The sequence below is a fragment of the Ceratotherium simum genome, chromosome 9 (assembly GCF_057802395.1).
Source record: "Ceratotherium simum simum isolate JZ-2026a chromosome 9, ASM5780239v1, whole genome shotgun sequence".
NCBI lineage: Eukaryota > Metazoa > Chordata > Mammalia > Perissodactyla > Rhinocerotidae > Ceratotherium > Ceratotherium simum.
The window spans coordinates 600,905-845,207 of record NC_141908.1 but is presented as its reverse complement, the minus strand read 5'-3'; the positions used below and the strand labels follow the sequence as shown (position 1 = coordinate 845,207).

Genomic DNA, 244,303 nt, shown 5'->3' with positions numbered 1-244,303 from the left:
CCTCATACACTTCAATGTGAAAATCTCGTCAATATACATCATCAAATGCCCCCGTTCCAATCTAGCAAGGTGCCTGCTTCCCCACAGCCTTACTAATAGAGTATACTGTCAATGTTTTGGATGTTTACCAATTAAATAGGTGAAAAATGCTATCTCAAAGAGTTTTAACTTTTTACAAGTAAGGTTGAATTTTTTTTCCATATGATTAAGTGTCATTTACTTCCTTTTCTGTGAACTCTCCTCATTTTCCTATTGGGTTGTAGAACTTTTTCTTATTGACTTTTGGAGGCTCAAATATTAAGATTAGCCCTTTATCTATGATATGCATTGGGACTATTTCTTCCTTGTTAATCACTTGTCTTTTGACTTTGCTTATGGTGCTTTTTGCCAAACTGAAGTTTTTCATAGTCATGGCTTCTGGACTTTGAGAGTGAGTTAGAAAAGCCTTTTTTACTCCAACATTAAAAAGGAATTTTCCCATGTTTTCTTTTTGTCCTTTTATGATTCCATTGTTATACATTTATATCTTTTTTTTTTTTTTGCTGAGGAAGATTAGCCCTGAGCTAACATCCATGCCAATCTTCCTCTGTTTTGTATGTGGGTTGCCACCATAGCATGGCTGATGAGTGGTGTAGGTCTGTGCCTAGGATCCAAACCCATGAACCTGGGCAGCCAAAGCAGAGCACACTGAACTTAACCACTACACCATGGGGCCTCATTTATATCTTTTTTGATTTGGATTTTATTCTGGTATGGTGTAAGGTAAAGATTCAATTTTATATTTTTTCAGATGGCTGTATTTCTTCCCAATACCATTTATTGAACACTCCATCCTTATCCCCAATGTTTTGAGATGCTAGCTTTGCAACATGTCAACTTCCCAAAATTATTTGGGTGTATTTCTGGATTTTCTGTTATATTTCCTTGGTCTGTCTATGCATGCTTCAGTGACACACTGCTTTATTGATGGAGGCTCTTTCACGTGTTTTCTCACCTGGTAGGTCTGAAGCTGGATACTTGAGGGTTACTGTAAATATACAACGAGAACTTGATTACCCTTGGACCTTATTCCTAACACAGACACAGATAAAAAGAAGTTAATCTTGTTAACTTGCTGTTTTCTAGTTTAAACTGAGAGGTGACTCAATGGTCACAAGGATTTATGAGCTTGTTTTGCAGAAGAAAAAGAATACCTTCAAGGAAGTTACAATCACCAGATAACCAGCCCCCAGCTGCCATCGATGCCTGAAGTCTGATTGCCCAAGGGCTTATCTGGAGTGAAAGAAACAAGGATTTCCTCTTTGTTTCTCTGAAACTCCTCCTCCCAAGCCCCTTAGCTCTATAAAACCCCCTGGCTTTCTTCCTTTGTTAAGGAAGGATTTGAGAGAACCTATCCTCCTACCTTCTTGTTTTGGCCAATTCCAATAAGCCTTTTTTTTTTTTTTTGCTGAGGAAGATTCACCCTCAGCTAACACCTGCACCAATCGTCCTCTATTTTGTATGTGTGTTGCCACCACAGCATGGCTGCCGACTAGTGATGTAGGTCCACACCTGGGAAACAAACCCAGGCCACCGAAGAGGAGTGTGCCAAATTTAACTGCTAGGCCATGGGGCTGGCTCCTCGAATAAACCTTTCTCTACCTCCAAGCACTCACTTGGCTTACTGCTCATCAGGCACACATAGTTGAGATTAAGAGGTTCAGTATTAGGTCTAGTAGCTCCCTCCCTACTACTCTTTATTTTCAAAGTTTTCCTGGCAGATATTCTTGCTTTTGATTTTTCTTGTTGATTTTTTCCCCATATGTAAATTAGAATCACATTATCTAGTTAAAAATAATTATTGGCATTTTATAGGAATTGTATTAAATTTATAAATTAACTTAGGGAGCATTGACATCTTTCTGATGTTAAATCTACTTATCCATGAATTTGATGTGTTTCTCCATGTGTTTAAGTGTTCTTTTGTGCCATTTGGGAGTTATATTTAAAATTTTATTCATATAGATCTTGCACAATTCTTATAAAAGATTATTGTTGGGTATTAAATTATTGTATTTATATATTTGTTTCCTTTTCCAATAAGTAACCTTGCATAAAATGGATCTTTTCTTCCATTATATCTTCTAACTGTTATTTAGATACATGATAGCTACCTTTTTTCATTTTGATTATTGCTTGTTGCTGAATTCTCTTATTGTTTGTCTAGTTTTTTATATGATCTCACCTGCTTTGGACTTGACCCTTAAGTTAGAAATAAACTTCTATTGACACTGAGATTTTGGGCTTGTTGTTACTGCAGCATCTCCTAGTTATCCTGACAGATACAAGTGATTGAAAGAAAAAAAAAAGATGCTCAACACACAAATACAATAGGGTCATATTCTGTGGGTACAATGGAAGGGAAGCAGGAGTTCAAGGAGAGAAAGGAACAATGAAATTTTGTTCTGTTATAGAACTTACGTATTTTTTTTTGTGTGTGAGGAAGATTAGCCCTGAGCTAACATCCAATGCCAATCCTCCTCTTTTTGCTGAGGAAGATTGGCTCTGGGCTAACATCCGTGCCCATCTTCCTCTACTTTATACGGGATGCCGCCACAGCATGGCTTGACAAGGGGTGCATCGGTGCGTGCCCGGGATCCAAAACTTCGAACCCCTGGCTGCCAAAGCAGAGTGCGCATGCTTAACTGCTACACCACCCGGCCAGCCCCTGAACTTATGTATTTTCTAGAGTGGAAAGTAGTAGGAATCAAATCACCATGGTATCTATATTCCAACAGATATATTTTAAAGAATAACATGCAGTTTTATCTAAAACTATCAACATTTACAGTGTGCCAGAAATCACATCCTTTGCAACTATTTTAACTTGCACTGAAATTTTACAGATGCCAAGTAAAGAGTCTTTAGGAACTGTAGCTGATGTTCCTCGAGATCAGGTTATTCTCTGCTTGCTCAAGGCAAGTTAGACTGTCTGAGCTCTTTCTACTGAGTACAGGTCCACTCAGTTGTCCTGCCCTCTCTGGGCCCTAGGCGACCCATCCCGCTGCACCACAGCGTTCTTCCTCCACTCTCCAACACAGACCTATTGGCTCTCAGCTTAGGTAGAGAACTTGTGGATCCTATTAATGTTACAGAGACAGTGGGAGCTGTCCTGGGAAAGCTAAAAGCCAGAACTTTCCCTTTAAGAGCAAGCACTCAGAAGCCAGACTTTGGGGTTTGAATCCTGGGTGGGCTTCCTAGTAGTTGGGAAACCGGGAAACAGCCATTGATGATTAAGCAGCTAGTAACCATGGGGGATTGGAATTTGCCCACTCAAAATATGTCTCTGCCTGAATGACATTTTGACCCCCACCGTCACTAACTGACCATAAAAGTTTGGGATGGGAGGCCTGCCTTCATTACCATAGACATCGCCAGGCACCTGTGTGGGTCGTGCTAAATCCATTCTTAGTTCTGGTTACCCTTTATAGGATACATTTACATTTCTAAAGAAAATCTCCATTTGTAAAGGTATCTTCTTCCCTGTGCCGTGAAGGGGGGAAGGTCTTACCTAGAAATTTATCAGAATGGAAGTCAGAACTTAAATCTGCATGATAAACTTACTCATTGTTAACTGTGCTGTTTGGGCAATATGCTATCTCACTCCCACTAGGTTCCTATAGATGACATCTCCCTGGAGCCTGGGTTATCACTGTGAGGGATGTTTGAGCTATTTTTTTCAAGAACTGAACCCCTTGTCTGCTTCAGGCTGGACTGAGACCACCAACCCATCAACTGGGCCCTTTTGACAGCAAGAGGTTGGAACTCCACCCTCAGGGTATACTAATGCTGCCATTCTGTGAACATGCATGCTAGGAAGAGACATGAAGCCTGACTACGCTTGCGCAGATCATCCATTATCTCATCTCTCCTCACCTCCAATCATTTCAGACCACCCTGCCCCCTTCTCCATAAATACTGAGTTCTTAATTTCGGGGAGGCAGATTTGAGGCTTGTTCTCCTGTTTTCCTCACTTGGCTGCCTTGTGATTAAACCCTCCCTCTCTGCAATCTCTAGTCTCCGTGATTGGCTTTTTGGGCCTTGGGCAAAAACGGACCCAGTGCAGTAACATTTGTGTCTTCTAGAAGTTTGTCAACCTCTTTGTGCCTTAATTTCCTCATTGTAAAGTGATTTATGATAAGTATTAAAGGATTTCATGACTGCAGAGCATGGAAAGCAGTGCTTGGCAGAGGGAGCGCTGTGTCCATGCGGGCACCCACTATGGTACCTCCGCGTCGCCAAGGCGCGCTCTGGCGCGAAGGTCCTGGGCTGTGCCGGCCCACCCCACGCTGCCTGGTGGGAAAGCACTTCCTCCTCGCGGACCAGCCCCGCTCGAGGAGCTGGGCCTGGCGGCCAGGAGGGGTGGTCACACACCACCCCGGACCTCTGCGTCTGCATTTACAGAAAGGCGCCTGCAGGGCGGTGGCTATTTTAAAAATCCGGAATCAAATACATTTTTCTCGGAAGAAGCGAATAAAGTGCTATAATTATGTTCCAACGTGTTCTTCTTCCCACGCTGCCTTAGCACGAGCGCAAAAGCTACGCGAGGAAAACACTCCACAGAAGCGTTCACTCGAAAACGTCGACAGAGACGACCCGCGGGCGCCGTGCGCCCGGGGACCCCCACCTCCACCCGCACGCCGCGACCCCAGGGCCACCCTCGCCCCCACCGGCGCTCCATCCGGGCGCCTCTAGGTCGCCGGCGGGAGCGCGCACAACGTCCGCAGAGCCCGGCGGCGCCCTCGAGTCACGTGTCCGGCGCGCCCCCGCGGCGGCGCGCTCCGGGCGGAAGTGAGGTCGGTGGCGCGGAGGCTGCGCAGCGTCGGCGGGTGCGCGGGCTGCGGAGAGGCGGGCGGGCGGCGCTCAGCGAGGGGAGGCGGGCCGGGTGGCGGCGGCGGCGGCGGCGGCGGCGACCTGCCCTCGCGGCTCAATTCCCGCATCTGAGCAGGCCTCCGCGCGCTCGCCCCTCGCCGGGCCCTCCGTCGCACCCGCCCCTCGCCGGTGCGCTGGTCAGCGAGGCCCAGGCCGCCCGGCCGCGGCGCGGGGAGCGAGTGAGTGCGCGCGGGCGGGGAGGCGGGCCGGCGGGCCGGCGCCCTCGGGCTCGGTGCGCGGGCCCCGGCGGCTCGGCCGGAAGTGCGGAGCTTTGTGAGGCCCCGGGGTGGTGCCAAGGTCGGGGCGCGGGGCTCCCGCGGGGCCGTCCGCCGGGGTCCGCGGGCGGGGGGCGGGCGCGCCGGCCGGGCGGGGGCTGCCCGGACCGGGAGGTCGCCGCGCGGGGCGCGCTGTGGGCGCGTTCGAGTCCCTGTGATCCCATCAGGAAACGTGTGCGAAGGGGAGCGGCCAGGGGGTGTTTCTTTAACTCAGCTGTGGGATTCCCGTGATTGTAATCATTCTGGATGCGTCAGCCAGGCACTTTGTCTGCCCACCAAGTAGGGATTATCCCGTTTGCCCGGCAGAGGCCCGGTGTTCGCCCTCCGGCCGGAAAGGCTCTGAGGTGCTCTTCGGAAACGGCGCCTCTGCCCGGTCTGGGGTAACTTGGAGGAAGAGGCGGGCACTTCTCTTACGGTGTGGATACGTGTGTCCTGGACTGTAGGGGTTCATGTTTCTTTCAAGTCATACATAGAAATAGGTTGGAGTGTTTTAGTCTGCAAGAAGATCTTACGGATGAAAAAGTTTGTCTAATTCCCACTCCTTAAACTCTCAAGTCATCCTTGTGTAATTTGAGATTATTTTGTCAAAGATTATATGGAAAATTTTAGAATAAAGTGTTACTTTGGGCAATAATAGGGACACATTTTTAGACTTTGGTAAGTAAAGAAGTAGTGGATTATTTTAGCTTTGATAGCCGAGAATTGAACCATTTAAGGCTATTTTTCCTAGTGTTGAAGCTACCGTGGTGCACGTCGTGAAGATTTTTTTCTCTTAAGCTTTTTAAAGCGGGTTTGCTTTGCGCTTGCTTTGGTACGAGTGTTTGCCTGTGTTACATGTGTCCATCCGTGTCTGTGACTGACTGGAAGCTAAGGTGTAGTAGGGGTCCCCGCAGGCCTCCTCTGGGTTCTTCTGGGTGTTGGTCGTGCAGCCGTCACTAGAAGAGCCGAGCAGGTAGGTCCCCTGTTCGGGCCCCTCGAAGGATTGGGCTGCGTGGGAAAGGCGAGTGCCTGCAGCTGGGTGGGAGGAGGGAGCACCAGCGGCGGTGGCTGCTGTTACAGCTCCCTGCCCTCTTTTCAGGCCCTGATATATTTATCAGGATTTTTAGTTGTTAATCTGGTCTGCAACTGCCTTTCAACCCATTTCCATTTTAAGGTTAGACAGAATTATAATAATTCAAATATCAGGAAAATGAGTAGTGTAATGTCACAGATGTAGATCAGAATTTAAATTTTTTTTTTTTTGTGAGGAAGATCAGCCCTGAGCTAACATCCATGCCAATCCTCCTCTTTTTGCTGAGGCAGACCGGCCCTGGGCTAACATCTGTGCCCATCTTCCTCCACTTTATATGGGATGCTGCCACAGCATGGCCGGAGAAGCAGTGCATCGGTGCAGCAGAACCCAGGCCGCCAGCAGCGGAGCGCCACGCACTTAACCACTACGCCAAGGGGCTGGCCCCTGAAAAAATTTTTAAGTGCATTTAAAAAATATTCTTTTGGGCTGGCCCCGTGGCTTAGCGGTTAAGTGCGCGCGATCCGCTACTGGCGGCCCGGGTTCGGACCCCAGGTGCGCACCGACACACCGCTTCTCCGGCCATGCTGAGGCAGCGTCCCACATACAGCAACTAGAAGGCTGTGCAACTGTGACATACAACTATCTACTGGGGCTTTGGGGGGAAAAAAGGAGGATTGGCAATAGATGTTAGCTCAGAGCCGGTCTTCCTCAGCAAAAAGAGGAGGATTGGCACGGATGTTAGCTCAGGGCTGATCTTCCTCACGAAAAAAAAAATTATTTTAACTTTTTATGGGTTCCCTAGTTTAAAGAGAAATTTTTGTCTATGAGATTTCTCTTAAATAAACAGCTTCTTTTCCTGCATCAGTTGAGAACAATTTTCAAACAACAATATACCGGTGTAAGAGAGTAATAGTTAATTTTGTCATGTCTGTGTTCCACGCTGTGTCTATATCTTTGAAGTCTCCCCAGTTATTCCATGCAGAAATACATGAATTTCTCCCAATGAATTGCACGCCTTGGTAGTGAAGGTAGAGTTTGGGGGAGTTGAGAACTTTCTCCTATTATATGCTCTTCTTGATAATATCAGACGTTACTGAGAATTTCCAACGTTGATTGTTCTAAAGGGTATTGTCTCTTGTATATTGGTGTCTCTGAGAGAGAGAGAGAATTTAAGCTCCTTGAAATTAGTTGTGTTAATATGAAATACTAATATACAAGGCCTTCAAAAAATTTTTTTTTTAATTGATGTTTTAATGGTTTCTAACATTGTGAAATTTTGGGTTGTACATTTTTGTTTGTCCATCACCATATATATGACTCCCTTCACCCCTTGTGCCCACCCCCTACCCCCCACTGCCCCTGGTAACCACAGTCCAGTTTTCTCTGTCCATGTGCTGGTTTATATTCCACATATGAGTGAGATCATAAAGTGTTTGTCTTTCTCTTTCTGGCTTATTTCACTTAACATAATACGCTCCAGGCCCATCCGTGTTGTTGCAAATGGGACGATTTTGTCTTTTTTTATGGCTGAGTAGTATTCCATTGTATATATACACCACATTTTCTTAATCCAGTCGTCAGTCAGGGGACACTTAGGTTGCTTCCACTTCTTGGCTATGGTGAATAATGCTGCAGTGAACATAGGGGTGCCTCTCTGGATTGTTGATTTCAGGTTCGTTGGATAGATTCCCAGTAGTGGGATGGCTGGATCATAGGGCATCTCTGTTTTTAATTCTTTGAGGAATCTCCATACCGTTTTCCATAGAGGCTGCACCAATTTGCATTCCCACCAGCTGTGTATGAGGGTTCCTGTTTCTCCTCATCCTCTCCAACATTTGTTGTTTTTTGTCTTGGTGATTATAGCCATTCTACCGGGCGTGAGGTGGTATCTTAGTGTTGTTTTGATTTGCATTTCCCTGATGATTAGTGATGTTGAACATGTTTTCATGTGCCTATTGGCCATCTGTATATCTTCCTTGGAGAAGTGTCTCTTCATTTCCTCTGCCCATTTTTTGATCGGGTTGTTTGTTTTTTTGGTGTTCAGTTGTGTGAGTTCTTTATATATTATGGAGATCAACCCCTTGTCAGATGTATGTTTTGCAAATATTCTCTCCCAGCTGGTTGGTTGTCTGTTCATCTTGATTCTGGTTTCATTTGTCTTATAAAAGCTCTTTAATCTGATAAAGTCCCACTTGTTTATTTTTTCTTTAGTTTCCCTAGTCTGGGTAGGCATGTCATCCGAAAAGATTCCTACAAGGCCTTTAAAATTTAATTTAATTTTATTATTTTTTTTAAAGATTTTTATTTATTTATTTTTTTCCCCCAAAGCCCCAGTAGATAGTTGTATGTCACAGTTGCACATCCTTCTAGTTGCTGTATGTGGGACTAAGCCTCAGCATGGCCGGAGAAGCGGTGCGTTGATGCGCGCCCGGGATCCAAACCCGGGCCACCAGCAGCGGAGTGCGTGCACTTAACCGCTAAGCCACGGGGCCGGCCCTAAAATTTTATAGTTACTGTTTTGTGTATGAACTTTGTTTAGGTTATGGTATGTTTTGAAACTAAAAGGTAGCACAGTGATGGGTCTTAAATATACGTTCCATCTGATTATTATTGGATTTTCAAATTGAGGAATTTTTACTGTCATCCTCTTTTTTAAAGGTAAATCTGAGACTTATCTATTCTGATGCAAGTGTCAAACCACCCATAGGAATTCTGACAGTTGAGTCATTCCAAATGGAAAACTTAAAAAAAAAAAAAAAAGTGATACTCTCTGGATCCGGCCTTGCAATTGGGATCCTTGGTCCACACCAAAGCAGACTGGGAAATTGCTGGTTTCTGGGTGACCAGTGGCACTAGAATCCCAGGCAGAGTGGTGATGGTGGGTTTTTTTTCTTACTATTTCATTATGCAGATTTAAAAAGTATAACAATACAACGTACAACCATTTACCCAACAACTTGATGTAACAATTAGTAGCATTTTGCTGCAGTTTAAAAAACTTTTTTGTAGAAATATTTTAAATTATAGACTTAATCTCATTTTTATCCTTATATGCTTTGATGTGTATTTGTAAAAAATGATGTATTTTTACATAACCAAAATACTATTATCACTCCTAACAAAATTAACAATAATTGTTTAATGCCATTTGACACTTAGCCCATATTCAGTTGTATCCCCAAATCCTTAAAATATCTTTTTATAGTTTTTTCAATCTAAATCAGGATCCAAACAGAATCCACCTATGGCCTTTATGTCGACATCTATTTTAATCTAGAACTGTTCTCCCCACACCTCCACCTTTTTTCAGGCCATGGACTTACTGAAGAAACTGGGTCATTTGTCCTTTAGAATGCTCCACCTTTTGGGTTTGTGTCATTGCTTCATGGTGCTGTTCAGCATAGTCCTCCAACTCCTGTCTTTTCCTGTAAACTAGAAGTTAGATGGATAGGCTCTATTAGATTGAGATTTTTGTGTTTTTAGCAGTACACCTTAGATGATGCAGAGTAATTCCATCACATGAGGATGCACAAAAGTTTAGTTTGACTCTTAGTGATATTAAGATTGGTCAGTGTGTTCAGCTTTCATATTCACTAATCAATAAACAGATGTGTTTAAACAATTCTGAATTAGATTTTTTTTTTTTTTTTGCTGAGGAAGATCAGCCCTGAGCTAACATCTATTGCCAATCTTCCTCCTTTTTTTTTCCCCAAAGCCCCAGTAGATAGTTGTGTGTCATCGTTGCACATCCTTCTAGTTGCTGTATGTGGGATGTGGCCTCAGCATGGCTGGAGAAGCGGTGCATCGGTGCACGCCTGGGATCCGAACCTGGGCCGCCAGTAGCAGAGCTCGCGCACTTAACTGCTAAGCCACGGGGCTGGCCCTAAATTAGATTTTAAGTAAATGTCTCAACTTAATATTTATGGCTATGGAAAGTCCTGTTTTCTTTTTTTAAAGATTTTATTTATTTATTTATTTATTTATTTATTTTCCCCCCAAAGCCCCAGTAGATAGTTGTATGTCATAGCTGCACATCCTTCTAGTTGCTGTATGTGGGACGCGGCCTCAGCATGGCCGGAGAAGCGGTGCGCCGGTGTGCTCCCGGGATCCGAACCCGGGCCGCCAGCAGCGGAGCGCACACACTTAACCACTAAGCCACGGGGCTGGCCCATCCTGTTTTCTATTTGATAGTTTTTGTGTGTGTGTGTGTGTGTGTGTGTGAGGAAGATCGGCCCTGAGCTAACATTTGCCAATCCTCCTCTTTTTTTGCTGAGGAAGACTGGCCCTGGGCTGCATCCATGCCCATCTTCCTCTATTTTATATGGGACGCCGCCACAGCATGGCTTAACAAGCGGTGCCTCAGTGCCCGCCCGGGATCCGAACCGGCGAACCCCGGGCCGCTGCAGTGGAATGCATGCACTTAACTGCTTGCGCCACCCGGCTGACCCCATATTGGATAGTTCTTTTATTGAAGAACATTTGGAAGATATTCATGAGCTACCTCGGTGCTAAGCACTAGTGAGTTTCGGGGAGACAGGGCTGGATAAGGTATTTTCCCTGCCCTTGAGGCTCACAGTCTTGTGGCAATCTCTCGTCATTTTAACAAGTATCTTAAGGAGCTGTTTGACATTTGTTCACAGACCTTGTCTTTATATTACCCAGTGCAAGCCCTTTTGTCCAACTGGGGAAGGAACTGCAACATTTTCTTTCATCAATTCTATTATCATATTTTCTTACCTATAATTTTTGATTCATTAAGACTTTTTAATCACTTTAGGAAATATTTATTATTATTAGCCTCTGGGGAAGTAAAAGTGCTTTCAGGAAATGTAACTTCTGGATGGTTTGGAACTTATGGTATTTAGAATTCAAGTGCAATTCTATAAATTTTTTACTGACAGATGCAGAGTAGAGTTGTATTATTGGTTTAGACTCTAAGTCAAGTCAGTATGGAAGGAGAGCCTTGTGGTGCTTCATTTGAGTTGTTTATAATTTTGGCTGTTATAAACAATACTGTTATAAACATTCATGTGCAAGTATTGGTGTGGATGTATGTTTTCACTTCTCTTGGGTATATACCTAGGAGTGGAATTGCTGGGTCATTTTTTTGTGTGTGAGGAAGATCAGCCCTGAGCTAACATCCGTGCCAATCCTCCTCTTTTTGCTGAGGAAGACCGGCCCTGAGCTAGCATCTATTGCCAATCCTCCTCCTTTTTGTCCCCCAAAGCCCCAGTAGATAGTTGTATGTCATAGTTGCACATCCTTCTAGTTGCTGTATGTGGGACACCGCCTCAGCATGGCCAGACAAGCGGTGTGTCGGTGCGTGCCCGGGATCTGAACCCGGGCCACCAGTAGCGGAGCACGTGCACTTAACTGCTAAGCCACGGGGCCAGCCCCGCTGGGTCATTCTTGTGTTTAACTGCTGTGCTGTTCATGAGCTTCATTGCCTGCCAGATGACATTTCCAGCTCAGCCCTGCGTTTAACAGTCTCCCCATGATGGTTCTAACTTAACCTACGTCTCCATAACATCTTTGCGGATTCCCTACCCATAGCCTAAGCTCCAGACAAGCCCAATTGCCCGATCTTCCTAAAGTGCGTCTTGCATTTTCTCATTTTTGTGGCTTTTTGGGATCCTACTTGCTGCTTAGAGTTTATTGGAAATACTCCCTCTGTAATCGGGTTTTTCCTGACCATTCCTCGCCTCCCACATTGAATTTTTGCTCTCCCCACTCAGGCTTCTATTCCACTTTGTTAAGTGGCTCTCAGATTCTTTGCCCTGTATCACCATTATTCATGTCTTTTGTCTTATAGGCCTGTATGTCCAATATGATAGCCCATCACCTACATGTGACTGTTTGATTAAAATTAAAGTTAAACTAAAGTGTAGTTCCTTGGTTGTGCTAGCCCCGTTTCAAGTGTTCATAGCCATTAGTGACTACTGTAGGTGGACAGAGCAGACGTACATTTCCATTTTCACCAAAGTTCTATTGGACAGCACTTTTCTACATTGAAAACTCAGAACAGTGACCGTGACTTGCTTTTTTGTTTTTTTCTGTGATCTTTGCATAGTGTTTGCTTATCTTGATTTCAATTAAGAAAATAAAATTAAATCTTGGCACAGAATAGAGAAATAGACTTTTAGGAAGTATTCACTTCTCAAGAGATGATAGTTGAACTAGAGAAGTAGATGAAGTATCTGAGGGCCTCTGCAATTCTTATGTTGTAGTTCTGCCAAGAATGGGTTGAAAGTACAGAGTAATAGGGATTGGCAGTTGCCAATTTGTTTATTCTTAAACTGTGGGGTAAAATACACAATTGATTCTCCTGCTTACTTGCCATGCCTTTCTATCCTTGTGTTCTCTCTAGTTTGTTTTGTAGACTTGCGCTGTCCAGTGTGGTAGCCCCTAGCCACATGTGACTGTTTAAACTTAAATTGAAGTTAAATAAAACTAAAAAATCAGATCCTGCACTAGTGGCATTTTTCATGTGTTCAATTGTTAATTTTTAGCTAATGGCTGCAGTATTGGATGGCCCAAATGGAGAAGAGCATCATCGTAGCAGCAAGTGTTGGACAGCACTGATCTAGACTGCTCTTAGCTGTAGTTGAGGATGTCATGGCAAATTTGGCATCTGCCTTTTGATTTAGAAGTTTAAACAAATAAGACAATTATTCAGGTAATGAATGTCCCTATTACTGATGTCTCCAGTTTATCCTAATTTAGACTAGAACTTGTTACAAAGGCTAAAGATGTGACCAACTATATTTTTTTGTGTACTGAACTCCTTGGTTGTAAATATTCTAAATGAGTCAGATGAGCTGAAAATTTGAAGTTCATTTTTTTTTCAATTGTTTTATTGAAGTCATTATGGTTATAATATTGTGTAGTTTCAGATGTACATTATTATTTATAAGTTTCTATATAGACTGCATCATGCTCACCACCAGTAGTCTAAAATTTTTGGTGTGTGCAGAAGATTAGCCCTGAGCTAACATCTGTGCCAGTCTTCCTCTAGTTTGTATATGGGATGCTGCCACACCATGGCTTGATGAGTGGTGTATAGGTCTGCACCCGGGATACTAACCTGAGAATCCTAGGCCACCAAAGCAGAGCATGCGAACTTAACCACTATGCAACTGGGCTGGCCCCCAAATAGTCTAATTTTTATTCATCACATATGTATGTGCCCCTTTACCCCTTTTGCCTACCATGCAACCCCCTTCCGTTCTGGTAACCACTAATCTATTCTCTTTATCCATGTGTTTGTTTATCTTCCACATATGAGTGAAATCATGAGGTTGGGATGATTTTTATCTTTTTTATGGCTGAGTAGTACTCCATTGTGTGTGTGTGTATGTGTGTATATATATACATATATATATATACACACACACACTACATCTTCTTTATCCATTCATCAGTCGATGGGCACTTGGGTTGCTTCCACGTCTTGGCTATAGTGAATAATGCTGCAGTGAACATAGGGGTGCATGAGTCTCTTTGAATTGTTGATTTCGAGTTCTTTGGATAAATACCCAGTAGTGGGATAGCTGGCTTATAGGGTATTTCTATTTTTAATCTTTTGAGAAATCTCTATACTGTTTTCCATAGAGGCTGCACCAGTTTGCATTCCCACCAGCAGTGTATGAGGGTTCCCTTTTCTCCACATCCTCTCCAACATTTGTTGTATTTTGTCTTGGTGATTATAGCCGTTCAAACAGGTGTAAGGTGATAGCTCATTGTAGTTTTGATTTGTATTTCCTTACTAATTAATGATGTTGAACATCTTTTCACGTGCCTGTTGGCCATCTGTATATTGAAGTGGTTCATTTTTGTATTTTTGTCTTCGTAATGGAATTTTACCTAGAGTGTTTTGAAGTGCATGTGTTTTGTAGAAAGTTAGTAGCTAGTTGCACCTGTTTTGTGCCAGACATTGTTATTGGTGCTGGGGGTACTGCAGTCAATAGGACCAAGTCCCTGATCCCTGCCTGCATGGGGCTACATTCTAGTTGGAGATGTGGTGGGGAAGGCAGACACTAAGCAAGTAAATACATGTACACTGTATGTATTTTTATTTTTTAAATATTTATTTTTCATTTTTTAGTGCAGTTTTAGGTTCTCAGCAAAATTTAGCAGAAAGTGCAGAGAGTTCCCATATACCTGTTGCTCCCCTTTATGCTATTTTTGTTTTTAAATTTAAGGTTGCCTTAATCCTTACTATTACTCACGTAAGTCAGTGAGTGACTTACTAGACGAGGAATACTGAGCTGTCTTAGTGAAGCTCACACTTTAATAAGAGTACACTGGGTTGGGGCCGGCCTGGTGGCGCAAGCGGTTAAGTGTACACGCTCCACCGCGGCGACCCGGGGTTCGCCAGTTCGGATCCCGGCGCACTGACGCACTGTTTGGCAAGTCATGCTGTGGCGGCGTCCCATATAAAGTGGAGGAAGATGGGCATGGATGTTAGCCCAGGGCCAGTCTTCCTCAGCAAAAAAAGAGGAGGTTTGGCAGATGTTAGCACAGGGCTGATCCCCCCCCCCAAAAAAAAAAAGTACATTGGGTGATAAAATTCAGAGGAGCTTGCTGGAGGTGCTAATGAGAATCTTATTTCTATTGGGGAAGGGGTAAACGTGGTTGTAGCCTTGCGATTTCTTGAACTTTTCAGGAAAAAAAGATTATGAATGATAGGACATCGAATGGGTTAATAGAATTGCTGGGCTGTAGTTAATTTGTCTTTTTTAGAAAATATATGTATATTTAACAGAAGTTGTTTAAGAAATAGAGAAAAGTGCAAAAAGAACACTAACCCCACCCCATCTGGAGACCGTCACTGTTTGCATTTTATATCCTCCCAGACAGTCGTCTGTGTGTGCTGGAGGTGCACATGCCTGTGTGTGCAGGGGCAAATTTGGGAGCATGCTGCATAATGCAATAGTGTACCCTTCTTTTTTTCACTTAACATTATATCACTCTTATGTTTTTAAACACTTGTTAAAACACAACTGCATGATATTTCCTACTCTGGATAGATCTGGTTTACTTAACTATTTTTCATTATTATAAGGACATCTATTTAGATTATCTACAGATTTTTTTCTCACTTTTTTTTTTTTTTTTTTTTTGTGAGGAAGATCAGCCCTGAGCTAACATCCATGCCAATCCTCCTCTTTTTGCCGAGGAAGACTGGCCCTAAGCTAACATCCGTGCCAATCTTCCTCCACTTTATGTGGGACGCCGCCACAGCATGGCCTGCCAAGTGGTGCGTCGGTGCGTGCCCGGGATCCAAACCCAGGCCGCCAGCAGTGGAGCCCGCGCACTTAACTGCTGTGCCACGGGGCCGGCCCCTTTCTCACTGTTTTAAGCAGGGATATAAAGAACACTTTTTCCTTAGCTTTTGGTGGACTGAAGAGAGTGGTAAAGGGAAGTTTCCAGTGTCCTGGTAGGCGCTCGTTAGGACTCTTGGCATTCCTTTTCAGTTCGCTGATGGTTGGCAGCAGCATGAAGTGCCTTGTTTTATTACAGACTAGAGAAAGGGCTCTATTGTTACCTGCCCTTTTGAGACTGATGCTGGAGAAAAACCTGAGAACAAAAGTGCTTGGCTAAATCACTTTTTTTTCCTTTTTAGTTCTTGAAATCATGAATCCTGTTTATAGCCCTGGTTCCTCTGGGGTTCCCTATGCAAATGCCAAAGGAATTGGTTATCCAGGTAAGCAAGTAAAATTTTGTTTTCATTATTGAACTTTGAACACTTGTTAAATTTCCATGTCACTAAGAATGCTTTCAGTTGACAAACCCAGCTTAAAGTGGCTTAGACAAGGAAGAAAATGTATTGACTTATGGAACTGAAAAATCAAGAGCTAGGACTGGCATTGGTCAAAGCTTGATCTGGTGGCTCCAGCAGTAGGGACTAGGATCTAGTTTCTTTTTTTTAAAGATTTTTTGTTTATTTATTTATTTCCCCCCCAAAGCCCCAGTAGATAGTTGTATGTCATAGCTGCACATCCTTCTAGTTGCTGTATGTGGGATGCGGCTTCAGCATGGCCGGAGAAGTGGTGCGTCGGTGCGCGCCTGGGATCCGAAACTGGGCCGCCAGCAGCGGAGCACACGCACTCAGCCGCTAAGCCACGGGGCCGGCCCCATGGGATCTAGTTTCTGTACCTCCTGGGCTCAGCTTCACTTCCTCAGTATTGGCTCAGTGTTGGTGACAGGTCACACTTCTCCCTTTTGTGGTCTCTCTATGGTGGTCAGTCCCTCCCAGCAGTCCCTTGACTATGACTCTCTTTATCTCTGCGCTACAGGAAAGCCCCATGGGGCTGCTGCTTCTCTATTCAAACCAGTCCTGGGGTTTGTTCTGATTGGACTCACCTTCCATCACTGGGCCCAGGAGGGGATTCTACTGATTAATTTAGGTCTGAGCCACATTCCCCACCCTTACTGGAGTCAGCTAGTCAAACATGGGCCATGAGGGATGGGGCAAAGCAAAATTTGGGGAGATAGGAGCTGGTTGGTCAACAATAGCAAATGGGTGTCCTGGTTGGTGACTTTGAACAAAGAATGATTATTTGTAATGTTACAGTTTCATTGTAGGTTTTGATAATATGGTGGAACAGATAACCTAAAAACCCTATTGCTAAAAAAAAACCCTAGAAAATTGAATAAAACATTTTAAAAACATGTAACTGAACTTGTAAGAAAGTAAGAGAAATAGCTGCAGCTAAATATGAAAGTGACATAAAAACCAATGCATTTGGCTACTGAGCTGATGTTGTGGCTGTCGTGGGAGCATTTGCTGTTTGTGGGTTTTAACAGCCTGCAAAGTGAGGCCTTCACCCCTTGTGAGGCTGGGAGTTGGAGTGGGACCCCTTATCAATCTGGTTCCTCCAGGGAGTGATACTTCCAGTGAAGGGGTAAACTGAAACAATCCACCCACTGGATCCACAAGGAAATTTGTCTCTGCTTGGGCTCTGGGAAGGGGGAAATCTTTCAGGGACATCTGAGGCTCTACTCTTGTATTACTTGTACTTCCCAGGGGGTCCATGAATTGAGAAACAACGTAAAAAATAGCCTCCACTGCATTCCCCCCTGGAGTCCCTGACAGCAGCAAATGCAGAAATGCTGTGGAGGCATATGCTCTCAATCCAGGTTGCGTGGGTTTCCTGCAAAGTTCTGCCTGTTAACAATGCAAAATTATTATAAAACACGTGACATTATTCATCAAGTAAGTCACCAGTCGTGACAGACTGAGGGAATAGAAAGTCAAGTAGAAACCACATCACACAAATGTGTGGAATAATTGAAAATATAAAAGAATCAAAACATAAGAGAGGTTGGGGCCGGCCCCGTGGCTTAGCGGTTAAGTGCGCGCGCTCTGCTGCTGGCGGCCCGGGTTCGGATCCCGGGCGCGCACCGACGCACCGCTTCTCTGGCCATACTGAGGCCGTGCCCCACATACAGCAACTAGAAGGATGTGCAGCTATGACATACAACTATGTACTGGGGCTTTGGGGAAGAATAAATAAATAAAAGATAAAAATAAAAACATAAGAGGGGAACAAAAAGAACCAACTAGAACTTAAAGAAATGGGAAAAAATGACATTTGAAAAAAATTCAAGTTAAATTGTAGGTAAAACACTGCTAAAGAGAGAACCAGAATGCACAACAGGAAAGAAGGAAATAGGAGACTGGTTAACAAATAGAGGTGTTAAAATGAGAAGATTTGAGGAGAGTTAAGAGCTCCAAAAGGACTGACCAGAGAGAATAGAAGAAAAAGAGTTTTCCAAAATTGATAAAAGGTAATTTAGTGGTAAGACCTATTGTCTTTAAAATATTAACTTGGTTTAAACAGAATGCTCAATAGCTGAAGAGAATCCCGAGTGGATGTGGAGCCAGGGAAATAGGCAGAACCCAATGGAGTCAGCATTACCTGATGGTCCCTGTGATAAAACATGGATTGCCTGTCAGACGGCAGTTCTGTGCAAGGCTGTGAGGATACGGAGATACGTACGTGTTGTTCCTGCTCTTTGGTCAGCAGCAGGGGTTGACAGACTTGATGTGAAGGTTCAGGGTAGCATATATTGTAGGCTTTCTCGGTCGTGCTGTCTCTGTCATAACTACTCACCTCTGCATTTCCAGCACAGGCAGCCGTAGACAATACAAAATGTGTGTGTGTTTCAGTAAAACTAGAAACAGTGGACTGGATTTGTCCTGTGGGCTGTGGTATGCTGACCTAGGGTCAAGAGAGTTGAAGTAAAATGCTTTCTTTAGGGTTTTTGGTCTTAAAATACTTTTAAAAGAAAATTTCTGTAACTTTAAAGTGATTTTAAATTTGTATAGTTTTGTATAATTTCTCCTTATTTCATCTATTTCGTTTTTTTTTTTGTGTGTGTGAGGAAGAGCAGCCCTGAGCTAATATCCATTGCCAATCCTCCTCTTTTTGCTGAGGAAGACTGGCCCTGGGCTAACATCCGTGCCCATCTTCCTCTGCTTTATATGGGACGCTGCCACAGCATGGCTTGACAGGTGGTGCGTCCGTGTGTGCCTGGGATCCAAACCTGTGAACCCTGGGCTGCCGTAGTGGAGCACATGCACTTAACCACTTGTGCCACCGAGCTGGCGCCCTCGTCTATTTCTTTATACCTATCTTGCCTATTTTCTTGGTTTTGGTATTTTTAGTCTCTTTGACTTTCATAAAACTGTATCAGCAAAGGTTCAATGCAGAAACTAGTAACCATTCTAGGTATTTTGAACTGGGTGAGGGAGGGTGGGCGTAATACAGGGAATTAATGTGCCTACAGAATTTTGAGGCTGGCATAACTCTAATACCAAAAACTGGCAAGGCATTACAAGAAAAAGTGCTTTTATACTAGCAAATGGAGAGGCTGGTCTATAACCTTTTTTAAATTGACGTTTAATGGAGAAGAAGGAACACTTCCCAACAACTTCATCTTTTGATTGTAGTAATGTAATCACAATATAATTGGGTTTATATGTATCATCTTACTATTATTTTCTGATTGATAGCACCTGGTTTTTTGTTCACTTTTTCTTGTCTTCTTTTGGATTAAATATTTTTTATTCAGTTTTTCCTTCTGTTAACTTTTTAAAAATTCTTTTACTATTTAGTGATGACTCCAAAGATTATAACATTTTTATCTCCTTCCTCCTTTGTTGCCATACCTTAAGACATTACTGTTTTTATTTTGTGCAGTCAACATCATTTTTATTAACTCATACATTGATTATTTTCAGTGCTCTTCGTTGTTTTCTGTATTTACATGTTTCTGTCGGGGATTATTTTCCATTTACCGGGAGAACTCCCTTTAGTATTTTTTGTTTGTTTGTTTTGCTGCAGATCTGCTGGCAGTGAGTTTTGGTTTTGTTTGTGAAAATGTCGTTATTTTGCTTTCATTTTTGGAGCATATTTTTGCTGAGTATATTAGTTTCCTGTGGCTGCTGTAACAAATTACCACAAAAGTTGGTGGTTTAAAAACCACAGGAATTTATTCTCTCACAGTTGTGGAAGCCAGAAGTCCAAAATCAGGGTGTCAGCAGGGCCTTACCGTGTCTAGAGGCTCGAGGGGAGAAGCCTTTCTTTTTTTTTAAATATTTTTTTTTCTTTCTTTCTTTTTTTTTTATTTATTTTTTCCCCCCAAAGCCCCAGTAGATAGTTTTATGTCATAGCTGCACATTCTTCTAGTTGCTGTATGTGGGACACAGCCTCAGCATGGCCTGAGAAGTGGTGCGTCTGTGGGCACCCGGGATCCGAGCCCGGGCCGCCAGCAGTGGAGTGTGCGCACTTAACCGCTAAGCCACGGGGCCGGCCCAGGGAAGAAGCCTTTCTTGCCTCTGGTAGTTCCTGACGGCTTTCAGCATTTCTTCACATGTGGCCTTGGGGCTACATCACTCCAATTTCTACTTCTGTGGTCACATCATCTCCTCCTCTTCTGTGTGTTTCTAATGTGGGCACTTGTCATTGGATTTAGGGCCCACTTGGGTAATCCATGATCTTATCTCAAGATCCTGAGTTTACATCTAGGAAGATCCTTTTTCTAGATAAGGTAACATTTACAGGTTCTAGGCATTCGATGTAGTATCTTTTGGGGGGCCATTTTTTTGCCTACTGCACTAAGTGTACAATTTTAGGTTGGCAGTTATTTTCTCTCAGTACTCTAAAGGTATAATTTTATTGTCTTCTGGTTTCTGTCAGAATTATTTTTGTTTCTTTGAAGTTAATATGTTCCCTCTCTACCCTTCTCCACTCCCTTGTTTTTTTGAAAATATTTTTGATTTTACTGTGATATGACCTGATGTAATTTTTTTTTTTTTTTTGTGAGGAAGATCAGCCTTGAGCTAACATCCGTGCCAATCCTCCTCTTTTTGCTGAGGAAGACCTGCTCTGAGCTAACATCTATTGCCAATCCTCCTCCTTTTTTTCCCCCAAAGCCCCAGTAGATAGTTGTATGTCACAGTTGCACATCCTTCTAGTTGCTGTATGTGGGACGCCGCCTCAGCATGGCTGGAGAAGCGATGCGTCGGTGTGCACCTGGGATCCGAACCCGGGCCGCCAGTAGCGGAGTGTGCGCACCCAACTGCTGAGCCAGGGGGCGGGCCCCTGATGTAATTTTCTTTGTGTTTATCTTACTTAGTGCTCACAGAGCTTCTTGACTCTGTGGATTGGTTTCTTCCAGCAATAGCAGTAGCTTGTCAAATATTTTTTTTTGCCTCTTTCTCTCTCCTCTCCTGGCACCCTATATTACAAGTATACAAGTATATTATTAGACCATTTCCCTCTGTTTCATGTCTCTTGCATCCTTTTTTGTATTTTTCATTTTTTTCTTCTATGAGCTTTAATATGGATATTTTGTACTGATCTACTTCCATTTCAGTAATCCTGCTAATTCTACTCTTAATTTGCTATAAAACCCATGTATTGAATTGAGTCTTTCCATCTACTCCATCTTCTATTTTCTCTGGCATACTCCTCACAGTTATTTTACAGACTTTGTTCGCTGGCTGCAGTTTCTGGATCACCTGTGGGTCTGTTTCTGTTGTCAGTTTGTCTTTTTCTCTTGTTTTTTAGCCATATGGTCCTGTCTCTTGGCATGCTTAGTGTTTTTTCATTGAATGTAATACACAGTGTGTGTATTAAAAATTGTAGGTGGTCCAGTGAATGTCTGCCTTTATAAGGCAGATGGCATGTTGATTGATTCTTTTTTTTTTTTTTTGTGAGGAAGATCAGCCCTGAGCTAACATCCATGCCAATCCTTCTCTTTTTTTTGCTGAGGAAGACTGGCCCTGGGCTAACATCTATTGCCGGTCCTCCTCCTTTTTCTCCCCAAAGCCCCAGTAGATAGTTGTGTGTCGTAGTTGCACATCCTTCTAGTTGCTGTATGTGGGACGCCGCCTTAGCATGGCCAGACAAGCGGTGTGTCAATGCGCGCCCAGGGTTCTGAACCCGGGCCGCCAGTAGTGGAGCACGTGCACTTAACCGCTATGCCATGGGGCCGGCCCCTGATTGATCTTTTTCTTCCTAGCTTTATTAAGGTATGATTGACAAATAAAAATTGTGTATATTTACATTGTGCAACGTGTTTTTTTAAGGTGTACGTAATGATTTACTATATGTATACATTGTGAAATGATTACCATAATTGAGTATCTCCAGATACCATCATGTTGGGAATTCGAGTTTCAACATACAGATTTTGGAGGCATCACAGACATTCAGTTCATATCATGCCCGCAGGCCAACTATGTCCATATATTTTAATTTCTCCTTTGTTACACAGAAGGTAGTGGACACTGAGATGGAATTAGGAATGCAGACGTTTTTGGGAAGGATAACACTTGTGAAAGGCCTAGTAGGGAGGAAGCAGACGGAATTGGGTAGGGAGAGCCTCAGGACTGTGATAAACGTTTGCTAAAGTCTCAGCCAACTCATTGGGGAGCTCTGGGGCGGGGGTTGGCAGTTAGAGGAGGCCCTCATTAGGCAGAAGTGGCCCTGGAAGGCGCTGTTGCTGGAGGCTGTCAGCCCGCATACTCCTCACGACTGAACAGCAGGTTCTTTTCTGGAATAGAGGTGCAGGTGGTGGTGGTCTCTTTGTGTTGTCAACTTAATGTATTCCAGGAATCATTCCATATCAGTTAACAGAGGTTTTTTTTTTTAACATAATACTGCTGCATACCCCTCCATCTTGTGGGGTTTCCATAGTTTATTCAACCAGTTCTTTGAATGGATATGTAGTATTTTGTTGTTCCAATAATACTGCAGCTTACATTGATTGTATTTGTGGAAATTGTTTCTAGGGTGGATTCCTTGAGGTGGGATTGCTGTGTGAGAGTAACTGCGTATGTAGTTTTTCAGATACTGCTGGTTTCCCTTCCATAGGATTTTTACTGTTTTATACTCTTACTGCAAGTGTGTGAGACTGTTGTTTCCCCACAGCCTTGCCAACAGAGTGTGTTGTCAGCTTTTGGGTTTTTGCTAGTCTGATGGTAGAGGTGGTCTCAGTGTAGTTGTAGTTGGCAGTTCTATCTGTCCATGTCTTTTATTGATTTTTTTCTGTTGGGTTTTTGTTTTTTGGTTTAAGAGTTGTATTAAGTATGTTAGCCCTTTGTCTAAATAATTTGCAAGTATTTTCTCTTAGTTTGTCTTTTTTTACTTAGCTTATGGTATTTTTTGCTGTTTCAAGTTTTTGTTTTCATGAAGTGATCAGTCTCATAAAAGTGATTAAGATTTGGGATCACTTCTAATCTCTTGCAAGACGAGTGTCTGGGCAGTGTAATTTCTAGCTTTCTAGCCTCTCCATGCCAAAAGGAGCTAGAGAGGTTGAAAGAGACAACCGTAGTGCTCACTGTGAAGGGCATTTTTGGGAAGACAATGTTGTGGTCGGGAAGATTGACAGGAGTAGGAAGAACAGTTTTTCTCAACCTTGTTGATTGGAACTCTCAGATTAGAATTTTCTGGAGAGATTAAGAAACAAAATATGCTGGTGCTAGAACCGAGACCAGTTAGAGCAGAGAGTTTGTTGGAGTCCTGGGAGGGAGTCCTTTCAAGGGTTTCCCTGTGGGGGGGTGTTGTATAGCCAAGGTGGAGGTCACTGGGCTAGAGTTAATGAGGTCAGCCATACTGAGGCTCTAGGTCAGGATGGTGACAGTGGGAGTGGGATTTGGCTGATGGGATGAGGGGATGAGAGCAGAGAGGGAGCAGAGGATGTCCTGTTCCTGGTGGTTAATTATGCTATTTGAAATACTTGTTCTGCATGGTTTCTGTTCATTTTAGAGCATATTAGCTCATTCTTACAAGGTTAGGATAGGAAGAGCCAAGTAAACGTAATAGTGTTCCAGGAACCCTTAGACGTAAGACACATGCAGAAGCAGACAGTGCCCCCTGTGAATTTGCTGGCAGAGTTTGTGGGGAGAGATGAGGAAATTTGGATTGTGAGAAAATTGTTGCAGAGGCCTCCAGGATATGATCTAGGTTAGTGGTGTTTCAAACTTTTTTTTTTTTTTAAACAATGAAACCTTTAAAAAAATTTCTAAATGGTTCCCTGGTATCTGAGATAAATCACGGGAGCTCCTGAGGGTGAGTTTTGCTGGCTCCAGAGCCTAGTTGGCCTTCCTCTGCTCACAGTTTAGGCCTCCAAGGAATCACTCAAGGTCTGTAGATCGAAAATGACTGTTCTGGTCTTTTTTTTCTTTCTTTCTTTCTTTCCTTTTTTTGTGAGGAAGATCAGCCCTGAGCTAACATTCATGCCAGTCCTCCTCTTTTTGCTGAGGAAGACTGGCCCTGGGCTAACATCTGTGCCCATCTTCCTCCACTTTACATGGGACACCGCCACAGCATGGCCGGAGAAGCGGTGCGTCGGTGCACACCCGGGATCCAAACCTGGGCCGCCAGCAGCGGAGTGCACGCACTTAACCACTACGCCATGGGCCGGCCCCCTGTTCTGGTCTTTAAAATGGACATTTCAGGTCTGTTTCAAGTTGAATCTGTCCTTGATGTCCAAAATGAGTGAACCTGATAGACATTTGACCCCCACACACTGTTGTCTGACTAATTAGGGCAAATGGGAAAATGATAATCCAGGAAATAAACCCAAAATAGTTTCTGCTGGGATAAAGGAGGATCAATTTTGAGAAAGAGGAAAGCAGCTCTGACGCAGAGGATTTATATATGAGGTGAGAACTGGGCACTTCCAAGTAGGGATTCCTGGGGACCACTGGGACTGAAGACTTCTGTTCCTGCCCCGCAAGGAGGCCCACAGGCCTGCAGGACAGCTTGAGAAGGAGACGCAGTAGAGCCAGGGCATCCAAGCTGTGGTGGAGACTGCAAGGGGTTTGTATAAGGCACTTTATTCAGAGCCTTTAGAAATAAAATCCAGACCCATTTTACCTGTGGAATTCTCCTCAGAACTCTCCCCAAGTGTTCACCTTAGCCTCCTACCCTTCTGTTTCCTCATGGTGGTTACTGTTACCACCACGATGCTTTAAATACTCCTAAGAGCCACTTTTCTCTGAGTCCCCTTAACACAGTGTCTTTCAAAGACTGGTGTTCTATTTCAACTTTATTTACAGGTGAGGGAAAAGAGGAATGGGGAAGTTACAGCTTCTCACAACTGGTTTGTGACAGTAGTAAAGACTAGTGAACCTGGGTCACCTTCATTGGCTCTGTGCCCTGAATGTAAAGAAGGCTTTCTAATGCCCCAGCTGTCACATGGATGGTGTGTTCTGAACTGTGAACCAGAGGGGTCAGGCAGAAGGCCTGGGCATGGGCCTCATGGGGTCCCTAGGCTATGAGGAGGCCTGGAGCAGGTGACTATGGCCTCTCTGCTGGTGGAGGCCTGGTGGCTGGGATTTTGATTGTAACACTTAATGCTTTATTTGATGTTTCTGTTGTGTTCACATGAATTATTAGTGGTTGTGGTTTAGTTTTATTGAGGTTTCCTCACTTGTATTAATAAAGATCAAGTTGCTTGCAAGTGGATTGTGAGATTGGATTTTTCCCAGTTCCGTGTGTCAGAGCCTCTTCAGCACGTGATGCTATTAGCACTTTTATTACTCTCGCTAAGTTGTAAATTATATGTGCTTAGAATCTAGCATAAAATTGCCACTAGTGTTGAAGTTTTCTGACTTCAGCTTTGGGTCGGGTTTTTTTGGCATTGTAACTCAGTTTCTGCCAGATTCTTTCAGTTGTATAAAGTTGTAAGCGTTTACTCATAGGTTTAAAAGACATGATTATGATTGTGAGCCATCACAGTTCTGAGGAAAGGAGACAGCTAGAGAAAGCTGCTCAGCATCTGTAGTGCTGTTGGACTCCTTAAGCCAGTCTGTCTGTGGGGTTCTGATGAAGAAGGTAAGAACAACGTCTGTGGAAACCCTGGTTGTAAAGTCATGTTACTCCTTCCCGTGATGACATGAGATTGTTCTGTGTTTTTCTCCAGCTGGTTTCCCCATGGGCTATGCAGCAGCAGCTCCTGCCTACTCCCCCAACATGTACCCCGGAGCGAATCCTACCTTCCAAACAGGTATGCAGGCCATATGTGCTGCGTGGCAAAAATGCTTTGTCAGTGCAGCCAGGGAGAAGTTTTTTAAACAGTTCTCTTGAGGTATAAATGACATATACTGCACATATTTAGTGTACAGTTTGATAACTTTTGATATAATGTATACCACCCTTACAATTGAGAGTGAACATAATCCCTCATCTGCAAAAAGTTTTCTCCTTCTCCTTTGTAATCTCACCTAGCCTCCAGGAAATCACTGATGTGTTTTCTCTCACTCACAATTCGTTTGTATTTTCTAGGGTTTTGTATAAATGAATCATATAGAATGTACTTTTTTTTTAGACTGGCTCCTTTCATTCAGCATAATTATTTTGACATCCGTGTTGTAGTGTGTATCAGTACTTATTGGGTAGTATTCCATGAACATTTGGATTGTTTGCAGTATTGGGCTGTTACAAATGAAACTGCTGTGAATATTTGTGCACAAGTCTTTGTGTAGACATACACTTTCATTTCTCTTGAGTAAAAACAAAGGAGTGGAGTGGCTGGTTCTTAAGGTAGGTGGATGTGTAATTTTGTAAGAGTCTGCCATACTGTCTTCCAAAGCGGTTGTACCATTTTATGTTCCCATCAGCAAGGGATGAGAGTTCCAGTTCCTTTACATCTTGCCAACACTCAGTGTAGTCATTTATTTTTTTATTTTTTTTCTCTTTTTTTTTTTTACTTTTTAAAATTTATTTATTTTTTTATTTGGCTTTATTCTCTTTTTTGTTTTTTTTTCTTAGTCATTTGTTTTAATTTTAGTCCTCCCAGTGGGTGTGTAGTAATAGAACATTGTAGTTTTAATTTGAACTTACCTGATGAGTCATAGCGTAGAGCATCTTTTCATGTGCTTGTTTGTCATTTGTATGTCTTTGGTAAAGTGTGTATATATCTTTTACTGTATGTCAGTTTTTGAGTTTGTTTTCTTGTTGTTGAGTTTTGAGAGTTCTTTATCAGATACATGATTTGTAAATATTTTGTCCTGGTCTGTGGCTTTTTTCATTCTCTTAACAGTGTCTTTTTTTTGGTGTGGTAGACTAGCCCTGAGCTAACATCCAATGCCAATCCTCCTCTTTTTTGCTGAGGACGATTGCCCTGGGCTAACATCCGTGCCCATCTTCCTCCACTTTATATATGGGACACTGCCACAGCATGGCTTGACAAGTAGTGCGTCGGTGCATGCCAGGATCTGAACCTGTGAACCCCGGGCCGTGGAAGCAGAGCGTGCACACTTAACCGCTCGCCACCTGGCCAGCCCCAAGACAGTGTCTTTAAAAGAGCAGGAGTTTTTAAATTTAATGAAGGTCAAATTATCATTTTGTTCTTTTATGGATCATGCTTTTGATATCTCAGAAATCTTGGCCTAACCCAACTTCACAAAGATTTTCTCCTATTTTCTTTTGGAAGTTTTATAAAGATTTTATTTATTTATTTATTTCCCCCCCAAAGCCCCAGTAGATAGTTGTATGTCACAGCTGCACATCCTTCTAGTTGCTGTATGTGGGACACGGCCTCAGCATGGCCGGAGACGCGAGATCCGAACCCGGGTTGCCAGCAGCGGAGCGCGCGCACTTAACCGCTAAGCCACGGGGCCGGCCCTGAAAGTTTTATAGTTTTAGGTTTTACATTTAGGTCTGTGACCCATTTTGGGTTAAGTTTTGTATATGGTGGTAGAAGTAGATTGAAGTTTATTTTTTGCATAAGTATTAGTTGTTTATTACTATGTGTGATCATGCTGCAGACCACCAGAAAATGTCACCGTTGTGGAATTTTCCAGGGTAGATCATTTGTACTCATTTTCTTCATGGAGTACAAGTTACTGTAAAAATATACTAAAAACTTGGAACTCTTTTTTATTCTTTACAAAAAGAGCCTCAGGTTTGTTTGAGGCTGGCAAAGCTGTCCTCCCTGCCTAGAGCGTGCAGTGCTCCCCTGAGAGGAAGCTTGGTGTTTGGAGGTCTGGTGCTGCTGTCTGATGGCTTCCTCCTTTGGGGTGCCTCTGGGCCAACCTGTGGAACAAGTATCATCCATCTTCTCTCATGTGTCTCCTTTCTCTTAGGAAGATGAGTCCTTTCTTGTCACTTTTCCAAGACTGCTCTCAAGGTGTTCCTCTAGCCCAGAAGCTGGGGTAGGCAGGTGGGGGTAGTGGGATTGGTGGGCATGGTGGCTGCCAAGAGGGCCTGCCTTGTTTAAAGGGGCGTCCGCTGAGAGGTGCCAGATAGTTGTCGGCTGCAGACTGCTGGCCCAGCAGTGCCCAATCTTCCGATTTTTAGGAAAGCTGGGAATAAGGATGTATGTGAAATTTGTGAATGAAAAAATAAGCTGAGAATAAAGATGTATGAAATTTGTGAATGAAAAAATAAAGGGTACTCTGAAGGTTCTGCCAGTGTCCCTCGAGTGCTTTCAGCCACCTGAGCTGGGTCTGGGCCACGGCTATGCTCCCATCTTTGTCTGGGATCCTCTCACTGTTTTCAGATCTTGAACTTTTTAATTTCCCTTTTCAGTGGGCCTTTCTTCCTATATGATGAGCAAGCCCAAGTTGTCACTATAAAAAAAACTAAACAAAAAGAGAAGTTTTTCTCCATTTCCGCTGCTGTCTCATTCTGCCTTCTGGTTCTCTTAGCACCAGATTTGTGGACAAAGCTGGTGTGTGGTATTGGTGGTGTGTATGTTGAGTTTGGCTTTTAAAGCACTTCTGCAATCCTAACACTGCTTATTTCTTAGCTCTTCTGAGTGTGACAAAGATAGCGTTTAGAGAACCTCATGATGAGATGTCATGTCTCTTGCTGAAAGATTCCATTTCTCAGTATCTGGAAGTGGAGGTGTCATTCATTTCGTCCTCATGAACAAGCACAGTCGGCTGGGTACACGTGTCCCCAGAGGGAGCTATCCTTTTTTGGAATCAGGAAAATATATTGGAAAGAGTTTGGGCTGTGGAGTTAGCCGGCTGTGGCTCAAATCCTGGCTGTGTCACTCCCAGGAAAGCTATTTCATTTCTTTTTTGCCATTTATGTAATGAATCAATATATCCCCTCAGCTGTTCTTTGAGGGCTCCAGTAGCAAGCACGCGATCAGGCTCCCGTGGCACTGAGGCCGAACAGTCAGGCTTCTGTTCTACTCCCACTTATAGTCACAAGTATCTGTAGCTAATATTTGCAGTGAACAACTGAAATCATCAAGGAAACATTCAGTTCTTTTTTTTTTTGTGAGGAAGATCAGCCCTGAGCTAACATCCATGCTAATCCTCCTCTTTTTGCTGAGGAAGACCGGCTCTGAGCTAACATCTACTGCCAGTCCTCCTCGTTTTTTTTTTTTTTTTTCCTCCCCGCAAAGTCCCAGTAGATAGTTGTATGTCATAGTTGCACATCCTTCTAGTTCCTTATGTGGGACATGGCCTCAGCATGGCTGGAGAAGCGGTGTGTCGGTGGGCGTCCGGATCCGAACCCAGGCCGCCAGTAGCAGAATGTGCTCACTTAACTGCTAAGCCATGGGGCTGGCCCCAACATTCAGTTCTTTGTAGTAAGCTCTATTTAAGAGGTGATTTAGATATTGAATTAGCACGTATTTTAAAAAGATGAAAATGTTGCTAAGAGCAATGAAATAGCTTTCCTGGTTGCTTCCATGCATGGCTGCTGGATGAAGGGTAAATTCGGGAAACTTTTTTGGAGGACAGTTTGGCAGTATATTAGAAAGAAGCTTAAAAATGAGTCCTTCTGACCCACTTCTAGGAATGTATCCTTTTTTTTTTTTTTTTTTTTTTTTGTGAGGAAGATCAGCCCTGTGCTAACATCTGCCAATCCTCCTCTTTTTTTGCTGAGGAAGACTGGCCCTGGGCTAACCTCCGTGCCCATCTTCCTCCACTTTTTATATGGGATGTCACCACAACATGGCTTGACAAGCAGTGCGTCGGTGCACGCCCAGGATCCGAACTGGCGAACCCCGGGCTGCCGCGGCAGAGCGCGCGCACCCAACTGTTTGCACCACCGGGCCGGCCCCTTGGAATGTATCCTAAAAGAATAATCAGCTATGCAAAAATTTATATACAAGTGCGGATATATCTAATAACAAAGTAATGGTTTAATTAAACTGTTGGTTTATTTCACAGTGCTTAACTGGTCTTACTGCTGGTTCATGAAGGATATTTAATAAATGAAAATGCTTTATGGTACAGCTTTTTTTCTTTTTAAACTCAGAATTTTGTCCATGAAGTAAGACCCCAGGTTTGCTTAAAATTAAACCTCACTTATGGCAGCCACACAGGAGAGAAAACCATGAGAATGTTAACAGGTTGTGGGGTCATGGGATTTATTTCTCTCTTGTCTAAATTAAAGGTTTACATGCACATAATGTAAAGATTCCCTCACTCTCCTTCCCATCCCTTTTGTTGTGACTGTGTGAGCATCATTTGGCTGTTTTCTTCTGCTGCTGTTTTTTCCTCCCTGGACCTGATATTCTTGATTAGATTTCTGTAACCATATTGTTAATTAAACTCCCAACTTTCCCCCAGAGGTGGGCATCTCTTCTCAGCATTTTATGCCATGTGATGTGTTTCATGTTTTATTTCTTGGTGACCTCATTTTGAAGCCCCCTCTCCTCTTCTAGTCTGACTGCTTGTCTCTGGGCCTCACCCTGGGTCGCTCTTTTCCGTCATCCCAGGGAGTCTTTGCCTTTCCCTTCTGTTTGATTTCTTGTCTTCTCTCTTAGTTTGCTCTTTGATTTTAGTGGAGACTCTTCTTCAGTAATCTCCCAAGATGGTATGAGAGAGTCACAATTTTGAAATTTTTCATGTCTGAAAACATTTTATTGTGCACTCAAACTCATCAGTAGTTTGTCTGGATATGTAATTCTAGTCTAGCAGTTATTTCCCCCCAGAATTTTGAGGAATTGCTTAATTGTTTGCCAGCTTCCATTGTTGCTGCTGAGAATTTCGATTCCTTGCTGATGCTTGGTTGACTGTAGCCTAGGTTTCTTGTTGGTACTCGGGAGTATTTTTGTCTCCAGTGTTCTGAAATTTCGTGATGTTGTGTTTTTGTGCAGGCCTTTCTTCCTTACACACACTTTATGTTTCTGAATTTTCCAAATTTTCTAAATAAATGTCTATTTTACTCAGAAAATTATTATATAAAATCTGTGCAGGGGCCGGCCCCGTGGCTTGGCGGTTAAGTGCGTGCGCTCCGATGCAGGCGGCCCGGGTTCGGATCCCGGGCGCGCAGAGACGCGCCGCTTCTCCGGCCATGCTGGGGCCGCGTCCCACATGCAGCAGCTAGAAGGATGTGCAACTATGACATACAGCTATCTACTGGGGCTTTGGGGGAAAAATAAATAAATAAATAAAATAAAAATCTGTGCAGTAATACAGTACTTTTGGAAAAAGTGATCCATTCAAATATGAAAAGCTTCTGGCACCTCACAATTAGCACTAAGAACAGTGGCCCTGTGCATGAGTTCTTCCCTGAGAGGAGGTCAGGCAGTGATGACTCCCAGGTATGTGGCAAGAGTAAAAGGAGAAGGGTTGTAACCATTTTGTTGTCTATGTTGCATTGGTATGGATGGTCTTATTGTAGGGAAGGAGAACGTGGAAAGCTATTGTTGTTTGAAAGACTTAGCAGTGGATGTATTTGGTTTTGTACTGTGAGTGGTTTGCAAGTGTAAAAATTATTTCAGAGAAGCAGTGTCTATTTTGGGTACCATGAGATGTGTATGTTGTATGTGTATTTAAGTTTGTAAGGTTCGTATTGAGATTCTCTGGTGTAATACAATGGATCTAGTGCTATATAAAAGGAAAAAGGAAGGTGCCTTGCACACATTTAGTTTTTAATTGACTGGGAGACATGTTTGCTTTCCATGAAACTGATTTGTCTTGAATGTTGGATAGAAAGTGGTGAATATTCATGCCCATACAACAAAACAAAATAAATTTTGTGGTGAGTATTAGGACATAGCTCACAATTATAAGAAGAAGCAGTAAGATAATATATATTAAAAACCATCGCTATAATTAGTAGAAATATTGGGCGACTTTTCCCAACATTTTATTGTAAAAATTTTCAGATATACAGAGAAGCTGAAAAAAATTCACAGTGAACATCTACATATGGACTACCGAGATTTTTTTAAAATTAACATTTTACTTGTATCACACATATATCTCTCCATCCATCCTTCAGTTCATTTTATTTTTTGATGTGTTTCAAAGTAAGTTGTGGACGTCAGGACACTTCATCCCATTTACTTCAGCATGCATATCATTAATATTTGTTTACAGTTGTTTATTGGCTTGGTTTTTAGGTGAAATTTCCGTACGTGAGATGCATAAATTTTAAGTGTACCATTCATTGCATTCTGACAGATGTATACACATGATAGATTCTTGGAGTTATCCTTTTGTCTTCAACAAAGCACACATATGAGGCAGGTGTTATGAAAGATACCTCAGATGATTTAGAGATCTCGGGCCAGTTGGAGGGATTTCCACCATAGTAGGCCTCAGGCATCCATTAGACGAGAAGACGGACATCGTAGGTTGGCCTGTCATTGATTGTGGGTAAAGGACTTCACTTACTTTCAGTGGATGTGGTGGGCCAAAAGAGTGCTTCTGAATTCAGAGAAACCCCTCTTTTTGGAGGGGGTGTGCCTAGCGCTTCCTCACGGCTTTACACTGTATTCTTGGAAGCTTGTTCAGATTGGCTGCGTCAGTCCAAGCTCCAAGCTCTTTCTGCAGTTTGAACAGTGACAGAATGGTCATGGACTTTCTTATTAGGAATACCAATGGGTTTTTTAGAGGCTCTATTTTCTCCAGTTTTTCTTCCAGGTCTTAAATTCATTGCTTGTGTGTTTTCACTTCCTCAAACAGCTTCTCCTTTTTCTTCTCGTTCTTTTTGTGAATCAGTTTATCATGTAGAACTATGACTTTCTGTAGAGGGTTGGCTTTATGTGTTGCATATTGGCATATTTTACTTTTATTTGTTCTTCCAGCTAATCACCTAGCTGCCAGGTCATCTTTCAGATCAGATTGCTGAAGAGCCATGCCTTCCTGCTCGTCGCCTTTTTTAAGGCTCAGCAAGATTTTTATATTCGTCTCCCAGTGGCAGTCACTGGGCGTCTGTCAGCTTCTTTACTTGTCCTTTAGCTTGTGCATAACTTTTGTTTTGAGGGAGATTTTCTGGCTGGCTTAGATCCTCTCTTAGTTGTGTGTCACCATCTGAAGGCATTAGAACTTTTCTCACCTTGTTTACTATAAAAATTTTTCAGATATGCAGAAAAATTGAGAGAACAGTATAGTGCATGCTCATAATACTCACCACCTAGATTCATCAGTAATCATTTTGCCATATTTGCTTTATCTACTATATCAAGATGAGTGTGTGTGTGTATTTTGTTGTTGTTTGTTTTTGTTTTTTCTGCTGAACTAATTCAGAGTGGTAGTCTTTGTGGCTCTGGTCCTATGGCCTTCATTGCGGCTCTTCTTAAAATAATGAGGATGCTCTTTTGCATGACGCCTGAACTAGTGTTATCACACTAAGAAACAGTAATTCCCTAATTTTATTTAATTGTTCATATTTAAATTTGCCTGTTTGTCCCAAAAATTAAAAAAAAATTTTGGAACCAGGATCTATTCAACATTTACATGTGGAATTTGTTTATAAAGTTGAATTTGTTATGTTTCTTGTCTCTTTTAATCCATAGTCTGCCTAACCTTTTAAAAAATATTTTGACTTTAAAAGAGTTTTTATTACGAAAAATTTCAGATACAGATCTTCCTCGACTTATGATGGGTTACATCCCAATAAACCCATCGTAAGTTGAAAATATCATAAGTTGAAAAAGCATTTAATACACTTCACCTACTGAACGTCGTAGCTTAGCCCAGCCTATCTTAAAAGTGCTCAGAACACTTACATTAGCGTACAGTTGGGCAAAATCATCTAACACAAAGCCTATTTTATAATAAAGTGTTGAATGTCTCATGTAATTTATTGAATACTGTACTGAAAGTGAAAAACGGAATGCTTGTCTGGGTACGGAATAGTTGTAAGTATATTGGTTCTTTACCCACGTAATCTCGTGGCTGACTGGGAGCTGTGGCTTATTGTTGCTTCCCAACATCACGAGAGAGCATCCTACTGCGTATTGCTAGCCCAGAAAAAGATCAAAATTCAAAGTATGGTTTCTGCTGAATGCGTATTGCTTTTGCACCATCGTAAAAGTCAAAAAAGCTTAAGTCGGGGACTGTCTGTATATACACAAGTGTACAGCATATGGTGTCCATTTGCCTATCACCTAGGTTGGCAGTTATTAGCTTTTAGCTGGTCTTTTTCGTCTATACTCCAACTACTTTCCCCTGTATTATTTTGAAGCCAATCTCAGATCATATTCATCAGTTTTTCAGTATTATCTTTAAAAGATAAATTAAAAAATATGTATCATTGTCACACCTAAAAATAATAATTCTTTAATACTCTCAATATGACAATCAGTATTCATATTTCCAATTGTCTCATCTATATCATGAATTCTTTTAATTGTCTAATGAAGAAAAAGGGCCTTGTTGGTTTGTTGTTTTTTAACCATATGAAAACTGGCTAGCACCAGAAATTTTGAATGTGATTCTGAAAGTGTAAGTCTAGTGTTTGTTCTCAAAATATAACAGTGGGTAGTTCTATGAATATTTTGATTATCTGGCAGCTCTATAAAATAACTGATATCCTTTTGGTCAGATGTGAGTTTAGTAGCTCCTTGGAGGATCTCTTAATTCAGGCCACTAGAAATAATGAGAAAGAAAGTAGGGTTTAGCCAAGGCATGGGAACCACGTTAGGCGGTAGCCTCCTGTGAGTTAACTCAACGACGCCGCTGTTGCAGCCTCGTGAGAAGTGAAGGAGAGGGGTGGCTTGGGGAGCAGGGAGCTAGCTAGATTTCATCCACGAGGTTCGTGTTTTTTTGAGACAACCTGACTGCTGCTTTTGCCAGCCAAGACTGTGTCAGTGCTGCTCTGTTGGTGGTCTGTTTTCTTGTGATTTTCCCTGAAGTCAGCACCTTGTCCAGAGGGCTGGACCTTCCCTGATAAGCTCTGTGTTGGGGCCGGGCCCCAAGCGTGGTGTGTGCCATGAGGAATAGCCACTCTGCTCTAGCGCAATGCGCCCGTCACTGTGACTGGTCACAAGTGTGCCCACCACGCACCAGCATGTCATTTCCTCCTTTAAATTAGCCAGTCGTTTATGGAGGAAAAGGAGCTGTCACTGAGCCTTCTAGGAGTGTCAGTACGTGGTTAGAAATTGATGGCTTTAACATTACCTTTTTCTTTATAATTAAAATATTTTACAATCTTATTGAGGTATAATTGGGGTACAATAAAGTGCAAATATTTAAAGCTTCAATTTGATGAATTTTAACATGTATATACCCATGAAACTATCGCTTTCCTTTTTTATCCCTCTTAAAGACTAGGAGATGAGCAGCAGGAGAGAGGGACTTTATAACTGCTCTGGTCTTTAAAGTTGCTTTTCCAAATCCTAACTGAAAGTCTCTTTATTCTCCGCTTTTATTTAGCACCAGTATTGAAATTTGGTGTCTTCAAATTTTGGCATTGTTTTTACTTACAGTAACATAGCAGTTAATGAATTTCACAATGATATTGGGAAACCTGGGAGGATCTTTTCTCGCTTCAAACAGAAACCAGCTGAGCTTGGTAGTTACCTGATTTGGGCACAGGAGTCGGGACTCAATGCACCTGGATCTGGGTTTGAGTACCTGCTCTGCTGCTTAGGACTGTGCAGCCTTTTGGACATTAGCATCTTTACCAGCATCTTCATCACGAATGCCATGAAGAGCGTTCTGGGGAGGAAATGAGAAAACATGGTGTTAAGGTCTTAATGAACCTAGGCACACAGAGTATGTGACACTTCTTTTTTTTTTTTTTTTTGCGGAAAGCTCCCACATTCCTTTTTTTTTTTTGCGGAAAGCTCCCACATTCCTTTTTTTTTTTTTTTTTAAAGATTTTATTTATTCATTTTTTTTTTCCCCCCAAAGCCCCAGTAGACAGTTGTATGTCATAGGTTCACATCCTTCTAGTTGCTGTACGTGGGACTCGGCCTCGCGTTGGACGGAGAAGTGGTGCCTTGGGGCGTGCCCGGTATCCGAACCCGGGCCGCCAGCATCAGAGCGCGCGCACTTAACCGCTAAGCCACGGAGCCGGCCCTCGTGACACTTCTGATAAGGACCTCCAGGACTGACTGGGCCCCTTGGAGGAAAGGGGGATTTTTTTCTTGTGATTTTAAAAAAAGGACCATTTTGGGGCCGGCCCTGTGGCATAGCGGTTAAGTGTGAGCTCTCCGCTGTTGGTGGCCTGGGTTCGGATCGCAGGCGCACACTGAGGCACCACTTGTCAGGCCATGCTGTGGCGGCGTCCTATATAAAGTGGAGGAAGATAGGCACAGATGTTAGCCCAGGGCCGGTCTTCCTCAGCAAAACGAGGAGGATTGGCATGGATGTTAGCTCCTTCCTCACAAAAAAAAAAAAAAAAAGGATCATTTAAAATTGGTGCATATCTTGGAAGTTGTTCATTCTCTTTCTCTCTTTTATGTTGAAAACAAAATATATGTACACTGCTACATACAGTCCAATAATGTAATCTAAACCTCTTAAACGTGAATTTAAATTTCATTTATTTATACCTTTGAATTTAGTTTAAACTCAGCTTATTTTTTAAACTTGAGATATAATTTATATACACTCACATAGTAAGTGTTCAGTTGGATGAATTTTGACGGTTGTACATACTCATGTGACGACCACATGAAACAAAATATCAAGCAATTTTATCATCCCAGAAGCTTTCCTTTCGCCCTCTCCAAATCACCCCCACTTCTGATTTCTGTCACTATAGCGAGGTTTCCTTGTTAGGTATCGAAAATGAGATCATACAGTGTGTGCTTCTCTCTATCTAGTGTCTTTTAAGAGTTCAATATGGTTTGAGATTCATCCATGTTTTTTCCTTTTGATACTGAATAGTGTTTAAGTGGATGTTTCATAATTTATCCATTCTCCTGTTGATGAAGACTTGGATTATTTCCCATTTTTTGGCTATTATGATTAAGATTGGTGAAGGTTTTTTACAAGTCTTATTGGGGACATATATTTTCATTCTTCTAGGGAAAATATCTAGGAGTGAATTGCCCGGCCCTGTGGGAAGTATGTCTTGCTTTAAGAGAAGTTGTACTGTCTGATAGTCCCATGGACCTCGTGTGAGCACTCCACCATGTCACCCATTCTAGTGAATGAGCAGTGGTATCTCAGCGTTTCTTAGAGGGCAGTTTTATTAAGGTATAATTTACATATACTAAAAGTCATCCTTTTAAGTGTACAGTTTGGTGTGTTTATACAGATGTATACAGATGTGTAACACTACCACAATCAAGTGACTTCATTCCTCAGAAAGTTTCCCTCGTGCCCTCTGGCCCCTGGACACCACTATAGTTATGTGCTGCATAATGATGTTTTGGTCAATGACAGACCATACATATGATTGTGGTCCCATAAGATTATAGGGGGAGCTGAAAAATTCCTGTCTCCTCGTGATGTTATAGCTGCCCTAACATTGTAGTACAATGCAGTACTCAAGTATTTGTGGTGATGCTGGTGTAAGCAGACCTGCTGTGCTGCCAGGTGTATAAAAGTATAGCACACATGATTATGTACAGTAGATAACACTTGATAATGATAATATGACTGCGTTACTGATTTATGTATTTACTATGATACACTTTTTATTGTTATTTTAGAATGTACTCTTTCTTCTCATTAAAAAAGTTGACTGTAAAACAGTATGCCGTGTTGTGCCGCCAGCAGCCTCATACATCTTGTGTTTACTCATCTCTTGATTGCTTCATTTTCTCTTGTGCTTGATTTAATCTCATGTTGTTGTGTTCATCATGGCCCGTAAGCGTAGAAAATCTGCTAATGTTGCCAGTAAGAGGCCACATCAAGTGATTCACCTAGAAATGAAATTAAAAGTGATTAAGGGGCCGGCCCCGTGGCTTAGCAGTTGGGTGCTCGCGCTCTGCTGCTGGCGGCCCGGGTTCGGATCCCGGGCACGCACCGACGCACCGCTTCTCCGGCCATGCTGAGGCCACGTCCCACATACAGCAACTAGAAGGATGTGCAACTATGACATACAACTATCTACTGGGGCTTTGCGGGGGGGAAAGAAAAGGAGGAGGATTGGCAATAGATGTTAGCTCAGAGCCCGTCTTCCTCAGCAAAAAGAGGAGGATTAGCATGGATGTTAGCTCAGGGCTGATCTTCCTCACAAAAAAAAAAGTGATTAAGGACTATGAAGGTGGAAAATCAGTGATGGTTATTGCTTGCTGGTCAGGCATGTTGCATTCCACCATAGCTACAATCTTTTTGTGTGTGTGTGTGAGGAAGATCGGCCCTGAGCTAACATCTGCCAATCCTCCTCTTTTTTTTTGCTGAGGAAGACTGGCCGTGGGCTAACATCCATGCCCACCTTCCTCTACTTTATATGGGACGCCGCCACAGCATGGCTTGACAAGTGGTGCCATGGTGCGCGGCCAGGATCCGAACCCGTGAACCCTGGGTTGCTGCAGCGGAGCCTGCGCACTTAACCGCTTGCGCCACTGGGCCGGCCCCGATAGCTACAATCTTGAAGAACAACAACAAAGTGATGGATGCTGTTAAAGGATCTGCTTCATTGAAGGCAATGAGACTAACAAAAATTCAAGAAGGCCCTATATCAGACATGGAGAAACTTCTAATGACCTGGATTGAAGACCAGACACAGAACATATCCCTCTCAGCACCATGACGATCACAGCCAAAGCAAAAAGTTTGTTCGTGATGTTGAAAGAAAAGGTTGGACGTGACTGTGATTTTGAATTTATTGCTAGCTCTGAGTGGTTCAAGCAATTCAAGAATTGTTTTTCATTACATAATGTGAAAGTGAGTGGTGAGTGCTGATGTGAAGGCAGCTGAAGAATTTTTGGAAGCTAGATAAGCTGATGGTGGAGGAAAATTTCTTGCCAGAGCAAGTATTCAGTATGTATGAAACCTCCCTAGTCTGGAAACAGGTGCCTGAAAGGACTTTTATCCATAAGGAGGCCAGGTCAACTCCAGGTTTCAAGGCTTTTAAGGACAGGATAACAGTCTTGCTTGGGGGCAATGTTGTAGGCTGCAAATTGAAACCCTTTGTGATCTGGCACAGTGAGAACCCCAGGGCCTTCAAGCATGTCAGTAAGCACAGGCTGCCAGTGTACCACAGGAACAATAAGAAGTTGTGGATGACACAGCTCCTCTTCCAAGATGCCCTCCTGAACTGCTGTGCCAGTGAAATGGAGAAGTACTGTTTGGAGAATAACATACCTTTCAAGATTTGGCTTATTATTACTGTTTTTGTGTGTGTGAGGAAGATCAGCCCTGAGCTAACATCCATGCCAATCCTCTTTTTGCTGAGGAAGACTGGACCTGGGCTAACATCTGTGCCCATCTTCCTCCACTTTATATGGGACGCCTCCACAGCATGGCCTGACAAGTGGTGCATCGGTGTGCGCCCAGGATCCAAACCTGGGCCACCAGCAGCGGAGTGCGTGCACTTAACTGCTACACCACAGGGCCGGTGCCTGGCTTATTATTGATAATGTTCCCAGGCATCTTCCTTTTATTGGTGATCTTCATCAATATCAGAGTCGTGTTTCTCCCTCTAAATACCACCTCTTTGATCCAACCAATAGATCATGGAATTATAGTAGCTTCTAAGGCCTACTACCTGAGGAGGGCCTTTGCCCAGGCTATTGCTGCAACTGAGGAAGACGCTGATGCAATTGTGGAAGGATTACAACATCTGTGACTGCATCAGGAACTTTTGCTTGGACTTGGGGTTATGTCACTGAGGAATGTATGAATGGCATCTGGAAGAAGACACTGAAGAGGTTTGTCCAGGACTTTGAAGGATTTGCCAAGGGTGAGGAGACAGCAAAAATCAACAAAGCTGTGGTTGAGACGGCAAACATCTTTAGCCTGGGTGAGGATGAGGATGACATTGAGGAGCTCCTAGAGGTGGTTCCTGAGGAACTGAGTAACGAGAAGTTGTTGGAACTGGAAGGGGAACGCATAGGTGAAGAAAAGGCAAGAGAAAAGAAAACTGCAGGAGAAGAAAAAGAAGAACCCCCAAGAAAATTCACAATGAAGGGTTTAGCAGAAGTTTTTGCAGATCTTAACGAGCTCCTTAAGTTTGAAAACATGGACCCCAACACTGAAAGGTTTTCATTAATAAGGAAGAATGTTCATGGTGCATTATCTGCTTAAAAGCAAATCTGTGATGAAAAAAAGAAACAAACCAAGCAAACCGCCATGGACATATTTGTGAAAAGAGTGATATCTCCTCAAGAAGAACCTCAGGCAAGTCCTTCAGGAGGTATTTCAGAAGAAGGCATTGTTATCCTAGGAGATGACAGCTCCATGAGTGTTATTATCCCTGAAGACCTTCCAATGGGACAAGATATGAAGATAGAAGACAGTGATACTGATGATCCTGACCCTGTGTTTAGGCCTGGGCTAATGTGTGTGTTTGTGTCTTAGTTTTTACAAAAAAGTTTAAAAAGTAAAAAAAATTAAAAATTTTTAAAAATAGAAAAAAAGCTTATAGAATAAGAATATAAAGAAAGCAAATATTTTTGTAAGCTGTACAGTGTGTTTGTGTTTTAAGCTAAGTGCTATCATAAGAGTCAAAAAGTTAAAAACAAAGAGGTTATAAAGCAAAAAAGTTACAGTAAGCTAAGGTTAATTTATTATTAGAGAAAGAAAATATTTTTTGATAAATTTAGTGTAGCCTAAGTGTCCAGTGTTTATCAAGTCTACAGTGGTGTCCACTAATGTGCTAGGGCTCACTCACCACCCACTCACTGACTCACCCAGAGCAACTTCCACTCCTGCAAGCTCCATTCACGATAAGTATCTTATACACATGTACCATTTTTTTATCTTTTATATCTTTTCTGTGTTTAGATATGTTTAGATACACAGATACTTATCACTGTGTTAGAATTGCCCTCAGTATTCAGTACAGTAACATGCTGTACAGGTTTGTGGCCCAGGAGCAATAAGCTATAGTATAACTTAGGTGTGTGCAGGCTACACCATCTAGGTTTGTGTAAGTGCACTCTGTGATGTTCATACAATGATGTAATTGCCTAACAACACATTTCTCAGAACGTATACCTGTCATTAAGCAATGGGTGGCTGTAGTTAGTTTCCTATCATTGTAGACTAAGTTGGTCTTTCCTAGAGTTTTCATATCAGTGGACTCAGACAGCATGTATTCTTGTGTCTGGCTTCTTTTGCATATTATAATTTTTTTGAGATTTATCTCGTGTGTATCAGCAGTTCTGTCCTTTTGGTTGCTGAGTAGTATTTCATTGTATGGACGTATCATAGTTTTCTGGTGGACATTTGATCAGTATGAATAAAGGTGCTATGAAGACAGCAGTTCAGAGACCCTCTCTTGCTTTCCCAAAGAATAAACCCCTGTTCTCTGTTGAGGTGGGGGTCAGCAAGGGGAGCCAGGTATCTTATTGCAGACCAGATAAACTCAGCCACTCTTCCAGATAGTAGCCCTTCATCAGCTCCTGGAATCAAGCGCTAGGTCTTGAGGACCTAGACGTTGCTAGGTCTTGAGAAAGGGGCTTTCCCGGCATCAGGCTGCATCTAGATTCTCTTCAGTGCTGGCTGACAGTGTAGCTTTTTTGAGTATGCTAAATCATTTCCCACTTCTGCTTTTTAGGTTTCAAAATGTTGTCTTCTCTTCCATTCTTGATCTGTATGGCTTTTGTCCTTTTATTTATTAATCTGCTTTATTGTCATTTTAGGTGGGGACAAGGGCAAATGTGTGTGTTCAACCTGCTCTCTTAACCCAGAAGTCTTTTTACCCTAGCCCTCGTGTTTGACAAGATTCTTCTTTTGTTTTTGCTGTAATAAACAACACTGTGATGAGCATGCTTTCAGTTGTCTGTGTTCAAATCCAATGCTTATTTCTTTAAAACAAACTTCTAGAAGTGTAATTGTGGGGTTGAAAGACATACAAACTTTAATGCCACATCGTGCCCCCGGAAGGCCACACCATTTCATACTCCACCAGGGCAGGCATCTCCTTCCTGTCCAGGGGTGAGTGTACTCTCAGTAGAGCTTGCTCCCTTGGTTGTTCCCTCCTCCCCAAACACCTCCCCCCCCACCACACACATACTTGCAGGTAAAGTCTAAGAAATGAAGTGAAATCTTGGTGGAGGACAGACAGACGAAGCCACAGTGGTGTCAGATCTTGACTTCGCTCTTCACTGTGACTCAGTCCCTTCCCTGTGCCTTCCCGAATGTAGATTTGAACTAAGGCCATTGGGTTTCCTTCATTATTTTTTTTTTTTTGTATTATAGAGGTCATAAAAGTTTATAACATTGTGGAATTTCAGTTGTACATTATTATTTGTCAGTCACCATATAAATGTGCCCCATTACCCCTTATACCCACCCCCCAACCCCCATCCCCTCTGATTAGCACTAATCTGTTCTCTATGCATGTGTTAGTTTATCTTCCACATATAAGTGAAATAATCTGGTGTTTGTCTTTCTCTTTCTGGTTTATCTCACTTAACATCATACCCTCAAGGTCCGTCCATGTTGTTGCGAATGGGACAATTTTATGGCTGAGTAGTATTCCATTGTGTGTGTGTGTGGGTGTGTGTGGGTGTACCCCCGACATCGTCTTTATCCATTCATCAGTCGATGGGCACTTGGATTGCTTCCACATCTTGGCTATAGTGAATAATGCTGCAGTGAACATAGGGGTGCATGAGTCTCTTTGAATTGTTGATTTCAAGTTCTTTGGATAAATACCCAGTAGTGGGATAGCTAGGTCGTATGGTATTTCGGTTTTTAATTTTTTGAGAAATGTCTGTACTGTTTTCCGTAGTGGCTGCACCAATTTGCATTCCCACCAGCAGTGTATGAGGGTTCCCTTTTCTCCACATCCTCTCCAACATTTGTTATTTTTTGTCTTATTGATTATAGCCATTCTAACGGGCGTAAGGTGATATCTCATCGTACTTTTGATTTGCATTTGCCTGATGATTAGTGGTGTTGAACATCTTTTCATCTGCCTATTGGCCATCTGTTTATCTTTGGAAAAATGTCTATTCAGATCCTCTGCCCATTTTTTGATCTGGTTTTTTTTGTTGTTGTTCAGTTGTCTGAGTTCTTTATATATTATGGAGGTTAACCCCTTTTTAGATATATGATTTGCAAATATTTTCTCCCAGTTGATGGGTTGTCTTTTTGTTTTGTTCCTGGTTTCCTTTGCCTTGCAGAAGCTCTTTAGTCTGATGCAGTCTCATTTTTTTATTTTTTCTTCTGTTTCCCTTGCCTGAGTGGACATGGTTCGAAAAGATCCTTCTAAGACCAGTGTCAAAGAGTGTACTGCCTATATTTTCTTGTAGGAGTTTTATAGTTTCAGGTCTTACATTCAAGTCTTTAATCCATTTTGAGTTAATTTTTGTGTGTGGTGTAAGATAATGATCTAATTTCATTCTTTTGCAAGTGGCTGTCCAGTTTTCCCAGCACCATTTATTGAAGAGACTTTGCTTTCTCAATTGTATGTTCTTAGCTCCTTTGTCAAAGATCAGCTGTCCACAGGTGTGTTGTTTTATTTCTGGGCTTTGAATTCTGTTCCATTGATCTGTGTGTCTGTTTCTGTACCAGTACCATGCTGTTTTGATTGCTATAGCTTTGTAGTATATTCTGAAGTCAGGGATTGTGATGCCTCCAGCTTTGTTTTTTTTTTCTCAGGATCGCTTTAGCTACTCAGGGCCCTTTGTTGCCCCATATGAATTTTAGGATTCTTTGTTCTATTTTCATGAAGAATGTCATTGGAATTCTGATTGGGATTGCACTGAATCTGTAGATTGCTTTAGGTAGTATGGACATTTTAACTATATTTATTCTTCCAATGCAAGTGCATGAGATATCTTTCCATATCTTTATGTCATCATTGATTTCTTTCAATAATGTCTTATAGTTTTCATTGTATAGGTCTTTCACCTCCTTGGTGAAATTTATTCCTAGATATTTTATTCTTTTTGTTGTGATTGTAAATGGGATTGTATTCTTGAGTTCTCTGTTAGTTCATTATTAGACTATAGAAATGCAACTGATTTTTCTAAGTTGATTTTGTACCCTGCAACTTCCCTGTAGTTGTTGATTATTTCTAATAGTTTTCTGATGGATTCTTGTTTTTTTTTTTTTTTTGATGAGGAAGATTAGCCCTGAGCTAACATCTTTGCCAGTCTTCCTCTATTTTGTATGTGGGACACCTGCCACAGTGTGGCTTAAATAAGTGGTGCATAGCTCTGTGCCTGGGATCTGAACCCACGCACCCCAGGCTGCCAAAGTGGAGCACGCAAACGTAAGCACTACACCACCAGGCGGGCCCCATCCAGTGGATTCTTTAGGGTTTTTTTTCTTTTTGGTGAGCAAGATCAACCCTGAGCTAACATCCATGCCAATCCTCCTCTTTTTGCTGAGGAAGGCCGGCCCTGAGTTAACATCTGTTGCTAATCCTCCTTTTTTTTTTTTTTCCCTTTTTCTCCCCAAGGCCCCAGTAGATAGTTGTCTGTAATAGTTGCACATCCTTCTAGTTGCTGTATGTGGGACACCACCTCAGTATGGCTAGACAAGCGGTGCGTTACTGCGCGCCCAGGATCCGAACCTGGGCCGCCAGTAGCCGAGCGTGCACACTTAACCGCTAAGCCACGGGGCTTGCCCCTAGGGTTTTCTATGTGTAAAATCATGTCATCTACAAACAGCGTGAGTTTCACTTCTTCATTGCCAATTTGGTTATTCTTTATTTCTTTTTCTTGCCTAATTGCTCTGGCCAAACCCTCCAGTACTATGTTGAATAAGAGTGGCAAGAGTGAGCACCCTTGTCTTCTTCCTGTTCTCAGAGGGATGGCTTTCAGTTATTCACCATTGAGTATGATGTTGGCTGTGGGTTTGTCATATATGACCTTTATTATGTTGAGATGCTTTCCTTCTATACCCATTTTATTGAGAATTTTTATCATAAATGGAAATTGGATCTTGTCAGATTCTCTGCATCTGTTGAGATGATCGTGTGGTTTTTATTCCTCATTTTGTTAATGTGGTGTATCACTGTGATTGATTTGTGGATGTTGAACCACCCGTGTGTCCCTGCTATAAATCCCTCTGATCATGGTGTATGATCCCTTTAATGTATTTCTGTATTCGGTTTGCCAATATTTTGTTCAGGATTTTTGCATCTGTGTTCATCAGCGATATTGGACTGTAATTTGCCTTCTTTGTGTTGTCCTTGTCTGGTTTTGGGATCAGGGTGATGTTGGCCTTGTAGAATGTGTTAGGAAGTGTTCTGTCTTCGTCAGTTTTTTGGAATAGTTTGAGAAGGATAGGTATTAAATCTTTGAATGTTTGTAAAATTCTCCAGAGAAGCCATCTGGTCCTGGACATTTATTTTTTGGGAGGTTTCTGATTACTGTTTCAATCTCTTTAATTGTGATTGGTCCATTCAGATCCTCTACTTCTTTTGATTCAGTTTTGGAAGGTTTTATGAGTCTAAGAATTTATCCATTTCTTCTAGATTGTCCAATTTGTTGGCATATAGTTTTTCATAGTATTCTCTTATAGTCCTTTGTATTTCTGTGACATCTGTGTTAATTTCTCCTCTTTCATTTCTAATTTTATTGAATTGAGCCTTCTCTCTTTTTGTCTTAGTGAGTCTGGCTAAGGGTTTGTCAATTTTGTTTATTTTCTCAGGGAACCAGCTCTTTGTTTCATTGATCCCTTTTACTGTTTTTTTTGTTTCCATTTCATTTATTTCTGCTCTAATTTTCATTATTTCCCTCCTTCTGCTGACTTTGGGCTTTGTTTGTTCTTTTCTACTTCTGTTAGGTGTAATTTAAGATTGTTTATTTGAAATTTTTCTTGTTTGTTGAGGTGGGCCTGTATTGCTATGAGTTTCCCTCTTGGGAACGCTTTTGCTGCATCCCATTTGAGTTGGTATGGTGTATTTTCACTTTCATTTGTCTCCAGTTATTTTTGATTTCTCCTTTAATTTCCTCAGTGATCCGTTGGTTGTTCAGTAGCATGTTGTTTAGTGTCCACATCTTTGTCACTTTTCCAGCTTTCTTCTTGTAGTTTTTTTCTAGTTTCATAGCATTATGGTTGGAAAAAATACTTATTATGATGTCAGTCTTCTTAGATTTATTGAGGTTTGCCTTGTTTCCCAGCATTTGGTCTATCATTGAGAATGTTCCATGTACACTTGAGAATAATGTGTATTCTGCTGCTTTTGGATGGAGTGTTCTATATATATCTATTAAGTCCATCTGGTCTGGTTTTTCTTTTATTATTTATTTTTATTTTTATTTTTTTGTGAGGAAGATCAGCCGTGAGCTAACATCCATGCTAATCCTCCTCTTTTTGCTGAGGAAGACCAGCCCTGAGCTAACATCTATTGCCAATCCTCCTGTTTTTTTTTTTCCTCCCAAAGCCCCAGTAGATAGTTGTACGTCATAGTTGCACATCCTTCTAGTTGCTGTATGTGGGACGCGGCCTCGGCATGGCCGGAGAAGGGGTGCATCGGTGCGCACCCGGGATCCAAACCCGGGCCGCCAGCAGTGGAGCGCGTGCACTTAACCGCTAAGCCACGGGGCCGGCCCTGGTTTTTCTTTTAAATCCACTATGTCCTTGTTGACTTGCTGGCTGGATGATCTATCCATTGGTGTAAGTGGGGTGTTAAGGTCCCCTACTATTATTGTGTTGTTGTTAATATCTCCTTTTAGGTTTGTTGATTGTTGCTTTATGTACTTTGGTGCTCTTGTGTTGGGTGCGTATATAAGTGTTATGTCCTTTTGATGGAGAGTCCCTTTTATCAGTATATACTGCCCCTCTTTGTCTCTTATTGCCTTTTTTTTTTTTTTACCTTTTTTTAATTGATGTCATAATAGTTTATAACATTGTGAGATTCCAGTTGTACATTATTGTCAGTCACCATATAAATGCTCCCCTTCATGCCTTGTGCCCACCCCCAACTCCCTTCCCACTGGTAACCACCAAACTGTTCTCTCTGTCTGTGTGTTAGTTTATATTCCACATTCTCATTGCCTTTTTTTTCAGAATTCCCCCACCGTAGTTACATTTTTGTTTATTTACTTATTTTTTTATATTATGCATCTTTTTTGTTTGTTTATTGTGGTAACATTGGTTTATAACCTTGTATAAATTTCAGGTGTACATCATTATATTTCTATTTCTGCATGGATTACATCGTATTCTCATGTTCACCACCCCAATACTAATTACAATCCATCCCCACACATGTGCCTAATTATCCCTTTTGCCCTCCTCCCTCTGCCCTTCCCCTCTGGTAACCACCAGTCCAATCTCTGTTTGTTTGTTGTTGTCATTATCTGCTACTTAATGAGTGAGATCATACGGTATTTGACGTTCTCCTTCTGATTTATTTCACATTACATGATATGCTCAGTGTCCATCCATGTTGTCACAAATGGCTGGATTTCATCGTTTCTTATGGCTGAGCAGTTTTCCATTGTGTATATATACCACATCTTCTTTATCCATTCCTTCCTTGATGGGCACTTAGGTTGCTTACAAGTCTTGGCTATTGTGAATAACGCTGCAGTGAACACAGGGTGCATGTATCTTTACACATTGGTGTTTTCATGTTCTTTGGATAAATACCCAGCAGTGGAATAGCTGGATCATATGGTAGTTCTATCCTTGATTTTTTGAGGAATCTCCATACTGTTTTCCATAGTGGCTGCACCAGTTTGCACTCCCACCAGCAGTGTATGAGAGTTCCCTTCTCTCCACATCCTCTCCAACACGTGTTGTTTCCTGTCTTGTTAACTATAGCCATTCTGATGGGAGTGAGGTGATATCTCATTGTAGTTTTGGTTTGCATTTCCCTGATAGTTAATGATGTTGAACATCTCTTCATGTGCCTGTTGGCCATCTGTATATCTTGTTTGGAGAAATGTCTGTTCAGGTCTTTTGCCCATTTTTTAATTGGGTTGTTAGTTTTTTTGTTGTTCAGATGCATGTGTTCTTTATATATTTTGGAGATTAACCCCTTATCAGATGTATGGTTTGCAAATATCTTCTCCCAATTGTTAGGTTGTCTTTTTGTTTTATTAATGGTTTCCTTCGATGTGCAGAAGCTTTTTAGTTTGATGTAGTCCCATTTATTTTTTCTATTGTTTCTGTTGCCTGGTCAGACATGGTGCTTGAAAATATGTTGCTAAGACTGATGTCGAAGAGCATACTGCCTATGTTTTCTTTTAGAAGTTTCATGGTTTCAGTCATACATTCCAGTCTTTAATCGATTTTGAGTTAATTTTTGTGTAAGGTAATGTTCTACTTTCATTTTTTTTGCATGTGGCTATCCAGTTTTCCCAGCACCATTCATTGAAGAGACTTTCCTTTCTCCATTGTATGTTCTTGGCTCCTTTGTTGAAGACTAGCTGTCCATAGATGTGTCGGTTTATTTCTGGGCTTTCGATTCTGTTCCATTGATCTGTGTGTCTGTTTTTGTGCCAGTACCATGCTGTTTTGGTTACTATAGCTTTGTAGTACATTTTGAAATCAGGGAGTGTGATACCTCCAGCTTTGTTCTTTTTCCTCAGGATTCCTTGAGCTATTCAGGGTCTCTTATTCCTATAAATTTTAGGATTCTTTGTTCTATTTCTGTGAAAAATGTTATTGGAACTTTGATAGGGATTGGATCGAATCTATAGATTGCTTTAGGAAGTATGGACATCTTAACGATGTTAATTCTTCCAATCCAAGAGCATGGAATATCTTTCCATTTCTCTGTGTCTTTTTCCGTTTTTTTCAGCAATGTTTTATAGTTTTCAGTGTACAGATCTTTCACCTCCTTGATTAAGTTTATTCCTAGGTATTTTATTCTTTTTGTTGCAATTGTAAATGGAATTGTAGTCTTAATTTCTCTTTCTGCTACTTCATTGTTAGTGTATAGAAATGCAACTGATTTTTGTCTGTTGATTTTGTATCCTGCAACTTTACCGTATTCATTTATTATGTGTAAAAGTTTTTTGGTGGGTTCTTTAGGGTTTTCTATATATAAAATCATGTCATCTGCAAATATGACGGTTTCACTTCTTCCTTTCCAATTTGGATCCCTTTTATTTCTTTTTCTTGCCTGATTGCTCTGGCTAGGACTTCCAATACTATGTTAAATTGGAGTGGTGAGAGTGGGCATCCTTGTCTAGTTCCTGTTCTTAGAGGGATCGCTTTCAGTTTTTTACCATTGAGGATGATATTAGCTGTGGGTTTGTCATATGTGGCCTTTATTAGGTTGAGGTACTTTCCTTCTATACCCATTTTATTCAGAGTTTTTATCATAAATGGATGCTGTATCTTGTCAAATGCATTCTCTGCATCTATTGAGATGATCATGTGATTTTTATTCTTCATTTTGTTAATGTAGTGTATCACGTTGATTGATTTGCAAATGTTGAACCATCCCTGCATCCCTGAAATAAATCCCACCTGATCATGGTGTATAATCTTTTTAATGTATTGTATGCGATTTGCTAGTATTTTGTTGAGGATTTTTGCATCGATGTTCATCAGTGATATTGGCCTGTAATTGTCTTTTTTTGTGTTGTCTGTGTCTGGTTTTGGTATCAGGGTAATGTCGGCTTTGTAGAATGAGTTTTAGGGAGATAACCCCCCCTCCTCAATTTTTTGGAAGAGTTTGAGAAGCATAGGTATTAAGTCTTCTTTGAATGTTTGGTAGAATTCACCAGGGAAGCTGTCTGGTCCTGGACTTTCATTTTGGGGGAGGTTTTTGATTACTGTTTCAATATCCTTAGTGGTGATTGGTCTATTCAAATTCTCTGTTTCTTCTTGATCCAGTTTTGGAAGGTTGTATGATTCTAAGAATTTATCCGTTTCTTCCAGATTGTCCAATTTGTTGGCATATAGCTTTTCATAGCATTCTCTTATAATCTTTTTTATTTCTGAGGTGTCTGTTGTAATTTCTCCTCTTTCATTTCTGATTTTACTCATTTGACCCTTCTCTCTTTTTTGTTTGGTGAGTCTAACTAAAGGTTTGTCAATTTTGTTTATCTTTTCAAAAAACCAGCTCTTGGTTTTATTAATTTTTTCTAGTGTTTTTTTAGACTCTGTTTCATTTATTTCTGCTCTGATTTTTATTATTTCCCTTCTTCTACTGATTTTGGGCTTTGTTTGTTCTTCTTTTTTCCAGTTCCTTTAGGTGCATTGTTAGATTGTTTATTTGAGATTTTTCTTGTTTGTTGAGATAGGCCTGTATTGCTATAAACTTCCATCTTAGAACCACTTTTGCTGTATCCCATAAATTCTGGCATGTTGTAATTTCATTTTCATTTGTCTCCAGGTATTTTTTGATTTCTTCGTTAACCCAGTCGTTGTTCAGTAGCATTTTGTTTAATCTCCACGTATTTGTAGCTTTTCTGATTTTCTTCCTATAGTTGATTTCTAGTTTCATACCGTTGTGGTCAGAAAAGATGCTTGGTATTATTTCGATCTTCTTAAATTTATGTAGACTTGTTTTGTGGCCTAATATGTGATCAATCCTGGAGAATGTTGCATGTGCATTTGAAAAGAACGTGTATTCTTCGGTTTTTGGATGGAATGTTCTGTATATATCTACTAGGTCCATCTGTTCTAGTTTGTCATTTTAAGCCAGTGTTTCCTTATTGATCTTCTGTTTGGATGATCTATCCATTGGTGTCAGTGGAGTCCCCTACTATTATTGTGTTACTGTCTACTTCTCATTTTGTGTCTGTTAATAGTTGCTTTATATATTTAGGTGCTCCTGCATTGGGTGCATAGATATTTACAAGTGTTATATCCTCTTGTTGGATTATTCCCTTGATCATTATGTAGTTCCCTTCTTTGTTTCTTGTTATAGTTTTTATTTTAAGGTCTATTTTGTCTGATATGAGTATTACTACCCCAGCGCTCTTTTCATTGCCATTTGCATGGAGTATCTTTTTCCATCCCTTCACTTTCAGTGTGTGGGTGTGTTTAGGTCTGAAGTATGTCTCTTGTATCCAGCATATATATGGGTCTTGTTTTTTTATCCAGTCAGCCACGCTCTGCCTTTTAATTGGAGCATTTAGTCCATTGACGTTTAAAGTAGCTATCGATAAGTATGTACTTAGTGCCATGTTTTAACTTTTTTTTCTTGGTGTTTTAATAGTTCTTCTCTGTTCCTTTCTTCTTCTCTTGTTCTCTTCCCTTGTGGTTTGATGGCTTTCCTTAGTAGTATGTTTGGGTTCCTTTTTCTTAGTTTTTTTGTGTATTTATTATAGGTTTCTGGTTTGTGATTACCACGGGGTCCGTATATAGTAATCTATGTATATAGGAATCTGTAATAAGTTGATGATCTCTTTAGTTTGACCTCTATCTGAAAGCACTACTCTTTAACTCCCCTCCTTCCACATTTTATGTTTTTCATATCATATCTAACCTCTTTTTTGTGCGTTTGTATCCATTACCCTCTTATTATGGAAATAGATACTTTTTCCTATTTGTGGTCTCCTCTTTTCCCCTTCAATAATTCCCTTTAGCATTTCTTGCAGTACTGGTTTCTTGGTGACAAACTCCTTTCATTTTTGCTTGTCTGGGAAGCTTTTTCTCTCTCCTTTCATTTTGAATAATAACCTTGCCAGGTAGAGTATTCTTGGCTGTAGGTTTTTTCCTTTTAGCATTTTAACGGATGTTAGTGCGCTTGATGTTGTCCCAGAGGTCTCTTAGACTGTCCTCACTCTTTTTAATTCTTTTTTCTTTTACCTGTTCAGCTTTGGTGATTTCTTCTAGTCTTTTGTCCAGCTTGCAGAGCCGTTCTTCTGTGTCCTCTACTCTGCTTTTGAGTTCCTCCAGTGAATTTTTCATTTCCAGTATTGTATTCTTCGTTTCTGATTGGTTCTTTTTTATATCTTCCATTTCTTTGTTGACGTTCTCACTGAGTTCATCCATTCTTCTCCCAATATCAGTGAGCATCCTTAACACTCTTTGTTTGAACTCTCTGTCGGGTAGGTTGCTCATTTCTGTTTCACTTAGTTTCTTCTCTGGGGTTTTGTCCTGTTCCCTTACTTGGAATGTATTCCTTTGCCTCCTCCTTTTGCCTCTTTCCCTGTGCTTGTGTCTATGTATTAGGTAGGTCAGCTTCGTCTCCTGCTCTTGGAGAGGTGACCTTATATAAGTGATGCCGTATGAGGCCCAGCAGTGTGCTTCCCTCATTTCCAAATGCTCCAGGAGTGACCCCTGTGTGGGCTACATGTGTCCTTCAGTTGTGGTGTGGTTGCTCTTCCTGTAGGTGCCCAGAGAGGCTGAGCTATGCCCCTGGCCAGCTGTTGTAATGCTCAGCTGCTTGTAGTTGTTGTGGGCCCTTCAGTCTCTTTATCGGGTGTGGGGAGCCCCAGCACAGTTGGCTAGAAGTTGTAATAGCACATTTGTGTTGCAGTATTTCTATTAAGTGAGTAGGCCCCCAGCGGGGCGGTTGTTAGGCTCAGGGGTTACAATTGCTATAAGCCTCCAGCCTTTAGGTCTCTTGTCAGCTCTCTGAGGATTGCAGCTGAGTGGGGCTGGCCTCAGGCACGGGAGCACCCAATTGTTTCAGGCTTTGGGAGGTGGGGCAAACCCCCATGTGGATCTTTGAGAAATACAAGTCTTCTGCAGCTGGCAAGCCCCGCCCCCTACTGGTTCACACGCACAGTCCCTCCTGAAGTGTACCTAGTCTCTCCAAAGTGGGAGCCCCACGCTGCACCACCACCCCCACATTCTTCACCCGTTCCTGGCACACGCCCTGCCCCACAGAGGTGGACCCACTTGCCAGGCTGTGGCGAATACAGGCAGCTCCGTTAGCAGGACCACAAGTTGCCCAAGGGCTTGTTGTTGGGTGGGGCCAGTCCCTAGGGTGGGCTGCCTGCCCTGGCTGAGCTGGATTAAATCGGTGCTCTAGTGGGTGGGGCAGACCTGGGCTAGCAGGCCCCAGGGAGAACTCCAATGGCGTCTTCCAGCAACTGTATCAGCACGCGCACACCAGGCCACAACAATGGCCACTGCCAATGTCCCAGTCCCTAGAGAGGTCTCACCTCTCACCCAGAGGCACTCAGAGCCTATCAGGTGAGTCTCTTTTCACCAAAGCACTGTGCACCTTTCTTTCTGGTGATGTTAGGTTGCTTTCTGAAATTCGTGTATTTGTGCGTGGGTCCTTTAAGAGCCGGTTTTAATTTCTTTGTGAATCAGCTTTTCTTGGGGTACTCCCCAATGTTTTAGTAGCAGGCAAAGTCAGATATTAGGACATGTGTCTTGATTGTGCTGGGTCCAAAAAATGCCTACAGCTGGGGTGTTCCCCAGCTCAGGTCCTCACTCCTCCAGGGAAGGCTGCGTACCTTTGGGCTGCTCCCTGGCGGCCTTGAAGCACTGCAGCTTGTGAAAGTCGTGTTTTTCCTCTCCAGAAGGGAATTTCTGCCTCTTCCAACTCAATTAGGATTGTCGTTTGTTGCAGGAGTTCCTCTTATCCAGTTTTCAGTTCTCTTTCAAGGGTAATTTTTCTATGACTAGTTGTAAATTGGCTGTGTCTGTGGGTGGAGGTGAGTTCAGAGTCTGCCTATGCCGCCATCTTCAGTTCTCTCTCATTGCCTTTTTTATCTTGAAGTCTACTTTGTCTTATATAAGTATGGCAACACCTGCTTTCTTTTCTTTGCCATTAGCTTGGAGTATCGTCTTCCATCCCTTCACTCTGAGCCTGTTTGTCTTTAGAGCTGAGATGTGTCTCTTGGAGGCAGCATATTGTTGGTTCTTGTGTTTTAATCCATCCAGCCACTTTGTCTTTTGATTGGAGAATTCAATCCATTTACCTTTAGAGTTATTATTGATACATCAGGGGCTTAATGCTGCTATTTTTATAACTTGTTTTCCGGTTGTTCTGTATTTCCTTTCCTTCTCTTCCCATGTATTTTCAAATTTTATTTTATTTATTTTTTTCCCCCAAAACCCCAGTAGATAGTTGTATGTCACAGCTGCACATCCTTCTAGTTGCTGTATGTGGGATGCGGCCTCAGCATGGCCAGAGGAGCGGTGCATCGGTGCGCGCCTTGGATCCGAACCCGAGCCGCCAGCAGCAGAGCGCGCGCACTCAACCGCCAAGCCACAGGGCCGGCCCTTCCCATGTATTTTGGACTGCCAATTCAATTTGGTAGTTCTCTATGATGATTTTCTCAGTTTGCTGTTTATTTATCACTTGTGTCTCTGTTCTGATTATTTGTTTAGTGGTTACCGTGAAGTTTGTTTAAAAAATCCTGTAGATGTGGGCTGACGCTGTGGCGTAGTGGTTAAATTTGCGCTCTCCGCTTCGGCGGCCTGTGGCTCATAGGTTTGGATCCTGGGCGTGGACTGATGCAATGCTTGTCAAATCATGCTGTGGCGGCGTCCCATGTAAAGTAGAGGAAGATGGGCATGGATGTTAGCCCAGAGCCACTCTTCCTCAGCCAAAAGAGGAGGATTGGCATCAGATGTTAGCTCAAGGCTAATCTTCCTCACACACACACAAAAATATATCTCGTATATGAGATAAGTCTATTTTCTGATACCCTCTTATTTCCTTAGTCTAAGCAGGTTCCATCTGTTTCCTCTTCCCCTTCTAGGTTATTGTTGTTACAGCTTACTCCGTTTTGTGATGTTAGTTTGTGATTAAAATGACGAGATTATAGTTTTGATGTTTTCCTTTCCTGTATTTTTTTTTGTGAGGAAGATCAGCCCTGAGCTAACATCCATGCTAATCCTCCTCTTTCTGCTGAGGAAGACTGGCTCTGAGCTAACATCTATTGCCAGTCCTCCTCCTTTTTTTCCCCCAAAGCCCCAGCAGATAGTTGTATGTCACAGTTGTACATCCTTCTAGGTGCTGTATGTGGGACGCGGCCTTAGCATGGCCGGAGAAGCGGTGTGTCGGTGCGCGCCTGGGATCCGAACCCGGGCTGCCAGTAGCGGAGCGCGCACACTTAACCGCTAAGCTCCGGAGCCAGCCCCTTTCCTATATTTTTAATGTTATAATTGTTTGCTAATCTGTTCTGATAGTTGCAATTTTCTCATTTTGTCTGCCTGTTTATCTCCTTGCTCAAAGCTTTGTAAACCCTTTCTTTTCTTTTGGGTATGGGGGCCTTCTTGATTATTTCTTGTAGGGGGTATCTTGTGGTGATGAACTCCCTCAGCTTTTGTTTCTCTGGGAAAGTTTTTATCTCTCCATCATATCGGAAGGATCTTTTTGCTGGATAGAATATTCTTGGCTGAAAATTTTCATCTTTCAGAATTTTGAATATATTATTCACTCTCTCCTAGCCTGTAAGCTTTCTGTTGAGAAATCCATTGAAAGCCTGCTAGAGGTTCCTTTGTAAGTTATTTTCTTCTGCCTTGCTACTCTTAACATTTTTTTCTTTGTCATTGACTTTTGCCAGTTTTAATATATATGCTTTGGAGAAGATCTTTTTACATTGATGTAATTAGGAGTTCTATTAGCTTCTTTTACTTGTAATTCCAACTCTTTCCCCAGGTTTGGGAAATTCTCAGCTATTATTTCTTTGAACAGACTTTCTGCTCCTTTCTCTCTCTCTTTTCCCTCTGGAATACCTATAGTCCTTATGTTGTATTTTCTAATTGAGTCAGATAGTTCTTGGAGAATTTCTTCATTTCTTGTTAATCTTAGTTCTCTCTCTTCCTCCATCTGAAGCATTTCTATATTTCTGTCTTCCAAATTGCTCATTCTGTCCTCCATAGTATCAGCTCTGTTATTAAGGGACTTCATGTTTTTCTTTATCTCATTCATTGTGTTTCTTTCTTTCTCTCTCTCTTTTTTTTTTTTTTTTTGTGAGGATCATCAGCCCTGAGCTAACATCCATGCCAATCTTCCTCTTTTTGCTGAGGAAGACCAGCCCTGAGCTAACATCTATTGCCAATCCTCTTCCTTTTTTTTCCCTTTTTCTCCCCACAGCCCCAGTAGATAGTTGTATGTCCTACTTGCACATCCTTCTAGTTGCTGTATGTGGGACGCTGCCCCAGCGTGGCTGGACAAGCGATGTGTCAGTGTGCACCCAGGATCCGAACCCGGGCCAGCAGTAGTGGAGTGCGTGCGCTTAACCGCTAAGCCACGGGGCCAGCCGCATCATTTTGTTTCTTATCTCCAACATTTCTGATTTTTTTTCTTTATAAGTTCAATCTCTTTTGTGAAGAATTCCCTCTGTTCATTAATTTTATTTGTGATTTTATTGAGCTGTCTTTCTGAATTTTCTTATAAGTCATTGAGTTGTTTTCTGATAGCTATTTTGAATTTTCCATCTTTTAGATTATAAATTTCTGTGCCTTCAGGATTGATTTCTGGATCCTTGTCATTTTCCTTCTGGTCCGGAGTATTAATATACCTCTTCATACTATTTGATGGGGTGGGTTTGTGCCTTTGCACAGTGAAAGTATCTGGTTGCAATTCCATCTTCCACCACTTGGGGGAGTGGTGGTGGAAGCAGCTGTGTATTCTGAGCCTGCCGCGACCCTTGGCGCCTGTGCTAGTCCTTTGTAATCTGTGTTGACCGTTCCCATCTGCGGTTGCCCGCTCACCGCTGCTGCTTTATAAACACATGTGTATGTATTTTGGCAGGGAGTCCCTTGCTCTCGCCCACCGGCCCAGCTAGTGCACTGGGCAGGGGGAGGGGTGCTTTCTTTGATGTTTGTGATCCTTGGGGTGTTCTGGCTCTCCCCTTGCTGTATGCCCTCCTGGGGTGCTGGCTTGACGAAGACAACCCCGAAACTGGCTAAGGCTCCTCTGGTTGGGGCTTTCCCACGGGCTGTGAGGGAACTTGGAGAGTGAAAGTGATCCCTGGAGAACTTCCCCACCCCCCCAGAGCCGTGTGGGGTCCTGCGCCCTAGGCCACCGCTGGGGAGGGAGGGGAGATCCCCTTACCTCCTTCCACTTCTTCCCCTGGGGTCCAGCACCCCCACCTTGAGATGTATGGCTGCATGGGTCTCTCAGACATCTATCGTGTTGTGTGAATGTCCTCTGTTGGTTTATGACTGTCTTTTTCACTGTATCTTAGGGGAGAGAGTCTAACGGAAGAGCTCACTCTTGCCATGATGCTGATGTCACTCTGCGCTTCCTTCTTTGTTTCAGGTTACACTCCTGGCACGCCTTACAAAGTGTCCTGTTCCCCCACCAGTGGGGCAGTGCCGCCGTACTCCTCCTCCCCCAACCCCTACCAGACCGCTGTGTACCCTGTGCGAAGTGCCTACCCCCAGCAGAGTCCATATGCACAGGTAGGCCTGGGCTGCAGTGTTGCCTATTAACGGTGCTCCTGAGCACTGTGTTTCTGGGAAGGGTTGGTTCCGCCTGGACTCTGACCTGCTGGGCATGGGACCCTGTGGCAGATGTCTCTCTTATTCCCCACAGCAAGGCACGTACTACACACAGCCCCTGTACGCAGCACCTCCTCATGTCATCCACCACACCACAGTGGTGCAGCCCAATGGCATGCCGGCGACAGTGTACCCTGCACCCATCCCTCCGCCTAGAGGCAACGGGGTCACCATGGGCATGGTGGCTGGGACCACTATGGCGATGTCAGCAGGTGAGTCCTTGACCTTGGGTGCCTGTTCCATGGTGGCATGAGAGCTGGGGGAGGGAGAGCTCACTGGTACTCTGACCCTTGGCTTTGATTTTTCATTGACTAGTGCTGTGTGGAAGGACATGTGCTTCTTTTGAGAAGGATCAGCATATTATCTTTTTCTCTCCCTCCCCTTCTCCTTTCAGTTGAGAGGAGACTGGGTTGTGGGATTTAGAGTAATAAACCATGAACCAGTACCCTCTCGGGGATTGTGACTGGATATCGCTCTCTGGATTTGATGGGGCCACTTTGTCGGTGAGGTGGGCCATTTTGCAGTAGGGATAGGAGTGACCACATCCTCCAGTGAGCACATGAAGCTTGAGCAGAAGAGGATACTTTGTGTTCTGGGGGCCTGCCCTCTTGATACTTCTCTTTAGGGCTTCTTTTGCAAGCCACGTTGTCTGAATGGTTGGATGTTTACATGACTCTAGGAAAGCTGGTCTTGTGTTAACAGAGGTAACAGCTGCTTGTAGGAATCTTTTGGCATCCATCGGCTCTGTTTCCCAAGGCTTCCCCTAGGTCAGGAAAATAAACCACAGAGAGAGGAGACCCCTGGTGAGGATGGGCACATCTCCCTGGAACCATGGAACCCTAGGGGCTTGATTTAATGTCCAGGGATTAGGTTACCTCCTATGGGCATGTGAATTGTCTGTGGCTGGGGCCCAGGTACGCACAATGTACTTGGTTGCCCATGGCTGGGAATTTTTAAAAATATATTGTTTCATCATTGTTTGTCTAGGCTTTACTTTAGTGTAAGGAAATGTGCCAGAGAGAGAGGTGTTTCAGGACACCATGTGTGCTTCGCTCTGTTTTATTTGACTTTTCCGTACTTAGCTGTGAAGGCCAAGGGGAAGTGGCACAGACAGAAACTGCATGTTTGAGGCACGTGGAGGGAGGAGATGACAGGCCCTGGCTTGGGTGTGGGCAGGGAGACGGAGAGTGAAGAGATGCAAGAGGAGGCTGTTAGGCTTGAGGTAGTGCTTGTCTGTAAATGGACTCTGATAGTCCTGAAGTTTTCCGCAATTATAGGGAAAATACATTTATCGTAATGTACTCAGAAGCTTATGTAGTTTGGAATCTCCTTCCTTCCCGTCCATTTATTTATTATCATCTTAACTATTTTGTATGTGTGTGTGTATGTAAGATTAGCCCTGAGCTGAGATTCGATGCCACTCCTCCTTTTTTTGTGAGGAAGATCAGCCCTGAGCTAACATCCGTTGCCAATCCTTTTTTGCTGAGGAAGATTGGCCCTGGGCTAACATCCGTGCCCATCTTCCTCCACTTTATATGCCACGCCGCCACAGCATGGCCTGCCAAGCAGTGCATCAGTGCACGCCTGGGATCCGTACCTGGGCCGCCAGCAGTGGAGCACCCGCAGTTAACTGCTATGCCACGGGGCCACCCCCAAACACATTATCAATGTGAGCTTGCTGTGTTTATATCTTTGAGTTGTATATAATCAGAGTTCTGGCAGCATTCTAGGTCAAGCCCATCCCCTCTTCCTATGTACCGCCCTCCTTGCAAAGAGAGCCAAGCCTGCATTCTCGTCAGAGGCAGCATGGAGCCGTTCGGGCATGGGAGGCCAGCCTTGTGTGTAGGTGGAGTTGCCTACCACTGAGACCCACTGCTCTTTCTTCCAGGTACCCTGCTGACCGCCCACTCCCCAACTCCTGTCGCCCCCCACCCAGTCACAGTGCCCACATATCGGGCCCCCGGAACACCCACCTACAGCTACGTGCCCCCTCAGTGGTGATCACCCTGCACATGTAAGTGCCGATGAAGGTGGGCTCCATTCTTGACTAAAGTGCATTTTTGTCAGTGGAGAATATCAAATCTCCCACAGCTTAAGGCGCTAATGAGAGAAATGCTACCTTACTGTTGATCCAAGGGCAATGCAGTGATTAAATTTTTGTTCTTATTGGGACTCTACGAAGTAGAAGACAGAGGGAAACCATTGAGTACTTGCTGTGTACACTGTGTACTTTGCCCCTTACCTGGACTGTGCTCCAACCTCCCACTGCCTCCTGCAGGAAGTAGGAGTCCAGGTGTAACTGGAAGTTTCTGAGGTCCACGGGGACCAGGAGCAGTGGCCTTTCCTGCTGCTGCCCTTTCTGGGTCCTAGCAGATTTCATCATCCTCCTTTTTGGAGCAGCGGTGCCAGAGAGCTCCGTGACTGTGTGTCTGTTTTTCTCCCCCCAGGTTTGAGGATGGAGCTCTGCGTTCACGTTACGGAGGTTCCACAGCTGGTGCTGCAGGCCTCGTGCCTCCAACCAGGACTTTGTTAATGCTCTCGACACTTAGCTAACACTACTGCAGCCCGGCCCGGCAGCTCCCAGCGCTGTGAGTCTTCAGCTGGCTCTCTGGGTTGGTCTTAAAGCAAATCCCGTTTTGTGGGCTGCCTGGCAATTTTTTAGCTAACTGTAATGATAAAAAGGGAGTATTAATCTATTCTGAATCATATCTAGTTGAATGCATGTTTAAAAAAAACAAACACAAAAACAGAGCTTGCTCAGTCTACCTGCAGTGACTGATACAAACCCATCATACGCAAAATCCAAAGGAATGGAAAAGTATTTTACAACTTGTATCACTAATGCACTGTTGTAATGTATGCTAAGTCTTAAAGTTATAAGTGTTAAAGTGAATTTCTTCATAGAGCATCTGAAATCTCTTAGATGAGTCTTCAACCTTTTGGGGTTGATGTGGGTTGCCAGTTGGACACATGGACTCAGAGTTGCAGCCAGCTCTTTCTTTCACATGGACTGCACTGGGAGAGAGTTGCAGGAGTGGGGGAGTGTAGGGAGGGCTACAGCTGCGTGGGTGCAGCTGGGTCAGTGGGCATCCCTTTTTTTCCATTTAGGCTGTGGGGTCCGTGCGATGTGGACATTTCTTAATGATTGTCATGGAAGGGTAGAGTTGTGTGGCCAGTACAATTAGGGGCAAGAGGTAGTTTACGTATCAGCAAAGCAGTCTTCTCTGCTATCTCAATTCTCATTACCAGTCTCTTACAGATAGCACTGGTGTTTTTCTGTATCTTTATTGGAAAAGTCCTATGTAGAACTAAATTATTTTCCTGGGATGGAAGGTGTGTGAATGAGGAACAGCCACACTTGGAGGAGGTCTCGGCCTCTCCTTTATTCAGCTTAGAAAATCATTCCTTTTTTTTTCCTGAGAAATGTTTGAGTCAGCTGAAAACATATGTAGGCATTGCTGTTCTTCCCCCACAGAGAAGGGCAAAGATTTCAGCTGTGTATCATGAAGAAAGTTATATTTAAGAACTATTAAAAGGGAACAAACCTTTATTTGAAATTGAGTCTTTCTTTCAGAGAGGCAGGGCGTGGCTGTTTGGGCCCATCCCCCTGATGGGGATGTGTCCTCTGAGACTGTCTGGAGGGGCCTCCTAGGAGACAGGCTTGGGGAGGGCTGGGCCTGCTATCCGTGAGTCTCCTCTGCTGGCTCTTCTTGCAGCTGAGGGCGCTCGGCACAAAGCAAGTGTAGGCAGCATCTGAATGTATTTGCCTGCTGGGGTTTTATTACAGAAAGGATTTTGTATTTAAAGTCTGAATATTGTACATACAAGATCAAGAGGATTTTTTTTTGCCTAAATGTGCCCATCTTGTATGGATGGGAGTGCGTGTCTGTTCTCAGAGAGTCAGAGGGGGTGGGGGGAGGGTTTTGTTTCCTTCCAGCAGTCTGTCAGGCAGGGGTGGGATGTGACTGTGTTCCACCCCATCCTTGTTTCAAGTGCCATGGGCTTTGGTTGGGCAGGGACCCTGCTCTTGTTGTGTCTCTGGCAGCTAGGTCAGTGCTCTGGTGCTGGTTTGCCATTCAGCCTTGGTTGGTGAGTGGGACACCTGACCCCTGAGCCTTTGGTAACCTTATTTTTTATAGTAAGTACTCTTCATAATTTTCTTTTTCACATTGTATTTTATAAGAATTTTAGGAATACTTTTGCATGGATTATTGTAAACAGAAGATTCCTTATTCCTAATGTCTATTAACATAGTGTGTTTACTGATAAGTACTTTAAATTGCTTCATGAGCACTTAACATATGTGTGTGTGTTTGTGTGTGTGTGTGTGTGTGTGTGTGTGTGTGTGTGTAGTAGCCATTTATCCCAGGCACAATGTTTGTGTCCACTTCTTCAACTCTGTGTTGGTCATTCTCTCTGTATAGTGGATGCTTTGTAGTGTCAGTAGGTTCTAAGGGTTCCAGGGGCTGAACTGACTGAGGAACAAGAAGTCAGGTTCCCCAATTTAGTGTAACAGATTAGGAGAAAATATAATTTTAGTGTATGCTTTAAAAAAGCCACAAACAGCAAAATGAAAACACACACACACACACACACACACACACACACACACACACACACACACACACACACACACACACACACACACACACACACACACACACACAACTCCCTGTCAGAGGTGGAATCATTTGAATTCAGGAGAAAGGTATGAGAAGTTATATAGGATGTTTATCCAGGCTTGCTTGAGACTTGGCACACACAGTTGAGTGTTTTCACGAGCACTGAATTAAATTGTGTTTTCAAGAGAGAAAGAAGAGTGGGTTGCATTTTCCCCCCGTTTACATCAGCTTCATAAATACTTTCCCTCTATAATTTTTTAAAATCTTTTCCCTTTGTAAAGTTGAGTTGGGAGACTTGATCAGATACTTTTGCTTTATGGAATACATCTGTGTGGAAATTTTTTCGATTTTGAAACTATGAGAGCATCACCTATCAAATATGATGAAAGTTAGAATGTATCTAGCAGGTAAGATTCCTGACATATGAACAGTAACAAAACTATCATAGGTTGTCATTTTAGCAGCATTTAATTGCAGTAAAATTAATTAAGGAATAGAACTTCTGTTATAAAGTTGCATAATTTGATATCCAAGCACAATAGTGGAACATTTCAGAGAAATTTTGTGTTTTTTGGTTGTGACATTCCTAATTTGAGTCTTTCAGCTGAATCATGGTTCTTTTAGAAGTTGAGACAGGGAAGCACAGGACCTATTGCCTATAAACGTGGATATTTTAGAATATCTTTGTTGTACGGCCTCTTGCCTAGGGTGTAGGAGGTCTGTTTCTCTGCTTAAGGAAGTCTTGTTTGGATCTGGGCCGGTGACCGAGTATTTAGCATTGAGCAATGGTCCTATCAGTTCACTGCCTCTGCAAGGTGAGGTTAACATCAGGACCAGGGCATGGTAACAGGCATGGAGGTGCTTCCAGAACCTTTTATGTCTCTTGTATTAAATATTTCCAGAACATTCTCATTGGTGTTGTTATTAGGCCTACCAGTTGCTATTCTGTGAGTCTGTTTCTTGAGTGCTATGCAAATGTAGTATTTACAGGAGATGAGGGGGCTCCTGAGCCTTGGAGTGGGCACCTGGTCAGTAAGTAGTATCCTGCCCTTCCCAAGCTGGGCATGCAGTAAGCCTTGTTCTATCTGGTGGTATCATCACTTCAGTAATGAGAGGAAATATATTCTTAAGGCATTTCGGATATGCTGATATCTGGCAGTGTTGTCCCCACATGGGTTTCTGTGAGTGTGCCTGCTAGTGGGTGGTGAAAGGATGGCAGGCACCAGCCACATCGATATTGGGGCCTGCTTTAAAAAAAGAAAGCCGAACTTCTTCACCTGTGCTTTGTAAACACTTGGAAACAGTATTATGCTGACCAGTTGGGCCACCTTCTCCCATCTGTTAGCTAATGGCTGGACGCCCCAATCATTGCCAGCCTGGACATTGCCCAGACAAGACAGGACGCCTGTCTGACCCTCCACTGGGCGCAAGGGCAGGTTGAAGGATGCGTGGCTTGAGGTGGGAGGTGCTTTCTAAGGGGAGGGTGTGTCTCTAAACAGAAGTGCGGTTGGCTTAGGGGAGGGGCGGACTGCTTAGCTCTCCTCTCTAGTGCACCTCAAATGTCTGTGTTTTCCCTCAGCTGCTTATTACTCAACCTGAGCTTTCTGTAGGTGCAGTCTTCTCAGTAGACTGCAGATGACACACTGCAGAGGAGGGTCTGATCTTTTCAGGTAGCAAGTTGTGAAGTTCATTTTACATGTTTCAGAGGATTTGTCTCTTTCCCCACCCCTCTTCATTTGAGGAACAGAAAACCTGTGGGGTAACCGTATTTGAGTCCCCAGGACTAACGTCAAGTCATTTGGGACGGGGAGACAGAGGAGAGGCAGACATCTCTGTGCAGGGACCCGCAGCGAGCTTTAGGAGACAGTGTGCTCCCAGGATTGGGGTGTTGGAGATGACAGGCATCTCACCTCAGCCTCCTGAACCCTGGTGCAGTCTCCCATGGATCTTGGTGTGGACAGTGTCAGTGGACTAGTTGGGCTGGATCTGAGGCCATCTTTCCTGTGCTCCTGGTAGGGTTTCTGTGATGGCCTCTCAGAGGAGAGGCCCCAAGGAGCCACATGGCTTATGACTGACTAGGAAACGGTTCCTTTTTTTTTTTTTTTAATGATTTTTTAAATACCGTTTTTTTAAGACCGTTCTCTTGGTACTTTTTTAAAGCTTACGTCAGTGTCTTCCAGTGTTAAAGGCATCCCTCACACTCACCTCTGCATTGAACTTAAGGTGTCAATACAAAGGAATGGAACACCATCCTGAGCCAGTTCCATTATGTGTAAAGTCATACTATTTTAATTTTTTTATGCAATCTGTTGAGATGAGCTCAGATTCAAAATTCTTAAAAGCACGTTTATTGTAACAAGAATTGTTCTGTATGAATACTGCAGTTTTCAATAAAGATTGACTTGTGTTGCACGTTGTGGTTTTCATGATTTTTCCCTGTGGGTTTTGTCTTGAGGTGGCTTTGCCTGGCTGGGAGGTGGTATAGCTTCTCTCAAGTTAGGAAATGCAGGGAGGGGCAAGAGGGCCTTGTGGTGCTCACCCCAGTGGCCTTGGCAGTGTGTAAGGGTATGTGGAGGCAGCAGGTTGTGGGGACTGTTTGTTTCCTCAGGTGGGAACGGGAGGGAAGCCGCCCTTGATCTTCTAGTCCTGCAGGCCGGGGCGTCCTGGGAACCCCATTTCAGCGAGGAGGCAGCTGAGACCCAAAAAGATTGTGGACCGCCTGTCCCCCAAACTCACATTTGCTAACTTCAGCCAAACATGGACTCTGGGAGCACTCACGGAGAGAGCGGGCTCCCAGGCTGCACAGCCCTCCCAGCCCCCCTGAGGCTCTCTGCACCAAAGCCTAAGGGCATGGTCTGCAACTGGGTGAGCCCCACCACACTCGGTGCTGCTAGCTCCTTTCTGCAGTTTAAGGAGAGGCCTAGGTCAGAGATCACAGGCACAGGAACGATAAGGGGTGCAGAAGAGAAAACATACAGACCAACAGAAAACAAGGGCTGGCCACCAGCTTATTTTTCACGTTTCTTTATGAAATTAAATGTGGCTTCTGGCTTGGAGAAGGTATGGTGCAAGAAGGACTGTACATGCTGCTGAATTCTCATGGGCCAGAGGGATGGCTCGGCGCTCTACACCCACAAGCCAGACCCTGGCCACACTCATGGGCGCCCCGCCTCAGCAAGATGTGGGCTTCCATCCAACCCACTTGCCCACCGGCCTCTGGATGGGTGGGTCAGTCCTGGATGCTGGGCCACAGAATTCAGTCCTTATGGCTTCTCACGCTCACTTAGGGTAAGGCAATCCTTGTGTGTCACCAATAATAATTCTTTTTCTCCACTGTTTGTTTGTTTGTTAGAACAACAAAACCCAAACAAAAAAACTAGAACAAGGTTCTAGAATCACCCACAGCTATACGTGGACTGGTCACAAACCTTGACAGAAGTATGCAGCTGACTACGGTTTTGTTTTCGTTCCACTATAAACAAAGATGTCACAAGTGAAGAGGGTGTCCGGCAGCCAGGAGTGTCTAGAGAGGGACTGGGAAGCAGAGCGGCTGGGCTCTGGGCCAGACGTTTTTGTGCGCAGAATTCCTGGTTCCCACCCTCAGGGATGCAAGCTGCCTGGTACCACCAGCTGGGGGCTGGAGGCCTGCAAGGAGAATTGGAGGGCAGAGGGGCACACAGCCTGGCTTTGCAGGTGGCTGAAGGCAGACGGTCTCCTGCCCAAAAACAACAGAAGAAGGGATGATTAGATGTCCAAAGCGGCCAGTCTCCTCATGCACGTTGGCCGGTGGGGGTGGTTCTGAGCTGTGGCCCCCAAGAGGCCCCACAAAGGTCCGGAGCGGGGCGAGAGGTTCACGTGCTGTTGGGGCTCCATCTCCAGCTGGTGTCTTCAGTGCACCAGTAGTGAGAAAGAAAGCAAGAATGGGAGCATGGAACCTGGCATGTACTGGTAGCACTGAGCAACTTCCTCACTCAGCCCTGCTCGCTTCCAGTTTGTATAACAGGCAGAGGAGGGCCCGATGTGGTGGGCCTCGGGCAGGAACAGCTGGAGGCCCGCAGGCAAGGAAGGTCCAGATGGTGCTGGCGGGTGGGGCGCTGGCTCACTTGCGGAAGGGTGCCAGCCGGCTGATGCTGTGCCAGAAGGTGGATGGCTTCCGCTTGGGCTCTGCCAGCACTGAGACCTGTTGCTGGGGCAGGCTGGTGGGCAGTGCCGGGTGCTTCTGGCGTGTCAGGTAGTAGGGCCGGCAGAGGGCTGGGCAGGAGAAGACGGCAGGGGTCATAGGTGCCTGGGGAGCCAGGTGGCACAGGGCAGGGTAGCAGCCTCCACTGCAGAGAGTGGGATGGAGCCCGTCCTAAGGCTGTGCCTCAGACGCCTATGGGAAGGACCTTGCTTCCTACAGGGCTGACCACACCCAGGGGCCTGGGCTGCCACCCTCTGGCCTGCAGAGGGGATGGCTGAGACGCCAGGGGAGCTCAGGAGCCTGGAGCTTCTCCATGGCTCAGGCCTTGTGCGAGGCATTTAACGTCTGTAGGAATGGGGAGATCAGCCCCTTGCCAGAAAGCAGTCTGCCTGGGGAAGTGAGCTCTGTTACTAATGGTGCTACTGTGGGTGTCTGAGGGGATTGAGAGCAAAGGTGTCAACCGCACACTGATGCAGCTTCGTCACTGATGGCTCCCAGCACCAACCTTTGGGGTCAAACACCTGCAAAGGGCAGTGGGCAGCTCTGAGGACTAGGTGTTAGCTGGCTTTGCTTTGGGGGTCAGAGAAGAGTCTGATCAGGGCTTGGGCCAGGCTGCCGTGCGTAGAGGTGGGACTCCATCTGCTTACCTTTGGGCTTCCCTGTGGCCTGCTGCTTGCTGGCATTCAGCATAGCCTGCTTCCTCTGTAGCTCAGTGATGGAGAAGCCTGGGAGGAGGGAGGGGCACAAATGAGACCCCGCTTCCTTGCGAGCACTTGGCTGCCTTTCCCCCACCCCCTCCTCCCCTGCCCACGTTGCTCCTGTCCTGTGCTCCCCGGTACCAGTGCAGCTCTGTACCCTGCACTGCCCACCATGCTTGGGGGCCCATCATGCCGCATGGGGCTCAGCCAGCCCGCCTTGGCCAACCAGGCAGAGGAGATGCTCTGGTGCTTTCTCAGGCCCTCCCTACATCCTCCCCTGCCCTCCCCCATCACCCACCCTCACCTGATCCCTAGTGTGTCCAGTGTCTAGTGTTCTTTCTCTCCACTGTGGTGGAGGCTCTTTCTCAGACCAAGAGCCGACTTGGTCACTACAGAGTGTGATGCCAGGGGCCCACGACAGGAGAGAAATGCAGTGGGGAGATGCCCTACTCATGTGGGGGTGGGGGGAGGCTTCTGGAGGCCAGTGCCCGCCTCCCACTCCAGGGCTCTCCCAGGGCTTATACTGGAAAGGGGCTCCCCTAGGTCCCCGCACCTGAGCAGAGGGCCCCTACCCTATGGAGTGTGCATGCGTGTATGCATGTCCACGTGTGGTAGAAGCAAACGCCCCCAAGAGGCTAGCAGATCCATGCCCTGGGGCTGAAACCAAGAGGTGCCCTGGAGCCTCGCCAGACCCAGAGGCTCTTGGGCTGTAAGATGTGCTGTCTTCAGTCTAAGATTGTCCTGACCTCCGGGCATTGAGGGGTGAGGATGGCTGCATGGGCCCTCACACAGGAGCAAGGCTGAGCCGGGTCGCACCTGTCTCCTGGTCCAGCCGCACCTGCTCCCTCTCCCTGGTGAAGGCCTTGAGCCAGCGCTGCTTCTGCTCAGGCTTCCGGGCACACAGCAGGTGGCTCTCTCCTGTGGTGCCACAGTGCAACCGGAAGGCATTCTTGACACTCACATGGAGGTCTCTGTCCTTCCCGTCCTCCAGATCTGCCACCTCCAGGTCATCCATGTCCACTCGGCCCTTATAGTATAACACATCCCGGCGGAGGAGGTCCTGCCAGAGATGCCGTGAGCTCCTTGTCCAGCCTGCTTGCTGGCCCCCTCCCCAGCCTCTGAACCACTCTCCTGACCATGTCCAAGGCCCTGCCTTACCCTCTGCCCTATAACTGGAAGGGCTGATGGGCTGCACACCCACCTCCCCAGCAGTGAGCTCATGAGGGCAGAGCAAACCTAGTGCGGCCCACGACTGTGCTGAACACAGGATGGAGGAGCCTTGCTCTTTCAGTTAACAGTTATTGACTGGCCTAGGAAGTCTTTAAGTCACCCATAGTCTGGTGGGGAGACAGCCAAGGAAACGGGGCCAGGGCCCACACCATACAGCAGAGAAGAGCACCAGGACCACCAGGGCTGGGCCAGAGCTAGTGGTCAAGAGGGCTTCCCGGACAGGGCTTGGTGGGCCATGTTTTGAAGAGGAGTAGAAGCTAGCAGCGAGGAGTACGCCAGGAGCAGAGGAGCCCAGGGCTGGGGAGGGGAAGCTGGGGTTTGCAGAGAGAGAAGAGGTAGCTTGAGAAGCAAGCAGGGGCTAGGTGAGAAAGGAGGGTGTTGTTCACTTCACTGGGCCCTGGTCAGACTCTGAGGGCTGCCCGTGGTTCCGAGGCTACTAGGCTCACTCTGCAAAGAGCCACCCTCATCCCGGCCCTAAGGGCCTAAGCAGGGAAGAGCTTGCTGCACTCAGGACCCCAGGACAGAGGGACCACTGGGGTGTGGCTCCTGTTCTCTGGGCAGCTGCTCCCAGCCCGCAGCTGCACTCCCTCCATTCCCGCTCTACCCAGCAGGGCAGGTACCTTCTTACAGTAGATGAGCTGGTGGTCAAAGAGAAAAAACATCCTCTGCTGGCTCTTGGCTTGTGGCTGTGTAACTCGAGTCAGCTCCCCCGAGTAGATGAGCTCTGAGCTCCTGGCCAGGAGGTCTTCCCCCTGGGGGCCCAAGGAGAGCTGTGAGCTTCGAGGAGGCCTCCTCTGCTGGGCTCTGCATCCTGCCTCCATCTTGAGGAGGAGGGCTCCCCAGTGGCCCTGCCTGTGGCCCCCACCAGGCCAGGGTCTGCAGGGAGCAGCAGGCCATAGGGGCGCTGCTCCGGAAGCCCAAGGAAGTAGTGGGGGCCGTTGGTGGGTAGAAAGGTGGTCTGACCCACGAGCTGGTTGTCTCTGCAAAATGGGGCCCCTCAGCAGCCAGTGGCGCGAGCACTTGGAATGTAGTAATCCCTGCTGAGACGTCATGTGAGTAAAATCCACACGGAGTTTGAAGCCTTAGTATGAAATAAAGAATGTGAAATATTTCACTAATGATATTTTGTGTTGATTACATGTTGAAATGATATTTTGGCTATATGGAGTTAAATAAAACATTATTTTAGTTAGTTTCACCTGTTTCCTTTTCTCTTTCTTAAGATGGCTACTAGAACATGTAAGATTCCCTTTGTGGCTCACGTGATACTCCAATTGGACAGTGCTGCCGTGAGAATGATTAGACCTGGTTAGAAGTCACCTCTGAGGCTGGTCTTTTAGGGGCAGGGGAGGTCTTCCTCCCAGTTCAATGTATTTGGTACCTGAAGTCCCATCATTAGACTTCAAACTTGCAGACTAAGCCCTGTCCCCTTCCGGTTCCTCCTGGAAAATGCAAGCCACAGCCAGGAGTCGGCAGCCATTCAGTTTTAGGATAAGAAAGTTTGTAGGGTCCTTGGCTAGGGCTGAGCCTCAGAACCAATCACCAGGAAAGTGAAAAAAATAACAAAAAACAAAACCCCCAAACAAAACAAAACCAACATTGCTCAGCCCCACCCCTAGGGAGTCTAATTCTGTATTTCTAGAGTGGGGCCCAGATAGGTGGGGATAGAGAGAGCAGGACAGGAATGTCACCATTCCTTCAGGCCTCAGTGTTGCCTCAGGAGGCAAGATTGGCTGATATGGAGAATATGCGAGCCAGAGAAAGGAACCAGGAGGTTCTGGGCGGTGGGTCCATTTTTGGTCATGCTGTGGCAGGCTGGGGCCCTTCTGTGGGAGTCCTGGTGGGTAACAAACTGGGGGATCTGGCCTGTCCCTTAAGGGCAGAGAAACAGCCGCTCTTGCTGGGCTGGCTGACTGCACTTTGGGAGGAGTGTGGTATTTCACACGTGCCCCACACTCTTCACCAGGAAAGAGGCCACCGGGCCTGCTCTGGGAGGCAGCGCTACGGGCCCGGAGCTCAGGGCTCTGGTGGGCCCAAGTGGAGGACCCGCTTGCCCACCACCAGCTCCTGTTTGCTAGCTCCCAGGAGCATGGCTCGCTGCCTCAGCTCCCTCCTAGATTTTTCAGGGGCAAGCCCCATGGTATCTTCCGGGGTGTCAGGCCCTCACCTCCCAGTCCTCTATGGAGCTTTGCCACTGAGCAATCTTGTCAATGTTTTCCAGTCTCCGTTTCCGTTCATTGATGAGCTGGGCCACGTTCTTCATGGCATGTAAGGCAGCCTCCACGTCCTTGAAATCCCTGGGGCAGAACAGAGATGGGAGAGGGCTGCCAGACGGAGAGCAGAGATGGGGTGGGAGCCTCCTGAAGCCCCCTGTGGAGCTGCTTCCCTCTGCGGCTGTGCCCCTTGGCCATTTCTTCCCCTGTCAAATGCACACCCCCGTCTTCTCCATACATCCCGGCACAGAGTGGAACTTAATACCCAAATACGTCCTCTTCCCTCATTGCAACGACAGCTCGTGAGAGCAGGGGTGGTTTTCCTCTGTGCTGTGGCCGCAGTGCCTGCAGCAGTGCCCAGCACATTAGAAGGACTCAGCAAACAGGCCGACCTGAGGCGTGTAGAGCCTCAGGCTGCCCCCTCGACCAGCAGCCTCCTACCTGTGCTGGGGGTGCGTGTACTTGAGCAGCTCAGCCAGCTGCAGAGGGTACTTGCAGATCTTCTGCACGGGGGTCAGCAAGAAGCCATCCAGGGAGATGTCGATCATCTTCTGCAACAGCCGGCAGGCCTCGAAGAAGTACACGTACTTGCTGAGCTTGGCGAGCCGGGAGAGCTCCAGGCAGGCTCGGGGGTGGTTGTTGCAGTACTCCGAGTAGATCTGGAAGTCTGCTTGCTGCGGGCAGGGCTGCAGGTTAGGGAGGCTGGCTCCTGCCCCCAGGTCCCCCAAGACCCCGGCACATGGCAGGAGGGAGCAGGAGCCGGGCTCCAGGAACTCAGGCTCTGTCTACCTACTTCACTGGGCACAAGCTACACGGAATCACACCTGGGATGGGGAAGACCTCTGAACACTCAGACCTGTGCGCCTCTGTCGCCCACCACCCGGCCTTCTCAGCAGGGCCCCCAGCAGATACTTTGTCAGTTTTTTGGATGAGATCAATGATGCTAATAAGGAAGGGCTATCAGTCAAGGTCAAAAGGAGGTGGGTGGGGAGATTAAGAGAGATTAAATGGATGCGAGGGTCTATGCTGTGCCTCCCGGGTTGTTTTCATTCTCAGCCCAGTGTCTTGCTGCGTCTTCACCAAGTTCCGGCTTCATATCTGAAGGACAGCACCGTCACTGTATTCTACACAACGTGACAGATAGGTCCACGTTGTGCGTCTGTTGCACATGAGACTCACTGTGCCTCTTCTTTTTAAAAGCTTCATCTACCTGGAGCCAGAGAGAGACCAGGTCTGCCATCTGTCGACCTAGGACTTCATGGACTTCGGTGGGGAAGGAGAGTAACAGCAGCTGGCCGGCGGGCGGGGTCCTGTGATGGTCACACTAGGTGATGTCAATCAAGTGCCTCCTCCTGGACCTGCCCTATTTCCCCTTCCTGCTGCTGAAAAACTGGACCCAAGTCCCACACTTACTTGGGTGCCCAGCCCCCCACCACTCCTGCACCTGGACCGTCCACCCCTCCCTTCAGTTCTCCTCCTGCCGCTGGAGAGAGGGGCCGGCCCCTCCCAACACCCACTGGTATGGAAGGAGCCACACTGTCCTTGATGGGGTCACTCACCCCCCGTGACTGCAAAGGAGAGGGCTAAAACCAGTGTTTTCCCCATCAGGCAAGACCAGGAGTCCATCTAGCCCAGACCAGTGAACTATGGCTAAATGCCAACTAGCATTTAGTGGAAGTAAGCACTGTAAATTCCACATATCTCAGTTTGCTCACTGAGTGAGAGACCCCAGAACTGGCTGTGAACAGCTCTGGAGTGCTCAACAGGTGGCCCAACCCATCTCCTACCTCACTGGCCGATGCCCAGGCCCCCCACTCCAAGGGGCCTTCTCTGATTTGGTTTACCCCTACAGAAACTGAGACACTTCCACAACAGTGTTGAAGGGTGAAGGCAGTGGGGCAGGTCGGGGAGTTGGGCCTGGAAGCTTCTGGGAAGAATGGGAGGCTGCCTGGGTTTCAGCTACAAGGTGGCCTTCCAAAAGAAGGCAGCTTGGGAGCCAAAGGCAAAGCAGGCTACAGTGTGTGGGCCGGGTACGGGGGGACGGCCAAGCCCCCAGGAGCTACTGCACTGTAGAGCCAGGGCAGCAGGTCCTCGGAACAGGGTCGCGGGGTGGTGGGTGCAGGGTGGGGGGCAGGGTCCCGGCGGCAGAGCGGGGACAGGGTGGGGGACAGAGTCCGAGGAGCACGTGGGGGGTAGGCTCCCGGGGGCAGGGCTGGGGATAGGGCCCCGGGGGCAGGGCGGGGAGCGGGGTCCCGGGGTCCGGGCGGGGGGCGGGGTCCGGGCGGCAGGGCGCGGGGTGGGGTCCGGCGGGCGCGCTCACGTGCTCCAGGAAGCAGGCGCCCAGCTCGCTGAGGTGCGGGCGCTCGCGGTTGACCCTCTGCTCCAGCGCCTGCACGAAGGCCCGCTGGCAGCGGTAGATGTCCTCGATGTTCCCGAAGATGGTGCGCAGCTGCTCCTCGCTGAACATGTCGGCGCGCTTGCGGCACTGCCTGATGTAGCCCTGGGCCGAGCGGCCCGTCAGCCCCGGCACCGGCCCCCCCGCCCGCGCCCGCCCGCCCGCGCGCGCCGGTCTCACCTCGCAGATGTCGCGCAGATGCTTGATGTAGTCGCGCTCGGTGCTGAGGATCTCATTGATGACGTTGGTTCGCATCTGGTCCTTGCTGCTCTGCGCCTCGGCCCCGCCGTCCTCTGCCCCGCCTGCCCCGGCCCGCGGCGCCTCGTCGTCCGCGGGCTCGTCCTGGTTCACACGCAGCTGCGGGCAACGCGCGGGGGTCAGCGCCCCCGGGGGAGGGTCATTGCCCTGGGGGGCGGGCGTCAGCGCCCTTGGGGGGGGGTCAGCGTCCTGGGGGGGCGTCAGCGCCCTCGGGGTGGGGGTGAGCGCCCTGGGGGGGGTCGGCGCCCTCGGGGTGGGGGTGAGCGCCGGGGGGGGGGTCAGCGCCCTGGGGGGATTCAGCGCCCTCGGGGGGTGCGGTCAGCGCCCCGCAGCCGGGAACTAAAGCTAGGAGAACTCGCAGGAGTCACAGGGGCCTGGGGCAGGGCGAGAAGCTCCCCTCCGCCCATCGCCCGCACAGTGCCCATCTGCACAGGGGGCCGACAGTCCGATGACCGCTGCAGCTGTCCGTTATCCCAGACTACCTGCCTCCCCCTAAGGTGCCCTTAGCATCGGCTTGTGCTGGGCACAGAGCAGATACTAACTATAGAGTTCTGAACCAGTGTTGCTCATAGCGCCCTCTAGGGGCTGTGACATAAGCGCATGAGTGATGTGGCTTTGTACTAGGAATGGCTTAGGGTGCAGAGTGGGCACCTTGTCCAGGGGGTCTGGGGCAGGAGAAGCTGTGAACCCCAGGGCCTGGGATCTCTCCTCCCCACTGCCCTTGTCCTGGCTTTTCCTTGGAGACCAAAGGTCACCTCAGGTAGGATCTGGCTGATCTCTTGGGCTAAGGACTGACTTGTCCATGCCTCAGTTTCCCCCAGTGTAAGTGACGGTGCCAGCCCCTGGGCTGCTGTGAAAGCTGTAACTGAGATGACTCAAGCAGATGCTCTGCGCAGTGTTGAGGAAGAGCCTGGTAGACCGAGCTGCCTGGGCGGTGGGACTCTAATATGCAGACTCCCCTTAGAGGCAGCCACACTGCCATTCTGACCCACCATCTCTGGCCACTGAGGGCCCTGGGGCAGGGGGAGCAGGTGGCAGCTCTGCAGGGGAAGGCTGTGTCGCACCCCCCAGGCTGGCCTTCCTGACACCCAGCGCCAAGCCCACAGCCTGCAGTCCCAGCACAGCTGCGAGCCGGAGGTCTGTGCCCAGCACCTCGGCCCCCAGAGTGCTTCAGGCCCGCATTTCTGAGCAGAGCCAGCTGGCTCTTTACGGGCCTAGGAGAAGCTCAGGCCGGTGCCATACCCGCACGAAGCTGGCTGGGAACCAGCCCTCGCCGTCGGCGACGCGGCCCCACCACCACTCTCTGTTGGTGGCATCCATTACTTCAATGACATCCCCAGCTTTGAAGCCCAGTTCCTGGTCATCCATGGTGACATGGTCCCAGAGTGCTTCAGCACAGACCACACTGCCATCGCTGATGAGCTGTGGAGAGAGCCATGAACAGCAGGTCAGTGGGGTAAGGCTGCCCTCTGGCCCTCACCCCCGGCAGCCCTGGGAAAAGGGGGTTCTGACTCACATGACAGAGGGGCAGACAGGGGCTCACTCTGGCATCCCTCTTCATGGGGCAGTGCTATGCCCTGGGCGTGCCTAGACCGGCAGAGCTGATGATGAAGCCTGAAGTGAATGTGACCACTGGGACCCTGGTGAGCCACCAAATCTGAGGGGCGAGTATGTTGCTCACTCCCCTACACAGGGCACATTTTCCTCCCACCCCCACTGGGCCAGTGAGGAAACCCCTGTCTGTCAGCTTCCCCCATCATCTCTGCTCTGCTCTGCGATGCTGGCACTGGGCTCCCGCAAGCTGCATTTCTGCTGTGCCAGCTGCTCCCCTCTAGGCTCTCCTCATGTGGCACTGGAGAGGACTGCAGAGCTGAGGCAAGCAGCTTGCTCCCTCCTGCTGGCTTCTTGTGGGCTGGCAGTACCTGGGAGAGGTTACCGACAAGCAACAATGCCACTTCACCCCGGGACGGTGGTGTCCCGCCACTGCAGGAGCTAACCTGGCTTGCAGTGTTTTCTGAACACTTGCAGAACCAGTCTCATGGTGCCCCCACTCTCCTCCCCAGCACCAGCTGAGCAGCAGCCCTCCTCAGAGCTCCAGGTCCCAAGCCTATAGGATTCTCAGTTTTCATTCTTCCAACCTCCTTCCTTTCCCCCTAGCTCTAGAAGAGGTCGGTTTGTCTCGTAGCTGCTCCCTCAGTACTGTTCTTGTGCGTTTGGGTATGAGCTAACTACTTGATACCAGCTAACAATTCTTTATATCAGTGTCTCTCTGCTGAACTAACTGGGATGGCTCCTTCCTCCTGGTGGTCATGGACCTCACATCAGGAGAGATGCTCCCCAGCCCCGGGAGGCAGGGAGACGGCACCGTCCCAGGCAGCCCTCACTCCCAGAGGTTCATTGCCCGTTGGGCTGACACCTGCTTTCCTGTAATGTGGGCTCAGTTTCTGCTCCATGAATGATGAATGGCTCTGGGCTCTTATGGCAGGAGGAGGGTTGTACAGGAGGTGAGGTCCATCCCCTCTCTGCTGGGACCAAGTGTTGGCTCTGATTGTCAGAGCCACGGGCTGGCTCTTCGGCAGAGCAATCAAGGCCTCGAAGCGTCACCAGATAGGCCTTCTGCCCTGTTTCCTCCTCCAAGCGGCTTGCCCCTGCCCCCCTCACCCGTGAGTCCTCTTTTGGCTTCAGGCCGTGTGTCCTGGGTGTCCTCAGGGCACAGTGGGTGCTAATCCTCACACTGAAATGGGAACCAGAGTGGAGCCGCGGCAGGACTGCTGGCTCTCCACCTGAGTGAGTTCCAGTCACTGTCTAAGAGGCCCCCACTGTGCCCCAAATGGGCGGGGAAAGGGGTAGGGCAGGCCAGCAGGCACTGGAGTCTACCCAGGCCAGGCCTTTCCTCCAAGGTAGGGCCCGAGCAAGCACATCCAGAAGCCACCAGTTCTTCCCATTTCCTGGGGGTGAAACCTGCTCCAAACCCTGATGAAATCACTCCTAGAATAACCCACAACCTGCGTGCACCTTCTCTCACAGACAGGAGACAACTGAGGTTAGGATCCAGCAGGGAACACACTTCTTGTGTGAGCTTTGTTGTTCTGATCTTGGAGAAGTAGGTGGCCTGAGACTCCCTCTCCCTGCACACCCTGACGTGTGGCTGCAAGCACACGGTCACACGCTCACTAATGGGATGCAGGTCTGATTTCCTGAGAAGGACTGCAGGTGGATGCTGTCATCCTCGGTTCACAGCAGCTGCACACAGAGGTCTCCCAGACAGCATAGACGCTGCCCTCACTGCTGGAGCCCCGGCCGGGAGGAAGTCATACAGACACACGCCACACACGCCAGCTTCCCACTGTCTCCCTTCCCAGGTTGTTCCCGCCTGGTATTAAGCAGCTCAGGCATCTCCCCCTGTCCCCAGGTTCCCTCAAAGGAGCGCTGAGCAAAAGCCCCTCTTGGGGGCTGGCCCCGTGGCTTGGCGGTTGAGTTAGCGCGCTCTGATACTGGTGGCCCTGGGTTCGGATCCCGGGCATGTACCAACGCACTGCTTGTTGGGCCATGCTGAGGCCGCGTCCCACATACAGCAACTAGAAGAATGTGCAACTATGACAAACAACTATCTACTGGGGCTTTGGCAATAGGATTGGCAATAGATGTTAGCTCAGGGCTGGTCTTCCTCAGCAAAAAAAGGAGGATTGGCACGGATGTTAGCTCAGGGCTGATCTTCCTCACAAAAAAAAAAAAAAGCCCCTCTTGTCTGGCCCAGTGCTCTGCCTCTGCCCTCCTCTGCCAGCCCTGGCAGAGGGCTGCGGCTCCTACATGGGTGGTTTCTACAGAGCTGGGGGGGGGGGGAGCTCCAGGTGTGAGGCAAAGAGGCAGGGCTTCCCAGAGAGACCTCCTGACACCTGTACGGACAAGCCGGACCAGTCCTGCCCAGTCACCTGGAAGCCCGTGTTGGTGGTGGGGGGAGGTGGGTCGCCCTTGTCACTTCTTCATCCCAGCACCTTGCCAGGAACAGGAGGCACTTGATAGACACACAGCTATGAGCAACTTCCCTGATCTCCCTGTGCCTTGGTCCCCATGGAAGCCCACAGTAACAATGTCTCTACCTGGGTCCCAAAGCTCCTGTGTAGATCCACAAATGGGAGGCACTCTGACGAGTTACAGCAATGACATTACCTGTTTCTGTGATGTTACCAAGACCAAATGCAGCTCCAAGAGGCCAGAGCCACATTCTACCTCCAGGACAGCCCAGAGGCGGCCAGGGCCCCTGCCGGGTGGGTTTCTGGGCAGAGGCCCTTCCTGGGACTCTGTCTGAGGTCCAGTGGCAGGGAAGCCAAGACTCCCGCCCACCAGAGCTGGGTGGAGCAGGGGTCGGAGGCTCACTCTTGGCCTAGCAGGGGAGCAGAAGCTGGCTCTGAGGCATAGGGTGTGTACGCAGGGGCTGGTGGGGGAGTGTCCCAGTGGAAGGGCAAGTTCAAGACTAAGACAAGCCACGGGCAGGGGGCAGGATCCCCTCCTGTGCCCTTGAGATTTTGACAGGCCCATGGAAGCCAGGCTCTGCCTGAAAGTGCACTCTCTCCCCCGGCCATGACCGCCCACCGCCCTTCCCACCCTGCCCCATCTCCTGCCTCTCAGGTATGCAGCCCGCTGCGGGAGGACTCCAATGGGAGTCTGGGAACGTGGCTCAGCTCCCGCGAGCCCTGTGCAGCCCTGGGGTGGGGAGCGTTCAGAGTGCCCACCTGCAAGGGGGGGCGGGGGAGGTCTCTGCCTGTGGGGAGGGCACACTGACTGAGACCCGTTATTTTAAGACCTAAAATGGGAAAAGCAACTGCAGGTAATGTGCGCACAGGCGCCCACTCATCCTCCACAGACCTCTCAACCCACACGCAATGCTGCCCGGCCCGCTCACACCGAGGTCACGTGCACACTATTTCCAGACAACCAGGGGCAGCCGCGGGCACAGCTGCATCCGCATCCTCAGTTACACACGCAGACGAGCCATTTTAGTCACACACACACACACACACGACACGGCACGGCGAACACACGGACGAACCCTGTGGCACGTCACCACGCCCCTGAGTCATCCACAAGGCCGCACCCCGGGGGGCGCACACGCAGACCGGCCTCGCACGTGGGCTGACAGGGGCGGGTCTGGTGCGGGCTCACCGGGCCGGGAGAGGCCAGCGGCCGCACCTCGGGTCACGACCGGCTGGGCGCGCGAGGAGCCGGATGGGCTTGGGGCTGGAAGGGAAGACGCGCGGCGGCCGGGGGTGCCCACGCCGCCCACTCACCGCAGCGCGGTACCGCGGCGCAGCCCGCGGTCAGCGGAAGGCCAGCAGGAAGATCAGCACGACGTTGATGAGGACGAGGAGCGCCAGCACGGCGAAGACCACCACGCGCTGGGCGCCGGGGGGCAGGTTGCAGCGCAGCAGGGCGCGCAGGGCGCTGCCGGGGGCCGCGGGGCGGCGCCGGGACTGCGGGGCCCTCGCCATTGCGCCCGGCGCTCGGTGCAGCCCGAGACCCCGCCAGAGAAGGCGGGAGCGGGGTGGCCGGGGCGGCCGGAGCGCCCGGAGCGGGGCGGAGCCACGTGCGCCCGCCGGCCGGGGCTTCTCGCTGCCGCCCGCGACGTGCGCGGCGCGTCGCCGGCCAGAGCCCAGCACCCGCGCCCACCGCCTGGGCGGGGACGCCGGGGCGGGGACGGGAGGCCCGGGAGGGGCGGGGTGGCTCGGGCGGGCGCGGCGCTCTGCCCTCGGCGCCTCCTTCGGGGGGGTCGGGGGACCCTCAAAGCCGACACAGCGGTCCTGGCCCCGGGCCGGCCAGGCGCACAGACGATCGTGGCGGCGCGCGGGATGCCGTTCGGCTTCGCAGATGCAGGCACACCAGGGCCACGGGGATGAACCAGGGGTTCTGATTCCTAGCACCAAGGGTTGCCCTTGGCCCGCATTTCCCAGATGAGTAAATGCGGCTCTGAAAGGTCTGGTAAGTTGCTCAGTGATCAAGCCACACAGAAATACAGGGACGGCGGAGCCCGGATTTGAACTCTGGACAGACTGAGGCTGACCTGCGCCGAGGTTCTCCGGGATGGCCCTGACTCAGGACTTCTTCTTACTGACTTTCCCCGTCAGAGCAGCATTTGTTCCTTTGGGAAAGCGGCTGGCTTCTGGCTTCTTCAGCCGCTACCCCCGCCACCCCATCCCCCAGTTTTACTGAGGTATAATTGACAAAAATTGTATACATTTAAGGTGTACAACTTGATGTTTTGATATACATATACATTGTAAAATGATCACCACAATCAAGCTAATTACCACATCCATCACCTCATATAGTGACCATCTTGTGTGTATGTGGTAAGAACACAAGATTTAACCTCTCAGCAGATTTAAAGTATGCACTACAGTCTTCTCAATTTTAGGCTCCATGCTGTACATTAGATCTCCAGAACTCATCCATACTGCAGAACTAACACTTTGTACCCTTTGGCTGATATCTCCCCATTTCTCCCTCCCCCAGCCCCTGGCAACCACCATTCTACTCTCTGCTTCTGTGAGTTTGACTATTTTAGAGTCCACATATAAGTGACATCATATGGTATTTGTTTTTTTGTGTCTGGCTTATGTTACTTAGCATAACGTCCTCCAGGTTCATCCATGTTGTCACAAATGGCAGGATTTCCTTCTTTTTAAGGCTGAATAATATTCCATTGTGTATAACACACATAAATAGCTCATCTTTATGCATTCATCTGTTGACTGACACTTAGGTGTTTCCACGTCTTGACTATTGTGAACGATGCTGCAGTGAACACAGGGGTGCAGTTATCTCCTTGGGATCCTGATTTCTTTTCCTTTGTGTATATATCCAGAAGTGGAACTGCTGGATCATATAATAGTTCTATTTTTAATTTTTTGAGGAACCTCCATACTGTTATCCATAGTGGCTGCACCAGTTTACATTCCCACCAACAGGGCACAAGGGTTCCAGTTCTCCACATCCTCACCAAACTTATCTTTTGTCTTTTTGACAGTAGCCATTCTAATAGGTGTGAGGTGGTGTCTCATTGTGGTTTTGATTTATATTTCCCTGATGGTTAGTGATGTTGACCATCTTCTTTTGAGAAATGTTTATTCACGTCCTTTGCCCATTTTTCTTTTTTCTTTTTTTGTGAGGAAGATTAGCCCTGAGCTGACATCCCATGTCAATCCTCCTCTTTTTGCTGAGGAAGACTGGCCCTGGGCTGACATCCGTGCCCATCTTCCTCTATTTTATATGGGACGCCACCACAGGATGGCTCGACAAGCGGCGTGTCAGTCTGAGCCGGGATCCGAACCTTAGAACCCCGGGCCGCCGGAGTGGAGCTCGGGAACTTAACCGCTACGCCACTTGGCCGGCCCCCTGTAACCATTTTTAAATCGGATTATTTGGGGTTTTTTGCTATTTAATTGTATGAGTTACTTACATATTTTAGATACTAACCCTTTATCAGATATATGGTTTGCAATGTATTTTCCCATTCCATAGGTTGCCTGTTCACTCTGTTGTTTCCTTTGCTGCACAGAAACTTTTTAATTTGATTAAATTCCACTTGTCTATTTTTGCTTTTGCTGCCTGTGCTTTTGGTACCACATCCAAAAAATCGTTGCCCAGACCAATGTCAAGAAGCATTTTTCCTGTTTCTTCTAGTATTTTTATGGTTTCAGGTCTCGTGTTTAAGACTTAATCCATTTTGAGTGGATTCTTGTGAGTAGTGTGAGATAAGGGTCCAGTCTCATTCTTCTGCATGTGGGTCCGCAGCTTGTTAAACAGCCCCATGTCAGGTCCCCAGGGGTCTGCCCTGCCTCCCTGACAGAGCCCGCAGCCTTAACCTTGTCGGGCTCAAAGTTCACGTGCAGGCGTCTCTCGCTCTGTCACAGTCACCATGCCCCTCTGATGGATCAGAAGGCTGCCACTGAGGGGGCTGAGGAGACCGAAAAGCAGTTGGAAGTGGGCAGAGATTCCTAGGCTCCATGCTCAGCACTGTGAGTCCTGGGGCAGGAGGAGCCCATGGAGGGAACATTATAGAGGCTGAGTGTTCACACGTGGTGACTTTGTCTCTGTCTGCTCAGGTTTCCATGTGTGCGTGCCAGTGCTACAGGCAGTGAGTGAGTACAGATGAGGGCACCTGTGGACATCACCACCCTGCTGAAGACCCCTGGTGGATGCCAGCATGTGTGTGGGTGTGTGGGTTCCTGTGTGTGGCAGGGGAGGGCCAGGAATGTGTCCGGAGAGGCTGTCTGCCTCCCTCAGATCTGAAGGGGCAGCCTGGGCCTGTCTGTCTGCTTGGAAGGAAAGAGTCTTCAGCTCCTGCCCAGTTTTTCAGAAAATGAGGCTCAGGAGGATTGTGGGGATCAGACAGCATCAGAGGCTCCCTGCCACCCCAAAACCCAGCACTCCTCTGGTAAGACTGTGTGACATGCCCTCCAGTGGGCTGTGGCTCAGAACCCCTGACTCGGGTCAGACATTTCATTGTGCCCTTGTGCCTGTGTGTCCTCATACCCCTCATCAGGGCAGTTGCAGGAGCCCACTGGTCTGCACAGCGCCCTACCTGCTGCCGTGCTGGCTCCTGGGGCGTGTTTTAGAACTTCAGCCATGGCCCAGTTCTGGGACAAGGCCTCTGTCCCACGTGCAGCAGAGCAGCCCAGGGAGGGTTTGATGTGGCAGAAGAACCTCTGAACCTGGGCCAGGACCAAGGACTGAGAGGTGGCCTCCACCCTGTCCCAGGGGCACCCAGTCTCTAGATCCTGGTGGTCTGGGGTATACAGCAGGGAAGACAGTGGCAACAGCCTTTTTTGTGTGTGTTTCATGACCAAAAACAAAGCCAGAAAAGCTTGAAAGCAAAGGCCTAGGCCCTTGGAGGTGGCACCAGGGAGTGGCCCACCCAGACTAGTTGGGTGGGTGTGCAGCTCTGCCAAGGTGGCAGGACTGACATGGAGGTAGAGGGGGACAGAGGTGTCTGGGGCAGATGAGGGCTGAGCCCCCTGCGCCATGGCTTCGGGAGAGAAGAAGAAAGCCAGTGTGGATGTGCTGGCACCAGACAGCGTGCAGCCCTGGCCCTGGGGCTGTGACCGCCCTGTCTCAACAGAGACTTCAGTCCCACTGTTGTCCAACAGCAGGGCGTGCACAAGGTATCTGTCGGGCTCCTCCCTGCGGCTGGGGACGGGGTGCAAGAGCCAGGTCAGGCCTGGGAACAGACATCCAGCGTCACAGGCACTGGGGAAGACAGAAACACTTGGAGAGAAGGTCAGACCAACTCCACCAAGGACCAGTCCCTAGCTGGCCTTGTGTCTGGCGGTGTCCTCTAGGTGTTCCATGAAGAGGTACTGGGAGCCAGGCCCTCCTCTCCTCTGCTTCCGTCTCTGGGAGGTTGACTCATCTTGCGGGGACTGGACAGTCAGGAGGTACAAGGCACAAGTGCGGTGCAGGGAACACAGAATGAACAAGGTACTGCCCCTTCTCACTTCCGCCAGGGCACACGGAAGAGAACAGGTGCCCACACAGACATGCACAGTCTGCCCCGCCCCAACGGCTGCCCCCTGAGGGCAGGACCACATCTGCACAGCCATATCCCAGGGCCTAGAACATGACCTGACACATATAACATACTCAGTAAATATGTGTCACATGCATACAACATATACGTGCACACGTCACACCCACAGCCTTCTCGTGTGTGTGGGTGCATCCTCTCACTCCTTATGCACCCAGAACACAAAAGTGCTGTGAAGTTCCTGCCTGTGCCTACTGCTCTTGGAACGCCACTGGAGAATCACCTTCTGTATCTCTTCCACGTTTCTGATCAAGTGCGTCTATTTAACGCTGCCAACAGATCGTAACGGGTGCTGCCATTCCCGAGTACCTGATACCCCGGGCACAATGACGCTCCTATAGCTGCCAGAGGAGCCCAGGTGCCACATCTGCCCCACAATGGGGAAACCGAGGCCCCTGGAAAGGAGTGACTTGCTGCAGGTCCTCCACCAGCCAGTGGCAGGATGGGGGTCAGCCCGGGGATGTTGGCCTTCTTGCTGCGCTGCCCCTGTCAGGGCTGCCTTTCGTGGGCTTTCTCCATCAGCATCTAGAATTGCTGGTGGTTCTCATGAGGGAGCCCAGCCTGCACCCTGCATCAGCCTGCTGCATCCCTGACAGGGGCTCCCTACCTGACCGTTGTCCCCCTCTGTGAGGTGACAAGTCCTTCCCCCAAGGGGCGTGCTGAGTGTCCAGGGAAGACAGGTGCCCTGGAGAGCACTCTAAACGTAAGGTCCGACAGCACTGCCCTGTCTGCTCAGTAACCTCCAATGCCAAGAAAGACTTTGAACCAAACAGGAAACAGATTCTTTAAGGAGCCAACAGAGGAGCTACACCATTCCTCATCTTAGCCCCTCTTTCCCTCGACGGGTGCCCTCTGCCTGAGCCCATGTTCTCTCAGAGCAGGCCTGACTCTGCCTCTCCTCGTCCAGAGCATCTTAGAATGAACAGCCTGCCAGGCCTCCAAGAGGCACCTCCTCACCGGCAGCAAGATGGGACAGACCAGAATTTCACCATTAGGTGGGAGACACACAACTATGAAAAGCAGACACGAGAACTCAAGCAATGCAGCACTGATGGCCAGTCAGATAACCCACACCACTCCAGAGTCCCTAAAGGCTTTATGGTAGTGTTCCTCCTTCCTTACCATCCTTGTCACTGGAGATTTACTGAGAACCCACCACGTGCAGCTTACTGACATTCGTTATTTCAGTCAGTCCTCATGTAACCTCACGGTTCTCTTGTTTCACAGGAAAGTAAACCAGTGCTCAGAGGGTTATCTGCTCCGAGCTCCACACCTGGTCGCTGGCAGGGAAGAACCCCCATGCAGGTCTGGGAGGCCCCAGTGCCCGGGTTCTCCCCACTACACCATGCTGCCCCCGCATTGGGCCCCAAGACTGCAGAGGGTAGCCTGAGTCTTCAAGGAAAACCAAACCATTGTCTGTGAATTCTGCTTAAGATGATACAATTTTAGAACACCTTCCCTTCAAAATAGCTTATGAGAAGCACTTAAAGGCTTTATTTATTGAAAAAACCAACTTCTTTGGATGTTTATTCTTTATGCACCATGGATTGTGAATAAATCATTATATAACAACTATTTTATGAGACTGCCAACTGCGCCAAGAAAGCAGCTTTATATAACAACTATTTAGAATCATTATTCAGAGCTGGGCCTAAGAAGAGTTTGTCCACCATCGACAGTTCACACCCAGCTGTCACGTACGAAACCAGGACACCACACTCCTTTAGGATTTCTGAGAAGCCTCCCAGCCCATTCATTCACGGAAATGTTAAGGCTAACTGTTCATAAATGGACCCCCCTTGAGGAGAAAATCTTCTGGGTGCTGCGAGATCTCGGGTGCTCAGAATCTGCTTTGAATGAAGCAGAAGTACTCAGTATGTCATGACCAGGAGGAGAACATGGTGGTGTCATGGATGTGTGCTTGAGCCAGGTCACTGCCACATTATGTTCAACAGCCCCTCCAAAATAGGTAAAAAAGAAGAGAGGGAGAAAATAGCAGTACCAGGGAGAAAAAGAGGGCAGAGTCAGGTCTCCAATTTCTCTCTCGTTGGAGGATGCAAAAGGAGAACTTGGTATGGGCACCAGTCTTGCTTAGATGAAGTTTCTCACTAATTTCTTCTGCTTGGGTAGGAACAGCCAAAAATGATCACTTGCACACACATAGCAACAGCAATACTTTTTGAGCTCTTGGAGTCAATAGACAAGAAATCAATCTTCACTTGCCTTCCCCCTAGTCCTGCCCAGACAACTTGTTGGAGGGTTAGGGGTCTAAGCCCTGGCCTCCCTTCTTCTGTCCAGATGGCTTTACCGGACAGACCAGCACTCTTACTTCGTAGGTCCTGGGTGTCATGCCTGCTATTCTGGGTTCCCTGTCGGCCCCATGAGGGCAGAGGGGAGGGTCCTGTGTTTGGACAAGCAATGCTCATGGACACCACATCCTCAAGTGAGAGCCACAGGTGGAAACTGTGCTGTGTGCAAGTTTGTGCCACTGTCATCTGCTTGGAACATAGAGACTGGACATCCAGGCCTGCATGAGTGTGCTGGAGTGGCCCTGACGGCAAAGCCATCTGTCCCAGCCCCGTCCCTGCCCATGCAGCCCTCAGCCTACCTCGTTGATGGCGAGTTGCTCGCCGCCCCCGCCAGGGTGGCTGTAGTGGTGGCTGGAGCTGTGCACATCTTCATACAGGTCCTCCTCGCTCCCCGTCTCATCAGCACGGATGGCCGTGTCCAGCACTCTATCAGGGATGGCTGCAAGGAGAGACACCAGCTGGCAAAGAGGAGCTGAGGTGGGGGCACACGGACAAGGAGACAAACCTTTCTGGATAAACGCCCCTTCTCCAAGAGAAGGGAGAAGATCTGGGAAGCAGTTACTCAGACCATTCTGGCTGCAGAAGTGTGGTCTGGTTGAAAGCGTACACTGGTCGACTGTCACACCGTCCCTACTAATCCCCTACTGTTCAGTCCCTATCTGCTCCACAAACAAGGAGACACAAATATTTGCCACAGTCTGACACTCAAGAGTCCCCTCCCCCTCCAGTGATTCCTTTTAAACCATTCACCGATGTGTCAGGTATAGCATAAGGCCTTTAAGAAAAATGCTAATAATTTATTATGAAACATATATATATATATATCTCCAAAGAAATATACAGAATATACATGCAAAGATAGTTTGAAAATTAATAAAATGAACACTATGGTACTTAGCATCCTGCTTGAGAAAACACAAGATTCTTAGCATTTGACCTCCTGTACCCACTCCAATCCCACCCCCCCTCTCTCCTTTAGGGATAGCCAACATTTCAAACTCTTTATAAGTCATATCTATGCTTGTCTTTGTTTTAGCATTGATTTCTGTCAAGTTTTGCTTGGTTTGACCTTATATAAACGGAACCATCCAGTAGCTTTCCTTCTCTGACTGGCGTTTTTTTTTTTTTGGTGAGGAAGATTGTCCCTGAGCTAACATCTGTGCCAGTCTTCCTCTATTTTGTATGTGGGTCACCGCCACAGCATGGCTTGATAAGTGGTGTGTAGGTCCGTGCCCAGGATCTGAACCTGTGAACCTTGGGCCACTGAAGCGGAGCATGTGAATTTAACCACTATACCATTAGGCTGGCCCCTCTGACTGGCTTTTCCTACTCCACTGCTCATGTAGCTGTGATTGATTCATTCTCACTGATGCACAGTCTTCCATTTTATGGATATTCCAAGTTTTATGTATGTATGTACTGCTGGAGAACAGGGAGTTGTCAACTGTGTTGTTGCTGGTATGAACGGTGGCGCTGCAGACACGTCTACACATCTCCTGGGCACATGTCCCACAGTTTCTCTCTGATGGTGTCTCAACCTCTTTTTCATTATCGCCCCCAGGACCCTTTTATACATTGTTTTCCTAATCCTCCCAATGAAATTTCACTACCACAAATATAGTGTATGTTTTTTATACTCCGTGGCTCTTTGGAGGGCCACAAACCTTTGTAACATCTAAGATTTTTGACCCCTTTGGCGAAATCACTGCCCCTGATGTGAATTCATGCTCCAGGGTATAGACACTCAGGTGTGGCATCCCCGGGTCCTAGGTGTGCCAAACTGCTTCCCAAAGCTATTCCACCAATTTAGACTTGGACAGGATTTGTGAGGGTCCCCATCACTCTACGTCCTAGCGAGCTCTTGGAATTGGCATTGTCAGACATTTTAATGTTTGAGAGACAGATGGGTATGAAATGGTATCTTACTGTAGTTTTAATTTACACTTCTCTGATTACTAATGAGTTGAACATCTTATCTATGCTTATGGGTCACTTGTATTTCCTTTAATGTGAAATGTCTATTGAGTTGCTTATCTTTAACATAATCATTGGTGTAAAAAATATATTTCTATGTATGGATATATGTATATACATACACTTTCCCCCCCTCCATTCTGGATAAATCTTTGTCACCCATATATGTCACAAGTATCATCTCCCAGTTTGTGGCTTGTCTTGTCTTTTTAAGGTGACCTTGATGAACAGAAGTTCTTAATTTTAATATAGACAAATTTATCAATCTTGTCCTGTATGGTTTATATTTTTTGTGTTTAGGAATCTCTTCCCTACCTCAAAGTTACAAAGATATTCTCCTATGTTATCCTCTAATATTTTATGGTTTTTCCGTTGACATTTAAGTTTTTAATGCACTTGGGAATTGTGTGAGGTTGGAATCTGTGATATTTTGATTTATAATAAGAAACATATATTTGGCGTAATACCTTCAAGGTCCATTCATATTGTTGCAAATGGCACGATTTCATCTTTTTTTTTTTTTATGGCTGAGTAGTTATGCTATCGAAATAAGTCAGATGAGAAAGATAATTACTGTATGACTTCACTTACATGTGAAAGATGAACAAACACACAGATACAGAGAACAGATTGGTGGTTACCAGAGGAAAGGGGGGTGGGGGGAGGGTGAAAAGGGTAAAGGGGCACATATGGATGGTGATGGATGGAAATTAGACTTTTGCTGGTGAACATGATGCAGTTTATACACAAGCTGAAATATAATGATGTACACCTGAAATATACATAATGTTATAAACCAATGTTTATAAATAATAAATAAATTTAAATAAATAAATAAATTTAAAAAATAAAGAAATATATATTTGTTTTTTGACCCTTTCCTGGCACAGAGCTCCTAAAATTCTTGGAATTTCCTGTGATGAAAGAAATGAAGGTGTCTTTTGTTATGTTAATGAAGTGACTTTTGGGAAGCCCTTAGGTAACCTAAGGATGGAGGCTGGTTGCCAGGGAAACCAACTGCATGATTAGAGGGTTGGAATTTTCAGTCGCAGCACCACCACCCTGCCTCAGCTCTAGGGAGGGGAAAGGGGGCTGGAGGTTGAATCAATCGCCAATGGCCAATGATGTACTTGATCACGCCTACGTAATGAACCTCCATAAAACCCCAAGGAGAGGGTTCAGAGAGCTTCCAAGTCGGTGAACAAGTGGAGATTTGAGGAGAGCAGCGCCCAGGGAGAGAGTGTGGAAGCTCCATGCCCCTTCCATATACCTTGCCCTATACATCTGTTCATCTGGCTGTTCCCGAGTTATATCCTGTTATAATAAACCGGTGATCTAGTAAGTGAAGTGTTTCTCTGAATTCTGTGAGTTGCTCAAGCAAATTAATTGAACCAAGGCGGGGGTTGTTGGAACCTCCAATCTATAGCTGGTTGGTCAGAAGCACCTTGGACTTGCGACGGAAGGCGGGGAGGAGCAGTCTTGTATGACGGAGCCTTTAACCTGTGGGATCTGATGCTATCTCCAGGTAGACAGTATCAGAATTGAGTTGAATTGTAGGACACCCTGCCGGCATTCAGAACCTTTAGAACCTAATTTCATTTTTTCTGTAAGGATAATAAATTGTCTCAGCACCATTTATGGAACAGGCAGTCCTTTCCTATGTCTGCTCTGTCCTTAAATCAAGTTTCCGTATAGATGGGTCTGCATCTGGACTCTATTCTTGTGGGGGGCAGAGTAACTGCCCCCAAAGGATGTAAAAGTCCTAATCTCCGGAGCCCGTGAACATGTTATTTTACATGACAAAGAGGAATGAAGGCTGCAAATTAGCTGACCTCAAAATAGGGAGATTATCCTGGATTATCTGGGTGAGCCCAACATAGATGAAAATATTAACTTTCAAGACTCACCTCAAGCATCACCTCCTCTGTGCAAGCCTTATCTGACACCTTCACTCCAAGAACTGACATGCGCTGCTATCTCACCCCCAAAGTGCCTTGTACAGACAATGCTCATGACATCTACAGCACCAAATCTGCATCCTCTCTGCTCCTCAAGGCTTCTCTCAGAGTTTTCTCACCAGAAAAACTGAGCTCCTATCGTCCTCCCTGGTCTCCCTGCTCTCTTATTGCTGGGAGGAAAATAACTTTTCCTGAGAATTTACAACATGCCGACTACTTTACACATCAGATTCAAGCCTATCTATGAAATAGGTTTTATTAGACACATTACACAGATGAAGACTCAAGGCTCACACAGGTTAAGATGCTTGCTAAGGTCTCACAGCTGGCCAGCAGCAGAGGCAGGATTAAAACTTGCCCGAATGCCCATACACCTCCTGTGCCTCGAGGGCCTCTCGTACAGCCCCTCCTTTCCCTGGCCTTCCTGCCCATGAATCGCCCGCGGAACCTGGCTGCTTGGTTTCCTGTTATTCAAAGAATTACGTACCTGGGAAATCAGTCAGAGTACAGGTCTTCACTTATAAAAGATGCTTTGTGGTCACAGTCACTTCAAAAAAGAATTACATTAAAAATGTGGCATGTCAGGGCTGGCCTGGTGGCACAGTGGTTAAGTTCCGTGTGCTACACTTTGGTGGTCCAGGGTTCACAGGTTCGGATCCTGAGTGCGGACCTACACCACTCATCAAGCCATGCTGTGGCAGCGTCCCTCATACAAAGTAGACGAAGATTGGCACGTTAGCTCAGGGACCATCTTCCTCAAGCAAAAAGAGGGAGATTGGCAATAGGTGTTAGCTCAGGGCCAATCCTCCTCACAAAAAAAAGGGGGCATGTCATGCTTTAGCAATAGGTGAAGCATGATTTTTGACACATGGCAATTTTATGTTAGGCAAGTGTGAAGTGCCAAGGGTGTGAATAACTGTTCCTCTAAGTTTAGACTCATCACTGAAAAATTTCAGTGATGACTTTTTCATTTAACATAGTGAGCCCACAATATAACATTCTAGATAACAGACTTTTGGAGTACAAATCCAAAGAATGCAATGTCTTTGCCAAATTACAAGTTTTGGTAAATCAATACAATACTCTATAATATAGTGAAATTATGTCACATAATATTTTAATGAAAATTTTCATTTTCACCTCAACACTGTGCAATGTAATAAAATCATATCATATATTACTTTAATAATAATTTTCACTGCAAAAAATTAAGTACCAAATAAAACATCATGATTGTTCATGGTAGGTTATAGCTGGGCCAGTTATTTTAAACAAATTAAGCTTTTAAAACGATACAATTTCCTTCTTTTAGTGTGTAAGCTGCTTAAGTTAAATGCACAGGACAATCTTATGTATCTAAAAGATTTCTCTGCCCAAACATTTAAAGAAGAATTAACACCAATCCTTCTCAAACTCTTTCAAAAAACTGAAAAGGAGGGAACAATTCCAAATTCATTTTATGAGTCCATAACTACCCTGATACCAAAGCCAGACAAAGACACCACATTAAAAGAAAACTACAGACCAATATCCCTGATGAACACTGATGGAAAAATCCTCAACAAAAATAATGGGGGTTCAACAGCACAGTAAAAGGATCATACACCATGACCAAGTAGGATTTATCCCTGGGATGTAAGGATGGTTCAGCATATGATAATCAATTAATGTTATATACCACATTAACAGAATAAAGCATAAAAATCACGTGATAAACTCAATAGATGCAGAAAAAGTATTTGACAAAATTCAACACCCTTTCATGATAAAAAATCTCAATAAACTGGAAATAGAAAGAAAGTACCTCAACATGATAAAGGCCATGTATGACAAGCCCACAGCTAACATCAGACTCAAGGGAGAAAAACTGAAAGCTTTTCCTCTAAGATCAGGAACAAGACAAGGATGCCCACTCTCACCACTCCTATTGAACACAGTACTGGAAGTCCTAGCCAGAGAAACTAGGGAAAAAAAAGGCACCCAAGTTGGGAGGGAAGTAAAATTGTCTCTATTTGCAGATGACACCGTCTTATATAAAGAAAACCCTAAAGACTCCATAAAAAAAACGAACTAATAAACGAATTCAGTAAAGTTGTAGGACACAAAATCAATATACAAAAATCAGTTGTGTTTCTATACACTAACGAAGACTATCTAAAAAGAAAACTAGAAAGTCTCATTTACAATACCACCAAAAAGAATAAACTAATAATAAACTTAACTAATGAGGTGAAAGACTTTTCTACTGAGAACTACAAAGCACTGAAGAAAGAAATTAAAGAAGACACAAATAAATGGAAAGAAATCCTGTGTTCACGGATTGAAAGACTGAATATTACAGAAATGCCCATACTACCCAAAATGATCTACAGATTCGATGCAATCTCTATCAAAATCCAAAAGGCATTTCTTTTTACAGAAATAGAAAAACAATTCTATAATTTATATGGAAGCAAAAAAGACCCTGAAAAGCCAAATCAGTCCTGAGAAAGAACAAAATTGGAGTTATCACACTTCCTGATTTTAAAATATATTACGAAGCTACAGTTAAGACAATATAGTACTGGCATAAACACAGACATAGAGACCAACGGAACAGAACAGCAAACTCAGAAATAAATCCATGCACGTACAGTCAACTGATCTCCAACAAGGGTGTCAAGAACACACAATGGGGAAAAGATAGTCTCTGTAACAAACGATGTTGGGAAAGCTGAATATCCACACGCAAGAGGATGAAACTGGACCTTTATCTTACTCCTTACACAGAAATCAACTCAAAATGGATGAAACACTTAAACATAAGACCTGAAACTATAAAACTCCTAGAAGAAAACATAGGGGAAAAGCTTCAGGACATTGGTCATGGCAATGATTTCATGAATGTGACATCAAAAGAACAGGCAGCAAAAACAAAAATAAACAAGGGGGACTATATCAAACTAAAAAGCTTCTGCACAGCAAAGGAAACAACAGGCTGAAAAAGTAACCTATGGAATGGGAGAAAAATATTGCAAACCACATATATGATAAAGGGTTACTCTCCAAAATATATAAGGAACTCCTACAACTCAATAGCAAAAAAACTAATAACCCAATTAAAAAATAGGCTAGGGACTTGAAAGGACATTTTTCCAAAGATGGCATACAAATGGCCAACAGATATATTAAAAAATGCTCAAAGTCTCTAATAATCAGGGAAATGCAAATCAAAACCATGATAAGATCTCACCTCACACTTGTCAAGATGGCTATTATCAACAAGTGATGGAGAGGACGTGGAGAAATTGGAGCCCTTGCACATTCTTGGTGGGAATGCAAACTGTTACAGCCACTACAGAAAATGGTTTAGAGGTTCCTCAAAATCTAAAAGTAGAACTACCATACAATCTAGTAATCCCACTTCTGAGTATTTATCCAAAAGAATGGAAATCAGGATCTCAAAGAGATATTAGCATTCCCGTGTTCATTGCAGCACTGTTCACAATAGCCAAGACGTGGAAAAAACTTAAATGTCCATCAACAGAGGAATGGAAAAGAAAATGTGGTACATACATGCCATGGAATACTATTCAGTCTTAAAAAAAGGAAAGTTTGAAATATGCAACAACATGGATGAACCTTGAAGACATTATGCTAAGTGAAATAAGCCAGTCACAGAAAGACAAATACTGCATGATTCCATTTACAGTCATGCACTGCATAAAGACGTTTCAGTCAACAATAGACTGCATATACGACAGTGGTCCCATAAGATTAGTACCATACAGCCTAGGTGTGGAGTAGGCTATACCATCTCGGTTTGTGTAAGTACAGTCTGTGATGTTCGCACAATGACGAAATCACATAACAACACATTTCTCAGAACGTATCCCCATCATTAAGTGACGCATGATTGTATATGAGGTATCTAAAACAGTCAAATTCATAGAATCAAAGAATGGAATTGCAGTTGCCAGTGGCCAGGAGGAGGTGAAATGGGAGTTACTAATAAACGGGCCTAAAGTTTCAGTTAAGCAAGATGAATACGCTGTAGAGATCTGCCGTACAGCATTGTACCTAGAGCCAACAATAATGGATTGTACGCTTAAAAGTTTTATTAAGAAGGTATATCTCATGTTAAATGTTCTTACCTCAACAAAATAAAATTTTAAAAAATTGGCTTTGCTTCATTGTAACATTGTCCTTAAATGAAATAAGGCTGTGCACATAAAGCTTTAAGTTTAGCTTATGTAGGTTGAGCATGCTGACACCAGTGTCAAGTTGAAGGAACTTTTCAAATATTGTTACGTCTTCACATGCACACTGGAACCTTCACTGTTAGCTTGTCTTTACATCCAATGCTCACTCTAGTTGACCTCTTTATTTGGAAGATCTGCACTTCTCTTCAGCTTAGATCAAACATTCGTGCACCTTTTCTTCAGCCTATTATTAAAAAACCTCTGCCTATGGGGCTGGCCTGGTGGCGTAGTGGTTAAGTTTGCACGCTGCTCTTCAGCAGCCCAGAGTTCGAGGGTTTGGATCCCCGGCACGGACCTACACACTGTTCCTCAAGCCATGCTGTGGTGGCAACCTACATACAAAATAGAGGAAGACGGGCACAGATGTTAGCTCAGAGACAATCTTCCTCAGCAAAAAGAGGAAGATTGGCAACGGATGTTAGCTCAGGGCCAAGCTTCCTCAGCAAAAAAAACAAAACAAAACCAAAAAAACTCTGCCTAACATATAGGTTACACCTTTTAATGTACCTTTTAAAGTACCTTTTACAAGTTACACCTTTTAAATAACAAATATAGATAAATATATTGCTAGATTAGAGAGACCCAGGGGAATTTATGCTTTATAATAAACTTGATGTTCATTTCTCTATAAATGCTCCTGTGAGTGTCCTTATGATTTCTCCTTCTAAGGCTGACGGTTCTTCAATGTCAGCATTTAATATTTGAAAATATTGTATTTTTTGTTAGTTCCATGTAATTGCTGAAGTAAATTCTTTCACAGTGATTATGGTTTTTTGAATTAGAATAGTTTTTCTTGGATCTTGAAGATGTGGTTTGTAAGTAAGTCTCTCATATTCCATGTAAATGAAATATTGCTAGACTTCATTTCCATTGTTCTGTCCACAGAATCAGCTGCAGACTGTTTTTGCAATATGTTTTGATTCTTGCTGTATGGATAAGTAATTTCACAATGAAAGGCATTCCTCACTCTGTGCCCTGAAGCCTAGGTGAGCTATCTTCTGTCTGCCACAGCCACACTTGGGTTCACATTTGGATATTTGGATATCTTTTCATTGTAGCCATTGGAATAGCGTCCCATCAGCAGTTGCACACGTACTCGGAAGCCCAGATTGTCAGGTGTCCGTGACCTGCTTTGTCAGGGCAGGGCTGGGCCATGTGAGATGGCAGAGCACTGCTCCAGGCGGCTTCAAATCCTTCTGGTGTTGACGACTTCCTGCAGTTCTCTAGCCTGGAGCTTACCCCTCAACTCGTGGCTCAAATCTCCAACTGCCTGCTTGGCTCTTCTGCCTGGAGGCCTGGTAGGCATCTCACAGTTGATGTGCCCAAATCAGAACTCCTGAGCACCCACCAAAGCTGCTCAGCTCACAGGCGGCCTCTTCTGAACAGCTGACACCTGCATTCTTTCAGTTGCTCAGAACAAAAATCTTGGAGTTATCCTTTATTCGTCTCTTTCTCTCACAACTCACATCCAAGTATATCAGCTCTGCTTTTACTTTATTATCCAGAATCCAATCATTTCTCATCCCTCCACCATTAACCCATGTGCAGGTCACGTCACTGCCTCTCCTCCACACAGAGACACAAGAGCCTCCTAGCTGGTCTCCCTGTTTGAGCGCTTGTCCTCCTCTATGCAATAGCCAGAGTGGTCCTTAACAAAATACGATCAGATCACATCACTCCTCTGACTAAAACCTGCAAAGGCTCCCATTTAGTTTGGAGTGAGAGTCAAAGTCCCTACCACGGTATCCAAAGCTTGTGGCTTGTTTGGCCTCAATTCTTCTCTCCGCCCCCACCCACTCCAGCACTGCTCCCATGAGCTCCTGACCAATCTGAGGACTAACCAATTTTGATGGAAGCCACAGGGAACCATTAATGTGGCCATAACAGCATACAATGCTGGCCAAAGTGGGTGATACACAGGCATGTGCTTAAGGTCCCGACATTCAGGGCTCAAGTCCAAAAATATTGCTGGAAACATTCAGAATTTCCAGAAATTGCATTTTGCTTCTCTTCTGCTCCTAACCCTTTTCCTATCAACCCTAACACTGTCCTTCAAATGAAGACAAAATAAATTTGCTCAAGGCTACTTTTCTTGTCAAAATATTTCCCATAACAATCCTGTCGATGGGCTTAAACACTGGTGAAACTTAGAATAACTTGGGGATGGGTAAAGGGGTTAAAGTCGGGATAAAGAAGGCTAAGAAGACTAGGTGAGCTAAAACGCCTGGGCTATTTTGTTTTACTACCAAGAAAATGCACTCTAAACTTTTCAGATTCAGATTCAACAAATATTTTCATTTTCATTTACCGCTCTGTCACGTGAATTATGTTCTGTGTCTTCATTTTATATAAGATAAACGATGCAGCCTCGGGAGGCTTTACCAGGTCACAGAGCAAAGGCAACAAAACTGAGACGCAAACCCGAGTCCCACGGCGTCAGGTCTGTGTAGCTGCCAGCACACACAGCTCTGTTCCACCAATGTGCCCATCTCCCTCTTTTTTTTGAAGACCTGTCCAAAATTAACTTTAAAAAACTGTCCATTCTGGATCTGCTTTTATTTTATTTATTTATTTATTTTTTAAAGATTTTATTTATTTATTTTTTCCCCCAAAGCCCCAGTAGATAGTTGTATGTCATAGCTGCACATCCTTCTAGTTGTTCTATGTGGGACACGGCCTCAGCATGGCCGGAGAAGCAGTGCGTCGGTTCGCGGCTGGGATCCGAACCCGGGCTGCCAGCAGCGGAGTGCGCTCACTTAACTGCTAAGCCACGGGGCCGGCCCTGGATCTGCTTTTAAAACACAGACATGAATTTGATTTCTATCGTGGAAAGGTCCCCTGAAATATGCTAAGATGTAGGGCTCTGTAAGGATGTTAACGTCCATTCATTATATGCCAAGTGTGCAAATAAACTAATCTCAGTTATAACAGTAACACTCACTCTGACTCACCCATCCTTGATGATTCTACTTAGGCAGAGGTTTTAAGGTCAAGCAAAACTTAACTTCCTATAACAGAGAATGTCAAAATATCTCCCTCAACCATTCAATAAATAAAATATTTATTTTACCTCAAGGGCTTCCAGTAACAGTGGAATAGCTACTATCAGACAAACTCTCCCACAGACTATTATACCCACTGGAAAAAACAAAAAACAACTATTTGATGGCATTGGGGAACGACCTAAAGCAGGCAGGAACTAGAGGTGAGCTGATACTTAGAAAAAGAGAACACTACTGGGTGAGCTTCCTGATCCTGGAGCTTTTTGCCTTAGGGCAGGCTCCAAGAGGTGGCTAAAACTCAGAAACCTACAGTCACAGTCTCATTGACCAAAGATTCAGAAAACAAAAGTCAGGGTAATCATAGAAGCTGGAATGAGGACAACCCCAGAAAGGAGAGAGCTACAAATGATTTCTGAGTGGAACTCTGCCCAAATGTCTGGCCGACTCCTGAACTATGAAGGTAGGGAGAAGATGCCAAGAAGTCTAGACAAGGCTGGAAACTGAACAGAGAACGTGCAGTTTTGTCAGTCACATTAACTTCCTGCTAAAGGAAAAAAAAATCTTCAGAGAAACAGAACAGAATCCAGAGACTCTACAATGTGTCATTCAATGACCAAGATAGTATCCCAATTTATTAGACATATGAAGAAAAGGAAAATGTGACTGGTACTGAAGAGAAAAATCAGTTGATCAATGGAGACTAACACTTAGATGGTCTAGATGTCAGAATTAGCAGAAAAGTTATAATGACAATGCTCAAAAACATGCAGAAAAACATGCTTCTAATGAATGAGGAGATAAGAAATAACAAAGAAATGGAAACTATAACAAAGAATCAAATGGAAATTCTAGAGCTGGAAAATATAGTATCTTCAGTAAAAATATTCACTGGATGGGCTTAACATTACATTGCAGATAGAAGAAAGTCAGAGAATTTGAAGACAGACCAAAGAAATGATCCAATACAAAAAAGAGATACAAATGTTGGAAACTAATGAACAGCGTCTTAGTGACTTATTGGACAATATCAGAAGGTCTAACATACGCAAGGAGAGAATGAATGGGGCAGAAACAAATCTGAAGAAATAATGGCCAAAAATTTCATAAATTTGATGAAATACATAAATTTACAAGTTTAAGGATATCAGTGAACTCCAAGAAGAATAAATACAGAGAAACATAACTAGACAGACTTCAGCTGCATGACAGTTGACTCATCATAAATAATGGAGGACAGAGACAGTGTAACAGCATCTTTGAATTGCTAAAAGGAAAACACTGTCAACTCAGAATTCTATATCAGCAAAAATATCTTTCAAGAATAAAAGTAAAATAAAGAAATCTTCAGAAAAATGAAAACTAAGAGAATTAGTGACCAACAGACCATTACTGTAAGAAACTAAATGAAGTTCTTCAGGCTGAAGTGAAATGAGAGCAAATGAAAACTCTGATCTTAAAGAAGGAAGGACAAGCACCAGAAGTGACCAAATACGAGTGCATACAAGATATGATTTAAAAAGTAATTTCTTTAAAATACATGTAACCTCTTACAGCAAAAATTATTACATTATATTGTGGGGTTTGTAGTGTATGAAGGTGAATATATATGACAGCCCTATCATAAAAGACAGAAAATAGATAAATGAAGCCAAATAATGGCAAGGTTTTTCCATTTTATATTTTACATTTATAATTACATTTACATTTACATTACTCTTAGTAGACTGTGAAAAGTTAAGGACATTCTAGAGCAATCATTACAAAATAATGCAAAGGAATAGTGACAAGCCAATAATAAATTAAAATGAGATTTAAGAAAAGCAAGCAATTAACCCAAAAGAAGACAAGAAAGGAGAAAGGGAGGAACACAAAGAAGATGGGACAAACAAAGAGAAAATGGTAAACATAATTCCAACTATATTAATGGTCACGTTAAATGTAATGGATGAAACATACCAATTAAAAGACAGAGACTGTTGTGCTTGTAATGTCTTATTTCTTGATCTGGGTGTTGGCTGCACAGGAATGTTCACTTTATGAAAATTCATCAAACCATATGGTTATTATTGGTGCACTTTTATAGATGCATATTATACTTCAAGAAAAGTTTTACAAAGAAAAAATATATTGATCCAACTTTTCTATTTCTAGGACTTTATCCTAAGCAGATAAGTACTTAGAAAAGTACACAAATATGAATATATAAGTATATTGATCCCAGCATTAATTATAATAGCAAAAAATTAAAGACAAACTAAATGTACATTATTAGGGGACTAGTCAAATGAACTAAGGTACATTTACATAATAAAATATCACGCAGCCAACTCAAAAGGATGATTTAGCTCTCTATTTATTAAAACAAAAAGTCACTAAAAACATATTATTGAATAAAATGTAGGTTGCAAATTGGTATGTAGAGTGTGATATTATTTACAAAAAATAATGAAAAGACAAAAAATGAAAAGGCATACATACACAGAAGATTATTTACCAAAATGTTAACAGTGTCCATTTTTGGATGGTGGGATTTCTTTTTTTTTAAATAATTTTATTTATTCATTTTTCCTCCAAAGTCCCAGTAGATAGTTGTATGTCATAGCTGCACATCCTTCTATCTGCATGTGGGATGCGGCCTCAGCATGGCTGGACAAGCGGTGTGTCTGTGTGCGCCTGGGATCCAAACCCGGGCCGCCAGCAGCGGAGCGCACGCACTTAACTGCTAAGCCACGGGGCCGGCCCTGGATGGTGGGATTTCAAGTGAAGTTAACTTTAATGATTTTCTGTTATTTTGAATTTTCCAAGATGAATACATTGTCTTCATAATTAGAAAAAGCAATAAAGCAAATACTTGTGAAGAATTAATAAACAGAGGAAAATACCCTAGCTTAAAAAAAAAAAGAGAAGAACAGCTAAAAAAGTTGGATGAAACACAAAAAATATCTGTTTGAAGGTACCAGAGAGATAGTAAGGAAAGGGGAAATTGCAGGGCTAAGATTAAGGAGAGGAGAGGTTAGGAAGTATCTGGGCCACTTTTCCCTTCAGGCATTTGGCAATTTCAAACACAGGGACTGAGAAGCTGAGGAGGGATTCTGAACAGACACATGGGGCTAGAGGACAAAATGTGGAGTTCAGGACATGCTAAGGAGGACAGACCCTAGTAAAATGCCAATGCTTTGGGTTGGGACCCCAATGAACTACACCCTAGAAGCAAGGATAAACCAGAGACAGACCAGCTCTCACACAGGGACTGAATTCCCGATGAGTCATCTCAAAACTCAACTGGACTAAGGTGATTTAGGACTGGTAGCACTAAATCTAGCTAGCTAAATCCACTAGCTTGCTGCCCACAAAAAACAAATATAAATCCTCCCTGGTGGGAGATAACATCATCCAGAGCCACAAATTATTTCTGCAAATGTTCATGCATTATGCCCAGCATTCAATAAAAAAGAATTAGGCATAAGAGGAGATATGACCATGAGAATGCAAGTCAAGGGAAAGAACAGACAATAGAAACATATCCACAAAGCATCCAGAAAATGGAGACGTGAGACACAGGCTTTAAAATAACAATGCTTAACATATTCAAGAATTAAAAGATAAGATTGGGAATTTTAGCATAGAACTGGAAATTATAAAAGAACAAAATGGAAGTTATAAAACTGAAAAAAGGAATAACTGAGATTAAGAATCCAGATGAAAATTTAACAGCAGATTAGATGTAGCTGAAGAGAGACTTTGTGAACTGGTACACAGATTGGAAAAAAATATTGATACTGAAGCACAAAAAAAAGAAGGATGGAAAATACAGTAAAAAGTGTTAAAAGACATAAAGAATACAGAGAAAAGGACTATTATAGGTGTAATTGGAATGAAGAAGGAGAGGAGAGAGAACAGGGGCAGAAGAAAAAAAGAGATAAAGCCTGAAAATTCTTTCTTACTGACGAAAGATAGGAAGCAACAGATTTAAGAAGTGCAATGAAACTTCATCAGGATAATTACAGTGAAAAGCACTCCTAGCTCATCAGAATAAAACTGTTGACAAAGACAAAGAGAAAATCACGAGAACAGGCTTTGCCCTCAAAAAAGACATATTATCTGTAACAGAACAACAATAAACCTGGAAAGGGTAAACAAGTCAGTAAATCTAAATGAACATTGACTAGATACAACAATAATAAAAATATCTTGTGGAGTTTAAACTATATATAAAAGTAAAATACAAAGAACATGATACAAAATGTGGGAGGACGGTAAATAAAGTTAAAGTGCATTGTTCTTGCATTGTTCAGGAAGTAATTTATACCAGACTTTGGTAAGGCGAGGATGTTGTAACATCTAGACTAACCACTAAATGAATAATAAAAGAGTGTATGATTAAGCCAATGGAAGGGAAAATTGGGGAGAACTAACATCTTTACAATATTGATCTTCTAACTCCTCACCATCGTATATCTCTCCATTCATTTAGGTCTTCTAATTTCCTTCAACTATATTTTATAGTTTTCTGTGTAGAGGTCTGAATAACTTTTATTAGTTGGTATTTTGGTATTTGGTATTTTGATATTTTCAATGCAATAGTAAATTATCGTTTTAAAATTTCATTTTCTAATTGTTTTCTGTGTAGAAATACAGTCGATTTTTGCATATTGGTTTTGAATCCAGTGCCCTTGATAACCTGTTTATTAATTTTAAGTGTGTCCTTTTGTTTCTAGACATATCGCTGTCCTCCTGGTTGCCTTCTACTGGGAAGATTCTTAGATTTCTCTAATTACAATATCATGTCATCCTGAAATAATGAGACTTTGTCTTCTTTTGCAGTCATTATTCTCTCTTGCCTTATTGTTCTGGCTAGGATGTCCAACACAAGGTTAACCAGAAGTGGTGATAACCAGCATCTGTGTGGTATCCCTCATCTTTGAGAAAAAGCTTCCAACATCTGACCACTAAGTATGACATTTACTGAAGAGTTTTTGTTGTTAATGATAGCACTTTCTATTCTCAGCTTAAATTAAACAAAAAAAATGACTGAATGTTGAATTTTATCAAATGCTTGTTCTGTGCCTATTAACACAATCATATGATTTTCTCCTTTATTCCATCAGTGTGGTCAATTACATTGATTAGTTTGTTTTATAACTTTATGAGGTATAACTGACATAAAATAAACTGTACAAATTGTACAACGGGATGAATGCTGACATTTATATACAGCTGTGAAACCACCTCTGCAGTCAGGATTACTGACATTTCCATCATCCCCAAAGGTTTCCTCATGCTCCTCTGAAATCCCGTCCTGCATCTATCCCTATTTCTAGCAAGCAATGACATGCTTTCTGTAAATATAGATTAATCTGTATATTCTAGAATTTTATATAAATAGAATCATACAATCTTTTTTATCTGCATTCTTTCACTCAGCATGATGATTCTGAGGTGCATCCATGCTGTTCTGTGTATCAATAGATCATTTTTTTTGTGTGTGAAGAAGATCAGCCCTGTGCTAACATCTGCCAATCCTCCTCTTTTTTTTTTTTTTTTTTTTTGCTGAGGAAGACTGGCCCTGGGCTAACATCTGTGCCCATCTTCCTCCACTTTACATGGGATGCTGCCACAGCATGGCTTGACAAGTGGTGAGTGGGTGCGCGCCTGGGATCCGAACAGGCAAACCCTGGGCTACCGCAGCGGATCGCGTGCACTTAACCGCTTGCCCCACCAGGCCGGCCCCAATAGATCATTGTTTTTTATTGTTGAGTAGTCTATTTGTACGGATGTACCACATTTTGTTTATCCATTCACTTGGTGATGTACATTTGGGTTGTTTCCAGTTTTCTGACTATTACAAAGAAAGTTGCTATGAACACAACTATTGATTTTTTTGTGGATATTATGTTTTCATTTCTGATGGGTAAATATCTAGGAGTGGAATGGCTGGTTAATATGGTAGGTATATGTTTACCTTTTAAAGAAACTGCCAAACTGCTTTCCAAAGTGGTTGTACCTATCAATTGATTTTTGAATGTTTGATCAACTTAGGTGTGTCCTTTTTTATATAATGCAGAATCTGGTTTGCTATTTTTTTGTTTAGGGTTTTGCTCCATTCCAATGAGTATGTCTTGTAATTTTCTAATGTTATGTGGCCTCATGAAATGAATTGGGAATTATTTCCTCCTTTATTATTCTCTGGAAAAGTTTATATAAGATTGGTGTTCTTGCTTCCTTAAAAGTTTAGTAGCATTCAGTAGTGAAGCCACTTAATCCTGTCTCCTTTTATGAAAAGGTTTTCTAATCATGGATTCAATTTCTTTCTTAGAACTATTCAGATTTTCTCTTTCATCTTGGTTAGTTTTGGTAAGTTGGTTTTTTTTTAGGAATTTCAGAGTTTTAAGTTTATTGTCACAAAGTTGCTCAAAATATTATCTTAAGATTTTTAAATGTCTATGTGATCTGTAATGATCACACAGAATCATAGGAATGTATTCTTTTCCATTCTTCATACTGGTAACTTGTGCCCGCCCCCATCACTCTTGCATCCATTTTAGCCTTTAAAAAATTAATTATTAGACTTTTCAAAGGAACAACTTTTGTTTTTGTTGATTCTCTCTATCATATGTTTGCTCTTCATTTAATTAATTTCTTCTCTCATATTTAGTATTCCCTCCCTTCTGCTTACCTTTGAGTTAGTTTGCTCTTCTTTTTCTAACTTTTTAGATGGATGCTCGTATCTTTGATGCAATACTGCGGCGATCCATGGCGGTGTTGGTTCCGTTGTGCTTGACAGAACACATCTGGAATGCTATGTCCAATCCTTGGCAACACTCTTTCGAGAGGAACTCTGACAAATACAGGCACGTCTAGTAGAGGGTGACTAGGACAGTGACGTGTCTGTAAACACCAGGCACAATGATAGGAGCTACTGATGGTTATCCTGGCAAAGGGGACACTCAGAGGCAGGGGAGACGAGCAAGGTTTTCAGACATTGGCAAGGCCATCACACTTAAGAGGAATAAAACTTTATTTGAATTACTTTAAAGAATGAGCAACATTGAAAAGCTATAGGAAGGCTGATTGTGGCCCAGCATAAGGAAGACGGCTTTTCCAAAGCAGTCAAATTTTCCAAAATTAAAACTACAGTGTTCAGTCAGGGAAGAGGGGATTGACACCCGACAGGAGTAATAATGAAGGAGCTCTTGCCGTGGTCAATGATTCAATTGTGATATTCTCCTAAGCCAAAGAGTAGCCCTAGTTCTGTCCATGTAACGACCGTGACATGCTTATCCCTGAGTCTAAACAAACATGAACAGTGTCCCTGAACAGAATAGGGACCCTCAGATTGGCTCTCACAGCCAGAGCTTCTCTAGCAGAGCCCAGGGTGTACCCTCTGCTCCTAGAAAGAAATGAAGAGCAAGAGTGGGGAAAGCCTTGAGGACAGATTTTTATCAGTTTTTGTTCTCCTCCTGTCCTGCCTAGTCTTATTACCAGCCAGAACTCTAGGGCACCTCATTTAAAAGAAAAGTCCTGCATATAAAATCCTGAATGCAGATGAACAGAAGAGGGAAAGGATTTAGAAAAGGATTCCTCGAAAGATTCCTTTTAATGGTAGGCAACCCATTCCCACCTCCTGTGCATTTAGAAGACAGCTCAGCTTTTCTTTCTTTTCTCTTATTATGAAACAAATAGATTTTCATTGTAAAAAAATTTAAACACTGAGTACCCAAAGTAAATAGTGGAAGACCACCACCACACAACCTGTATAAAACACTATCAATAATTTGGCATATATCTTTCTAGATCCATATTCTGTACACACATATACACGTGTCAAGATTCAGCTTTTCAAAATTTAACTTATATACAAATCCACATGTATATGATACATAACATTAATCCAAGGAAAAATGGAGCCACTGAGCACTGAATGCTTGTTAAACAGCAGGCATTAGGCTAGGCATTTTACATCATTTATCTCATTCAATTCTCCTAACAACACAGAAAGCAGATTTTATCATTCCCATTTTAAAGCTGAGAAAATGGAGGCAAAGAAATATTAAGTGATTTTCTTAGGAAGGATTGGAGTTCAGATTTGAACCTAGGACTGTCCGAATGAAATTCTCACGCACTCTCTACTGGCCTGCCTCCCTCTGTCTCTTGAGGGCTGCAAGTGGCATTGCTGCCTCATTATGCCCTCACAACCAATCTGCTGATGAAGAAATTTGGTGCCCAATAATAGAGAGCTTTGAGTTATGTAAACTAGACATAATCAAAACAGTCTCAACAAAATGACAGCTCCTTAATGTTTTATTAGACAGATCGTATAACTGCTTTCTAATGCATGTGACCCTCACTTGTGAAATACAACCTTTCAATCTTTCAAATACTAACCTGCTAAGGTATGTCTGCAATTTCTCTCCCCCTCAGTATGAAAAGCTCCCCAGCCCAGCCCCTGGATCACAAGTCTTCCTAACTCTGCTGACAAGCCAATTCTCAGAGAGGGTGGGGAGTCTTACATTGTGATTGTATAAAAAGAGAACCTGAGTTTTCCCTCAGTTTTTATTTTGAAAAATGGCAAACCTACAGAAAAGTTGAAATTATGCTGCTTCACTTAGATTCACCAACTGTTTACACTTGTCACATTTGCTTTATCTCTCTAGTTTTTTTTAAATTGAGATATAATTGACATATAACACTGTGTAAGTTTAAAGTGTACAAGGTGTGGATTTGATACATTTATATATTGCAATATAGGGCCGGCCCCGTGGCTTAGCGGTTAAGTGCACGCGCTCCGCTGCTGGCAGCCCGGGTTCGGATCCCGGGCGCGCACCGACGCACCACTTCTCCAGCCATGCTGAGGCCGCGTCCCACGTACAGCAACTAGAATGATGTGCAGCTATGACATACAACTATCTACTGGGGCTTTAAGGGGAAAATAAATAAATAAATAAATCTTTATATTGCCATATGATTACCATGTAGTGTTAGCTAACACCTGTATCACGTCACATAATTATCATTTCTTCTTTGTGGTGAGAACAATTAAGATCTAGTCTCTTAGCAACTTTGAAGTTTATAATACAGTCATACCTTGCTCAACCACAGGGCATTCATTCATCATTAGGCAATCTTGTTGTCGTATAAACATCACAGAGTGCACTTACACAAACCTAGATAGTATAGCCTACTACACACCTAGGCTATATGGTACTAGCCTTATGGTTATACCACAAGGGACCACCGTCATATATGGGGTCCATCATTGACTGAAATGTTGTTATGCAGTATGACGGCATAGTATTGTTGACCATAATTACTATGTCGTGCACTAGGTCTTCAGAACTTGTTTATCTACTAGTTGAAAGTTTGTACCCCTAAACAATATCTCTCTAGTTCTTTTTCTCTCTCCACATGAACAGTCTCTCCCCACACATATGTGATATATGTCACGCACTTTACTTTGTGCTAAATCACGTAAAAGTAAGTTGTGGCCATTGTGACACTTCACCCCTCATACATCAGTGCACATCTCCTAGGAATGCCGTTCTCCTACATGAGCAGGATACCATCATCAGACATAAGAAAATTAGCATTAGTCCAATAATATCAACTAGCCTATAGCTCACATTAAAGTTTCCAATTTTCCCCCAAAGAATTTTTTATAACTGGTTTTTGTCTCCATTGCATCTCAGTACCCAGAGCAATGCCTCAACAGCATGTGAAGAACGAATGAACCTAACCCTTGGGGTCAGTTGGGGCATCATGTATCAGAAAAGGCCACAGTGTGTACACGCTGTTTGTTATATCTCTGACTGTTATATCTCTTTAGTTCCTTTTAACTCAGAATGGTAGGTCCACCATGTTTGGAACACTCACTTTGTATTAATTGGCCTCACAATATCCTAAACTTTTTCTTCATTCCACTTATCACAAACACCAGAGTCTGGCTACCTCCCAGCGTTTTGGTATTTTGACTGCAATCTCCAGTGGGGAGAGGCCATGGCTTCCTGCTTGTTGTTATATCCTCAGGTCTAGCACAGGGACTGACGTACAGAAAATGCTCACTGTTTGTTGAATAAATGAATGAATTGAAATAAACAGAATTTTTAGATTAATTTAGGGAAGAGATGATATTTTACTTTATGATATTTAAAAAGAAGTTTTCTAACTTTTAAGTTTTGTTTCAATAAAAATTTAAAAGCTTCTCCATATAGCTTCACATTTCTTTTCAAGATACAAAGGTATCTTTTAATTTTGGTTAGAGATATACATGACATCTTTTCTTGCATTGTTCTTTCTTATACAGAGGAAAACTTAGTTGATTTTCATATATTACTTATTTTGCCTTATATATTGGGAATTTAATTTTGTGACCAGTTACATTACTGAATCTGCTTCTAAATGATTCTCTTTGGTTTTCCAGGAATAAACAATAATCTTCAAATCATAATACCTTGGCCTCTTCCTCTCCAATCTTTATGCTTCTTGATTTATTTTCTTATTTTACTGCGTGTATTGGTACTTCCAGAATAATAAAAAAATTTTTTGAGTCCTCACTGTGTATTAGAAACTCAGTTAAGTGCTTTATTATAATCTCATTTAATCCAAACAAACCTATAAGTAGGCACTATTATCTCAGTTTAAAGAAACTGAGGCACAGAACATTTAAGTTAACCTGCCCAAGGTCACATGACCAGAAAGTGGTGAAGCTGGGATTCAAACCCAGACACGCCGGCCCCAAAGCCACGCCCAAAGCCATGCTGATTTCTGACTTTAACTTGAATATAAAATCCATGCTTCAAACCAAAAATAACGCCAATTAAACCTTTTCCATAGAATAAATCCACTCACATCGCATACAGCACAGCTCAGGACTAGATTATGTCATTTATAAAGGTAAAGCCCTCTCCAAATTATAGGGGTTACTTTGCTTGCTGCTGCGCCTTGGCCATCTGTTTGAGGATCGCCCTGCCTTCTGTGGCCCCACCTGAGGCATCAGGTGATGGGGAGCCTTCACCCCAGCCCGCCCCTAACCACAATAAAATGCTAGGCTGCTACTCACTCTGCTGCAGCTATTCCAGACAGGCTGGGAGCCTGCCCTGCTCTCCTAGAGAGCTCCAATGTGTGAGCAATAACCTTTCATACCCTCTTGGTGTATATGTGGCATCATTAGACTCAACATCTACACCAGATTGGGGGAGAGGAGGGGGCGTTGACCTGCCCTCCATGGGGCAACCGCAAAACTATATGTAAGCTATTTGCCAACACTGGACTAAATAAAAAAGTAGAGATGTTGCCTCCAGAAGGTCTCAGTGGAAATGGATGTGTCCCCTGGGTACAGACCATTCTTCCTTCTCGTGTTAGCACAGGGATCTAGACCTGGGCTCCATAAGGATGTGGATGAGACAGAGGCCACTGCACACACCTGGGGGGAGGCTGAGGGTGGCATATGCATGGGGCCCCCATTCACATGCCAGGGAGGCAGGGCCTGGGACGTGGCCCTGGAAGGACTATTGACAGCAGCTCTGAGGGTGTGACGAGGAGGGATTAGCTCTGCCATTGAGTGAGCTTCGTAAACCCACTGCCCTTCCTGAGCCTTTCTTTTTATTTTAAGGAGAAAAGACAATTATAAAATGGAAACATTTCAGAATGTGGTTTAAAAACTAACAAAGATACCTTGATTCCAAAGGTGTACCCAGAGCTCGCACTACGCTTGGCCCAGTCTCCTCCCTTTCTCGTCTCCCTCAGAAGTGGGTCTGGACCACCGGGGGCATTAGGAGGCTCTGTGGGGTGAAGCTCCCTCCTGTGATGGCCCCCACCAAAGATGTTCCTTTGGCTGTTGAAAGCTTTGGGGTTTAAAAAAGTCCTATTTCAACAGAAACTCCTTGTGAAGGATCCGTGTATAAATGTTTCCAAGTCATTATCGTCCACTTATCCTAGTTAAGTTCTTTCTAATTAAGTCTATCAATTTCACAAAGCCTATTTCCCAGAAGACTGATTTAAAAGCCATCAGCAGATGGACATACAACTGTGCTTAGGTTTGAATTTCTAGGCTAGGTTGTCAGATTTTATTTTCTCCTCAATGTTTCTGCCTTTTAGTAGCATTCTAGCAACTGCTGTCACATACCATTCAAAGCAAGGCAGACTGCTGGCTAAATCAGAGTTCAGAAAAGATTATCCCAATCTTAACATCAGTGTCATTTGAGTCTCTGAGACAGGGCAGACACTCGTAAGCTGCTGGGCTGTCGTCTTTCTCATTGACCCAGCAAGTCTGGATAGAGTTTCCTCTAGATTTTGTTCACCCACCTGCCCACAGGCAACTCGTCCCAGGGCTTCTGGGGACTCAGTGACCCATGCCTTCCCATCAGTCAGTGTTTACTGAGTGTCTCTGCTTTGACCAGAACTCTGCTTAGAGAAGCTGCAGAGAATACAGGAGAAATTTCAAGAGATGGTTCTCACGCTCAAGAAGGAAGAAAAGAAACTAACATTTACTGAGAGGTTATGATGCATCATGAATTTTCATATATATTATTTCACTTAATACAAAGTCAGTGTGAAAGAGAGATCACCATGGTTCTATAAAAAGGAACTGAGTGAGGCTCGGAGTGGTCATGTCTTAGAGTGAGTGGGAGGGTCTGCATGTGACTTCTAGCCACATCCAGAGCAAGCTACTTTCCACTGAGAAACCAAGATGAATGCATAAGATAGTGAACAATCAAATGCCAACAAATTACAGGCACTCCCATGTTAAGATACTAAGGAGAGATGTGGGCTGGAGGATGTTTCTGAGAACGAGACACATTGGAGGTGGATCCTAAATACAATTGGGATTTTGGATAGACAGAGGAAGAGGAACAGCTTTTGGGCAGGATCAGGAGTGGGAGTGGCTGTGGACTGTCAGGAAGGCCCTGGCCCACTGGAGAAGAAAGGTTTGTCTGGAGAACTTTTGATAGATTAAGACAAAGAAGGTGGTTAGAAGTACAAATGGCTCCAAAGCCTTCGATGCTAAATATTTTTGGCTCCAGATTTCAACATGGGCTTTGGAGTCATACAATTGCATCTCCAGACAAAAGAGTCAGTTGAACCAGTAAGGTAACAGGCATTCTTGAACTACAACCATGTGCTTAATATTCCCGTTGTCATTTATGGGAGATGGGACAGTCTGCCTAATGAAACAGAACCAGTGCATGAGAAACAATGAGGCAATGACACAAATAAAATCAACCAAGCTGGAAAAGAGAAACAGCAGGCAATGGCAATCTTGCCCCTGTCCATGATACACATCAATAATAGACCACAGCGCTGTTTCTAAGAAGCTGTCTAGCCCAGCAGGACCGTCACGACCGATGATCTATGCTCACCATGGGGGCAAATGAGTAACCTAGAGAGGAACACAGAGAGACATGTGGGCAGTGAGGTCAGTGAAGAGTTCTCAGAGGCAGAGAGATTCCCACTGAGCAGTGAATGGTAGGTACGATTTGGAGAGATAGAAAAGAATTAGGAAGGAACTCAAAATGAGGTTACTAAGTGCATGAGTGGAGCCATACAAATAGGAACAAGCATGCTAGCACTTCAGAGTCTATTCTGGACAGAGCAATGGACGTCCAGGATGGATTAGAGGAAGTGAGCTGATGTGGAAAGGTCAACTCAGACAGGGGAAAGCCACGCATGGCAGGCAAAGTGCCTCTCACTCTTGTTCATCTCATGGCACACAGAGAACAGGTAATGTTTGTAACTGTGCATTGCCCAGGGAAAGAGACAGAGAACACAGAACTCAAAGGAGGCATGGACACGGCAGAGTGAGCCTGGCCACTCTTCTCAACACACTCCCGATTGCTCTGCCCTTCCTACATTGTAGTACACACATCTGCAATGTCCCAGCTATGGCCTGACTAAGCACTCCAAGATTAGACTTCAAATGGCTCAGCTTAACTCTGGAAAGAGTGTCCTCATTTGCTTGGTCCCTCCATCCTATTGCCAACTCCTTCAGTTGTCAACTAAAGCCCATTAGCAGCTTTTCTTCTTAGCTGCTGCTATGGAGCCACGTCTCCTGTATCTTGTCCTGTGCAGCCAGGGTTTTGAAGTTTTCGCTCTTACATTTAGGTCTATGGTGCATTTTGAGGTAATTTTCGAATATGGTGTGAGGTAGGGGCCCAACTATATTCTTTCGTATGTGGACATCCAGTTGTCTCAGCACCATTTGTTGAAAGACTATTCTTTCATCCATTGACTGGTCCTAGCACCCTTGTTGAAAATTAATTGAGCATAGATGTATGGGTTTATTTCTGGACTCTCAGTTTGATTCCATTGACCTATATGTCTATCCTATGCCAGTAGTACTATACTGTCTTGATTCCTGTAGCTTTGCAGTATCTTTTGATGTTGGGAAGTATGAGTCCCCCAACTTTGTTCTTTTTCAAGATTGTTTGGCTGTTCTGGTTCCCTTGAAATTCCATATAAATTAACTTCAGGATCAGCTTGTCAATTTCTGCAAAAAAGCCAGCTGGGATTTTGATCCAGATGGTGCTGAATCTGTTGATCATAAGATGTCTTTCCATTTAGTTAGGTCTTCTTTAATTTATTTCAATTATGCTTTATAATGAAGTGTACAAATCTTACACTGTTTTTGTTAAATTTATTTCTAAAATTTTTATTCTTTTGATGCTATTGGAAAAGGAATTGTTTTCTCAATTTTGTTTTCAGATTGTGTAGTGATAGTGTATAGAAATACAACTCATTTTTGGTGTTGATCCTGTATCTTAGAATTCATTTATTAGCTCTAATTGTGGTTGTGTGTGTATTCTTTAAAATTTCTATATATAAGATGATGTCATCTGTGAATAGAGATACTTTTACTTCTTCCTTTCCAATCTAGATGACTTCTATTTCTTTTTATTGCCTAATTGCCCTGGCTAGAATCTCCAGTACAACGTTGAATAGAATGGTGAGTGCAAACATCCTCACCTTGTTCCTCATCTTAGGAGGAAAGTTTTCAGTCTTTCACCATTAAGTATGATGTTAGCTGTAGGCTTGTCATATGTCATATGTCCTCTGGTTACACACTCCCTAGACTGGTTAGATTCCTCCTCCTTCCACTTCCACAGCACCCTGTACTTCTCTCTACAGAAACACTAGCACCACCACCCTCTGCAGTCACTCCTGGTAACGTGTTTTCACTGCCCCCTGACAGGTCTGGGTCCCCCACTAAGGTAAACTTTCTGTGAAGGCCAGGAACCACTTCTTGTTTCTAACTGTATTCCACTACCTTGCACAAAGCCTGACTCATACTAGGCACCCATTTGCCTTTTGCAAATGTCTGACTGACCATTCCAGTGATCAGACATGGGTCCCAGAGGGCCTCCTTTGGCAAGGGTCCTTTGGCCTGTGGCTTCATGTGAGGCTCTGAGGGAAAGGCCTGTCTCCAGCTGTTTGTTCTTGCTACACACAGCTGCCGCCAGTGGTCTTCCCCTTTGCTCTGAGTCACCCTCAAACACTGTAGAGTAGAAGAAAGACGGACCAGATCTTCAGGCATGAGCCATGGAAAGTCCACGAACTCAGCACGTGGCCGAGGATGACAACATCTGCAGCATCTGGGGAGGAACGCAGTGAGGGGCACCAGGTCCTCACAAACTCTGGAACGCGGCCCGTGCCAAGTCCCCAGAACTGCCAGAGCCCTGATCAGGCACATGCACATGCATGCCTCTCGTCCTTGTCTGCGCTGAGACCACTGCACTCCGGCCTGGCCAGGACGCCGCCAGCCCACCACTGCTGTGACCTGTGAACACTGGTCCTCATTGGGGAAAGCTTTTCCACTAACCTGGGCACATGGTAGTTTGCATGGTCAGGCAATGGTCCTTGTTTTCCGTCCTGACCAGAGTGGCAGGCTCAGAGTGTGGATGCGCTGGTCACGCCCACTCTGACACCCCGCCCAGTGGTACAGGACAACTGCGCCAACTCCTTCTCCAAGTCCTCCTACTCCACCCACACCCCAAAACCCGGGTACCAAGGTTCTGCTCTCGGCCTTCTCCTCTTCCCTTCCTTCTCTGTCTCTTCATTTTCTCCTTTGGCCATTTCACTCATGTTTGTGGTTTCAAAAATCTCCCGAATCGATGATTAGCTTTCTACCCGCCCCTTCTGAGCCCGCCTGCTGCTCTGACCTTCCTGGGCAGGCCGTGTGCCTCTGCTCAGGCCACTCCCTCCAGTGGAAAACGCTGACAGCTCCCACCTGCTAATCTTTTAGGGGCCTCCATTGCCACACCCTTTTCGATGCTTCAACCACTGCTGACGGGGCTGGGTGCTCCGGCTGCCCAGATCTCTAGGTGCAGAATGCCGTGCATGGCAGTCCTTGACTGCCATGGCCTCCGCATCTTCCAGGGCTTTAGAGAGCTGGTGTGTGAGGTAGAACAGCGAATGGTCAGAGCTGCTGTTACTAGTACTGATTACTGCCATGGACACTGAGGGCCTCTGAGAGCAGGGACCTCTGCTTGGTCCTCTCTGGCCCCATGCCTCTATCACAGTGTCTTGCACAAGGTAAGGTGCCGAAAATATCTCTTCAGTAAGTGCAGTAATTAGAAACCAACCTTGTGCATGCATTAAAACAGTTCCCATAGGCGACTATCTACAAAACTGTAGGGCTGAGATGCTCATTCTATGACCCTAAAAGTGTAAACCACAATGTTGAAAAACTACCATGGGAGGCAGACCAATAGCTCCTGCAGACTGTCCATTCTGTCAGTGAAGGCTGATTTTACAAACAGCAGTGAGCTCTCCTCCCCACGGCTTTTTTTTTTTCTTTTAAATAGACTATTTTTTAAAGCAGTTTTAGGGTCATAGCAAAACTGAGCAGAAAGTACAGCATTCCCATATACCTCCTGCCCCCTGTAGTTTTCCCCATTAGCAATATCCCACAGCAGAGTGGTTCATTTGTTACCCAGAGCTTTACAAAGTACCTGATTCCAGGAATAAAGAGAAATAAAGTCGAATGGACTTACAGGTGTAATTAGAGCTTTATAGAGGAAATATCTTCCAAACGAATCTTTTTAAAAAATTATCTTGAGCATTAAAAAATTTTAGTTTTAAAACATTTTAAATCTGTAATTTCCATGAGGACAGGGCACTGGTGTACTTTGTTCACTGCTATATTCTAAGCATCCAGAGCAGAGCCCGACAGCTAGTAGATGCTCAGTAAAGACTTGTTGAATAAATGCAAACTAAACATACAGAAATGTACAGAAAATAGAAAAGAAAACACCCTTACGTAGCCATGACAGAGATTAAACAAGTGCTAATTAACATTTTGCCGTATTTTTTTACTGATCTCCCGCAATATTATGGGTACATCGGAAGCCCCACCCCTCATGCTAGCTCCTTATCTTCCTCTTCAGAGGTGAATCTCTGTACTTAAAAATGTTCTGTATTATTCTCATGTATTTTATACAATCTTACTAAATATGTATATATCCTAAGGTATTACTAATCCTAAATATGTATCTACCCAAAGGTAGATGGACATAAATACCACCATACTGCATGTATCCTTCTGGGTCCTGCTTCTTCCACATTTCTTGGGTATAGCCAAACCTTGAAGCACCAATCAGAACATAGCTGTCCCCTCATGCACGTACTGAAGAGTCTATTTAGGACACCAGAGAATCATCAACTTTACCAGACAGTGACAAACTACTCTCTGCAGTGCCTGTATAAATTTACACTCCCACCAGCAATTTATAAGAACTCCTGACCCTGGCCATCCTCACCAATACTTGGCATTCACACTTAAATTGTCTGCCAATTTCAAGGGTGTGAAATGGTTTCTCATGTTGCCTCTCTTGATTATCAGTGAAGTTGAGTATTTGTTCATATATTTATTCATTATTCAAGTTCCTCTTCTAAGAATTGCCTGGTTATACCATAAGCCCCCCCCCTTTTTTTTTTTGTGAGGAAGATCAGCCCTGAGCTAACATCCATGCCCATCCTCCTCTTTCTTTTTTTGCTGAGGAAGACTGGCCCTGGGCTAACATCCATGCCGATCTTCCTCTACTTTATATGGGACGCCGCCACAGCATGGCTGACAAGTGGTGCATCGGTGCGCGCCCGGGATCCGAACAAGGGCTGCCAGAAGTGGAGTGCGCGCACGTAACCGCTACACCACGGGGCCGGCCCCCATAAGCCCATTTTGATGTTGAGTTATCTGTCTTCCTCTTATCCATTTTTAGAAGTTCTTTATACATTCTTTACACTAATCTTTTGTCATTTTACAAGATATTGTAAGTATCTTTCCTAGTCTGTAACTTGGTCTACTTCCATTGTGAAAAGTCACAATGTCCAGGGGGTCTTTTGAAGCATAGTTTTATATTTTAATGTTATCAAATTTATTAATCTTTTCCTTTATATTAGGGCTTCTTTTTTGGCTTTGATTTTCCCTACTCATTTTAATCTTTTCCTCTAGGTATGGTTGTAGCTTCAGTTCTTCATTCAATTCTAAATCTGAAAACCTAGATAAAATGAATAAATTCCTAAAAATGTACATAAAATGGTAAAAATGTATATAAAATCATAAAATTGGCATAAGAGAAAATTAGAACAAACCAACAAAAATTTAAGAAATTAAAAATGGGGGCCGGCCCCGTGTCTTAGCGGTTAAGCGCTTGGCTCCGCTACTGGCGGCCGGGGTCCCGGGCGCGCACCTACGCACCGCTTCTCTGGCCATGCTGAGGCCGCATCCCACATACAGCAACTAGAAGGATGTGCAACTATGACATACAACTATCTACTGGGGCTTTGCGGGGTGGGGGGGGAAGGAGGATTGGCAATAGATGTTAGCTCAGAGCTGGTCTTCCTCAGCAAAAAGAGGAGGATTAGCATGGATGTTAGCTCAGGGCTGATCTTCCTCACAAAAAAAAAAAAAAAAAAGAAATTAAAATGGTAGTGAAAAAAGAAAAACCTTCCTGCTCCAAATCCCTTGGCCCAGATAGTTTTATACAGGAGGCTAACAATCTTTTAAAGAGTAGTTAATTCATTATCTTATACAAATCATTCCAGAAAACAGAAAAAGAACAAAAACTGCTCAACTTGAGGCTGTATAACCTTGGTGATTCAAAAACCAAATAAGGGAATACAACAACAAAAAATCAGATTCAGATCTCCTTTATGAAAATAGATTAAAAAATTCTAAATAAAATACTAGCTAACCAAATATAACAATGCATTAAAAATAATCCATCATGGTTAAATAGGTGTTTTATCCAGAAATGCAAGGATGGCTCCACCTGAGATAACCTACCAGTGAAGTTCACCACAACAGCAGACAAAAAGAGAAGTAAACCAAAAGAGATTTCAATCAATTTTGAAAAAGCATATTAAAAATAATGCCTACTTACAAAAAAAAACTTCTAGCACAACTAGAATAAAAGAGAATTTCTTTTTTTTTACATTTTTATTTTAAAACTTAAAACATTTTTTATAAAAATTTTCAAATATAGGTAGTTCTACCATAATGCAACATATGTATGCCCAAAAATCACCATGCTATGTAAAATCATGCAACAAAATCCACAGGATTTGGGGAAATATGGAGCTAGGGGAAAAATACTCAGAAACCTGGTTAGTAACACATTAGAAAAAAGATAGGAGTCTATTAAAAGTGAAAATGAAATGAAAAGAAAAAGAGAGAAAAGATAGAATGTAAATAGCTAGTGTTGGAAAAACTGGATTACTATACAGAGAAAAATGAAACTGGATCTCTATCAACACTTTATACAAAAGTGGACTCCAAATGATTTAAAGACTTATAAATGAATGGTAAAAATATAAAATTAAAAGCTCATAATATAGGAGAAATAAGGTAGTTAATGACTTCTTAAATAATAGCACAAAGCACAAGCTATAAGCCAACAATACTGATCAATTAAGACATCATGGAAGTTAGATGGCAGACTGTGAGAATACATTTGTAATATTTGTATCCAACAAAGGATAGTATTTAAATACAGGCACATCTCATTTTACTGCGCTTCGCAGATATTGCATTTTTCACAAGACTCCACCAGCAAAAAAATTATGACTTGCTGAAGGCTCAGATGATTGTTAGCATTTTGTAGCAATAAAGTATTTTTTAATTAGGGTATATACATTGTTTTTTTAGACATACTGCTATTTCACACTTAATAGACTATAGTATAGTGTAAATATAACTTTTATATGCACTAGGAAATCAAAACATTCATGTGACTCACTTTATTGAGATATTTGCTTTATTGCGGTGGTCTGGAACTTAACCTGCAATATCTCTGAGGTACACCTGTACAAAAGGCACTCTGGAAAATCAACAAGAAAAAGACAAAAACCCAAACAGAAAAATCGTAATCAGAGAAATGCAAATTAAAATTATGATATCACTTTATGGAGGGAAATTAGACAGCTGGAATACTCCAGGTTTTGGCAATGGTGTGGTGATATAGGAACTCTCATACTGCTGGTGGAGGGTATATTGATGTAACCATTCTGGAAAAGTCACCTGGCAGCATTTAATTAAAATAAATACAGGTATTCCCAATGGTCTGCCAATCTCTTCCTGGACATACATGCCCCCGCACAGTTTATAAAGAAACATTTACAATGGTGTATGTTTTTGTAGTACTGATTGAGGTAGTAGATGGCTGAAGGCAATCTACGTGTTTATCACTGGAATAATAGGTAAAATGCAGTAAATGCACATCATAGACTACAGTGAGAATCAAAGGAATAAAGATATACACAGCAAGACAGGCAGATCTTAAAAATATAATGGTAAGGGACTTCTGCTTCTGGTAATGGTAGGCTATAATTCAAACACTCCACTTATGGAGAGCTATTGGAAAAACTAGACAAAATATAAAATACATGTGCTTCAATACACACAGCAATTATTAAGATGTGGAAAACAAGCTCAATCAAATAAGCCAAGTGTTTATGGCTGCCTTTCTCTGGGGAAGAGGGGTGTTGATTCCTGACAGAACAGGGAAATGGCTGAGAGATGGAAGACTTTTGACAACCTCAAAGGGCTAGAGGGAGGGTAAATGGATGCAAGAGCCCACAAGGAGGTGGGGGGGGGTGTCTCTCTTTGTATTGGCACTCCAAAGGACCACGTGCCAGGAGTACAGATAAATTACAGACAGACAGTCCTCACAGGACTCAGCTCAGCTCTGAATAATTTGAAACTGGACTAAGGAAATCCTAATTGCTAGTTCCCAGAGTTACTTGGCAGAAGCAAATATAAGTCCTCTGGGGAAAGATAATATCATCTTAAGCCAAAAAATATTTCTACAAACAATTCTACAAATACTCTGTACATTACCAAATATAACCAGGCACATGTGGAGGAAAGGCAATATGAACAAAAGAAATAACTTCAATAGACAGAGATATATAGGCAATCCAGATAATGGAGTTATTAGACACAGATCTTAAAATTAATATACTTATAGGTTCAAGGAGGTAAAAGGCAACATTGACTATTTCAGCAGGGAACTGAAAACTACAAAAAAAAGCAACAAATGGAAACTCTAGAGCTAAAAAATTCAATAACTGAAATCAAGAACTCAATGGATGGGTTTAACAAAAAATTATTATACAGTTGAATGGAGAAGATAGGTCAGACAAAAATATTCTGAATAAAGCAGAGACAGAAAGATGGAAAGCACAGAAGAGAAGGTAAAAGAATTGCAAATTCACTGAGAAGGTCTACATGTAATTATAGTCCCAGGAGATGAGAGAGAGGGAATGTGCTAGAAGCAATATATGAAAAGAATGGCTGAGAATTTTCCAAAAAAGTGACAGACATCAAGCCACAAATTCAAGAAGTCTTATGAAGCCTAAGCCTAAGCCTGAGTAAACGGAAAAAAAAAAAATCTACATCTGGGCACATCAGTAAAACTGTTGAAAACCGAAGGCAAAGAGAATATCTTAGAAGCAGCCTGAGGAGGAGACAGATTGACTTGAAAGGTACAGAAATTAGACCCACTGCTGACTTTTCAACAGAAACAGTGGGAACTAGAATACAACGTAACGATATATTTAAAGTGTTGATTTCTTGCCCCCCCCCCCCTCGTGTGGAAGATCAGCCCTGAGCTAACATCTGTTGCCAATCCTCCTCTTTTTGCTGAGGAAGATTGGCCCTGGGCTAACATCCGTGCCCATTTTCTGCTACTTTATATATGAGACGCCGCCTCAGCATGGCTTGATAAGTGGTGCATAGGTCCATGCCAGGGATCCAAATGTGAGAACCCCAGGCCGCCAAAGCGGAGCACATGAACTTAACCATTATGCCACTGGGCTGCCCCCTAAAAGTGTCGATTTCTAAACTCAGAAAATGAAGAAATTAAGGTAAAAGGCAGGCATTTTCAGACAAAGAAAAATTGCAAGAATTCATCACTGGCAGATATACTTTAAAGAAAATACTAGGTATGTTTATTCTGGCAGAAAGAAAAAGATCTCAGATAGGAAACTGGAGATTCAGGAAGAAATGAAGAGCAATGAAAATGTAAATATATGGGAAAACATAAATAAACATTGACTGTACAAAACAATAGTGTCTTGAGTTAAAAATACACAGAGAAAAAAATACACAGAAAATTAAAATATATGACAACCATGGCTTATAAATCAGAAGAGGAGTAAATGGACTGTGTTCTAAGGTCCTTGTATTGTCAGGAACATGTTAACAGTACTAAATTATATTAGACTTTTATAAGATGGAGGTGGTTTTATGATATAATCTGTAGGATAACCAATAAAAGAATAACAACGTTTATAACGTTCAAGCTAACAGGAGATTAAAAAAAGGAAAAACAAATAGTCAATCTTAAAAAGGCAAAAAAAAAGAGTGAAAAGTAAAATAGGTGGGACAAATGGCTTACTAAGATGGCAGATGTAAAACCAAATATACTACTAATTACACGGAACTGAATATTCCAGTGAAGAGACAGAGGTTTTCACACTGGATTTAAAAATCCACTCACTTGCTATTTAAGAAATACATCTAAAGTCACAGAAAGGTTAAACGTAAAAGAATGGAAAATGATATGTCATGCAAACACTAATCAAAAGAAAGCTAATGCAGCTGTTATTTATATCGAGGTAGACATTAAGGTAAAATACATTATTAGAGATAGAGAGGAACATTTAATAATGACAAAAGGTAATATTTAGGGAAAATATGACCAAATCTAAATTTGTATGCTCCTAATAACATAGCCTCTAAATATATAAAGCAAATAGAAAAATTAAAAATCCTAGTGGAGGATTTAGGCACACTTTTCTCAGTAACTGACAGAACGAGCAGACAAATACAGCAAGAAGATTTTACTTAAATGACATATCTTGCACCCAACAGGGACAGAATACACATTATTTTCAAGTATATATGAAATACTGAAAATACTATAAAAATCAAACAAGTTTCAACAAATTTAAAAAGATTGAAATCATGCAGATTTTTTCTATGTCCTAATGCAAATAAGTCAGAAATTAAGGACAAAAGCTAATTAGAAAATCCACATATATTTAGAAATTAATAATATATTTATAATTAACCCAGGGCCAAAGAAGAAATTTCAATAGAAATTAGAAAATATTTTGAACTGAATGATAATTAAAATAATATCAAAATCTCTAGACTGCAGCTTAATCTGCTTGGAGAAAAATATATTGCCTTAAACTTGTATTAGAAAAGAGGAAGGGCCTCAATGTCTTTATTTTAACCTCTCTCTTGAGTGATACTTTATTTAGGTAAATAATTCTTGGCACTTTGAAGTACTTTGAAGCTATTGAAGTTATCATTCTGGCTTCCACTATTACTGCTAATAAGTAGGTTTTCAATCTAATATCATTCCATGGTTGTCTTGACATGAGTACAGCCCTGTTTGGCCGTTCCATTGACCTACAGCCACCAGCACACAAAGAAATATAAAGTTGCTTTCTCTGTGGTGGGAACTGCCCATTTTCCCACTGAGAGAGTTCCAAGTTGTAACATTTCAAGGCTCTTTGGGCGTCATAGCACGGGACGGACTGGCCATCTGTGCCGGGCTGGGACGATAACCAGAAAAAACAACGCACGTACACAACTGCTGGGCTGGGACGATAGCCAGGGGGCTCAGTGCATGTATGCTACTGATAACCATTTGTGCATGGCAACACTAAATGCTTGCTCTGCAAACTCTGTAACTGCTTACTCTGGAAATTACTGATGCTATAAAAACTACTGAAAACTGAGGCCTGGTGAGAGTTCCACCTGTGGAAGGGACGTCTTGCCCAGGACATGTGATTCCCGCCCAGCAGTGTCAATTGAAGGGACTCTCCCGGCAGTGGCGCGTGGATGTTGTGAATAACCGATCTGATGTGTTCTCTTTTCCGTCAACCTGGTGTTTCTGTGTTTCTCTTTCTGGTTGATTTGTGTCATTTCCCTTCAGTCGGTGTGGATGTTTTCCCTTTCCAGTCGATCTGATGTTTTTCCCTCTTAATATTTGACCTATTCGGATCTGTTTGCAGACTATCACCTTTACTCTCCTCTATATAATAAAATATACCTTCAGTCCATTTGTTTGGTGTGGAAAGTTTCTTTTACATCTCCGATTGAATCCCCCGAGCCTCTCATAACAATGGTGGGTAATCTGCCTTCTCTCTCTCTTTGGTTGCTTTTAATGCCTCCTACCGGTTTTTGGCGTTCTGCAGTTTCACTACGATGAGTGGCATGTTGTGACTGTTAAATTAAAGATTCATATCTTTCACCAATTTTGGAAAATTTGTAGCCACGCATCCTTTAAATAGTCTCATTCCGTTTCTCCTTTTCGAGCACCTATAGATACATGAATGTTTCTCAAACGCCCTGTTTTCAGGGCATCTTGCAGAACCGGAAGCTGTAAACAGGGACTAATTTTTAGGTGCTTTCCCAGTTTGTAGGTTCTCAGACTACATGAGTTGATGTAAATTTGAACCTTAGATCCATATGAGGTACAGGCCCAAGATTTCAAATTTTCAAGGAGACGGTTTTTTACCTTGCCCAGCACCCAAATACAGATAGCAAGAGTTGAGTGGAATAAAAAAAAACCATTCTTCCACTGGCAGTACAGCTCTTAGAGGGTCTCCGTTTGAATACAGGTTTTAGTTCCATCTCCCAGCCTTGCATACAGCCAAGGCTGGATCTTTTTGTTCCCAAGTGGATAATAACAACTCTAGGTGCTATGTTTTCAGGCTAAATACCCCTCTCCTCTCCATCAGCTACAGTCTCAGAGTATGTGAGCATCAACTCGCATCTAGTGCTGGCACCTGGGAGTTCTCTTCCATTCCTGTGAGCTGAGCTATGTAGTTAACGTAATTTTTGTTGTATTTTATCCAGTATATTGAGGGGTTTATAGCAGGTAAGTTTTTCAAATTATTTCAGTTCATCATCTTGCAGAACTGGAAGCTGCAATTTTATCTTTACCCACACACCAAGTGCTGGCTGAATTACAGCTCCTAAGGCTGTAAACTCATCAAGAAGTTAAAAAGACATTAAATCTCTATTTTAAGAGAGAAATCATGGAATCTTGCTCTGTAAAATGTCAGGTTGGTGAATTTTTTTCATTTTTTTTTACCAACAAACAATCATTTTTACCTACAAATGTTTACACACCTCTTTAAACTGTTTACAAAACATACACTCCCCCCAGCCACAGAGATAAGAAAGAGAATTGAGCCAAGCAGAAAGAAGCCTCAATTTTAGATACAGTCAACTTTCGTTAGTCAGCCCTGGTGGTCTAGTGGTTAAGATCCGGCGCTCACACCACCGCAGCCCGGGTTTGTTTCCTGGTCAGGGAACCACACCACCCGTCTGTGGGTTGTCACACTGTGGTGGCTGTGTGTGGTTGTGATGCTGAAAGCTATGCCACTGGTATTTCAAACAGCAGCAGGGTCACCCACGGTGGACAGGGTTCAGCAGAGCTTCCAGACTAAGACAGACTAGGAAGAAGGACCTGGCTACCAACTTCCAAAAAAACTGGCCGTGAAAACCCTGTGAATAGCAGTAGAGCGTTGTCTGATACAGCACCAGAAGGGGAGAGGATGGTGCAAAAAGACCAAGCAGGGTTCCGCTCTGCTGTTCACAGGGTCGCTAGGAGTCAATCGACTCAACGGCATTAGCAACAATGATTTTCATTATGAAAAAAAATAAAGATAATAAAACTAACTGCTATTAAGGGTTTGTTCAAACACTAGTGACTATCCAGAGATCATTATTTATGTGGGCTAATTTCCTTTGCCTTTTCCACCCACAGCTCTTGGCCACAGTTACTGATATCTGGGATGATGACCTCGGTCCTAGATCATAACCATTGATGATGGTCCTTAGGGAAAGCAGAAGAAAAGATTAAATGCTGATTAAGCATCTACTATGTGCCAAATACTGTGTTACGAACTTTACATTCAATATTTCAATTAATGAAGTACCATTAGTCCTATTTTGGGACTGAGAAAATTCAGGCTCCAGACTGGATAACCTGCCCAAGGCCAAGCAAGTAACAAGGGCTGAAGCCAGGACCCGCTCTCAGGTCGTCTGACCTTGAAGCCCGTGGAGGTTTACTCCATTACAAAACCTTCTTCAGTATCTGTGGATATTTAATCAGCAAAGAAAAAAATTAAACCAAAATCTCTAGATTCAACTAAATATGGGGGAGAAATGGATTCAAAGAGTTTAGAGTGAAAATGCAAAAACGTTAAAGCAAAAAGGTTTTACTGTTTAATCATTGGTCCTTCACAATATTTTTCTCAACAGAATTAGCAATTCTCTCACCTGAAGAAGGCTGAGCTGCGTCTGTATGACATCAATTCATTTTATGTATAAATCTTTTTTCTGAATCTGCCAAACTCTAAAAGCTTATCTGAAACCAAAACTCAGGTCCTAAACATCTCTAGATTTCAAAGCTGCAAATCTGATTGGATCCCAACACACAGCAGAGGAAGCCCCAGGTAAAGGTGGTGTGAGGATGTGCAGAGACACAATTCACTGTCCTGCTGTGTTTGCTGACAGGGGCACAAAGGGATCTGTTTATGGGGAACGGTTTTCTCCTGACTTCTGAGAAGCAGAAATGTCAGTTAATCCTGGTAGTGCAGAGCTGTCTCCAGGGGCCCTGGAAAGTCTTAACTACGGGCGATAATCCCCGCCCATATGGCGACGAGACTGATGTTACCTTTGCTTTTCCTCACTCCCTAATCCTTCCAGAAAAGGTCTCTGCAGAGCATCTGCTTGGTGCTCGTGACAGTGCTGCGAGATGTTGGGACACAGGGGGGATAAAACACGGGCCCTGTCATCAACAGCTGATGGAGACAAGTCTAGCACATGTCACCACACACAAATCACACCAGAAGTACGGAAGGAAGGCTCCAGAGTGATTTCAGCTGTGTTTAAATGCACACAGAAAATCTGGAAGGAAAAATACTAAAATGTTAAGACTGGATCTAATTGGAAAAAAAGATTATGGGTAATTTTGTCCTATTCCTTTATACTTATTCATTCTCAGATTTTTTTTTATCATAGTCATGCTCAAGGCTACAAATACAATATGCTCCTATTAAATATTTTATAAAATATATTATTTATGATATAGTGTATTTTCTTAACATAAATACATCAGCTGTAATATATCATCGAAATTATAGAGGATAATTCTGTTCCAGGGATTCACAGCAAATGGTGAATAAAACTAAAATCAAAATCTAATTAAATTTATCAGAAACTTTCAAGTTTTACATACATTTTGACTCAGAAAATTCATTTCTAGAAGTTTATCTTAAAGTAATCATCATGGAAGAATACAAAGATGTATGGAGAAGGATACCCATTAAGGTATCGTTTAAAATACTAAAAATACTAAAAAAATAAATTGTAAATAAAAGATATAAAAAACTGTAAATGCTCAACAATAGAATATTAACTAAAAATATTATGACATGTTCATAAAATGTACTAACATGTAGCCATGAAAATAATAGTGTTGAGGAATACTTAATGACATCCAGGGTAGCCCACAATATATTATTAGCCGGAGAAAAAAACCAGGTCATGAAACAAAACATACACTATGAGCTCCATTTTGTTAATAAAAAAGTTTATACACAGAATAAAGATTGGCCAAATATACACCAAAATGTTAATAGCAATCATTTCTGGTTTGGGAGATTTCGAGTGATTTTTTTCTAACATGTGTAATACGAACATACATTACATTTGTAAGAAAAAAAAATCCATAAAAAGTCATTCTGAAATCTCCTAAACCCCAGATCCGATTTCGTTTCTTTGTGTCCACGTGTCATAACTTTGCATGTGATCCTAATCCCCAGCCTGCCGAGACGCGGGAAAGGCTCCCTGGGCTGAAACTGTCTACTCAGACGCTGCCCTGGACGGTGAGTTCCGGTCTTCCAAGGCCAACAGGCAGCTTCCCATGGCGGGCAGGCTCCAGGAGAGCCCTCCACGGCCCTCAGGCTGCCGAGTCTCTACTGGCTGAGCCTGTCGCCCGCCAGGGACGCAGGCCCAGGGCCGCGGGCTCGCAAGCGCAGCGCCCTTCGCCGGACCCCAGCGCGTCCCGCAGCTACTGCTTTCCAAACACGTTCAAAGATCGGATTCGATGCTCAGAACATTGATCCGTATCTTTCCCTACATTCGCAAGCCGCTTTTCCATTCTAGTCCCACAGCCAGGGCAGCCTTGACAGGGCTCACGGCGCCCGCTGCTGACGGTCTGCAGGCTCTCAGCCCGGGGCCCCAGTGAGACTCTGCATTGGGGCACGGAGATCATGCCACAGCGGAACGAAATCCTCCGCCTTCTTGGTCCCTTGACCAAGCGTCTGGAGCTCCGTCCAGAACCTGGGAAGCTGGGCTGCCTTCCGACTTCACAGAACCTTCTCCCTGCCCCCCACACAGACGGGTCTGGGAGGACGGTGCCGTCCGGCCCAGCGGCTCTCCGCTCCCTGGGCTCAGCATGGGCCCCTGCACACGGGCCAGCACCAGTCGGTGCCGCCATGGCCCACTCCTTCACTGTGCGGCCATGCAGGGGGCCGTGCTCCTGTTACTGGTAATAGGGTTGCTGCGGTACATGGTGGAGAGATCAAAAGTAAGGCGCGCAGGACGTACAGAGAAGCTGGAGTCTGCTTGCTGTGTGGCTGCGGCGAGTGACAAGGCGTGGAGGGCGTCTCCTTCTCCTTGCCGCTCTCTCAGGGCCAGGGGAGTGCTCTTCCTAACTGCACCTCCCCGTCAGTGCAGACCACCTGGGGCTTATGAGCCAAAGCTCTCCAGACGGGGTTGAGGGGGAAGAAGGGAAGGCTGCTTCTAAGCCTGCTGAGCAGCCAAAAGGAGGAGATGGGGGAAAAGCCAGACAAAGGGAGGTACTGGAGAGCAGGTACTTCAAACAATTTTTTTTTTTTGGGTGAGGAAGATTGGCCCTGAGCTAACATCCAGTGCCAACCCTCCTCTTTTTGCTGAGGAAGATTGGCCCTGGGCTAACATCCATTCCCATCCTCCTCTACTTTATAAGGCAGGCTACCACAGCATGGCTTGACAAGGGGTGCGTCGGTGCGTGCCCGGGATCCGAACCTGCGAACCCTGGGCCACTGCCGTGGAGTGTGCCAACTCAACTGCTACGCCCTGGGACCGGCCCACTTCAAACAATTTTTGAGCACCTACTGCCAATTATTTTCCCCAAATTTCACCTGTCTCTCACACCTAGGCCCTTTAAAATCCTCTTCTCTTGGGGGAGACAGTGAAGCTGAAACTGAAGCAGAAGTGCTGGTGAGAAGTGTGTCCCTCAGGAGAACTCTCAGTTCTTTCCGCTGGGCCCCAAACCAGGCTGCCCCTGTGGCTGCTAGTGGAGGGGCCTGCAGTCCAAGCCAGCCCCTTTCCATTTCCCGAGCACAGAGCAGCCGCACTGGCACCCCCGTCCAGATCAAACCCCTCAGAGCCAACCTTGCCAGCCTGCACAGGAGCCTCTCCCCTTCAATCGCCTTAGCGGGACTGAGCTGTGCTTTCTAGCAATCAGTGTCTTCACGGTTGCTTGTATGTAAATAGCATCCTTCTAATGAGACTGGAAACTCCCTACAATAGATACTTCTTGGAACCTCTGTCTGCTGCACATTGGCAATTACGATTGTGCTGGCTTCAGATGATTACACATGTTAGGGAGTCAGGATCCTCCCCAAAGATCTAGAATTGCAGTGAGACACTTGGCCTTTCTATGTGGACAGATCCCACGTGTGGCCTTGGACACTGTGGGCTGCTCCAGGCGACGTGGGGAAGACAGCGCTGTCCACAGCAGACCAAGAAGAAAGCTGATGCAGAGAAAGGGAGCGGTAAGGCATCCACCCCACACACCCACACCCACACCCACACCCACACCTGCCTGATCCTGACATCGGATCTCCTCTTCTGCTTAAGCTAGTGTCTCCTATTTTCCATCACTTGCCTCCAGTCTAAGTCTCATCTTTTCTTTTTTCAGTGTATCTTACACGTCAGGTTTTCAGTTAAGACTTTTGGACTCATAGAGAGTTGTCTATATTATTTTCTGAAACTTTCTGAATTAAGAGTTTCCACATCTGCCTTCATATTTGCTATCCCCCTCAAAGTGAATTATTTGCTGGCACTATTATTGGCAGATTTTAGAGAGCGTGATTCACAAGGTTCCTTTATACCTTTGCACCTGACTGTCTAAGCATCCTGTCATTGAACTCAGTGCCCAGGAGAGGTTCGCAGTGTCCGGAGGGCCAAGCGCATGCAGGACTGAAGCTCGACTTCAGCATTTCCCAAGTGTGTTCCTCAGATGTACACACACACACACACACACACACACACACACACGAATCCTGGAGTCAGATGAATTTTGAAGCTGCTATAATGCAGATAAGAAAATTATAGCTCTGAGAAGTTTAACCTGCATTCCCCAAACTTATTGGATCAATTAATCCCTTTTTCCACTTAACATTCCTCAAGACTAGTGCTTCAGGCCACAGAGCCTGGCATGTGTGTTTCTAGCTTCACTTTCACACTAATTGCCTTGGACAATCTCCCCAGGCATCAACCTCCTCATTTGTTCAGTGGAGACCAAACAAGCATCTCAGATCAGAGGCGGAGAGAAGGGAAATCAAACAGACCTGAGGTCAGCTGCAAGCATCTCCACCAGCTGTGTGATGTGATCACCACAGCCAGTTACTTCAACTCGGTGAGCTCCCATTGTTCTTATTTGTAAAACCGAACTGTTGTGAGGACTAAACAGAACAATCCTTAATTAAAATGGCATTTCTTCTTTCTCCTCCTTATCTGTATCCTCTCAGCATAGTGTTCTTTCAAGTACTGACCACAGAGGGTGGGTAGAAACATGTCTAAAGCGACAGGTCTGGAAGCCCAGATCACTTAAATAATTACTCCCTGGGTAATTAGTGTCTTAAAATGTGTCCAGGATTTGTTTAAACCAGGTGTGGTAAGACAGGCAGACATGGAAATGACTGCCATGAAGGAAGAAGTTTGTACTCACAGTTTGCTGGGGATAGAAGGCGTGGCCTGCCATGTGGGGCCGCACCACGGTCAGTCATGGGGCAGAGGGAGAGGGGGAAACACGGGCAAGAGCCTTTATTGTGGTTTCGGTGGGAAAGGCAAGGCAGGATCAGCGGGCTTAGCATAGCCAGTGTGAATAACTTCAGTGGGTTCTGCGGTATACGACTGTCCCTAGTTGTCTGGTCCCTGACCCTGGGGTGATTAGGGCAGGGGGATAGTGGCCTGAGTGTGAGAGCCCCATTGAGGATGTGTCTGGGGTGCCGGCTCTGGACTGGTTAGTGTGCACCTGAAAAGCACACTCTCAGATAAGTGTTTACTATCTCTAGGAATTAGCTAGTCCTCAGAGGGGCATTCTCTCCAGTGTCAGCAAAGCCCCAAGATGTCCAAGCATTAGGTAATACAGAAAATAAAAACACGATTAATGCAATTAGTTCCTTGTACTCTCGGAAGAAGAGGACCTGATCTTCACTGTTTATTGATTCCCAAGTTGTCAGTATGTCCAGAACTTAACTCAGCATCTTCCTCCCCTAAACTATTTGTCCTGGACCACTTACCTCAGTGAGAGCATCTCCATCCACCCAGGCGTCTGGGGCAAACACCCATGAGTTCTAGACTCCTCTCTTTTTCTCTCTCAGATCCCCTCAGTAAAGGACTTGTTGCCCTGATGCTGGAAACTGATGACAGACAGCCTTCGTGACAGTCCCTGCAGAGACTCCTGCAGCTTCAGAGAGCCACCGTACCTGAGGTCCTGCCCCTTCGTGGAGTGGCCCACAATCAATCCAGGTAGACGGATAAAGTCCTCGCCATCTCGGCCCAAATCGAAACAACTTTGAAGGGCCATTCTAGTTCCCAAGTACCCCAGGAAGTTGGCCATGGCTGTTACTGGATCTGCATCATAGCTGGACTTCTCCCTCTGCCCCGTGCTGCTTCCTTCCCCTCCTTTCATGGACGCTGATCCCCAAGGGCTCTTTAAGAAACATCCTGCACTCTAAATTCTGAGTCTGTTTCCCAGGAAACCCAGCCTACAACACCAATCTGTTACCAAGTCCTGGCAACACCTCCTCCGCAGCATCTTGGAAGTCTACTTGCTAGTCTTTTCCCACTATTAGTGTTTTAGTTCATGGCCACCATTATATCTTGCTTACATAATGACGAAAGACTCTAAGGAGTCTAGCTCCTGGCCAAAAACTTGTGTGTGATCTTTCAGGTCTGATCAAAGGCAATTACAAAGACTTACTGGGGAAAGCTCCCTTCCCCATGGCAGACTTGGGGCACAGCCAATGCACTGCAGTCTCTGAAGGGAGTTGCAGCCCAGGACTCAGGCCCCCTGGCCAGCCACCCTCCTACACGTATTTGCATTCCTAGCCCAGGTGCCTCTGTTCGGAGACTCTTTATCTGGGGCCTACAGCCAAGGCCTTCCTCAGGTGCTTCTGCTGAGACTTCCTTATGGCAGGGGAGGGTGGGGGAACCCTGAAGATTCTCTTCTCCACTCTGACTCAGTACCCAATACTCCTGTCTTTTCCCTGCTCCCTATCCCTGGCCCCTGGTCCATCACACGGCAGGAGTCTTCTGTTCCAGGCTCTTTCCGCAGTGAGACATTCTCCTATCTGCGCTGATACACGGAAAATGGAACCCTGGGGGGCCAGCGCTCTCTCCTCTTGCTTATACTACTGCAGTGAGTGATTCAAGCCTTGATTGTTACTTTCATTTTGACTTTTCTTAATTGATCACCCCAGCACCTGGCAGCTCAGCTCTCTCCAGCTCAGTTCTTGATGAACTCCTAAATGTTCTCCTTATATAAAAATAAAAATGACCTTTCAAGATGGAATTTGCACCCAACATTAACCAAGATAGACCATATTCTGAGCCATAAAATAAAGCTTAAAAAGTTTTAAAGGAACCAAATCATACAAAATATGTTCTCTGACAATGAGTGAATTAAACTAGAAATCAATAAAAGATATTTGGAAAAAAATCTAAATATTTGGAACTTAAAAATACATTCTAAATAATCTGTAAAGAAAAGAGGAAGCCACAAAAACTAAAAATATTTGTAATTGAATGAAAATAAAAACAAATATAAAAATTTGTGAGATATAGTTAAAGCAGTGCTTAGAGGAAGATTTATAGGTTTAAATGCTTCTATTAGAAAAGAAGGTTTCAAATCAATTATCTTCACGTACACCTTAAGAAACTCGAAGAACTGCAGAAAAAACCCAAAGAAAGCAGATGGAATAATTTATAAGAGAAGAAACCAATGAAATTAAAAATAGAAAAAGAATATAGAGAAATCAATGAAACCAAAAGTCAGTTCTTTGCAGAGTCAATAAAATTGATAAGGCTCTAGTCAGAATGAATGAAAAATAAAAAAGAAAGAAGATACAAATTACCAATAACAATAAAAGGGAACAGACTCTAAATACATTAAAAGCATAATAAGGGAATACTATGAATATGCCCACACATTCAACAATTTAATTGAAATGCACCAATTCCTTGAAAGATACAAACTATCAAAGGTCCATATCCTGACTAATCCTAAAGGAACTGCACTCATAGTAAAAGCCCGGCAACAGCGGAGTCCCCCAGGCCCAGAGAGCGTCACTATTGAATTCTACCAAACATTTCAGGAAAAAATAATCCCAAGACTACATAATCTCTTTCCGAAAACAGAAAAAGAGGGAACACTTCTGACAATGTTGAACCTGAGCTGAGCCCTGTGCTCCCAGAAAACAGAGAAATCCCCCCACCTATCGTGACCCTCTTGTGTTCTGAGAAAGGGCTAGCCACAAAGGACCACCCTACTCTCCCATTCCTGAGAAGAGTCCACCTCCTTCCTTCTTCAGTGGCTCCCTTGTTCTGTAAAACCCTGTTTTCTCCTCTTTGAGCTTTCCTCATTGACGAACATCGTCCCTACTGCAGCAGTCTGAATATAGCCACCTCCCCAACTGCCTGGTGCACTTGTCTTGGGCAGTTTTGGAGCCGTGACTTTTATAGGGCCAGACGTGGCCCTCAGATCCCAGGTTTACTCCACCCAGGCGATCAGCCTCTCCTTCCTGACTAGTGATCAGGGAAGCAGTGTGTCCAGCTCCTGGTCCTGGGTCTGACATGAGTCTGCCAGCAGCACAGGAAGGATGTGATTTGACTTCTTTTGAGCACTCACTTGATTGCTGGTGCTGGCTTCTTTTGGTTTCATGGCGTTAACATTTGGTGATCTACGTAAACAGATTAATTTATAGAGATCTCGTTTCCACTGAGTGGAAGATGACAGAGAATCTGGTTAGTCAGTCATCTCTGTTTGTCTATTTGACTATCAAGCTCAAATCAATTAAGAATTCCATGCCCATAATATAAAAATAAATAAATAAATAAAAAAGGTTACACCATGTTAAAAGCCAATGTGACCTCAATAATATAAAAATAAATAAATAAAAGAATTCCATGCCCACTAGGAAGTGGAAATTGGACTGGCAAGTTTTGTATTTCTGTGTTTATGCTTGACCCATGGCTGAAATTTTATAATTGAAGCTGTAAGCTCTCTCTGTGTGCCTGTGTGTTTCCATGTCTGTAATTCAGAAAGGCCTTTCCCTATCACTGTGTGCGTGTGTAATATTTTCCTAACTCCAGACAGTATTACCAAATTAGATGATAAATCTCTTAAAGGAGCTCTGATTGGCTTAGAAATACATGAGCATTTATATAAATTAAATATTCCTAAAATTACCAGAAGTTAAGGAAATTGGATCTCAAATACTTTTAATGTGAAAAAACAGAAGTATTCTTATAGAAACTCACTCAGAAAGTATTCAAGTTTACATAATTTAGGTAAATCTTTGACAAACAAAACTAGTTTAATATTTGGTTTAATAAACAGAACTATGTCTTCGCTGTGTCAAATAATTATCAGTGTTAAACAATATATGTGTAGATTTTTATTCTACTTGGGTATGTTCTTCCTAAACTTATACAGGCTTACACACTTCTACTGAATGTTTAAGATTATGAAAAATGTACATTTGTGCTTAACCAAATTGAATCACTATTCTGACAAACTTTCTTTCAACAGGAAGTATGTCAGCTTGAAGATAATTTCTAAGATTTTTAGGTAACAACCTTGAGTTAATTAATGGATATTCAATAGATATCTAGATCATTTCAATAAAAGAGAATAGTGAATCATTGGTTGCTAAACATAATTTAAGTTTATGTATGCCTGCTTTTTATTTTTATATGTTACAAAGAGGCTATGTATAGTTGGGTCTGGTAATGAATAGCTTGGCTTTTCCACTTCGAGAAGGTGTACTATAAGGGATGTAGACAGAAACAGAAAATTGTAGGGGAATTCTGGTCAGAGCTGTCTAAGAGTTGATAGGTTTTTAAATAAGATTTTCAAAAAGGGCTTTAGTATCACCTATTATACTGATGCAAAAAAAAAAAAAGAATTTGGTTTGCTGTTAAAATTTACTTGGACTATTGGTCTGCTCCTAATAAGAGGTTGTAAAAGGTTATTCATTGCTTTCTGTGTAATATGCCTAGATTGCAGAGATTTTGTGTATTCTCAAAATCATGCCTTGTGCTTTATGTTGACTTTTTAATGTCCTTGATTATTTAAGAAAACAAAACTTTCTTAGTTAGGAAAGAGCTAAGGTTCTTTACAATTATGTTCATTTTAGAAATATTTTATAGTTACTTTGGTTAAATAGCTAGCTAAGTTTTGTTCTCAGTAACCCATGATCCTATCTTAATCAGTGTTCAAATCTGTTGACAACTTTTGATATTTTGCCTTTTCAAAATTAAATCCTAAACGATAACTTTTGCACCTGAAACTGTCTTTGGGATTTCCCAGAGGGCTCCTGGAAAATCATAAAGCATTTGTTCTTTCTCCTTCAGTACTAGAATTATCTAGGTTTATTTGATCCCGATGAGTTGAATGGGAAGCGCTGTCAAGTTGGAAGAGTTGCTTAGCGTTCCCTAGGTTAAGTCTGAATGGGTAAAATGTGAACACAAATATTTCAGAAATTGTATGCTATATAGAAGTTTCTAGAGAACTGCCAATGCCCTTGCTGTTCACGATGTGTTTCTATTTATCAGAGTCCTGGTGCTACATTGCCTGATATCATACAGCAATATAATAGTGCTATCAGTCATAATTTCATTCATTTTTAAAATGCTAACTTGGTTGCAACTTTACTTCTATAATTTGAATCTAGCACCTTGTAGGCCAGAGGTTTTCAATTGGGGATTCATATCAATTACCTATGGAGTTTTATACAGATGTTTAGGACCTGCCCCAGACGTACTGAATCTTTTTATAAATATTCTTGGTATATTCTAACTGTATGCTTGGTATATTCATAATATAATTTTGGCAGGATTTTCATATGTTATATCTGAAGATTTTTCTCTGTAAAGATTATGTTCATCCATTTTTATAAATTAGATGTAATATTAACTGTTGAATGTAATGTTGAAAATAGGGTTAATCATGTTTATAACGACGTCTGAAACTTCTCACTGACTTTATTATCTTGTTTTATATACTGCAGAAACACCAAATTTCCTTGTCCGTTGCACTATTCTTGTTATAAATTCTCAGATCTTTCACTTTTAAAATTATTAGTAATAATTTAACTGCAGCCACTTTGTCTTTTATAGATAGTTCTTTGTTTTATTCTGACGCTTCAGCTACCAGCCTGAGTGCTTCGTCTTCTTCAACAAAGGCCTGTCTCAGAGCCCTGGGAGAGGACTACGGCAGGTACTTCCAGGTTCAGGGTTCTGATGATGTCACATAAACAACTCTGAGACAACAGTGGATGAGTCAGGATTTCTAAAACTCTAGAAGAGAAGCAGATGGGTTCAAGATACTGTGAACGCAAGGCAGCCTGGAGCAAGAATTAACTGCATAAAACCGAATGAGCTGATGATGGATGAATGTGGGTTTTGTTTGGAACATTGTTGATATTTTAATGTTCTGTTTTCTGGATATATAAGGAACCCCCTTTGTTCCCCTTAAGTCATCTTTAACTCCTAACTAGCCATTTAGTAGACTATGCTTTCCTAAAGTGAAATGAAACATTTGAAATTGATACATTTTTCTCCATGCCTGCCCTCCAGAATTTGGAAGCTCTTACTGAGTATTCTTATTTTCAAAGCAATCTAATTAGTTGCATAGGTTTAATATGAATCTGCCCTCCTTGTCAGCTGGAGGAATACTTGGAAACAATGGCTATGCAACCACAGCCTTGCCTGGAATGTCATGTTTGAGAATGATCCTGATTTAATCAAATTCAAGCAGACACTATTAAGGAGCTGAGGTTAACTTCATAGAGCCAATGCTTACAAAGCCTTCTTGGAAACACTGGCCTGATCCCAGGCTTACAGGGTTTCCAGTCTTATGGGTCAGTGAAGGAGGTCACTTTCTGGCAAGCCCAGGAATTCTGGGATATTTTGAAAACTTTTAGAAGGGAGGAATTCACCCAAATCTATAGATACTACAGGTGAGTTCTGGTGGGGAGTTCTTGGCTTGGCTTCCTAGCTGCAGATGTTCAACATTCATAAATTGGAAGACTCCATATTGTCGAGATTTCAATTCTCCCCAAATTGATGTAGGATTTAACAGAATCCACATAAAAATTGCAGGAGGCTATTTTGTAGATATTGACAAGTTTATTCTAAAATGTATATGGAAAGGCAAAAAAAAAAAATAGAATAACTAAAGCAATATTGAAAAAGAAGAAAAAAATTAGAAGATTCCTATACCTGATTTCATAACATACTACAAAGCTACAGCAATCAAGACGACGTGGGATGGGCAAAAGCACAGACCCTTAGATCAATGGGACAGAACAGAGTCCAGAAACTGGGCCACAAGAATTGAGACAGGTGATTTTCGACAAAGGTACAAAACACAATTCAATGGAGAAAGGGTAGTCTTTTTAACAAATGGTGCTGCAACAGCTGAACATGCACACACAAAAATAATGCACCTTGACCCTCATCTCAAACCATATTAAAATTAACTCAAAGTAGATCAAAGATCTGAGTACAAAATGTAAAACTATAAAACCTTCTAGAAGAACACATAGGAGAAACTCTTTGTGTACTTAGGTTCAGTGAGGGTTCCTGGATACAACAATAAAAGTATGATCCATAAAATAAAAATTATAAACTGGATTCCAGGACAGTTAATTTTCGACAAAGAAGCCAAGAACATACAATGAAGAAGGGAAAGTCTCTTCAATAAATGGTGCTGGGAAAACTGGATAGCCACGTGCAAAAGAAGGAAAGTAGACTATTATCTTACACCATACACAAAAATTAACTCAAAATGGATTAAAGACTTGAATGTAAGACTTCAAACCATAAAACTCCTAGAGGAAAAAATAGGCAGTATGCTCTTTGACATCAGACTTAGCAGTATCTTTTCCAATACCATGTTTCCTCAGGCAAGGGAAACAAAAGAAAAAATAAACAAATGGGATTATATCAAACTAGAAAGCTTCTGCAAGGCAAAGAAAACCATCAACAAACTGAAAAAACAACCCACTAACTGGGAGAAAATATTTGCAAATCATATATCTGATAAGGGATTAATCTCCAAAATATATAAAGAACTCATACAACTCAACAACACAAAAACAACCCAATTAAAAAATGAGCAGATGATACGAACAGACATTTTTCCAAAGAAAACAACAGGCACATGAAAAATGTTCAACGTCACTAATTATTAGGGAAATGCAAATCAAAACCACAATGAGATACCACTTCACACCTGTGAGAATGGCTATAATTAAAAAGACAAGAAATAACAAGCGTTGGAGAGGATGTAGGGAAAAGGGAACCCTTGTACACTGCTGGTGGGAACGTAAACTGGTGCAGCCACTACGGAAAACAGTACAGAGATTTCTCAAGAATTGACAATAGAAATCCCATATGATCCAGCTATTCCACTTCTGGGTATGTATCCAAAGAACATGAAAATACTAATTCGAAAAGATACATGCACCCCAACGTTCATTGCAGCGTTATTCACAATAGCCAAGATTTGGAAGCAACCTAAGCACCCATCAGTGGACGAAGGAATAAGGAAGATGTGGTGTATACATATACACAATGGAATACTACTCAGCCATAAAAAAGACAAAATCTTGCCATTTGCAACAACACGGATGGACCGTGAGGATATTACGCTAAGCGAGAAAAGTCAGATGGAGAAAGCCAATTACTGTATGATTTCACTTGTATGTGGAAGATAAAACACCAATGACAGACACACACATAGATATGGAGAAGAGATTGGTGGTTACCAGAGGGGAAGGGGCTAGGGGGAGGGCGAAAGGGGTAAAGGGGCACATATGTATGGTGACGGATAAAAGCTAGACTATTGGTGGTGAACACTATGCAGCCTGTACAGAGCCTGATAAGTAATAATGTACACCTGAAATTTATACAATCTTATAAGCCAATATGACCTCAATAAAAAAATAAAGACTATAGGACACTATGAAGCCATTAAAACAATGTTGAAAACTTAAAAAAAAAAGACCTCTATCACATAGGGAAAAAAAATTGGATTCCATTGAAATTACTAACTTTTGCTCTGCAAAAGACAATACTAGAGAATTAAAATACAAGCCACAGATTGGAAAAAATTTTTGAAAATCATGTGTTGGACAAAGTACTTAAACTCAGAATATATAAAGAATTCTCAAAACCCAAAAATAAGTAAACAAAAAAACTAATAAAAACTGGGCAGGGGCCGGCCCTGTGGCTTAGTGGCTAAGTGCGCACGCTCTGCTACCAGCAGCCCGGGGTTCAGATCCCGGGCGCACACCGACGCACCACTTCTCTGGCCATGTTGAGGCTGTGTCCCACATACAGCAACTAGAAGGATGTGCAACTATGACATACAACTATCTACTGGGGTTTTGAGGAAAAAAAGGAGGAGGACTGGCAATAGATGTTAGCTCAGAGCCAGTCTTCCTCAGCAAATAGAGGAGGACTAGCATGGATGTTAGCTCAGGGCTGATCTTCCTCACAAAAAAAAAAAACAAAAAAACTGGGCAAAAAATTCGGGCACTTCACCAAAGAAGATATACATATGGCAAATAAGCATATGAAAAATGTTCAACATCAGTAGTCATTAGGGAAATGCAAATTAAAACCAAATAAGATATTACATACCTAATAGAATGGCTTAAAAAAACTAGCAATACTAAGTGCTGATGAGGATACAGAGCAATGAGAACTGTCACATTTTGATGGTGAGAATGTAAATTGGTATGGCTACTTTGAAAGAGAGTTTGGTAGTTTCTTATAAAGTTAAACATATACTTACAAAATGACCCAACAATTCATTCTGAGGTATTTACCCAGGAGAAATGAAAACTTATGTCCACACAAAGACTCATACACTAATATTTGTAGCAGCTTTATTTGTAATACACAAAAACTGGAAACAATCGAAATGTCCTTCAATTAGTGATCTAATAAATAAACTGTGGTACATCCATTCAGTGGAATACTATTCAGCAATTAAAAAGAAAAAAAACTACTGATACATGCAAAAACACAGATGAACCTCAAATGCATTATGCCAGGTGAAAGAAGCCAGACTCAAAGGTAACATGAAATGACTCCATTTATATGACATTTTGGAATAGGCAAATCCATAGGGATGGAGAATAGACTAGTTAGGGACTGAAGGTGGGCAAAGGTGTTGACTACAAAGGGACATTGATTTTTAGAGTGATGAAACTCTTCTGTATTTTGATTATGTTGGCGGTTACATGACTGTATGCATTTGTCAAAACTCTTAGAACTGTACATCCAAAACAGTAACTTTTACTGTGTCTAACTTTAAAAATAAATACAAAGAAAGAACAAAGTATGTAAGTAATTTGGCCATACCAACCTCCTGCTTAAAACTTTCCCATGGCTCCGATAATTGTTAGTTCACATTTCTTAGTATGGAGCCTCAGCCTGGTCTTCCTGTCTCGAACCTCATCTCTTACTGTGCTCCTCATTCCATACTACTTGCAATTCCTGCATATTTAGAGGCCCTGACACAGCACCTAGCACAGGCGCTCAGTGAACACAGGGCCCTTCCTGCAGACCTCTTTCTGCATTTGTGCATGTTACCCTCTCTCTTGAAAGCTCTCTCTACTCTGCACCGCAGCTAACTTGCAGGCATTAAGACTCAGGCAATACCTTCTCCTGAGGGGTTTCTCTGAAGCACTGCCTCCTTGTCTCTGCCCTAGGCTAGGTTTGGTGCCCCTCTTCTGAGCTTCCTCATCTGTGCGGTGAAGGCTTGGGAATGTTCAAACCTCACACATTTGAAGTAAGGATTGGCCTTCAACTGGCTCCTGGGAGATCACCTCTAAGTCCCTGAAATATCCTGCCTGATAAGATGTCTTTGTATACCTGGGGCCTTGGGCCATGCCAGACAGTTTATACTAACAATGTGATTTATGGTGCGAGCCTTGAGCTACACTGCTTCAGGGTGACCTCGGGAGGGCCTGGAGACTAAGTAACTAAGATCAGTCTTGTGGGCGCCGTGTGCCTAAGTAACTGACCTCCAATAAAAACCCTGGACACCAAGGCTTGGGTGAATGTCCCTGGTTGGCAATATTTCCTACATGTTGTCACACACTCTTGCTGGGAGAATTAAGCAAGATCCATGGGATTCCAGGGGAGGGGACAACTGGAAGCTTGTGCCTGGTTTCTCCTGGACTCTGTTTTCCCTAGGTGCCTTTTGCCTTGGTTGATTTTAATCTGTATGCTTTCACCGTCATAAACTGGAACTGGCTGTAACAGCTTTTCTGAGCTCTCTGAGTCCTTCCAGAGGATCATCCACTCACAGTGCCCTGGGCATTCCTGACACATCTTCCCCCTGGGTTTACTTCTATCAGAGCACTTTTCATAATGAATTGTCACTGCCAGTCTCTCTGTGCTGTGATTTAAGGGAAGGAACCTTGTATGATTTGTCCACCATCTCTAGCGCTGAATGCCATGCCTAGAACATGATAAGTGTTAAATAAATGTCTGATTGCCAAGTGAGGCCTACCCTTCTCTTACGTCTGATTCCCCCTGAGTCAGAAAAATGCCTCAGGGGCTTGCAGAGGAATATGGAAGTAGCCTGGGTTCTCTCCCAAGAAGAAATCAGATGACATCACCACGCAAAACACAGGAAGGGAAAACTGTCAACCCCAGAAGCCTGATTGAGAATTAAGCCTCTCAGACAACACGTCTAGAATACGAATTTAAAAGCCCTTAGCCAAGTAACAGCAGTGTGACAGCACAGCGGAGGGCTATGCGGGCCACAGGTGCTTAGTGGGAGACGAGAACAGTGGGGCAGAAAGAAGGGCCACGGAAATTCCACCCTGTCAACTACATTTTATTTTCAGATTCTGCCTTTAAGAAAAGCCATCTCCACAGCAGGATAAGTGAGATTTCAATGGAAAATTCCAAGATTGGACATTTAAAATTCAAGGAGTCTTTTGGAAACAAGCAGCGTCTACAGTTCTCCGCTGGATTCCCTGGCTAATGCTCTGCCCCGCACGTAAGCTGCAAGCCCAGCCTCAAGTTCTAGCCTTTCTGGTTCTTGCTGACATTATCAAAAATGTTTAGCAGGGGCCGGCCCGGTGGCGCAAGCGGTTAAGTGCGCGCGCTCCGCTGCGGCGGCCCGGGGTTCGCTGGTTCGGATCCCGGGCGCGCACCGACGCACTGCTGGCAAGCCATGCTGTGGCGGCGTCCCATATAAAGTGGAGGAAGATGGGCACGGATGTTAGCCCAGGGCCGTCTTCCTCAGCAAAAAAAGAGGAGGATTGGCGGATGTTAGCACAGGGCTGATCTCCTCACAAAAAAAAAAAAAAAAAAAAAAATGTTTAGCAATATACTCCATCAAAAAAATCACAACACAATATTTAAGTTTTGCTAAAGGTCTTTTACTGGTAATTCTTAATCTTTCTTACAAGATAAACACAGTTCAATTAAACATACATGTGCTTTGTCTTAGAGCCACAGACCAAAGAGAAATACAATATGCAATAAATGCCATCCCACCCCAAATCAATAGCTATGACTAGAATCATGGAATTTTAGAGTTGATTAGAAAAGAGCTCAGATCTTTGATTTCAATGCTCTCATTCTGAAAATGGAGTAGCTGGCACCCAAAAAAAATGTGCCAAAACATTACTTCAACGTGCCAACCGCCAAGCACGCTGCCTTTCCTCACTGGGCCTGGCACAGTCTCCACTCCAAACCTGCAAAGGGACCCATCAGATCACACCGATCCAGGCCTGAAGCTCTGGTCAGACATGACCTAGCTGGACAACCTTGAGTAAGTTACTGCATCCCTCTGAACCTGTTTTCGTATCTGGATTGTAGGATAATAATGCTTACCTCACTGGATTTTATGTGGTTAATGAGGTAACATGGAGCATCATGTCTGGCATATAGAAGATGCTCAACAAATGAACTTTCCCTTTGCTCTTCTCATCAGGTCTTCCTCCATGGCAGCCTTTCCAACTAGACTTCCTTATCGGAACCATAAATTCAAAGAGAATTATTTGAGTGCCTATTTTCTCAATTCCTCCCAAGGATGGCAAATGGCTAGTACCATTCTAGAAGACAGTTCATTCATTGCATAGAGTGGATGTCTTAGGATGTAAGGGCTTAATTCTCTCTACGAATCCAGCTGAGAGATGGCTTCCTGGACTCACACAGCTCTACAGGGTTCACAGCAGCACTCTCTGACACATCTAGTATTGGACACTACTGATACAGGGCCCCCCAAACAAGGTAGGAAGTAGAGGGTTGAGGGCTAGAAATAGGAGCAGAGGATGAAGAGGGGTTTTAAAATGCCTTCCCTGGGGTCTCTGTGGTTGGTTGCTGACAGCACTCCCTGAGCACAGGTAGTGTGCTGCCTATGTGCCTAGCAATAGCCAGAGCCCACCCTCAGTGGTCCAGTTTCTGTGAGGGCATCACATTCAATTTTGGGTCTCATGTCAACTCTTCCAGCATTATGTTGCTTTAAACCCTGCCTTGCCATTACAGGGGCAGCTCTGAGCCCCTCAAGGAACAGCCTTCCAGGCCTAAGCTTTTACGTTGGTCCCCACCACCCCACCCTCACACACACACACACACACACACACACACACAGTATCCCAGACCTTCATGCACATACAGCTGTTATCTCTGAAATTCATCCAGGTTGCCTCAGTGCCCCTGGTCTGGTCTGGGGAGGCCCTGGATCTCAGGTCTCTGCCATCTCCATCTGCCTCACCCCTGCCCTGGTGCAGAAGGAAGAAATGGCAAGGGAATCCTTGGGGGCACCAGGGCCACCTCCCGGAGCCTCTCTGGTCCTGTCTGCCATCACTGAGGTGGAGTAGGTATGCCTTCCGACGCTGGAAGTGGAAGGAAAGCCATTTGGGCAAAGAGAAGGAAGGGGTTCTTTGCCAGTTAGCTTCAAGTCCCACTTACAGTATTATCTAGTTTGGTTTTCTCAAACTGGATTCTATTTAAGCACCCCAGAGAGGAGGGAAAGGAAAGTTTCAAGGGAACGGGGATGAGAGGGAGTCAGAGCCGCAGAATCCTGAAAACCTTTTTCACGCTTTTTCCTGCTGTCTGCATGGCCCCCCTGCTCCTCTCCAGCTTTGCTTTTCCGACCAGGGCACACTCAGAGCCTCGCCTCCACCGCTTCTGCCCAGCCCTGCGGCTTTCACAGGCCGCCTCCCCCACTCCCACGCATAAGCATAACGGGTGCATGATCTCCGCGACTTCCGGGCAGCACACGTCTTCCTTTACAGCTCCCAATGCAGGGGCTCAAAAGTAACTTGTTGAGTATTTGCAATTAGTAAAATATAAAGAATCCAGTTTAGCAACTAACCAAGGGTAGGAGGTCACCACTCATAAAACCACTCTGGACTTCCTCGCTTAACTAATATTTAGGGTCAAGGTCTTTCTCTCAATCTGTACCCAGAATTCTGTCCTCCAGGTGGAAAAGGGGGGCACTAACGGGAGCACACGGTCCTAGGGGACACCAGAGCAATCCCATCTCAGGGAAACTGCACTGCTTGTTTCAGAGGGTCCAGGACCAGCCCCTCCTCTGGGCTGGAGGCCTCAGTCCTGCAGCCAGGACGAAACAAACGGCATCCACTCCCCCCTGGGCCGGCGAGCCCTCTCCCATCTCCTCTGTTTTACAGAGATCAAGGAGCTGCAGCTCCGAAAGCCAGACACGTGCCATTGGTCAAGAACTATCTGGGGAAGGGAACAGCGCATCAAGGGACCGAATCCCATCCTCACCTTGAACACAGTTTCCCAGGTAACGACGCGCCCCGCTACGGGGGCCAACAGGATCCTGGCTCTAACAGGTAACCCACTGGCAGAAATGGGTGCAAGAAGGGACAGAATGGTGGGCGGTGGAAGGAAATCACAAGAAAAGCAGAAAAGGAAAGGAAAGCAAGAAATCAAAAGATTGAAACGAGAAACAGAAAAAGTGGGGGGAGAGAAGGGGAAAAGACAGGCTCGAGGGAGAGGACAGCAGGAGCCCGGGCGGACCGACGCGGGGAGCGGACGGGCGCGGGCGCGCGGAGGGCGGCGGCGGCGCCCTTACCGGCGGTGGCTGAGCGCAGGCTCTCCAGGCTCCAGGAGCGGGACAGGGCGCCGCGCATGCCCCCGCGGCTGCCGCACACCACGCCGCTGCTGTCCGAGTCGGAGCCCGGGGACAGCCCGGCGCTGCTGCCGCCGCTGCTGCTGCTAGTGCCGAGGTCACCGCTCGTCTGCCCGCTCGACTCGCTCGGGCATTGCTGCGCCCTCATGCAGGGGGGCCCGAGCTCCAGCCACAGGCTCGCGGGCGGCTGGGCCGCGAGCGGCGGCGCGGGCCAGAGCGCGGGGGGCGCGGCGGCGGTGGCGGCGGGGCAGCCGGACGACGGGGCGAGCGAGCCGGGGCCGGCACCACCGTCGGAGGGCGAGGGGCGTGCGGGCGGCCGCGCGGCGTCCTCGGCCCCATCCCCGCCACCGCGCGGCCGCCGCTCCGGGCCCGCTGACATCATGGGGCTCCGCTAAGGAGGCTCTCGGCCTGCCGCCGCCCGCTTGGCTCTGCGGCCGTGCGGCGGGGATCTTCTGCGGGCGCGGGGCGCGGGGCGCGGGGCGCGCGCGGCTCGGGGAGGCCAGGCGCCCACCGGACAGGGCGCGCCGCCTCCGCTGGCCGCCTGCGAGCGCTAAGCCGCGGCGGGCACCCCGGTGCGGGTCGCGGGCCCGGCCGGCACGCGCTCACGCACGCGCGCACGCAGACCTGGGCGGCGGCGGGCGCGGGCGCGGGGCCCCAGCCGTCCTGGGTCCGCGCAGGGCTGCGCACCCCCGCCCGTGTTCGCTCGCGTGTGCTAGGACTGGGTCGTCCTGCGGCGGGGACGCCCCGACTCCCCGCGGCCGTGCTGGTGAGTAGAGCCGGCGGGCGCTCGCTTTTCTTCCATAAGGACCCAGCTCAGACTGGCCCATCTGGGGCGGGAACGCAGGCGGAGGCCACGCTCAGCCCGGGGGCAGAGACCCCGGCAGGCAGCCCTGCACACCGGGTCCCGGGAGCGCGCCAGGCCGGGACTTGCCCGCGTCCCCGGCCCTGCCACGCAGGCGGTGCGCGGGGAACACACGGCACCCGCCACCCTGCCGACAGCCGGCTGGCAGGAGCGTGCCCCGCGCAGGGTACGCCGGCCCCGTGCTCTGCAGTGATGAAGAGGCTGTAAAAAGTAGAGGCACAGAATGCGTCGAACGATTTTAGAAGGTGTCTGGAAAAGTCCAGTGACAGGCACAAACGAAAATGGGAGCCACAATGCACATGACATAGGGCTAGGGATTCCAGGTTTTTTTTTGGGGGGGGCGGGGGGGTAAGGGTAAGGGTAAGGGAAAGGCTGTTGCCTCTGACCCTCCCACATGCTCTTGAGCGTTCTGTAGGTTCTTGGAGTGTGCTCAGAGGGTAAGGTACCTCCACTGCTCCAAACAAGCGCGATAGTCAAGAAGTACTTAGATGAAATACAAAACCTGGGAGGTGAAAACAGCGGGAGACTTGGTCTCCCCTTGGAGATGAGATGTGTGAGGGAGAGTCCTAATATGGACTGATAACGGCTGATCAGGGCTGCTGACCTCTCTCCCTTCTCCCCAAGCATCATTACTCCTCCAAGCCCTCGGGAGCTGATTCTAGTGTAAAATGAAGAAGATGAAATGAGAGGTCCTTGGCACACCCCAGCACACCAGCTGGTATTGGGTGGATGCGGGAAAAGTGGTCGTTCTCTGCTTTTGCCTCCATTCGGGGTTCATGTCCTGTAGCCTATCTGCTTCCTAAGCCATATGTACTCCTTGCTCTGTACCAAAAGATACCATGCATCCTCAGAGATCTCTCTCCTCTCCTTGCAGGCCCTCCGTTATCTCGTCAGATGATTATATTAATACCTACTGGTATTAAGAGCCTCAGGGGCTGGGGACAAGGGCATGGCAGACGTTTCCGTGAAGTACAAAGCTCTGTACAAGCCTAAGGTAATACCAGTGTTGTTGGGTGTTCAGTTGATGGGCATTGGGGATGACTCAGCCAAATCTGCTCTTGAAGGCCCCTCCCTCCGTTTACCTTACTCATCTGGGGAACCTGTGCTCCTTTCCCACCCACTCCATTCTTTCCTGTCCTCAGGAAGAGCAGCCCTTCCCTCCTCTGTTCTGAGTGTGGGGGAGTCACCATGTATGTCTCCTCCTGTTGTCCTGTTGAGGACTTCGAGCTGAGCCCTGTGGGTGCGAAGAGCTGCTCAGGGAGGAGATGGCCATTTGCAGCATGAGCCACAGATCAAGAGACACCCCTCCCAATTCATCAGCAGGTCTGTGGGTTCTACCTCCAAAATAAGTGTCAAAGTTGTCCATGTCTCTCTCTTATTTTACTGCTACCACTGCCATACTGTGCTTCGAAGACAGCTTTAGTCTCTTAACCTGTTCCACAGAGCAGCCTGAGGAAGCTCTACAATAGAAATCTCACCATGTCAGCCTTCTGCTTCAAACCTTGAAAAGGCTTCTCTTGCCAGTTAGCAAGACGTTGTGTGTTCTGGCCTGACCTGTTTCTCTACCTCTTCTCATCTCTCGCTGTCCCTTGCTCTCTGCACTCCAGCTACTGTGGCCATCTTGCTGTTTCTCCTTCTTGCCTCAGGGCCTTTGCATGTACTGTTCCTTTTACCTGGAATGCTCTTTGCTTTTCAAGGTACTGGCTGCTTCTCGGCCTTCAGGTCTCAGTAAATGATGCCTCCTCAGTGAGACTTCATTTATTCCTTCCCAGCACTTATGACCCATCTGTCAGTGGCTTGTTGTTTATCTGTTGTCTGCCCCCCATAGACCACGTGCACTGTGAGGGCAGCGGTTCCTTGCCCACTGCTGTGTCCCAGTGTTATGAGCAGGCCAGTGAGGCAGGAAGGGAGTGTTCTTGCTCTTTGGAGTCAGGACTTTGAGAAGATGATGCGTGATCCTCAGTGGAGAGTGCAAAGGTGGCGCCTCCAGATGGCAGCAGCCTGGCCGAGCTAGCCTGTGTGAGCCCGTGTCAGCTAGACAGCCACGCGCCATGCTTTTTCTGAGTCCATTTCTCTTTTAAGTCTTCCCGAGACTTCAGTCAAGTCTTATTTGAATCAGCTATCCTGGTCTCAGCTGTACTGCAGGGATGACTAGAGTGTCCTCATTTGAGCTCTGGTGTGAAAAAGGGATCCATATTTCTTAAGACCATAGAGTGATGGCAGCTGAAATTAATGCTTACCACCCAAGCTTCAGGGGGCTTTGGGGGACAGAAGTTGGTGCAGTGAGACTTAGCGGCTTCGTCCCTCACCAGGGGAAGTTTCTTTCCCCATAAAACTTATAGGCTCCATTTCTGATACTATTAAGAGAGAGAGCAGATTTTGATTCTCTTACCATCACATAGTAGGTTTATAATTATAAATAATTACATGTATCTGTGTGTATATATATATATATATATATATATATATACACACACATATGAATTAACAGTGATACAATGTCTTTATCAGAAAGGTCAGCACAGAAGGACCAGTGTTTCTTGAGGCTGGGTCAGTGCTGTGGAAACAGGAGCTGCAATGCAACTGCACATGTAGAAACAGACATGGAATGGGACTGAAGGTGGTCGAAGCCTAGAGATCGGCTTCTGTCCAGCCTCTCCTTACTAACCCTGGACTTCAGTTTCTACAACAGTGTTGGATGGAAAGAAGCTTAAAGCCAGAGAAATCTGGGTTCAAATCCTGGTTTTGTCTCTTACAACTTGTGACCTTGGGCAAATGATTTAACCTTCTTGAGTCTGTCTTTCCTCACCCATCAAATAACAATATTAACAACTATTTTTGCAGGATTATTGTGAACACTAAATGAAGTGATATGTAAATATGCAACAGTGTCTAGCAATGTCTGAAATATTAGCTACTATTTATTAAGCATATATTAAGTGTTAATTACTTTGCATATATTATTGTACTTCCACAAAAACTTTTACTGATAGGTACTATTATTAGCCCCATTTTTCAGTTGAAAATAACAAGCTCTGAATAATCCAAGGCCACACACCTAGGTGAATTGGTTCCACTGCTCACCACCATGCTTTGAGCCCCTGTGTAACTGTTAATTCCCTTCCTCACCATTTTGAAGATTCTCCAGACAGTTATTGCTGGAATATCATTAGTGTCCTTGGTAAGTGAGCCTACTTTGTGCAGAGCATAATGCTAGCTGTGGGGGAGATAATGAGGAAGTGTAAGCGATGGATCTTGATATCAAGTAACTATGACATGAGCTCAGTTATCCAACTTATCTCCTCTAAGACTCTCATGAAATGACCAATGGGTTATAAGCATGGGGAATATTGAGATCGACTTCAGGCAAGACAATATGGCAAGCTCCACTGACCCACTCCCCAGTGAAATTGGTGAGAATTATTTACAAATAACCATTTAAAACCTCTGGAAATGGTCCTAAGGGCAAACAGAAAATAAAGAAACATCTATTTGTGAAAATTCAGTAGGAATGGTGAGAGTCTGTGGTATCCGAACCAAGACCACTCCTTCTCCCTGCTTCCTTATTTGGCGAGGCAGAGATTCTACTCCAGATGGCTGATGCCAAGTCATAGGGCTCCCTCTCTCTGCAGCTCCCAGTTGGAGAGCTTACTTCCCTGGAGGAGCAGTTTTTCTCAACCTGTCCCAAAATTCCTGTTGCCAAGGCGAAGTCCTGGGTGAGAATGGTTGAGCGGTGGGGGATCCCTTCTTTAACACAGTGAGAATATTGGGGCTTCGATAGCCTTTCTCCCTGCTCATAAGGCTGTGATTCCATGCCAGGAGAGGCAAGCTGAAGGGATTGCAGGCTACTGCACTCTCCTTCACAGAGTGTCACTCAGAGAGAAGCCTGCCACTGCTCAAAGATTTTGCCTTGGGGCGAAATTTTGACTGTAGGCAGGCTGTAAAATAGATAGCTACTAAGCTCTTCCCAAAGGAACTGGCCTCATTTGTAATAGAGCATGGACAAGTTTAAACCCAGAGGTGCTCACAAGAACACCGGAGGTTGTGGAGAAAGGCATCTGGGAAGAGATTAATGGATCTAATCAAGATACAGCCTAGATTGTAACCCTGTTAGTTTGCAGGAAAGAACCAAAAATAAGACATTTTGGAGGAGCCCTCCTGCAATCAGAACAAATACCAAACACAGACTTTTGAAACTAGTCCTTCAAAGGAGCCAGAATCTGTTTGAATTAGTTGGTAGAGCAATTTATGCCCCAGGGCATTACTGAAAACAGTAGAGCAATTAGCTGCCAGTTACTGGAGTTAAACAGCTGAGTGTGGTCAGGGAGAGAGAAGAACAGAGCCCTACCAAACCACTGTCGTCCAAGGATGACCGTAGGCATACCCAAAGCTGCACCTCCTGAGGAGCAACACAGGCTTCACACTGTGGGAGAGGAAGCAGATTTCACTAAAATGACTCACCTGGTTACTAAACAAACAGCCAATAACAATAACAAGCCCAGAGTGGGGACCGTACTCTGAGTTGCTATAATATATTATCTAAAACATCCAGTTGCCAACCCAAAATTATGAGACATACAAAGAAACAAGAAAGTATGACCTATACACTGGGAAAAAAGCAGGCAAGAGAAACTGCCTGTGAGAGTGACCAGTTGTCAGATTTATCAGAAAAAGACTTCAAATTGTCATTATAAACAGGGTCACAGAACTAAAGGAAACCCTGATTAAAGAAGTGAAGGAAGGTGTGATGACACGGTGCATCAAATAGAGAACATCAATAAATAGAAATTATTTAAAAAGATTGAAATTCTGGAGTTAAAAAGTACAATAACTGAAATTACAAAATTCACTAGAGAGTCTCAACAGTAGGTTTGAACTGGCAGGAAAAAGAGTTAGCATACTTGAAGAGAGATTGAGAGAGATTATGCAAGCTGAAGAACAGAGAGAAAAAAAATAAAGAAAAATGAACAGAGCCTCAGAGAAATATGGGACACCATTAACTGCACCAACATGTGCAATGGGAGTACCAGAAGGAGAAGAGAGAAAGGAGAAGGAAAAAATACTCAAAGAAATAATGGCTGAAAACTTCCAAAATTTATTGAAAACAATAATCTACATATCTAGGAAGCTCAGCAAATTCCAAGTAGATAAATGGAAAGAGACCCACAAACAGACACTCATAGAAAGTCAAAGACAAGAAGAAAACCTGAAAGCAGCAAAAGAAAAATGATGCATAATTTACAAGGGAACCCCTGTAAGATTAACAGCTGACTTCACAGCAGAAACTGTGGCAGCCAGAGGAAGTGGGATAACATATTAAAAGTGCTAAAAGGAAAAAGACCCTATCAACCAAGAATCCTATATCTAGCAAAGCTATTTTTCAAAAACGAAGGCAAAGTAAAGACTTTCTCAGATAAACAAACTTTGAGCAAGTTTGTTGCTAGCAGACCCAACTTTGAAGAAATACCAAGTTCTTCAGACTGAAAGCAATGATAGTAACTTAAATTCACATGAACAAAAACAAAGCACTGGTAAAGCTAATTATGTAATTATAAAAGATACTATAAATTCCTATTTTCTCCTTTCTTTACTGATTTAAGAAGTAATTGTATAAAATAATTTTATTTTGTAATATAAATAATAATTTAATTTAATACATATGTAATGTATTATTTGGCCTATAACATATAGAATTGTAATATATATGGAATATATCTGCCAATAATAGCACAAAGGAGGTGGGTGGGAGCAAAGCTGTAATGGCTAGGAAAATGACAGATGGTACGGTAACAATTTTAAAAATGCATTGCTAGGTCTGTAACATTAATAGATGTAATATATATAACAACAATACCACAAATGGGGGAAAGGGAAGAGAGCTATATAGGAGTAATATTTCTGTATGTTACTGAAATGGAGCTAGTATACACCTGAAGTTGATTCTGATACGTTAAGAGGTATGTGTTAAACACTAGAGCAACCATTAGAAATACTCAAAAAAATACAGTGCAAGAATCATTAATGAAATTAAAATGCTACATTAAAAATTATTCACTCTGCAAAAGAAAGCAGTAAAGGAGGACTAGAGGAACAAAAAAGACGAGACATATAGAAAACAAAAAGTAAACTGGCAGATTTAAATCCAACTGTATCAATAATAACACTAAATGTAAATGGATTAAACAATCCAATCAAAAGACAGAGAATGTCAGGCTGGATAAAAACATGATCCACCTATATGTTGTCTACAGGAGACACACCTTAGATTCAAAGACACAAATAGATTGAAAGCAAAAGGATGGAAAGAGATATATCACGTAAACAGCAACACAAGAAATATGGAGTGACTATACTGATATCAGATAAAATAGCCTTTAAAACAAAAAAAAAGTTACTAGAGATAAAGAGGGGCATTTTATAATAATAAAAGGTCAATCCATCAGGAAGATATAACAATTACAAACATATATACACCTAATAACAGAGCACCAAAATACATAAAACAAAAACTGACAGAAATGAAGGGAGAAATAGATAATTCAACAATAATAGTTGGAGTTTTCAATACTCAACTTTCAATAATAGATAGAAAAACTAGACAGGAGATCAGAGAAATAAAAGACTTGAACAACAGTATAAACCCACTAGACCTAGTAGACATCTATAGAACACACCACCTAACAACAGAGTATACATTCTTCTCAAGTGCACATGGAACATTCTCCAGGATAGACCATATGTTAGTCCATAAAACAAACTTTAATAAATTTAAAAGGATAGAAATAATACAAAGTGTGTTCTTTTACCACAGTGGAATGAAATTAGAAATCAGTAACAGGGGAAATATGGGAAACTCAAAAATATGTGGAAATTAAAAAAACACACTCCTAAATAACCAATGGATCAAAGAAGTAAAAATTAAAATCAGCAAATACTTTGAGATAAATGAAAATGATGACCAAATGTGTGAAAACTTATAGGAGACAGCTGAAACAGTGCTTAGAGGGAAATTTATAGGTGCAAATGTCTATATTAATAAAGAAGGGAGTGACGTCAGCATCACAGCAGAGTGAGCTGTTCCCTTGGTCTATCCTCCCTAAAATACAACCAAAATGACATTCATTAACCAACAGAAGATACCCACACAGCACAATAGGACGTCTGAGAGATTCACGCATCCATACGTCTGAAGGTGTGGTACTGGATCCCCAGGAAGAAGTGGAAGTAGGTGAGTGGATCTCCTCCCACTCCCCAGTGGCAGTGACCTAGGTTGCAGTCTGCATGCAGCAGCCAGTGCATGACTCCAAGAGGAGGTGTGGGAACAGGCAGGCCTCCCATGAACATTTATACTTTCAGAGTGGCATCCCAGCCTGCAGGAACGCTCCACACTGAGGCGGCTGAGCCACCATGTGGGCACTCCCACCAAGCCCAGCAGCCCCGGCAGGCTGTGAGTGAGTGAAGAGTGGGCTTGAGCACACAAAAGAAAGTGCCTCTCTGCGCCTCTCCCACCTGGCGCACCAACTCAGCTGATCAGCCAGGGCAGTGGATCCACACCAGAGTGCCTGCGCTTGCATGTGTGACCCGCCAGGCAGCGGCAGCCAGTGGGCAGGCGAGACAAGCCCTATCGGCACAACTTCCAGTGGACAGGCCCAACAATGGCAGGTTCAGGAAACACAGCTCCTGCCCCCCCACCCAGTGGTGGCAGGTGGGCTCTGCAACCAGACACTACTACTATGCACCAGCAAAGGTTCACTTCATCAAACACCCTGAAGAAATACATTCACACTACAGATCAGAAGGAAAATGACAAGTATCCAGAAAATAATCCTGAAGTCACAGAAATTTACAATATAAATGACAGAGAACTCAAAATAGTTATCATAAAGAAACTCAATGAGTTACAGAAAACTCAGAAAGACAGTTCAGTAAACTCAAGAGTAAAATTAATAAGTAGAAGCAATTCTTCACAAAAGAGATTGAAACTCTAAAAAAAAAAAAAAAAACCAGACAGGAATGCTGGATGTGAAGAACACAATGAGATAAAAAACAATCTAAAACCTTAAAAAACAACTGACATTATGGAGGACAGAATTAGTAATTTTTAGAGGACACAAATATAGAAAGGCCACAGGTGGAGGAGGAGAGAAAACCAAGACTTAAAAAAAATGAAGAAATTCTCTGAGAAATATCTGACTCAATTAGGAAATGCAACATAAGGATTATAGGTATTGCAGAGGGAGAAGAGAGGGAGAAAGGAGCAGAGAGCTTGTTCAAAGAAATAATAGCTGAGAACTTCCCAAACCTGGGGAAGTCGTTGGAATTACAAGTAAATGAAGCTAGTAAAACTCCGAATTACATCAATGCAAAAAGATCTTCTCCAAGACATATATTAGTAAAACTGGCAAAAGTCAATGACAAAGAAAAAATATTAAGGGCAGCAAGGCAGAAGAGAATAACCTACAAAGGAACCCCTATCAGGCTTTCAGTGGATTTCTCAGCAGAAACCATACAGGGTAAGAGAGAATGGAATGATATATTCAAAATACTGAAAGACAAAACTTTCAGCCAAGAATATTCTATCCAGCGAAACTATCCTTCAGATATGAAGGAGAAATAAAAGCATTCCCAGATAAACAAAAGCTGACAAGTTCATCACCAATAGATCTCCCTTACAAGAAATGAGAAGAAAGCCCTCCATCCTGACACAAAAAGGCAATGGTTTACAAAGCTTTGAACAAGGAGATAGACAGACAGATAAAACCAGAAAATTGCAGCTCTCTATCAGAACAGGTTAGCAAAGCATCATAACATAAAAGACAAAGGGAAGGAAAGCATCAAATATAACTATAAACATCTCAATTTAGTCACAAACTCACAACACAAAACAGAATAATTTGTGACAACAATATCTCAGAAGAGGAAGAGGAAAGGGATGGAACCTGCTTAGGCTAATGGAGATAAAAGGCTATCAGGAAATGGACTGTCTCATCTACGAGATCTTTTATATGAACTTCACAGTAACCACTAAACAAAAAATCAGAACAGAGACACAAATGATAAATAAAGAGAAAACCACCAGAAAAAATAACCAAACTAAAATGGCAGTCAGAAATACATGGGAAGAGAAATAAGGGAAATATAGAACAACCATAAAACCAGAGATAAAAAGGCAGTATTAAGCCCACATATATCAATAACCACTCTAAATGTAAATGGGTTGAATTCTCGAATCAAAAGACATAGAGTGGCTGGATGGATTAAAAAACAAGAACCAACAATATGCTGCCTCCAGGAGACACATCTCAGCTCTAAAGACAAACACAGGCTCAGAGTGAAGGGATGGAAGACGATACTCCAAGCTAATGTCAAACAAAAGAAAACAGGCATTGCCATAGTTACATAAGTCAAAGTAGACTTCTAAATAAAAAAGGCAATGAGCGACAAAGAGGGGCAGTATATAATGATAAAAGGGACACTCCACCAAGAGGACATAACACTTATGAATATATATGCACTTAACATAGGAGCACCAAAGTACGTAAAGCAACTATTAACAGACCTAAAGGGAGAAATTAACAGCAACACAATAATAGGGGACCTCAATACCCCATTTACATCAATGGATAAATCATCCAGACAGAAAGTCAACAAGGAAATAGCGGACCTAAAAGAAAAACTAGACCAGATGGACTTAATAGATATATATGGAACACTCCATCCAATATCAACAGAATACACATTCTTCTCAGGTGCACATGGAACATTCTCAAAGATAGACCATATGTTGGGAAACAATGCAAGCCTCAATAACTTTAAGAAGATTGAAATCACATCGAGCATCTTTTCTGAACATAATGCTATGAAACTAGAAATCAACCACAAGAAAAAAGCTGTGAAAGTCACAAATACGTGGAGACTAAACAACACGTTACTGAACAACCATTGGATGGATGAAGAAATCAAAGGAGAAATCAGAAAATACCTGGAGACAAATGAAAATGAAAATACATCATACTAACTCTTATAGGATGGAGCAAAAGCGGTTCTAAGAGGGAAATTCATAGCAATACAGGTCCACCTCAACAAACAAGAAAAATCTCAAATAAGTGATCTTAAACTACACCTAATAAGACTAGAAAAAGAAGAAATAAAGCCCAAAGTTAGCAGAAGGAAGGAAACAATAAAAATTAGAGCAGAAATAAATGAAATTGAAACAAACACAAAAAAACAGTAGAAAGGATCAATGAAACGAAGAGCAGGCTCTTTGAGAAGAGAAACAAAATTGACAAGCCCTTAGGCAGATTCACTAACACAAAAAAGAGAGAAGGCTCAAATAAATAAAATTAGAATTGAAAGAGGAGAAATTACAACAGATACCACAGAAATACAAAGAATTATAAGAGAATACTATGAAAAACTATATGCCAACAAATTGGATAACCTGTAGGAAATGGATAAATTCTTAGACTCATACAGCCTCCCAAAAGTGAATCAAGAAGAATTAGAGAATCTGTGTAGACCGATCACAAGTAAAGAGATTGAACCAGAATCAAAAACCTTTTAAAAAACAAAAGTCTAGGACCAGATGGCTTCTCTGGAGAATTCTACCAAACATTCCAAGAAGATTTAATACCTATCCTTCTCAAACTATTCCAAAAAATAGAACAAGATGGAATGCTTCCTAACTCATTCTTTGAGGCCAACATCACCCTGATCTCAAAACTAGACAAGGACAACACAAAGAAGGAAAATTACAGGCCAATATTGCTGATGAACATAGATGCAAAAATCCTCAGTAAAATATTGGAAAACTGAATATAGCATGACTTAACATAAGTATCGCCATGTTTGTCTGCTTGGTGACCCTAGGAAATCTGCCACACTAAAAGAATATAGAACAGCTGCTTGTGGTGGGAACCGGCCTTTCTCCCACAATACTAGCTGCAATTATTTAGGTTATAAATCTTGTGGGATGTCAAGGACAGGCACAGACTGGCCATCTGTGCCGGTCTGAGATAAGTACTGGGAGTTACAGTGCACGTACACATGTGATAACAGTGAGAAGGAAAAATACCAAAAGTTCCCATAGAGATGGTCTCTAAGTAAAAACATACATAAAAGCCACTCACAATTCTGCTTGGGCGAGAGTCTCGCCTGTGCGGGGGATGCGCTACCCAGGACCACTGTCGATCGGAACTCCCACCTAGCCGTGTCAATTCAAGGGACTCTCCCTGGCATAAGGGCGTGTATGTTGTAAGTACCCGATCTGACATTTTCTCTTTTCGGTCAATCTGATGTTTCCCTTTTCGATTGACCTGATTTTTTCCTTCTTATTATTTGACCTATTTGGATCTGTTTGCTGCCTTTGCCTTTACCCTTCCTATATATTCAATCCATTCATCTGGGTTAAAAAGTTTCTTTATGTCTCTGATCAAATCCACCAAACCTCTCAAAACACAGCAATACATTAAAAAGATCATACACCATGATAAAGTGAGATTTATACCAGGGTCACAGGGATGGTTCACCATCTGTAAATCAAAGTGATACACCACATTAACAGAATGAGGAATAAAAACCACATGATTATCTCAATAGATGCAGAGAAAGCATTTGACAAGATCCAATATCCATTTATGATAAAAACTGAATAAAATGAGGTACTGAAGGAAAATACTTCAACATAATAAAGGCCATATATGACAAACCCACAGCCAACAACATACTCAATGGGGAAAAACTGAAAGCCATCCCTCTGAGAACAGGAACAAGACAAGGGTGCCCACTCTCACCACTTCTATTCAACATAATACTGGAGGTTTGGGCCAGAGCAATTAGGCAAGAAAAAGAAACAAAAGGGATCCAAATTGGAAAGGAAGAAGTGAAACTCTCACTGTTTGCAGATGACATGATTCTATATATAGAAACCGTAAAGAATCCATCAGAAAACTATTAGAAATAATCAACAAATATAGCAAATTTGCAGGGTACAAAATCAACTTAAAAAGATCAGTTGTGTTTCTATACTCTAATAATGAGCTAGCAGAAAGAGAACTCAGGAATACAATCCCATTTATAATTGCAACAAAAAGAATAAAATATCTAGGAATAAATGTAACCAACGAGGCGAAAGATCTATACACCTCTATAAGAGATTATTGAAAGAAATCATCATAAATGAAATCATAAATCATCCAGACAGAAAGTCAACAAGGAAATAGCGGACTTAAAAGAAAAACTAGACCAGATGGACTTAATAGATATATATGGAACACTCCATCCAAAATCAACAGAATACACATTCTTCTCAGGTGCACATGGAACATTCTCAAAGATAGACTATATGTTGGGAAACAATGCAAGCCTCTATAAATTTAAGAAGATTGAAATCATATCAAGCATCTGTGGTAATGGTTGCACATATCTGTGAATATACTAAAACAACACTGAATTGTACACGTTAAAGGGGTGAATTTTTTGGTATGTGACTATATGTCAATAAAGCTGTTAAAAAAATAGAGAAATTCCTTTACCAGCATTAGAAACTGGGGAAGGTTATCAGCCACTAATCAGCCACAATCTACAATAAAGATATAATGGGCTTGAAGAAAGAAGTCACCCATAGCTTTGAAATAACAATACAACCAGAAGGCAAGTAGGGAAATTCCTGGTAAAACCCTGCAAACCCTTCCTAAGTCACAGGTATGGGCTCTGGAGGTGCAGAGGGCTTTACATGATGCTGTGCATCTGCTCTGCTGGGAACTCACAGAGTGGTATCTGGCCCTACTGGCTGCACTCAGAGAGGAGTGGATGTGGTGGAGTTTATCCTGGGCACTGATTTGCAGGGCAGAGTGGCATGCTCCCATTTCAGGCTAATTCTTGGCTACTCCTCCAAACATAGAGAAGAAATGCTGGAATGAGGCAAAGCTTCCTGCTGGGACTGCTTACAGCTCCCTCCCTCCTGATACACATTACAGGAAAGCTTAACTTTTCACTTCCTACTTCTATAGGAAGCTGTGTTTGAAGGATTTTGACGGGAACCTGTAACAATCTCTGAAAGGATGTTGTCTCCAATGCTACTTGATAACAAGCCATTGCTGGGGAAGGATTGATGTCTGTAAAGATAAGCAAATAGAGAAATTTCACCTATGAAAAACACTAGTCAAAAGAAAAGCAGATGAATTTGGAAATGAATTTATAAAACATGAACAGGAGAAAATTTTAGAAAATTCCCAATTTTCTGTTTTTAACAAGTTTGAAGAGGACTTTGGCAAGATTTATTGGAGATTAAAAACATGATCACTGAATCACACATTCCAGTGAAGGCAATCAACAGGTGAGAGAGAACCAAAAAAACAAAAAGGAAGATAAAACTGAGAAATTCTCCCAGAACTGAGAGGAAAAAGATTAAAAAAAGGGAAAATGATTAGAGGTTCCAGGGATAGAAAGTGGAAATATAATCTGTAGAAAGTAGAAATCCCAGAAGTGTGGAACAGTTGGAGTAGAAACAATAAATAAAGAAATAAAAGAAAGTTCTAAGCTAAATATGGAGACCCAAGCTCACATTAACTTGACCCTCATGTTAACATGATGAAATGGGAAGGCAGGAATTATCACTCCTTTTTTGAATAAAAAGGAATCTGAGCTGCAGAGAAATGGAGGGAGGTGCCCAGTTCCCACCCTGTGTGAAGTGCAGCTGGAACCTGACCCCTGACTTCCAGGGCAGTATTCTTGGTGTGTAGTCATGCTGGGGCACATGTGTCACTGAAGTTTTTTTATTTATTATTCTGCAGTAAATTCACCTGCCAATTAATTCAAATGAGGCTATGAAATAATAGGAATATATGATTATTAAGCTTTAAATTTGTAAGAAGGTTCTAACTTCAAGGGCCACAATCAGCCTTGAGGATTACTGCTGGAAGAGTGCTACTCTTACTGTTTACTGCCCCTCCCACAAGCCTCTAAATAATTCCATGACTTAATGAAGAGCTTATGTTAGAAATATTGTTTCCCTTGAAAACATTCTTTCAGTAGTTGTCAAACACCTTTTCATGATTTTGCTTACTGTGAATTTAAGATCACAACCATATCTGGAAAAGAATAAAAGTCCACTGCACGATGCGGTATAAGCACATACATTTGGCTAATGGAAAACAGTCATGTCCAGCAGCTAATCTGAGCGGCCAGCTCCCCCAGGACCAGCACCCAGTAGGCACTGAGTCAGATTCAGAGCTCAAGACCCAGGGCTGCCTCACAGCTGACTCTTTAGCATGGCATATGCCACACTTCAATGCTCCGAGCCCGACCACTACTCTCCATGTCATCTTTTGCTAGCCTCACTGGCTTTTCACAGGTCTTTAGCTCCAACAGGACCAAACTATGGACAGCCTTGAATACCAGTCCCATTTCCACTCCCCAAGTCTAGAGAAAGTACATATTTGACAGGTGTAGCTATTTTGTTGTTTCAACCCTGTCTAGGGCTTTACCCTTCTTTATCCTTCTTAAGCACCAGATTTGGCCTCTCCTTCCAGCCAGCTGGATCGTTTTAGACTGTAAGGTTGCCATCTAACATAATTTGCACCTGCTCAAGACCTGGGACCCAACATCTGTCCTTCCACCAGGAGCCGTTGAGCATTTTCAGCATGTCCAGCCCCTCCTGGATTAGGTCTAGGAAAGGCAGTGGCTGTGCATGGGGAGGCCTCATCCTGGCTATCATTGGGGCCCAGTTTCCTTCTGGTACAAAAGCTAGCCTTTTTATGGACAAATATGTGATGTGATGCTGTTTGCCATAGTTTTGGGAAAGGGACTCAGAGAGGCTGCCATAAAACTCAAGGAAGAGGCTGGTCCCTCAGAAGGGAAAACACTTAAGTTGCATCACTAGATGAGAGACAACTCTATGTGGTTATTTCTTCTGCAAGTTATATCCTATTACAAGGCCCAAGAGAAGGTCATTAGTTCTGCTCAAAATAAATGAATGGAGCCAGGTTTGGGGATTCAATAATGGAATCTTCCCCCAGCCAAGAATTCCCTTTCTCTGGGTGCTAATTGAAGGGATAAGAGACAATGGTTTATTTCTCTCACCTTCAAATCTACTTCTGCCACCAAGTAAATACAGCAGTCTACAACACTCTTACATCTTGTCCTTCTTTCCAGGACACCAGCGTATAAAACAAAAGAGAGAGGCATATCACTCACCAGTGTCAGGTAGGTACTCTGGCCAGCACAGGTGGTTCAGTCCAGTCGGAGCACTGTGGGAGAAGGGATGGCTTCTTCTAGGGAAATTCAAAGACTCTGGAGAGGTAACAGTCATCTTCCTCCAACACTGGGAGAGGAGGAAAGAGGCAGAGAGTAAATGAAGAAATGAGATGACATGCAACATCCTAATTTTTAATTGTCCAGGACCTTTGCTGTGAGCAGAGCACACAGCCACAATGCACACAGCTCTAGGAGGTGTCCTTCACCGTGAAATCCATGAGGGAAAACAAAGCTTCTCCTGGAGCCAGTAGTCTGTAACCTGTGTGGCCATATGTGGCAACCACGGCAGAATAGGTTGTCATTCACAGTGTGAAATGAGGCCTGCTGAGGTCTCCAAACCACTGGATCTCTCCCAGGTGGTCAGCCACACAGCCTGACATTTCTCCAAAAGCAAAACTGTTATAGTTTGAGCTAAGGCATATTCTTTTAGGAGTACTTAAAATGCAACTCATCAAGTCCCTGACTCATAGGGTCATAGTGATGAGACAGACTTTACCCTTTAGACAGTAAGGACCAGTGTTGTATGGATCTTGGGAAGGCAAGGGATATTATCCCTTTCTTTATCATCCCACTGTCCAGAGATAAACTTGGCCCCTCCCAGTTTTGTCTATTTTATAAGGTCATTGTATTAACCTAAAAGTTGTGGTATGCATTCAAATAAATGTTTGTTCCCTTTCCTTTTCTTTTGTATCCTTCATACTATTAAGTAATAGTGCTTAGAAAATTCTTTTAGTGATTTCTGGAAACATAAATATACTTAAGATGGAGTAGCATACTCCAACCCATCTCTTCCATTTGAATGCAACTAAAAACCTTGGACAGATGTATAGATCAGTTATCTGAAGACTCTGAAAGTAAATGGTAACAGGTCATTTGGGGAAGGAAACCAGAATTTGAAGTTACACTGATCCTGTGGTAAGTTTCCTGTTTTGTTGTTCCTGTGGTATCCCCTGGCCTGAACTCAACAGCAGCTTGAAACTGGGTGTGAACAAAAAGCACTCCAAAAGAACCCCTCTCTGGTCTGAAGAGAGGGAAAAGGGGCCCCTACAGGTATGAACAAATGGGGGAGATCCTCTATGTTGTTTCCTCCCCCCAAGACTCCCAGGAAATCCCATTGTAGTATGGCAGTGATGGCCAGGCAGGCAGCTAAAACTCTGAGGGAGGGGAATCCTCTATGACCAGAGGAACTGTGGCACCAAGAGCATGGGGGGAAAATCTCTGTTTTTTTTTCCTCTCTCTGCCTCCTGCCACTTGGCTCCAGAGGCAGAAGCAGTTGCAGGAAGTGTATGGGAGAGTGGGAAAATGAAACCTCAGCTTTCTAGCAAAAAGATCAGGAAGAGGGAGCTCCTGGAAACCAGGAAGTGTCTGGAAACATGCAGAGAGGAGGGAGCTAAAGAAAATGATCCCATAAAATTGTCTATGAACTCCTGGACTTGTGCCCAAACTATCCATGGGTGGATTTGACCCTAAACAGAATACTAAAGTCTTGGAGAATAGAACTATGAGGTAGAACATTTTATAGGTCCCAGACTGTCTACTGGGTGATCCACATTATCCAAATAACACTGAAAACACCTTGAAAACTGAACTGACATAAGGAACATAGTCTCTGAAGGCCAATCAGAACTTGTAGCCTAAACTAGATCTGTTTCCTGAACAACTTAATAGTCTTAAAAACTTATTAGAATAATCTCCATAGGAACTAAACAAGGCCCAGAGTCTCATAATATTCAAAATGTCTAAGATGCAATCCAAAAACTACTTGATATACCAATAACTATGAAAATCTCAATAACTTGTAAGGGAAAAGACAAGATATCTCAATACCAAGATGACACAGTTGTTGGAATTATCAAATACTTTAAAGCAGCTTATATAATCATGATCTAAGAAGTAAGGGTGAACACTCTTGAAATGAATGGAAAATGACAGCAGGGAAATAGATGCAAAAAAGAATGAAATGGAAATACTAGAACTGAAAAATGTAATCACAAATAATAAATTCTTTGGCACAGTTCAATCACAAGATGAGATGATAGAGGAAAGAATCAGTAAACTTCTAAATAGCTCAATAGAAATTACCCAATCTGAAGAACAGAGAGAAAAAAAGATTGGAAAAAATAAACAGAGCCTCAGGGACCTGTGGGACAACAACAAAGGCCTAACATTCTGACATCAGAGTAGCAGAAGGTGAAGAGAAACTGTGGTGCAGAACAATATCAAGAAATAATTTCTGAAAAGATCCCAAATATGGTAAAAAACCTTAACTTACAGAACAAGAAACTCAGCAAACTTCAAACAGGGAAACCCAAGGAAATCAAGGCCCAAAACATCATAATTAAACTACTGAAAACTAGAGACAATGAAAAAATCTTGAAAGCATCCATACACTATCCAGATCATATTAAAGGGAACAATCATTTAAATGAGTACAGATTTTTCATCAATGCCAGAAAAAAGTGGAACAATATTTTTAAAATGCTGAACCAACTGGCAACCCAGAATTCTATATCCAGCAAAAAATACTATAGGAAAGAAGGTGAAATAAATATATCTTTGCATGAATAAAGCTAAGAGAATTCATAGCCAGCAAACCTGCTCTAAAGAAACTTTAAAGGAAGATCTTCCTAGAAAAGGGAAACGATACCAGAGGGAAACTTCACACTTCAGGAATTGAAGGAAGAGCAACAGAAATGGTAAATACAACAGACTGTTATTCTCCCTAAGTTCTTTCAAGTATGACCCTGAAAAGCAAAAATTATAATACTGTCTGAGAGGTGTTCAATATACGTAGATGACATGTGACAACTACAGCATAAAGGGGGAGATTAATGGGACCGATATGGTGGAAGATTTCTACATTCCACTCGAAGTGGTAAACATTAATTCTAAGTAGAGTGTGAAAAGTTAAGGATATATGCTAATCCCTAGAGTGAGTATTAAAAAAATACACAAAGAAAAATAGTTTAAAAAACTCAATGGATAAGTTAAATTGAAAACTAAAAAATATCTAAGTAATCCAAAAGAAGACAGTAAAAGGAAACAGAGCAATGAAAATCAGAAGAAGAAACAGAGAACATGGTAGATCTAAATCCAAACACATCCATAATTACATTAAATGTAAATACTCAGAACACATAATTAAAAGATTTTCAAAATGGATTAATGAAAAAAAAAACACCCCTTATAATATGCTATCACAAGAAACCCACTTTCAAAATAATGACAAAGGTAGATAAAAAGTAAAAGGATGGAAAAACATACACCACACAGACACTAATCTAAAGGAAATTTGAGTGGTTATATTAATATCAGACAAAACAGACTTCAGAGTAAGGAAAATTACCAGGGATACAGAGGTATATTACCTAACAACAGGCTGAATTCACCAAGAAGACATAACAGTCCTAAATGTGTATGCACCTAACCACAGACCTTCAAAATATATGAAGCAAAAACTGATACAATTTAAAGGAGAAATGGAAAATCCACAATTATGTTTGGATACTTCAACACTTCTATCTCAGTAATCAATCGAACAAATGAACAGAAACATAGCAAGGGAATAGAGGAAGTGAACAACACCATCAACTAACTGGAATTAACTGACATTTGTAGAATAGTCCACCCAACAATAGCAGAATACACATTGTTTTCAAGTGCGCATGGAATATTCACCAAGAGAGACCGTATCCTTGGTGATGATAACAACAACAACAACTTAAATTTAAAAAGATTGAAATCATACAAAGTATGCTTCTCTGACCATAATGGAATTAAATTAGAAATCAGAAATAGAAAGGTAATTGGGAAGTCTCCACCTACTTAGAAATTAAGCAGCACACTTGGAAGTAATCTATGGTAGTGGATTGTTCTGAGAACAGTGATCTAGTGTTCTGATTCCTTCAACATATGCTCTATTATTCCTGGTGTTCTGACTCTTTCAAGCTACACCGTATTATTCTTTGTCATGCTCTTTTGGTAATCGTACTTGTAATATTTCTTTTTATGTTTAGAAGAAACTACCAGACCATTATTTGACTCAACCAGTATATAATCTCCATTTCCTATTAAATTATCAGAATTCTCTCTTATGCCCTGAAACTTTTTACAATCATAGAATCTGAGATTTGGAATTCTCTAGAAATCTACTTTAATCTTGGTTTAGGAGGAACTGGACCCTGTATATACATGCATTCATGCAGTCCAAAATAACATCTGCTTTTAAAAAAATAGCCATGTAAGCTAGTGACTATATCATTTTCATAAAACTTTTTATTGTCATCTCTCACATAGATTACTAAATCTTCTCTCCTTGCTCCATACCATATTTGTCTTGTCACTTCCCTGTTAAAGGCTTTAAGCCCTAAAAGGCTGCCCATTGCTTATAGGATAAAGTCAAGATTTATTGACATTGGGCCGAATTCTCACATATTGTTTTCTGACAACTGCAATGACTTGTTATCTGCCTCTCTACCACCAAGCACCTACCACTCACTACTCACTACTCACTACTCCCTTGATACTCCATGAATTCCATACTACCATGCCCTTGATCTTGCTAGTCCCTCTACTTGAAATGCCCTTCCCTGGTGAAATTTTATCCATTCTTCAGGGAAGTATCTCCTTCTCTGCAAAGTCTTCCCCATGCTCCCTCTACACAGAATTACCCACACCTCTTCTCTTATTAACAGTGTTTTGTTGGTATCACTACAGCACCTGTGTTGCAGTATAGTTACTGTACCGTTTTATGTATATTGAATTACAATATATATTTTATTATTGTGTTGTCCCTCTAGCTAGACTGTAAGCTCCTTGAGGAAAGTGACTGTTTTCATCTTTTATCCCTCCCATAGGCTTTAGTCAAGCTCATTTTTCAGGGAGGGGCTGATATAGAGGAAGGGAAAGGACCTAGGTTTCATTTAGCCCTTTCTGTGTGTCTTGTATGTACTGTACAGTTTGTTCATCGTTTCTCATTTAATTCCCACAACAACCCAAGAAGGTAGAAAGTTATTAACATCTCCATTTTACAGATGAGGAAACTGAGCTTAGAGAGGTTAAGTAACCTAACTTGCTCCAAATCTTTTTATTTTCTGTGCCAGCCTTTTAGAAAGAGTAAATTATGCTTCCGTTTCTATTGCTTCACTTCCTCCACTTTCCTCACTTCTTCCCCACTCAGCTGTACTGGTTCTGTCCACGCCTCTGGACCCACACTGCTTTCACAAAGCTCAGTAATCAAGTTCATGTTGTGAAGTCCAGTGAGTCACTTTCAGTGCTTTCTGCTGCATTTGACATTGCTGAACAGGCCACCATTTCTGCTCTACTCCTTGGCCTTCTCTTCTGGTTTTCCTTCCTTTTTAGTGACTCTTCTTCGTGTTCTGGGTTCAGCTTCCTCCTCTTCTGCTAGAATATGGACTTTCCAGGCTTCTTTAATCTCCATTTTTAGCCCTGACCTCATAATTCCAACACTAATTTTTGGATATATCCATTTGGATGAACGACAGCCACCTCTGACTCAACAAGTGCAAGACTGAATTGATCGTTTTACCCCTTTCTCCACACTTCATGTCCTCCTGTGCTCCCCATCTCAGGGAATGTTATCATCATCATTCATTTACCCAGTTGTTAGCTGAAATCCAAGGAAACATTAGACTCTTCTCTTTCTATCACTTCCCACATCCAATAATAACCAAATCCCATAGATTTTCTTTTAAACATGTCTCCAACCTTCTCCTAGAATGTATCATGTGGTGGTTAAAACATGGACCCTGGGGCCAGGCTTCCTAGGCTTGAATCCTACTGCTGCTACCTACTAGTTATGTGGCCTTGGCAAATTAATTATCTTCTTTATGCCTTGATTTTCTCACTAGAAAAATGAGAATAATATTAACAGTAAAAAATGTGTAGTTTCATCCCATCAGTCCATAACCTACATAAAACAGTGCAAGTAGAACTGGGCTTTGGAGACACAGATTCAAATCCAGTCTCCACCAATGTGTTGCCTTAAAATTTTGCAAATTTCTTAATGTCTCTGAATCTCAGCTTCCTCATCTGTAATATAAGGTATAACTGACTCACAGGGTTGTTATGATAACAAAACTGGATATATTCATGGGATGACTTATTGCAACCTTTGTGACAGACTCTTTTGACATGGCCATTTTGCAATGGCAGGTGCATCAAAACAGTCACTTCAAAATATAAAACAATACTTTTAATTTACAAGTAGTATGTTCAGCTTATATCTCTGACCTTTATTGATTTATAATTGTCCCCTGTCCTCTCACACCCCTCTTTGAGAGTTATAGTCAGAAGGCAAAAAGTACTTTGTGAAAAATGACCTAATATTGTGCGCGATCCCCATTTCTGAATCTCACCCCATTCTTCATTCTAGTCCCAGCTATAGGTTTGTATTTCCCTGATGTGGGATTTGGCGAGACCCTCAACTATTTGGCTACTCCATTTATGTTGTTGTCTGGATGTATTGTTTGATAATATCTCAAGTAAGTTTGTTAATTGTATGCAGAAAAGAGCTAACATAGCAGATCTGAGGCTGTTATCTTTAGAAGGGCCTGTGTGTAAGACTGGCTCTTGGCTGGCTTCTGGAAACTTGGCACTCAAACTGTTCCGTAACTGATAAGGATGGTTCACTGTGCCTAGACTGTCTGTATAATTTTTACATATCAGCTAATTAAAATGAGAACTTACAGTTCTCAATTGTATAATGTGCTTTATGCCACACACCTGCTTTCCTTCTATTTTGGTACATGCTTAAGCAGGGAGTGCCTACATGATTAGCCCACCAATAAAAACCTTGAGCTCTCAGTGACTAATGGGCTTCCCTGGACAGAAGCATTGGGTATATGTTACTGCATTTTTTTTTTTTTCTGCTGGAGAAAGAAGCATGTTCAGTGTTCTCCCTCACAGAAGGGAGGAAGCATAAAGAAGACTGCATGGATTACTTATTCAGACTTCACCTTTGTCTTTTCCCATGCTGATCCTGCCATCCATCCTTTCACTGTAATAAAGCCTTATCCATAAGTATGATTTTATGCTGAGTCTCTTGAGTCTTCCTAGCAAATCACTGAATGTGTGCATGGTCTTGGAGACTCCCTGCCTCCCCCCGAAAAATCTTAGTTCTTAAAAACTGAACTTTTGGAGACTTCCAATTCTGCTAGGATGGATCATCCCCATTCTTACAAGGTCCTTCCTCTTTCAACTAAAAACTCCAGCTATAACATAACAAACAAGCATAGGAAGACTCTGAAAGGTGGGCTTCCTAGAGACCTCAGGACTCAAGAAACAATAGGGTGCTGAGTGACCTGGATTTCCTTATTGCCTCATATATCCCAGACAAGGCACTGCAGAAGGCTCCAACTCAGAACCAACAACAAACACAAATAAAAAATCTCCAAGAAAAGCTTGTTTTCCCCAGCTAAAACACTAGGAAAAGGGTGGCTGTGATAGGCAGAATAATGCTCCTTGTATACACAACCTAATCCCTGCCTGTTATCTTACGTGGCAAAGTGACCTTGCAGATGTGATTAAGGTTAAGGATCTTGAGATAGGGAGATTACCCAGGTGGGCCCAACCTAATCATGAGTTGTTAAAAGAACCTTTCCCAGCTGAGGTCAGGGTTAGATGGAGATATAACTACAGAAGAATGGTCAGAGAAATGCCACATTGCTGACTTTCAAGATGCAGGAGGGGTCAGGAGTCAAAGAATGTGAGCAGCCTCTAGAGGCTGGAAAAGGCAAGAAATGGATTCTCCTCTAGTGCCTCAAGAAGGGAACACAGCCTTACTGATACCATGATTTTAACTCAGTGAGAGCCATGCCAGTCTTATAATCTACAGAAATGTAAGGTAATATATTTGTGTTGGTATAGGCCAGTAGATTTGTGGTAACTTGTTATAGCAGAAATAGGAAACTAATAGAGATTTTGGTACCTGGAAGTGGAGTGTGACTGTAACAAACACCTAACAATGTGGAAGTGACTTTGGAATTGGGCAACGGTTAGAGGCTGGAAGCATTTAGAAAAGCATGATAGAAAAAACCTAGACTGCCTTGAGCAGACTGTTAGTAGTAGGATTATGGATGTTAAAGTGATGCCTGCCAGTGAGGGCTCAGAAGGAAGTGAGGAGCGTGGTAGGGAAAACACAAATTGCCCTAGAGAACAACTAAATTGTCGCAAACAGACTGCTAGTAGAAATATGGACATTAAAGGTGCTTCTAGTGAGGGCTGAGAAGGAAATGAGGAACTTTTTTTTTGGAAAATAGAGGAAAGAGAGTCCTTGTCATTTAGTGTAGGGAGCTTAGCAGAATTTTGCCCTGCAGTTATGTGGAAAGCAGAACTGGTATATGATGAACTTGGTATTTAGCTGAGGAGATTTCCAAGCAAAGTGTTGAAGGCACTGCCTGGTTTCTTCTTGCTGCTTGTAGTAAAATGCAGGAAGAAAGAGAGAAATTGAGGGAAGAACTGTTAAATAACAAGGAACTGGGACATGATGATTTGGGAAATTCTCAGCTTGTCCAAATGGCAAAAGATATTAAAATTAAGAATTTCACTTTCAGAAAACTAAGTCTAGAGAAAAAGCTGAGAGTGTGGCTAGACAACCATTTGCTAATACCTCAGAAAGATCAAAAGTCAGAGTATTCTGTCATAAAAAAGGATCTTTGAAGACACTAAGCATGTAACTCACAGATCCCCTTAGCCATCTTAGAAGAAGCCAAAAATAGAGACAGGATTATTTAGGAAAGATCTGTGGAAAAGTCTCTCGTTTAATGGAGTGAATCCCCATGACATACATGGGAGACCCACAAGTTTCTTGAGAATTTTATATCAGCAAAATCACTGCCCTCTTGGACCAAAAGGGAGAGAAAGCATGAAATGAAAGTGGGGCCAAGCAGAGAATTAACATTTCACTCCACCTTCCTGCCTGGCAGAAACAGGTAGCATGCTCCAATTTCCCTCTCAGGAAGTTTGGTGGGGCTGAACAGGGAGCTGATCTCCCATCCTCCACCTAACAGAAGCAGGTAGTGCTCCAATTCTCCCACTCAGTGGTGTTTATGGAAGTGAAGGGGGAGTTTCCATTCCTTGCCAGGCAGAAGCAGGTGGCACACCAGTTTCCCCATTAGGTACTATTATCAGGCCAGGCAGGGAGCTGATCTTCCATTCCTTGCCTGGGAGAAGCAAGCAGTGGTGATCCAATTCACCTGCCAGGGTAGTGTCAGTGAATCCAGGGGAGAGCTGAGCTTCCATCCCCACCCAGCAGGAACCAGACTTAACGAGGCAATGGGAGGTGGGATGAGTCACCACTAGGTTTCACCACCTTCACTCCAGTGTTAGTGGGGTACAGCCAGGGTGATACTCTACCACAGCTGGCATTCACGAGACTGAATGATGTCATGCAAATCAGGACTAGTCACCACTCCAATATCACCTACCCTAGTGTCAGAAAGATAGGAGAGATGAACTTCCACACCCACTGGGCAGCAATGAGGCAGAACAAAGTGATGAGAGGCAGGACTAATTAGCACTCCACTTTGTACCCCCTCTCCTAGTGTCAGCAGGGCCCAGCAGGGAGTAGATCTTACATGTTGAAAGTGATGAGGTGGTAGGGTTGGTGCCCCACTTTCACCAGGGAGTTATCAGCAGGGCTGAGAGGGGAGCTGAACTTTCACTTCACCCAACTGCAATGAAGCAGCAAGTTAGTGTCCAACTTTTCTCAGGGGGACTGACTGCCAAAAAAAAAAGAGAAGAAGATAAGATCGGATTCAGAGTCTCATAACATAATATCCAGGATATAATAGAAAATTACTCATTATACCAAGAAACAGGAAAATAACAACATGAATGAGAAAAGACAATCAACATGCCAACACTGGGATGAATCAGATGCTGGATTATCTGACAAGGTAAAGCAATCATTATAAAAATACTTGAACAATCAATTACATGTTTTCTTGGAACAAATAAAAAATAGAAAAAGAATTTGTAAAAAGAACCAAATGGAACTCACAGAAATGCAAAGTAAATTAAATAACTGATACAAAAAAGCTACTGAATAGGCTCAGTAATAGAGTGGAGATGACAAAGGATAAAATTATTGAATCCGAGGACAGATCAATATAATTTGCCCATTCTGAACAACAGAGAGAAAAATAGACTGAAATAAAATGAACAGAGTCCCAGAGACCTGTGGGATAATAACATAAGAGCAGAGTCCTATAAGGAGAGGGGAGAGAGAAAGGGACTTAATATTTAAAGAAATAATGGCTGAACACTTCCCACATTTGGTGAAAGACATAAAACTACAAATTCAAAAAGCTTAGTGCTGTAGACTGAATGTTTGTGTCCCCCCTCAATTCATGTTGAAACCCTAATCCCCTGTGTGGTAGTATTTGGCGGAGGTAATTAGGTCATGAGGGTGAAGCCCTCATAAATGGGATGAGTGTCTTTTAAGAAGAGACATGAGAGAGATCTCTCTTTTGCCATGTGAGGACATAACAAGACGGCGGCTGTCTGGAAACCAGGAAGAGGGCTCTCACCAGACACCAAATCTCACCAGACGCCAGCACCTTGATTTTGGACTTCAGGCTGTAGAACTCTGGGAAATAAATGTTTGTTGTTTAAGCCCCCCAGTCTATAATTTGTTATAGCAGCCCATGCTGACTAAGACACTGAGTGGACCACAAATAGGGTAAACCCAAAGAAGTGCTTTCTCAGAAACATCATAATTAAGTCTCTGAAAAAAAATCTTGAAAGCAATCAGCAAAGTTACATTACTTATATGGTAATATCAATTCTAATGACAATGGATTTGTCATCTGAAACCACACAGGCCAGGAGGAAGTGGCTCAACACTTTTTTTTTTTTTTTAAATTTTATTTATTTTTTCCCCCAAAGCCCCAGTAGATAGTTGTATGTCATAGCTGCATGTCCTTCCAGTTGCTGTATCTGGGACACGGCCTCAGCATGGCCAGACAAGTGGTGCGTAGGTGCGCGCCCAGGATCTGAACCCGGGCCGCCAGCAGCGGAGTGCACGCACTTAACTGCTAAGCCATGGGGCTGGCCCTCAACACTTCTTAAGTGCTGAAACAAAAGAACTCTCAATTGCCAAGCTTATATCTTTTTTCCTTTAGGAGGAAGGAAAAATAAAGACGTTTTTAATTGAAGGAAAAGTTCTCTAAACAGAAAGGAAATGATGGCAAAAAAAAGGCTTGGACCTTCATAAAGAAAGAACATTGGAATGGGTAAAAATTAGGGTAAATTTAATAGACTATCCTATTTCTCATGAATGTCTTAAATCGTTTTTGATGATTGAAACAAAAATTTTAAAACCATTCGATATGATTCTCAATATATGTATCGAAAGCACTTAAGACAATAATGTTTTAAAAGTGGGGAAGAAAAATGAACCTAAATGGAAGTAAGATTACTACAGTTCACTGAAAGTGGTAAAACACTGATAACAGTAGACTGTGATAAGTTATGTATGTATATACTAATACTTTTAGCAACCACTAAGAAAACCATACAGAACAATATATTCAACAACACTACAAATAAATTATGATGGGATCCTAAAAAATGTTCATGTAACACACAGAAAAGTAAGAAAAGAGTATTGGAAAACAGAAGAAACAATCAGGAAACAAACAATAAAATGGCAGACTTAAGTCTTAACATGATAATTATTTCAAATATTAATGGTCAAAATACACCAATTAAAAGACAGTGATAAGCAGAGGGGATAAAATAAAAAGATTTAACAATACTGCCTATAAGAAATTCACTTCAAATCAACGACAGGTTTAAAGTAAAAGGATAAAAAAAGGTACAACATGTAAACATTAATCAAAAAAGTGGTTATATTAATATCAAAGTAGGCTTCACAGCAAAGAAAACCAATTTTACACAATCTGTTCTAGAATATAGAAGAGGACAGAATACTTCCCAACTCATTTTATGAGGTCCATATTGCCCTGATACCAAAACTATACAGGCAGTACAAACAGGAAAACCCCAGCTCAATATCTCTCATGAGCTTAGATGCAAAAGATCTCAACAAAATATTAGCAAATTAATCCAGGAGTGTATAAAATTAGACATTCCACGTAAACTCCATCACCAAGTGAGATTTATTCCAGGTATACAAGGCTGATTCAACATACAAAAATCAGTTAGTATAATCTACCATATCAAGAGGCTAAAGAAGAGAACATAAAATAATCACATCAATTGACACAGAAAAAGTTTCTGAAAAAAATCCAACACACATTCATGATTTAAAAAAAAAAAAAAACTCAGCAAACTAGGAATAGAGGGGAAATTCCTCAATTTGATAGAGATTCTATAAAAACACTATAGCTAATATCATACTTAGTCATGAAAGACTGAATCCTCTCTCATTAAGACAGGGAATACGGCAAGGATATCCACTTTTTCCACTCTTATTCAACACACTACTGGGATTCATAGCAACTGCAATAAGACAAGGAGGAAAAAAAGGCATACGAGTTAGAAAGGAAGAAATAAAACTCACCCCACCTGCAGATGATATAGCTGTCTATATAGAAAATCCCAAGGAGTCTTTAAAAAATATTCCTGGAACTAGTCAGTGAATTCAGCAAGGTCACAGGATCAACACATAAAAATCAATAATATTTCAATATACTAAGAATCAACTTGTGGAAAATGAAATTAAAAATACAATACCATTTATAATAATTTCTAAGAAAATTAAGTACAAAGGTATAAATTTTAAAAATGTATAGGATCTGTATCTTATATAGGGAAATTTCTAAATAGACAAAAATACTCTTAGAGCTAATAAATTCAGCAAAGTTGCAGGGTACAAGACCAGTATACAAATATCCATTGTATTTCTATACACTAGCAGTGAACAATCCAAAAATGAAATTAAGAAAACAATTCCATTTACAATATCATTAAAAAGAATAAAATACTTAGGAAACATTTTAACCAAGGATGGGTAAGACTTGTATGGTGAAAACTACAAAACACTGCTCAAAGCAGTTAAAGAACACCTGAGAAATGGAACAACACACTATGTTCATGGATTCAAAGAGTTAATATTGTTAAGAAGGCAATACTCTCCAAGGTGATCTACAGATTCAATGTAATCCTAAGAAAATCCCAAGGGCCATTTTTTTTTTCCAGAAAAAATCTTGAAAAATAACAAAGAGGACTCATAAATCCCAACTTCAAAACTTAATACAAAGCTACAGTAATTAAAACAGTATGGCACTGGCATAAGGATAGATATATAGACCAATGGAATAGAATTGAGAGTCCAGAAATAAACCTACACGTCTAAGGTCATTTGATTTTTCACAAGGATGCCAAGACCATTCAATGAGGGAAAGAATAGTCTCTTCAACAAATGGTGCTAAAATGATGAGATATCCACATAGAAAAGACTGAAGTTAAACCTCTACCTCGCACAAAACACAAAATTAATTCAAAATGAACCAAAAACCTAAATGTAAGAGCAAAAGGTATAAAAGCTCTTAGAAGAAAGCATAGAAGTAAATCTTCATTACCTTGGATTTGGCAATGGATACTGAGACACGACAATAAAATCACAAGCAACAAAAGAAAAAATAGATAAATTGGATTCTGTCAAAATTAAGTACTTTTGTGCATCAGTAGACACAATCAAGAAAGCAAAAGGCAACCCAGAGATGGGAGAAAATATTTGCAAATAACTTATTTGATAAGGGTCTAGTATCTGCATGTATAAAGAACTCTTACAACTCAAGAACAAAAAGAAAACCCAATTAAAAAATGGGCAAAGGACTTGAATAGACATTTCTCCAAAGAAGATATACAAATGCCCAAAAAGCATATGAAAATATGCGCAACGTTAGTCATTAGGAATATGTAAATCAAACAATGATGAGGTACCATTCAGACCCACCAGGGTGGTGTAATTTAAGCAAAACAATAAGTGTTGGCAAAGGTGTGCAGAACTTGCAACCCTCATAGATTGCTAGTGGGAATGTTAAATGATGTGGCCAGTGGGGAAAACAGTTTGGCAGTTCCTCAAAAAGTTAATCATAGAATTACCGTATGTCCCAGCAATTCCACTCCTAGGTATATACCCAAAAGAATAGAAAACATGTATTCAAACAGAAGCTTGTACACAAATGTTCCTGTCAGAACTATTTACAATACCAAAAGGTAAAAAGAACCCAAATTTCTATTAATGGGCAAATGGATATACAAAATCAAACAAATATATCCATACAATGGAATATTATTCAGTCATAGAAAGGAATGAAATACTGATATATGCTGTAATATAGATAAAACTCAAAAACATTATGCTAAGTGAAAGAAGCCAGACACAAAAGGTCACGTATTGTATGATTCCATTTACGTGAGATATCCAGAATAGGTAAATCCATAGGGACAGAAAGCAGATTAGTGCTTGCCAGGGTCTGGGGAAGGGAAATGGGAAATGACTGCTTAATGGGTATGGAGTTTCCTTTTGAGATGATGAAAATGTCTTGGAACTAGACAGAGGTGATGCTTGCAAAACTTTGTGAATCTACTAAATGCCACTGAATTGTACACTTTAACATGGTTAATTTTATGTTATGTGAATTTCACCTCGATTTAAAAGGGGGGGACCAGCCTAGTGGCATAGTGGTAAAGTTCATGTGCTCTGCTTTGGCAGCCCAGGGTTTGTGGGATTGGATCCTGGGCATGGACCTACACACTGCTCATCAAGCCATGCTGAGGTGGCGTCCCACATACAAAATGGAGGAAGATGGGCACAGATGTTAGCTCAGGGACAATCTTCCTCAGCAAAAAAGAAGATTGGCAACAGATGTTAGCTCGGGGCCAATCTTCCTCACCAAAAAAAAAAGTTATATTCAACTCAGTAAAGCCCACATTAAAAAAAAAGTGGGTATACAGGGATGAGGTGAGACTCAGGGATATGTACTTCACAAATACTTGATAATAAAAAGCACTGCTGTTTTATAAAGGGAAAGAACAAGAAAGGGAGCCAGGGATTGGGTAAAGGTATGCTGCATGCACTATGAAGTCAATTTTTAATAGGCTGATAGTTTCATGCAAAAATCATGGTATCAAAATGTCCCTAGAGACAAAATTTAATTGACTTAATATAATTTGTTTAATTCATTTAATTAAGATTGTTATATCAGAATGTCATGCACCTTTATGAGTATTATGCTGTCCAGTGCCTAACACAGTGTTTTGACACAGAGTAGATCCTCAGTAAATGGTAATTACTACTGAAAGGGCTTGAGGGCAGGCCTGCCTCCTTCAGTTCTGCTCCTTGCCTTGCATGGGCCCAGATACAGGCAGAGACACACTGCACAGAGGGAAGAGGGAGCCACAACCTCTGTGGCTCTGAGACACACCATCATGAAGTGTCTCCTGCAGGTTGTACTGGGGCAGAGGCAGGGCGTTGGGGCAGCACCATGCTGTATCCAGAGGGCCCAAGGGTGACAAGCTACAGCACAGGAGAGTCGGGGAAAGCTCAGGAAATGCAAGCAGCTGCCGAGGGAGGGGCTATCAGGCTGAGTCTGATGACGCAGGCGCGTGAGCAGCTTACTTGGACTCCATCTTTATGTGCTGTCCCTCCATGCATCTTCCTTTCAAGCTGGACCTGCTTCTTCAGCTTCCTCCTCTGCGTCTTCTCCAGCCACAGGTCATCTAAACTGTGTGAGTGCTGAGGCATGCTCCTGCGTTGTGGAGGAGTCTCCCTGGGGACGTTCTCTGCAGAGACGGAGGGGAGGGTCCATGTCACCATCTCAGTGGTAGAGAATGGCCTCTGGGCTGGCTCAATGTGAAAAGCTTTCTGACCAAGGGAGCAACTGGGCTTCTTTCCTGGTTGTTCTTCCCAAGGCATGTGGTTCTGGAGAGCAGAAAGGAGAACATATCAACTGGGCACACAGTGTCTTTTCTCTGTTCAGTTTTTTTTGGGTATAACCCCATGTTTTGATTCATGCCCAAAATACAGATTCCAGTGAAATACTTCATTCACAGTAATTTTGGAAAATGTGAAGATTAGGAACAAAACAGATCTTTTCTGTTAAAATTTCTTCTCTGAAGACTTTAAAAAAATCAAGTCTTCAACATTGATCAAAGAATTGGGACTTGAAAGTAATTACTGAACTTGGCATGCTCATCAGAATACTTTTTAAAGGTCAGCAGTTGGGGCAAAAGCTGTTGTTTGAACAGTATCCTCTGAGAGCAGAATTGAACAGAAACACTCTCAGGCACTCATTACTTCTTTCTTGGCACAGACATTAACTAAATGTATGCACAGCTGCACCTTACCTATGCTGCCATCCCTTTGTCCCAGGATCCAGTTACCCACTCAGGCTCCCTAACTGAATTTGTAAATAAAGTTTGTCCACATTAACAGAATACTTTGGCTTTGTGTGGACACGGCCATCCTCTCTGTTCTTTGGAATCAACCTATGGCCACTGGAAGAAGAACCCCTTTTCTTCCCATGTGTTCTTCAAGTCAGTCCACCCCCACCCTCATACCAGTGGACACCTCCTTCACAGCATCTCTTTGGAATGTCATCCCCAAGCACTTTGTATATACTATTTGGTAGAAAGAAAAAGGTGAAATTTCTTTTAACTATTTCAAGAGTCTGCCTTTAAAAATGTTTACATCCGCATATGTATATATACGTATGTATGTACATACGTATATATACATACATATATAGTCATGCATTGCTTAACAATGGGCATATGTTCTGAGAAATGCATTGTTAGGTGATTCTGTCATTGTGAAAATGTCATAGAGTGTACTCACACAAACCTAGATGGTACAGCCTACTACACACCTAGGCTATATGGTACTAATCTTATGGGACCACCATCATATATGGGGTCCATCGTTGACCACGGTTATGCAGCGCATGACTGTACACATATATACATAACATATGGGGAGAGAGAAGAAGGTAGAGGAGGAGTAGGAGAGGGAGGAGGAGGAGGAGGCATAATTGTTGCATAATGCTTTTGGGGTACAGCCTGGGACTGGGACTTTTCAAAGCTCTCTAGGTGATTCTAATATGCACCCAAGGTTGACAACCACTGTGGGTTTTTTTTAATTTCCCAAATATTGCTTTAAGTTTAAAAAGTGCTTTCACTTAGTTGTCTCTCCCCAGCTCCACTGTGGGCTAGAAACAGCTGGTATATTATCCACATCCTACAAATAGCGTAATAGAAACTCAGAGAGCCTAAGTGATTACCTGAGTTCACACAGCTCTGTGTGTCATTATATTCTTCTGATTCTAAATCCCATGTCCATTCACTATTCTACATTGTATAATTTCCTGTTGTTTCATAGCTGGAAATAACATCTACATAACTAAGCAAGGACCACACCTCAGACTCTTTAACTCTTGAAGTCCCCCAAAAGGGAAGGGATATTAATTGAGCACATTTTTATGCAAAGCTCCCTGTTACACATTTTATGTCACTAGATAGGGAAGCTGGGTCCTTCTGGGGCCATTTAGTGAATAAGTGACATAAAGTCATCTGGAAGGAAGGCAAGCCACTCTTACCCTGGGGCTTCCGCAAGAATGCCGCTTACTGCTGCTAGAGATGAGCTCACTTATTTCAAACTAGAAGAAAATTTGGATTTTTCCAATACACCATCCCCTAGCCTTCTACCAGCCTGTCCCTGAGTTGTTGGCTGGAACCCCTTGAGGCCATCAGTGATGGTTTTATCCTCAACTTCTGTTTTATCGAAACTTTAGAACATGATCACTTTCACAGCTTGGTTATAGGCCTTTAGAGAGAATGTTGGCTGGAGACTGGGTGTCTTAAATGCAAAACTTTCTTTTATTTTTTCCATAAGCTTAATGGAAAAGAGTTAACTCCCCTCCTACCCCTCTCCCCACCCTGTGAGGCTGCTAGGGTCATACATCCATTTACTTACTAAGAGCTTTGATCTCCTCAGGAACAAAGGTCTGTGTTACGAAGCCATTAATTAGAGCAGTAGTTTTCAAAGTGTGGCCCTAGACCAGCAGCAGCATCTGGTATGGTGGGCGGCCTCTAAGATGGCGCCCAAAGACCTCATCTCCTTGATGCAGGCCCTTGTCTGAGCTCTTCAACTTGAATATGGGATGGACTTAGTGACTTACTTCTAATGAACAGAATATGGCAGAAGTGATGGGATGTCACTTCCAACATTAGGTTATAAAAAGGCTGTGGCTTCCATTTTGGGGGGCCTCTCATGGATCCCTTGCTCTAGGGGAAGCCAGATGACATATTGTGAGTAGTACTATGGTGCTTGCCTCACATGGCAAGGAACTGATGTCTCCAGCCCACAGTCAGCAAGGATCTGAGGCCTGCCAACAGCCACATGAGTGAATGTGGAAGCAAGACATTGTGCAGTCCAGCCTTGAGATGAGTGCAGCCCCTGCCAACACCATGAGTACAGCCTTGTGAAGGACCCTGAGCCCAAGGCACCCAGAAAAGCCCATTATGCAGCAATAGATAACTTGTATTCCAGGGAACTTGTTAGAAAGACAAATTTTCAATCCCCATCAAGACTTCCTGAATTAGAAATTCTGGGAGTGGGGCCAGAAATATGTGTTTAAAATGCTCTTGAGGGGATTCTGATGCAAGGCTAGTTTGAGAATCACTGTACTGAAGAGACAGGCAAATAAGGGAGAGGCAAGGCAGATCAGGCTGTTCAAGTGCTCCTATGTGTCCTAGGGTGGAAAATCAGAGAGCAGACCCTGGGTTTAGATAAACTGAGTTTGAATCCTGGCTCTGGCTCTTTCCTGCAGTGTGACTTTGGGCAAGTTTCCTTAACCCCCTCTCTGTTTCTTCATCTATAAAATGGGAATACTAATGCCTCTCAGAAATTTTATAAGAATAAATGAGATAGTATACATAAAGCACTTAGCGAAATGCCTGTCACTCATTCAATACATCAATATATGGTAGCCAGTGTTATTGTCTTTGTTAATAAGTAGACAGGGCTGAGATGGCTGTGGTGGTGATAGAGTCCTCTCCCTCTGGAATGACTTATTTCAGGTCCTGCCTGAGAACTTCACTACAAAAATGCTACTTAGCATTAAACTTACTCTCTGCTTTTTAATTTTTATTCAGAGAAATTTCTAGCACAAATCTCTAATTCTCCTTGTAGTATTGGGCAGTATGGATTCAGTTTTTCAGTTTTCATCCCAGTAACCTTGTTATCCACAAATGAACAAGGAGCTCTCCTATTGTCTGTCTGTTTAATATCAGATATGCCACCAGCCAACACAAGCAAGGCAGATCAAAATCCATCACCACACAGTGCAAGGTACATATACATTATCTTATGAAACTAGAATTTTACAGAATAAAGAAATGTTCCAACAGGTAGACAACTTCCTGACTTTCTGTTGTCATTCAACAAGCCTTTCTTGAGTACACAGTATGTGCCAGACAGCATTGCAGATGCTAGAAATTCTGCAGGGAACAGAACAAAGTTTGCTGCCATGGAGTGTCTTAAGCAATGGGAACACAAAGATGGACAGAGTCCCAGCTCTCCAGGCACTCAAAATATAGTGGGTAATAGAGACATATAAATGCATGAGCTTTCTTTATATAGATTAAAAGTAGATGGAGTGATGTCAGCAACATGGCTGAGTGAGCTGTCCCTTTGCCTCTCCTCTTATAAATTACAACTAAATGGACATTGATTAACCAACAGAGGATACCCAGACAGCACAACAGGATGCCTGATAGACCCATGCAGCTATACATCTAACAGTGGGGGACTGGATACCCGGGAAGCAGTGGAACTAGGTGACCGCACCCCACCCCCTCCCAGGCAGCAGTGAGCCAGATCGAGGATCCTTAACAGCAGCTGGCGTGACTGTAAGAGGGGATGGAGGACAGCCCAGCCTGTGTGCAAATGCTCTTGAAGGGGTAGGTGGGCCTACAGGAGCACCCACTGTGCTGCGGTAGCTCACCAGTGGAAACACTCCCCACTAAGTGGCTGCAACTCAGCCCCCATGTAGGAGCCCTGCCCACCAAGCACAGTGGCTCAGCCAAACGACCAGTGATCACAGTGCTGGCCCATACCCACACAACACACCAGCTGAGCACAGAGGCTCCATCCCCACGAGAGCAACCTGCAGAGTGGCTGTGGCCAACCTGTGAAAACACAGAGCAGCTGTAACCATACAACTTCCAGCAGATGGGACAGGATCACTCCTGCTTCCTCCCAGTGGTGGCAGTAGAATCTGTGACCTGATATTAACAAAAATGTGCTGGCAAAAGATCAGTTCATCAATACCATGAAAAACTACAGCAACAATTCAGAGCAGAAGGAAAATGACAAGTCTCCAGAAATCAATCCTGAACTCACAGAAACTTACAATCTAAATGACAGAGAATTCAAAATAGTTGCCATAAAGAAACTCAACAAGTTACAAGAAAGAAAGTTCAATGAGCTCAGGAATAAAATTAATGAGCAGAAGGAATATTTCCCCAAAGAGACTGAAACTCTAAAAAAAACCAAACAGAAATTCTAGATGTGAAGAACACAATTAATGAGATAAAAAATAATTGAGAATGCTTAAAAAATAAAGCTGATGTTATGGAGGACAGAATTAGTGATTTACAGGATAGATATATTGAAAGGCTTCAGGTGGAGGAGGAGAGAGAACTAAAATTTTTTAAAAATGAAGAAATTCTTCAAGAAATAGCTGAATCAATTAGGAAAAGCAACTAAGGATTATAGGTATTCCAGAGGGAGAAGAGAGGGAGAAAGGAACAGAGAGCTTGTTCAAAGAACTAATAGCTGAGAACTTCCCAACCCTGGGGAAGGACTTGGACTTACAAGTACATGAAGCCAAGAGAACTCCTAATTACATCATTGCTAAAAGATCTTCTCCAAGGCATATAATAGTAAAACTGGCAAAAGTCAATGACAAAGAAAAAATATTGAGGGCAGCAAGGCAGAAGAAAATAATCTACAAAGGAACCCCTATCAGGCATTCAGTGGATTCTCAGCAGAAACCTTACAGGTTAGGAGAGAATGTAATGATATATTCAAAATACTGAAAGACAAAAACTTTCAGCCAAGAATATTCTATCCAGTGAAACTATTCTTCAGATACGAAGGAGAAATAAAAGCATTCCCAGACAAACAAAAGCTGAGGGAGTTCATTGCCACTAGACCTCCCTTATAAGAAATGAAGGAAGCCCTCCATCCTGAAACAAAAAGGAATGGTTTACAAAGCTTTCAGCAAGGAGATAGGCAGACAGATAAAACCAGAAAATTGCAGGTCTTTCTCAGAACAGGTTAGCAAACACTTAATTGTAACATAAAAGACAACGGGAAGGAAAGCATCAAAAATAACTATAAACACTTCAATTTAGTCACAAACTCGCAACACAAAAGAGAATAATTCATGACAACAGTAACTCAGGAGGGGAAGAGGAACAGGATGGAACTTGCTTAGGCTAATGGAGATAAAAGACCATCAGAAAATGGACTATCTCGGGGCCGGCCTGGTGGCGTAGTGGTTAAATTTGCATATTCTGCTTTGGCGGCCTGGGGTTTGCTGGTTCAGGTCCTGGGCACGGACCTACTCATCGCTCCTCAAGCCATGCGGAGGTGGCATCCCACATAGAAGAACTAGAAGGACCTAGAACTAGGATATACAACTGTGTACTGGGGCTTCGGGGAGAAAAAAGAAAAGAATGAGGAAGATCAGCAACAGATGTTAGCTCAGGGCCAATCTTCCTCAAAAAAAAAAAGAAAGAAAGAAAGAAAATGGACTATCTCACCTATGAGATCTTTTATACAAACCTCACAGTAGCCACTAAACAAAAATCAGAACAGAGACACAAATGATAAATAAAGAGAAAACTGAGAAAAGCATCATAGAAAATGACCAAAGAGAAATGGCAGTCCGACATACACAGGAAGAGAAACAAGGAAAATATAGAACAACCAGAAAACCAGAGATAAAATGGCAGTGTTAAGCCCTCATATATCAATAATCACTCTAAATGTAAATGGATTGAATTCTCCAATCAAAAGACACAGAGTGGTGCGATGGATTAAAAAACAAGAACCAACAATATGCTGCCTCCAGGAGACACATCTCAGCTCTAAAGACAAACACAGTCTCAGAGTGAAGGGATGGAAGACGATACTCCAAGCTAATGGCAAACAAAAGAAAGCAGGTGTTGCCATACTTGTATAAGAAAAGGAAGACTTCAAGATAAAAAAGGCAAAGAGAGACAAAGGGGGGCAGTATGTAATGATAAAAGGGACATTCCACCAAGAGGACATAACACGTATGAATATATATGCACCCAACACAGGAGCACCAAAATACATAAAGCAACTATTAACAGACCTAAATGGAGATATTAACAATAAAACAATAATAGTAGGGGACCTCAAAACCCCACTTACATCAATGGATAGATCATCCAGACAGAAAGTCAACAAGGAAATAGTGGACTTGAAAAACTAGACCAGATGGACTTAATAGATATATATGGAACACTCCATCCAAAATCAACAGAATACACATTCTTCTCAAGTGCACATGGAACATTCTCAAAGATAGACCATATGCTGGGAAACAAGGCAAGCCTCTATAAATTTAACAAGATTGAAATCATATCAAGCATCTTTTCCAACCACAATGCTATGAAACTAGAAATCAACTACAGGAAAAAAGCTGTGAAAGTCACAAATATGTGGAGACTAAACAACATGCTACTGTACAACCATTGGATCAATGAAGAAATCAAAGGAGAAATCAAAAAATAAATGGAGACAAATAAAAATGAAAATACATCATACCAACTCTTACGGGATGCAGCAAAAGCAGTCCTAATGAGGAAATCCATAGCAATATAGGCCCACCTCAGCAAACAAGAAAAATCTCAAATAAGTAATCTTAAACTACACCTAACAGAATTAGAAAAAGAAGAACAAACAAAGCCCAAAGTAAGCAGAAAGAGGGAAATAATAAAAATTAGAGCAGAAATAAATGAAATAGAGGCTAAAAAAAAAAAAAAAAAGAGTAGAAAGGATCAATGAAACTAAGAGCTGGTTCTTTGAAAAGAGAAACAAATTGACCAAGCCCTAGCCAGACTCACTAAGGCAAAAGGGGGGAGGCACAAATAAATAGAATTAAAAATGAAAGAGGAGAAATTACAATGGATACCACAAAAATACAAAGGATTGTAAGAGAATACTATGAGAAGCTGTATGCCAACAATTGAATATCCTAGACGAAATGGATAAATTCTTAGACTCATACAACCTCCCAAAACTGAATCAAGAAGAAATAGAGAATCTGAATAGACCAATCACAAGTAGAGAAATTTAAACAATAACCAAAATCCACCCAAAAAACAACAGTCCAGGACTAGATGGCTTCCCTGGAGAATTCTACCAAGCATTCAAAGAAGATTTAATACCTATTCTTCTCAAACTATTCCAAAAAATTTAAGAAGACAGAACACTTCCTGACTCTTTCTATGAGGCCAACATTGCCCTGATATCAAAGCCAGACAAGGACAAAACAAAGAAGGAAAATTACAGACCAATATCGCTGACGAACATAGATGCAAAAATCCTCAACAAAATATTGGCAAACCAAATACAGCAATACATTAAAAGGATCACACACTATGATCAAGGGGGATTTATACCAGGGACACAGGGATGGTTCAACATCCACAAATCAATGTGATACACCACATTAGCAAAATGAGAAATAAAAATCACATGATCATCTCAATAGATGCAGAGAAAGCATTTGAAAAGATCCAATATCCATTTATGATAAAAACTCTGAATAAAATGAGGTAATAAAGGAAAGTACCCCAACATAATAAAGGCCATATATGACAAACCCACAGCCAACATCATACTCAATGGTGAAAAACTGAAAGCCATCCCTCTGAGAACAGGAACAAGACAAGGGTGCTCACTCTCACCACTTTTATTCAACATGGTACTGGAGGGTTTGGCCAGAGCAGTTAGGCAAGAAAAAGAAATAAAGAATAACCAAATTGGCAATGAAGAAGTGAAACTCGCGCTGTTTGTGGATGACATGATTCTATATATAGACAACTCTAAAGAATCCATCAGAAAACTATCAGAAATAATCAACAACTACAAGCAAAGTTGCAGGGTACAAAATCAACTTAGAAAAATCAGTTGCATTTCTATACGCTAAGAAGAAGCCAGCAGAAAGAGACGTCAAGAATACAATCCCATTTACAATTGCAGCAAAAAGAATAAAATATCTAGGATAAATTTAACCAAGGAGGTGGTTAAATTTATACACTGAAAACTATAAGACATTATTAATAGAAATTGAAGAAGACATAAAGAAATGGAAAGGTATTCCATGCTTATGGATGAGAAGAATAAACATAGTTAAAATGTCCATATTACCTAAAGCAATCTACAGATTCAGTGCAATCCCAATCAGAATCCCAATGACATTCTTCATGGAAATAGAACAAAGAATACTAAAATTTGTATGGAACAACAAAAGACCCCAAAGAGCAAAAGCAATCCTGAGAAAAAAGAACAAAGCTGGAAGTATCACAATCTCTGACTTCAAAATATACTACAAAGCTATAGTGATCAAAACAGCATGGTACTGGCACAAAAACAGACACACAGATCAGTGGAATAGAATTGAAAGCACAGAAGTAAAACCCCACACCGATGCACAGCTAATCTTCGACAAAGGAGCCAAGAACATACAATGGAGAAATGAAAGTCTCTTCAATAAATGATTTTGGGAAAACTTAACAGCCACATGCAAAAGAATGAAAGTAGACCAGTACCTTACACAATACACAAAAATTAACTCAAAATGGATTAAAGACTTGAATGTAAGACATGAAACTCCTAGAAGAAAATATAGGCAGTACACTCTTTGACATTGGTCTTACCAGCTTCTTTTCAAATACTATGTCTACTTAGGCAAGGGAAACAAAAGAAAAAACAAACAAATGGGACTACATCAGACTAAAAAACTTCTGCACAGCAAAGGAAACCAGGAACAAAATGAAAAAACCCACCAGCTAGGAGAAAATATTTTCAAATCACATATCTGACAGGAGGTTAATTTCCAAAATATGTAACGAACTCATACAACTCAACAACAAAAAACAAACAACAAAATCAAAAAATGGGCAGAAGATATCAGCAGACATTTTTCCAAAGAAGACATGCAGGTGGCCAAAAGGCACAAGAGAAGATGTTCAGCATCACTAATAATTAGGGAAATGCAAATCAAACTACAATAATATATCACATTACAGCTGTCAAAATGGCTGTAATTACCAGGACAAAAAAAAACAAATGTTGGAGAGGATATGGAGAAAAGGGAACCCTCATACACTGCTGATGGGAATGCAAACTGGTGCAGCCACTATGGAAAACAGTATGGAGATTCCTCAAAGAATTAATAATAGAAGTACCATATGATCCAGCTATCCCACTACCAGGTATTTATCCAAAGAACATGAAATAAACAACATAAAGAGATCTATGCACCCCTATGTTCACTGCAGCATTATTGACAATAGTCAAGATGTGGAAACAACCCAAGTGCCCATCAACTGATGAATGTATAAAGAAGATGTGATATATATATATACACAATGGAATACTACTCAGCCATAAAAAAAGACAAAATCGTCCCATTTGCAACAACATGGATGAACCTTGAGGGTATGATGTTAAGTGAAATAATCCAGACAGAGAAAGACAAACACTGTATCATTTCGCTCATATATGGAAGATAAACAAATACATGGATAAAGAGAACAGATTAGTGGTTACCAGAGGGGAAGGGGTTGGAGAGGTGGGTGAAAGGGGTAAAGGGGCACCTATGTATGGTGACGGATAAAAATTAGAATATTGGTGGTGAGCACAATGTAGTCTGTACAAAAACTGATATATAATGTACAGCTGAAATTACACAATGTTATAAACCAATAAGACCGCAATAAAGTAATTGAAAAAAACCAACATAGATGGGAGACAGTAGGCACTAAGCCAACAATAGCTCCTTTATTCTTAGCTGCTGCTTTAAACACTAGAGCAGCTAAGAGTGGTAGGAGCTATCATTAATTAAGTCCCTACTATCCATCTTTGTAATCCCAAAAGAGAAAAATTAAGATGAGACAATGGCAGATGAGGAATTTGAACAAAATCTGGAAAATAGCAAGTGGATGTAGGAAGGTAAATGATTTAGCTGAGCGCAGGTAGCTATCTAAAGGAAAAAAGTTATTGGACTCTGCAGGACAGGGGCAAGTCTTGCAGAAGCACACAGAGGTTTTGGTTTAAAGTCTGTGAAAGTGTGGCCTTCAGGTAACCTCGCCTAGGCCAGTCAGCCTAGTGACTATGCATACTCCCCTTTTCATTTCCCCTCTCTCCTCCTCAAATTGCCAGCCAAGTTAAAACAGCAGACTTATGGTTTGGAATAATTGAACAAGAGGGTCCACGTTCTGGGATAGAAGACATATTGGTGAAAGCAATGAAGCAGTTTGGGATGAAAAAAAGGATAACAGAAAAATCTGCATAGTGAACTGTGGGTTATTCAGCTTCCTGCTGCATTCCCAGAATAAGCCTGTAGTTCCCAGGGGGGAGATTGGAAGATACCTGTCTGGCAAAATTTACCCACCTTAGAGAAAAGACTTCCAAATACTGATTTATAAAATAAGCAGCTTCTCACTTAATCATCCTATAGTGAAGCCCACTAGTTGATTAGCCCCAAACATGCCCATAGAACCAAACAGATGTTTGGTACCTTACTTTTAATAAATATGAAATGTAGCCAAAGATTGCCAGACATTTAGGAAGAATCTTTAGCACACTAAGACCAAAATAAACAAATAGGAAAAGAAAAAAACCCAGGAAATAGAAAATATGGGGGATAGAAGAAAACTTCAAAAGAGCTAAAATTAATAACCTCAAAAAGAAAGAGGAAGATACTATAACCATGAAACAAGAGCATGATGCTATAAAAAAAATCAAAAACAAAAACAAAACCCAGGGCTCTTCCAGTTCTGGACAAGATGGCATAGACAGACTTCTCCCTATTCATCCCACTAAGTACAGAGAAAAACTTGAGACATTATATATAAAACAAAAATATGAAGACTCTGAATAGTAGAGAGAAGAAAGTACACCAGCTAGGGATCCCAGAATGCAAGAAACAACATACCAGTGAGTTCCCTGGGTTTTCTTTTGCATCATGTATTCCATTTATATATGCCTCATATATGGTGCTGGAGAAACCTGCTACTTGGAAATGCCACTAGGCACAGACGTAAGAGCCCCAACAAAAGCCTGCGTTCTCCATCCCCAGAGAACCAGCCTAGCAAGACAGAAAACTTTTAGACAAGAACTGCCCTTGTCTAGCATGGTAAAAACCATACAATATCCTCTCATTCCCTGCCCTCAGCAAAGCATGAGTGGGGAACTTCCACCCTCACCAAGCTATAATGAGGCACAATTCTCCCCTAGCCAAATGGTGTTGAGAAGGCCCAGTGGGAAGCTGGGACTTTGATCCCCTCCCAGTGGTACTGAGGCTCTCTCCCATGGTTTCCTCCATCCCTTCCTGGTGGCACTGAGACATCCCTCTCCTGCCCTGCTGGGGTGATGGAGAAGGCCTAGTAGAGAGCCAGGACTTTCACCATCACCGAGCATTAACAAAGCCTCCTGACCCTCTAGAGAGTTTTAACAAGTCTCCCTCTCAACCAGGGTGGTGTCAGTGGAGTCCTAGTGGAGACTCTTAACTCCCATCCCTATCCATCAGTAATGAGACATCCATCCCTGTATCAGGTTGTCAAGAGGCCAAATAAGGAACCTGGGATTTCACCACACCTGGCAGTAATGAGGCAGTGCCCACTTTCCCTGAACACTGGAGTGGTGTTAGAGGTGGTCTGCAAAACAGAAGATTTAAATGAGAGACAGAGACTCAAAACATACTACCCAAAATGCCCAGAATAAGACTGAAACTCACTTGTCATACCAGGAATGGAGAAAATCTCCACTTGAATAAGAAAAAAACAGTTAACAAATACCAACACTGAGAAGACACAGATGCTAGAACTATCTGGCAAAGATTTTAAAGCAGCCATCATAAAAATGCTTCAACAAGCAATACAAATGCTCTTGAAAGAAATGAAAAAATCTCAGAAAATAGAAAATCTTAACAGATATGAAATAAAGAATAACTAAATGAAATAACAGAATTGAAAAATACAATAACCAAAATAAAAAATACAATGGATGGGCTCATGGGAGAATGGAGAACACAGATCACTGAACTTGAAGATAGAACAATAGAAATGACATAATCTGAACAACAAAGAGAAAATAAACTGAAAAAAATAAACACAAGCTTAAGGACCTGTGAGACTAGAAAGAAACATCAAACACTAGAATAATTGGAGTCAAAAAAGAGAAAAGAAAGTGGGTGGGGATGAAAATGTATTCAAATAAATAATGGCTAAAAATTTCCAAAATTTGGCAAAAGACAAAGCTACAGATTTAAGAAGTTGAGCAAATCCAAAATTGGATAAACCCAAAGAAATCCACATGAAGAAACATCATAATTAAACTTCTGAAATCTAAGGGCAAAGAAAAAATCTTGAAAGCACTGAGATAGAAACGGAATTTCCCTGTAAGGGGAAACCAATTTAAATGGCATCATCAGAAACAATGGCAGCCAGAAGGAAGTGGCACAACACTTTTCAATAAAACAATTGTTAATGTAGAATCCTATATGGAGTGAAAATATTCTTTGGGTATGAAGGAAAAATCAAGACATTCTCAGAGGAATGAAAACTGAGAGAATTTATTGTCATCAGATATATACCCTTTACAAATGGCTAAAGGAAGTTTTGAAACATAATAAAAGAAAGAATCTTACAACAAACATCAGGAAAGAAAAAAGAACAATGTAAAGAGAGTAAAAATATGGGTAAATATAAGTGACATTCCTTCTCTTCTTGAGATTTCTAAATTATGTTTGATATTTGAAGCAAAAATTATAATATTGTCTGATGTGGTTCTCAGTGTATTTAGAGGAAATATTTAAGATAATTATATTATAAACAAGGGAGGGTAAAGGAATTTAAAGGGAGGTAAAGTTTCTGCACTTCACTTGAACTGGTAAATTGTCCACACCAGTAGACTGTGATAAGTTGCATATACAATGTAATACCTAGAGCACCACTAAAAAATTAAAATAGAAGATTTCAAAAAATGGAATTCTCAAAATATTCAAGTAACCCATATTCAAGTAACCCAATATTCAAGACTGCAGGAAAAAGAACACAGAAATGATAAAAATAAAACAAAAAATAAAAATACAAAGGCATACTTAAGCCCTAATAATTACTTTAAATATAAATGGTACATATTATATGGTAAAAAGACCAATTAAAAACAGAAGAGCAGAGTGGATTAAAAAACACAATGAACTATATGCTGGCTATAAGAAACTCATTTCAAATATAATGATATAGGTAGGCTGAAATAAAAAGGATGTAAAAAGCGGCTAGTGAGCATGTGCAGAAAACCAGCCTGAATCTGTGGGCCAGGGAGAGAACACAAACTTGTTTTAGTGCCACCTTTTGAAAAACAAAAGGGAGACTGTCACACCCAGGCTGGTGCTTTGCAGGATCAGTAGAAGGCATACAAACTTAGGAAATCTGCCAGAAGAGGGAATAAGAAGTGTGGAACAGGTGTATTCATAGAAGATCTGAGAAAGCTGCAGAATCACTAGCAGGGCTGACAGCAGGTATTCCTCTCCCAAAGGCAGTTATTAAAGACTAGAGGAGGTGACTGCCACTCCAGATTCCAAGGCAGCAATGCAAAACTTCAAGGACATGAAAAAGCAAGGAACATGACACCACCAAAGATCACAGTAATATTCCAGTAACGTACCACCAAGACACGGAAATCTGCAATTTACCTGATAAAGATTCAAAATAGCTGTTTTAAGGCAACTCAAAGAACTACAAGAAAACACAGAAACACAATTCAATGAAATTAAGAAAACAATACATGAAAAAAAAGAGAAGTTTAACAGAGATAAAAATCATTAAGAAAAGAACCAAACAACTTTCAACAAAGTGAGTTTAGAGGGAATGTACCTCAACATAATAAAGGCCATATATGACAAGCCCACAGCCAACATCCTACTCAATGGTGAAAAGCTGAAATCTTTTCCTCTAAGATCAGCAACATGCCCACTCTCACCACTTTTATTTAACATAGTATCGAAAGTCCTAGCCAGAGCAATTAGGCAAGAAAAAGAAATACAGTCATGTGTCACTTAATGACAGATATACATTCTGAGAAATGTGTCATTAGTCAATTTCATCAATGTGTGAACATCATAGAGTGCACTTACACAAACCTAGATGGTATAGCCTGTACACACCTAAGTTATAGCTTATTGCTCCTGGGCTACAAACCTGTACATGTTACTGTACTGAATACTGTAGGCAGTTGTAACACAATGGCATTTGTGTATCTAAACATAGAAAAAGTACAGTAAAAATATGGTATGAAAGATAAAGAATGATACACCTGTAATAGGGCACTTATGTGATTGGAGCTTGCAGGACTGGAGGTTGCTCTGGGTGAGTCAGTGAGTGGGTGGTGAGTGAATGTGAAGGCCTAGGACGTTACTGTACACTACTGTAGACTTCATAAACACTGGACACTTAGGATCCTCAAGTTTATAAAAAAAATATTTTTCTTTCTTCAATAATAAATTAACCTTAGCTTACTGTAACTTTTATACTTGATAAACTCTTAAATGTTTTTAACTTTTTAACTCTTTTTTAATAACACTTACTTAACACTTACTAACATTTTTAAGTGTTTTTACAAAACACTTTTGTAAAAACACTTAAAAGTTTTAAAATTTTTTTGTTAAAATTAAGACAAAAACACACACATTAACCTAGGCCTACACAGGGTCAAGATCATTAGTATCACTGTCTTCCACCTCCACATCTTGTCCCACTAGGATAACAATGCCTTCTTCTGCAATACCTCCTGAAGAACCTACCTGAGGCTCTTCTTGAGGAGGTGTCACTCTTTTCAGAAATATGTCCATGGTGGTTTGCTTGGTTTGTTTCTTTTTTCATCATAGATTTGCTTGTAAGCAGATAATGCACCATGAACAATTCTCTCTATTAATGAAAACGTTTCAGTATTGGGGTCCATGTTTTCAAACTTTCTAAGAAGCTTGTTGAGGTATGCAAAAACTTCTGCTATACCTTTCACTGTGAATTTTCTTCTTCTTTTTCTTCTCCTTCATTTTTTTCTCTTGGCTCTTCTTCAGCTATGTGTTCCTGTTCCAGTTCCAACAACTCCTCATTAGTTAAATCCTTAGGAACCTCTAGAAACTCCTCAGTGTCATCCTCATCCACACCCAGGTTAAAGTTGTTTGCCATCTCAACCACAGCCTTGTTAATTTTTGCAGCCTCCTCATCCTTGGCAAATCCTTTGAAGTCATGCACGAACCTCTTGAATGTCTTTTTCCAAATGCCATTCATACACTCCTTGATGACATCACCCCAAGCCCAAGCAAGGTTCTTGATGCAGACATAGATGTAATCCTTCCAGAATTGTATCAGTGTCTTCCTCAGTTGCAGCAATAGCCTGGGGAAAGGTCGTCCTCAGGTAGTAGGCCTTAAAAGCTGGTATAACTCTTTGATTCATTGATTGGATCAAAGAGGTGGTGTTTGGATGGAGAAACACCACTTTGACATTGGGATGAAGATCACCAACAAAAGGAGGAAGTCTGGGAGCATTATCAACAATAAGCGAAATCTTAAAAGGTGTTATTCTGGAAGCAATACTTCTCTACTCGCTGGTATAGCAATTCAGGAGGGCATCTTGGGAGAGGAGCTGGGTCATCCATGACTTATTGTTCCTGTGGTACACTGGCAGTGTGTGCTTACTGATATGCTTGAGGGCCCTGGGGTTCTCACTGTGCCAGATCCCAAAGGGTTTCCAATTTGTAGCCTGCAACACTGCCCCCAAGCAAGACTGTTATCCTGCCCTTAAAGCCTTGAAACCTGCATTGACCTGGCCTCCTTATGGATCAAAGGATCGGTTTTCAGAATAGGGAGTTTTCATACATATTTCATATTTTCTCTGGCAAGTAATTTTCCTCCACAATCAGCTTATCTAGAGTTTCCAAAAATTTTTCAGCTGCCTTCACATCAGCACTCACAGACTCACCACTCACTTTCACTCTATGTAATGAATAATGATTCTTGAATTATTTAAACCACCCAGAGCTAGCAGTAAATTCAACATCATAGTTGTGGCAAGCCTTTTCTTTCAACATCGCAAACAAACTTTTTCCTTTGGCCATGACCATCATGGTGCTGAGAGGGACATGCTTCTGTTCCTGGTCTTCAATCCAGGTCACTAGAAGTTTCTCCATGTCTGATATAGGCCCTTCTTGAGTTTTTGTTAGTCTCGTTGCCTTCAATGAAGCAGATCCTTTAACAGCTTCTGTCACTTTGTTTTTGTTCTTCAAGGTTGTAGCTATGGTGGAATGGGACATGCCTGATGGGCAAGAAATAACCATCACTGATTTTCCACCTTCGTAGTCCTTAATCACTTTTAATTTCATTTCCAGGTCAATCACTCAATGTGGCCTCTTACTGGCAATGTTAGCAGTGGATTTTGCATGCTTAGGGGCCATGATGAACAAGACAACATGAGATTAAATCAAACACGAGAGAAAATGATGCAAGAAATGCAGTAAACACAAGATGTATGAGTTGTTGCTGGCATAACATGGCATACTATTTTACAGTAACCTCTTTTTTGGTAAGTAGAAAGTACACTCTAAAATAATGACAAAAAGAATAGTATAGTTAATACATAAACTGGTAACATAGCTATTTATTATCATTATCAAGCATTATGTACTATACATAATCGTATGCACTCTACTTTTATACAGCTGGCAGTGTAGTAGATTTGTTTACACCAGCATCACCACAGATATGTGAGTAATGTATTGTGCTATGACATTATGATGGTTACAGTGTCACTTGGTGATAGGAGTTTTTCAGCTCCATTATAATCTTATGGGACCACTGTTGTATATGTGGTCCACTGTTGACCAAAACATTGTTATGTGGCACATGACTATAAAAGGCATCCAAATTGGAAAGGAAGAAGTAAAACCATTGCTATTTGCAGATAACATATTATATAGAAAACCTCAAACACTCCACCAAAAAACTTTTAGAAGTAATAAATGAATTCAATAAAGTTGTAAGATACAAAATCAATATATAGAAATCTCTTGCATTTCTATACACAGATAACAAACTATCAGAAAGAGAAATTAACAAAACAGTCCCATTTACAATTGTATCAAAAAGAATAAAATACCTAGGAATAAACTTAACTAAGGAGGTGAATGACCTGTACACTGAAAACTACATGACATTCATGAAAGAAATTGAAGAAAACAGAAATAAATGGAAAGATATTCCATGCTCATGGATTAGAAGACTTAATATTGTTAAAATGTCTATAATACTCAAAGCCATCTATAGATTCAATGCAATCTCCATCAAAATTCCAATGGCATTTTTCACAGAAATAGAATGAACAAACCTAAAATTTGAATGGAACCACAAAAGACCCTGAATAACCAAAGCAATCTTGAGAAAGCAGAACAAAGCTGGAGGCATCATGCTCCCTGATTTCAAACTGTATTACAAAGCTATAGCAATCAAAACAGTATAGCATAGACATAAAAAAAAGATGAATGAAACAGAATAGAGAGCCCAGAAATAAACCAACACATATATGGCCAATTAATTTATGACAAAGGAACCAAGAATATACATTGGGGAAAGGACAGTCTCTTAAGTAAATGGTGTTGGGAAACTGGACAGCCACATGCAAAAAGAATGAAACTGGACCGCTATCTTACACTATACACAAAAGTTCACTCAAAATGGATTAAAGGCTTGAATGTAAGACCTGAAACCATTAAAAGGCCTAGAAGAAAACATAGGCAGTAAGCTCCTTGACATTGGTCTTGGCAATGATTGTTTGGATTTGACACCAAAAGCAAAAGAAACCATCAGCAAAATGAAAAAGGCACCCTACTGAATGAGAGAAAATATTTGCAAACCATATATCTAATAAGTGGTTAATATCCAAAATATATAAAGCACTCATACAGCTCAGTAGCAAAAAATTCCAACAATCTGATTAAAAAGTGGGCAGAGGATCTGAATAGACATTTTTGTAAAGAAGATATACAGATGGTGAAGAGGTAAATGAAAAGATGCTCAACATCCCTAATCATCAGGGAAATATAAATCAAAACCACAATGAGATATCACTGCACACCTGTTGGAATGGCTGTTATCAAAAAGACAAGAAATAACAAGGGTTGGTGAAGATGTGGAGAAAAAGGAACCCTTGTGCATTGTTGGTGGAATGTAAATTGGTGTGCCTACTATGGAAAACAGTATGGAAGTTCCTCAAAAATTAAAAATAGGACTACCATATGATCCAGCAATTCCACTTCTGAGTATCTATCCAAAGAAAATGAAATCACTAACTTGAAAAGATATATGCACCTCCATGTTCATTGCAGCATTATTTACAATAGCCAAGATATAGAAACAACCTAAGTGTCCCTTGATGGATGAATGAGTAAAGAAAATGTGGTATGTACACACAGACACACACACACAATGAAATACTATTCAGCCATAAAAAAGAATAAAATCTTCCCATTTGTGGCAACTAGAGGGACCTTGAGGGCATTATGCTAAGTGAAATAGGTCAGACAGAGAAAGACAAATACCATATGATCTCACTTACATGTGGAATCTAAAAAAAAAAAAAAAGCTCATAGAACATATTGGTAGTTGCTAGAGGTGGGGGTCAGAAGATGGGTGAAATGCTTGTAAAGGGAGTCACCAAAAGATACAAACTTCCACTTATAAAATAAATAAATCATGAGAATGTAATGTACAGCATGGTGACTACAGTTAATAATACTGTATTGCATATTTGAAAGTTGCTAAAAGAGTAGATCTTAAAAGTTCTTATCATAATTAAGAAATTCTGTATGTATGGTGACAGATGTTAACTAGATTTACTCTGTTGATCATTTCTCAATATATACAAATATCAAATCATTATGTTGTACATCTGAAACTAATTTAATGTTGTATGTCAATTATACCCCAAAAAACAAATAGAAATTCTGGAGTGGAAAATACAATGAATGAAATGAAAAATACAATAGAATGCATCAACAGCAGAATGGATCAAGCAGAACAAAGAATCTGTGAGAGAGAAGACAGGAATTTTGCAAGTATCCAGTTAGCAGAGAACAAAGAAAAAAGAATGAAAAAGAGTGAAGAAAGCCTATGTGATCTATAGAACACCATCAAAAGATCCAATTTGGAATTACTGGAGTTCCAGAAGGAGAACAGGGAGCAGGGGCCAGAAAGCTTATTTAAAGAAAAAAGGGCTGGGGCTGGCCCAGTGGTGCAGGCAGTTAAGTGCGCGTGCTTCGCTGCGGTGGCCCAAGGTTCACCGGTTCGGGTCCCGGACGTGCACCAACGCACTGCTTGGCAAGCCATGCTGTGGTGGCGTCCCATATAAAGTGGAGAAAGATGGGCATGGATGTTAGCCCAGGGCCAGTCTTCCTCAGCAAAAAAGAGGAGGATTGGCATTGGATGTTAGCTCAGGGCTGGTCCTCCTCACAAAAAACAAAAAAAAAGAAAGAAAAAAAGGGCCAAGAATGCCAAAAATATGGGGAGATATTTGGATAGCCATGTTCATGAAGCTCATGAGTCACCAAACAAAATCAACTTAAATAGATCCTCTCCAAGACACATTATAATTAAAACTGTCAAAAATTAGAGAGAGAATCATAAAGGCAGCAAAAAGAGAAAAGAAGTTTGTAACTGACAAGGGAACCCCCAGAAGGTGACCAGTAGATTCTCAGCAGAAACTTTATAAGTCAGAAGAGAGTAGGATGATATATTCAAAGTGTTGAAAGTAAAAAACTGCCAACCAAGAATACTCAATCCAGCAAAGTTCTTCTTTAGGAATGAAGAAGAGATAAAGACTTTCCCAAACAAAAGCTGAGGGAATTCATCACCACCAGACCTGCCTTACAAGAAATGTAGAAAGGAATGCCTCAAGCTGAAATGAAAGGATGCTAATTAGTAACATGCAAGTGTAGAACACATTGCATGTGTAACAATAGCATCAAATTCAGAATATTCTAACACTGTAATATTGGGGTGTATTAGCCACTTAACTCCAGTATAAAAGTTAAAGGACGAGTATTAAAAATAACTATAGCTACAATAATTTATTAATGAATACACAATATAAAAAGAGGTAAATTGTGACATCAAAAACAGAAGAGTAAAAGGGCAGAGTTTTTGTATGTGATCAAAGTTAAGTTGTTATCAGCATTAAAAAAGTTATAGGATGTTTTATGTAAGGCTCATGTTAACCACAGAGTGAAAACCTACAGTAGATTCACAAAAAATAAAGAGAAGGGAATCAAAACATAAAATTATGCAAAATCATCCATTCCAGAAGAAAGGCAGCAAGAGAGAATGGAACAAAGGAACCACAAAACAGCTAGAAATCAATTAATAAGATGGTATTAGAAAGTCCCTATCAATAAGTACTCCAAATGTAAATGGATTAAATTCTCTAATCAAAAGGCAGAGAGTGGCTGTATAGATTAAAAAAAAACAAACGAGACACAAATATATGCTGCCTACCAGAGACTCATTCAGATTTAAGGACACATATAGGCTCAAAGAGAAGAGATGGAAAAAGATATTCCATGCAAGTGGAAATCAAAAGAGAGCAGAGGTAGCTATACTTATATCAGGCAAAATAAACTTTAAGCTAAAAATAGTAACAAGAGACAAAGAAGGTCATTATATAACAATAAAGGGGTCAATTGATGAAGAAGATATAACAGTCATAAATATATATGCACTCAACATTGGAGTAGCTAAGTGTATTAAAGCAATAAGTAATGTACCTGAAGAGAGAAATAGAAAATAACACAATAATAATAGAGGACTCCAATACCCCACTTTAAACAATGGATAGGTCATCCAGCCAGAAAGTCAACAAGAAAATGTTGGACTTGAACTATACTTTAGACCAAATGTACCAGATAGACATATTCAGAACATTCCATTCAGCAGTAGCAGAACACACATTCCTCTCAAGCACACACAGAACATTCTCCAGGATGGATCATATGATAAGTCACAAAAAAAAGTCTTAGCAAATTTAAGAAGACTGAAATCATACCAAGTATCTTTTCTGACAATAGTATGACTAGAAATCAATAACAGAAGGAAAGCTGGAAAATTCAGAAATATGTGGAAATTAAACAACACACTCCTGAACAACCAATGGGTCAAAGAAGAAATCGAAAGGAAAAACAAAAAATATCTTGAAAGAAATGAAATTGGAAACACAAAACACCAAAACCTATGGGATGCAGCCAAAGCATTTCTTAGAGGGAAGTTTACAGCAATAAATGCGTACAATAAGAAAAAAGAAAGATCTAAAATGAACAACCTAACTTTACACCTCAAGGAACTAGAAAAAGAAGAATAAACTGAGCCCAAGTTAGCAAAAGGAAGGAAATAATAATCAAAGCAGAAATAAATGAAATTGAGACAAGAGAAACAATAGAAAAGATAATGAAACTAAGAGTTATGTTTTGGAAAAGATAAATAAAATTGACAAACGTTTAGCTACACTAAGTAAAAAAAGAACAAAGACTCAAATAAAATCAGAAATGAAAGAGTTGACATTACAGGTGATATCACAGAAATACGAAGGATCATGAGACTATATGAGCAGTTATATGCCAACAAATTGAATAATCTAGAAGAAATGAATAAATTCCTAGAAACATACAACCTACCAAGACTGAATCATGAAGAAATAGAAAATCTGAAGATACCAAATAAAAAATATCCCAACACAGAAAATCCCAGGACCAGATGGTTTCAGTGGTGAAGTCTACCAAACATTTATAGAAGATAAACACCAATTCCTCTCTCACTTTCCAAAAAATTGAAGAGGAGGGAACACTTCCAAACTCATTTTGCCAGGCCAGTATTACCCTGATACCAAGCCAGACAAGGGCACTACAGGAAAAGAAAACTACAGACCTATATGCCTGATGAATATAGATGCAAAATTTCTCAACAGAATATTAGCAAACTGAATTCAACGACACATAAAAGGATCATACACCATGATCAAGTGGGATTTATCCCTGAGATGCAAGAATGGTTCAACATACACAATTTAATAAATGTGGTAAACCATATTAATAGAATGAAAGATAAAAATCATATGATTATTTCCATGGATACATAAAAAGCATTTGACAAAATATGACATACTTTCATGATAAAAACTCTCAACAGATTGAGTATAGAAGGAACATACCTCAACATAATAAAGGCCATATATGACAAACTCACAGCTAACATTGTACTCAGTGGTGAAAAACTGAAAGTTTTTCCTCTGAGATCAGGAACAAGACAAGGATGCCCACTCTCACCGCTCATATTCAATATAGTACTTGAAGTCCTAGCTAGAGCAATTAGGCAAGATAAAGAAATAAAAGTCATCCAAATTGGAAAGGAAGAAGTAAAATTGTTGGTATTTGCAGATGATACGATTTTGTATATAGAAAATCCCAAAGACTCAACCAAAAAACTGTTGGAACTAAACAACGATTTCAGTCAAGTTGCAGGACATAATATCAACATACAGAAATGAGTTGCATTTCTACACACTAATAATGAAATCAAGAAGAAGAAAAAGAATCAAAGAAAACTATCCCATTCACAGTAGCATCAAAACCAATAAAATACCTAGGAATAAATTTAACCAAGGAAGTGAAAGATCTGTACAATGTAAACCACAAGACTGATGAAAGAATTGAAGAACTTTGACACAAACAGATGGAAAGATATCCCATGCTCATGGATCAGAATAATTAATATTATTAAAATAGCCATACTACCCAAGGCCATCTATAGATTCACTTTCAAAATTCCCATAGCATTCTTTACAGAAATAGAAAAAACAATCCTAAAATTTGTATGGAATCACAAAATATCCCGAATAGCTAAAGCTATCCTGAGAAAGAAGAACAAAACTGGAGAGATCACACTTTCTGATTTCAAACTATACTATGAAGCTATAGGAATAAAACCAGATGGTACTGGCATCAAAACAGATACATAGATCAGTGTAACAGAATAGAGAGCCCAGAAATAAACCCCACATATATGGTCAACTAATATTTGACAAGGCAGCCAAGAACATCCAGTGAGGAAAGGATAATCTCTTCAACAAATAGTGTTGGGAAAACTGGACAACCACATGCAGAAATTTACACCACTCACAAAAGTAACTTGAAATGGATTAAACACATAAACATAAGACCTAGTACAGTAAAACTCCTAGGAGAAAACATAAGGAAGAGGCTCCTTGACATTGGCCTTGGCAGTGATTTTTTGGATATGATACCAAAAGCACAAGCAACAAAGGCAAAAATCAACAAGTGGGACTACATTAAACTAAAAACCTTTTGCACAGCAAAGGAAACAATCAACTAAATGAAAAGACAACCCACAAAATGGGAGAAAATATTTGCAAACCATATATTAGATGAAAGGTTAACATCCAAAATATATAAAGAACTCATATAACTCAATAACAAAAGAACCAATCTGATTAAAAATGGGCAGAGAGGGGGGGCGAACTCAAGATGGCGGCGTAAGCAGACTCGGAACTCACCTCCTCCCGTGGACACAGCCAATTTACAACTACTTGTGGAAAAATTACCCCTGAGACAGAACTGAAAACTGGATAAGAGGAACTCCTGCAACAACCGACAATCCTAATTGAGGTGGAAGAGGCAGAGACTCCCTTCTGGAGAGAAAAAACGCCGCCTTCACAAGCCGCGGTGCCTCACGGCCCCCCGGGAGCAGCCCACAGGTACCCAGCCCTCCCTGGAGGCGTGGGGCCCAGAGCTGGGGAGCACCCCCACTGTGGGCATTTTGTGGACCCAGCACAATCGAGACCAGCGGCATAATATCTGACTTTGCCTGCTACTAAAACATTGGGGAGTACCCCAAGAAAAGCTGGTTCACAAAGAAACTAAAACCAGCTCTTAAAGGGCCCACATGCAAACTCACCCATTTCAGAAAGCATCCTAAAATCACCAGAAAGAAAGGTGCACAGTGCTGTGGTGAAAAGAGACTCACCTAATAGGCCCTGAGTGCACCTCTGTGAGAGGTGAGACCTCTCCAGGGACTGGGACATTGGCGGCAGCCATTGTTGTGGCCTGGTGTGGGCGTGCTGACACAGACGCCATTGGAGTTCTCCCTGAGGCCTGCTAGCCCAGGGTCTGCCCCACCTGCTAGAGCACCGATTTAATCCAGCTCAGCCAGGGCAGGCAGCCCACCCTAGAGACTGGCCCCACCCAACAACAAGCCCTCAGGCAACTTGTGGGCCTGCATAGATTGGTGACTGGATTCTCTGCAGCCTGGCAACTGAGCCCACTTCAGTGGGGCAGGGCGTGCACAAGGAGCAGGTGGAGCGTGTGGGGCGGTGGTGGAGTGTGTGGGGCTCCTGCCGTGGAGACACTGGGTCCGCTTCGGGAGGTCGGGGCGCGCACACAGGCAGGACTGTGTTGACTGTGTGTGTGGCCCTGTGGGCGGCAGGGCTTGTCAGCTGCAGAAGACTTGTGCTTCTCAAAGACCCACATAGGGGGTTTGCCCCACCTTCCAAAGTCTGAAACAATTGGGTGCTCCTGTGCCTGAGGCCAGCCCCACCCAGCTGCAATCCTCAGAGAGCTGACAAGAGACCTAATAGGCTAGAGGCTTATAGCACTTGTAAGGTCCTGAGCCTAACAACCTGCCACACTGGGGGCCTTCTCACTTAAAAGAAATACTGCAACACAAATGTGGTATTAGAACTTGCAGCCAACTGTGCTGGGGCTCCCCACACCTGATAAAGAGACTGAAGGGCCCACAACAACTACAAGCAGCTGAGCATTACAACAGCTGGCCAGGAGCGTAACTCGGCCTCCCTGGGTGCCTACAGGGAGAGCAAACAGGCCACAACAGAAGGACACACATAGCCCACATAGGGGTCACCCCTGGAACATTGAGAACTGAGGGAAGCACACTGCAGGCCTCCTAAGGCATCACTTACACAAGGTCACCTATCCAAGAGCAGGAGACGTAGCTGACCTACCTAATACGTAGACACAAGCACAGGAAAAGAGGCAAAATGAGGAGGCAAAAGAATACATTCCAAGTAAGGAAACAGGACAAAACCCCAGAAAAGGAACTAAGTGAAACAGAAATGAGCAACCTACCCGACAGAGAGTTCAAACTAAGAGTGTAAAGGATGCTCACTGATCTGGGGAGAAGAATAGATGAACTCAGTGAGAATGTCAACAAAGAAATGAAAGATATAAAAAAGAACCAATCAGAAATGAAGAATACAATACTGGAAATGAAAAATTCATTAGAGGGACTCAAAAGCAGAGTAGAGGATACAGAAGAACAGGTCTGTGAGCTGGACAAAAGACTAGAAGAAATTACCCAAAGTGAACAGGTAAAAGAGAAAAGAATTAAAAAGAATGAGGACAGTCTAAGGAACCTCTGGGACAACATCAAGCGCACTAACATCCGTGTTATAGGTGTCCTGGAAGGAGTACAGCAAGACAAGGGGGTAGAGAATTTATTTCAAGAAATAATAGATGAAAACTTCCCTAACCTAAGGAAGGAAACAGACATCCAGGTACAGGAAGCACAGAGAGCCCCAAACAAGATAAACCCAAAGAGGCCCACACCAAGACACATCATAATCAAAATGTGCAGAATTAAAGATAAAGAGAGAATCCTAAAAGCCGCAAGAGAATGTCAAGTTACATACAAAGGAAACCCCATAAGGCTATCAGCTGACTTCTCAGCAGAAATCTTACAGGCTAGAAGAGAATGGCACGATATATTTAAAGTGCTAAAAGGAAAAAACGTACAGCCAAGAATACTCTACCCAGCAAGGTTATCATTCAAAATGGAAGGAGAGATCAAAAATTTCCCAGACAAGCAAAAATTAAAGGAGTTTGTCACCAAGAAACCAGTGCTACAAGAAATGTTAAAGGGACTGATTTAAGGGGAAAAGAGAAGACCACAAATAGGAAAAATTATCTATTTCCATGATAAGAGGGCAATGGATACAAATGTACAAAAAAGAGGTTAGATATGATATCAAAAACATGAGGAAGGAGGGGAGTTAAAGAGTAGAGCTTCCAGACAGAGGTCAAACTAAAGTGACCATCAATTCTGTATAGAAGAAGAAAGGAACAGAGAAGGACTACTAAAACACTGAGAAAAAAAAAAGTTAAAAAATGGCAGTAAGTACATACTTATCAATAGCTACTTTAAACGTCAATGGACTAAATGCTCCAATTGAAAGGCACAGGGTGGCTGACTGGATAAAAAAACAAGACCCATATATATGCTGCATACAAGAGACACACTTCAGACCTAAAGACACTCACAAACTGAAAGTGAAGGGATGGAAAAAGATACTCCACGCAAATGGCAATGAAAAGAAAGCTGGGGTAGCAGTACTCATATCATACAAAATAGACTTTAAAACAAAAACTGTAAAAAGAGACAAAGAAGGGCATTACATAATGATCAAGGGAACAATCCAACAAGAGGATATAACACTTGTAAATATCTATGCACCCAATGTAGGTGCGCCTAAATATATAACGCAATTATTAACAGACATAAAAAGAGAAATAGACAGTAACACAAGAATAGTAGGGGACTTTAACACTCCACTTACACCAACGGATAGATCATCCAAACAGAAGATCAATAAGGAAACATTGGCCTTAAACGACACACTAGATCAGATGGACCTAGTAGATGTATACCGAGTATTCCATCCAAAAACTGAAGAATACACGTTCTTTTCAAATGCACATGGTACATTCTCCAGGATTGATCACATATTAGGCCACAAAACAAGTCTCCATAAATTTAAGAAGATTGAAATAATACCAAGCATCTTTTCTGACCACAACGGTATGAAACTAGAAATCAACTATAGGAAGAAAATCAGAAAAGCCACAAATACGTGGAGATTAAACAAAATGCTACTGAACAACAACTGGGTTAATGAAGAAATCAAAAAATACCTGGAGACAAATGAAATTACGACATGCCAGAACTTATGGGATACAGCAAAAGCGGTTCTAAGAGGGAAGTTTATAGCAATACAGGCCTATCTCAACAAACAAGAAAAATCTCAAATAAACAATCTAACAATGCACCTAAAGGAAGTGGAAAAAGAAGAACAAACAAAGCCCAAAATCAGTAGAAGAAGGGAAATCATAAAAATCAGAGCAGAAATAAATGAAATAGAGACTAAAAAAAAAAAATAGAAAAATTAATAAAACCAAGAGCTGGTTTTTTGAAAAGATAAACAAAATTGACAAACCTTTATCTAGACTCAGCAAGAAAAAAAGAGAGAAGGCACAAATAAGTAAAATCAGAAATGAAAGAGGAGAGGTTACAACAGACACCTCAGAAATACAAAAGATTATAAGAGAATACTATGAAAAGCTATATGCCAACCAATTCGACAATCTGGAAGAAATGGACAAATTCTTAGAATCATACAACCTTCCAAAACTGGATCAAGAAGAAGTAGAGAATTTGAATGGACCAATCACCAGTAAGGAGATCCAAACAGTAATCACAAACCTCCCCAAAAATAAAAGTCCAGGACCAGACGGCTTCCCTGGTGAATTCTACCAAACATTCAAAGAAGACTTAATACCTATCCTTCTCAAACTCTTCCAAAAAATTGAGGAGGGGGGACGCTCCTTAACTCATTCTATGAAGTGACATTACCCTGATACCAAAACCAGACAAGGACAACACAAATAAAGAAAATTACTGGCCAACATCACTGATGAACATCGATGCAAAAATCCTCAACAAAATACTAGCAAATCGAATACAACAATACGTTAAAAAGATTATAACCATGATCAAGTGGGATTTATTCCAGGGATGCAGGGATGGTTCAACATTCGCAAATCAATCAACGTAGTACACCACATTAATAAAATGAAGAATAAAAATCACATGATCATCTCAACAGATGCAGAGAAAGCATTTGACAAGATACAGCATCCATTTATGATAAAAACTCTGAATAAAATGGGTATAGAAGGAAAGTACCTCAACATAATAAAGACCATATATGACAAACCCACAGCTAATATCATCCTCAATGGTGAAAAACTGAACGCTATCCCTCTAAGAACAGGACCCAGACAAGGATGCCCACTGTCACCACTCCTATTTAACATAGTACTGGAAGTCCTAGCCAGAGCAATCAGGCAAGAGAAAGAAATAAAAGGGATCCAAATTGGAAAGGAAGAAGTGAAACTGTCACTATTTGCAGATGACATGATTTTAGATATAGAAAACCCTAAAGAATCCACCAGAAAACTTTTAGAAGTAATAAATGAATATGGTAAAGTTGCAGGATACAAAATCAACATACAAAAATCAGTTGCATTTCTGTACACTAACAAGGAAGTAGCAGAAAGAGAAATTAAGAATACCATCCCATTTACAATTGCAACAAAAAGAATAAAATACCTAGGAATAAAGTTAACCAAAGAGTGAAAGATCTGTACACCGAAAACTATAAAACATTTCTGAAAGAAATTGAAGAAGACACAAAGAAATGGAAAGATATTCCGTGCTCTTGGATTGGAAGAATTAACATAGTTAAGATGTCCATACTTCCTAAAGCAATCTATAGATTCAATGCAATCCCTATCAAAGTTCCAACAACATTTTTCACAGAAATAGAACAAAGAATCCTAAAATTTATATGGAACAAGAAAGGACCCTGAATAGCTAAAGGAATCCTGAGAAAAAAGAACAAAGCTGGAGGCATCATACTCCCTGATTTCAAAATATACTACAAAGCTATAGTAACCAAAACAGCATGGTACCGGCACAAAAACAGACACACAGATCAATGGAATAGAATTGAAAGCCCAGAAATAAACCCACACACCTATGGACAGCTAATCTTTGACAAAGGAGCCAAGAACATACAATGGGGAAAAGAAAGTCTCTTCAACAAATGGTGTTGGGAAAACGGGATAGCCACATGCAAAAAAATGAAAGTAGACCCTTACCTTACACCATACACAAAAATTAACTCAAAATGGATTAAAGACTTGAATGTAAGACCTGAAACTATGAAACTTCTAGAAGAAAACATAGGCAGTATGCTCTTCGACATCAGTCTCAGCAACATCTTTTCAAGCACCGTGTCTGACCAGGGAAGAGAAACAATAGAAAAAATAAACAAATGGGACTACATCAAACTAAAAAGCTTCTGTACAGCAAAGGAAACCATCAACAAAACGAAAAGACAACCTAACAATTGGGAGAAGATATTTGCAAACCATACATCTGATAAGGGCTTAATCTCCAAAATATATAAAGAACTCATGCATCTCAACAACAACAAAACTAACAACCCAATTAAAAAATGGGCAAAAGACCTGAACAGACATTTCTCCAAAGAAGATATACAGATGGCCAACAGACACCTGAAAAGATGTTCAAAATCACTAACTATCAGGGAAATGCAAATCAAAACTACAATGAGATATCACCTCATGCCCGTCAGAGTGGCTATAATTAACAAGACAGGAAACAACATGTGTTGGAGAGGATGTGGAGAGAAGGGAACTCTCATACACTGCTGGTGGGAGTGCAAACTGGTGCAGCCACTATGGAAAACAGTATGGAGATTCCTCAAAAAATCAAGGATAGAACTACCATATGATCCAGCTATTCCACTGTTGGGTATTTATCCAAAGAACTTGAAAACACCAATTTGTAAAGTGTGTAAAAAAATGTGTAAAAAAAACACATGCACCCCTGTGTTCATTGCAGCGTTATTCACAATAGCCAAGACTTGGAAGCAACCTAAGTACCCATCAAGGGACGAATGGATAAAGAAGATGTGGTCTATATACACAATGGAATACTACTCAGCTATAAGAAACAATGAAATCCAGGCATTTGTGACAACATGGATGGACATTGAGGGTATAATGCAAAGTGAAATAAGTCAGAGGAAGAGGGTCAAATACCATATGATTTCCTTCATTAAGTAGTAGATAATAACAACAATAAACAAACACATAGAGACAGAGATTGGATTGGTGGTTACCAGAGGGGAAGGGGGTAGGGAGGAGGGTGAAAGGGATAATTCGGTACATGTGTGTGGTGATGGGTTGTAATTAGTATTTTGGTGGTGAACATGATGTAATCTATGCAGAAATGGAAGTATAATGATGTACACCTGAAATTTTTACAATGTTATAAACCAATGTTACTGCAATAAACAAAAAATTAAATAAATAAATAAATAAAACATAGGTAATTGAATATGAATAAATCCATTGAAAGAAGCAAAAAAAAAAAAGGGCAGAGAAACTGAACGTTTTTCCAAAGAAGACATACAAATAGCCAAGAGGTACATGAAAAGATGCTCAACATCACTAATAATCAGGGAAATGCAAATCAAACCACAATGAGATATCACCTCACACCCATCAGGATGGTTTTCATCAAGAAGATAAGAGGTGACAAATGTTGGCGAGGATATGGAGAAAAGGGAACCCTTGTGCACTGTTGGTGGGAATGTAAATTGGAGCAGCCACTATGGAAAATAGTGTGGAGGTTCCTCAAAAAATTAAAAGTAGAACTACCATATGATCCAGCAATTCCACTTGCAGCTGTATATCCAAAGGAAATGGAAACAGGATATTGACGAGATATCTGCACTCCTATGTTTATTGCAGCATTATTTAATATAGCCAAGATATGGAAACAACCTAAGTGTCTGTCAAGGGATGAATGGATAAAGAAGATGTAGAGTGTGTGTGTGTGTGTGTGTGTGTGTGTGTGCATGCGCATGTGTATATATACATATATATATACACACGCGCACACACTGGAATATTATTCAGCCATGAGAAAGAAGGACATCCTGCCATTTGCGACAACTGGGATGGACCTTGAAGGTATTATGCTAAGTGAGATAAGTCAGACAGAGGAAAAAAGTACTGTATGAAGTCATATGTGGAATCTAAAAAAGCTGAACTCAGAATCAGTGAGTACAATGGTGGTTACCAGGGGCTGGAGAGTTGGGGAATTGGATCAGGTTGTTTAAGGGCATAAACCTGTAACTAGAAGAAGAATAAGTCTTGGAGATAATCATAGCATAGTGATTATAGTCAACAATACTGTATTATAAACTTCAAAGTTGCTAAGAGACTAGATCTCAAATGTTCTCACCACAAAAAAGAAATGAAAATTATGTGAGGTGATAGAGGTGTTAGCTAACAGTTATAATCATATTGCAATAAATAGTTCTATCAAATCAACATGTTGGACACCTTAAACTTACAGAATGGTATCTGTCAGGTATATCTCATTAAAAAAAAAAGAACTCTCAAAACTCCACTGTAAAAAGCAAGAATCCAATTAGAGAATGAGCAAAAGACATGGAGAGATTTCACTGAAGAAGACACATACATATGGCAAATGCTATAGGCTGAATGTTTGTATTCCCTCCAAATTCATATGTTGAGATCCTAATCCCCAAGGTTGTAGCATAGGGAGGTGGGGCCTTTGAGGTGATTAGGCCATAAGGGAAGAGCCTGCTTGAATGGTAAGATTAGTGCCCTTATAAAAGAGGCCCCAGAGAGCTCCCTTGCCCCTCTTGCCATGTGACATTACAGTGAAGATGGCTAAGAAGAGAGCTCTCACCAGACACCGAATCAGCTGGCACCTTGATCTTAGACTTCCTGGCCTTCCAAACTGTAAGAAACAAATTTCTGTTGTTTTTGAAGCTACCCCGTCTGCGATATTTTGTTATAGCAGCCTGAGCAGACTAAGCAGCAAATAAGCACATGAAAAATATTCAACATCACTTAAGGAAATGTAAATCATTATCACAACATCACCATAGGCTTATTAGTACCGGTAAAATGAAAACATCTAAAATTCCAAATGTTGGTGAGGATGTAGAGAACTAGGTGGCTCACAAACTGATGGTGGGATGTAAAATGGTACAGCCACTCTGGAAAACATTTGGGACTTTCTTAAAAACCTAAATGCACACTTACCATACAACTCAGCAGTCACACTGATGGGCATTTATCCCAGAGGAATGAAAAGTTTTTTCACCCAAAAACCTGTTGGTGAATGTTTACAGGAACTTTATTTGCAATAGCCCCAAACTGGAAACAACCTAAATGTCCTTTAACAGGTAATTGGTTAGGCAAGATGTGGTAAAGCCATACCATGGAATAGTACTTAGCAATAAAAAGGAATGAACTATGGATACACACAACAACTCAATGGAAATCAATGGATTTATGCTGAGTGAAAAAAGCCAATCTCAAAAAGTAACATTTTTGAAATGACAAAATCATCAAGATGGAGATCAGATTAGTGGTTGAAAGTAGTCGGGGCGGGGGGTGGAGTGTGAGTGTGAACAGCACAGCACGAGGGTGACGGAAGAGTCTCTTCCTGCGATGGTGTTCATCACGCATCTCCACATGTGAGGGAATGGCAGAGGAAGACACGTGTCCTTCCTGTGTCAGTCCCTGGCTTTGGCATTGTTCTACACGTATGTAAGATGTTACCTTGGGAATTGGATGAAGGGTACACTGCACCTCTCTGTATTATTTTTCAACTTCCTGTAAATCCATGATTATTTTAAAATATAAAGTTTAAAAAAGAGCAAGAAGGAACAAGAAAAAGCAACTCTAGTTATACGTGCTAACGAAAGTTAAAACAAAATAAAATTTTAAAACAATAGCAACAATATCAAACCAAAAAAAGAATTATAAGATTATAATGCTCATTACTGCAGATGTAGAGAAATATAAAATGCTACTGGAAATATGAAATATTACAGCCTTTATGGAAGACAATATGAAATCTATTAAAATATAAAAATGCTTATACTCTTTGACAGTTCCACCCCTGAGACTCTATCCACTAAAATGTACAAATATATGAGGTTATATATAAAGTGGCGTTTATCAAATCAATATTTGTAGCTGCCAGAAACTGGAAACAGTGTGTAGCTCTCTATAGGTGAGAGGAAGAGCAAATTTTAATACACTCACACCGTGGAATATTATGCAGCCATTACTTAGAATTACAAGTACCTTAGAGATATTTCCATGAATGTTTTTAAGTGATAAGTGTAAGACACAGGAAGGGTGTTTGGATGTTTGTGTAGGTGTGTACACATGTATACATATATTGGCATCTTTATATGATTATAAGAGCATGGGGAAAATATGGAATGCCATTCACTAGGTTGTCACCACAGGTTAATGAGGGACCACAATGAGGTGATGCAGAGGTGGGAAGAGGGACAGGGATAGCATCTGTGATAAAAATGACATGAATGACATCCTGTTTATATTAAATTGTATGCGTGGCTTAGTTTGAGTGTGTGTGTATAAAAGGAAGAATACAATTATGGTCATCAAAATGTTAGGATGATTGCCACAAAGAGGTAGGATTACAGGGAATTTTTTATGTTCTCTATATTTTTATATATTGTTGGAATTCTTTATAATGAGCATATATTATTCATATAATCATAAAAAAGCCATTTTTATGACAAAATAAAATTAGCAATGAATAAGGGAAAATTCAATAGGAGGGTTGGAAATAAATTTGAGAAAATTCCTCCAAAAGATATGAAACAAAAATGAAGAGATAGAACATAGAAATGGCAAGAATATTAGAGCATCATCAAGGAGTTACAACCTCTCTAACAGGAGTTCCAGGGAAAAAGGAGAGAAGGAAATTATCCAATAGTACATATTTTTCCCCAGTACTGAAGGTTAAGAGTCTCCAGATTGAAAGGGCACATTGAATGTTTAGAAAAATGAATAAGAAAAAAGTCACATCCAAGATTATCACTAAGAAATTTCACAACACCAGGGATAAAGGAGAGGACCCCGAAAGCTTCTGAAGAAAAAAAAAAAATCAAGCCACACACAAACAGCTGGACTAACAATGGTATCAGCCTTCTCACCAGCAGCATTTGATACAACACAGTGGAGCAATGCTTTCAAGTCTTTGAAGGGTGATTTCAACCCAGAATTCTATACAAAGGCCAACTATCCATCAAGTATGAAGTTTAAAAAATAAAAAAGGTTGGAGTGATGTCAGCATCATGGCAGTGTGAGCTTTCCCGTAAACTCTCCCTGCATAAGATAAAACAAAAACGACATTCACATGCCAAGAAAGGACATTCACACAACCTAAGAGGACATCTGAGAGACCCATGCAGCCACACATCTGAGAGTGGATGTGCTGGAGCCCCTAGAGGAAGTGGGGAGAGGCAAGGAGAAATCCTTCCCCTCCCCACCTGATTGGCATGTCTGGTGTCTCCAGGGTCCACGTGGCTCCCAGAGAGGGGGGAGGGGCAGCTCTCTGCAGGAAAACCATCGCTCTGGGAGCCCTCTTACAGCCTGTGGGAAAATCCCATAGGGAGGAGTCTGAACTGTAGCCAGGGTGCCGTCAACATCTGAGCACCCCAGGAGAGCAGATAGCAAGGGAAGAACAAGAAGCCCCCCGTGATGGGCAGGCGAAAGAGAGAGACCCTCCCCTCCACACACTGCAGCTCAGCCGGTCAGAGCAGTGGCGGAGCAGCCGTGGAGCAGTCACGGATCACAGTGTGCTCAGAATGCACAGCCCTTGACTCCCACCCAGTGGCGGCAGGTGGAAACTGCAACCAGATATTGTTAGGATGAGGAAAAACAAGTCAACTTCAGCAACCATGATGCAAGAATATATTAAATCTCCAGACCAGAAGAAAAATGACAAGCACCCAGAAATCAACCCTGAAGGCACAGAAATTTATAATCTAAACCACAGAGAATTCAAAACAGCTATCATAAAAAAGCTCAATGAATTACAAGAAAACACAGATAATTCAATGATATCAGGAATTTCTTCACAAAAGAGATTGAAACCATAAAGAAAAACCAATCAGAATTGTTGGAGATGAAAAACACAATGGGGAGATAAAGGAAAATCTGGAATCTTTAAAGAACAGAGCTGACAATATGGAGGAAAGAATTAGCATTATTGAGGATAGGAATACAGATATACTCTGGATGGAGGAGGAGAGAGAACTAAGACTAAAAAGAAATGAAGAAATTATCCAAGAAATATCTGACTCAATTAGGAAATGTAATATAAGGATTATAGGAATTCCTGAGGGAGAAGAGAGGGAAGAAGGAACAGAGAGCTTATTCAAGAAATAATAGCTGAGAATTTCCCAAATCTGGTGAAGGAGTTGGAAATGCCAGTAAAAGAAGCCAATAGACCACCTAAATATATAAACAGGAAAAGGCCCTCTCGAAGGCATCTAGTAGTAAAGCTGGCAAAGTCAATGACAAAGAAACAACATTAAAGGCACCTAGACAAAAACAAAAAATAACGTACAAAGAAATTCCCATCAGGATCTCAGCAGATTTCTCAACAGAAACTTTACAGGCTAGGAGAGACTGGAATAATATATTCAAAATTCTGAAAGACAAAAAATTTCAGCCAAGAATACTCTATCCAGCAAAAATATCTTTCAAATATGATGGAGAAATAATAACTCTCCCAGATAAACAAAAGCTAAGGGAGTTCATCACCACGAGACCCCCACTATAAGAAATTCTCAAGAAGGTCCTCATTCCTGAAAAAAAACAAACAAACAAACAGGGGATACAAAGCTTCGAGCAAGGAGAAAAATAGGTAGACAAAATCAGAAAATTAGTAGCTCTCTATCAAAATAGATCAGCAAACACTTAAATACCAAAATCAAAGATTAAAGGAAGGAAAACACCAAAAATAAATATAACCTCATCACTTTAAACATACACTCACAACTGAATATGGAATAAGTTGTGACAATAATAACTGAGAGGAGCAAGAGGAAAGGGATCGAATCAACTTAGTCTCAGGAAATAAGAGGTCATCAGATAATGGACTGTCTCATCCACGAGATTTTCTATAGAAACTTGAAGGTGACCACTAAACAAATAATCAGAAGAGAACCACATATGATAAATAAAGAGAAAACTAAAAGAGTTATCATACAGAACTACCAAAATGAATTGGTAGTCCAAAACACACAGGACAAGAAACAAAGGAAATGCAAAAGAACTGTAAAATGAGTGATAAAATAGCAACAATAAGCCCTCATATATCAATAATCACTCTAAATGTAAATGGATTGAATTCTCCAATCAAAAGGCACAGAGTGGCAGGATGGATTAAAAAGCAAGACACAATAATATGCTACCTCCAGGAAACACATCTCAGCTCTAAAGACAAACACAGGCTCAGAGTGAAAGGATGGAAGATAATACTCCAAGCTAATGGCAAACAAAAGAAAGTAGGTGTTGCCATACTTATATCAGACAAAGTAGTCTTCAAGATAAAACAGATAATGAGAGACAAAGAGGAGCAATATATAATGATAAAAAGGACACTCCACCAAGAAGACGTATCACTTATAAATATATATGCACCCAACACAGGAGCACCAAAGTACATAAAGCAACTATTGGCAAACTTAAAAGGAGACACTAACAACAACACAATAAGAGTATGGGATCTTAACACCCCACTTACATCAATGGATAGATCAGCCAAACAGAAAGTCACTAAGGAAATAGTGGACTTAAATGAAAAACTAGACCAGATGGATTTAATAGACATACAGAGAGCACTCCATCCAAACACAGCAGATCACACATTCTTCTCAAGTGCACATGGAACATTCTCAAGGATAGACCAAATGTTGGGAAACAAGGCAAGCCTCTATAAATTTAAGAAGATTGAAATCATAACAAGTATCTTTTCTGACCATAGCACTATGAAACTAGAAATCTACCACAAGAAAATAACTGGGGAAGTGACAAAGATGTGGAGATTAAACAACATGCTACTGAACAACCAATGGATGACTGATGAAATTAAAGGAGAAATCAAGCAACTAGAAGGATGTGCAACTATGACATACAACTATCTTCTGGGGCTTTAGGGGGGAAAAAAAAGAGAGAAATCAAAAAATGTCTGGAGACAAATGAAAATGAAAGCACACCGTACCAACACATATGGGATGCAGCAAAAGCTGTCCTGAGAGGGAAACTCATAGCAATACAGGCCAACCTTAACAAACAAGAAAAATCCCAAATAAGCAACCTTAAACTACGCCTAAAGAACTAGAAAAAGAAGAAAAAACAAAGTCCAAAGTCAGCAGAAGAAGGGAAATAATAAAAATCAGAGCAGAACTGAAATTGAAATTGAAACCAGAAAAACAGTAGAAAGGATCAATGCAACAAAGAGTTGGTTCTTTGAGAAAATAAACAAAATTGACAAACCCTTAGCCAGACTCACTAAGAAAAAAAGAGAAAAGGCTCAAATAAATAAAATTAGAAATGAAAGAGGAGAAATTACAATGGATACCACAAAAATACAAAGGATTGTAAGAGAATACTATGAGAGGCTATATGCCAACAAATTGGACAATCTAGAAGAAATGGATAAATTCTTAGACTCATACAACCTCCCAAAACTGAACCAAGAAGAAATGGAGAATCTGAATAGACCAATCACAAGTAAAGAGATTGAAACAGTAATCAAAAACCTCCCAATAAATAAAAGTCTAGGACCAGATGGTTTCTCCAGAGAATTTTACCAAACATTCAAAGAAGATTTAAGACCTATCCTTCTCAAACTATTCCAAAAAATAGAGGAAGATGGAACACTTCCTAACACATTCTACAAGGCCAACATCACCCTGATACCAAAGCCAGACAAGGATGATACAAAGAAGGAAAACTAAAGGCCAATATTGCTGATGAACATAGATGCAAAAATACTCAACAAAATATTGGCAAACCGAATATAGCAATATGTTAAAAAGATCATACACCCTAACCAAGTGGGATTTATACCAGGGATGCAGGGATGGTTCAACATCAGCAAATCAATCAACGTGACACACCACATTAACAAAACAAGGAATAAAAACCACATGATCACCTCAATAGATACAGAGAAGGCATGTGACAAGATCCAAAATACATTTATGATAAAAACTCTCAACAATGTGGGTATAGAAGGAAAGTACCTCAACATAATAAAGGCCTTATATGACAGACCCACAGCCAACATCATACTGAAAAGTCTGAAAGCCATTCCTCTGAGAACAAGACAAGGGTGCCCACTCTCGCCAATCTTATTCAACATACTACTGGACGTTTTGGCCTGAGCAATTAGGCAAGAAAAAAGAATAAAAAGAATCCAAATAGGCAACGAAGAAATGAAACTCTCACTATTTGCAGATGACATGATTTTATATATAGAAAACCATAAAGAATCCATTGAAAAACTATTAGAAATAATCAACAACTACAGCAAAGTTACAGGGTACAAAATCAACTTAGAAAAGTCACTTGCATTTCTGTATGCTAACAACGAACTAACAGAAAGAGAACTCAAAAAGATAATTCCATTTACAATTGCAACAAAAAGAATAAAATATCTAGGAATAAATCTAACCAAGGCAGTGAAAGACCTACAATGAAAACTATAAGACATTATTGAAAGAAATCGATGATGACATAAAGAAATGGAAAGATATCCCATGCACATGGATTGGAAGAATAAACATAGTTAAAATGTCTACATTACCTAAAGCAATCTACAGATTCAATGTAATCCCAATCAGAATCCCAATGACATTCTTCACAGAAATAGAACAAAGAATACTAAAATTCATATGGGGCAACAAAAGACCCCGAATAGCTAAAGCAATCCTGAGAAAAAAGAACAAAGCTGGAGGCATCACAATCCCTGACTTCAAAACATACTACAAAGCAATAGTAATCAAAACAGCATGGTACTGGTACAAAAACAGACACACAGATCAATGGAACAGAATTGAAAGTCCAGAAATAAAACCACACATCTATGGACAGCTAACCCTGGACAAAGGAGCTAGGAACATACAATGGAGAAAAGAAAGTCTCTTCAATAAATGGTGTTGGGAAAACTGGACAGCCACTTGCAAAAGAATGAAAGTGGACCATCTGCTTTTGCCATTCACAAAAATTAACTCAAAATGGATCAAAGACCTGAAGGTGAGACCTGAAACTATAAAACTCCTAGAAAAAAATATAGGCAATAAACTATCTGACATTGGTCATAAAGGAATCCTGTCAGATACCATGTCTACTCGGACAAGAGACACTAAAGAAAAAAATCAACAAGTGGGACTTCATCAGATTAAAGAGGTTCTACAAGGCAAATGAAACCAGGACCAAAATGAATAGACAACCCACCAGCTTGGAGAAAATCTTTGCAAACCACATGTCCAACAAGGGGGTAATCTCCATAAAATATAAAGAACTCACACAACTGAACAACAAAAAAACAAAATAACCTGATCAAAAAATGGGCAGAAGAAATGAACAGACACTTCTCTAAAGAAGATATACAGATGGCCAGTAGGCACATGAAAAGATGTTCAACATCACTAATCATCAGGTAAATGCAAATCAAAACTACACTAAGATATCATCTTACACCCATTAGAATGGCTATAATCACCAAGACAAAAAACAACAAATGTTGGAGAGGATGTGGAGAAATGGGAACACTAATCCACTGCTGGTGGGAGTGCAAACTGGCACAGCCTCTATGGAAAACAGTATGGAAATTCCTCAAAAAATTAAAAATAGAAATACCCTATGAGCCAGCTATCCCACTACTGGGAATCTATCCAACGAACCTGAAATCAACAACCCAAAGAGGCTTTTGCACCCCTATGTTCACTGCAGCATTATTCACTATAGCCAAGAAGTGGAAGCAACCCAAGCGTCCCTAGACTGATGATTGGATCAAGAAGATGTGGTGTATATATATACAATGGAATACTACTCAGCCATAAAAAAGACAAAATTGTCCCATTTGCAACAACATGGATGGACCTGGAGGGTATTATGTTAAGTGAAATAAGCCAGAGAGAGAAAGACAAACACCACGTGATTTCACTCATATATGGAATATAAACCAACACATGGACAGAGAGAACTGTATGGTGGCTACCAGGGGGAAGGAGGTTGGGGCACAAGGGGTGAAGGGATGCACGTATATGGTGACTGACAAACAATAATGTACAACCAAAATTTCACAATGTTATAAATTATTAAGACATCAATAAAAAAATAATTAATTTAAAAAAGGGTTTTAGGGGCTGGCCTGGTGGTGTAGTGGTTAAGTTCGTGCCCTCCACTTCAGCAGCCCAGGGATCACAGGTTCAGATCCTGGGCGTGGACCTACACACCACTCATCAAGCCCTGCTATGCTGGCATCCCACATACACAACAGAAGAAAATAGGCACAGATGTTAGCTCAGGGCAAATCTTCCTCACCAAAAAAAAGGGGTGGGAGTGTTCAGAAATTCAAAAAACTCAAAAACTATGCCTCCTACCTACCTTTTCTTAGGAAGCTACTGAGGGATGTTCTTGAACACAATAAGGGAGTAAAGGAAAACAGAGGATTCAAGAAACAGGAAATCAGAGAAGAAAGTTATGCAGAATTCCTGGAGAATAATGAGTCCAAATTACAGCAGGAAGTCAGAGGGTTCTGGAAGGAAGGTCTCTAGGAGAAAGGAGAGACTTCATAGAATACTGACATGTTAGAACATTTGGAAGATGCTTTATGAGTGATCTGATAGTCAAATTTAAGGACAGATTTATAGAAAAGCATACATATGAAAAATGCAACAATTATGAACTCCAGAAAAAAGCAAAAGAAATGTCACTTATAGCCCACTACTTGGCTTTACATTGAAGAATATTTTATACTCATAATGACGTAAACATTTGTTACTGATTTAACTATATACTGGGAAAGGTGATATTAAGAGGATGGGAATGGAGAGGGATGGAATACAAGAGGGTGAATCTTCATGACTACCACAACTGCAAGTTAACAGATAATATTTTAAAATAATAAATCAAAACAGCAGTTTAAAATTACTCTTAAAACCTAACTGGTTGTCTCTGGGTGGGGGAGGGATTGGCCACATGGCTGTTGCTGTTTTCTAAGGAAGTCTTCTAACCCCTCATCACTCCAGTGAGGGGAGGACCAGCAGCATCCCACCTGGGAGGTTGTTAGGACTGCAAGGCCAGGCCCCGCCCACACATCTAGTCAGAGCCTGCATCCCAGCAGATCCCAGGTGATGTATCTGCACTTTACAGTTTGAGAAGCATTATCTTAGTACCATTTGGTTGCATAACTGTTTGCATGCATATTTTGATAATTTTTTTTAAGTAAAGGGCAAAGAAAAAGAGGGAGAATAAAGCATTCCCAGAAGCTTATCTACAAGGATGTTCAATGTAGCATTATTTATGATGTTAAAAAGTCGGAAACAACCTAACTGTTCAAAACAGTAGAGAACTGGTTAAGAATTAAGATGCACACATATAAACAAATACCATGCAGCCATTAATCAATGACATAAATGCTTTTTTCTAATTAAACTTTCAATTTTGATATAATTGTAGATACACATGCAGATGTAAGAAACAGTACAGAGAGATCCTGTGTACTTTGTCCGCAGAGTCTCACGATGGTAACATCTTGTAAAACCACAGTACAGTATGACAACCAGGATATGACACTGACACAGCCCGCAGATCTTATTCAGACTACCCAGTTGTCCTCACAGTTATTTATGTGCCTGTGTGTGTGTTTAGTTCTATGCAGTTGGATCACATTTGTAGGTTCATGTGCCCACCACAGTCACCACACAGAACAGTGTCATCACTTCAGGACCCCTATCTCGCCTTTTACAATCTTGCCCACCTCCCTCCCCACAACCTCTGGCAACAACTCATCTGTTCTTCATCTCTATACTTTTCTCATTTTAAGAATGTCATATAAATGTACTCCTATAGTATATAACTTCTTGGTATTGGCTTTTTTTCACTCAGTATAATTCCCTTGAGACCCATCCAAGTTATTGCCTGTATCAGTAGTTCATTTTTTCCACACCATAGATTGATACTGCTCCATGATATGGATGTACCGCAGTTTGTTAACTATTCACCCATAGGAGGACATCTGGGTTGTTTCCAGTTTGGGGCTATTATGAATAAAGCTGCTATGAACATTTATGTATAGGTTTATGTGTAAACTAAGTTTAATTTCCGTGAGATAAATGTGCAGGAGTACAATTGCTGGGTCATATGGTGTACCCAGGTTTAGTTTCATAGGAAGCTGCCAGACCTTCTTCCAGAGTGGCTGTACTATTTTACATTCCCACCAGAAATGTGGAAGATATCCAGTTTCTTCACATCCTTGCCAGCATCTAGGGTTGTCATTACATATATACATTTTTTTTATTTTAATCATTCTGATTGTGTTTTTAATTTGCATTTCTTTAATGGTTCATGATGTCAAACATCTTTTCATGTGCTCATTTGCCATCTGTATATCCTCTTTCCTGAAATGTCTTCTGCTGTTTTCTAAATGGATTCTTTGTATTTTTACTGTTGAGTTTTGAGAGTTCTTCATATATTCTAGAACTAGTCCTTTGTTGGATATGTGATTTGCAAATAAATTCTCCCAATGTGTAGCTTCTCTTTTTATCCTCCTACCAGAGTCTTTGCAGAGCAAAAGTTTTTTGATTTTGATGAAGTCCAATTTATCATTTTCCATCACAGATATACTTTTGGTGTCACGACTAAGAACACTTGACTCCTCTCTAGATCCCCCGAATTTTCTCCTAAAAATTTTATAGTGTTATGTTTTATATTTAAGTCTGTGATTAATTAATTTTGAGTTGATTTTGAATAAAGTGTGAGATTTAGGTCAAGATGTTTTTTCTATAGATGTCCAAATGCTTTAGCACTGTTGTTGAAAAGACTGTCATTCCTCCATTGAATTGCTTTCACACCTAAAAATTAGCTGAGTACATTTATGTGGGTCCGTTTTTGCGTTCTCTACTCTTTTCATCTCCATGTCTGTCCCTCCCCCAAGACCACACTGTCTTGATTACTTTATATAGTAAGCCTTAATTAATATTGGGTACAGAGATTCTGCCCACTTTATTTTTTCAAAACTGTTTTAGTTATTCTAGGGTCTGTCCCTCTAGATATAAATTTTAGAACACACACAGATTTTTAAAGGTTAGAAAATGTTCACAATATATCCCCCCCGCCCCATTTAAATCTTTAAGTAGAAGTAGTACCTTGGATCCTTGCTATCCAAGTCAGAGAAGACTATGGGTGAAGGTTAGGAAAGCTATCCAGCATTCATTCATCAAGTTGACAGAAACCCAGGAGATCACTTAGTCCAACCCTTACAGATAAGGAAACTGAATCTGGGGGGGTCTTATTCCAAGGTTCAGGGTTAGTAAGTAACAGAGGGGGATAAAACATGCACAGGTGTTCTAACTTCTAGTTTTTGCCCATTTTTCTCACCCACCCAATTTCTCATCTTCCTCTTGATCTTGGTCTCCTTCCTAAGCCCCCTTAGACAGGAGTGCAAACCCATGTGTGTGCAAATAAGATTATAAATGACATGCTGGAGCTTACGTCCCCTGGAATCAGGTTCTTTGCCCCTAAACCTGAAATTAAAAAGAGAAGAAATCTCTACATGTAAACAGCACCTTTCACACCTGAGGACTCCATCACAGCCTGCCTCCTGTTCTCCATCAGACTAACACATGCAAATATGCTGTGGTCTCCCAGGTGTGAGTGACTGTGCAGGATGAAATTATATGGCAGTCTGTAGGGGGGGAGTTCTTCCACGTCACAGAAATGGGCTGGACCTGAGAGGGTACCTTGTAGGCTCCTCATCACTCAAGACTTGGCTCCAGTGTTGGACTCCAAACTGCCAAGCTAAGGGAGCCCTACTCTCACACAGCCCTGAACTGTCTATCCCATTAACTTTTTCAATTTCTTAATCACATTTTCAATTTTTTTACAGTCTTTTCCATATCTGAAATAATCTTATTTGCCCAATTATTTATTTACTTCTGCCACACTTGTCCCTCCTTTGCGAACAGAAATTTTTATATATTCTTCAATATTGTATCCACAGCACCTAGAATATTGCCTGGCACATAGCTGGCACTCAGTAAATATTTATCAAATTGAAGAAGAACAAGGTGAGTGGGTTTGACCAAAGATAGGATAGAGAAAAGATGGATACATTTGGAAACATTAAAATTAAGAACTTCTTCATCAAAAGATACCATTAAAGAAGGAAAAAGACAAGCCATGGAATGGGAAATGAGGTTCGTGGCACATTTAACCAACCATCGATTATATCCAGAAAATATACGATCAGTAAGAAAAAGACGACCTCATGGACAAATGGACAAGACATTAGGTCAGACATGTCCCCACATAGGATATCCAAATTGTCAAAAAACATATGAAGGTTGCTCAGCCTCTTTAGACATTGGGAAAATACAAATTAAGACCACATGAGATACCTCTAGCCACCAAGCAGAATGGCTAAAATTAAAAAGACTGACAATATCAAGCAAATGTTAATGAGAATACAGGGCAAAGGAAACTCTTAAGGAGGAAGTGTAAATTGGCACAATCACTTTGGAAAAATATCTGACAGTATCTAGTAAAGCTGAAGATGTGCATCCCTCAATGACCCAGCCATTCCACTCCTGGGAAAGCACCCAGGAGAAACACATGTGCACGTGCAGGAGGCACTGGGCACGCGTGGTCCTAGCAGCCCCGTTCACAGCAGACCCAAAGTGGAGGAAGCCCCGAAGTCCAGCAACAGCTGGCTGATAATGACTTGTGGTGTGCAGACCCTAAGTAATTAGAGAACAGTGAAAGTGAAAGAGCGTTAGGTACACAGCACAAGGGTGAGTCTTGACATAATAGAGCAAAAGAAGGCCGATAATGGAATGTCTTTAAAGAAACAAACTACTGGATGCAAAATCATGGAAAAGGAAAGCCTCTAGAGATGGCATGATGGTAACCATGTTAAACATACAAAACTTGTTTATAGAAAAAAGCTGGAAGAAAATTAAAAAGAAATATTAAGAATGGTTGTTTTAGGGTACTGGAGTAGCAACGTGGAAGGAAAAAATGAGAATGAGGACTGAATTCCTTGCAAATTACTCCGACAATCAAAGCCTGCTCTCCCAGGAGCAGCCACAAGATGGAGCTTCGTATCACCAAGTTGAGTCTCCCGTTCCAGTATTGCCCAGGGCTTCAGCCAGAGAGCAAACTTTTCAGGTGTACATCGGAAGGAGCAGGTGTGGTGGGCCTCAGGCAAACACCTGGACAGCCTGCATGGGCTTTACCAAGCATGTGATTGTAAGTGCCCAGGACACGGCCAGGCATGAAGTGGCTGCTTGATAAATGTTTAGTTCCTAGTCCTCTTTCTCTTTAAAATCTTATCAGCAGAGAGGGAAAGCCCAGTATGCTTGCACATCAGAACATGTGCAAAGAGAGCAGCAGCTACATGAAGAGCAGACACGTGAACACAGGGAAAGTGCGTGTGCTCTGAGACAGGAGGCCCACGGGAGCCCCGGGTGGCTGACACCTGCAGGAGGGAGTGCACAGCCTGAGGTCAGCTTCAGCCCAGTGCTGCTGGGTCAGGGACTGCCAGACGGATGGCTCGCTAAAGGGAAGGGCTCACCAGGACCCTGCTTGGGGGCTCACACTGGACTTGAGGTCCTTCCACACCAGCCCAGCGCTGGGCACATGGGAGGCACCATACCTATTTGTCTAAAGAAGCAAAGGGGCGAGGGCCCATGGATGCAGGAATAGACAGGACAAAGGGAGCTTTACTTTCATAGTCCCAACAGTATTCTTTCTGGGATTTCCAAAAAGCTACCTCCTTCCGAGAGCAGCCTGACGTGTGAGAAATCCCAAGCTTGTGTATCCTTTCCTGTGCCTGACCCAGCACCATGGTACCTGTCCTGGTGGATGCCTTTGCCCTGGGGGAGAGACCATTTTATTTTACTAAGAATTTCAGAAGCACCAACAACTCCTATCCCCCTCCTTCTACTAAAACAAGTTCAGTTGGGTCAGATTTAAATTTAAAAAATAAACCCATAAAAGACCACATAGAAGACAACATGGGGAAATTTCTGTTTTAAATTTCACAGTGGGGAAGGATGAAAGATGGCACGAAAACGCTGGCATCAACCACCCAATGGAAAAGGGGGAAAAGGATAACAGGCAGTTAATAGGAAAGGGAATTCAAATAGCTTGAATTATGCAGGAAAAAAAGAGAAACACAAAATAAAATTATAATGAAATGCCAATTCCCACTTGTTAGTTGGGCAGCTCCAAGAAGTTGGTCACACTGTGTAGATCAGGGTGGGGCACTCTGGAGGGTAGCTGGGCAATCTCCGTGGAAGGCAGAGTGGCCTTCCGCCCTCCCCTCGCCCCTCACTTAGGACAGGTTCCCACATGGTTCTCTCCTTTTCTTGCCTCGAGAGGTGGATACACAGGTTGGTGCCAGTCACAGATAACTCACCTCACTGCCAGGAAGGTCCCTGAGCAAGGGGGCTGTGCTCAGGCCACAGTGATGCTGGCCGTTTTCCCCCCTTGCTTCCTTCTGGTTATCCTGGTCTAGAGTCTGCAGAGAATGCAGGAGGCTTGTCCTGGCCTTGGGCGTCTTGGGTCTTTCAGGAGTCGGCGAGCTGCTATCCACATTGCGGTAGCTTCCAAGAGAAACCATGGAGATGGCACTGCCCCTGCCAGGGTAGTGGAACTCCGCCCACCAAGCAGCAGGCCTGGGGCTCCAGGGCTTGGGGCTCATGGGTTTGCAGGGCATGCCTTGGCTTTCATATGCCAAGCAACAGGCAGAGCTGGAGGGGAGGGTGCAGCTGATCCCAGCCTGCTGGGCACGAGGGTTGATGGGTGAGATCAGCCAGGACTTGGCAGGAAAGATACCTGAAGGTAGGTACCTACCACTTTCCTGGGGGCTTGTACATTTGATGGTTGGTTCACTTTTTCTCCTGTTATCTGGAGACACCAAACTGCTGGATGACAAAGGTGTGGGGGACTGAGGGGGTGCCCAGTGATCTCTAAAAACATAACTCTCCTTGTCCCCTGCCTGCTCCTCGCAGTGGCTGTTGGTCCCTGGTGGGGAAGGTCGGGGGAGATTCGGCATTTCCCGTCCTGGAACCAGACTCACTGAGGAAGGCCTTTTTGGGCCTTCTGCATCTTTGCTTTTCAGAAATGCGCGCCAGGAACTCTGGCGCAGCCTGCTCCTCTCCTTCTGGCCCTTGACAGAACCTGGAGAACATTCATCAGTGTTCTCTTTTTCTAAAAGTTTTGACTCAAAAAAATTTGCAAAGGGCTTATGAGCTAAGGACAACCTTGCCCTGAGCCTTTTCTCTGTATTTTTGAATCTCTTGGCGTCGCAGCTTTCTGAGGACCGTCTTCTGCTACCGAGGTCCCCTGGCGTTTCCACATGGCCCCCTTCTCTCAGTCCGGCAGCTCCTTCGCCTGCGCCCTGGAGGGCCATCTTCCGAGAGGCGCTCGCGGCCACAGGGTGTGGAGGGGTCCCGTTCCGGCGGGACGCCCCCTGCCTGCCGGCCGCAGCGGTCCGACCCTTGGCGTGGAGCTCCTCGGGGCCTGGGGAGGCCACAGCGAGGGCCTCCGCGGCGGGGCGGGCGGGTGGCAGACGCCCGGGTCCCAGGGCGCCGGCGCCCCCTCCCTGGCCCGCGGCAGCCGACGGCTCGTCCTTCCGGAGGGAGGTCGCCCCAGGGAGCGCCAGGCGGCGGCCCGGCTCCCGAGAAGCCTCGCCGAACGGGCGGGGACGTGCGCCCGGCGGGAGCGCGGGGGCGCGGGCGGGGGCGGCGCGGGGCGGGCCCCGGGCCTCGTGAGCGTCCTCGTCCTGGGGGCTAGCAGCTTTCCCGTTGTCGGCCCCAGTCCCAGGGCTCTGGCCCGCCCCAGGCGGCTTCTCTCCCGCAGACCCCTCTGTGCTCAGCACGCCACCATCGCGCTCCTGGGAACAAGTCTCTCTTCTGCCCAGGGTCCTCTCTTCTGAAGCAGCTTGGGGGATCTGAACTACCCCAGGCTCTGCGGCTGGGGCATCATTTCCCAGTCCGCGGGCTGCTGGCGGCTCACACTCATTGCCGTCAGTTTGTGGTTTCCCAGCCCTGGGAGACTCAGAAGGGGTCGCGCCGGCACTGCGGGAAGATTCTGGTCTTTCCTCCAGAAACTCACAGGACTGCGTTTCTGGAAGAGGACCCACTTTACTCCTGGTGGCCTGCAGACCCGTCTGCTCAACAGCTACAGTGATGAGCGTGCACCTACCCCTAGAAGATGTGTCTGCTTTGGGCTCCAGCTGCAGGCCCTCAGCCAAGGGCGTGGCACCACCCTCAGGCCCCTGGTCACACTCCTCATCCCCCCACTGAGACACGGTGGCTGCTGTTATTTCTGAAAAACCCTGCAAGGCAATTTTCATGCAGTTGGGGTCTAGAACCATCACGTCTTCTGCTTCCTTTGAAGTGCCTGTTGCACTTGATTTCAGGGTGGTCTCTGGAGCGTCTGAACACTCACTCACTCTGGTGCAACCTGTCCAGGCTCTGTTCCACACCTGTGACTGGCTATAGCTAGAATGATGTGGGAACTTGGCCCTAGCAAGGGGCTTTCTTTTCTCACTGAGAGCATACTTGAATGTGTAATTGCTGGTTTGGTTTCCTGCCTCAACGGTAATGTCCTGAAGGTGCTTTTGTTTATCACTCACATCAGCGGAGTTTGGTGCAGAGCCTCGGGGTTCCTCTGGCCTGATTTCTGGGCTGCGTTCCGACTTGCACTCTGCAGGCATTGGCACTTCCTCTGCACGGAGGCTCACCAACTCCTCAGCAAGGCATGAAGAGACTGGGCAGGACCTAGAGTCCTGTCCCAGCTGGCTTTCCGGCTGGAGATATTCAGATGGCGTGTCCTGAGAGGCCCTTTTCCAGCTAAGAGCACTGGGTTTGTACTCATTCTGCAAATAAGGAGCCCTCCTTTGGGAAGCAGGAAGCAAATGAGACAGTAGGGTGGGAACAGGGTGAAGAGGGTTTTGTGTTCTTGGATCTTGTTCTGTTTCTGTCCTTTCCTTCAAATGGGTCCCAAACTTCACCAAGTTCTTCCCTGGAGGATCCTCAGGGTATCTTAAGGGAAGCCCTGCTGTGGAGTGGACTGTGGTCAATGTTCTCATGTGCTGACAGTAGTGCCCTGGGGATGCCCTGCCCTTGTCAGCAATATTTTCTGGGTCACTATGGCAGAGCTTAGTGTGTAGGAGGCAAGATGTCCCTAAAGGAAGCTGGTAGGGGGCATCAAGGCAAGGCTGGGAGCAGAGCAAGTCTGTGTCCACTGCAGGCCCTGGAGTACCTGCCTTCTTTGTCCTGGCTCCCAGAGGGGCTTTGCTGTCCAGTGGGCCTCTGAGAGGCAGCCCTGTTTCCCCGACCCTGTTGTGGATGTGTGGCCAGCTCCGGCACAGGTCACAGCACCAGAGAAGGAAGGGCCAAGTCCCTGGGATGCCCAGACAACTCTCAGACCTGGATTTCTGAAGAGAAAAAACAGAAAACCACCTTGGGTCTTGTACAGTCACCCCCTTTGGTGGCTGGAGACTGTAGCTGCCTGTGGCACCCTGCGAGCAGCCCTCTGTGTGGTGAGGAGCCCCTGCCAGCAAAGACTTTTGCTCCAGGCTGGCCATGCTGTCCCGGAGGTGTCCTGCCTTCCTTTCTCCAGCAACTGCAGGCAAGGCTCGGGACCCACTCTTGTAAGACGCTTCCTTGAGGTCAAGGGACACGTCTCGTTCTTCCTTTGGGACAAGCCCAGGGACACCAGTTGAATGCTGCTCCTGAGGAGGTCTGGCTGTTGGGATGTCAGGGCATCCCCAGGGAGCTTCTCTGTCCATGGAGGCACCTCTTGGAGGGAGGCAGAGTCCCCCTGTGAGGTCACCAGGCAGGGACTCTGTGTCTGAAGCACTCTCAAAGGGGTCAGTTTTTGTGTCTGATTGACTTTCACTCTGGTGAGACAGTGTCTCAAAATCCTCATGGTCTGTTTCCTGGCTCCATCCCTGTTGCTCTGGTTCTGCAGGAGAAGCGGGGAGCTGCATATCTTCAATCTCACCTTCACCTGGCTGGTGTGCACCTGGCTCTGGAGTCTGGAGGAAGAAGAGAGGAGTCAGAGACGGGGCCTGAGGATGTCAGCACACACGTTCACACCTCGCTGCCTGTGTCCGGAGGAGGAAGGCTCTGAAACGCCTCCTTAGTTCCCCGTGTCCCTAGGAAGGAGGTCACTAGGAAAAGCTGCCTTTTATTAACAGAGATAAGTGAGGAAGCCAAACCCAAACAGCAGGGAGAAAATGTAGCACATAGTTAAAGCAACTCTGTTAAAAAATCAGAAGAGGCCAAAGGAGTTTGTCAGTATAAATGTGTTGTATGAGTCATGGCGGGAAGTAGATTTCTGCCTAATATTTTCAGCAAGAAAGAAAAATTAATATATATTTGCTTTGTGTTCTGTATGTTCTTATGTAACCAAATGGATTGAAGTCAAGGTCTTACACTTAGAAGTGTTTTCTGAGTTACGTTTGCTGGACCCAAAAAAACAAAAACAAAAACAGGAATTATTGAAATTGCAATCACATTTTGAGATGTTATATAAATGCCCATGACAGCTTTGAGACAGGAAAAAAAAAAAAAGAGAACTGTGCAAGTATTTGCAGATTTTCCTTCTCTCTTTACACATTTCTTAATCAACTTGTTGAGATATATATTTATATGCATCCATTTAAAGTGTACAGACCTATGCATTTTAACAAATGTGTACACCTGTGTAACTACCACCATGATAAAATCTAGAATATTTCCATTTCCCCAAAAAGTCCTTGCCCCTTCCCAGACAATTCTCACCTCCCTTCTTCTCCTCCCCCAACAGTGACCTATTTTCTGTCACAGTCTAGATTTGTCTTTTGCAGAGTTTCAGATGACAGCATATGCAGGATGTATTCTTTGGGGTCTGGCTTCTTTCTCTCAGCATACTCGTTTAGAGATTCATCCATGTATCGTGGTCGTAGCATGTTTTAGTCATACAACGCCTTGAGGTTTGTGATAATGCTGTACTCAACATTCAACTATCAAACTCCCCAAAGATTCCCCAGGCCAGCAATGGGGCAAGCACAGCCCCTCTTCTAGCTAAGGCTCCTTCACACAAATTGTGTGCAGAAGCCACTCAACCAGCCCTTCTCAAGTACGTTTCTCAAGAATTGTCATAAGAGATTTCTCCAAGTAAAATTGCTTTTAGTCCTCCCTAACTGAGAGGAGAAAAACAAACACACACCAAAGCATGTGATGTTTGAGGCTTTTAAGAAGCAGAGTAGATTCAGAAAATCAGGAATAATATGATACTATAGTTTCAAATATATTGCAAAGCAGGAAGGAGGTGGGACTAAGAAAGGAAACATTAAAAATCAAACCATTTGGGGGCGGCCTGGTGGTGTAGGGGTTGAGTTCCCACGCTCTGCTTTGGTGGCCTGGGGTTCGCAGGTTTAGATCCTGGGCACGGACCTATGCACCACTTGTCAAGCCATGCTGTGGCAGGTGTCCCACATATAAAGTAGAGGAGGATGGGCACGGATGTTAGCCCAGGGCCAATCGTCCTCAGCAAAAGAGGAGGATTGGCAACAGATTGTTAGCTCAGGGCTAATCTTCTTCACAAAAACAAACAAACAAACAAAAGATAAATCAAACCATTTGGAAGGAGGGCTGTGGTTGTTATGATGTCCGTGAGGAGAGAGGAGTTAAGGAGCCAGGGTCTCCCACAAGTCCACTGCAGGAACTTGCTCCAATCGCACAACTCCCAGATGCCAGGCACCTCGGCTGCACAGCAGGAATAACAGCCTTTGGTCTATAGACCTCCCACGTCATGGCAAAGGCGAGTAAGTTACGGGTGTGAACAGGCCTTGGCAAGCACAGAGGACTGTGCAACGGCAAGTTTGTATTGTCACGAACAAGTGAACGGAGACGGCCAGCTACAGGCCCTGCAGAGCACTCCTGCTCAGTAATTCCTGCCTTTAAGAGCACCCCTATTCCGTCATCTCGCCAACTGTTATTAAACCGAGAACTGATCTCCTGCCTGTGGAGCATTTGAGCAGTCCTTTCAACACTGTCACAGCTTGGTGTCACTTTACAGACTCATGTTGGCATCAGTATTCACAGGCTTCAAGCCCAGAGAATTTCAAAGTCCCAAGTTCCAAATGACCAATGATCTGGACATTGACTATGCCAAAATGCCAGAGGGCTCATTCCTGTTCCCTGCCCCTGCTCAGCATCAAGACCCAGGACGCTGCCAATATGGAGAGGGGCCACATGAGAGACTGGACTCCCTGGCTGGGTCCTGCTGAGGGTGGAGCCTTTCTTTGAGTTCCAGGTATTTTGGCAAGAGGTCTCACTCTGTCTCAATGAAAATAAAAGGCTTTGGGGAAAAAAAGTTTAAAATAACTCTCCCGGATTACAAAATTGGTGTAGTCTATGCAAGAGCACTGGGGTAGCAGGTTTGAATATTCCTTCGAGTGTATCAATGCTGAAATATGAAGAGTACTTTTTTTAAAAAAGCATTTGCTTTGGTTGAATATTAGATCCTAAATCGTATGAAGAAAGAATATTTTCTTCCTGAGTTGATTCAGGAGTAATCCTCAGTTTTTCAGCATAAATCCATATAATTCTTGGGTTACCCCTGAGGGATGGCCAGGGTGCAGAATCTAGTAGCAAAAGTATTCTTTTCGCTGAAGCTCAGAGTTTTTTGTGGGGGTGAGGGGGGGGTGGGGGTGGGCTCAAATTTGAACATTTGTAAGCAGAAAAGCTCTATTTGTTCCAGGCCCAGCACTTCCTGATTGTCTTATTTCTGTAGCTATATGAGGCTCCAAACACTAGGGCAACATGTTTGGACTTTCTCCTGTAGGAAACAGAGCTGCAGTGGGTTTTTGCACAGATGAGTGAACTGGTGACACAGTACATTAGGGAGATGAGAATGGTGTTGACCAACAGGCTCCAGCCTCCCACCCCAGCCCTCCTGGTTTTCACTTCTGTCCTACCTGCTGTCACTGCAACAGACCTCCCTCCCTCAGGGTTCCTACCCTCCCCATCTTCTTCCTTCTCAGATCCGCACTAACACAGTTGACATTTAATCTCCATGCTCCCTCATCGCCCATTCACTTTTTTAAAAAACATTAGTATTTGAGGACAGGACATAATATCCCTTCTAAATACAACTTCCATTGCATGCCATTAGTTTTAATATGCGGTATTTGCATTATTTTGCAATTCTAATTTTTTCTAAAATTAGGATATGCTCTTTGATCCATGATTTATTTATAAGTATGTTTTAGTTATCCTTTTGTTTCTGATTTCTATTTAATTACATTGTAATCAGAGAGTGTGGTCTGTATGATATTGATTCTTTGAAATTAGTTGAAACTGGCTTTATGGCATAATACGAGGTCCTATTTCATAAATGTTGCTTGGGTGTTGGAAAGAATGTGTATTCTCTAATCGCCCATGCAGGGTTTAAGAACTCATTAGATCAATTGTATTGAAATCCTCAGTAATTTGGCTAGTTTTTCATCTGCTATTAAGAGAAGTGTGTTGAAATCACCCACTGCAGTGGCGCATTTGTCAATTTTCTCTTCTAATCCTCTCTTCTTTTGACTTAGGTATTTCAGTGTCATGTTAGCAGGTGCATGGACAAGTTTAGAAGTGATACATCTTCCTGGTGAGTGGTCTTTGTATTATTACGTAGTGACCCTCTTTATCCCTAATGAAGATTTTTTACTTTAAAGGCTGTCTTCTCTAATATTAATATAACTACACCAGCTTTCTTTGGGTATTTGCCTAGGATATATTTTTCCATTCTTTTATTTTCAATCTTTCTATATTCCTTAGGTGTGTTTCTCATAACCAATGTATAGCTGGGTTTTCAAAATCCAACATTTCAATCACTTTTAATAGAGAGTTTAACCATCGAGCATTTATTGTGATCACTGATATATCTGCCACCTGTTTCATTCTTTTTTAGCTCCTTTTTTGTCCCCCTGGGAATTTCCCTTTCTTATGGTAAACCCAACTGCGGTTTGTTTAATGTTATACTTTATTTCTATGCGTTTTTGGTGCAGTGAGCATTTTGGGAAATACAGTCTGCAGTCATTCTAGAACCAGTGGTTGCTGTCTCTGCGCTCGCACAGTCTGCTGTCCCTCCGCTCTCACTGAGTCCCTGGCACAGGCCCCTGTGACCTCTGCACTGCCAGATCCAAGGCTCTGAGTTTTCTTTCTTTTTTTCTGACTATTTAATTTTTTACAACTTTATTGAGGTATAAGTGACATAAAATAAACCACATATATTTCAAGTGTACAATTAAAGTTTTTACATACATCTGTGAAACTATGACCACAATCAAGATAATGAACGTTTCTCTTGCTTCCAAAAGTTACCTCATGCTTCTCTGTAATCCCTCCCTCCGGCACCCTTGTCTCTCCCTGGCCACCCTCCTGCATCCCCAGGCAATCTTTATCTGCTTGCTGCCACTATAGATTAATTTGCATTTTTTAGAATTCCATATAAATGGAATCATACAGTATGTATTTTTTGTCTGTTTTTTTTCACTCAGCACAATTACTTTGAGATTGCTCTATGTTGCATGTGTCAATAATTCATTTATTTCATTGCCAAGCAGTGTTCCATTGTGTAGATATGCCACAATGTGTTTATCCATCTACCTGCTGGTGGACATTTGAGTTATTCCCAGTGTCTGGCTTTTCACATGAAGCTGCAATGAACGTTTGTGGACAGGTCTTTGTATGGATGTGTGCTTTCATTTCTCTTGCGTAAGTATGGAGGAGTGGAGTGACTGGGTCATGTGGTAGGGGTATATGATTAATTTCTTAAGAAACTGCAGACTGTTTTCCATTCCCTTTTAGACTCCCCCCAGCAATGTCTGAGAGTCCAGATGCTCCCCAGCCTCACCCACATCTGGTATGGTCAGTTTTGTTAATGTTAGCCATCCTAGTGGGTGTGAAGTGGTATCTCATTGCAGTCTTAGTTTGCATTTTCCTAATGACATACGATAATGAGCACCTTTTCATATGCTTTTTTTCCATCTGTAGATCTTGTTTGGTGAAGTGTCAGTTCAAATATTTTGCCCATTTAAAAAAATTGGGTTGTGTTCTTATTATTGAGTTGTAAGACCTCTTTATATATGCTAGATATAAGTCTTTTGTTGGATATATGTTGTGCAAATAGTTTCATCCAGTCTGTGGCTTGCCTTTTCATTTTATTAACAATTTTTTTTAATTTGAACAGCAAAAGATTTTAATTTTGATGAAGCCCAATTCATTGATTTTTGAGGTCATGTTTCTTGTGTGTCAAATTTAAAAAGCTCTTTCCAACCTAAGGTAACTAAGACTTTTTCCTATAGTTTCTTCTAGGCTATGGTACACAGAATGATGCCCCTCTCCCCCAAGATGTCCGTATCCTAATCCCTGGAACCTGTGAATGTTGCCTTTTTTGGCAAAAGAGACTTGGCAGATGTGATTATGTTAAAGATCTTGAGTAGGATATTATCCTGGACTATGTGGGTGGGCCCATTGTGATCAGAAAGGTCCTTTTAAGGGAAAAACGGAGGCAGGAGAGTCAGAGAAGGAGATGTGATGATGGAAGCAGAACTCAGAGTGATTCAAGGCAGGGCCATGAGCCAAGGAATGTGGGCAGCCTCCAGAAGCTGGAAAGGGCGTCCAGAAAGGAACACAGCCCTGCTGACACCTTGATTTTAGCCTAAGTGAGAGTTTTCCTTGACTGTCTGACAGTGGGAAAGTGCAGCAACACTGGCATGAAGACAAGGACTATGTAACATTGAACCCTGACGCCTTGCAGAGAAAGGCCCTGGTCTTTACAGTGTGGGGGAGTCTGGGTCATAGGCCTGTTTTCTCACTGCCTTAGTCTGCTTTTCTGTCAGTGGCTGCCACAGGTCAAGTGTGCTTATCTCACTGGAGTTTGGGAAGATGAAGTAAGGATATCAGAGCCCTCTGAAAATTCTAAATATTCTCCTACCTTCCACTCTAAGTTAGATTGATTTCTTCCTGTTAAACATGGAGATTAAACATGCATTCTTTCAGTTCTTTTCACAACTAGCTCGGTCACAAATACCTTGGGGACAGAAATTATGTCATATACCTTGTTATCTCCCATGGTATCTAGTGCAGGGTTTGGTCCAGAGTAAACACAGAATAAATGTCCGAGGAATGTAGAACTATACAGGATCACATTGCCATGGATGATTATTGTAACTCTGTGGCCAACATCTTATATTCACAGGACGTTTTTCCCAAACATGATATTCAAGGTACATTCAGGTTTATTTATTTATTTAATTTTTAATTTTTTTGGTGAGGAAGATTGGCCCTGAGCTAACATCTGTGCCAATCTTCCTCTATTTTGTATGTGGGTTGCCGCCACAGCATGGCTGGCGAGTGGTGCAGGTCCACGCCTGAGATCTGAACCTGCAAACCCAGGCCACCAAAGCAGAGTGCGTTAACCACTACGCCACCAAGTTGGCCCCTATGTTCAGATTTAGATGTACATTTTCCACTTACTGCATGCCTTAGACCTGTGTCAACAGAGGCAGAAGTATCTTCTTGTTTTTTGAGTTTTCCAATTGTGAATATATTTTACTACTGCAATGAAATATTTTACTATTCTACTTGAGTAAAGAAGTTTTTTAAAAAAGGAAAGTTTTATTCAAATAATTGGAGTTAAACTGCAGCTCCTCCTGAGGCCTCAGACGAGGCAGAGGTGACCTCACTCTGGTCTGTCTCTCCTGGTGATCCCTCCAGAGTCACGGCTCAGGGCATGGGTCATGCTGCTGAGTTGTTTCCAGTAAGCATCTGACAAGTGAATTAGTGCATAGAAGGCAGTGGCAGTTACCTGGTGCGGGGTGGGGAGAGGCTGAAGCAGAACCGGAAGAAAGTTGAGGAGGTCAGAGGAAGCCCAGAAGCTTCTTTCTTGCCTTAATTTCAGAGCAAGCTTCCATATTACCTACAGTCATATTTGCTCACTTAGCTAACCTCACTCCCCACAGATTCCTGACATTTGAAGCTGAGCTGATCATATTTATCTTTTCACTGTCTGAAAGATATGGGTTTCCAGGTCAGTTATTCCAAATGACAGGGTTACAAGGAGGATGTATTCCTTACACTGTCCAAAAACTCAAGGAGTTTCCACCTCACTGCACCTAATGCACTGACCTCTCACCCATTTATTAGACAAAGTAACAGGACTTCTACCTGGAAAGCCCTTTTGGGAAGTCAATGTGAGTTACAATATGATCCTGGAAGTATTACTATTATGTTTATTTAAGAAGATTCTAGAATCCTGATTGGTCTTCCCCCTTAATTAGCCTCAATTCTATCCTCTCAGGCTGGATTCCCACATATACTAGACACTTTCTATTTTCAATGGCCCTGTAGTTATCTGCTACTTCATCTGATTTTTCTGGGAGGGCACAGATGCGTTTGCCAAAATCCTGGATAGAGTCACTCAGGAAGTTGCCATTTACCAGGAACTATTATGTGCCAGAAACTGTATCAAACAAAAGACACATAAAACAAAGCCCCTTCTGCCAGAGCAGCTGTGAACTAACAAGGGAACAGGTACCTACCCAACTAGCAAGAGTAGAATGTGCTCTACACTCCACTAATGGTATCAACAAAAATTACACACACGGGAGAATGAGCGATTTCAGGGTGAGGAAGGTTTCAAAGGGCTATGCATTTGAGCTGTGATATGGGAGATGAATTGTCATGGGCACCAGGGTGGAGAAGTGTGAAAGTGGGAGTTAGTGAGTAGGTGAGACCAACGTGGAGTGAAGTAGCAAAAACTGGTCCTCAGTGCTCTCCATTTCTTCTTCCAAGTCAAGTCAGTGAGTGTTTACCTACTTTGTACTCATCTTTGCTACCACACCTCTGTCTTAACACATTACATTGCAATAATAAGTATCATTTAATAAAATTGAAGGCTGGAGTGCACAGGTGAACCAAGCAGACCTCATCATTGCCCCCAAAGACACACAAAACCACAAATGAGGACAGGTGCAGATGTAACTACAAATTGAGATGAGGGTTATGAAGGTAAAAAGCCAAGGGGCAATGAGTGGTTAGGGAAGGGATCTCTAGGAGGAGTTTAAGCTGAGACATGGAAGCTAGGCAGGGGCTACCCATGGGGATGGTTAGGGAAGAGAGCATTCTAGGTTGAGGGAAGGGCATCTGTGAAGACTCTACAGCCTAGAGACCTTGGCTTGTGTGAACCAAAATGATGTGCCACTGTAACTTCGTGGGTGAAAGGAAAAGGGGGCAGAGGCCAGACATTGTGGGGACTTGTAGGTGGGTCAAGGAGTTGAATCTTATTCTGAGTTCAAAGAGGAAGCCAATAAAGAGTTTAAAATGGGGAGTAGCATCATGTGTTATATTTTCAAGAGTCCCCCTGGCTGCTGTGAGGAGCAGCAGTGGAGGCCAGTCAGGAAGCTACTACAGAGGTTTACTTTTCTTCTCTATTAGACTCTAATGTCTCACTGGTAGGCACCTACCAGAGACAGGCTATCACCCGGCTACGTGCTCGCAGCTTGGTCCCTACAACCCGTTCCCCACTGACTACTCCAGGCTTTGACTTAGGCCACCTGAGAAACAAGCCTGAATCTCTCCCCATTGGGGACTGGGCATTTAACCACAGCTTTGAGAGGCAAAAGATTAGTGACTCTCCTTGTGATGAGAATTTGAAGTTGTGCCAAACTACTGCCACTGACCTCCTGGGTGAATTTAGTAACTTACTGCCCCTTGCTGCACCTCAGATCCTCATTTGTAAAGGAAGGCAAGTGACTGGATTAGCAGTTTTAAGAAATGCACTCTGACTTCAGCTTCTTCCCTGGTCTGTAAGTGAGCTCACAGGACCACCCTCACCCTTACAATGAAAAAGCCAAATTAGCTTAAAATTCACAACTTTTTTTTGAGCAATCAGAGAGCTGAGGGTGCAGAGCAAACTTCTGGCCCAAAATATGAGGAGAGAAAGGCATCTTCAAGGAAAGAGGAAACTCAAACCTCCAAGACCAATATCAAATGATCTAACATAGGCATAATTGGACTCCTGGAAGGAGTAGAGAGAATAGGGAAGAAGAAACATTTGAAGCAATAAGTCCAAGAATTTCCCCAAATTAGTGACAGATATTAACCATGGTTCCATAAAGTTCAAGAAGGATAAATACAAAAGAAAAAAGCTCACACCTGGGCATAGCATACTCACACTGCTGAAAACAAAAGACAAAGGGAAAACCTTGAAATCAGCTAGAGTAAAAAGAAACAATACACAGAGAAAAAGGATAAGAATTAGAGCAGAAATCTTATCAGAAACCATGCCAGCCAGAGGACAATGCAGTGACATCTTTAAAGAACTGAAAGAAAAAATATACCCAGCAAAGGAATATTTCAAACATGAAGGAGAAATAAAGACCTTCTCAGACTAACAAAAACTGAGAGAATTAATTTCCAGCAGACCCACTGCAAAAGAAACGTTAAAAGTTTGTGGGAGATCAAACATTGGCCACCCTGAAATATGTCTCTTTACCTTGATTAGTTTCTCTGATGGATATTTGACCTCCCCCGCTAACTGCCTAAAGAATTTGACATAGTAACTCCTTCCTGGAACAGATCTTCTATCTGATGGCTATAATATAATATAAAATAGATGTTACAATAAGCCCACCAACAAGCCCATCTTATGAAAAATTCTGTCTCTCTGGCTACATTCTCTAGATGGCCCTGCAAGGAGTTGCCAGACAAACATTTACATTTATAAGGGAAATCTCCATTTGTAAAGGTATCTCCCTCTCTGTATTGGGAAGAGGGAGGGTGACCTCATTTCTAGAAACTTATCAATGTGGAAGGTGAGGCCTTAAATCTGCATAAGAACCTTACTCTTGTTTATTGTGCTTTAGTGGTAATCTCCTGTAACTGACTTCCCCCACCCCCAACATCCTCCTTTGTCTTTAGCTGAAGATGGTATTTAAGACGAGAATTTCTGCTATTGTGTTGAGAAATGCAGTGTCCCTGGTTTCTCCCATGTATACATGTTATTAAACTTGGTATTATTTTCTCCCGCTAACTTGTCTTTTAATTATTTGGCCAGCCATAAGAACCTTAAGGGAAAGGGCAGAGGGGGATTCTCCCTCTTCCCCAACAAGTTTTTCAGGCAGAAGGAATATGATAGTAGACTGAAACTCAGATTACGCAAAGAAATGAAGAGTTCAGACCAGGAGTGGAAGGGAATGTTCTTTCTCTGATAAAGGTAAACCACCGAGGTCATCATCACACTTAATAGGGAAGACGGAGTGCTTTCTCCCTAAGACCTCAGTAAGCACTGGGTGTTTCCTCTCACTACTACTATTCAACAAAAATTTTGAGGTCTTAGCCAGTGTAATAAGACAATAAAAAGAAATAAAAGCAATACAGATTAAAATGGAAGAAACTAAACAGTCTATGTGTGATTTTCTATATAGCAAACCCCAAAGAAACTAAAAACCCTCCTAGAATTTACAGGTGAGTTCAGCAAGTTTGCAAGACACAGAGGTTAAGAAAAAATAAACAAATAAATTGCATTTCTATATACTAGGGGTGAGCAATTAGAATTTGAAATAAAAAATAGCATTTACCATAGTAGCCAAAAATTATATCTCTAGGTATAAACCTAATGAAATATATTCAGGATCTATATGCTGGTATTTCATCAGCATGGCTTTGTAATCAGCACTGATGAAAGACATCAAAGAAGACCTAAATAAATGAAGAGAATATGGTGTTTATGGATTAAAAGACTTAATATTACTTAGTATAATTACTTAATGTAATTACTTAATTTTAAGTAATCTTACTATTACCTAATATTACTAAGAAGCTAAGTCTCTCCAATTTGGAAAGATTTGAGTAACAAAATAAACAAACATGTTATTGAATTATAACCCAAAGAATAAAATAATTAACCATAAGCCCATACTGATATGAATAAATGACTAAACAAAAAATGGGGGAGAAGAGACAACTCTTCCTTACAGAAAAATTACAATTAAATATGGAAAGAATGAGGGAAATAGGAAATCATCATTGGAACACCACAGTAAGAATTGCTTCAGGGAAGACCTACCAGTGAGTGCTAAAACTATGTGTAAAGGGTGATCAAAAGGTTCCTACTCTGACGGAGTAATCTCACTGGAGTGTTCTAACCTAAGGAAAGATTCTGTAATGTGACATGCTCAGTGAAGTGCTATTTGCAATATTAAAAAAGGGAAATAATTTGTGTTCAACAATGGGAAAATGTCTTAATAAGACATATGCACTCAATGGAAAATCAGACAGCCATTAAAAATTTAATTTACAAAAGCTATTTAATAGTAAAGAACACGTGTACAGTGACAGATGGTAATTAGTCTTTGGGTGGTGAACATGATGTAGTCTACATAGAAATTGAAACATAATGATGTACACCTGAAAATAATAGTAAAGAAAATATATAATAATGTGGGATAGAGAATTTTACGTGTTCTATGATCGTAAAATATTTTAAAAGTACGAAAAACTGGAAATGAAATATACCAAAGAAACAATGTTTTTGTTATAGTCAAAATGATTTCCTCTTTTCTATTTGCCACCTAAAATGGTTAAATTACCTTTATAATTTAAAAATATTTGGAAATAATTTGATTCCTTTTATATATATATACATGTGAATATACGTATGCATATATATGTGTATATATATACACATATATGAATTGTAGGTAATTGTGTTAACAATTCAAATAGACCTTCAGCTCCAGGAGAAAGGGCCATGTCAATTACTTCTTTCTATTCCCCATAGTGCTTAGTTGCAAGTCTTGATATGCAGAGTGATCTCAATCAAATTTGCATACTGATTGATTTTCAATATTCATAGCTATAGCTGTCCCGTTAAGAAGGTGTAGTGCTTGTTTCTCTTCAAATGACAACTTTTATTTCATCAGTGGGGAAACGACTCTCAACCCCACCTGGCAGTAATGAAGTGGTGCTCCCCATCCACTGTCAGAGTAGTGCCAAAGGAGGCTGCTAGGTCACAAGATTTAAATAAGGTCCAGTGTCTCAAAATATAGTACGAAAAATGTCCATAATAAAATAGAAAATTACTCATCATATCAAGAAGCAGGAAAATCTCTCCTTGAATGAGAACACACAATCCACAGAGACATTAGAATTATCTGACAAGAACTTTAAAGCAGCCACCATAAAAATGCAATTGTAAACATGCTTGAAATAAGTCAAAGAAAAAGACTCAGCTAAAAACAAGAAGCTATAAAGAAGAGCCAAAGGGAAATTTTAGAACTGAAATATATAATAACAAATAAAAACCTCAATGGATGGGTTTGAAAGCAGTATAGAGAAGGCAGAGGAAATAATCAGAGAACTTGAAGATGGAACAATAGAAATTCCATAATCTGAACACCAGAGAGAAAATGGCCAAAAAAAAAAAAAAAAAATGAACAGAGCCTCTAGGACCTGTGGGACTATAGCAAAAGATATAACATCTGGGAAACATAGATTTTCCTTATCCTCTTGAGTTTTTAAAGTTATGTTTGACTCTTCAAAGCAAAAATTGTAACACTGTCAGATATGGTTCTCAGTGTATGTGTAGAGGAAATATTAAAGACAATTATGAATGAAGGAGAATAAGGGGATGGAAAGGGAAGTAAAGTTTTACATTTCACTCTAAGTGGTGAAATGCCAGCAGCAATGGACTGTGATAAGTACATGTGCAGGACTTATATACTAAAAACTACAGAACAGTTTGTTCCTTGAGTTTTCTTTTTATCTCCTGGATATTCTGGACTGGGAGCCAGAGAGAACTGCAACCTGGAACCATCAACAGGCAGAAAGAAAGGGAGGAAGAAAGGGGGAGGGTAGAAGGGAGGGAGGAAGGAAGAAAAGCTTGCTCTCTGTTTCATTTGTATGCACAGAATTTTAATTTATGGAGGTGACTGAATGATGACACAGACAGGCTAAAGCTACTGAAGGAAGATTTAAATTACTTACAGTTTCCAAGAGAAAGGGGCATGGCACGCCACACAGGGCCACAGGGGAGCCCTGGTGTCAGTCAGGAGGCAGAAGGAGTGAGGGGAAAGCCTAGGCCAGAGCCTTTACTGGGATTTCCTGGAGAAAGACAAGGCAGGGCACGGTAAACAGCTTAGGACTGGCAAGTTTGAATAACTATAGTGGGCTCTAGGTATAGGGACTGGCCCTGGGAATACTGGCTTGGTGTGTGAGAATTTGATAAGGAGGAGGTTCAGAGTATGGGCTCTGGATCTCAGGGGAGGTATAAACAACTTTGGCCATCAGTTTGGCCCTGTAATTAACGGATGCCAAATAGAAAAATCCAGAATCTAAGAAAACACAGTTAGAAACTCTCTCTGTCCAAAGTTCCAGGAAATGGAAAGCCCAGCAAGGACTTAGCAGGAAGTTCCAGTCCCAGTGGCAGCAGTGGCCTGACCTGCCCACAATAGCAGCAACAACAGATCCTGGGTAGGCCAAGCCATGTCCCCCATCCCCCACCCCACAACTGTCAGCAGGAGCAGGCCTATCTGCCAACAGCAGAACCTGGGCAAGCCTAAGTACTCCTGCAGCACACCTGCCTGGCGCAGGTGGACCCTCTGCCTGCCCAGGCAGTGTCAGCAATCCTGGTGTCTCCTGGTCCTCCACCCAACAGCAGAGAACCACCCAGACCCCATGGCTGCTGGCCCTTCCCAGTGGTAAAAGGTGGCCCAGGTAGGCACTTCTCTCCCCCAGTGGCAATGGCAGAGATAGAGTGGGAAGCCCACCAGCACTGGGTAGTTAGTGAGCAGGCTAGGGGAAGTGCTGTCTGTCCTGTGGATTGGGATTCCCACACCCCATCTAACAATGCCAGACAATCCAGGGAAGCCATTTCTGACCCTGCAGACAGCACCAACAAGAATCAAAGGATAGCTCAAGCAGAAGAATAAAGCAAACCTGAATAGTATTGCAAAAGCTGAGAAAACTCAATTGTCATTAGAATTGCAGCCAATAAAACAGGCCAGACCTACATGGCAAATCTAAATAGGGCAAATGCTTGCTAAAAGAGGAGATTTCAATAGGCTCGAGAGTTTCTTAACATAATATCCAGAATGTCTAAGATACAATAGAAAATCACTTTTCATTCCAAGAACCACAACAGAAAGAAGAAATCACAACTTGAATGAGAAAAATGTTCAGTTGATGCTAATACTGAGAAGAATCAGATAGGAGAGTCTGACAGATTTGAAGCAGCCACCATAAAACTGCTTTAACAAATAATTATGAATATACTTGAAGCAAATGAAAAAATATAAAACCTCAAAAAAAAAGAATTTATATAAAAGAACCAAATGGAAATCATAGAAATGAAAAGTATAATAACTGAAATAAAACTGAATGGATGGATTTGACAGCAGAATGAAGGGGACAGAGATAGAATCAGTGAACTTGAGGACAAGTCAATAGAATTCTGAACAACGGAGAGAAAACAGACTGAAAAAAATTATCATAGCCTCAGGGATATTTGTGTCATTGAAGTCTTGGGAACAGAGGATTTCTCGAAGAAGGACTGAAACAGTTTTTAAACAAATAATGGCTGAATAGTTCTCAAATTTGGCAAAAGACATAAACTATAGATTTGAGAAGCTGAATGAATTCCAACTAGGGTAAATCCAAATAAACCTATGCCAAAATATATCATAATTATGCTTCTGAAAACTAAAACCAAAGGGAAAAAAATCTTAAAAGCAACCAGAGAGGAACAAGGCATTACTTATAGAGGAACACCAGTGTGAAAGACAACTTTTCCTCATCTGAAACCTGGAGGCCAGAAGAAAGTGGTCTATTTTTCAAGTGCTGCTAAAGGAACATTCAACTGCAAATTCAATCTCCATTGAAACACCATCAGTAATGAAGGGGCAATCAAGATAATCTCAGAAGAAGGAAGATTAAGGGAATTTGTTTCTAGCAGATCTTAAAGAATGGCCAAAGGAAACTCTCCAATAAAAAGAAAATAATTATAAAAGGAGGCTTGAGGCTTCATAAAGGAAAGAACAACAGAATGGGCAAAAATAGAGGTACATATAATAGACTATCCTTGCCCTCATGAGTTTCTTATGGCATATTTGATGGTTGAAGCAAAAATTATAATATTACCTGTTGTGGTGCTCAATGTATATTGAGGAAATACTTGAGACAACTATATTTTAAAAGACAGGATGGTAAAGGGACCTAAATGGAAATAAAGTTGCAATACTCCACTAGAAGTGGTAAAACATCTATACCAGTAGATGGTTGTTAGTTACATGTGTATATTGTAATACCTAGAGCAACCACTAAGAAAACTATATAAAGAGGTATGCTCAACAATGGTATAAATAAAATGAGATGAAATCTTACAAAATGTTCAAGTAACCCCTAGGAAGGCAAAAAAAAAAAGCAAAACAGAGAAACAAGAAACAGAAAACAAATAATAAAGTAGCAGATTTAAGTCCTAACATATCAATAATTATTTTTAACTGGAAGTAGTCTAAATATACAATTTAAAAGACAGATTAGCATAGTGGATGAAAAAACATGATCCAACTATATGCTGTCTAGAAAAATAGTCACTTCAAACACAACAATATAGGAAGGTTAAAAGTAAAAGGATGGAAAAAGATATATCATGCTAACATTAATTTAAAAAAAGGCAGGAGTGGCTGTATTACTATCAGGTAAAGTAAACTTCAGAGAAAAAAATTACCAAGGACAAAGGATGAAATTTAATAATGATAAAAGAATCGACTCAACAGGAAGACCTAATAATCGTAAACATGTATGTACCAAAGAACAGAATTTCAAGCTACATGTAACAAAAACAGATATAACTCAAAGAAGAGAAAGAAAAATCCATAATTATAGTTGGGAACTACAAAACCCACTATCAGCAACTGATAGAACTACCAGACAGAAAATTAGCAAAGATGTAGAGGAACTGAATGGCACAATGGATCAGCCAGACCTAACTGACATTTATAAAACACTCCAGCCAACGTCAGTAGAATACACATTTTTTTCAAACACCCATGGAACATTCATGAAGACACACCTTCTCCTGGGTCACAAAACAAACCTCAACAAATCTGAAACAACTGCTATCACAGAGTATATTCTCTCGGCATATTAGAATAAAACTGGAAAACAACAACAGAAAAAAAAGACAATGCTCTAACTGTTGGAAATTAAACAACACATTTCCATGGGTCAAAGAGGAAATCTCAAGGGAACTTAAAAAAAAATACACAGAACTGAATGAAAATAAAAATGGACTATTTTTTTTGAGCTCTATCTATTTTTGTTTCATGTAGCTTGAGACTCTGTTTGGTGCATACATGTTTATGATTGTAAGGTCTTCCTGTTGGATTGACTCTTTTATCATTGTTAAATTTCATCCTTTGCCCCTGCTAATTTTTTTCTTTGAGGTCCAAATAAAAATTGGATTTATACGAAAAGCTAAAGCAGTGCTGAGAGGGAAATTTATAGCACTAGATTCTCACATTAGAAACGAGGAAAGTTCTCAAATCTGTAAGTTCCTACCTTAAGAAACCAGGGAAAATAACAGCAAAATAACTTAAAGCAAGCAAAAGGAAGTAATAAAAACAAAAATAAAATCAATAAAATTAAAAACAGGACAAAAGTGGAGAAATTCAATGAAACAAAAAAATTGCTTCTTTGGGGAAAAAAAATTGTTAAGCTTCTAGCAAGAACAACAAAGATAAGAGAGAAGACACACACAAAAAAACAAATTCCAGAATGAAACAAGGAATATCATGACATATCCTGCAATTACAAAAGGACTAATAACAGAATATTATTTTACGCTCAAACAATTTTACGCTCATAAATTCAACAACATGGACCAATTCCTCAAAAAAAAAAAAAAAACTACCAAAACTCAACCAAGATTAGATAAATTAAATCATCCTAAACCATTAAGGAAATTGAATTTTTATTATAAATATCCTGAAAAAGATCTTCAGGCCCAGATGGTTCACTGGAGCATGCTACTAAACATTTAAAGAAGAATTAGCACTGGTTTTATATAATGTCTTCCAGAAAAAGGAATAGAAAGGAACAGTTGCCAACTCATTTTATGAGACTGATACTACCTTGAACTAACCTAGACAGGGAAAGTACAAAAAGAGAAAACTACAGACTGATATCTCTCATGAACTTAGATTAAAAAATCCTCAACAAAATATTAACAAATAGATTTCAGTAACATGCAAAAAGAGTTACACATCATGACCAAGAAGGATTTATTCTAGGTATGATTCAACATCCAAAAATCAATATAATTCAATATATCAACAGGCTAAGAAAAAAAATCATATTAATTGATGAAGTAAAATTATTTGACAAAAATCCAACACCCATTCATGATAAAAACTCTCAGCAAGTTAGAAATAGCAGAGAATTACCTCAACTTGATAAAGAGCATTGTGAGGTTAATTTTATGTGTCAACTTGTCTAAGCTAAGGAATGCCCAGAGAGTTGGTAAAACATCTCTAGGTGTGTCTGTGAGGGTGTTTCTGGAAGAGATTAGCATTTGATTCAATAGACTGAGAAAAGAAGATCCACCCTCACCAATGGGGGCAGGCATCATCCAATTCCTTGAGGGCCTGAATAGAACAAAAAAGTGAAAGAAAGGCAAATTTGCTCTCTTGAGCTGAGATGTCCATCTCTCCTGCCCTTGGACATCACAGCCCCAATTCTTGGGCCTTTGGATTCTAGGGCTTACACCAGTGGCCCTCTGGTTCTCAGACCTTTGGACTTGGACTGAATTACACCACCTACTGGCTTTCCTGATTCTCCAGCTTGCAGAGGGCGGATTATGGGACTTCTCAGCCTCCATAATCCTGTGAGCCAATAACTGTAATAAATCTCTTCTTTTATATATATCTATATATATATCCTATTGGTTCTGTTTCTCTAGAGAACCTTGACTAATACAAACATCTACAGAAAACTTAGATAACATCACTCTTAATGGTGAAAGACAATGTATTACCTCTAAGATTGTGTCCAACGCAAAGATATCCACTCTTGCTACTCCTATTCAACATAATACTAGAAGTTCTAGCCAGTTTCCCTCCACCCCAAACACACACACACACGTGTGCAACAAAGAAAGAAGGGGCAGGGCCGGCCCCATGGCTTAGCGGTTAAGTGCGTGCGCTCCGCTACCGGCGGCCCGGGTTCGGATCCCAGGTGCGCACCGATGCACCGCTTCTCTGGCCAAGCTGAGGCCGCGTCCCACATACAGCAACTAGAAGGATGTGCAGCTATGACATACAACTATCTACTGGGGCTTTGGGGAAAAAAAGGAGGAGGATTGGCAGTGGATGTTAGCTCAGAGCTGGTCTTCCTCAGCAAAAAGAGGAGGATTAGCATGGATGTTAGCTCAGGACTGATCTTCCTCAAAAAAAAAAAAAAAAAAAAAGAAAGAAAGAAAGAAGGGGCATACAGATTGGAAAGGAAGAAATAAAACTGTCCTTATTTGCAGATGACTTGATTATCTCCTAGAAAATCCCAAGGAATCTACAAAACATTCCTAGAACTAAGAAGTGAGTTTAGCAAAGTTGGAACATACAATATCAACATGCGAAAATCAATCACATTTCTATATATTACAGTGAACACGTACAAATAGCAATTAAAAATAATACTATTGATAATTGCTCCAAAGAAAATGAGCTACTTAAGAATAAACTTAACAAAACATATACAGAATCTATATGCTGAAAATTCCAAAATGCTGATGAAAGAAATCAAAGAAGACCTAACAAAATGGAGAGACATACTGTGTTCAGGGATTGGAAGACTAAATATAATAATGATGTCATTTCTCCCAAGATTAATTTATTGGTTTAGTACAATTTCTATTAAAATCCCAGCAAAGTTTTTTTTTAGACATTGACAAAATTATTCTAAAATTTATATGGAAAGGGACAAGACCTAGAATAGCTAAAAAAAAATCTTCAGAAAGAATAAAGTTGGAGGAATTACCCAGCCCTATATTAAGTCTTACTTAGTGCTATAGTAATCAAGACAGTGTGGTATTTGCAGAGGAATAGACATGTAGATCAATAGAACAAAAGAGAGAAACCAGAAACAGATTCATATAAATATGCTAAACTGTTTTTTGACAAAGGTGCAAAAGCAATTCAAAGGAAGAATCATAGCTTTTTCAACAAATGGCCCTGGAATTGGACATCCATAGGCAAAAACAAAAAAGAAAAACAAACAAAACAAAACAAAACAAACCCATGAACTAAGCTTCATACCCTATACAAAAATTAACTAAAAGTAGATCATGTACTAAAATTTAAGACATAAAACCTTTAGAAAAAAATAGGAGAAAATCTTTGGGACCTAGGGCTAAGCAAATAGTTCTTAGACTTGACACCAAAAGCCCCATCCATAAAAAGAAAAACGGATAAATTGGATGTCATCAACATTTAAAACTTTTGCTCTGTGAAAGACTCTGCTAAGAGGATGAAAAGACAAGCTATAGACTGGGAGAAAATATTTGCAATC

General features: G+C 42.5%; 4 protein-coding genes across 8 annotated transcripts; 1 reads left to right on the top strand and 3 right to left on the bottom strand.

Annotated features, from left to right (window-relative positions):
• Positions 1 to 4,926: 4,926 nt before the first annotated feature.
• Positions 4,927 to 64,305, top strand: FAM168B (family with sequence similarity 168 member B). Of its 4 annotated transcripts, XM_087434987.1 has the most exons (8): positions 4,937 to 5,090; positions 12,708 to 12,874; positions 15,824 to 15,904; positions 25,642 to 25,725; positions 57,030 to 57,172; positions 57,306 to 57,483; positions 59,160 to 59,285; positions 59,719 to 64,305. In XM_087434987.1, the coding sequence occupies exons 3-7, from the start codon at positions 15,835 to 15,837 to the stop codon at positions 59,270 to 59,272; spliced, it is 588 nt and encodes a 195-aa protein (XP_087291113.1). In that variant the 5' UTR covers positions 4,937 to 5,090; positions 12,708 to 12,874; positions 15,824 to 15,834; the 3' UTR covers positions 59,273 to 59,285; positions 59,719 to 64,305. The 4 variants fall into 4 exon arrangements, with proteins under 4 accessions (XP_087291112.1, XP_087291113.1, XP_087291115.1 ...); XM_087434986.1 differs by lacking the exon at positions 12,708 to 12,874 and having other exon boundaries at positions 4,927 to 5,090; XM_087434989.1 differs by lacking the exons at positions 4,937 to 5,090; positions 12,708 to 12,874 and adding an exon at positions 25,421 to 25,553 and having other exon boundaries at positions 15,844 to 15,904.
• LOC101404700 (rho guanine nucleotide exchange factor 4) lies at positions 61,574 to 142,527 on the bottom strand. 2 transcript variants are annotated; one of them, XM_087434984.1, is made up of 11 exons: positions 142,092 to 142,527; positions 85,059 to 85,198; positions 74,110 to 74,289; positions 72,790 to 72,966; positions 72,535 to 72,714; positions 70,656 to 70,888; positions 70,169 to 70,298; positions 68,622 to 68,753; positions 67,588 to 67,831; positions 66,721 to 66,798; positions 65,896 to 66,144 (listed from the first exon to the last, which is right to left on the bottom strand). In XM_087434984.1, the coding sequence occupies exons 1-11, from the start codon at positions 142,525 to 142,527 to the stop codon at positions 65,993 to 65,995; spliced, it is 2,082 nt and encodes a 693-aa protein (XP_087291110.1). In that variant the 3' UTR covers positions 65,896 to 65,992. The 2 variants fall into 2 exon arrangements, with proteins under 2 accessions (XP_087291111.1, XP_087291110.1); XM_087434985.1 differs by lacking the exons at positions 85,059 to 85,198; positions 142,092 to 142,527 and adding an exon at positions 74,384 to 74,464 and having other exon boundaries at positions 61,574 to 66,178.
• SMIM39 (small integral membrane protein 39) lies at positions 78,186 to 78,430 on the bottom strand. The gene has a single exon (XM_087434990.1). It carries the CDS (start codon positions 78,354 to 78,356, stop codon positions 78,186 to 78,188), a length of 171 nt encoding a protein of 56 aa, XP_087291116.1. The 5' UTR covers positions 78,357 to 78,430.
• Positions 142,528 to 222,204: 79,677 nt separating the features above from the next.
• LOC147916206 (uncharacterized) lies at positions 222,205 to 224,733 on the bottom strand (the record flags this gene model as incomplete). The annotated part of the gene is made up of 1 exon (XM_087434970.1): positions 222,205 to 224,733. A coding segment is annotated over exon 1 (2,487 nt), but the record flags the coding sequence as incomplete, so codon positions are not given.
• Positions 224,734 to 244,303: the final 19,570 nt, after the last annotated feature.

Bases quoted from the DNA above. Each gene is read 5' to 3' on its own strand.
- LOC101404700 (XM_087434984.1), bottom strand. From the start codon at position 142,527: ATGTCAGCGGGCCCGGAGCGGCGGCCGCGCGGTGGCGGGGATGGGGCC. The intron at 74,290-85,058 runs GTAGGCTGAGGG...CTCTCTCCACAG, and splicing joins AGCAACTCGCCATCAACGAG to CTCATCAGCGATGGCAGTGT. The intron at 66,145-66,720 runs GTAAGCAGATGG...TCTCCTGCCCAG, and splicing joins GGCCACAGGGAAGCCCAAAG to CCCTCTGCCGGCCCTACTAC.
- SMIM39 (XM_087434990.1), bottom strand. From the start codon at position 78,356: ATGGCGAGGGCCCCGCAGTCCCGGCGCCGCCCCGCGGCCCCCGGCAGC.
- FAM168B (XM_087434986.1), top strand. From the start codon at position 15,835: ATGAATCCTGTTTATAGCCCTGGTTCCTCTGGGGTTCCCTATGCAAAT. The intron at 15,905-25,641 runs GTAAGCAAGTAA...GTTTTTCTCCAG, and splicing joins CAAAGGAATTGGTTATCCAG to CTGGTTTCCCCATGGGCTAT. The intron at 57,173-57,305 runs GTAGGCCTGGGC...TATTCCCCACAG, and splicing joins AGCAGAGTCCATATGCACAG to CAAGGCACGTACTACACACA.